The sequence below is a fragment of the Temnothorax nylanderi genome, unplaced genomic scaffold, assembly GCF_030848795.1.
Source record: "Temnothorax nylanderi isolate EJ_2023f unplaced genomic scaffold, tnyl_v1.0 TNYL_tig0014_pilon, whole genome shotgun sequence".
NCBI lineage: Eukaryota > Metazoa > Arthropoda > Insecta > Hymenoptera > Formicidae > Temnothorax > Temnothorax nylanderi.
Window position 1 is genome coordinate 453,016 of NW_027249076.1, and position 243,793 is coordinate 696,808.

The window sequence follows — 243,793 nt, forward strand, 5'->3', positions numbered from 1 at the left end:
ATGTAAAACGGAAATATTTATAGATTTTCAGTAGATTATCCCGCACAGAGAGTAAATCACATTAATGATTTAGCTTCGTGTTATTGCGTCGACAGTAAAAAAAAATACGCCACGAGGTATCGCGATACAGTATACAGGTGCACTGCCGCGAATACACACGTAAAGCCGCAAGTCACGCGCAAATGAAACTCATGCCATGCGTCGAAACGGAGATTCATCACCGACGGATTGAAACCGATAGGATTTCCGACGAGAGTCCAAGTTTCGATATTGAGGATTATTTCACGCCAATTGCCGCGTAATAATCCCTGTATCGTAAATAAATAAACATTTAGCGTGCGAAAGAGAATATCTGCGTTAAATTACGAGGTTCTAGGATTTCCCAAGGTATACCGTTCGTTTTATTCCACTTCTGATAAAGCCGTCCTATTCGCGTGTCGAGTTCCGCCCTCGCGTTCATTATTCGCCCAACAATTATCAAATCACACGTCAAATCTCTCGCGGGGGCGCGCTTCGCGTCTGCGATCGTTTTACTTTTGCGGGGCCGCCTCGCGGCCGCGGGAACGGCGCCGTTTCGCCGCTCTCCGTCGGGGGAATTACGTCGTTGGGAAGTGAAATGAACCGAGCACGAGATGCCCGCGAGGGGTTCTCCGGCTTGATTCCCCGCTACGTCGCATCGCCACCATCGTCTTTCAATTCCGTTACCCACCGACAGGCAGGAAACATTTTTATTCCGGCGTACTACGGCCTGCGCTCTGCGCTTCTGCCTCCGCGGTCACCGTCGTACCTCCGGGCGAAGGCGCGAAGGAAAACTGCAGCAGGCTGCTCGTGAACCTCGCTACACCACGCGCGTAATTGCGTTGCACCCGTCGCGGTTGAGCCGCGTTTAAAAGCCCGCCCGTCCGGCTTAATCGCGTGGCGAACTCGCCTCCGCTTTGCCGAACAGTTTCGTTTACTCTGGACTCTTACCTTGAAATCCAGTAAACTGCGTAGCTAAAGTTTGCATGTTTTGAAGGGGATACATTTTTTGAACACTAAAATTGAAAACTTATAGCGTGAAGATTTTTTTACATATTATATAAATTTTCAAGCGCTAACGGGAAAGGAAAAATTAATTGATGATGTTAGCCTTGTCAGCCTGATGTTAGCTTAATTAAAGTAAGATAGCCCTGTACAGTTCTGTTCGTAACGCGTTTTGTCATTCAAAACAAAAAGTTTGAATGTTAACCCAGAGTAAAGAAAAGTTTCATAATCATCCCCAACGTCTGAAAAAAATCAATTACTTGGTTACTCGTGTTGCGTGAAACTGGAACTCGTGGTTTACTTTCTCAAGCACTAAACGGTCTTAAAATCTTTTTGCGGAATGTAAAATTATTCTCCGCTGGTGCAATCTTATCCCATCTTACGGTACTTATCCGTCAGCAGTCGGGAAGGGTGGCGCACTATGGAAAATCGTTCGCGTCATCATGCACGTATAGGTACGATGGTACGATCTTCACGAGGTGTTTGGTCGTCCTAGCTTGTTAGTCGCCTGCGCGCACGCATGTACGCACGAGTTTTAGCGCCGTTTCTTGAAAGCGGTCATTAAGCGACGGTTAAGAAGATCGCTCGGCCGGTCTATGAGAATCCGGGCTGCGAGAATCGAAAGTCAGTCGACCGAAACTCGAATTTTCCTTCGGCGGCTTGCACAGAGCGACAGAGAAGAATCGCGAGATACGAACGTGCAGCAACCCTCGAGAGTAACCTCTCAGCGGTTAACCCTTTAAAACTGGAGCACTTCGCTCACCGCGGCTTAACTGCACAATCTTTCGAACGAGCCAGCCGTGTCGAAATAATCTTCACGACGACATACATCACGACGTAAATGCGCGTGCCTGCCCGATGCTTTAACACTCTTTGTTTCTAAAAGGAAGCGATTTTTTGTTTTACTGCAATGTACAACTCGTGTAATAAATCAAAATTTTCGCTTTACAATTCTGTAATTTACGTTGTTAAATATTAAAGGATGAAACTTAAACCAATACCTTGAATTAAATAATATTTTGTTATTTTTAACTACCATATGTGTCAAAATTTATTATTTTAACACAAAATAGTATTATTCACTCCACTGGTTTAGCTAACATTGTTTTAGTTAATCTAACAAAATTATTAACGACATATTGAGTAGAAACAGTGGTGATCTATAGAAATGGTTAAAAATGACTCAAATTGAGTATAATTTGACACTACTTAAATTTAACAGTGTAAAACATGATATATACTATGTCATAACAGCGATATATATGTATACATAGGTATATTATCCAAACAAGTGAATAAAGAAAAACGTAAAACATCTTAATGAATAGTTACATTTAATTAATTTCGGCATTTATACCAGTACAACTCTTTACGCTCTGGTAAGCGATAATTAATTGACGGATGACTGCGCTCCGGCTTATGCAGCCGTTGAACTCTATCGATGCTGTGAGAATCGCAGCTAGAGCAGACATTGTTAGAATGACGCACAAATTTCATGCCGCTGGGCGGGAATAAGAAGCGCGGCACGTTTTGCCCGAGTTTTAATCGACGTAAGCTCAGCGTCCGGGAAAGGACGGCGGAAAAACGGTCTCGCCGAGCGCCCAGCCGTATCTGAATGTTCTTCTTCGGTATCGTATATCATCGATCGCGCGCTCGCCTTTATGAGCAATCCGCCGCAAACGCAAGAACATCGTGTTTACGCTGCTGTCATCGACCGCGAAGCGGTCCAATCGTTCACGGAAGTAGATATATTCGCGTATGAAGCACATTTAATTGCGGGCCCGACAACGCAAATCAATGTCATTCGTTTGCGAAACATTATTATGGACTATGGTGAAAAGAAAAGTCATTACAGAACCATTGAGAAGACGTTTATATAAATCTTTGCTCTTACGAACAGCCGGAGGCAATCGATCCGCTCCCTCGCGTGTTTAGGTTTGTTCGCCGCTTGACATCCTAATCATCGCGTATGCAAACGTGCCTGTCCGTATGCAAATCATCGAACAGAGAGAAACGTCGTATTTACTTTAGTCTTGTGTAAGCCGGAGCGCCGACTCATTCGATTAGTTGTACTACGCGCTGTCATGTTACGTAGAGCAAGATACACGGGGGGGACTGATGCTCTACTTACCGCTGATATAAGAGTACCGATAAATATTTCCAAGTAGTCATTCGGAAAAAGTGGTCGTCTTCTTTAGTATCCCGTGATCGATTCGAAAGGTAAACATTTGTTGCGGTTTATGTTTAGAAATAAAGCAGCGCTCCATTTAACATATAACACAAATTCCTGCAGTATTCTTATTGTACATTGTACGTTTTAGTTCTTTTAGTGGTAAGATCGCGTACATATATCAAGATGTCGAATCGTATAATACATACGGATAATAGCAACGTGCGTATCAAAATACGGAAGTATACGCTCGCGAATAAATACATATCATGAGTATCATATGTATCACAACAGATTCAAGTATTTAAAAATACATACAAATTACTGCTAAAAAGTTATCAGCTGGATAGCGACGAACAAGCTTCTAACTGTAAGTGATAATGCTCTGTTGTACGCAACGTGGAAATTAATCCGGGAGACTTAAACCGATGAGAGATAATGAAAGTCTTAAACTGATGAGTCAGATAATTAATGAGGCTCGTTGTAACACTCGATGAACTTCTCTCCCGATAACTTCCGGTCATTCACATTCTCTTTACTGATATTTCCCACGGGCACAGGAGAGCAGGCGGGTATAATAAAAGGACCATCGCGCGCTAATTATCTTCTACACTCTGGCGAACATTACCGGGATTTCTTCCGCGGATCGCGAGCGCGGATCTGATTTCCCGGGAACGGGACGGATCTCATTTGCGCTGCCCCCATCGAGGTGAAATGTTTATTCGCTCGCTGGCTCGGTTACGCACGGCATAAAGCCGAGCGCATCGTCGACAATTAGCGGCTGCTCGCTCAGCCGGTGCAGCCAGTGAACCCGAAGCTGTGTGAGAACCCCGCCGGGGAAGCCAGCCAAGCCGACCTAGACTCAAATTTCCCGGTCGTCGCGGTCAGACGATGCAGATACCGCGGACGGTTCGGGCTGACGACATTACGATCGGCGAGGTTGCGGTTAACCCCTTCTGAAACTCGCGCGCGCTGTTAACTATCCGCTCGCCTACTAGCCAGAAAAACATCTTCCCGATCTAACGGTCCGTGCGATATTTAACTTAAAGTTATGAAACGTAAACGGTCGCGCATCACGCGCCGGATAGCTTCCGATCCTCCCAGCCGCGTCCAAGTCCAACTTCTAATCTAACGCGCGTTCCCAGGTGCCCGGGAGATGGTGCACGCGCGATTAAACTAGTGGGACAGTGACTTATCGCGAATATAGCGGTTGCTAATTACATTTGACGTAAATTGCATGGTTTATATGTATTTTCAATCTTACAAGTACGACGTTGTTACTGGATACCTCTTGCCCAGGGTATCGCTATCTTACGACTTACGATGAGAAAGAGGGCATCCTATAGCATTATAACGTATATTCCTCCTCAGATTGTCATGTTACAGGATGCGCACTTTTACATCTAGGACTAGGAAGATAGCCGCGAGAGCTTTGTGTTCTCGTGTTCTTGCTCGAAGAATCGCGGTTTTGACTATCGCGGCATCGAAAGACAGCGTGTTTCCTATTTTATTTGCGAGAGATCTAGGATAGTATAGTGCAAGAGGTAAAATATATACGCAATAATAAATTTTCTACTTCTTTCTCCCTATATAGGAAGGAGAAAATAGACGGTTCGGTTAGACTCCAGTAGTGATATATACGATCGCGAAAAATGCAAAATGAGAAGATGAAATTGAATCGCGGCGCGCTGATGAAGCATGCAATCCCGCTGCACTCGCGCGCGTTTTAATTACATACCGGAGTATGATAAACTGCGCGAAGGGTGGTCGCGATTAAGGTCATCCTTGGGATACGTAACGGGGCGTATTTGGAAACGACGGCATTTTTAAACCTGCCATGTAATACGTATGTAATCGTAATACGCGGCAGCGGCATGCCCGGATATCGCGTGCGTTGAGCGTGCATGTTATGATGTAAGCGTCAACGTACACAAAGCCTAGAAGCCGATTTAAAGTAGCGGCATTACCTGTTTGACCAGATCGCGGAGAAGACACCTATAGCTCGCGTAAGTGTTTTTAGTTCGCGGTTTCTCGGCGGAAGACCCTGGACGATCGTATAATTAGATGAATCCTCGAAGCGCCCCAGTGACGTTAACCTGTCATTAACTTATCAGTCGCCGTATTATTTATTGGGCCAGTTTGTCCATCGAGTCAAAACTCGTCGCGATAATCGTTTATCACGAGAGGACGTAACCGTAGCGGTTTCCAGACGAGGCGTAGACGTACTTTATTGGCATTCACAGCATCTTTCTAACGAGATTTAACGGAACACCGGATTATTTGACGTTTTCCGAAAGAGGGCGATAAAAATTAACGGTAGAGTCGATTTGGAAATGCACATTATTCTAATGCGTTTTATCTAACATCACCGTTGGTTGTCGCCGGTATTTTTAAACAGTAAAATTTTACCTTTGCCATTTTTCAGCATCGACTATTGCAACGCCGATGAAAAAGTAATAACGATAATGCATAGGTATTGATAACAGTATTAACGGAAATATTCAATAAATTTATTTTATTTTATGACTATCTTTTAATATCATATTCACTTCTTCATCTGCATCACTTCGCGTATAAGTTTTACTTTCGTAACGTTACTCACGAAAGTTACGACGTTTGATAACCCCCACATCTGGTAGCGTAATTGGCAGTATAGTATAATGTGTGATGTATATTTTTATCACTCGTTATTGAAATCTCAAAATCTCGGGTACTTGCAACTCGTCGCGTCGCGTAAAAGAGTCACGGTGCGGTCTCGCTTCGCGTGCACTTGGCGCGAGACATTACCGTGTCTCTTGATATTTTTGTTCTTATATTATTTTTAAAATCATTTTATTTTATAAATCTACCTTTTTATACTGCCTTACGAAAAGTTTCCATATACGATCTTCTACCTTTCCCTCTTACGCTTTATTTCCTCATAACGACGCAATTACGCATGCGACACTCTTCTTTGACCAGTATCCCTTTCCGTCCCTTTACTCATCGCGGTCCAATCGTCCTCGTGCTCATTAAGCAGTTTCTTGCACCCATGAATCGCGATGGCCGTGTATACACACCGGTACCCCCGCGCACGTGCGCGCGCACCCACCTCACGTTCACGCATACGCACGCACGTTGGATCATTCGCCTCGCAATTGTACAACGAATTTGCATCTAACTGCAATTAAGAACCGTCTCAGAACGCAGGCAAGGAAACGGCGAGGCGAGAGGAGCCGTCCGGAGAAATGAGGAACGGCGAAAGAAGCGGCCGCGAGAAAGAACGCTATATTCGGTACCTACGCATGAAGCAATCCCATTTCTCGTTTTATGGTTTTACACAGCGACGTTGTACTGCGACGAGCGCGAGACATACGGATGATGGTAAATCTGTTTAATCGCTGGTTGCGCTGGAATAATGTGCTCATGGTATTCATGAGTTATTCGTTTCGAAAGAGCAGCCGAATATAAATTCTAAAGATGTTATCACATGCATGCACACATACACACAAAATGAGAGTGTCGTACGAATTTTTTAGCGCTGTGTGTCTTGCTTAAATATATTAAATTATTGAAATCTCATGCGTAATGTATTACGCACAAAAGAAAGAGTCACGAAGAGAGTGAGAGAAATATTTTATCGATAACTGACGCGATAAATAAAATTCTCTCGTACAAGTAGCTGCATATCATTACGAGCTAAAATCGTCAATTTTCATTTAAATTATAGTTATCTGTACTGATTAAATGATTAATCACTATGGGCACTACTTATAAATAGCTTGACTTATAGGCACCGCGCACCGTGTAGTTAGAATATTTAAATCACAGCTGATAAATATACATCGCGCATAATTTATTATTTATAGTCTCACAGGCGCGCATAATTTCCGCGCACGTTCTATGAACGGAAGTCTCGTGTACCTGAGATTTTTTCCGTCTTAGCGCGGCGAGATGTCGCGTCCGCGGCATCTTACGTAAATGAACATGATCGTTCAATGAACGGCGCGGCCGTGAGACAGAGAGTAGCAAAGGAGATAAAAGAGGAGGAGGCAACGAGAGATCGAAGGGACGAGGGAAGGGATCCACGAGCCGAATTACCGTTGCACCTAAGTGAAGCCAATACGAGAGTCTGCAATGCTGCGTTCGCAATAACAATCGTTATTCTTCTCGCTAGAAGTTATCCTCGGAAATCTCAGAAGAAGGAAACGGAATACAAGTCGCGACTAGATGTTCGGGTCCAGTAAACTCGGGCATAATCGTCCTGTCAGCGTAAATTTAACCTCCACTCGTAAATAACGCGAAAATAACGCGAACGGAGAATGACGAAATAAGAGAGAAAGAAGGCATGCGAATGGATCCCGCGCGGTCAATTAAAACGCATAGTTGGGACGGCCGATGACGGTGCGAGAAAATAAAGTTGTACTCTACGCTTAAAAAGACCAATTAGAATGACATCTGCATTAAAAATAACAATAAATTAAACGCGTCTATTTATATTAGTAACACAGCATCACTTTTTTAAGTGCTAATTCATTCCCGATCGAGAAGAAAAATCTCACTTTTGATTATCTTTAGCAATAACGGAAGAAGTCCTCCGCGTTCGAGGTTTGCGTCGATTGCGAATTTCTCAGATCTGCCGTGCCGTTCGCGACAAAGCCGCATGAATTCAGCGTAACGATGTCCACGTTAACGCGCTGAAGCGTTCGTTAGAGCGCGAGAAATGCCTTTGCATATACGGGGGCTGACTTTTCGCTGCATCCTCGCGTCGCGCCGGTTATTGACTTCATCGTTTAACAGTATTCGCTCTTATCCGCGAAATCTGCGGGCCGCGCGCGAACGGTGACGAACGGCGGCGTCACGGAGGACGTATCGCAGCCGGAAGTCATCGCGGACGTAACTGAAGTTTTATCGGCCGTTTCTTCCAAGGACGATAAAGGCGCAAGAAATATATCGACGGCAAAGTTGGCATTCCCCGTACCGTTGTCGATAGCCGGCGCATACGAGCGTCCGTCGTATTTTCAACGCACCGAACGTTGGTCCGTTTGTGCCGCGTCATTTTATTTCCCCGCTGTTTTGTAACGCCGCTTTTGTACGAGGCGAACGCTTCTCTCGCGGACTTTCCTTGCGGCAAGCTTTTGTGCAAGTGTAAACATGCTTTTGTGCGCTTGTCTCTCGCATTTAGACGCCAAAAAGTAACGCTATATTATTTATTCCTCTTATTTATTAAGAATACATGTACCGATATCTCTCGACTGAGCTCTCGGAGCTCGGAGCATCGTCGCGAATCGTTTCACATCGCCGTGCCTCTTCGCTCTTCCAGAGTCCCGCGAGAGAGAGACTATTCGCGTTTTTTTTTTGCCGTCCGTTGTTTATCGGGAATGTTCACGGGTTCCACGAACGGAATTAGACCGACGACGTATACCGCAAAGTCTCGCCGCGATCGATCGCCCGCACGTTAAATCTGGCCTGGATACCCCACGAAGAATTCGCCGCTAATGACGATACCGGCCGTGGAATTCCGGGGCCGGGAATCGTACTATAAATCGGCCGATCCCTGACTTTCGAAGACGAGCGCGGAAGGGAATGTTTGGTCACGCGTGGTTGCGGGCGGCTGAAACGGTAGCAGTTGGGAATAAACGATCCTCCTTCTGTCCCCCCCCCCCCCCCGCCTATCGAATCGTCGATTTGCATATTCGAATCCGTTAACTCTTTCGATTTTAGTCGCTTCTTTTTTCGCTTCGTCTATTCGTTCCTCAGCTTCGTTACGCGACAAATAGCTCTGATTACCGTATCGAGAGGATGACTTGAGGAGGATGAGGGGGGAGGGGAGAGGACGGCAGTGGACGATCCGCTAACGCAAACGCATGTACAAATCCGATAACGACCGTCGCAATGTCATTATCCGCGGTTACCACGCGGTCGTATCGTAATAACTGCTGGTAGTAAAAGCTAAACGCAACGATCCGCATCAATTACCGCAGCAAGAAGGTGTTAATGCCGAGATGAAGAGAAACATTTATACTATCGCGGTGCTGTTAAATCTTGCTGAAAAAAATCCCCGTCTAAAGCCGCTATGCGCAATCGATTTTCTTGCGGTTTTTATTATATTCTCTTCATAAGCACATTGTTTCATAATTACGTTATTTAAGACATTGTAATTCTCTCTTTCTCTTTTTCTATCTATCTATATTTATCTACCTTTCTCTGCCATTATTAAGAAGAGAGGAAAATTTGTGTGTATTTCATGTCAAAAATGATGAATTGTATAATAATAATTATCGTGCTATCTTTATGATATATATATCGCCGGTAAATTCGAGCTGATTTATATTCTCTTTATATTTGCATCGCTTATTTTGCGATTTAGGAACAATGCGGAGGACTCGACGGGAGATAAACGTCGAACGCGAACCGAGGACGTGAACCTAGCAAAGCATGAATACAATTGATTCGTTAAGCATGATCGGGCTTATCCGTTATCCCGTAAAAATATCGCAGCGTGCGCGCGCGCTCGTGGAGATGCAATAGTACTGTTTGCGTTTAAAGAAATGAGAGCGTTTGCGTTAGAACAGTGTAGCGCCATTACGCAGCGCAGCGAAGCATGCGTCTTCGATGGTTTCCGAGAAATACGCTTTGATAGATCGTCTCTTTGGGAACTGAGTCGTGTTCGACTCAGGAAGCAATAGATCGCTCATATGACTCGTACGGCGATTATTGCGTCATTATAGATGATTTGCTTTCGCCAGCGACGTTATTAGGTGCCGGTCGGGGAGGAGCGTAAAACTTTTCTTGCGCGCGCGGAATCAAGCACGGATTGCTCGATTGCTCGATTGCCGAAGATCGTTCGGTTGCCGAGCAAAAATCGCGATCACGGCTTTCAAGGGCGCCGACGATCCTGGGAATCGGAATACTTCTCGTCTCGCTGTGGGAAGCTTGGCTGTAAAACCAATTTTATTTTACACAAAAATGTTTGGAAAAGACGAAGAGATAGAGCGAATCTTCTGCGTGTAATTGGAAGGAAGTATAAGCGGTTTCGCAAGACACTTAATTTAATAAACGTTGTAATTAATGAATTAATTCGCGATAGATGCGCAAGTAAGTTCATTGGCTTTCCTGGTACGGAAACAAAGATAACGTAACTGTTGATGAAAAAACTATAAAGTTAACTTGAAACGTTAATTATGCAGGATATGCAGCTGCCCTGGCTTCCATTGTTTTCGATGACACGAAGATTTAGGGTTTGCAAACCTCATTATCATAGTGTTACGATCCACTTCCCACAATTGCGGCTGTGTTTACCGTAATGTTAGGGTAATAACATTATATAGTTACTGCAGAGTTACGTTGTTTAACAAGAGTAACACGCTACCGCGGCGCACACACGTGTCCGCGTCTTCGTTATCTTGAGCAGTCGTAATTATTATAATACTCTGCGAAACGATCCGCGATCAGATCGAAAGAAAGAGTGGAAGCAAAAGTGATATGAGAATTAGTATTATGTACGTAGAATGGAGCGAATCGCCGCTAATGGATTAGATTGCCAAACGAGATAACGCTTTAATTCGACGTAAAACAAGTCTGCTCCCTCGACGTCAAAGGAGCCCCGACGACCGCGACGGTAAAAGCGGCGATTTATAATAGCTCGATGAAGCGGTAACAGTTGTTGAATGGCCTGCATTAAGATCGGCCGCATCCTCTCTTCTGCGCTCGGGAACCTCACTCGCGCCCGTGCGGGAGCGTTACCTCACGCGCGAGCGGAACCGTATTTATATTTTACGCCGCCTCTTACGAATTTGCAGATAATGGAGCGTTTCGCGGTTCGCTAATCCCGGAAAATGGGTCGCGCCGCACCGCGAAGGGGTTATCACTCCCCGCACGCGCGGATATTCTCCCCCGGCAACGGGGCTGCGCGCGAATGCCATAACTGTTTATTCTAATCTACATCATCGGCATCTACGCGCCGATAAATCGCGACGGTAGACGCCCACTTCGCGCTTCCTCTCTTGCACGCTCTTGCGTGCAATTTTCGCCCTCCCCCCTTCCGCCACCCCTCGGCCGCCGTATATGTGCCTCGTTACGCGCGCGGCCGATCCCGCCCGAACAATAGCCGCCGCCGTCTCTCCCTATATAATCAACAAATCGCGAAAAGAATCGCGGCCGAGATAAGCGTTAATAGCGTACTTTACGGTACGGTCTCACTCCGTCGACGATTAACGCGTTTCGCGCGCGATCATTGAGCATGCTCGATGAGCGCCATCGGATACCGTTGCTCGCCCTCCGCAACTCTTTATTCAACTTGTCGTTGATATTTATCGAATTTATCTATCTTAACCTTCAGCTTATACAAAATCGTGGGCTAGTTCCGCCGGCCGAGGATCGTATCACGCGCTAACACCGAGCGCGTTCATCATCGCGATAACGTCGCTGAAAATTGGCTATTACGGTGGAATTCTTCAGATCTTACTGGGAATATATGCGACGTATTTATACACGCCAAGAATCTACTCCGCGTACATAACATCTCAAGTATATGTAGAGAATTTTACAAATTAGAATGTAGCTAGCATTCTGAAGAAATAATTCGATAACGCCCCATTCGACTCTATCTTAATATTTTCCTTCCCCAAAAGAGTATGCATGGTCGTTTAATGATCAAACGAATGTCATTATCCACACTCTTTCACGCTCGGCACAACTGTCACATTGGAATTACCTATCTTAATGCTCCCTTTGTGTACGCAGAACGACGGTGCACATCCAAGTCGGCACTATCGCGATCGCGTTTGGCTGCGTTTAACCCGCCTCGATGATCGGCGCAACCGCAACGTCGGGGGATCGAGCGCGACGCGAGGAGAAGGCGCTCCTTGTGGCAGACGCGTCCTCGTCACGGTCGAGGTGGCACGCGCGCGGATGAAGAGGACGAGGAAGAAGCGAAAAGCAAAAAGGGATCCTCCGATCCCCCCCCCCCCCGATCCGGATGGGAGGTAGAGGAGAGCGGAGGTTACAGAGCGCGCTCGCTCCTCGCTCGCTCGCTCGGGCCTGGCCCCCATATCGACCCCCCAAGCGCGCCGCGGCGATACGGCAAAGCGATGGAACCGTAGGATCTCTCTTGCCTGTGCAAACCGATGAGGCGTCGCCTTACCGTTAGGAGCGCATATTCGCTCGCTCGCGCACCTGCGCGCCCGCCGAGATCGTTAAGCGCAAAATCGCACCCGTAACGCTCTCGAATCCCCGGCGATCGCCGTAGATCGCGCCGGCTATTCGTCCAGAGGCGCGCCGAGGAAATGCCGCGGGCCCGTCCCTGGCCCCTGGTCTCTGAAGCGTTTATTTACGTTGCTCGATCATGACGGGAAGACAAGTGGAGTGACGTGATACGCCTCGGAGCCGAGCGTAAATTCCACGGCTGTGTGCGTGTGCGCCCGGCGATTTAAATAAAATATATTTCTGTACGCAGATAGATATATAGGCTAGCATAGCTAATGTGATAAAGCGGAAGACGCGCGTCTCTCGACTTAAATCCACGGAGTAAATTAGAGCTCCTAAAACAAAAATGCAATAAAAATTGCGGCTCCAGAATAAGTTGCAACCATTTCTATAGGTGCGCTGTGCCTGCCTAAGCAACATTTACCGCAATGCGCGCTATATAAACTAATGAGCTACTCGACGCCGCTGCATAAAGATTGAGAAATACATGTAAATGTGCGGGGGAAAGGTTCAACATGAATTTATGACGGTAACGGAGGAAGCCAGCTGCCATCGGACTCCTGATAAGCGTATGAGAAGCGTATCTGAAACAGCTCCAATATTTCCTGATTTATCGCGCGGATATAAATCGCGCGCGTGGCACGTGCCTCGAAAGACGGTCCTTACGATGGCTCGTTATGGTTTCAGCGGCGTCTCGGTATGGCTCGCATCAGCCGCGAAAGAAGCTTTTTGCGCTTAGCGATCGGCCTCTTATGATAACGCATGGGTGTCCTTTGTACAATGTTCACCATGACCGAATACGGCGCGCAAGCGTTACCGGATATGGTTTCGGTGGGCGTAACCGGAAGACAGCGGGAGAAATGATACATTGCAAGCCGACTTATGCGAACAATCCGTTATGGAGGACGAGTTCATAACGAGTCACTCCTAGCCTTATACTTTCCCCATTTGCGGGCTTAACGAGACTTCGTTAAGGCAATTTAAAAGGAGAGCGCAAACGTAGATGTCGGTGCTTAATTAATAAATGTCTATATTGCTAATTACATGCTATTACGCGAGAAAAAACTTTCTGTTTTAAAGAATTGCTTAAGAATTCGTAAATTGAATAACCATCAGGAGGATGCACACAATCTCCTCACACAATCTCCTCAAAAATATAAGAAAGTTACATGCCGAAAGACATCACGGAAAATACAAAAATAAAATGTGTCTCACAGTCAATGTTTTAATATACTCTTGATTATTATTTGCAAAATTGAAGTTACTTTCAATCTATTCGCGAGATCGCGTGTCAATCTCGATGAGCTTACCGACCGCGAATCTCTTTCGCTGTCATCTGGGAACTGCTTCCACTGGACAACTACGAGAAATTGCAGCGTGGGAAGAGGAAAAACGAAACGCACGGAAGAAAGCGATATTCGAGAGAAAAAAGAAGAGACGGAGAATGGAGGTAGCGTGGGAGATGCAGTTAATCAATTGGCGAATTATTGTCCGTTACTGACCTTATCCAATCATTCCTTTCTCTCTGTCCCTCTTTCTTTCTCTCTTTCTCTCTCGGAAGTGTGCATGCGCTGCCAGGCTATCTTACGTTCGTCGGACATCTCATACCCCTCGAGCGAAAGCCGTCGAGCCGCACGATTAATCGAATCTAACCGTCCCACAACGACATCGGGTTCCCTCGCGCTCCCAGCTATGTCGCTCTCGAGTCCGACGCGCTCTCAATCGAAGAGATGGTTAGCCATTCGGATCGTGAAGGTGCAATTATGGGATTCCCATGAATCGAGGCGAGGCGTCGAGTACCGATATCGGGAAACTGGACGATTCCCCTGAGCCGTAAGAAGCTTCAAGGCCAATGCGATCCTCGAGCATCGGGTAATCTGTTACATTTCACGGACGATCGTTAGAGAGAGAGTCGAATAATTAGACTATCACTGCATGGTTGGTAATTTTTTTAGTTCTATGCTTTTAAGTTAAACTAAGTAATCCTCGATAATGTCATAAATAAGAGTCGCCTCGTAAAATAAGGTCACGTTTTTGTGACAAGTGCCAGATTAATTCTTGGTAGCACCGGTAATATTCCGGATTATACCCGCTCTTCGCGGGATGAAGTAATAACGTGACGTGTATAGGCATCCTCCCCAAAGGATTACTCGCCGTCGTGAAGCTTTCTAGTTAACATGACGAATCCTGGCACGTTAATACCGCGTTTCACATTCCGATAATTTCTTTAACGGCGCATTAAGCGCACGCGAAGCGAGCACCGCAGGAGTTACGCCGATCCTGCTGAGCCTCGATTACGACAGGATACGCGAGAGTTCCAGTAGATCGATCATGGGGAATTCTCAGAGGTGTCGTGTGGGTTCAAGGCCAGGTCCGGATCGGCTGCCAGCATGAAACCCCATTTGACTCTTGTTGCAATTAGTTACCGGCCGCTCCTGAAGCCACGAGGCTGATGATCGCGACGTATATCTCTTAATCATTGTCCGTCATTAATGAATCGTCCCCGACTGTGTTAACGTCACGGGCGATTGGGATTGTCGGCGATTTCAGCGTGGAATAGGATATTACGATTGATAACTCTGTATAAGACGCTAATGAGCACTTTTGCACGTTTGTTTCTGACATATTGCCTATTTTACTCGCGTGAACTTTTATACTTTCGAAAATTTCTAATTATATAAGATTTTATAAAGTAAAATTTGATAGGATGTATATATATGTATATATATTTCTTCTCCCTTTTTGTGTAGAATATCGCGCAATATAAGATTAAAAATAAAAGTATACAGCTGTATAGAATCTAAATTTATCGAATATCGCATTTTTATAAACATATTAATTCAATATTTAAAAAAATTAATATTTAAATACAATTACAAGTTTGATCGTTGATACTTCTTTTGGTAATTTGTATTTTGCTTCTATTAAGACAACATAAGCGAGCAGGTGTAAACGCAAATAATGAAGTGCGTGATGCATTTTTAACAGACCATCTGCAGCGAGTTATTTTATTATACCGGTCAGCTTCGAGAGCAACAGGATGTCTGGTGATACGTGAACTGGTCGTAATACGATCCTCGTAACCGCGGGCTAGGATAACTAGGTAACGGGTAGCAAGCACTAAACGCAACTGTCCTATACACCGCACGGAATCTTCACCGGGTATTCAGGATGTTCACGTACTCTCGCGATACGTTCAGGATGCACGAATGTATCATCAGGACAGAGAGCGTTATAGCGGGATATCGTTAAATAAAGAAAATTCTATAATCAATTTCATACGTCTTCTTCGGCTCGCTTGTTTAGATTATCTCTCACGTGTATACAATCGTGTATTTCGCTTTAACGTAATAATCACTTATTTATTCTAATTTATTTTCATTTATTTAAACCTGTACTTTTGTTACTCTTGTATACAAAAATTATTTGCCAAGACTTTATCCGACGTGAAAAAATGCGTGAACTTGATTTAAAAAAAAGGAAGATTCTCGTTTCTTCTTTTTTCAAACTAAGAAATTCTATTGCAATAAGTAGTCCATTTCGCTTCGCTTGTTTTGCATCCAAATCCTTGTTTTATTATATCTTAATGCATGGCTTGGTGCAAGTACATATAACGAGCTATGACGAATGACATCGATGAAGCCGAGACGGCTCCTTCGAATAATACGCGTGAAGTAGATTTTCCCAACCGCTTGATCGAATAAAAAGTCGAGAATCACCTCGCCGCTCTTCAATTACCCCACCCCATATAGAAGAGACTCGCGCAATTTTTCACCCATTACACACGCAATCCTCTCCTTGCTCGTTACTCGAAACGAGTTCGCCTCTGTCTTCGCCACGATTACTATCCCTCGTAAATATGTAGTAGCGCATTTTTATAGGTGATACAGAGAGTACTCTGCAGCCTTGCAGGTGGTCCGCGTGATTCGTCCGAGTTTATTGTGCATGTCGCGTGCATAAATGGATCCGTGAGGAAGAAAGGGAGAGGCTTAACACGGCGGAAGTGGAAAAGAAATAGCAATCGCGTTAAGAACGCGTAGGAAGAGAGAGAGAGAGAGAGAGAGAGAGAGAGAGAGAGAGAGGAGAGAGAGAGAGAGAGAGAGAGAGAGAGAGAGAGAGAGAGAGAGAGAGAGAGAGAGAGAATCGCGCGATCGCACGGAGAATCCTGCCATGGGATTCTCGCAGGCCCTCGGCGGGTATCCCGAGCCTTACGAGGATATATCGACGAGACGACAGAAATCACGCCGTGTTAACATGCTCCTACCTAAACCGTTATCGCGGCCGGACGCATCTGCTCGCGGCTACGTTAGGTGCATCTGCATGCTCACTCGGTGTATCTACGCGGCAAATTGTCGACGCACGTAAATTGCCGCCTCGAATAATCGCGAGGGTGCGCCGAATGACTAGTCGAGGCGTCGTAGGATATGCGCTCGTACTTACATTAAGTACATTAATTTAAGACGCGCGCCTCGGGCGTGACAAGTGTGGTGAAGTCGTACCCAGCGTTTTATTTCCATTCTACTTTTCTCCGAGGCAGAAAAGTATCAGGATAATTCTAAGGAAAACGCAGGAGCGGTACGTTTCAGAATAATCCGGCTACCTTTTGAACATAGGTTTCAAATTGTGTGTACTTAATGCTACTGTACCAATTTTAATAATTTTTTTTCTTTTTTTAAATAAGAGCAATTTAAAAAATTCCGCCAAAAGTATTAAGATTCAGAAAATTTAAGAAGCTTATTTTTATTTATAAGTAAAGATATTCCTGATTAAACGCAAAGATTTTTTTGTTTATCGTAATATTATCTTAATGCGCACGGAATTTAGTGTACATACATTTATCTGTTTGATTATCTTGAGATTTGCAGATTCAATTCAATATACACTTAACTAATCACGCATACTATTCAGGGGCGCCTTTCAATACAAAAGTCATAGGATTGATTCTATCCTAATTCATATCCCTGTACATTGATCGTTTTAACAAATGTTGAAACTAAGATAATCATTACGATAGGATGACTGTCAGATCTGGAGTAAATCTCTTATCTCATTGATATATGTGGAGCATATGAAAGCATTACGCGAGAGCCAGTGGTAACATTTTGCTCCTACAACGCTATAAACTCAGAGATAAGATAACTTCATCTATCCGAGCTTGATGTAATACCCGATGTAGTTGCTCGTATTACTCATATTGGTACATACTTCGCACCTTGAATTCTCAGCAGGACACAGGCATCGCGTGTACATAACGTAATTATCCAAATGTTATCGGATTGACGAGCACGCAACATTTTCATAAGGATATAATTACAATGGGTGCATACATAATCTAAAATTACATCGAAAGGTGGATGCGTGCGCGATAACCAATAGTTCGATCTGTATATTGCTATTAACTATATCCGCATTAAGTTTTTTGTCGGCAGAGCCTGCAGATATAATTATATAGACGCTTTGTAAAATCTGCTCCCGGCACAAATTTCATCTGATTAGATCTACATAAAAGGATGTAGACACAACGTTCCGTTTCGTTCGTGCGAGCGCATTTATATTCATCGAGTATCTGGACCATTCAAAGTTGAAACAAAGTTATCTTCCGTCAGGATAATCAGGCGGCATAGCGTAGCGCGACACAGTCGCTCCTTACTTCTTATTAAGATACGAGGCAATGAAAGAGAGGCAGGGGAAATGATCTGTCGGGAAGTAAAGCAACGCAAGCGAATCGCAGAAGAAGAAGAAGAGAAGCGTAACGGGCAGAGCAGAATTGCATTCAGCGAAGCAAAAAAAGGTCCTCAGGTTTCAATATTTGCGTGACGGCACACAACGCACCTGTCAGCGGTTCGCGCTACAATCATCATCGCTACACTGTCAAGTGGCTGCCGCCTAAAGTTCTCGACAGGACTTTGCGCAATCTAATTTCTTTCTGCGGTTTCCACCAGGTTCATGGAACTTCCGCCTTAAAATATGACAAAAGGCCATAGCGGTAGTCGCAATGTGATGGAGTATTATTGTTATCCGATAATTACGTTGATCAATATTTCGTCTAAGCTGAAAGTCTGTCTTGGCAGACCGATCGTTAACACTTAGTCAAGTGTGGATATAATTAAGAAACTGAAATTTATGCAAGCTGTAATGTCTCATTCATTATGCGGCACGCGCTCAAGCAAAACGGAATTTTATCTGGAGTCACCGTTCGGTGACCATATCGGCGGCGATCGGCGATACTAATAATTAAAAATAAAGCAGCACGAGACAGGCCGGCGCGGCGTGGCGCGTGTTCCATTAACATTCCGCATTAACATGAAAGTGTTAAGTGTCACGGCAGAGCGCGCGTACGATATCTAAACTCGAATTACCGCCTCGTACGCGTTTCATTCTATCGCGCGCGTACGCAGCGAGGCGAAAAGAATCCGCAACACGGAAGGCACGTATGACAGATATTCGTACGACATGTGAAAATTATCGGGCGTAAATCTCCCCGCTGAAATCCGCGTCGGGTTCTCCTATCAGAGCGGTAAACAAAAAGGCGAAGCGAGGAGCAGGAAATCGCGCGAGGTGAAACAATTTAGCCGCGATGCGGAGAGGAGGAGAGTTAGTTAGCGAGTGTATTGCGCCGCGTAACGAAATTGATTTCTCCGTTCTCTTGCATAATTGGCTCCCATCGATAAAGCCGATGCAAGAAGACGAAACGAGAGTACCACGAAGAACGACATGAGGAAGTGCATACATTTACTTTCAAAAGGAAAACACGTTATCGATGCCACGCATTTGGATTAATCTCCGTCTCCATCTCTTGGTGTCGCGCTTTAGAAAAACAAATGGCAAGGATATCGTTTTACAAATCTGCGCTTATAACGTTCTATGAATATTATTAGCGTTGTTAATACATCTCTCCGTTTTTCTGCATTTAAACGAAATCAAGTTTTGACGTGATAATAAAACCTTGACCTACCGTTTTTGTATTAAGAAGTAATTTTGAAAATCAATGAAAAATTATCATTATTTCGATATTGAATCGAAAATTTGACTCTGTGCTACAATTGCCGTTCTAATTGTTAAATGCATTTCTATAGCGTCTTTTGTTCTCTCGTTCATACAACGTGGATTGATGTTCTTAATGATGGGCAAGTGATAGGTACAAGGCAGAGAAGAAGAGGAATGCGTATCAGTCGATTCGAGAGCATGCCGAGAAATGCAATCTATCGACCGTAGCAAGGAAGCGAGGCGACGCGGAAAAACAATACTCACTGCTGTCGACCAAGCTGCTATATAGCTATGTCGTTACGTACACAAAACTGCCGAGATTTTATCGTGTGGAAATAAAGGAAAAACGGTAAATTTAAGGAGCGGGGTGAAGAAGTGTGAAGAGCGAATAAGCGAAAAACATACCGAACCCTGCATGTTTTTAATACGACACACCATATACATACACTCCGTAAAATCATCGCGATCCCCGATTGCGAATCTCTTATTTGCAATGCGTAATATGAACGGGCATCCCCCGTGAAGCAAACCTGTCGGCATCCGCCGTCGTGGCACAATCTTATTAATTATTTTTACTTCCTTTCTTATTGATCGATGCCTTACCTTGCGGTTTACTCTAAAAAGTCAACGTACGCGCGATATCCGCCGCTTGTTCTTATTTGTTCGATATAATAGTCACGATAGCGTTATGGGAATGGCAGACGATAAATTTTCTCGGCTGTACGTGACGCCCGTCGTAATAGGTTTTCCCGCGGATTTCCGCGATAGCGAGACGATAATTAACGCCGCGTCAAGGAAGAGACGGCTGGAACGAGTGGCGTTCATCGATACGTTTAATTGACGGAATCGAAAAATATGGATCTCTCTAGCGTTTCGCTTGACGAAAATTTTGCGCGCGCGGTAAGAAGAGCCATGTGCGAACCCTTCGTGGCTTCCAACCGGTCTGTTTTCTTTACGCTATTGTATTTTTCTACAACTGTCCTCCGACTGCTTTCTAACCGCGGGTGTAATACACTTGGCGAACGGAGAAGGAGGGAACATAACCGGGACTTTGATCGTAAGCCCGCGCTCCCTCACGCACACCCGTTATTTATTACACACGTTCGTTATTATTATTTATATGTATTTGCTTCTTTGACCCCGGGTAATGGTGCGTAATGACGATAGCGTCGACGAGCGTTCTTTCATCGAGGGCTGCAACGCCGACCGATCGCCTCGTTGCACGATTCGCGTTATATATATACCCGGTGTCCGTATAAATCAGCTCCCGCCCGTGTCAGCAGCAACGGGTGGCCATTACCCAGCAGATCTCAAAGCGGGTGACTTGGATAGCTCGTTAATTCACCGCGGCCCTTACGTCGCGCGGAAAAAGATTCCGCGAAGGGTGAACGGCGGTGCAAAGCTCGAGCAAATTTATGCCTGATGATCTCGATGCGAAGCGCTGCGAGAGAGATGCATAAAACGAACGAATGGCGACAAGTTGAAAAAAGCGAAGCCATGAAACGAAATTACTTGTCGGCAGACTCTCCGCGCAAAGCTATTCGCAATGCAAATCTTTGTTTCTACCGGTCTGCTTTTGTCGGTTTCGTCTGTTTTCGCTTACTGTTAAATTCGTAGTGTCAAATTATACTCAATTTGAGTCATTTTTAACGATTCCCATAGATCGCCACTACTCCTACACAAAATGTCGTTAATTTAACTAAACCAATGAAGTTAAATTAATACTGTTTTGTGTTAAAATAATAATTTTGACGTGCATGGTAGTTAAAAATAATGAAATATTATTTAACTCGGGGTATATATTGGTTGTTTAAATTTTATTCTTTAATATTTAACAGTGTGTAATTGTAGATTTTCCTGTAAAACAAAGTGGCTGAATTTCGTATTAATTGGTCTCGCGTATACAGCTTTTAAGATTCTAAATTTCTAAGATTCTACAAGTGCCGACACGAGACGAAAGCGTGACTTGTACTCATTTCCATCCGACGACGTGCGAACGTCTATTCTAACGTGCAACGGTGATCCCGGTATACGCGAAAGCTCTCTGACGTGAAAGATTGACGTTGGTCAGGGCGACGCGATTTCCTGTTTACGGGTGATCCTCGACGGACGCCAAGTCAGTGTGAATTGATGTAGCATACAGTCGTTCGGTAGAACGAGAGGGGAATGCCGAGGACATTTACTCGGGGCGCCACATGGAACGGACCGTTACCTCGGTTTCGTAGCGCACCAAGAGAGTCCTCGCCATCTCGTCTCACGGTCTTCCTCGGGACAAGAGCGAAGTCGAATTTTCCAGCCGTTTCGTGTCGCGCGACGGTGTAATTATCGTCGGCAAACAACGACGGATCCAATAGCTCATGGCAGAAACCTCTCGACTCATGCCGGTGCCGGTACTCGCGCTGACGCTGCCGCGGCATGGCAGCCAGAAATATACCTACCTAGGTCTACCTACCTGCTCGCCGCGATTATTTCGGTGCGTTCGTTGCGGGCGAGACGTAATAATGGTACGCACAATTATTTACAGTTAGCAACCGCGGCAGCCTCATGCGCGAAGTATCGAACGGCCACGGTTCTAAAATATCGTACTTAACGTCCACCTAACAGTACGATCGACTTAAATACGTAATTACGAGCGACTTGTTACGGCGGTTAAAGCAACTGTTTCGAGTTATCCGAGTCACGATGAAGTTATTTAGGAGGCATATATTTATGAAGCTGCAATTTCAAAAGTAGCAATCAAAAGGAACGCACGGACTGCGAGCTGCGCACCTTGTGTCCTGCCATCACAGTTTCATTTTACAGCCTTTCGAATTCTATTATTATTATTATTATTATTATTATATTCTTTCTTCACTTTATCGTTTTATTCTTTAAGTTTAAATTGAAACGTAAGAGAAACGTTAAAGGAACATGTATTTTCTCGAACGAGGTGAGAATTTACTCGGGCTCTTTTAATATAAACTTTTGATTTTACTTCAACTATCGTCAGCGTCGTGAGACGCTGTCTCGACGACTGTTTCGCTACAGGGAACACGTATTCTTGAGATTCACGTAGGGAACCACTGGCTTTTCCTGGTCGTCCTGTACCGTGCTCATGCCTGTTTCGTGTTGCCGGATACTCGGTCGGGTACTCAAAGTCGTCTAATTGTCGGTGACCGTTATGGACTCACTATCGGTGAATATACCAGCTGTTAGGCGCGACTTGCGTCTCTTTTTACTCTATTTATCGCGACCGTCAGGAAAAAAAGGCAGACATGATCGCGTAATACGAAGCGGCGTAATCTCTGTGGGATGTAATGATAAGCGCGTTATCATTTAAATCTTGCATTACAGCTCTTCTAAGAGGATAATGACATGGCGATTCTGCTAATATGGGCGATTAAATGCATATAACCGAGGCCTTTACCTGACAATTAGTGTCGCGCGGATTGGCGCCTTCCCGATTTTTATGACATTTACTTTCGTGTTGGGTGACATACATATGTACGCAAAAGCGGCAGAGAAATACCGTAGCTCCGTTTATAGTTAACGATGCAAGACACGGTACCTGTTCCCTACGTATAATTATGGATATAGATAATTAATAATTATTTATAATCGTATAATTAAAACCGTTAATATTAGACGTATCTATATATATGTATATATATATATGTGTGTGTATATATAAATATATTTGATATATATCTCCACATTGCGCAATCTATAAAATCAATTTATTCTATTATAAAGCTACTGCCGATATTGCCTATCAAACAGTATCTTAGAAATAAATTCTTCGGTAAATTAAAAAAACATTTTTTTAACACGTCTGCGTAAATTTCTCAAGACAATTCAAGCACACAGTTCGCAATCGCGAAACTTCGAATCAGTCGAAAGAGCGCGGCGGCTCCTTCTAACAACTCCGACTACTTCTTGCTCGCTATCTACGAATCGTTTCTTGGAATGATACGAAGCGCGTTTTACCATCCCGAGAAGAGGACGGTGCACTTCCTTGATCGTAGTGATTCTTTGAAAGAGTGCTTCGTCCTCGCGGGTCCGTCTACGGCAATATAGGATAATCTTGAAATCATTGAATCGCATAAGATTCGTATTTTGCGGGTCGGCCATTCCGTAAACCTAATCAATCATGCTTTATGCATCACTTAATTTCATGGTGTTATCGTCGCCAGTGCGGAAAATTATTTCCGCGCCCATGGGCGTTACTGCACGTTCCCCTTCCTCTCTCAAATAATCATAGGTCAGAGAAGAGAAGCGTGAGCATTACGATGCCTAGCTTTGTCTAGAGAAGGCGATTTGTTGCAACGTATTAAGAGCCTACGGAAAAGAAATAAAAAAAACAAATTTTTTATTATATAAATTGAAGTTTTATAACGTCACGATTTCTTTTATCTCTAAACATCTGTCGCAACAAAGATTATTTATTATAGTAAAATATTTTTTACTATATTTTAGCTTTAATATTAGCCCTTTGAACGACGTATTTCTTATTTCGACGTTTCTTGCTCTAATTTTTCATTATGCCGTACAAGACTGGAAGTCCCTTTCAGCGCACAAATAGCCACTCTTCTTCCTAGGTAAAATCTGGCGGTCGTATTTCGTTTTTATTGTCTCTTCTGTTGTAGTTTATTCTTAATACCTCGCGAATAGTTGTTAGCCGTATCGGCGGCCGATACTTAAGCCTAATTACGAAATACATCCGAGATCGTTATTCGTAAGAGACGGCCGTTCCTCGGCGCAAGGGGGTAACTAAAGCAGGGCGCACCGCAGCATCTCTCCTATTTCCTGTCATCGGCGCTCGGACATTAACATTCCGGCATCCCATGACGTTACGCTCCGGCGCGCCGCGTCAAATAATGATTTACGCTTTTATTACCGGCCAGCGCTACTGTTCTTACATACGATCATTACCGTCGGGAATCTCTTTCTTGCGGAATCGCCCCGGCACAAACGGCAGTATATCGACCAATAGCGCGCGGTAATTGGCCGCGCGCATATCAGACCTAGATATCCGGCTCTGAAATAGTTTTCTATATATCATGCAGCATTAATTTTTTTTTACATTAACAATCGAAAACTATTTTGCTAAATTTTAGAGAGATAACAATATTCTATATAATTATCATAAATTTTTTCTTATTCTAAGAAAAGGCCTTTAATCATCTTCTTTCCATAATACTTTTCTCTTAGAAGACAATTAAGTCTCGGTCAAAGAGATTGCAGTCACGAAAATTGCAGGTTGCAGCCGCAACGAATGACGGAAGAAGTAGAAAAGGAAGGATCTTAGTAGGTCTCTACATTGTGTGATGTTTTAAAAATTGAGGACATAGAGAAGAAGAAAGAAATAGGAATACAGCGAGTTGTATAAGGAAGCCAGCGAGAAGGAAGATTAATGTGAATATAATGGCATTCGCGTAGTCAAAAGAGCATGATTAATTGAAATCCCAACGGAAGATACCTAAGGGCACATATTTTACGCTATTTATAATGCACACATACATTTCAGTTTCTCCTTGTTACTTTTAATTTAGCTACTGAGTGAAAAAGATACGATAATTGATAAGGAGAAATCACGCTTGCAGCAAAGTTTATAGCATTTCGCATCTCATAGAAAGTTGCAACCAAATTTCTCTTGATACAAAAATGGTCATGTTATTTTTTTTTAATAATTAGATCGAGCTAATTATCAGTGCGATATCAATCTAGATTGCCATCCGATACCTAAAAAAATTGTATACCCGCGAACCTGATACGCGGTTCTAGCCACTCGTCAAAAAGATTCGCTGCATCATCGAGAAAGAGAGGATCTCATTAATACGAGACGTATCATTAATCATAGCTAACAACGGCGTGCCCCGATCGTAACTTTGACACCCAGTCGCCGACATTGTTCGAGTCGTGAGCATTAATAAGTAACGATTAATGCTTTCCGGGTATGCTCCATTTGAAGAACATCAAATGCAAACCCGGAAGTATACGTGCGCGCGTAAGCCTGGATAGTACGATTGTGGATGCGTTTTGCACCTTGCAGTATTAATTTCTTGATCAAATAAATCCTTGGATTAATTAATTTGTAAATACCGCGTTAGCGACGTTAAACAAGAGATACCTCTGCCACTCCGCGACAATGGGGTTGAAGCAAATCGTTATTCTGTTTTTCACCTCACGTCCCGCTTGCCCCCGCGAGCAGTTTATTTTACAATTTACATAAGACGTGTATAATTTTCGTAATTAGCTTCCGGCCTCTGCATGAACAAATGTGTGATACAAAGATAAGTAATCTGTCTCTTCCTCTCCGCGCTTCTCGGCGCGCGGGTCACAGGAATGTTTATCCAGGACAAATCGGCGCGCTGTTTCCCGGACGCTTAACATGGCGAAATAGCGAAAATGTCGGTTGCCGACCGTTCGCGAGAGAGCGAGAGGGGCGGCAGGAGAGCGAAGTAAAAGGAGGAGAAAGAGGAGGTGGCGGAGGAGGAGATAGGAAAAGAAGCAGAGGAAGACCCGTTAGAACGACTGACACGTTGTTACCGTGGCGTCTGCCGCAACGTGCTCTGTTATTGGTTCGTAAAACGATCTAATGAATGCATCGCCCACGGCCCAGCTCCGTGCCATGTAAAACAATTTCAAAGTACGCCTCGCGATTTATGTATTATTTATCGCGGAGTAGGTCGGCCATGCCCGCCTCGGGACTACCGAGAGAACCCCCGGTTTGCCTGGATCTCTCCCCTTCCTCCCCTCGTCGCTACCGCGCTCGCGAAATTAACCGTCTCCATGTGAAAACGGTCGGATGATGCGTTATGATGACCATAAGGGAAGACTATACCGCGGGATTAACGGCTACTTTACCGCGCGGCGATTGCGCCGTCATCACCCTCGATTTCTTCCCCGTGTGGACTGACCTTGGCGACTGGTGGTAACGGAATGGCCTTGCCGCGGCTGTCGCCGCCACTTGGCGAACACGGAGAATGTCTTCGGGGGTATACTAACGGACGCGCGATGTGAATATTTCGTTCACGCCGCGACGGGGTCGTGAGCGCCCCGAGAGAGAAAACGCTTAAGATTCACCGACGGATATGAGATAACGCAAACCAATGGTTGAACATGATTGAATCATCTCCACCCTTGCAGCTATTTTCAAAGAATGTTACAATCGTTTGGCATTGTAATATGGAATCACAATAGCGGCGTATGACCAGCGCGTCAGCGTGCGAGCTTATTCGGAAACGAAAAATATATGAGATTCGAACCATTATCTTAATGGCAACACGTTGGTTTCAATCCCTTTGAAAGATAATGTTCAACGCGGTAACGACACTGAGAACTTTGAAGACAACGATGACATCCTCGTGATCCAACTGTAAAACATGACCGCAATAAACGAACGTTATTTTCCCGGAATAATGAACGCCGCAATCTTAGCAATCTTCCGCGAGTGGCGATGCTATAAGTGTGCATTCTTGGGTTGTCGAAGAGATAAGAAAAACGGGCGCTTAATGCCTTCCTCGTCAAACCGCCAAACGTCTTCAAAGTGGGGAAGAGATTCTAATCTCGAAAATGTGGCGGCGTCAATCGAAGTTCGCTCGCAGCTAGTGCAGATTGAAGTCAACTGTCTCGCGCGAGTTCTCCCGCACGTCTCAACTAGACAACTCCCACGTACCTTATTGCGGTCTCCTCCGCGAAATTAACCGCGTGGCTATCAATCACTCGAATCCAGCGAGAGGGTCGCGGAGTGGCAACAACGTTTCGCGGGCTACACGTCGCAATGTTAATTCCATTTACCCAGATACGAAGATTACGGAGGATCATCATTTGCGTCTTGGCAAAGTTTCTGTTCGGGACTGCAGGAATGTGCACTCCTTGCGCTGCACATCCCGCAGAGGAGTTAAAGTAGGTCTTACTTCATCCGGCTGACTAACTGCTTCGTCTCGAGCTACCGCTCGAGCACCGAGCGCTGCACGGTGATTCGCGAAATTAACCGCGGCGATAGATGCTACGCGAATATACTGTTACGACGCGATGGAAGGCCCATTCTGTCCGGAGATGAACGGCGAGCGCGAATCTCTCCTCACATCCCTCTCCCTCATTTTCCGGCACGAAGAGACGCGCGGTCGACCTCGAAATCTCGAGGTAACGGAGCGACCTTGCGCGTCATCAGCCGGCTAACAGCTGTTCCTCCTCGCCTGTTGGCCGATAGGCAGGATCGGAGTGTACGGTCGCTGTCTTCCACACCGATGTTGACGAGCGTTTACGAACGTCGCCGCTAGTAACCTTGACACTGCAATGATTATAGCACCGCCGGATGCGACGTTGCCACGGCGGCCGCAAAATTTCTCAATGCCCGCGTCTTTTACGGCGCGGTATTAATTAGCCCGTCGACATTGTGGCGGAGTACTACACGAGTATCAATTGACATCAACTGAATGTATAATTCGTAAATACAGCTGGAGGATTTGTTGCAAATGGACTCACAATACTGTCATCCGTTACGTGTATTCATTGTCGAGGTCATTGTCGTTATTTGTATAGCGTCGTGATTAGAACATTATGCAGATATCGATAGCCTGCAGTTTTTACTGTTATTACTGAAACTCTTCGGTATTATTATAATCTCGCACAGACTTGATTCTCTTCTCACGGTTTTAACATTCCTTCCTACCGCGATCCGTAGGGCCGTAGGGCCGATTAGTTCCGCGACGGATCCTGATATTCGGATAATGTACGCCGCGAAATTACACCTTGTCGGGCTGCAAGAGCATTAACTCGCGCACGAAACATCATAATAGAGAGATCACCTACACGGCGCATTGGCGTGCGTGGCGGCAAAAAAATTTGTTCGGCATGCAAATACGAAAGTGAGAGGGGTTCGGCCTGCATAAAACGAGTCGGCGAGAGTGTTTCTTCGTATGCGCTTCGCCGAGAGAAACGGTGGGTGGCGAGGCCTGTCCTGCACCGTTAAGGTCAACGTACAAACACAACGACGACCTATGCTGAAGAGGGGAAACTTCTCACTACGGCACTTCCCGATCTTCGAGCGGGATCCTCAATGATAAACCCCGTATTTCATTTGCTTACTCTTTGTACCTCTTCTATTAATATATGCAGTAATTAATTGTAATTAATTGAAATTATTACTTCACACGCATCGCGCACTTGTAACACTTATTGCAACATGATGAAATTGGCGAAAGGATGATCATCCAAGTATTTTACCTATACTTTTGTAAAGCAAGTAGTATTTTACAATACATTTTGCAACTCGTATGATTAACACATGCTTTATATAACCCATAACTACTATTTATTTCATTTTAATTGATTTCGAGCTTATTACCGGCTCTTTTCCCTTTTCTTATATTCCAATAAGATAGTATACCGTATTGCGTATTTCACTTTTAATCGAGAAGGCCGACATAATTGCGGGAATATAAATAGCTTCTACTTTTTTTCCAACAATAACACCAGCAATAATTCACGTAATAATAATCATGAGAGTCGCTCGTGCCTAAACTTTCGACTTGCGCGAATTATGTAAGTCGTGCGCGAGGCATAGCGATCAATTCGCCGGCTCGGAGTCTATGGTTAAGCCAAGCTGTACCGCTTCGGAGGAAGATTGAAGTGTCCTGGGGCGAGCGATACACGGAATTATCCACGAATGAAGATGCAACGGCCGAACAACGGCTGGTACCCCAGTAATCGTTCCCAGCTGTCTGCCGTGATTAGCGCTAAAAACCTCGCGCTGATCGACATTAAGGCACGAGACGAATCTCCCCAAAAGAGGGGAAAAAAGCAAAACGTGGGACGTATGTTTCTGTTAATGCATTTTGTCCGTGCTCCTTTACGAGGAAGAGAGATTTGATGCTCCGTTGCGTCGGCCGCGAGGCGATTCGCGTGTTCACGCGCTTCCGTACCGGCACAAATGCATCGGTGCATAGTGGCGTACAATATAATAATGTTGCGTAATATGTTGAAGTCATTGCCGGACATGTATTCGCGGGCTTTTCCTGCTGATACATACTGTATCTGAGTTTATAGTATTCGCTTCTCGCGCGAATACCGCAGACCGTTGGAATATTTAGATAGCTTCTTACATATCAATGAAGTCTCGTATTTAATTGCTCGTTACAAATATCTCGTTTTTTTTATTACGATTTAGAGAGTAGCGATAAAACAATTCGCTGATATTGCCCACTTTTTTATTCATTCTGCCAATAAGGAGCGACTTGTTCCGATACTTATCTTACATTCTCAATGTATTATTCAAGTCCATACATGTATACTAGTTCGAACTTACCCCTAAAAAGGACCTTCGCGGATCAGCGGTAATTGTGAAGATGGATAAAGCGATTTATTCGCGGGTCCGCTGGCGCAACGGGCGGCGTAAAATTACTCGGTGGAAAATATAATAGCAGGAACGATCATCGATCGTTTGTACCTTTAACGATCCCGGCTTTCCATCGGTCCGCGCGGAACATCCAAGCGATGCAGTTAAGAGAGACGTAGAAGACGAAGAAGAAGAAGAAGAAGAAGAAGAGAAGGCGCCTGCCACGATGGAAGCTGCGAGAGTCGGCCTCGTAAAAGGGAACACATCGGACGGCCTCGGTCGTAGTGAGCACGATGCAGATGCACGAAGGGATAAAGTAAGAGAACCGCGCGAGAAAAGGGATTTGCGCGAAGAGAGAAAAGAGAGTCTTCCGGTATCGAAGAAACTGCCGCCATCATAAAAGTCAGCTTCGTCGATTTAACGACCGTTTGCGCCCCTCGCGAGGCCAGGCCTATGGCCTATAAGGGCCGCGGAGGAAAGGGTCGAAAGGCAGCAACCCGCGCACCCTGGATCAAACGATATTTTATCGTTCGCCGACGAGGGAGAGAAGACTATATCGCGAAGTGGTGAAACGCCGCAGGATCGCGGGGAGATACGATCTTAATTAGAATCATTTAAGCGTGGCTGTAAATCATGTTTGACGGACGATGAGAGTTATTTATCGCCGCTCGCGATACCTCTGTTATAACCATTTATATTTGTATGCTAAACTAAACCACTCGATTTTATGCACATTTTCCATGCACTTATTACACTCGAATAATTAACAAATTCGTCTGTCACAGAGATGTAATCAATCTATGTTGATAAAGCCGTCAATAAATGGTAACTTCAAATATAATGAATAATATTACAGATGCTCGTTTTCGGTTATCCTTCATTGTTTTACAAGTTTAAGGTCAAATAAGTATATTAATTTTCAACGTAAACCTTTACTTCGAAAAAACTTTATATATAAAGATAAAATTAGAAAATATACATATATATATATGTCGAAGTCGGTCCGATTAACAGAAAATTCAGATCATAAAGCTATCAATCGTCACGAATGAAATCAATGTCTGATCTAGCTATCTCAAGCTTATCTTATTTCTTGTCTCTCTTTATAACGTTATTAATATTAATTAGCTACTAAAAAAAATTTTAATTTGTCACGGATGCTCTTGTCAAGGTTGCTCTTGAATGATGTAGGTAAATCTGTCACAGATATGTAATCAATCTTTGTTGATCTAGCAAAGCAATACTATCTAGCAATAAATCATCAGTACACACTTTCATATCTTTATTTTAGAACCGGTTTCAATCTAATTGTAAAACTATCTTTAATCGCATAAAATACATCGAATCTATATCTCGTATTACATAATATTACATATGATATAATTATGCAAATTGTAACTGTTGTACCGATTATAAATATAATGTGTTATATAGGTAATGTGTAAATAGTATCCAAACATTAACATTTTTTGGCAAAATGCATATTTTCGGTAATGCACATTTCATGTTTAGCTTTAAAGAAGGCATAAACTCGAAGTAGAATGCTAACATTTTATGATTACAGTGTACCGCAGTTAAAGAGTTAATACCGAAACGGTACCAGAGTAATTGCAGCGATAATCGCGACACTGGTTCACAGAGGATGACACAGAGGAGTGTCATCGTCGCTTGTGTTCTCGTGTTAAAGTGTCACCACCAGTTATTGCCGCGGCATAGTGCTCTGTAATACAACTTGCACAAACCCTCTAACTTTGGTGCCGCCTGTGCAACCGATTGTTTTTTTTTACGAGTTCGTGCCCGCGTTTCGAGATGTCAGTCATCCGCGAAAGAATACTCATAAAGTTAATCGTCTCCTGGGAGGTCGGTGCTCTACCGTTCCAGATCGTGCTAAGCGGAATCTGCGCATTCAATTACACGCTCCACGATTTCACATTGATGCGAAAATCGACTTTTTCCCGAATTGGGAATTTTTTCTTTCCTTATTTGCGCGTTGGTGCCCTGTTTAGTTTGAAGATTCCTTTTTATTTCGTACACTATCAGCTTTTTGTTAACTTTCAGACCATAATTAATACTTTTTTAAAAGTCATGTACTTTTTTATACACGTACAGTACATCTGATATAAATGATTATGATTATAAATTATTTTAATTACACAGGATTTTTTATTCAAGGAAGAATAAATTCTCTTTTCATCGATCTTCTTTTATTCCTTTTTCTATTAACTTCTCATATGTCATATCAAACATTTATTCATGGAAGTTTGCTGTTGCTTAGGATTTCATGAAATATGAATAAAGTTGAATTTCAGGAAACGTTCAATCTATATGTTAATCGTGTTCTATGACACGAATTTTCCGATGTTCCGGAAACCTCGTTGCAATTACTCGTCTACATCACTCATCCACCGGAGATGCGGTCTTATGAAAATCAGAATAGCTACTTGCAATCGCTCTACGTGCAGCAACAGCAACAAAACAGCAACAGCAGTTGGCGGAAGCGGAAGCCGACGCGGAGTCTTCGCCGACAGGACCGCTCAGGATCTCGTAAGAGGTTTACGCGCGGAATTTTATGTGTGTCGGCGGTGCACCTCGCGCGCTCCGCCGGATATACATACTTCTATGCGCACGAGCGGAGGGAAGTTGTAAGAGGAAGAAACTGTTTCCCTATTACCACCGACCACCGCCGATTTCCAGGTATGCCTTCGCCATAGCGAAGTCCAGGAAGCAGCCCTCAGAGCGATTTTGTTGCCCTCTTTGCGCGCGCCCGCGCCTACATATCGCTACTGCTCTCCCGTCCTTCTGCTATACTTTTCCCTCTAATCTTCCTCCTCTTTTCTCCGTTTCTCTTTCTGAACTATTTCGAAATTATGACGCTAGTGGATACTCCTGATTACAGGCGCGGAATCCGTCCGCGGAATGACTCGACTTCTTCGCCGTATAGAGAATAAACTCGAAGGGCCGATCGTTCATCAGATATTACCTATTGCGAGAAACCGCGAAGGCGAAAGCGAAGATCGTAGCGATACGCCGGGGTCACCGGCCGTGTCGCTGGCGATTGCTGTTTCCGGCTACAGCGGATTTTTGAGCGGCGAAAATTACTGACGCGATAGACACGTGATTCAAAAATTTTTTAACTCTCTCCTTGCAAAGTTATTGTAAAACTTTCTATGATCTTCATAAAAAATAATTGCAATTTTTTTTTAATTTAATAAACAAACCGTTTTATTTATATAATTTTATGTATATCTTAATTTGTTATTTTATTTGTACTTATTTACTTCATAATGATTAAAAGCTCGCTCTCTTGCGCAATTACGATTACCTCTGGTCATAGCAGTAAAAATTGGCTACCTTAAGAAGAGCATAGATAAGGTAATATTAAGTGAAGATATCGTTTCGAATTGAAAGGTAAAAGGTTACTTTAAAGTAGCTTTACGGATCAGTTCTTAAATCAATAATATTTAAATATAATGTATCAAACACTGTGCTTTATATGCCAAATTTATAAGATTTTCGCAATCAGATTACCACTGTTGCATAATATGACTAATGAAATATTCTCTCACTGTGAACTGCCGTAAGATAGAGATCTGCCATAAATCGTCGAGAGGAAAAAATACACTTAACCGTTATGATCGTTCGCGAATATCATCTCGATACATACTGACATTTCATGTTCCCGATTGACTCGCCTGATACCATCACTGCTGAAGGTCAGTCCCACCACGAAGGTCAATCTCGCCCGCCCTCTCTGTCCGTCCCGCCCGTCATCTTCGTGCTCTTCATCGTCATATCTTCGTGCTCTTCGTGGTCACGCCGCGCGATCATTCGTCGTTCGCCGCGCCGAAGTGTATACAACGGATAAAAAAAAAGGAGAGGGAAAAGGGAGAAAACGGAGATGGAAAGAGGGATTGGGTGACTGGCCGGCTGACTGAAGACTCGATCGTAATTGCAACGGCGTCGAGTCATGGTCACGACGACAGTCAATGTCGTTGTCCTCTTCCTCGGCCGCGCCGCTCCCTCATTCCGCACGGAAATCCTTGCCCCGTCACGAAAGCGAAGAAAGTCGGGATTTATACGTGCGCAATCTCGGCCCGGAGAAAGGTCGTGACGTAAATCACCTCCTCGGGTTACATACATCTCGTTCGCTTTCGTCACCGATCGATCACGCGGAACTCGTGGGATTATCTCTTTGCGATTATCGGCGCGATCTCACGAACCAATAGCTTCGCAGTGATTTAGAACAAAATAAAAGCAATAATTTACAGAACAGTAAGTAAATTGGCTTATATTTAGATTAAATATTAGATATTTCTGAGGAGCATTAATTAAAGTTTGTATAATATTTCAGAAAGTATATAAATTTTATATAATTGTCTGAGAGATGTTATAATAAATTCTAAAAAATACTTTGAAGAAACGACGTGTTAGTGGAACATAATCTTGTATGTAAGGCAAACTATCGCATGACACACTCGGCGATATATGGATTAAATCCAGCACCTGTTGCACAGGTAATAACTCTACTCCGTTCGCGTGACAAGATGCAAAAACTAGATCTCTACATAGAAGTGAGCGGAACCCGGTCATCAAATTATCCCGACGCAATTACGAGATTATTCGTGCGCGATTCGCTTACGCGGCGAGTTGAATAGCATCCTTAGTTAGCCTTTAAATCGCTCCGCTGACGTTCGCGAGTCATTGATCGTTTATACACGTGACAACAAAGAAAACAAGTTCGCGAGGAACGGACGGATTCCTCTGACGCGACGCTCCATCAAAGACAGACTGCCGCGCGGAAAGCAATTATAAACGTTTATCAGATTACGGAAAAACGTCGAAATTACCACCGTTTACGGAATACACACGTAGACCTCGTCGGAAGCGGTAACGCGGTTAATTATGAAGCCTCGTCCGCGTTTACAGCGGATTCGCCTGTTACATTAGCGTGACATAATCGAGCACGTTTTGTGGCAACCGGTCGCGAGCTCGTCTGTATGACGCGTCCTCGCGAGAACGGATCCTTATTACCGCAAATCTCATTTCGCGAAGAGGAGAAAAAAGGCGCGCTCGTTGCCGGTGTGCACGGAGATAAGGATAATTTAATTAAAGTAGACGTTTTTTATTTGTTTTGACAAAGACGCATTAATGGAACACCGTTATTCCTTCTTTTTGTTAAAAGGATGATGATGATAATGTGCTCACATACATCTTGATTAATTCAGCTTGATCAGACGCAAAACGTCAAGGCGCGACGTGTCGTAAATCCAAGGAAGTGCATCCCAAATTCACAACACGTGCATAGTCCTCGACATTTTATCCCATTACGTACTCATGTCGCCGCTTATAAACATACCCATATCTCTTGCGCGATAAAAATTAAAGGTCAAGAATCTCTCCACATTCTCATACATATTGTAAATTCGCTTTAACTGCTACCACGGGCTTATCTCGTTAATTCTCTTGTGCATAGTTTATAGTTTGTTCAGCTTCCACAAGTTCACGGTCAAATGTAAGACGAATACACGAAAAATGGCGTATTCTTGGAAAATTCGGTAGCCTACAGAGACATGTAAATTTACATTTAGTGTAAAGGTGTAAAGGTAACTGAACTTTTAACAAGGAGTTACGCATTCTCATCATCATGAGCCATACTGTTTCGAAAAAGAAACGAGGTATTCTGCCGAATCCGTGTTTCTCTTTATCTAATCGCCATCGTGAATTTTGTCACTTGCTCACGATTTAACGGAACACCCGGTACCTCGGCTAGTTGAACACCGTAATTGACTTTGCATGGAAGTTCGTGACTTCGAGTCGAAACTCGGTGATTGCCGGGAAACCTGTGAAACTTGCGGTACTATTGCGAATAAAATTCAGACGTATTCCTCGCTATGAGCGATCATGTAATAGCGGCATATAATTATTATGAGTCGCCATTTGCAGCAGGATATCCCCCGCCATTTAAAGCGAGATATCTCCGTAGGCGATTACTGTTCACCCCATCTTTTTTACTACGCTCAGAGTGGCACAATTACAAATCTACATTAATAAAGATTATTAATGAATAATAATCTTATCGAGAAATATTGCAATGTCATATCGTTGACTTTACATACAATCCATCGATCGATGTGATCGTTGATGCACTCGATGATGATCGATGCAAATCAGATAAACCCGTTATATGACGATTCGAAATCGGAGTCATTGTCTGATATCGAAAACATCATCACAGCCCATTATCACACTTTCTAAAAATAACAGAACTTATTCCACAGATTTGCGAATTATTGCGAGAAGCTCTTAAAACTGCTAAATATACTGTGCATATGTATATTTTAAAATAAACATTAACATTTAGATCATTAAAACGCTATATATCTTAAAAATTAAGGCTATTTTTATTGATTGATAAAAATAAATATTCGTAGTTGATGAACAGTAGTTTAAAAATAAGTAACTAAATGGATGCTTAAACGAGGCTTTAAATGGCCAATAAATTTATCTTAGATCATACACACACGCGTACATGCGCGCCTACACATAATGGTCAGTCAGAAATCGCGTTACGCGATCAGTTTTCTGGACCGCCTGCCTCGGTCGCGGTCATAAGAGCGCGCAATATGCCGTCGACCGGTCACGATCGGTAATCGCTTCTGCGTCAGTTATGAATATCAATTTACGTCCACCTGACTACTCAAGATTCATTACATCCAATTCACTATATTCGCGCTTGCTGCGCTCAGCTTTACGCGATGTACGAGCGGCCTATCTTAACTATGAGCTGATAAGCAGCTTGGAATGTGAAAGCACCGCACTTTTATAATAATTGATTTAAAAAATATTCCGTATTATTATACAAATAATAATAATTGATGAAAATCATCGAAGTATTACAATTAATTAAATCTTCCGCTTTTATTTAAAACATGAATAATTCAGATAAATGCTTGATCGTTTGATCGTTGAGAACATAGCTAGTTGAATATTAGATTTGAGAATAAAATTGCATTTTATTATGGAATTATAGCTAAGATTATAGGTGGAAGTGAGGAAATCTATATTACATGTAGATAGGTTGTATTACATATCTCGTAATGGATAGGCAATATTAGAGTGCGTGATGGAAACAGCTGACCTGACCTACCAAGATTTGCGTACTTCACTGATAGAATTGCGAGGCAAAACCGACTATAAACGTTTCAACAGCCACTTAAAATTCCACTTGCTGTTCTCTTCCTCTCACCTTTGATACGACGAATCAAGAGAGAGGAACAGGAAGAGAGAGAGCGAGGAAATTGTTCTTTAGGAACAATGGGAAACGCAGAAATAGCGCGAACGAATATTGGTCCCGAATGGAAGAAGTAAAATAAAGTTACAAAAAGGTGTGAGACACAAGACAAAAGAAATAACAGTAAGAGGAATTTGAGATTATGTAATTACTTGCACTGACTGTTTATACATACCTATATCATACACAAGACAAAATAACTAAACTATTTTTTCGGAGAATTTTAGCAGTTATCTTCGCATTAAATGTCTATTAGGGATTAAACAAGTTAGCAAAGTTTTGAATAATAAATACAGACAAATAGCAGAACAGAATGAATAGAACAAACGATATCTAAAATGAATAAGCGAATGTGTACGAGCTATCTGATACGATTGGTTACGCAATGTGAGTCTCTTCGGAAAGGAAAACCGTTGGAGTATTTCTGCGGTGAAGACCGATCGAGCGAGTAACTGGTAACTCACAATATAGTTTTTCATCTAAGCAGCCCGGCGAGGAACGATTGCCCGTGCCCTTGATGGGCCACAGTCTAATCGCCTGGAACGCGAGAATCAGACCGCAACCGAAGAAGTCAAGGGAAAGGCAGAAAAAGACGACGGACGAAAGCAGTGTCACGGAAGATCGAGGATTTTTCTCTGAATTTTACGCATCACGAAGCAGCACTGCACTGCAGCGGTGCACCGCGTGGTTTGCAATGAATAAAAGATACAAATGTTATACACCGTAACCGGACGTGGAATGTGTATCGATATACATACATATATATAGTTTTTATATTGTTTTCTATAATATCATTAATATCGGTCAATCTTTTGACAATATCTCTTTTTACCCCAATGAATTATTACCTGTAATCTCATTTTTGTGGGCATTATTATGTCACAATTGTATGAGGAATAATTCAATACATTCACTTCGATTTGAATATGAATTTGCGATCGTAATATAATATTTATTTCTAAACGCAATGGTAAACAAATTTGTAGTTTTCAGAATGGAGTACCGATACGAATGTTATTGCTAAATATTGTTCCTATGGTTATAATTTCTCTAACAATGATAACAATACAGTCTTCTTTGTATGCGGTACAAATCGATGTACGAACGGAAACAGATAAATTGTTCACATGCGCGTGATTACGATTTCTCTCGTCTATATGTTGATAAGATCGCACACGGAATCCATTAACCCGCAGTTAAGACCTACAATGATACGTTAACCCGTGGTTAGTATTTGAGTTACCGTTCATTACGCCCCGGATGGATAATGAGGCAGGCGTGGCAGCGGCGAGAAAAGTCACGTTAATTCGGTGTTTTCAGCCGTAGCCTGGCTATCGGCCGGTTACGCGAGCTTTTCTTACGGCTACACGGCGACGTCGCTCGTAAAATTCGGATCGCCGGGAAAATCCCGGTCATCCTCTTCCGCGATCGCTTCATTAGGATTAAGATCGGCGCGAACGGATCTGTGGGCGTCGGTTACCGCTGCATGAAATTGGAGCTCGCGCAAACAGAACTTGAATATGCGCCACGACATTTATTGTGATGTAAGATCGTAAAGCGCGAGGACGACATTCCTGTCGAGTCACCCGTGAAAAAGCTTCCGCGTTGGGCGCTTCTATCATCCCCGCCGGCGGACGGAGTCGAAAAATCGGCGTCTATCGCGCACGGACGCTCGTAAAAGCGAGATTAAGATATATCAACGGGATTTAATCGTTCAATTAAATGAGATGATCCATGCATGCGCTTCTCGATACGACAACACCAGTGACGACGGAAGACCACGCGACGCGTAACAAATTATTTTTTTTCACCTTTCTGCATTTTGTAAATTACGGTAATCGACATATAAATATATTTTTGTATTTCTAACTTTGATAATAATGGTGTTTTTAAATAATTATTTTAAGTTTTATATAAATAAGAAGTAAAATTGCTCTTTTTGATTGATTCTTCCGGTATAATGTTTATTAATAGATTCCTTTGTGTTGTTCTTTAAAATTAATAAGATACTGACTGTCGTCGAGTGCACTTACGGAAGACTCAAACAAAGCTGATCACAATGAAGATTGCATTGATCTCAGTTCGTGATCAAAGAAACTGGAGCATTTCCGCGATTACAATCCACGATGTATTGACAACAACGTTATAGAGATAAGACCAGGAGGATACAAGCTCTATAGAAGTAGCTGTAAATTAACCACACACTATACGATCTGGTATTCCCTCGTGTATATTTTTGCTTGTATATATATGTCACGTTATATGCATACATAACTCATGTATCGTGATGTATAGTTAGCATATCGCTGACACGATCTCGCGCACATATATCGGGAGCTCTGATATTATATCTTATTCCGTATGCGACTTTTCTTTCGGCGATCTATGAGTACTGGAATTACGTGTAATGGCACACGCAATAAGTATCATCGAATCTTACAGTCACCACAGTGTGATACTGAATGATACGTAACTTTGCATGGTATTTACGCTTGCTGTCATTAATTTGCTGCTATTAATGTGTTTCGTTGCTCGAATTAAATAGTCCAAAGAAGTTTAGCAAAGTCAAAAGCAAGAAGCGCATAAGCGGTATCGGGATAAATGGATTGTCTGTACCGTAAGAACTCGAAAGCAAAATTCCGGTAAAACGGAGAGCCCTCCGGTATATCTCCAGTTAATTGAAGGCACTACGGTTCTAAATGCAATTCCGTTGCATTCAGGCATTGTACGGCACGCGTGTGCATGAGCAAACGCACGCACATCAGCAACTGTCGGAGTAGCTAGATCGCTCGTGATCGCTTCCTTTCTCGGTGCATGCAAACCAGTGCACGATCCTCCCGAGCACTGTGGTTAATGTCCCGTTTGATTGGTCGGCGCTCCGATGGTACGCGGTGAACGATCCACCGGCGACGATCGATCGCGAGATCGAGAGCAACCTCTCGTCTTCGAAACCCTATCATCCTTTTTCACTATTCCCGAACGGTGAACGTTTAGCGTCAGATCCTCGATACTTCAGAAGGAATAACGCGATAGATTATTCGTCCTGGTTAAGTTAAAAATTTTAAGTACGTATTTCATACACTTTGCAAGATTTTGTATAATATTCTAGATATTTTGCTCTCTTTCTCCAATTATTATTTTTAAATATATTTGATACACTAAACACGCACTTTGTATAAAATTATATATGAAAAAAATTGCGTGTTATATTCTAAAGATTACAATTTAAATCACGCAAAAATTTCATTATTTGATTTTTATCCCATCTCCCCCCCAATTCTTTCATAATAATCTATCGTTTAAAAAAGAATCAAAAATGTGGAAATTTAAAATGCGAATAAATCATTAAATTTTATTAGATATTGACGTAAAAGATATCGATATCATTACTTGCTGATATCAATAAAGAGAACCGTAGCAAAGATGCACAAGAACTTAGAAGAAACTGGGACAAAATGACGGGTGAGGCAAGATAACCAATAATTAATAACTCTCGAGATTGCCGACATAAGCGATAATCCATAGCGAACAGTAATTATGAAATAAGCTACTGTGGAATATATAGCAATAAGTAATGCTGTTTTGAAACAGGTCCCGCATTAAAGATGTTATATTCTCGATAGCTATACTATTATTTTATACGTGTACAAGATCCTAATATGATCAAGTACATTAAGTTAAAGAAACGTATATTATATTTTCTCAGCATTATTATTGTAATTTATTTAAATGCATAGTACATTATATTAAATTCTATGCTATATATGTTAATAAGATTAATTTTTATAGTTTATTTGATAATTAAAAATATATTGAAAAATATATTTTCCTGTCATACCATATTTCTCTACATTCAAATTATTCAATTCTTTTCTGTAACATTTCTATTCTGTATTCATTTCTGCATACATTCTACAAAAGGAATGTACGTCTTGTACAAAAGATCGGGTACAAAAAAGACAGATTATGCGCGTCAGGATGATAGCAATTTCTACTATTTGCGACGTGGCAAAAATGCAGCAGTAACACTGATTTAGGTTTGTAACGGGAGAGGATGGTATCTGTGCCACGTTCCCTCCGAAAGAAAATGGTATAATGGAGTAATTATTATTTAGGCCGATGTGTACAAGAGACGGTGTATATATAACTTCTCGGAAGATCGGACGCCAAGTAGCTGGATAATAGATTAACCAGATACATGTTGCCGTTCCGCTTTGAACTAATCGATTAGGCATTTTTGAGGGAGCTTCTCTTGCGCACACGAGATACGCTTTTTCGTATCAGCGTAGCAAATCGCGACCGAGCCCGTGAAAAACGCGCGCGGTGGGTAATATTTCTGATCTTCACGTAAATTAGTCGGTAATCAGTACTTGATACGATAGCGGAAAATAATCTACCTTGGGGATCAACCCACGATTTGGTATCGAGGTAAAATTACATGGATTCATAAACGCATTATTTTAATTTACCGGCCCGGAGGTATAATTAATGACAGGCTGCGACGACTGTAATTACGTTAAGTATTTTCCGTAAAAAATCTTGCAGGCTGGATTATTATAATATCAGGCCGGTGTTGAATGTTGCGAGAAGAGAGAATACAATGGAAAGGAATTCGTCGTGAAATTCGTGTGGTAAATTGTTCGTAATAATTTACATCACGATAGAGAAACATGAAGATTATAACAAACAATTTATGTGAGCTAAATGCTTTTAGCAATTTTGCAAAATATAACTTTTTGTTAATACATTCTCGATGCGTTGTACCGCGATATTTAAACTGTAATATTCAAATTACCTATAATTCGTGCGAAATAAATCAACATCGTCACTTACATAGTGATCTTCCGATCCATCCTCGCGCCAGCCATTCTAGCCCGATAATCTTCTTCAACCCCTCGCTAACGTCCGGTTGGGAGCAGCTTCCGTGAGGATCACCCGAGGTCTCTATCACGAATCACAGAATCACTCGTAGAAAGCGAAAGGATGCGCGCAGAACGTATATACACGGATATATACGGCCGCGGTTTCCGTTCACCACTCGTACGCAAGACAGGTCCTCCTCCGCTTGCGCGCGTCCGACGCGCGATATCCGTTTCCACTGCGGAAGTCAATCGGACATCCCGCGCGCGACGACTCCCCGAGGGCGACGCGGACGACAGTGGAGAACAGTGTGGCGACCGCGCACAGATAAGTCTCCACCGAGTTCTCTCTTTCTCTTTTCTCCTCTCTCTCTCTCTCTCTCTCTCTCTCTCTCTCTCTCTCTCTCTCTCTCTCTCTCTCTCTCTCTCTCTCTCTCTCTCTCTTTTCTCTCCGCCAGTAGATCGAACGAACGGTCGCGGAGATTCGCGCGAGTGTACCTCACGGCGGTGCCGGCTGCGAGAGTGCGCCTAGAGCCGAAATAGAGCAACGTCTGCGCACTGTTCGCTCCGGCCGTAACACTCCGCTGAGATAACCGCCGCGCCGGTGGGCCGCAGTGCGCTCTTCTTCCACGGTCGCGGAAGGTGGGAAGATCAGGAGGAGAAGGACGTGGAGCGCGTAGAGACGTAGAGTAGAAGGTGACCGCGGTGACGGTGATGACTATACGGTGGAGGTGGCGGTGATGTACTCGTGGTAGTGGAGAGGTAAGCGACGGTGGTGATGGTGATATGGTGGTGGTGGCGGCGGCGGCGGCGGCGGCGGTGGCGGCCGCGGTGGCGGTGGTGGTAGGTGGTGATGGGTATAGCTTCGTGAGAGGATGCTCGCTGTATGGAGCACTGCACCGTAATGACATGGTCTAGGAGATGCCAGTCAGTTTTGTAATGACGACGGTAAAAAGTGAATTTCCACCAAGGTGGGGAAACGCGCCTAGGGCCAATCCGAGGGCATGCTGCCCACCACCGATGACCAATCGGAGCGCGACATTCCAGAATGTCGACTATTCTTCTTCTTCTTCTTCTTCTTCTTCTTCATCTTCATCTCCTTCGTCTTTGTCTTCTTCGTCTTCTCCGTGTTCTTCTTCTAATACTCTCCTACGGCATGACATCCGCCCCTTGTTCCTCCCCTGTTGCAACCAAGTATGGCTCAGAGGTATACGGCTTTGGGGCGAAAGTCTTTGTGATGCTTCACGGTAGTTGTGGAAATTGAATAATCTGCAGCCATTATGTCATTACGTTCCATAAGTGTGCATTAAAGGGAAGTTGTTGATGGCAAGTGTAGTATAGGTAGTACAATATAATATAAGAGCACAGGCCCCGCATTGCGTGCACTTCGAAACTGCTGCTTAAGTTTGGATGAGATACGCGAATGCGTTATAATTTCCCCTGGATTATATTAATTAAGATAAAGCGATGTTTACTATTTTAATTAGTAGAGTAATTAGGTTTCGCGACCTCCATACGCACTCTAATTAGTTCTAATGATCTCTGTATCAAGCGGAGGCGCACAATGAATTAATTTGTACTTGTTAGTTTTGTCACTTTGCGATGATAGATATTCCAATGATATTGTCGGCAATCTTACGGTTTCCGTGACACTTTAATTGAACGGCGCAGTCCGCTCGTATTTCAGCAAAACTTACCAACTTACTAACGCCGCGCAATAATCTTTTCGATTAATATATTCAAATACTTGGCGTATCTCCGGTTCTGTTATCGCTCGATCGCACGCGTGCCCGTAATGGAGTATTTTGATTCTGAAAACTGTTTCTTCTTTTTTCTCAATAAACGATTTACAACGCGGATACTCGGAAAACGTGGAAAAAGAAAATCGCAGAGTTAACACTGACCCAGAATTTGCGGTAATTGGCCGGCTGCGGTGCTCGCTATCGAATCATCGCTTTGTGAAATTAATGCACGAGCACAGATAATCACTTTCTCCGCGAAGCGTACGGGAAGCTAAGCGGCAACACGTGTCGGAGGGAACGTTATGAAAATCGAACGATACATCGCGCCGAACAATAACCGCGCGTCCCGGTATTCAATTCCGTAGCGAAACGCTACATTACGGTCTAGTATTATTTCATCCGTCCCACCGATGGTTTAAATTTAATCGTAATGGGCGGTACAGTTAAGGAGGTAGCTGTATCATCGGCAATATCCCGATAATGTATGCGCCGACGTTTCACTCTGGTATGATAATTGTCGGGGAGACGCGGGCGCTCGATATTGATATGAAAATGCCGCGATTCACGGCGCCGCAACATATGTTGCACGCATCAATACGCAGAACGATAAGTCGTTCTTTATTGCATAACAGTAACGTATTTCTTAAAACCCGGCAAGCGCCGCTCGGCGCGCATTCTCTCCTTAGATATTCTTATTGCTTTCGTATATCGGGTAGGTATGTTCAGGTAGGATACGTTTTACAGCTGTCGATGAAACTGCGAATCGACAAACTTTACCGTACGCTTCCAACGTTTCTGTCGCACCTGCCAATTGATTGACAATTAAACGCCCGAGATAATTCAATTGTTGCTGAAACTTTATCATGGACGTACGAGAAAATACGCGAACGATTACCAAGAAATTTTTCACAATTATAAAAAGAATTTGATATAAACTAAACTGACATACTTTTTGTTGTTATACGAACTACCTTCTTTCTCTCTTCTCTCTTGCGTTGATTATCAAGATTATAACTCCTTAGCCATTCCCCCTTCTTCCACATTTATCGTAAACGGTTTCATCTCATTTTACTTACTTTGCTTAATCAGCGCAAATTAGCCGAGTAATCAAGACTCGAATTGCTCGGTTGCGATTGTAATTGTCCCTTTCCCATCGGAAGAGCAGCACCGTAAGAAAACTCGGCGTCATTCATCGGCGGCCTTTTCCTGCCAATTACAGTTACAAGCGTCGTTAATTTATTACGGACGATAAACGCGGACACGTAGCGCGAAGTTCCTCGCGAAAGTCGCGCGAAGAAGTTTATCATTCTTTCGCTACGTTTCAGCCGGTTCGTATCAGTGGATAATAAAGTGGAAACTTAAGAGAGAACGAGGAATATAAAAGAATGAGAGAGAGAGGGGGGGGGAAGAAAGGAAGAAAGAAACGAGCGGGATGACGGGAGAAAGGGGAAAAGCGGGAAAAAGAAGGAGATGGAAGCAGAATAGGAATTCACGAGCGCCTTCTTTCCAGCCGCAGTAAAAAGGGCTATTGTTCAGCAGGAACTACTGTCGCTTCGCGAAGCGTTTCCGCGAAGATTCCGCTTCGCACTCGGCTAACGGCATCCCGCGCACCGTCCGCAGGGAAATTGCCAAAGTGGCAGTACCGCCAGGCATTCCGCAATAGGTCGTTTCCGCGGCCACAGCGTGCAAGAAAGGATGCTTTCCCGAGGCGGATCCTGTCTTGCCGCTTGAACATTCGAATTGAACCTTAATGATAAACAGACTCATAAATTCGACGTCCTTATCCACACTTTTTTTTACCATTATAAAAATATTAAAAATGTACCTTGATTATTATTTCATTGGAATTTAAACTTGACTGGAGTTTTTAGAAAAATCTAAGAACAATGTATTGTTAAATAGGTTAAACAGATATCAATTCTAGAAGACTAACAATGTAAAAAGTGTACATAAATTTTTTCCGAGGTGAAATCGCTGAGCAATGCAATCGCTAGTTTTCATGCGGGAATTTTGTACGATCTCTGTGCTTCTGTCTGTGTAGCGCTAGAAACAAATGTTCAGTGCTCGCATAACGGGAAATTTACCCAGCGAAATTTGCGAGATTGACGGCAGTGCACACTGCACGGTGACGAGCTTCTTGCACGGGGTAGTTTCGCCGAAGCGAGGAGGAAGCCACCTCGTTGACTGTACAAACGAAGAAAGTCATTACGACGTGATGAATGATTCCGATTGTCTTGTAATTTCGATTTTCCGCTGCGAGGCAGAGTACAGTAACGAAATTTATTTATCGAAACCCAGAAGTCGAAACCCCACAAAGAACTTTGACCTTATATTATTACTCTCTACCAACGCGCACGAACCCATCATATATTTTCTCCTATATGCAAAGTTATATGATGTGCTATTCGCAAAATGGCGTTTACGAAGGTACACATTACACGAAGCGATGATGAGTAGTCGAAAAACAATAAGACCGTGCAACGTAGACGCGCAAGGAATATTGAATATTGCGGAGGCGCCCGCCGTTTCGAGTGAGGCTCCCGCGTGTTTGCGCGTTCGCATAACGGGAAACGATATCCAGCGATATTGACGAAATTGACGGCAGGGAGAAACTTGCGTGGCGGTGTTTTGCGCGATCCGAGGAAGATGCTGCGCGGCAAGTACGAAAGGAGAAGAAGAAGCCGTCAAGGTTCCGGGTTCGATTCCCAGGGCTGCCACGGAGAAACGGCGCTTCACTCCCTCGCCCGCGTGCGATCTAGATCGAGGGACTTGAAGTACCTACCGAAGTATACCAGAGAACACGAACTGGTAGCGAGATAAATTATTGCAGTACGGATGATTTCGCTAGGGCAGGGGTCGAAGCCGGCCGAATATGAAGGCAGCGCGAGGAAAGAAGAAGACGTAAGCGCTTGTGTTACCTCTCTGACTAAAACTGTATTAACCGGCATGCGATCGAGATCGCGTTTTGAGTCTAGCATAATAAGAGAGAGAGAGAGAGAGAGAGAGAGAGAGAGAGAGAGACGCACTACAATGGAAGATAATTAAAAGATAACGAACTGAAAGAACACAGCTCGGTGCGTTCACGCAGAATTGCATGCCGGAAAATGCGTTAATCAAAGATAAAGCCCAACTACATCCCAATACATGTGCGATCCATCTAATAAACATTTTAATATTTCCTTTTAACATATAATATGTATTTCTGTAAATTAAAAGCTATATATATTACGGAAAATTTATGATTTGGCATTATCTGAGATCTTATTCTCTAACATAAATGTACGATAAATTTTTGTTACGGATTTTCCTTTATGTTCAATTGTATAACGCACTTGAATCCTGTTCGCGGAACAATTTTTAAAACCGTTATTCCCAGGTATACGCAGATTTTCAGATATTCCTCCAATCAAACGTTCAAAGGGTCGTAACAAACCGAAGAACGGTAAATGCAGCTATATAAAAAGAAATTATCCGTGAGAACTTCTAAAGAGATGCGCGATTGTGGTATCCCGTCGAATGCTCTGACGTAATCCGTAATCGCTGATAAAGAGATCGCTGTTCTCATATACTGTTATCATTATGCGCGATATTAGGATGATTTAACATAATTAGGCTTAACATACGTGTATTAGCAATATCAATATTATCTCATAATAATCGGTAAACATCTGGGTCGCGAGCTAACTTCTTTTCTATCATCGGTAAACTAATTGCGATTCAACGCTCGTTAACATTCCATTCCGAAAGTCACTAACAGCTTTGGGAAACATCCTGAATGCGTGCAGAAGTTAAGCGATGCGTCGCGGATGTGCGCACTCTCGAAACTCACCGCGTTCCAGAAAATTGCAATCTTGAATCTTCTTTCCACGATTGCGCATTCTTATTCTTGACGATCTGTCTACGGTGCAGAACTCGCGTATCCGCGACTTCCTTGTGAGGCTGGAAACTAATTCGCAGAACGCTAATTCGTTGCGTGAAATGAATCGGATAACACGCGTGCACCGCCGTAAATCAAAGAGAAGATAATAAACGCTAAGGATAGATAATAAATGCATTGTTCCGTAATTACGAGACTTTTCGGGCACGACTGGAAGTTGAACTTAGATCCTAGAACGTTGCTTTCGGTCTGTAAACGAGAAATTATCAAGACACATATCTGAACGTGCATGATAAATCATACGTGCGATATTATTGTGCAGCGAGTACCGAATAGCCGAGGTAGACTATGTATACCTGTCGACGCTCGACCGTAGCGACTCGAGCGATTTTATGAAGATGCCCACGATTTTCCGGATCGCTCAGCTGCAAGAATTTACGTTAAACCGAGTAAACACTCTGTATATATAATGACAATGGAATACAGCTAGTCCTGAGAAGCGGACAAACCGATCCATGTCCGTTACATCTGCCGTTAGTGATTTACAGGCAATTCCGTTTTCTATTATCCTTTAATCTAGGTCTTTAGTGACAGATACTAAGCGCGACAAATGTACATTACTAAAAGGATATTACCGTGCGAAACATCGAAAAAGTACGCCGGTTAAACGGTGCCTCGCGCTCCAATGTCGGCGATAATCAAAGCAGTCACATCGCGCGCGAACACGCAGACACCTCTCCGTTTTTCTTTCTTTTCTTTCCTTTCTTTTATTTCCACGGCCATGTTTACGCGTGGCGGAAGATAACATCGTGTCGCGACATTCTCCACCTCGTGAAGTGAGATCCGACCGACTGCTCGAGTTTCTCTCGATAATCTCGGAGCGGACCCGGTTCACGCCCATGCGCGCCTCAATTTCTCATTATTTTCTGTCGAATGAGGGTTAAACGGGACAGCAGCCTTGTGACGGCGATTATGCTCCGTAATACGCATGGGGGTCGATCGAAACCCACGATAGCTGCCCGGTGACGCTGCAGTTTGGCAAAGCGCACCTGCGGAACACCGCGGCGTGCATCGCCGGCTTCTTACGGCCCATTGTTCGGGTTTGTGTGAACTTTCGGAACAGCTGAGTACAGAGCGCACAACTGAGGAACACCCACACACGTACGTAGATGTGCGTATCGGATTCTCTGCACAGTTATGGCTGCGGCATCTTGGAACCTTGAAGAGTACCACGGCCTAGGTCGGTGCATTAACGTCCGACATGACACGCGATCTGATTTTAGACGGATTTAGACTTGCATCTTACTCTTAGGTCCCATATTAGCGAGCGAATTCAATTGCAAAAATATTTCCTCAGCGGCTAATCTCAATCGATGCTCCACTTGAGATCTTAATTAATTAATTGCATCATTTATGAAATCCTCGAGTGTGTACGCGCATGCAGCGAACGGAGAGCATTCTATTCATTAGAGCGATGTGATTTAGATGCCATCAAATTGTTTTAAAAATCATTATTACAGATATTAAACTTCAGAAGTCAGTTTTTTAAAAGCAGGTTTGAACATCTGTTGAAGAACGATATTTTCTATGGCGTTAAAATATTTGATCAAATGTAGAGAAGTAAAAGAAGAAGAAATACTAGTTCGATAAATATGATGCATAACTTCACATATTAAATCAGTATTTCTTTACTTTTATTTTATATACACGAATTTATATTTAAATATAAAAAATAACAGAGCTTATCATATACAATAATAAACGGAATTAGCAAAATTATACTTAATAAATTTCACGATGGGTGATAATTCAAATTTACATCGCTCGCTTTTCTTCGGCATATCGAGTGATTTAAAATACACCTCAATTTCCGGAATCCACTTAAATTTTAATAACACCCTGGTCTGTTCATAATGCATGAGGAATGGATTCTCTCGGAATAATCCGTGAGAAAGAATGGCGTTTTTCTTCATACCACATTGTTTCCTCGTAAAAGTCAATCTCGCCGTACAAAGTAGAGCGAGATTTTCCTCTTGGGCAACTTCGACGAGCTCCACTCGGAAGCTCGGAGTGGATCCTTAAGGGTTAGACGACCGCTCGTATATATATATCGACCAGTAAGCTTAAAATCTTTGAAAGAATCCCTCAAGATCAAATATATGCGCTCCCCGAACACTTTGTGCCGTTGGCGAAATTTTTCGTTTTATTTTTATGAACGCCACGCAAAAATTAATATTATTCAAGAAAGTAGAATAATCTTTGAAAAAACTCTTTTTTGCATTACGCCAAATAATTATTGATTAAAATTAATTAGAAAAAATTTTTGGTTACAATTTTTAACAAATCAACTAGTCTTTTATCTTAATTGCTGATAATTCTTATCTTCCTGTATGATCTTATAAAATCTAACAGAATGTATATCTTCAGTTCTTTTTTTCTTAATTTATTGTATGTATACTTAAAGTACTACACCGAATAAAAAAATAAATAAATTATAACGTAAGTAAAATTTAATTTTGTTGTATTTAAATTTTTGTTTTTTTTTCTCTGATGATTCATATTTAACTTTCATATGTATATAAACAGGTATCAAGATACTAGTTGTTATTTAATTTCTATTTTATTATTACGGCATCATGCAATGATGCCGTAGGCGCGCGCGATATTAAACCTAATTTTCCAGTTGACTTGCAATTCACTATTTAAAAATCCAAGCTGGGAGATAAGGCTTGTCTAATTAGTTCGACCAGACATTTGATTTACAATTAAATATTCACAATTGTTTATCGTTTTACCTCGAATCTTCTCTCACGGGAATTAGTCGGGCATATCAGTTCTCATTAACATGAAGCAGGCATCGCTACACAATATCCCGGATACGGAGCGGATTCATCTGGCATCTGGGTGTTGCGCAATTCGCGGCTCACCCGGCTCGTTTCCACGTAACATCGCCGGGTGGAAAAATGCGCCGAGCCTTAGCGAAATCGAACGAAACCTTTCTCGCAAGGGCAATTCCGAGATGCACGACTCAGGGAGCCGCGCGGCGAGGATCTTTAACGCGCGGTTAGAAGAACGTACATACCTCGCAGGCGAGGATAATCGATGGGAGCACCTGGGAGATTACGTTCGGAAATCCACGGGAACGTGGTGGATCGCGGCGTCGTTGCTTCCGTTGCGGTTGTTGTTGCAACTTGGTCCATCCGACTGTGGGATGGTGGATCGACTCGGTCGGCGCGGGCAGCCTCTCTTTAAAAGTCCTGATCCACTTGCGGCGGAGAGTGCCTGCCCTTGCTCTTCTCCTGTCTCTTAACAGCTCATTAACTACGTTCAGGCCTCAACCTCTCTATGCATATAAACTGTACTTACCCTCGAGACACGCAAAGTCCTCGAGCTCCGTGAATTCCTCGGGTAAGCGGCATTGGAAGACGCTTCGTTACTCTTTGGGAAGCAGCGACGGAAGTCTCGCGAAAGTATAATTATTAAAACATCGGATTTACTTCCCGAATGGGCACGCTACGCCCCATGCCTCGGGAATGACTACGAAATGATCGTATTGAGCTAAATTGGAATACTGGGAAATATACCATGCGTGCACGTAACAGCTCTACCTTTTTTTTCTAACCATTGCTTTACGCTGCGTTAACTAATGCCGCTGATTACAGGATAATCTGCCTCTTTTTTGTTTTGTTTCCCATGTGACCGCGAAAACTCACAACCATTTATGACACATACAATACTATATTAAGGAAAATATCACAGATCTGAAAAATAGAAAAAAAATTTACTGAGCACTCTTCTGTCTTCACATGAATTCAACGCCGTTACGTTGTTGAAATAATTTCATTCATAATGCGTGAGCAAGAAGAACAATGTAGAGTCTCTTCGATTCATGAAGTCGATAGCGAAATAAGAACCAAATTGTATGCGCGGAAGGTTTGTTAAAGTCATTAGATTGCTCAATTAAAGTCCGCTTAATTGTCTTGTCATACTCGAGAGATGCGCCGTTACGCAATAACGAATGGAATGTACGATGACGAATGGAATTAAAGATTGAATGATAAAATAAATTGAAAGTAAAAGCATTATGGCCTAGAGAGAAAGTCCAATAATTAATAGATACAGGAATAATTCTTCTTTTTACCAAAAGAGAGAAAGAGAGACAAACAGATCATTTAAAATAAGACAGAAAATTGAAGACAAATAAAACTGAATTATTAAAAATTTATTTTAAAACTAATCTAATTTGTAATTTTAATAAAAAAGAAGGGAAATTATCGTCCTTATATACATTTAGCTACCTTATCAGACGTACAAAATGCGGAACAGAAGAACGATGCAAGAGCATGTCGCTGAATAAAGAACTGATGTAATGGGTGAGGAAGTGTATAGTCACGCGATCTTCGGTCGCATCAGAAAGCATCTTCCGTAGAGATCACAGGGTATTTGTGCTTTCCCATTGGATACCCCTTTTACGGAACTATAAATTACATTTTCAAGCATCCACCTCTCCATCGATATATCCAATTTATCGTTAAGTATCAATCCATGCATGCCATTTCGTTTACACTTTAAAGATCAACTGTTATTACTATATATATAAGTTTAATTTCTAATATGGAAAGAAAGCTCGTTTATCAATATATTCTTTGTATCATTGTAATAAAAAAGTATTCGTAATTATAAATTAAATATAACTTCTTATAAAATTGAGTAAGAATAGCAATGCGAAAGTAAAGCTTATGATTTGCACGCCTACAAATGGAATATTTCATTACCGTACTGTAATTAAAAATAAATTTTGACGGCAATCGACAATTAATTGCATCAATAACACCGAGTATCGATCCTCTGAATCCGCCGGATGCCTGTCAGATGTTATCTTACAATGAAATTAATTTAATAATTATCCGCCCCAGCATCTCTCTCTTTCTCTCTCTTTCTGTACAATTTACTTTTTAACGAATTGCATTCGCGCCGGATAAAACTAAAGGCGACCGTGACTTGCTGATAAGTAACTTATAATTAAATCACGAGATACGCCCACCGCACCGCCTCATCTTCCTTCATTATTTCTGCACACGTCAATACCCGGCATTCACCGGATGCGCTTCCGAAGAAGTTTTCGTCCGCAACGATTGGAGGGAATGCTCGAAACAATTTATTACTATTTTATAGTACTTCTATAGTATAGCGGTGTCCATGGCGCGTTCTAATTAGCCAATCATTTATTCTGTAGATAGAAACGTCTAATAACGTTTGATTATGTCTTCTCCCATCATCCTTATCAGAATTGACAGAATTACATTGTTGTTAAAGCTCTGTTATGTTTAGTGTAACATTAATAATAAATTTTAACAAATTAAATTTAAATTTTACAATTTTTTTAAATGTAATTTTAACGCGTGCCGATCTTTTTTATGATATTGATGGAAAACAAAGAATTACAAAATTACCGATATTGCTTCTCTACGATTCGTGGGAGTATCTGGACGTTTTCATGGTCATTTGCTGCCACGGTTCGGTGAACTTACATCTCTCGTCCTCTTTGTTATTTTCCACAAGCGACTAATTTCATTACTGACACGAAAGACCAACAGACGTTCGTCCCAAATGACGATGTTGTCAAAAGTTTTAAAATACGAAAGTTTCGAATAAAAAAAAAATTTTTCTAAAGACATATAGAATATAGAGCAATGAAGAAAGCTTACGGTATATACATGTGTAGGGATATCATTATTCTATCGCGGGAGAATTTATCTGTCAACGGATAATGCACTAGATAGATAGATGAGCAGATAATTAGATAAGATTGATGAGCGGATCGCGCGGAGCCGATAAATAAATCGCTAATACTCGCATGCGCGCGCGCATAATACGCACTGGATAATACACGCAGATAGAGAGAAACACAGATAATATAGATCAATACCGTTTGAGCAATTAAACTCGCCGGCGCAAAAAATGTATATATCCCATATACATGTGTAACACAGTCGTAAACATCTCGCGGGTGCGTGACGTTCTCTCTCTTTCTCTCTCTTTCTCTCTCGTTAGAAGAAAGAAGAAGACGGTCGTGTCTTCCGGTGTCTTATCAGAACACCCCCGCACGATGCGCATAATGACGCGTTTTCTCGTAGATCGCCAATCGCGTCGATGGATGTAGATTAGAATTATGCGCGAAATCGCCCATTTGCTTCCGGATTCGATAGATAAAGACGTATTGCGGATGTAATTCTATCTTACCGATAATGATCCGAGGGGTGTGGTCCAGCAACTGACAAAGGGCAATTATATTCATATATGAATGTAATTGAACAATTGTACGCGGCAGAACTGGCAATTTGTATTAAGATTGTAGTCTTCTACCTCTTTCCTCTCGCCGCAAGAATTACTTTTCCTTTCTTCACGTGTAACGTCTAATAGATGTTAAAATGATAAAATAATTAAATGCAATGTTAGCAATTATTTTACAAGATACAGAAACCCGAATTCAGTATCGCACAAATGTGATTACGAAGTGCATGTTGACGTAGAAAATTCTAATAAATGTTGGAACATTGTTACTTTCGACGCGCTTTGCAATAATTGATGATTGAAGACAAGTAAGAGAGGATCAAGTTGCGGCTATACGTATAGAAAGTATGTACATTATCGACAACGGCCGATCTTTGCATGGAATTATTCGTGTATCGGTTGCGAATGTATCGCATGCATTGACAAATAGTTTCAAATCGTAGTCGTTCTTTCCCAGAGATCCGATCTAAGCCACAGATAATTGCGGCTTATTCAAAGCGATCGGCTGTGCCCTGATGGTTACCAGAGCATCCGTATATGCAGACTTCGGAAGTCAGTAGCTACTAGAGAACTCGTGAATGATGCAAGAGTCGTGTTACGTTCAACCTATTGTGAATACAAAGTATCAGGCTATCAATTAACAGATTAGAGATCGGCGGAATTTAGAATTTTAGAAGATAATAAGTCTGCTAATAATTTTTATGCATAGTACAACTTAAAACTGCTATTGAATTGTCTGTATGTGTCGCATCTTACGGTAATATAATTAAAATTGAGACACCGTTATGCAACGGTGAATTTTAATCAGAAGAAGATCAATAAGAATCGACAGATGGGGAACGTATTAAAATTATCGTTGCACTAATCTTTGCACTCAAAAGTTGGCAGACGCCTATCAAGACGAGCGCGCTCGTAGATCGATAACTCGTCTCTCTATAGCAATCTGCGATAAATCGCTAATTACGCGATCTAATGATCTAATCCGTTCAATTCTAGGCGACGTACGCATATGAACACCGAATAAAACATACGGAAAATATTCTGCCTGATGCGACCAGAAATTAATTAACGAAGACACGGGAAAAATATTTCTTCAAAACACATCTGGAGTCTTTGAGATCCATCTGCCTTCCCCGAATAATTAATCTCTCGAAGTAATGTAGAAATCTGAAAGAGATTGTGCAATAATAGAAATATTATATAACGATATGTATAAATACAATATTTTCTATTTTCTAATATTAATAACGTATATTAATAAAATAATTAAAATTAATCATTTTAAATGAAATGTAAGAAGAAAACTCTTTAATCCCCACACAATACTGTAAAGTCTCATTGCACACAATGATAAGAATTGTCAAATATATTCTTTTGTTCTAGCTCTATAATATTATTTTATTTATAGGTCATCAAAGATTGCACGCGCGCGCGCGTTCGATTCCACTTGGGGTTCGTTGATCCAAGAAGGGTGACCCTGACGATCAGGGTCGTCGCGGTGTAACAATAAGTTTGAAATCCCATTGAGCACAGGTCACCCGATCGCGTCGATGTACCTTTGTTCCTGCTCGTTTTCTTCGCCGACCCACCGATGTCATCTCACGCTCCGACACTCTGCGGTCAGTCAGTCGTCACGATCTGCGGAAAGTCTTTACACTGGCAGAGATTGATTCTCGGCGACCAATAGAATGCTTCTGCTTAATAAGCCGCATTCTATTTTTTTGCGTTTACGTCGAATAGTCGCAAAAGTTGCCTCGCGTCGCCAATGTTCGCCTTTGTTAATTGTGAGAAACGCACTGGCGTATTCCCGGTAAAGAGAAGAGTCTCTGCCTGAGCGCTCAATTTACGCAAAAGTAAGTAATTATCCAGGCAAGTCGCGCTTCAGCGTCGCGCTTCAGTGTCAATCTTCTGCATCCGCTCGAGCGAAAAATTACGAGCAAACAATTGCGCAAGATTATATTGATTAGCGTAATATGATTTTCTAAGAGTATACAAAGATACAACACAATTCATTAATCGTCATGACCAACTCTCTAATAAGAATGCTCAGTCTATTATATATGTCTATGGTCATGACACTTATGACCGTCATTTGAATTTAGAGACGCTTCTTAGGCTGCGTTTCGATATTCATTGCCAGTATTGAAAATCCTATAGTTTACAACACGTATACTATAGATTTTTAGTACTGGCAAAATGATATAATTTTATAATCATTATAGATATGTTATATTATGTCCAATACATTTTGTAGCCGCTAATAAAAAATTTGTATTATATTGTATTTAATATATTGATTGAGCTCGAATAAAAATTCAAACAATTTAAAGATTTAACGTCATTATTCTATTGTACTTGTATATTTAAAGAAATGCCAAGAAACTTTATATTTACACCTTATAATACGACAAATTACATGTAAAGATATTTTTTCACATTGGATGTGATTACTACTGATTTTGTGGCAAAATAGATAATATCAACGCTTTTATAATTATTCGAATATAATTACTGTTCCACCGATGTTTAATAGTTCTAACAATTAGTTCTGTTTTTATCATAGAAATTAATAAATCAATAATTTTTCTTAAGTGAAATTTGAAGAAAATTGTGTGTGGAAGCTTATTTTTTTTATCACATAATGTCTAGATGCCATCATCGCACAGAAACATTTACTCGAACTTTCGCTTTTATCCGTACCCCACTTATTTCTACAGGAATTGTGGTGTCACGAAGACGGGTTATCGGGTCGAAGGTGTGCAACTTGCGTACTCTTCAATTAACCCTTCGCCGTATCGATAGTTCCGATCGGATCCGCGCGAACAATCGCGACCGTATTTTCGCCGCGCTGCCAACGTAGCATGATTCGATGCTTCACAACGATTCTGTATGATCCGGCGCACCGACACCGGCAATGGGAATTCTTTTATGAATGTAACGCGAACGCACACACACGAACGCAAGCGCATCAAGTTTCTTCGCGATGACAACATCCCGCCGGTTGTACTATACAGTTGTCTCATCACGTTGTAGAATATAATAACCGCGCTATTATAGTCTGCAACGTTATAAGAAGGAGATTAAGGATGAGGGACAGTTTACTATTAATATTACCTGAAGCCTAACGAGGCCTCAATACGAGAGCAAATAGAATGGAAGTAACTTCTCTCGTGTACTTGTTGGTTTATCATTTTCTGGTGATAGTGAATGAGGGAGATAATGTCATCAGACGATTGTATTAGATGATAAATGTCTTTCTTACGTGAGAAAGCATTGATTATACATATATGTATAATATGTATATGAATATAAGCGCGTATGTAATATGCTGAACGATAGTTAATTGTATGCCGTGTTGTCAAGATAAAATTAGAAAGATATTTTTTTTTAATTAAAAGTTGTTAACAGGATTTTATGCACAGCGTTACTCTAAGCGATAGTGTGCCGTTAAGCTAACAAATCCCTCTCATTACGGGGTACGTAAACTGTTTTAACGGGATTACATGAATCATTGATTTTAATCTGTGACACTCTGTTTGTTCCCATTTTTCGGCCGTTTCGCGGTAATTTTTGTCATTTTGACGACGTCGTTTATCTATCCTGTGCCCATAAATCGCGTTCCTCTCGACCAGATCCCTCAAACAGATGGATGCTGTCATCTCGAGTCTTGTTAATTACACCGAAGCATTTTTTCTAATTAAAATTGTTCTAAGTACTCATTTATATGCATACGCGAAAAAATATATATAAATGTTACGCGATGTAAACGTACGCGGGGCCTCATTATGTCTATGACTGGAAGCAACGGTGCTTGGTAACCTTGATCCAATTACGTACACCAATTATTTCGCAAACCGGCCGTTTTGTATTTCGGTGAGGTCACCGGCTGAAGTTTTACACGTTTACGTACGATGCCTCGTAAATAATGGTGTAGCAAGGAATGCGATTAGGCCGATTAGATAATGTATACTGTAGATACACGGGCGGATCGCTGCGCGATGAATTAACTGCGATAGCAGGCCCTAGCCGTTTTTCCTTATTACGTAAAATGACAGGTTGCTTCACACATGGTATCTAAAGGCTTACGAAATATCAATCTACATAAATTTAATGCTTTTACTATAAAAAATAAATAAATAAATTGCACGAAATGAATTTTTGATTTCCTTACTACTAGAATAAGAATTTGGTTATCTAAATTTTATCATAAAGTAATAATATATAAGCGTGCACCCGTACGTCCGCGTGCAACCATCTGCGAGCTAACCATCGTCACGAGAGCATGGCATCCAGGAATTTTATCGGGTTTATATCGCTATTTACATTCTCCTGAATCTCTAAACGCCGGCTTGATCTACGCGCCCGTTAGCTTCTCCAACAAAAGGACGTCTCTCAAGGAGTTCCGCATATCCGGACATGGCAGATGCAATTCTCGCACGATCCACGTCGGATAAAAATCAACCGTATCCGCCGCGGATTCGTCACGACGTCGAGCGACGCGACGCGACGCGACGCACGGAAGCGCTCACCACACGTGTCTCGCGTAAAACGCCATAAATTCTCGCGCGACTCAACCGCGTGTCCCCCGGGAGAATCGGGCCGATTAGTCGACATTGAAAGTTGCCGAGCGGTACCCTAACGTTAACGGTGTCTCGGGCAATTAAGTCTGCCGCGCGCCTCCGGGTTGCCGTGCCCTTCACTATGCCAGGCGTGCGTAAACACGCGTGCACGTATACGCGTGTGAGCGCACGGCTTAGCTCATAGCACGACAATTACCCTTTAAATTGCCGATGATCTTGCGGGGAAGAAAGTTCAGGGTGACGTACTCTTCTTTTTCCTTATAGTCTCTCTCTCTCTCTCTCTCTCTCTCTCTCTCTCTCTCTCTCTCTCTCTCTCTCTCTCTCTCTCTCTCTCTCTCTCTCTCTCTCTCTCTCTCTCTCTCTCTCTCTCTCTCTCTCTCTCTCTCTCTCTCTCTCTCTCTCTCTCTTCTTTCTCTTTCTCCGCTTCTCTCGCTCTCGAGGATTCAACCCCACTCGATCTATCTCTGTTACCGTCGTGGCCGGTCGACTGTACGGAATAGGCGTGAGAAGAAATGCCTCACTCTCTCAGTGGGGTACCCCAATATAGCGGAATAAGATTTAGATATCGCGGTTGAACGGATTAATTATCGGCGAGCTTGCCGAACGCTTTTTTCCCGCGTCGAGGACTTCCTCAATTCTCCGAGTGTATTAGCGAATTCGTAACGCACGGATATCGAGATGAGGACGTCTCTAATTAAGTGATTATAATTGGAAATTGATCAATCTTGATGAAGAATCTATCTACGTAAGCGCAATATACGTAGGTACAGTTAGGATGCTCCAACTTATTAATGGAGTTATTAATAGGCCATAAACGCGCATGTTTATATCATCGTAACAATAACTAATAAAAAATAATTAGTATTAATATTAATAGCTAATGTATGTGGAAATATAATGTGGAAATATGTATAATATGTATACTAATCATTTATTTCCCTGTGGCAAGTAACTTTTTAAATAAAGTAGCAAACGTGTGAATAAAATTATTCCGAATATTCTCTAACTTTTACGGAAATCACGTTTGTTAATATATTTGCTTTGTGTGGTCGTATCGACCTAATTAAATGACACAGTTTATCTGTGTCGTGCGTGCGTGTCAAAGATATTCGCTCCTGACAACAAGATGTTAACATTTTAAAGGTCTGATTTTCGCATAGATAATCGAGATGCCTCGCATAATCACTTCAATTTCTCAGCTAATCCCGCAATATATTGATGTAGTGTGTCGTAATAAAATCACGTGATTGCAAAGCTAATTACACGAATGAATTCCCATGTAACACGCAATGTTTAATAAGTTTATGCGTAAAGCATTAGAGACTATATGCGTATATTTATATTATCCCATTTTAGAATTTGATTTTAAAGCTGCTAATACTTTCATTTTATTTGCTTCAAATACTGTGGAATATGTCAACGTCTGATAACATCTAATGTATAATAGATATATGCACAATTATTCGATAATATTATCTATATAACTGTAGCTTCTTTTGATTTTAAGAAAATAAGATTTGTTTAACTTTCAAGAATAACAGTTGATCGAGAGAGTTCAGAAGACATAAAATTACGGAATTTTAAAAATTCTCGTTGCACTATGTTATTTGCTTACGTCAATTACGTTACGTAATAACTCACGTTCTTTCGAATCCCGCATGCAAATACATCGCTGGCGTAAGCTGCGATTGGCGGAAGCCGCGTGCGTCACGGCGAAATCGCTTAGGCTTCCAGAGGACGCGGATCTACGATCCGGAAAACGAAAAACGAGGCGAGGCTTCCTACATGCTCGCCCGAGGAAAGGGGAGCGTTGAACCGCGGAACGTCGACCTATACCGCTCGAGAAGAGATATATATGCAGATGGCCGATAATTAGCCCTGAATCCGTCCGCGGTGATATGGATTTGTCGACGGAGGCGGCGGATTCCTCCGCGTGGCATTGTGCCACCGGTATTATAGGCGACCGTCAGGCTCTTCCCACGAAGAATCCGATCGGACACGCTTGCCCCGCCGGAGGCCCCGGTTGTAAATCGCGATACACAGGCAGCACGACGACATCTCGTCCATCGTTGACCTACCTATAAGCGGTAATATCCCCGAAGAGGGCCGGTTCATGAAAGTGATTATGTAAAGCAGCATCTCTGAATCGCAGATTCGAATTACCCCGTGCCAGCGCCGTGTACCGTAGGTCACGCTCGCGGCCACGCATTATATGGGCATAAGGTCCCGTCGCCCTCCCGTCGCGCCCCTCTCCGCGCCATGACGATAAAGATCGAGAGTACATGTTTCCGTAATACGTGCTCCTCGGGGATGCACGTACGAAAGAAGCGGGGATTATTGCGATATTACACGATCTATGACTGTTGAGAGAATATAATGGCTGATAATACAGCCCGGCATTGTACGCGTAAACGTAAAGAAGGATGTCGCACAGTCGCACAGATGTATCTAAACACCGTGATCTAGAACGGTGAGGTAACGAGGTGAACTATTTTCAAGAAAGTTGGAGACCTTATCTTCCGTCATTAACCTTTAGAAGACCGGAAGACGTTACAATGATATCTCAGCAAACCCCAAGCAACATGTAACTTACATTTCACTTATAATTTCCTACTCAACAATGTAAATGCAATATAACACATTGTTCAGTAGGAAATTGTAATGTAACTAATTTGGCGTTTGCTGGGATCCTTTTCTAATTTTGTCGGGTTATACCGCAACAGGCTGTTACATTTCTTTATACTAAAATATAATATGCTGCATATGCAATAAATTGTCGTGTAATTTTTATCAAATCTAAATGTATATTCCTTATGAAAGAAGTGAATTTCTTCATGCAAACGTATCAAATATAATGCGACTTAAAAGTTATTTCAAAAAATGCAGAAAATTGTTATAATAAAATAAATAACTGTTCTTATACACGCACGTAACTCGTGCAATACAGTTTTCGGAACGTAATTCGTAAGATGTATGCTTCAACTTCACATTGTACATCTCTCTTCGAAATCTGTATTTGAATATGATCTCGCAGTTTCTTGACAAGTAGAATCGCACAAGCCTTCCGTTGTATTCGATTCCGTTTCATCGGTATTCACTTCAATATAATTATGTTGACGATAATCGCGATCTAGATGGAAATTGTGCTTGAAATTTTCAAAAGCTGACCACAACTCTGCAATCTTCTGGTCTATTCGCCTTATTAAATTATCACGATGCTGCTGGACTTCGACTTTAACAATATGCTCTATCCTACGCAGAAACTTAGCGTCGTTCTCGTATGACGCTGTCATTTCGGAATTAGTTGATTTGTGAGATTCATCTTGATTTTTTATAATTGTTTCGTCGCATTCGTACGCTTCGCACTTCTCTTTTCGAACATCCGACGTATTGATTACGTTTTGCATTTCAGACCTGCAATCATCGTATTTAGATTTGTAAAGCAAATCGCACAGGTCGTATCCCACGTATGAATAATATTAGGCCTGTTCGTTTTTGCTGCACTTCTGAACTAGTGCAATAAGTTAGAATGAAACAAATATATTTTCTTTTATTCTAACTTATTGCACTAGTTCAGAGAAGTGCAGCAAAAACGAACAGGCTTATTATCATCATAGAAAAGTGACAACTAAATGAGCCTGTCAGAAACCAAACTGATCAACTTTATAAGAAATAAATGAAATTGTAATAAGAAAAACTCTATTTTATAATCGACAACGGTTGGCTATCATTGTCGTGACAATTCGACCATTGGTTTTGGTCGGATTAATTGTCAAGACGTTTCGGCCATGGGTTTTGGTCATTATAAATTGATGTAATTTGAAGCTTACATATAAGCATCGTAATTTAAATAATTAAATTTATTGCGAAAAATATTACCTCAGCCAGGGTTCGAACCTGGAACCTCCCTCACTCCGTGTAGGGCGTCGTACCAATTCGACACTGAGGCAGACATTGCATGTAATATACTCTAATTAATAACTAAAAGTAAGGAATCTACATGAAGTTTTGATCAGTTTGGTTTCTGAGAGACCGAAAAGCTCAATCACCATGCTCTAAACTGCTCCCGTAGCTCGATCAAATTGCTTTCGTGTAAACTAATAACATCCTCTTTAAGTCGCTTCTCCCACACATCGATCTGCCTTTGAAAGTCAAAGTAAGATTTCGCGCTTCGCCTCTCCAAGGTTTCCAGATGTCGTTCGATATTATCGTATACTTTCCTCATGTTCCCCATCTCGTCGTATATCCTCCTGCTCGCCGCCAATTGCCATCTGACTATTTGAGAGGAGATTCTCTTTTCGTGGTCATCCCGCCAAGTCAGCAGATCTCTCTGAAGAATTTTGCATCTCTCGTAACTCTGGTATTTCTGCGGATTCTGGTACCTCTTCAGGGCGACGATCTCCCTCTCGGCCCGGGACAATCTACACTTAAGCTGTTCTACGATGGTCTTCAAGGACTTGTCACGGAGACCGATTTCTGCCTCGTCATTGTCGCCGGAAGCTTCCGCCTCTGGAACACGCATTCTTGTGTGACATAACAGGTACACATATTCCGTTTTACTTTATGCAATGATAACGCGGAATGTTAATAATGCAATAGAAAAACTGAGAAGTCTCTCGCACGTTTTATGACACTTTAAATTATTTTGCTTGTATTTTCAACTCTCTTTATGCTTTCAACTTTAAATTATATTTTACGCGCTGCTTATCTTTATTAATTTTTCTGTAGGATTTTAAGAACGCAAAGAAACCTTTAAAAGCTGGCTCGAAACAGCAATAGCTGCCGGCAACTCTTCTAAGCTGATAATAATCTTGCTCCATTCGTCCGTCATCGGAACTGCTATCCCCTGCCGAATCACTCTTCTTGTACTTTAAAGTCATACATCGGATTGTCATCGAATCTTATTCTCAATTTACAATGCACGTTTCTATTACCTTCCGATTTTCTCAATATCCTTTGGTAATCTTTATAGGGAGATGTAATCCGATAGCCACTTTCTTCCGGTTCGCTACAATTGGTAGATGCTTCCTTGAAGCATAGCGTGGATTCAGATTCTTCTTCAATGGGCGACAAACTACGAACTTCTTCGAAATTCTCCTCGCTTTTTCGCATATTTCCGATACTGTTCCTGACACATTCGACCGCCTCTAAATTTTACATACATCTTACATAAACATTAATATATTGATTTAAAAAAACATTTACATACATTACTTTTTTTAAAAATGTAAATTAGAAAAATTCAGAAATTTAACGTTACAGGAAAAAAATACTTTAGTAATTATTTATACATATTTTTTACGTAAGAGCTGATGGAAAATCCGATTGTCTTATCATGACGTTTTTTTAAAGTTCTATAAAAAAATTAAATATTACACTGAAATACCAACGCATTAGTAACGAAAATCGGTATGCTAAAATCCTATTTTTATGGTCTTAAAATTCACTGAAAGTAACATAATAACTCAAAGCAACTAAGCCAACCCATAGCTGTCACGCTCTTGATTTACAAAGGATTGTCCCCTCGTAAATCCGACAGGTAAGTCTCTCTTCCAGTGACCTTCGTCATGCGCGATACACGAGGAGCATAGAAGAAATCCGCGTCCACGTTCTTTGGCTGTTCAATTGCGGTAAAAAGAAACGGGGATGGGGAGGTTCTGCGACGTAGAGCGACAAGACGAACGGCAAGAACGAGCTTAATGGTGCTGTAACTCCGGCAGCGGGCAATTTTCAATTTCGCTGACTCGCGCGGAAGTGGCTTTCCCACCTCCGTGGCGGAATTGAGACGCTAGAAGTCACGGGGCACTTGGCACTTGGCACCACCGGATTTGACATGGACAGCTGGTCGCATTGGACGCGTTAAGGAACACCGTAAGGACAAGGAGCGGGTTTCCCCCGAATAGTTGCACGATATTAATCCTTTCTCTGCTTTGACATTCGTCTTTCTATCGAAATGAATTTGAAATTATAATCTCGTCTCGTTAAATTATATGTGGGCGCGCGCTTGATTGGATACCAGTATCTCTCTCTCGCGAATGACGTTGACGTTATGAAAAAGAAGTTTCTATAGAATTAACTGTTCTTAGTGTAGGCGTAAACATGATTCTAACACTTAATAAAATGCAATAAAATATTTATCTTTATCCTGGCATATATAATTTACTTCATAATTATAGATTTGATTTGTAATACACGCTGTCCGTCACGGGAGTCTTACTTTTATTCCGTATACGCTCGATAACGATCTTAACGTTGCATCTCGAAGATCTTCAAGATCTGATCATTTGAAATAAATAATAAAGTATCTATAAAAAGGCATGTGCAGTTTGCAATAATTATCGAAGATGCTTATCCGTTTACGTCAAACAGTTAAGGTTATTCGACTGCCGGTTCTCGCGATGTTCGCTCCACACACGCGGAAATGGAGAAGAGACGGCCGTTCGCTCGCTCGCTCGCAGTGAATGCGGATCGTTGCATGAAATTAAAATGGGGAGCCGTGAGTCGCATTACGGATCCGAGATAATCGGGTGCCGAAGCTCGCGCGCGAGCCCTTCCGCCCGATGTATCCCCAGTTTCGCGCGAGGATCAGCCGACCTCGTGTGAGAGAACCACCTGCGGCGAACAAGCGCGGCGAGGAGGAAGGAAGCGTAACGAAGGCGCCTGCATACGGGGAGGGCGAAAGAATGGACGGCAAGGAACGGTAAGGAGCAAGGAGTCGCACGGTGTGTGTTATGGGCATAGCGGTCCTAGCGGTCCTAGCGGATACCCACAGATAACGCGCTCATTTGCATAGGCAGGCGCATAAGTGCAAAGCAACGTGACGTTAATGAATTGCGTGCGTAACGCATGTAATCCGCGCGAGGGTATGTAGGTGAAGAAACGTACGCGAGCTCTTCTCGTGGCGGATTGATCCTCTTTCTGGGGGCTAAGAATTGGGGACCGAGATGTGTGTTGCGATCTAACATTGGAAATCCATTTATGCGCATAACTGAGGACTAAAAACTAACAAGTAAAATGTAGCTTTTAATTCAATAACTCTATATTATATATGTAATATATAATAAAAAAAGAAATATTGTTATTTTTTAATATTATATTATTATTATATTATATTATATTATAAATATTAATGTTATAAAAAAAATGTAAGAAATATTTTTGACAGAAGCTTCAGAAAGACTCCATCACTCTATACTTATTATTTTTACATCATTACATGCACATATCTCCTAGTACATTATATATAGTTTTTTTAAAATATAATTTATTTAATAATTATTTTTTATTATAATTACTACAGTTTTATATGCGCATTAGCGTATTTGATAGAGCGGATTAAAAAATCGTTTCTTTTTTTTAGGCGGGGACAATTATCGGAAACTGTTTGAACGTACGTCAATTCATCCGATACGCCTGGTTAAGCACTCAACACTATCGCGGTCGAAGTTCCATGCAAATGGAAGAAATGGAAGCGACTTCGCTATTGTTTTATCAGCTCGGTGGAATGCCGATAACGGGGATCGTGGGACTGCTTGTTAGCAATCGCGAGAAAATCCGTGGAAGAAGAGGAGAATTAACGAGCGTCACGCTATAGGCGATTGTTGCCGTTATCCGGTTGTATAACGATGCGATCGAAATAATATCGGGTTAAATGATCTACAAACAAACGCGTACTATATTCGCGATTGAGTTCAATTCGAAGCGTTAAATTTGAATTCGATTTATTACTTCTTTACTTCCAGTTTAGAAAATAAAAGCCATTTATATTGAAGTACCCAGCTAGTGGCACATTATCATATTAATCTGCTGTGTTAATTGACTTATCCTATCCTTTCCAAAACTGAAAGTAATATTTGACCGTGGAGTTACATCGTGTAATTAAAATTTGACTCGTTCGTAACGAGGACGCCAATACCAAAGTCGATAAGATCTCTTTGGCGTGTAATAAACTCGCAATCGAGCGTCCTTATACCGAAATCGTACGCTTCCAAGTTCACCTGCCAACGGAACGGACATCGGTGTATCCGGTTATTGCGCCGCACAGGCGCACAATGGAGGAAACCCACGATGAACCACGCCGAAAGTGACTCATCTATTCCGCTCCGAGCGGCCACCCTGGAGCCGATTGGCTTTGACGGCAGCCGGGGCCGCCTCCGAGCCACTCGTCTAGCTTGTCACCGACCTCGGGCAGCATGTCATTATAGAAAAACGCGATGTCTGTGCGACTAAAAGAAAGAGAGGGGTAGACGAAGAAGAAGAAACGTCTACAATTAGAACGAACGCTCGCCGTGACTCTTATCGCTACGCTGCGTCGATAGCTGTTGTTAATTAATTTTGCCGATTGTCCCGTCCCCCCCCCACGCGAAAGAAATAACCGCAGACGGCGAACTTGCCGCAAGGTTGACGTCTACTCTTCAACCTTTGTCGGTCTATTCTTTCAATAGCCTTCGACACGTCCAGCCTCCTCGTCCTCCTTCTCCCCTTTCTCACTCTCGGTTTTCGTGGCCGGTTCAATTAAACCTTCCCGCAACGGAAACCGCCGCAAATGTTGGATACCTTGTAATTTCGCCGTCATTCTACGATCGTGCGTACTTAACACAGATCGTTACTACTTTCTTAATATTTGATTGATCGATCGAAGCGAGTGTCGATCTTTCTTGTATTACACGTAGGATAACTACGTGAAACGCTATAAAATAATAATAAATAACGATGAAAACTTGAGTGCACATTCGACAGATACAAATATCCGTTGTGCTTTCTTTACTCCCGCCGCGTAAGACCAATGGCCGGGAAATATAACGGTGACAAGAACGCCGACGTCGACGACAGACCTCGAGAACTTCATCTCCATGCGGACCGCGTCGAATGGAGATAAATAATAATGATAAACGATCAACGTGCGGCTTTCTCGCTGACTCGCCAGGAACGTCGCGGACGAGAGGCAACGGAAGCCGCGTGGATATCCCCCTCGAGAGAGAGGTATTCACGGGAAGAGTTAACAGTATCATACCGATACGATACCGATGCGACTATCTTACCGTGGCGGTACCCACGGCGCGGCCGGCGCGGAGGAACGATCGAGCGAGTAGCGGCCGTGAAATCGCGATACGACGATACTTCGTGTCCGTACAGAATGATTAGAGAACGAAAAGAAGTGATTCTCACAAGACTCGCTTCATCAACGGCTCTGTTCTTACCAGCTTTCTTTCTTCGGTCCCATTCGGAGCTGTGGACATGTCCGGAGCAATTCAATTTTCATTTTAGCCATCAATCCTGGCAATTAAATTTGGTACAATGTCGGTGAACTTTCTTATCAAAAGCTTGATTTGATGTTAAGAACGGAGGCGGTCTGCCGAAGGATGTCAACATTATTTAATAAGTTGATTGCGACTATTAAAATGTACTTTGAAGCCAATTTGCGCATTGAGACTTCTAAGTACTTCACTTATTGTTATAGTCTCATTGTTAAACGGAATGGATCATTGGCGAAGATAATTAATTTATAAAAACAGTATTTATATATCATATAGAAAATATTCGCACACAAATTCTGTTAATGTTAATAGAGTGCGTTGTATTTCAATATATCGTTGAAAATATCGCTATGTCAAGAAAATATTTCCGAAGAGACCCTTATAACACCTTCGATCACGCAAATAGGATGCGGTCAGGAAGGTGTTAAATGAGGTTGTTGATGAAGTTGTCGGAGGCGCAGATCGTTGTTGGGATACAACGCATGCTTATAAGACTTTGCAGGTACGTGCCGCCTTTTAATGCAGACATTGAGTTGCGCGGATAGAAGAAATGCAGACGCGTTTTTCCACTGACGGGTACACGTGTGTGCAATGCATAGTTCTCTTCCGCAATTTATGCGGAATGCAGTCTCAGGCGCCACGGAGCACGGAGCCCTTATTACAATGAGAAACGCCGAAGAAACCGCGAGACCCTACGTGGTTTCATTAACAGCTAAATGAGCGTGCGATTTGATTGTATAATAGGCATTTAACCGTCTAATCTTTTAACTGTCTAATTGTTGCGCGAACGCAATGTGGTAAACAGGATTCTTCATGCTGTTTGGCTATTGCGCTAACTCCAAATGAAGAATATTATCAAGAAGAGAATAATTACATATTTCTTGTTATGTATGTATACATACGTGTACACTTATATAATATAATAGTTATGTATTCGTAATATAAATATTAATTATATTATACTTGCATAAACTACAACTGTGTGTTTGTGATCAATCATTTTCTGAAGTAACTAAATTACTATTGTAACCATTGTACGTAAAATATACACATATCAAGTATATTGCCATTAGTATATTTGTCTGAAAATAATAGTTTTTATAAATTGTATCACAGTTTTTCGCCATACAAATAAAGAACGTGAGCAATTTACAAATCCTAAACCAATTTGCAAATACAATAAAAAATGTAAGCAATTTACAAATCCTATAATCGCTAACTATGTGATAATTCTCGAGAATCATCCATTTTATTATCAAAGAAAAGTTTACACATTATGTTTATATAAATTAAATATCATGAAGCAGTTATATAAACGCGCGATACGCTTTATAGTTTTTCTCCTAATTCACATATGTTTAAAAGCATTTAAATCATTTCTGAGTTAGTCGTCAACATTCGGAGGCAAAACATGATAACAATACATTTAATTATTACAGTCATAAACATTCACGCTATATTCGCATGTTTTCCTCTGATTTTTTTTCGAGGTGAAGATTTACGGGCGTGCAAGTTTACTTACGTCGGTACATATTATTGCACCGATCGACGGAGGTGGCGAGGTCCTGAGATCTGCGATAAAGCTGCGTCCACACGAGGAGAAGCGCGGGATAGAGGGGGATGAGCATGTGGGTGAAGGCTGGAGGGCTCTCCAGGATGTGTCGAAAGTGAAACTCAAGGTCTCATGCAGTCTTTCGTTGTGTGGTGCATGTATATGCATGGCCATTGTCCGCCCTCGTATGGGCTCGATCATAGCTCGCGATAAGCTTCGATTCAGGCCTTTGGAGCCTCCGGTTCGGCTCTGCTAAGCGATCGTGAATCCTCAAAGATGGAGACGTTATTACAGAGATGATCGTAAGAAATGAAACTTGTCTTGTGCTTATATCCCTCTTCGGTCTTCCAGCGTAACTTACACCACATGCTTGCGCGTATTTGGTAGGAAACACGTAAGAAGCATGCATACTAAAAAATTAAATTGGTAGGAGATAATAAAATAAAATATGTAAAATAAATAGAAAGCTATAAGTCAATGTAGTATTGAATATAGGTAAGTAAAACATATCTTCAATCTTTCAAAATAGATTGACGCTATCATCCTACTATGAAATTATTTGCCATCACGATTTTTCAATGTTACATTAATAACATGTTTATAAGATTTTATTCTGGAATAAAACAGCATACTTACGCGAAGTGAAGCATGCCAGACTAATTATCGGCATTGTACAGCCATACTCAAGTAAAACGGGGAATATGAGATTACCGGACATGGCTCCCATTCTTCCTATTATCAATTCCATGCTTACTGCCATGGCTCTGACAAATGAAAAGTAAAACGTGCATGTATTGATTATCTTTCGTTGCAAGTTGCTAGTAATCGCGCGTTTTGTAAGTTTAAGTAACAAACCTCAAAGACGTGGGAAAAAGCAAAACAGTTGCACCAACCACAACGTTGAAACTCGTACTCAATAATCCAATGTATAAACACGTGAGTACAAGGGTGGTTAACGTACTTGTAGACCAGATTAGAGCGATCAGACATAAAAGCGAGCATCCATAACTGATAACTATATCCGAAAGAGATAGAAAGATATAAAGTATATTAGTACTTTCTACTTTTTTCTTCAGCAAAACACTTTCAGTTTAAGAAACAAGAAAACGCTAACAGAAACTTACGTAATAGATATCTGTGTTTCAGAAAGTTAACAAAGATGCTGGCAGATAATATACAAATACTAGCACTGGCCGATACAATAATAGTGTCGATGTACATTGAATCGGATACAACAATCTGAAAAAAATTAACTTATTTAAAAAATGTAAGAAAATAATAAAAAGAGTTATCATGTAGCAAAATATTAATAGCAGCTAAATGCATAACATTAATTATTATTATACATAACATTAATTAATTTATATTTTAAAATTATTATTTTATCTTACATTTTCACAACTTGATGTTCCTTCCAATGCAGTTTTATTTGCATTAATAGACGTCGAAAAGTCCAATATTTCGCAAAAAGTAGGATTAGTTATATTCGTATTAAGACTATAAAAATGGTTGATTGTCGCAAAAAGTTGTGGCTGCCAGAGGCGAAAAGTATTTACGCTGTAAAAAAAAATAAATTAATACAAACACATATATCAATATATAATTGTCACAGCAAAGTCTGGTAAACCATTTAATATATATTAAATAAACCGTTTAAATAGACTGTGAATAAATTAAAATACGCGCAGCATATAATTCTGAAACTCTTTTAAATAATTTATTAACGGCATCTCTTCTTTTATCATTTTTTTAATCCAATTGCGTTAACTGTAGTTAACTTGCGTTAACTGTAGTTGCGTTAATATAATTTAGCTTTGTATTTTATTTAAATGGAAAGATAAAACGTTTCCATATATATGCCTTTCGTTCGCACAGACATAAAATGAGCTCTTCACAATATATGCTACAAAAAATTGATTGTTTAATCTGGAAATCGTCTCGCTTATTTTGGTCGTTATCAATGCAACGATCTACATCAATGGAAAATTTTCACTGAGTTCGATAATGCCTCTGAGTATAAAGAGAGGATGCAATTTAATCGCAAACTGCACAATTAAACCGATAAACAACGTATTTTTATTTTTGCTACTGCTGTTGGCTTGACGTCCCTTAATTTAGTAGAAGATCTTGCTTGAAGATTTAGTAGAAGATTTAGTAGAAGATTCAGCAGAAGATTTTAGACTTCTGAACCGAAGACGATGTGTATTCAAGTTTTATGTTTGTCTCCTCGGCTGACATCCTTCAATTTAGTAGAAGAATTTAGTAGAACACGTGATATGCAAGTACACAGTATCCCAGGGCGATATGTATCCACAGATAATGGGATATATCTCAGCTAACAGCGAAACATGAAGATACAGATGTGTGTGATATCTTCCGCGCTGATAAGGTTGTAAATTCTCTGTCATTCAATCATCAACGCGGCATTTATATGACTAACCGAGATCCTGCGTTTTTACGAGTCATCTACCTTATTGTATCTTGTAAAAAAGCATGATTCTACGGGAGCGTTATACGGATATTCGCATGAACATTATCGCTATTACCGTGTTACTCGCCATTCTGATAACTCCGAGATTTACAACCACGACAATTACAAACCTCACTGTTATTCGCGGCGAATTACTATGCAACTAATAATAAGGAAAATTAATCGTTTCTATAAGGCTATCCATACTAGAAGGCTTTTCATAGTCTATTTAATAGGCGAATACATTTTTTCATACTCTTTTATATTAAATTTTAACCAAAAGTTTCAGAGTAATTAAATGCACGAGAATAATATTACGTTCTATTTAAAAACAATTACATGTAGTTTGTATATAAATAATAAAATGCTTACCTTAACATTCCACAAAATTGTATAGTAACAAATAATAAAACACGCGACACATATGGAGTTAAGAAAATAGGCTTCATCTGTTGTATTCCGCTCTTTAAGCTTGCTTTCACACCGTTTTGACATTTTGATTGCTCTGCAGTTGTACTGTTCAAATTCACATCGCCCAAGGCGCGTATCTAACAATGAAAAAATGTATAGAAATACTTGCAGGCATTTTTGTTTATAAACCACCTAAGTAATTTTATATAACATGATTCTTATTGATAATAATATAATATAATATAATATAATCGTAATCGTAATACTTACAGGATAATTATCCTTCGGCAAACCAGTGTTCATACTGTAGATTCTCTTAAAAACTTCAAGGGCATCTTCATTACGATTTTGCGTCATCAAAAATTTAGGACTCTCTGGGAAGAAAGAGAGGCCAATGACGCCTATCAATGTCGGTACTCCACAGAGGGACAGATAGAGCCTCCATGAATTATAGACAAAGGCACCATCCCAAAGGGTAATTGACCACGATTGAGGAACCACTAGCCAAGCCAATCCTAACAACAATTGTATGCATTAAATATTATTTTTATGCAAAATTAAATTTATGTTAAGACTGTCGTTGATAATTGTTTATATAATTTATTTTTTATGATGAATAAAAATATTCTACCTGCATTCACTATACATCCGAAAGAAACTGAGAAGCCAACGAGAATTGGTATCTTTGTTCTACCGTTGGCACCATAAAATTCCGAGCAGTATGCCATAAGAGAGGCATATGGGCCGCTCACGCTATCGTGATTAAAGTTTAATCAATTGTTGACTTCTTTTGAGTGATAAATATACAATAAATATATAAAAATTTGGAATTATATTTTTAAGATTAAAATAGACTAGTTCTTTGTTTCCTTTCAAATAGTTTTGTGTGTGTGTGTGTGTGTGTGTGTGTGTGTGTGTGTGTGTGTGTATGTATTATCGAATTTAATAATTAATGTGATATTTTTCTCACATAAGGCCACTAAGTAATTTGAAGAATAAAAGCGTCCCAAAGTTCTGCGAAAATCCTAATAATATATTGCAAATACCATCGGCCATGTAGCCGTATAATATAATCTTCTTTCTTCCGCTAACGTCAGCGAGGAATCCCCATATAAAACCACTGGTCACCATACCTAGTACGAGTTTTAATACAGATAAATTTTTTATATTGTTTATATTACTTTAGTATTCTTTTAGCGTAGCCTGAAATAGCTTTAGCGTTGCCTGAAATAATCTGAATGTATTAAAAATAATTTCGCGAATACCGTATTATGCACACTCACCTACGTAGGTAATAGCATTCAAGAGCCCTTTGTCAACCAGTGACAATCTTAAATCGCATTCCGCCGATGCGAGTATCATTGACATATTAGCCGTATCTATACTTGATGCCCAGGAGGCCGGGATAATCGCAAGAATGAGGAGATATTGAAATTTCCCGGTCCCGGCGACGTTGATCGCCGTTTCGAAATCCGCAATTTTCGCATTTGGCACATCTTCGATTATAACTAGAAGTATCATATAATTTAGAAAATTATTACATGTACGTACACGTTGTATAGGACAAGGAGAGGCTGTGCTTGAGTTAGTTAAAGAAAAAAATCGGCTAAAAAATTTTCAAGAGAAACAGCTATTCAATTTTCAGGGTAAGGAGGGCCTTTTTGTCTTGAAAAATTTTTTTCCTTTAACTGACTCAAATAGACCATCCTTATCTTATGTATATACGATACACACTTGTACCAAATATATAAGTAATTAATAAAAGCTAAATAATTATTATTAACAATAGATACTATCATGCCTGAAATATCCGAATTATTTCTCGTAGCTTTAGTAAGAGTATTTCAAAAATTTTCACACAAAAAATATTACTCTTCAGCAAAATCTCTTTTAGTTCATAAATATCGTGTATGTACTTACTTGAATCTCGCTGTTCAATTTGTTTCTTCTCAGGTACGTCAATCACGTTAGGTTTGTTAGACATCACGGAGTATAATATTTATTTTACGAAAAATATCAAACGGTGATTACACAACACATAATCCACGAGCTGACCGATCGATGCGATTTTTCTAATTTTGGTTACGCGCGCGTCGAAACGGAATCGCGTTCAAGCGGCTTCTGTGGAGTAAATGAAGTTTCGATAACAATGTTTATACGGCATATATGCGGTATACGCATAGATTCTGCAGGGTAATCTTTCACGCGCAAGCTGATGAAATCACTCCGCTTTCGAAGACATTTCCTCTCCCTGTCACCTTTTCAAGCTCATCGCCTAATATCACTTAAACAACTTTATCACTTGAGTAAACTCTACGGTTGATTTATTATGCGCAGCATCACGATGACGTACGATTCTGATTTTTGTCGACGGGAATCGACACAACTTAACTATATATAAGATGTCCATGTGTCTGATGATCTACATTTTATATAAGAATTACATAATTCTTATTTACATAATTCATCTAAAGAAAAATATTCTTTTGCTTCTCCCAGAATGTATATGAACGCGATATTGGCAAACTGAATCATTCCAAAAGACATTCCATTTTATTCTACCAAGAACCAGCGTCAAAGGAACCATAACGTAATAGCTCCGTTTAATACTCCGTATTTTCACGTAAGTTGTAATATTCTAAGAAAAGAGGAGATTTCTTTTCCTATTGTTCTCTGCGGCAAATAATGCACGAGATATAGATCCTTCTGAGTTTACGACTACGATGATTCTATCGGCTATAAAATTGATAAAATTAATCTAAAGTATATTATATGTATATAGTTTGTATAAAATTCCATCTTAAAGTTTCTCGAAGCTCTGCCGAAAATGTTTCGAGACAGAGATCTACTATCTTTGTTTACTTTGTAAATCAGACTTTTCATAATGTTCAGAAAAACAACAACAGGGATATCTTATGGGAATTGTTTTTACGTTTTGTGACCCATACTCATAAATTATTTTACCAAATATTAGTCTTGTATAAATAATATACATATCTTAACAAAGTATATTTCCCGAATGAATTATAACTGGCGCTCTGTAAATTCATAATTCATTTGATAAGAAATTGTAAAGGAGACTAAGGCCGGTATTTATAGTCGGATCTTATTTTAAGATCGTCTTAAGTAATGTTTTAAGATGTTAATACGGTCATTTTATTGATTGGATGGAGTCTTAAGACTGCCTTTAATTAGACTTAAGACGATCTTAAATGTAGATTAAAGATCTGACTATGAATATACCGACCTAAATTTTACTGAAAATTTTATTAATCCTTAATCAAGCATTGTTACTTACCACTTATAATCTTTACATACTCTCAATTTTCTTTTCCATTTTTTCTGTTTACAATACTCATAAATTTACTAATAATTAGTCTATAAGTATTATTGTAAAAATCTTTTAATCTCGCATTACTAAAATGTATCGACAAACATTTTTAATAATAATTTATTATAACAAACATTTAAACTATTATTCAACGTTAATATATTTCTTCTTTATCGCTTTCGATTTTACAAAAAACTTAAAATTGCAAATAAAATTATCCATGAAATATTATATTAGATAACTCATAGATAACCAAAAATTTTTAGGATAATCTCAACGGTTATGTTTTGCGGTGGTCTAAACTGTGGTATAGTCTTACAAATACGATGGAAATTTAAGTTTCTTTAAATTTTTGACAATGATATTTCTGTGTGATTTCGCTTATCAAAAACTTATCAAAATGTCTTATTGTGAGACAAACCGATAACTACAATACAGTTTGCTTTATCTGACGACGATGACGTATCTTAATAAAAATTTACTCACTTCGGACTTTACATCACAAAATCTCTGCTCATAGGGCACGTAAGGGAAAAATAAAAATACTTTTATTTATAAATCGACCCCAAGCTATCGATCAAGCCTACTTAGAACTTGATCCGTTCACTCGTTATTGATATCTCAAAATCTCGAGTACTCGCAACTCGTCGCGTCGCGTAAAAGAGTCACGGTGCGTCTCGCTTCGCGCGTACTTGGCGCGAGACACTACCGTGTCTCTTGATTCACTCGCGACGTAATGAAACACATGTGTATGACGTATCAGACTAGATAAATGCACTAATAATACATAGACCAGACATTAAAGACAGAAATACATTGCAGTACAATAGTACATGATGTGTTTTGCTGATTGTGAGATATTCGTGAAGATTCAGAAAATTTTCGATTGTTATATCAAGAGCACATCAATTATTATTCTAAATATTTAATAATTTAACAATAATTCAACATTCTAAATATCTAATAATTTAACAATAATTCAACATTCTTAATATCTAATAATAATTCTAAAATCGTTTTTCCTTCAGTTTATATACTAATCAAAATGAGCCATTGTTTGCCTAAAAATTCCTTCTCGCGTAATAAGTTCGACATATTTGGGCAAAAGATTGATCTCACAATTGTTTTCTCGAGATTATATCATTTTGTATGTAAGCCTTAAATTATACCGCTCATCGGTGTATCTTTGTTTCTTTGTTGCGTCTTATGCAAGAAATACTATATACTTTCTGACTTTACGCTCGCGATATCTATTTAAATGCTTGGAGGATTGCGAGAAGGCTGTACTGGACGACCTCTGAGCACATATTAACCACGTGCCCAATGACTATATGCATGTACGATTGACACTACGATACACACAGATAGCACCGGAAAATTATTGCAACAGTAGTAATTTTCCGAACACTCTAAATCTAAATAAACATTCCTGAAAATTTTATTAAAAATCGTGAATACAATTTTGTCTTGAGACATTTAAAAAATACATAAGATATTTAAAATATAAGATACTTTCGCATACATCAAAAACCATAAATGAAAAAGTACACCAATATTAATTTAAGAAATAAGCTTACAGTCGACTTATATTGATGTTCGATTTAATTTAAGCGCGTTTCATTACAGAGTCGCAGAGAACTACTCGTTCTCTGCGTTAGTTACGCATTGATCCTTCGCGGATGATTTGGCACCATCCAAAGGAAAGAGTCCTCGACTACTTTTCATCCTGCTAGAATCCCGGGCTTGTCGGTACGACATCGACTCCATATACTCAACCACCTTCGGAGAAAAAGAGAAAGAGAAAAGGTATACGCAAGGTCAGCGTATCGCAAGAGAGCGAAGTTCGTTTCACCGGAGTAATTAAAGTTTCCTGCATTTGAGCCGCGGAATCGACGTTGCGTGGCAAGTGGCCTGCTTTTCGACTGACGGTACTTTTGTCGAACAAGGAGAAATAAAAAATCCGGCGTCCTTTTACTAAATGAATTAGGGTCAGCGCCGAACAGATAGTACGGAGCGTATGATCTAACGTTTGTTATGCCGAAGGTCAACGCTAAGGATGCTTGGAGCTGATAAAAATCGTTAACAATGGATGTATCGGCTAAATAAATGATTAATTAAATCAGATAGCTGACCCGAGTACGGAATGGTTTCCAACAGGAAGTTGGAAATATTTCCAGCAGCGAGCTACGTACGTTCCGCTCGACTTTATAATGTTAAATGTGTTCTGTTATTTGATTATATGTTGTGATTAAACGGAGCAGACATTTATGTCTTCGGCTAAAAATGCCATGCGAAATAAATAACAATTTAGTAAAGCTAATTTTAATAATTTCAAGCGAGAGATTGAGTCTATAAATTAGCAAATTTTATAAAACCGTGAGAGGAGTGAATTTATATGTGGTTGTGATTTGTGACGACATTATCGCCATTAATAGGCGAAACAAGATCAACATGAGAAATTTTATTGAATGTATTATAATTAATGTGTTGCACGCGGAAGTATCCGAACAGGAGACGGACAACCCCATGATAGAATTACGGAGCAGTTTGATAATTAATAATATGTTCCACCGTATAAATCTCGTCTGTCTAGTGCACATTAAGCGAAACGTTTTATATGGACTGTCTTGCGCGATCAGTGTGTTCCATAATGAATGCAGTCGACATAATTAATTAATGATACATGATATACGACGTTCGTGACTAATCATTGAGCATATATGCTTCGTTTTCTGGCAAGCAAAACAGATATCTATTCAGAATGATAAATATAATCATTGAAACGTGAACAATTTAATAAAAGAAACCTTTTACCTTATTTTTAGAGGCAAATATAATAATATTTTGTAAACATTTATATTAAAAGAAAATTTATATAAGGGTTAAAAAATGTTAATTTGGTTGTAGAAAAATTTAAAGCAACCTGATTTCTAACTCATTTATTCATTATTACTATTAAAATTGATTATTATTATTTTTTTAAATTGTGCGCGCACATATTAATTATATATCGAAAGATGTTTAAATGATAACCTGATTATTGTAATCGAGGTAGCCCATTAATATTTCACGTGCAATTATGCCGTTAACGCTTAGAAGGAATATTCTTTGCAGTAATGTCTTGTTCAGAAGCCACTGAAACTTAACCATGACGTAGCTGAAATGTATAAACGCATAATTACATGTGAAACTGTACTTATTATGTCAATCAATTTAGATCTTTTACTTACAATTAATGCACCGGACGTTTCGTACATTACGTTGAAACATTATTTGTTAAACAAATATATCCTACATGTTATAGTACTAAATATTTTTATTTCCTAGCGAGGATGAACACAAAAATTTATCGAAATTGTAGCAGATCTTGCCATAAAATTTGATTAGCGACGAACTTCATATTCAATAAGATTTATTTGATATGCAAGTGAATAATAAGAATAAAATGAATAATATTTGAAAAATATTGGAAGTACTAATTTTTATTTAGTTGTTTGTGAAATAAAAGATTTATCGCATTATATTAAATAAGTGGAAATAAAAAGGCTACATTTCGTGGCCCCTTTTGCTTTTTAATTTTTATTATTTGCAAAAAAGTTACAAACGTACGTGGACATTGATAAATGCAATTTTTATTTAAGATAAAATGTAGAAATAAGCTCTACCTTCATTTTTTTAACGCATATTATTTATTATACGTAGATGCAGTCATTTAGACATACAGAATACAAAGTACATTTCGGATCGTATTTATTTCGAAACACGCATCGCGTATTGAAAAAGCCTATTCATAATCTTTTTAATTATTATATAATTATTTACAGAGAAGTTACAAAGAGAATGTTTGTAAGCATATTACACACGAGATATATTGATACATTAGCATTGCATTATGAAGTATAATAAATCATTTTTCTCTTTCTTTAATTAATTACCAAGTTTAAATATTTAATGTAACCTCGAGAAAGTTAATCCAATCCAAAGTTTCGGTATCGATATTTATATTAATTAGCGCCAAACGGAGAAACGTTCTCGCAACCGGAAGCGATCATCGAGTCATATTCAAGACTCATCAAGCATTACCGTGTATACGTTCTCAATCGATAATCCCCTCTAAAAAAAAGATTCTCAAATTCTCCCCGTACAACTCTCAATTTAATTTCCCCGATCATTCCGGAACGTCGGCTCTCTTGCTCGTTCCGCAATCGCGCCTTCCGCTCCCACAATCACGTCTTCCGGTCAGTAGTCAGTACGCGTGCTGGAGCGCGCGAAACCGCGCGGCGAATTCAAACGCGACTGCCGCGTCGGGATTCGCCGCGCGGCCGCCCGGCGGCGCCACTGTCGCGAAGAATCGCGGCGAGCGACGTTCGGTCGATAAACGGCGGGACGGAAGGGCTCTCCGGAGGTCCGGAGGCGCTCTCTCGAGTCTCGAGTGTCTCGACAGCTCTCGTGAGACGTGAGTGCCGTCTGCCGTCAGTGCCGTCCTGTCGGGAGCAGTCGGGAGTGTCAGGTCGAGGCCGGAGAGATTCGATTCGCGACGATAGCGACGCGTGGCTGACGTGAGTTCTCTTTCTCCGCGCGGCGATTCGAGGAAACCGTCGGTGGGTATATCTCAGTATATCTGTCGCGCGGACGACGGATATGTCGCGCGGGACGGCGCTACTCCGACGACGACGACGACGACGGGTCGCGTAATCAATCGCGATCGGTCTCGCGCGCGTAGCGTAGCGTCGCCGCGAACGTTACGGGTGGACCGTCGCCCGCGGTCCGCGGCACACGGCGCACCGCCGCCCGTCCCCGCGCGACACAGCGGCGAGCGTCGAACGACATGCGTCGGTTGCGGGGCGACGGGGACCGAGCGACAACCGAGGAGGCTCCTTCGAGGAACTGTCAGGATTGTCAGGGGGACCGTCATCGCCACCACCATCGCCGCCGACGCCGCCACCACCACCACCACCGCCGTTACGCGTGAGTCAGTGCGGGATCGGACGGAGGCGACGCACGCAAAATGGCTTCGGGCGACAATGTGGACGTGATCGAGGTGGTCGAGACGACGAGCTTCCCCGTGCCGGCGCAGCCCGCGGTGGATCACCTCAGGCCGGAGCAATCCACCGTCGAGGAGGACTGTGAGTGCGAAACCTGTGACACCCGTGCTCCGTTTCTGCCTCTCTCTCTCTCTCTCTCTCTTTCTCTCCCCCCCCCTCTTGCCGCCCCCCTGCCGCGTGCCCGGACTCACCGTTGTGACCTAACCTATACCGGGAGCCCGGACGCCGCGTCGGACGTCGTTTCCTCGCTCGACGACGATCTTCTCGGCGTTCGCGAGGCGCAAATCGTCGACGCTCGATCAGCTCGATGCCCGTCGATCGCTCGTACGATCGATCCTCGGGTCTTCGCGTCCCGCGCGCGGCCCTACGGCCTACGGCTCGTCGCGGTCGATCGACTTAGTCGCTCAATGTTAGAGTTAGTCGACCGTTTGACAGCTAATGGGTGTCACCCGACCTACAAAGCGCGAACGTGAGACCTCGTATTGTCGTCCGAGTTCCGAGGGACGTTCGTTCGAAATGCGCTCCGCGTGCCGACGACGTGGCTCGTGGCTCCTCCTGCGATCGATCGATGGATAAATTTGACGGTCCGAGCCGTCGCCGCCGTCGGCCGTCGGCCCTCGGCCCTCGGCCCTCCTGTCGTCGCGATGTAAATTGTAAAATCTCCCGACGGGATATCACTTCGCTCGTCTCACGAGACAGCAGAGATATGTGCGACCGCGATTAGTAAAAGCTGCGTGTCGCGATTTCTCTTACGTTTGATCGCTCGCGGTTGGACAGCTGATAGCTGTCGATGTCGAGTGACAGGGAACGTCTAAGTCCCGGTCTACAATAGGTGTTTTAAGGTCTAAGCCCTAAGAAATTGACCAATCACAGTCAATTATTCTCCTCAAATTCAACTGTGATTGAACAATTTCTTAAGGCTTAGGGCTTAAAACACCTATTGTAGACCGGGACTGATGGAAATTTTCAGCTCTGCTAAAATGACGATATACAACGAGCGACACAGCCGAGAAACTCGTTCCATCGCGACAATCTGCCGTTGTGGAGGTGATTGGTGCGCACACGCATTTAACAAAATGCGGAGTATTAAGGAGTGGAACGTCTTCGGTCACTCCCGAAGGCTCGTGCGTCCTCGTTGAAAACACCACGCGTTCCACGCATGACACACTTTCCTTCCGCGCGACTCCGCGTTACGTAATTACGGAGATATCTAGCATTGAAAACTGAAAGAGCGAAGCTCGGACTCGTAGACTAAACACCCGACGAGTCCCTTACTTCTCGGATTCATTCGATTCTATTCTATTGGGATTTCGGGAAGCTGGATGCCATGCCCTCGTTCGAACGGATGGGTCCCGTTGAGATCTTTCCCCGATGAGCCGGGGGATCGTCTCTCGGTTCGTCATAGAAGACGGTTGAAGTGTTCTCGCTAATTAAAGTTTTACACAGGCTCTTGCGGAATCCCCAGGCGGGCCGTGCGTTCGTGCAATTTTAATACGAAGAGAGTCCGGAAGAGAAAATTCGGGACACGTTCGAGTATCGGAGTCATCGACCGGAACGCTGTTTAGCGAGTTTCGTCCTCGCCGTCGCCGACCCCGAACAACCTGTAACGATAAACAAATGTTCGATTTTTGAAAAAAAAAAGGAGTGTCAGCTAAAAAAAGATTTTTTTTTGTTTAATTAATGAACCGTTTGAATTAATAAACCGTAAAATAATATTGATTTGGAACAATGTGGTACAACAAAGTTGGAACAACCCGGTGCAATTTTCAAAAAGATAATTTTCACAAAAAGGAGGCTAAACTTCACCCATTACGACTCCGATCGAGTTCGCGAATTGATTTTCACTGCGTGTCGCGATCCGCGCGAGAAGCGACCGGGAAGAATCGTCGTCGTGCGACGCGATCGCTGGACGTGCCGCGATTCGTTCGCCGCGACCGCCAAGGTGACAACTCGCGGCGTTTGACAGCTGATAGGGCATCGGGCCAGCCGCGGCACGTGGAAACCTTGTGCTCCCGGGATTCGCGCGAACTCCGCCGCGCGATCGCGATAACACCGCCGTTATCGGATCCGCGCCATCCGAGAAATGGATTTTTCCCCCGTCGCCCGGGAAAACAGCGTCGGAGAAAAGTGGAACGCGCGCGCGTAATATTGCTTCTCGCCCGAACTGTTCCTCTTTTTCGAAAGATAGCAGCTTCCCTCTTATCTTTCCGCCTAGAAAAATCTTCCCGCGCTATATCGGTTTATTCGCACGAGTCGTATTTTTGTATGAATAGATATGGGAATTTTGTTGAACACTTCATGGACTATCTTTTTTTTCTCCATTCTTATCCATAGAGAATGGAGAAAGTTATATTTTGTCATCCCGTTTTATCCTTTGTAAAGTTTTTAATGTAAAATGTCATTATATATTCAGTGACTTTAATCCCCTCTTCCTTCCGTCCAGACATTTCAGCTGAGATTTCTTTGTTCGTCACATATTCTCTCGAGAGAGAAAGAGCTCTATATACACGCGACATAATACTCGAAACGTATCATTTTCTGAGTTTTCGATAGAAACTTTAGGATTACCTTTTCACCTCATCTTTTAGAAAGATGAAGAAAATTGTATACTCTTGTTATATTTTATTCCTACAAGTTTAAAGTTTGCGACATAAAATGTTATGTTACATACTATTCAGTGACTTCCTTCAGTGAATTCCTTCTCGTTTCTGCCTGACATTTCAACTGTTGTGAGATTTCTTTGTTCATGTTTTCTCTCTCGAGCATTACACGACGCATGATAATCGGAACGTACTACGTTCTGAGTTTTCGATTGTGCCGAGCAAGAAAGAACAAGTGAACATTATCTCCCTGAAGAATGTCTTTATTATCTCAAGGATGAGAGCCTGAGCCTTTAAGCATTTACATAACGCAATTCATTCTGCTTCGAATGGAAATAGTTTCACACGTTTTTTCGCAATGCGCGAGAAACGTCACCAGTTCACGTCGTGAACTCTTCTGTGCAAACATCGCTTATCGCGCCTAGCTTTCAGAAATTCATTGACGACGTTTCGGCGACGGTGCTTTTTCCTGGCGCTGCTTTTTCGTTGTTTTCATTGTTGGAGGAAAAAAAAAATATGACGAACAAAGACCACCGCGCGCGCTTGAGTCACGAGCTCGCAACGGAAGAACGAGGGGTTAAAAATAGAAGGCTAAGTAAGGACATCTTGACTCGTTGTACCCTTATTCTACTGTCATCCCAGGGGCCTTTTTTACTCGATATCGCAAATCGCTATTTCCCGGCACGTTACACGTGCCGCTTTTTCTACAATATCAAACTCGATATTGCTCGCAGTAATTTGCTAATCTGAGATTCTCTCTCTTTCTCGAGATAATAAACGATTTGTCATTCGTTATCGATAAATCTATCGTAACTCACAGATTTCTCTGGACTTGTGTTTAGCATTAAAAGCGATTTTCTAATTTCGATTTTTATTTTAAAAAATTATTTTAAAAAAATATGAGAATTATTAACACGTTCTCTCACACACATACATATTTTGTTTATTTCGCATTTATTTGCGAATAGTATATAAATACGAAAATATATAATGTAGATAATGTATAATTACGTAATTCATACAGATAATGTTGCTATCTTCAGTGTAAATCTATAGAAAAGCAGGATTGCAGTAAATTCGAACTTAATTGCGTTCAATAGTAAGTGTGCACTAGAAATATGGACTATGAAATGTTAATAAGCAATTAATATTTTTCGAAAGTCTATTGTCTATTCGTTATTGAAGCACACACGTGTTTGCATTATAAAAGAAGCAATCTCGCTTCGGTGAATTGATCGCGCAAAAATGCCGTTGAGTCTACACTATTTCTTATACCTAATGTTAATTTTTTTTTAAGCATATTTTAAAAATTGCTGACTTCATAGACATGGACTTTCAAATTTGTTTTACATGTATTATTACTGCATGTATTCATATATACATTTCTATTAACAGATCATATTATAAATAAAACATTATTTTCAAAACAAAAAGAAATGATGGATTTCTTAATTGATTACACCAGGATGTTAATATGAAATAGCACATAGTTCTTACTTAATTATTTGATAAAATTTATGTAAAATTTTAGTACTAAATATAATTATTATCAAAATATCAATTTTACGTAATTTTCGAAATTATGGTTTGATGGCTTTTACGTTTTTATGCAGATCGTGTGATATACATATATGGCTATTAGGTATATGACCCCCTTAATGGATTTAATTATTTTTCATAATTTTATAAGGATTATAATACTAAATTATTCTACAAACAATTTCACATATTGCTTATTTTTACGAAACCATATCACGTTATCTAACTCGCGCGTTATTTGTTATCAAAATACATACATTACACCATGCGACGTAATTAAAATGTCTCTTTTCGTCTCTTTTGCAGATAAATCGACCGGAGAGAAAATAACAGCATTTGACGTAAGTATCGATCTTTCTTTAAATATTACTCTTAAAATATACGGGAAAAAACGCGTGTGTCCCATTTTGTCAAACGGCAAAATTGATTTTATTTGAATATTTTATAAGCACTCCAATGACCCGTTTAAATAATTATTAGCAATTAATGCAATCACATATAAATGGAGACATATCTTCGATATGTGCGCGCGTGTTAGAAGCCAACTTATAAATAATAATTTTATTGTTGGTATTAACAATTCAAATGAAAACGACTATGTTCGTTCACTTTGAGTCTCAGAGAGAATTCTTTTATACTTGTTATGCCTTTCTTAACCTTGTACCAAGCATTGCATATCTCCCTTGGTTTTTGAGTAAATAGTTCGTAATGTTTACAGACTCGCCTAGTTTTTACTTCTTAAATAATTTTAAAAAGAAAGCATCGATGAAAAAGTCGTTCCGATTCGTAATGTGCTGATTTAATCATCTTTTAATTCTTCTCCATTAACGCTTGCTCCACTTTTGCGCGGATCCACGTTCATATTGTACTTATTAGCTAATCGCTTATATGCTTTCCATTTGATTTTTATTCTATAGAAATATATTTAATCCGAATGTGTGCATTATTACATTCCAAATAGAATTTTACACCAAGCGCGTAAGATAAGATAGGAATGCAGATAATAATCTGGAACAAACAAATTGTTCTACCTTTTGAATTAATTCGAAATAGATTAACACCGATCATAACATGTTTCTTTAATCTTCTATTTACAGCCAGTCGCGCCAGATATATCCTACGTTTACTCGCGAAATCATTTCTATTTTTGTACGACGTACAAATCTTCCCGTCATCGGTAATTTACGCTCGAGCGTCCAGGATCGATTCTTGCACGCTTGCGAAGTTCGCGAGGAGTTCAAATTGCGCACGAAACAGGTTCTCGAATTTGCGACTTGCTCTTGTTATTACGGCTCGGGAAACGCGCGCAGAAACACAGAGAAGAGAAGTACATTATAAATCACTGTTGCACGTGAAAGATTATCGCGGATATCATGCTTCGATAATCATATATTTTTGCGAAATGTACGAGACCGAGCTCGGCAATATCAGTCAGAACAAAACAGCGTCTATGAACCCCTTTTTCTTCCTTGTTAATATATAATTATTCATCCGAATAACGCGTAGCCAGGGACACCTTCGGTATTTTCTCTATATAGCGCTAAATGCCACAGAAGATGTTTTTGTAGTATGTATCGTGAGGCATTGCGTAATGCGAGTTAGTTGGAACATATAACTATAGTTAAATCCTCTCTGCGCGCGCATTTCAGATTGCATTAAATAATTATTCACAGCACAAGTGTGAAACCATTTTCCTTAAGTATATGTTCGGTGTTAACAAAAATGTTTTATGTACTATCAATTATCTTTGCAGAACTCAATAGTACAACATGGTACGACAGGTGGCAAGGCCCCCGCGGGGGTATCGAGAAACAAATCGGAACGAGAGAGAAAGATTGGGCATCGAAGAGTTGGAGTGGGAGGTGAAATCACATATAAGAAGGTATGGGAAGAATGCCAGTGTAGCACTTCTAATAGATAGTTTGTTCAGATCAGATTTTGTGCTTTGTAATCAAAGTTAAAGGGTATTATTAAATGAAAGGGAAAGACTCAATAAGCTTATACGATATCATGTTGAACAGTATGAGTGGTAAGGTCTTATGATGTTAAAGAGATAAGCTACTTTTCTTATTCAGCTATCAATGAGAGTGATGATTAGCTACACATGTTGTATTTGCTGATTCGATCACCTCGTGCAAGCTTATTGCAAGGAGAGATTAGACTTTCTCCATTTAATAGCTTGAAACATTAGTGTCTTTTCCTTATTAATATTATAGGCATGATCACTTTATAGTATTAAGATTAATAATACCTGTAATTATATCTTTATGATTAATTATATATTTTTTATTTATTTTATACAGATCCAAACGACACAAATTATGGGATCTATTCAATTGGGTATACAGCATGCTGTTGGTGGTCTTGCGAGTAAACCGGAACGCGATTTATTAATGCAAGACTTTATGACGGTGGAGACAACGAACTTTCCCCATGAAGGATCAAATCATACTCCGGCCCATCATTTCTCGGAGTTTAAATTTAAAAACTATGCACCCATTGCATTTCGTTACTTTAGAGATCTCTTTGGCATTCAACCAGATGATTTTTTGGTGAGATAAATCTCTGTTTCTTTCTCTCTCTTAGAATTTTTTCCCTAAATTATAATGTTAGTCTTGTACTAATAATAAAATACATATATGCATTTAGATGTCAATGTGTAGTGCACCACTGCGCGAGTTATCAAATCCTGGCGCTAGTGGGAGTATCTTTTATCTAACGGATGATGATGAATTTATCATAAAGACTGTACAACATAAAGAAGGAGAGTTTTTGCAAACTCTACTTCCAGGATATTATATGGTATGTTCTAGAAATAGACTTAATTAAAATTATTATTTTACAAAACATACAAAAAACTTCTTTTTGGTAACAACAATGTTATTTTTTGCAGAATCTAAATCAGAATCCAAGAACGTTATTGCCAAAGTTTTTTGGATTGTATTGCTATCGGTGTAATAGTAAAAATGTTAGATTAATTGCTATGAATAATCTTTTACCTTCATCTGTAAAATTACATCAAAAATATGATTTGAAAGGGTCTACATACAAGAGAAAGGTTTGTAATATTTTGTGAATATTCATAAGTATTGTATTAATATACATATAATTTTTTTTATTACATTATATATTAAAAATTCTAGGCATCAAAAGGAGAACGTTCGAAGTCTTCACCAACGTATAAAGACCTAGATTTTATAGAGCATCATCCAGAGGGTATCTTTTTAGAAGCCGATACATATGGTGCATTAGTAAAAACTATTCAACGGGATTGTCGTGTATTAGAAAGTTTCAAAATTATGGATTATTCTTTACTTGTTGGAATCCATAATCTTGACCAGGCTGCAAAAGAAAAAGCTGTAAATATCATGTGACATTTTTCATATCACGTAAATGTCAATATATATTCGTTTTTGCATACATTACATACTATACATATATATAATATATTACAGCAAGAACAAAGATTATCGGCAAGTGCCGATGAAGAAGTTGATGAAACGGGTGGCGAAAGTGATGGATTCATTCAATCTGAGAGAGAAAAACAGAGAGAGGATAGAATAGGCGCTGCCGCTTTAAATCGATCACGCAGTATAAATCGTCAACGGTTGGTTGCTCATAGTACAGCGATGGAGAGTATTCAGGCTGAGAGCGAACCAATAGATGAAGAGGATGACGTACCGTAAGCATAATATATATCAAATCCTTTAAATGAATGTACTAATATTTTATTTAATTATAATTAATTCTATTTTATGTTTTTAACAGTTCAGGTGGCATTCCTGCCAGAAACGCGCGTGGTGAACGTCTTTTATTGTTCCTTGGCGTTATCGACATTTTGCAAAGCTACAGGTTAAAAAAGAAACTGGAACATACGTGGAAATCAATGATACATGACGGGGTAAGTGACATATACATAATGCACATGCGTGTGCGCGAATTTATAGATTTTCTTTATAATCTAATTTTTATACTAGTCTTTAACTTTTTTTTGGTCTCAACGTCCTATTGTTAATATAGAAGAAATGTTTCTTATTTTCTAAGGACACTGTATCAGTACATCGGCCAGGATTTTATGCGCAACGCTTTCAGGATTTCATGGCCAAGACAGTATTTAAGAAAATACCATCACGTAAGTACCATCCGAATCAACCTGTCCTAACAAGTTTGACTACAAGATTACACTCAGCAAAACTCGCTAATTTATGAGTAATTTCACGCTTACTTATCTACCGGTAGCGCCATTGTTTTCTGGTTGATCACATTAATCCAGTGCATTTTACAAGAGATAATTGACTTCTTACAAAGGCAAAAATAAATATTAGTTTTAACTAGGGGAACTAGTCAATGCAAGATGTTTAAATTACAAAAATTAAAACCTCGGTTTATAATAATATCAGTATTGTGATTCAGCCATATACAATGCTATCGAATAGTACCTTTTATTGACGCTTTTGAGATATATTTTAAACACTTAACGCGAAACGAAAAACGAGAGTAGAACGAAAGTTATAAATAAAGCTCAAAACTGGTACTTACAATATATATATATAGTATTACGATGATATAATTAGTAAGGGTACTTATAATGTTACTTAAAAAGCATATACCAATTCTCATAGACAGCAGTAAGCCGTAAGCTAGAAACATATATTTTTCTTCCTGTTACATTTTGCTACGAAACTCGTTCACTTAGGCTGCGTTTCGATATTCACTGCCAGTACTGAAAATCTATAGTTTACGTCACTTATACTATAGATTTTCAGTACTGGCAGTGAATATCGAAACGCAGCCTCAATTTACTTGTTTGGCGTGTAACAAACTCGTCACAACGAGTTGGAATATTTAGGAAAGCCAACAAAATACTAGCTTCCATAAATATTTTACTCGTAATTATTATCAGGATTAACACAAGCGATGCCAGTTTTAATAGACTCTTTATCTAGATTTATATTTTTAAGAGTGTTGAAAGCGCAGGTCAGCGACTCAATTTTGTCTTAACAGATTTTATCACAGATTTAGCCGTCCAGAGAAATGTTCTAACGATTATAATAGCATTATAAGATATTTGAGTGACTGCAGAGAATGCGACAAATATACTGTGCGGATATCCGAAAATTATAGACGCGATGCTTACATCAATATCATGGTTATATTCGAATTTTATTGATCTATCAGTGCCTTGCGTAAGTTAATGAAATATCATGCATAAATTAAGAATTGTTTGTTGTAAAATAAGAATAACGCGCTTTCTTATCTTAACGAATGCAATATTTATAATTTAATCCGATCCAAAATAGAACTTTTCGGATACCTGCATTCGTTTCGAATCAATGCTGTGAATAAGATATATTTTGGGTTTATGAGTGTCAATTGATCATTTTTGGGTTTTGTTTTGGTGTAACTAATTGCTAACACAATACACTTATTTATATTTGACTATATATATAATTTTCCTATTTTTTTATAACTTTATTTTGCAAATTCAACTTTATTGTGCATTGCATATTTTCTTTCCTTTACATATTTTTGATACACAATTTTGTTTCGATATATTTATTAAAGAAAGAAATAGCGAATTACCAATCACTGGTGTCCACAGGTATAGCTGAGTATTTTTTATATATCGATATTGTTAATCTTGACTTCCATTAGCATTTTTACTTATATATTGAACTTTATTTAGAGCCATGTTTGAGAAAAACGATCGTCTTTACAACAAGATTTCTATAAAATAATACTAAAGTAAAAGGAATTAAATATTCTTTGCTTGTTAATAATTTTTTCTTGATAGTCTATAATATAGTTGAGGATATATGTGCACTTGTTAGTGTGTACACAGATTGTCACAATCAAAACGATTTCTATCATTTAGATTTTTTTATCAATATAATATCATGTGCCAAAGTTCTATGAAAATTCCCTTAATATCGATGATGAATACATTTGGATGGCAAAAGTTTCTATCTTATCGATGCGCCAAAGCAATCATTGATATTTTCGTCCATCAGAGCATATTAGTAAAAAAAGATGTAGTAGAACGCACGAAATACATCCGAGCATTCAAGTAGCTTGTTTAACATGACTGCTTCAAAGAGAAAAAAGTATGCATGCCATGCATAATTCTCTCGGCAAAGGCTCTTTATAGAGATGCTAATTAATTTTGTGCGATCTATATATCTGTAGAAGAATCTCTGCGATATAAATAATGTTGAACGTATATATTTTTGGCAATAGTAGCAAATGTAGGACCGCGTGAGTGTACGAGATTAATTCGAGAAAGAGTGCGAGAGAGAGTGTGAGAGCGAGAATAATCGGTAGAAGTAGAATTTTTTTTATTGTGAAAATATTCAGCTATCGACTGAACGTGGGCACCATTGTACATATTTATATATTTTACAATAAACATTTTCGCTGTTTACAACTTCATTTCATTTATGAGCCCACCCGTACACTTATAACTTACCGTTACTGTACTATATTACTACTACTACTACTACTTTTATACTGCTACTATTACTACTGTTACTACTACTGTTACTATTACTACTACTAAAGCTGTTACTGTTACTATCATTACTTTGCTATACTAGCATTCTACTACTGTTACTACCGTCATGTATACTATCATCATTATTGACATTGCTCCACTTATGTGACTAACATCCCCTCGTAGTCGTTATTCATATTAAGTTTCTTGCACCATCAGCGCGTTACACTTTGTATATTGTCTTCATATTGTATCGTGTACAATGTGTTTGTTGTGTTACGTACGTTTGCGTTTCGTTGATCACCTATCAGTTATACTTTTCATATGAATAAACAGATTACAATTGACAGCTCAAACACTTTAGGAAAAGTCGTATAATTAATGTAATATTTTTTAAAAAATTATTATACGTGAAAGCGTCGTTGAAGCAGCAGTAGCTTGGGTCGCATAAATCTTCGAATGCAACAAGGCTTAATTGATCTGCTCGGATAATAATTTGCAACAGTATCCACGATATCAATTTTCCCTATTCGACTACAGAAAGGAAATACAAGCCTAAACTCGCTTTGTGTTTCAACTTTCAATACGTTTGGAAGTTTGACGTACCCTGGCTTTTCTTTAATGTTTCTATCTATTCTCGGCAGTCCCTATATATGATTTTGTCGTTCGTTCGATAATCCGGTATACATAATCATATTATAAGCGAAATTAGCTAAATATTGATGTTTCTGTGTCCCGTGCACTTCTTTTCGTGTCGACCCCCAATGACCTCGTCTGACCTGCTACCGATCGAAACTCGAAAATTGAATACCAAAAGTGGACCTGCCTGAGATTAAGGGGAATCACCGCAAATTCCGTAACCTCGTCACCAGCTATATAGGTAACTCTGTCTATGTGTGCGTCCATCTGTCCATTTTTGTACGAATGTATGTAACGTTTGTTTTCACATAATTCTCTGCCTGTATATGTATTTTTATGAATAATCTGTTTTTCATGCTCTGTTCTTTGATTTTACAGTGTGAATTTATCTCACCTCTTATTTCCACTCAATTTTGCATTAAGCAATTTGCATAAAACGTCTTTTACGATTTTTTGGAAGAATCTGAATGATAATATTAATGAGATTTTAAAATAATTATTGCAAAAATAAATTTCGAAATTAATATTAGATTTTTCTGCATGTGATACTCAAAGATATGATATTCAATGTATTGGAATGTCACATGTTTATTTTTATATCTTTGTTTTTTTATTTGCTGAATTTGAACTGAAAAAGATACAGTAGATTAATCTACTTAGAAAAATGAATTATACGCACATAAAGCTTGTTTTACATTTCACAATATAAATATATTTTTTACACAATAAAACTTTAAGCACAATTTTTTTATGTCTTTACTAACACATACGATTCTTTCAAACTTGATGTTCCTACTAAAAAGATCTTTTTAAGCAAATTTTTAAAGCGAATTTAAACAGCGGAATTATACGAGTGAATTTTTCGGACATCTTTGTGAGTGTGCTTTTTGTTTCTATTTCCATTGCTCCTGCAACCATTGCCTGTGAAAATTGTACGTGTGATACGTGTACTCTTTTTTATCACTCTTCACATACTCTTCACATATTTCCGTTCACTGTTTTTCTGACACACATTTTGCAACACACAGCCTAAGAATTTTTTTTTATAAATCTAGGTCATTCGTCTTTCAATATATCCAAGAATAACAACCGCGATACTAGTTATAGATACTTTCCCTACATTATATTTTTCCACAGCATCTCGCAAAAAGATTAACTAAGAAGATTTCGATAATTGTATTTTACTCAACGTGCTTCCACTCAATTTCTTTCTCTACAAACTCTACAATCCTGAAATTTCCTTGTCACATTCGGTATCGTGCAGCAATTAGTTTAGCCTAGACATACCCTATAATCACAGCACGGACCGATAGATTAATGGACGTCTGCGCAATTTACAATGAGATCTAGTTGTTACGTATGCATAAAATGTATTTCTGCAAACTCCAGCACAGTTCTCTCATGTACGTACATATTTTTTTCTGTGTGATTAACTACGTAGGCATGGATTAAAACGTAGTACGTATACAAGTGACAATTGCTAATCACAAAGAAAAGCTTAAAAGCAAGTTTATTCACAATATATGTTAGATATTCTATGCCTGCAATTAGTATAATTAAAATATAAATATTTTAATTATACTAATTTTACACAATAAGTACGTATAGCATAGTTTAGAGTTTGTTAACAGACAGTAGAATAGTATAATCATAGACTGAGAAAAGAACTATATTTATATACATGGCCATGGCAAGCATAGTGCTATAGTGAGATTTGTCATTCAAGCAGAAAATTTAAATATCAAAAATTAAAATTATGAATGAAACAAATTATCGCGATGTATAAAAATTTATCTATTACTTTATTAGATTAATAAACGTAACCGCATTTATTTAAGATTAAGATAAATTACGTATTAAGATAGATTACAATTTTAGTTTTATAGAGCTAAGAAAATTTTCATATCTTTTCATAATCGTCTTTAAAACTTGCCGTAATTATATCGCGATGCAGCAAAGCAGAAAGTATTTTACATGCATAATTTTGTTAAAAATTAAACAACTCAATTTACGATATTTTACTAACAATTAGATAATAATTTCCATGATAATTTCTGCAAACTAAAACAGTATTAACGAGAAGAAGCCAATAATATGCCCTTCGACCCTTGCCACGGTACTAATGGCTGTTGTAGCGTTTTGAGCCCTTTTGATAGGCGTACTTAACACGCGTAATTTTGACAGCGGTTTTTAAAAATAACTTGATGGTTAAGTTCGCACAGCTCGCGCAAGAAATTATGGCATCAGTGGTTTTATGTTGCAGCCTTGAAACATTCCCCGTCGAAGAGGAAAAGTATAAGCAGACCACTGAGGCCGTTGGAGGGTGACTTCGATTCAACCGGTGAGTCAAATGCATTTCTTTCAAACTCAAACGATTTTTTTTCCAACTTTCTGTCATTTAAAAGTTCTTTACGCTTGTTCACGCGAGAAATTGATCGGTTTTCGGAACGTCATCAGTAACCAACTGTAAAATAGTTATTTTCACGTTTTTAATGTTTATCTTCAGCGCGTCTAAGATAATAAATCGTGCCGAAAGAATTGATTAAAATAACGTCCGATTCCAAGCGCACCGCGATTTGGCGCGGCCTGGACGTTAGAAACGTGAATTCCGAAAATCGTGCCGATGATTTCGATAAAATCGTTTCTTTCACGGTTCTATCATTGGCTTTGCGCTGGATTTCACCGTAGCCAGGCACAGCGATCAATGCAATAAACTTAGTTGCGGCATTCCCACGTTACCCGCTTCTAAAGCATTCACGACAATACCGATATGCGAAGACGTGGAGAGTTCTAGGTGAAGTTCCGTCCGATCCTATCCGATCTCCCAGTCCCTTGTTCCACGTTGGCTCCCTGTGGATACTCCTCTACACATATGAGAAGCGTATGTACATCTATTATAATCTCTAATTGTTTAGTAGATCTTAATCCGCACCGTAAAGGCGCACGTTGTAAAGAAAAACGATATTCAATCTCACATTTCTTTCTTACTGGTGAACCGAAAGTTTAGAGAATTTTAATCATCAGAAATGTAAGTCTGTACATCTCCCACGGACTCGAGTCACAAGTCAGTGACGAACGAAATGGTAAAATCGTTGTAAATATTAAATGCAAAATTGTATATTGTATATAACAGAGAGAAAGCGGGAAATTGCTGTGATTTATATTATGTTAAAGTTTTTATTATATTTTACCTGGCAAAAAGTGATTCCATTGATAAACACTTCTGCATCTCAGTCCTTTTTCAAGACTTCATTTGTCCTTGTATTTCCGTTCACCGTCCTATGTGTACAGCTTTACTTTACATCGTGAATGTTCGTCAATCGTTCTGTTGTCCTGTCACACGAACGTTCCTTACTCGAATCCTCGGGTTTTATTTCGGGACTCTTTCGGCCGACGAGATACGACAGAGAAACTGATACCAGGCGATTTCGGCGGGGTTCGCTTTTTTTTATCGTGCTTCGCTGCGAATGAACTGCTTGAAGGAACGTAGCATATTTGACGATGAAGCAGGGTTTGAATGATAATCGCAGACGAGTCGTTTGATCCCGCGAGAATGACTCCTGCAATTTTATTTGGCGGGAATCATATGCGGGATCGGAAAGAACAAAGAGCATATTCTTGCGTAGCATATCTGCGTAGCATCGATAATTCTGTCATTGCTGTCACAAATCGGTTTCAAACCCTACGACAAAGAGATTTCGTGATGCCGAATACGAGATCGTCTTGTGCTTGTAACGCGCTTTCGGCACTGAATGGCTTTCGCGTTTTCGGACATCCTCGAAATCCGTGGTGAGTTTCTCTGTCCGATTAAGAGCTAGACACGTACCGCAGTACGGTAATTGGTACATGGTGTTATATGGTGGTTTAGCGGTGGCGGCGACTGGAGGTTCGGCAATGCATGCTACGTCACCTACGAAGGCCGGTGAGTCTCATACGATCACTTACTCTCGTAACGTACAATTATTCATTGCCATGAAACTATTCTCAAAATTGCATCGTGATATCGCGAAAATATACCGTTATCTTTCGAAATAGTGTTACACTCAGAAAACCTGACGTACTTTCCTCATTCAAGAAGTAAAAGCAATGGCTGTGAGAAAAATTTTTGGGAGCCGTGTATAAATTGTTTTCTGTAACATATTGAGTCTATCTAAAATTAAAGATGAAAGTTATTAAGTTGAAAATAATTTAATCCGTGTTACTCCGACTCCGTCTTACGACAATATTTATTATAAATTATCAATCATGTATCATTTATCGCTTTAATTAGAATTTTTAAAACGGACTGTGCAACGTAAATTCTACTTTTCGTGACTCAAGAATGTTGTGCAAGGGGTTTGGTGTTACATCGTTATGTAATAGTTATAGCGAAATGATCTTTACGTATCGCACTGGTCACGAACCTACCTTTGATTACAAATACAAATGTATATATGTATTATAATAAATTATGGGATTTAAAAAATTTTTGTGGTTGCACTCGCGCAAACCACTTTTGTAAAGTGAACCAACCAGAGAAGAATCAACGTTGCACGGTTCTCCGATCATTCGACTTCTCTCTCTCATCCGGCTTCTCTGTTTCTCTCTTTTCGCCTGTCTCTCTCTCTCTCTCTCTCTCTCTCTCTCTCTGTCTTCCCATCCCGCGCCGCTGCACCCGCGACTTCCCCCGTTGAACCCCTGGATGGCCTCGAACGATCTCGAATGACTACGCAGCAGTTAGCCCGCCCGATCCTGCGATCAGCGCGGCGAACGCGGCGGCTTCGGTGCCGATCGCCACCTCCACCCCGGTTAACCTTGCTGCCGGTCCGCTGAGCCCGCCCCCGTTGACCTTAGCCGCCGGTCAAGGTCCGCATCATGAGCATCCGCCCGGGACCGCTCCAACGGTCAAGGTCACAAGCTATCCGGCCGTGCTGAAGGGTAGAAGCGCGGCCAGTCCGCCGAACCCGAACCTGGTACCGTCCGGCAAGGTCCCACCGCCGGTGCCGCCGCGGGGCACGGGCGCCCCGAGAACCGGCAGATCCTCCGAGGATCACCGGGCGGCCGGCACCGCCGCCTCGACGACGTCGTCGGTGACTTCCAGCCGAGGTGATGAAGCAGCCATAATCACGAGATACCGCTTGCATGACAGTTCGTGCGACCTGCACCACTCGCTCCTACCTGACCATTCCTCCATCTCTACTTCTATCACCACCGCTAAAACTGTGGCCTCTACTATCACTGCTGCTACTTCTACTAAAGCTACCTCCGCGACCTCGAATGCGTTGCATGCCCGTACATCGACATCCGACACTTATCGCGTCACGCATCGCGGCCGTTTTGACCGAGAAGCCGAGCGGGTTCGGCCGATGGGCTCGATTCAGCATTGGCGTACCCAGGAACTCGACGAGGACGAGGAAGAGTTTGTCAGCGTGGAGAAGGTTGAGGACGCTTACTTTATTAAGACTAGTTTGCACCCCCTCAGACCAGATAGAGGAATTCGCCGATCCGATCGCTCGGAAAATTCCAATCGAATTACCGAAACTGATAATGGTAAAGTTCCGAAGAGAGATAAAGAGAGGAGAAATGACACCAAGATGGATCATCTGGCGAAGTTTACATACTTTTTGAACCCAGGCTCTCGAGCTGATCTGATGAATTACAAAATGTCGAGAAAGGACAAGAAACACTCTGAGACGTATTATGAGATGGTAAAGAGGAAACAAAAGAACCTTGAAACGTCTATTTTAACGATCACAACAATGTCGAACCGTTGTAAGCTAATGGAAGATGCGAGACCGTATCATACAGACACATCTCGTGCGGAGGATAAACCTGCTGAAGAATGGGCTAGGCAAAAAATCTTAAAATTTACATCGATCAAAAAAGACAGCATTTTGCTGCAGAAGATTCGAGAAAAATCTAGGAGAAAGAAGCGACTTGCGCCGAAACCGTCGAAGAAACGAACATCTGTCGAGGGAACTTTTAATGGAAATGTATTCGAAAATGAGAAAACTAATACGAAGAGAGAAGGTGAAAAATTGTCTTTGAAAATGAATTCTCTAGGAAATAAGAATGGTAATTATCAGATTCAGGAGAAAAGTAATAAGAATGACACAGATTTTACAAGCGGAAAGAAGCAATCAGCAATCAGATATGATGAAATGAAACAGAATTGTTCTTCTGGCAGAGATAATAGCTGTCTTTATAAAGAGAAGAAAATCTCTAAGAATATAGATGATGAAGGAAATAATAGAGGCGGATTCAAAGGAATCTTTCCAAACAGTTACGGTGCTGAAGATGAATACACGGAAGATAAGATAGTCCGCAAAAGAATGAGTAAATTTGATCGACATACTAATGAGAGATTGAACAGATATAAGTCTTCGAAACCTGACTTTAAGAGCTGCGATGGAAGTTCTACTTTTCATGAAGAAGAATCTTTATTCGACGATATTAGGAAGAATGATCTGAAAGATGCGAATCGAGATAAATTGCTGAGCATAACCAAGAGAGAAGAATGTATACCTTCTAGTTTTGACGACATTCGAAATAGGAACAGCGATGTTATAAAATCTTCCGTTTCCAAAAAAGTGAAGACCTTCGAGAAGATTAAGACGGGTGGGAGAGACGAAACGAAGAATCCTCGACGAGAAGATACACATTTGGATAATTTGAATTACGGAAAGGAAATTAGCGCCGTTAAACAACCGTTTACATTGTCGGTCAATGAAATTCGATTAAATCGGGAGAAGAAGGAAGTTGTGTTGAAAGCGGGATTATTAAATATCGGTGCTGAATACGAGAGGCAAAAATTTAAATCGCTTTCGAGCGGCCACTGCGATGATTTATCGTTTAATCGAGAATTTAGAATGCTGAAGCCGAATGTTTCTTTCTTACATACTTATCGAAAGACGCGATCGTTTACATAAAGTTATTTCTTTTCTTGGTTAAATTTAGATTATAACGAAACTTAGTCATCAATATATATATAAACAAGAAAGAGAAGGCGATCTAAAAAGATATTTATAACGATGAGAGTCTTGATATCATCGAGTTGATACGATTTTCAATTGCGTAAACGATAGTATATCAGATCTTTTTCCAATCTCTTAAATGCAATCTTGCAATCTTATAAAAATGAATCGCAGCTTCCAGCCTTTTAAGGAAGAAGTGAAGAACTACAGCTTTCATGTTTCTCGGCTGAATGCTTATCACATAAAATGTTTTTTGACCTCTTTCTATTATTGCTGCATGACAAGCACGCGTTTTTATAATTATTATTTTCTGCGCATCATCACCCGATCTCATATCACAGATCGTGATAACAGTATTTTCGGTAATCACTAAAATTATCGTAAAATGATATGTTTACTGTTAAATGTGCGATTGTCATTATTAATAGACCGGAGAGAATAATCTGTGTTGAACTAATATCTTCCTGATGATCTTTCCCACATCTGCGACGTTTCAATGTCAGTCGATTTAAGACATCGACGAGGTATCGTTTATGTATAGCAAAAATCGTTCTCGAGTTTTCCCTGCTTATTGTGTAAAGTTATCGATCGTTACGTTGTGTAATTGATGTCCCTATTAGCTTAAGTACCGTTCGAGTCTTATTATAGCAACTGCATGCATAGAATTTCATTGCCATCAGCGAGTGAATAAACGCAACGTGTTTCACGTGAAATGAAATTTTGCTTGTATCGTGTTATTATTTTCCGAACAATCTCTCTTTTGTTACTAATTTACTTTGTGTAATCCAATATCCGTCTACTTAATCAATTGCGTTTATTTATCTCCTAGTCGCGTACTGTGCTACATTAATCGTATATCGAGTCAATCTGAAGCTTTGTTAATGAATTAGTAGTAATTTATCTCGCAACACAAGAGGATATTCACATATGAATACGTTAATGGCATAGCGATCGTATCGTATATAAAACTGAACCTATCGTACATATTTTAACTAAATAATTTATTTGCTGTTGCACTTACGTAGACATATATTAGTGAATAATATAATACTCGTTCAAAGTTGCTTCTATCAATTTTGAATATAGATGCTTTATTGACATTTCCAGCATTTTTAAAAATGCAATAATAATCTTAGTAAATAATAAAATATCATCGCGGCATAAAATTTGGTTTGCCAAATTATCGCTAGCTTGCCTTCTTAAAAATGTTGGAAATGTAATTTTGCTCTGCGTAGTTTTCTCGCTGCGTACACAATCGCGCTTGGAAACTTCACATAATTATCTTCCTTCTTATAAATATCAATAATTGTTTATTCTAAGCTTCATTAACCATGTATGTACATATAGACGGACAGAAAAATTGATTTTTTACAGAATTAGAAGAGATATATATCATTATTGTAATAATATAAATTATTTTAATATAATTAAAATATATTTTAAATGTACACGTTAAAAATTCCGTGTGCAGTACAATTAGATTCACATATAAAATAGTTTAGAGCTTTTGTCGATTTAATTTTTGAATCTGCGTAAATATATAAAATCAACAAGTGATAGATATTAACTTTAAATCATCTTGTATCGATAAAATCGCAATTTTTTTACAATGATAATCAAGCTATCAATAAATTAACGTATGCAACTTGATACAGTGGTAAATACCGTCTTATAAGAAACGTTTCCAAATCTTTTAACTGTATATCAGAGTTTCGAGAAGTCTTTGATAAAAACTATATTTATTCTAGAATTCTATACTGTCACTATTTGAGTAAATCGTAATTTTCTGTAAACACATGTGTCGTCTTCGTAACATCATATATGAGTGTGATTATTAGTGCAAACGAATCTCTCTCATCCATCCTCTGCCTACTATTTACCCCTAGCCTTCGATGCCCGTGGTATTAATTAGGGCTAATTGTAGCGCGCTTTTTGTAGGTGGCACCCTTCCTTCCACCTGCTCCACCCCGCCCCCGCCCTTTGACGATGCAGTCCGCTCGAACGACCAAACCCTGGCTTCCGGTGGTCACCTTCAGCAAGGCGGCGCGACCACCATCCTCGCGAGCAGTCTCTCCTCTGCTCATTCCAAACAAAATAAGGTTGTTCATCACGTTACCCTCACCAAGACGTATCACGACTCTGTAAGGTGAGTACATTCTTTTGCTAATCGCTAATCATTGATAATTTTAAAGTAACTCAATCCTCAACCAGTAACAAAATCAACAGAAGAATATTTATCATTATTTTGTATATTCACATTGATACAAGAAAATTCGCCAACAAAAATGTAGAATAATAATTGCGAAATTTTTAGTAAAGCATACAGCTTTTAGAAATAGATGTTACTGTTTGACCAGATATGCAATTGATAAGACACGTACACAGAGAGATACGTCCTTACACCGCTTGAACATTTTTTTCGATGTTACATATATTTAGCTTGAGATATATTTTACGCTTGTCTTCGCACTTCGCACGCATCTAAACGAAAACATTCTTTTCTTTGCTTTATCACGGCAACCTCAGGAAAAGGAGAATGTTAGTATTTGATTTTAATTTAATCACACATGATTACTCGATACCCTCAGTTTGTCGGCGTTAAACGTCATTCGAACGAATTTATCCTCAGCATATCGGACGTGCATTTGGAGAGTAGCGGTAGCGGCAGCGGCAGCGGCGGCAGGGAAACCAGGTCGTCGCTGAGCGTCGAGAGCGGCGGCAGCAGCAGCCGAGGTGGCGGCGGTCTCACGTGGACCCCACCGGCCGAGGGCTCGACGCCCACGTGGACCGAGGGCACGCCGTCCTTCACCGAGAGCTCCAGCAGCGGCGACATAGGTAAGTTGCTCTACGCGCTCAACATCTACTATGGCTCCTGAAGGATACTGCCACGAGGACTTCTCGGCTTCTCCTGCTGATACCTCCCCCTCTCTTCTATCTCCTCTGAACGCTCCAACGAGGAGACGCTCGTGCGAAAACAAACGTAGACGTCCATAGACCGTGATTCTCGCCGTTCGTTGTTTAATTGCCGAGTAACATAGATCTTCTAGATTTTTTTAATTATTTTCTAGATTGTTACCTTCTTACGAGGAGAATATATATTAGAAAGTCGACTTATACTTTTCCAGAACTATACCAGGCTGATTCTATAAATTCCAAGCTTTTTTATGAGTATTTTTTATTTTGGTTCGATATAAATTGAATGATGTAACAGAGTTAGTCATATCGACAATCGAGTTAATAATATCGACAATCATGTTGGCGATAGGTTTTTGTATCTCGTTAATTGTTAACATCGTAGAACTGTTGAACCTTGAATAGTTTGTATATTGAATATTCAGTTTATAAAAAACTTTAATCTTTCTAACATTGAACATTAATCTTCAAATATATTGTGTACATGTACATTTTTTCATCAATTTTCAAACTATATATCACATGCAATTATTAGATTATTATATTCTAAAAAATGTCAATTCGGCAAAAAATTTTTTAATGTAAAAAGAATTTTATCTTTGTTGATTTTTTATTATGATCTTTATTTATTGTTATAACCTTTTTTGAGAGCAAAGAAGATTTTTTTGAAATTAAAAATTTATGATTTAATTGTCTTGAAATATTACGCATACAAAATGTATGAATGTGACAATTAAAAGGGAAACGTGTATAACTTTAATGTTATTATAACTAATGTTATTGCTGTGTGTATAGTCGATTGTGCTTCAGGATTATTAATCAAATGACATGTGACAAAACTGTTTTCACTCGATTTTGATTCTAAGCAGAAACCGTTTTAGATATTATTTAGATATCGTTTACGGCAATTGCTGTGAAAACGACCACATCTACAATTCGATGCATTTTGCGCGAAATTGTAATTCTCCGGTAGTCGCTTTGCATATCCTATTTCGTGCACTAGTTATGACAGAATTAATTATATCGAAGCGCGGAGTCGAATAGAACAGCTATAATCAATCAACATTGTTCTGTCTAGCCCTGTCTAGCTAATTTAAATGAAGCTTTGTTAAAATGCCTGACAATTATGAAAGGGACAATAAAGGAAAACGCGAAACTTCACTCTTTGATTATTCTTCATCGAATCCTGTCTATATGTTGATTTTATTTTTCTATTTTCATCTGTATACGTTTTCTGAGCTTCAAGAATTGTTTAAGACCGCTGGCAGATGAGTTTCGACCTTTGTCTATATTTTTTTATATTTCTCTACTGTTGGCTCATGCAAGCAACTAAATTACACGCTTCTTCTCATGCGTAAACAACACAATTTCTCGAATGCACAACGTTTCATGTTTCGCTCAAAGATTGGAAAAACCTCGAGAAAGAGGCACAGACTTGAATCACTTTCCATTTAAAATCATTTATACAAAACATTTATACAGATGCTACGCATATGCTGTCGTGTAACATTTTGCACTGCATATAAATATATATCTGAAGATTTCTTAATCTTTCACAATTGCGACCGCTTTTTTCTGAATATAGAGCTAATTTGGAGATCACACTATCGCTCGGGAATACCTCTTACCTTCCGTTAATGGTAATCTGCGAGGACCAACGATTTATTTTTTGCACGATGACGATTAACGATAATTTTAGGTTGCCCGACGACGCCAATCAAGGGTAATCAACGTCAGGATGACGGTGGAAGGATCGCGGCCACTGTGGAGGAGGCCCTAGCGAGTCTCACGACTGAGATGGTAAGTCTCAATTCATTTCATTGACCGATCGGACACAAGAAATTACAGCTGAAGCAATGGAGAATCATGCTGACATCATATAAAATTATATATGCATCCTTTTACATTTAAATATACATTCATAAAACCAACAACGCGGATTACGAAATTGAGTCTTTGAATAAAAATATTCATTTTGAAAGAATATCCCTTTTTAAATTTTTACTTACAAGGCAATTTTATTTAATTTATAATTTTATTACCAGTGATAGTACATGTGTCTTTTATTTCGCTGTTATAATAATAATAATATCATGATTGTCCATTGCCGCCGTTGTATATTTCCATGAACAGACGATTTATACGAGATGGTAAGTTTGTTATCGTCAGTGGTCGATTGATCGAATTATTTAAACGTGTCCCCCCCCCCGAGTGACCCGAGGATTACTGTAACTATTAAATATAGACGGTGACGTGTCACATAAAAGCCTATCGAACGGTAATTACGTCGTCTTCAAGCCTCCTTTAACGGTCCCTCAAGTATCGCAGGATTTTCCAGGATGAATCGATTAATCACGATCCGCATGGAGCGTCCTAAGCCGCGAATTTCACTTCTAAAAATGAGAATAGAAACACGCGTTCGAAAACGACTGTCGATATTATCCAAGATGTTTCACGCGGAGATTGCTCGCGTGACAAACGCGTCGACGATGCGTATTCTCTCTTACGCCGTGCCACGCGTTTTTATTGAAAAGTAAACAAACGCTTTATCAGGACTGACGAAACGCAAAAATATGCGCGTGAAGCGTACACGTCAGCATGATTTACGTTGCGCGACACGCGTTTTCGCTTCCCGAAGAATCACGTCGAATATATTGGTTTAAATGTTAAATACAATTCTGACGTAACTATTTTGAATAACAGGAGAATATTGTAGATTCGCTTGGAGATCGCGAAGGAAGCGAAGTATCTCGCATAATCGTCTAGCTTCGTCGGTAGCCAGAATAGTTCAAAAGTATTCATCAATTCTGAGAGAAAGAGAGAAAGAGAGGAAAGACGGCCACGAGCTGCTCTCCTTTACTTTTGAGAACACAGATCTGTCTCAGCTCTCATTAAATTCATTCACTGACAGAAACGAACGGCCGCTTTGGAACGCTCCATGCGAGAGAGTCAGACTGTCTGAACGCTTTGTCTATTTTCCTGAATCAGGAGATACTGCAGCGCGAGTGAATGCACGACTCTCGTCCTTCTCCAATAATCTCCGTCACCTCGTGCGCAACGTGCTCTGTGGGTGATCTGCACCGCCGTAGCGACAAATCTTCGAGAAAATGAGAGAGAGAGAGAGAGAGAGAGAGAATGAGAGAATGAGCGTGTGAATGCGGGTAGCGAAGTACGATTTAACCCTTGATTGGTCGCGTTGGAGTAGGTTGCTTACTAAGCCCGGTGTAATTCAGGCTTTTAATCGCGTTTAATTTTCGCTACTGCTGGTATCGGTGTTGGTATTTGAATTTTTTCTCGCCGGACATGTAGCACCTTATTCGTTAGAAATCTGATCTTTCATTCTCCTCGCGTTCCACCCTCTTCTATCATCGCTGTCTCTATTGGATTTTTCTACTCCTCTTAATTCTCCTCGTTTTAACTTCCCGCTTGTTAGTTATTCATACTTGCACTCTCTACTTTAAATCATTCTTTACCTTGAGCAAAGAGTGGCTCGTAAAACAATTTGCAAATTAGAATTTATGTAAGAATACTCACCTTTTTTTATTTTAATCTTAAAAGCCACTTGATCGCAAGACTACTTAAGGGTTAAAAATGGAAGATGATACGAATAGCTTCATCGAGGATCGAGGCGAATATATGTATAATCTGTTTTTGGATCGAGATTGCAAGGACCATTCCATTTTGATGGCGCGTTCATGTTTCATTCACTCTATGAAACGTTTCGTCACGAAACGTCTGTACTTAACGCGATTTTCATTAAACGTGCGTTCGGTAGAGACATTCGTCTCGATCCGCGACTTCTAGCATTAATTTATCGACATGTATATCTGTATACATAAACATGTGGGCGATTATCTCGAGTGTGCTTCCCGCGCTATGATAAGGGAGCACTTTCGATATCCTTATATGGGCATCCTCAAATCTTCCTGGGTATAGGAGAGTCAATATCATTATGGTTACGTATTTAACAAGAACGTGATACTCGTCGGCCTACAGTACTCGATAAAGCTTTTGACATTGTTCCAAATCAATTTAAGAAGTGAACGAAATGCCATTTTTCCAATGCGAAAATTTTCACAGAGAGATGTCATTTTCTTATTTTCAAAAAGGACTGAAAATGGCGTTTTCAATTCTTTTGACGTTGTATCGACCTATTTAAATTCTTCATATATGTCTATTTTATTCTGTTCCTTTATTCATCAACAAAATTTCAAAAATTGGCCTAATGAGACACAGCGGGCAATACATGTCTTCAAAGACATTTCATGTAGATTTAAAATATAAATAAATATAATTCTAATTTTCTCTCGTATATTTTTTTATCCCTTTTTTTTATTTTTACAAAAATCAACGTCAGAAAGATGAAATATTTTTATAATCTTTCAAAGCTGAAAGCTTATTTTGAAACATAGGAAAATGAGAAGGCAATAGAACACATAAATACGTCGAAAAAGAATTTTAGAGATAATCACGAGAATTGTGTCAAGGATTGTGTAGCGAGTAGAGAGTTGGCGACATCCCTTCTTAAGGGATGAGGCGCTGTCAAAATGGCATTTCGTCTACTTCCGGACGTTTTCACGCGTTCCCACTGTCCACACATAATTCTTTTTCCTAATCGAGTCGTCGCCGTCGATGCACTAATACCGTTAGGTTCCACTAACACGCCGAGGGGCCGTGCGAACACGGGACAGGTGTCGTCGACATGTAATTGACGCACGGCGAACGGGGGAGCTTTGTAAATAAAGTGTGCTTGCGCATAGTTCGGCTAGCAGAAGGCCCGCGCGATTTTTCGTTTTATTGCGAGGTATATAGTTAGTGTTATGTATCTATATGTGTCTCACGTTCTGTCTGTCTCTGTATGTACCTAATACATACATATACGCGCGCTCAATAAACCGTGTGCGTGTACCGTGTATACATATTATAAATACAACGTGCTTGTGTATACTCGCAAAGGTAACACGTATCGAGTTGTTCCCTCCTGAATTCTGATGAGCCTCGGATCGTGCTAAAACAGCCTGAGAAAACAAGAGACACATATTTTTTATATGTCAAATCTTTGCCGCGGGTATGATGTTATACCCTTGTAATATACTCGGCGTATTTCAACGGTCGTAGCGACCGCAACATATCAGAGGATGATTCAAACGAAAGAATATTTAATATTTTGCAAAACATCATCCCTTCTCTGTTTTCTCTTTCTCAAAAGCGCCTAACGTCAAATTTATTCCCACGTAACAGTTTTTTAAATTTTTCATAGCACGATAATGTTCCCGAAACTTTTTTTTCGACGCATAGATAAAATTATACATATGTTTATCTGATAAACATCAAAGTTGTGGATAGAAATTAACAAAATGTGTACATTTCGAAATTAAAAAAAATGTAAAAGTACATTACAGACGATAATAAACGATATCTTCTGATAAGGGAGAGAAGGATCGAGAGAAAGATACATATTCTATTTAACAGAAGTGTCGAATACTGTAGAGACATAGCGAATTCGCAGTAGAAGATAGATTAAATCTGCAATAAAGATAGGCTTGAAAATTTTCCGCAACGTATCCGACGTTCATCAGAATCGGAATATACGAAAAAAAAAAAATGTTGCCTCTTGCCGGTGCTGTATAATATAAAATAATATGACGCAATGCGATTTTGGCGAGGAAAAAAAGAAGGACTTATAGTGCCGTGTACGTACAATACCCCGTAGTAGCAGAGCATTCAGATATGTAATCGCGTTGCTATAATAGTACGTGAGATTTATCGCGAACGTTTTGAAGACGCCAGAATGTTGTTCAATTATACGTATTATCATTATAAAACGCTTCTGAACATGTCGGTGTAACACATTTATGATTGGCGGTAAAATCTCACCGCATCTCGGTAACGGATCTTTAAAAGTATCATCTCGAGACATCGTTTTATTAACGTATATACCTTTTATTTTGTACATCGGCACATTCCGTCACGTGTTTCCACGATGTATTATCCAATTGAAGAAGCATTCAACCGGATTTTTGCCGAGGGACCTCGAGACGCATTCCGCAATGCGAGAGAAATTTTCATTTGTGTCTTTTAGCAGAACGCGTACAACGATCGACGAATGAGAGTATTAGTGTTGCAGATATTTTTATGGTCTAGCTCGACTGCACCTTACCGAGCGAAGTCGAGAATCGACGAGAATCCACGAGAGTTATTAAAGTTTTACCGTGGATGCAGATTTTACTGCCGAGATAGCTTCATGACACACAGGTAGCTTTGTTAAATCAATACCCCTTCGCCGGGTATTGCTAATAAATAATTGTTAGGATCCCGATCCCCGCGCGAACGTACCACTAACAGCGTTAGCAATTTCGAAAGTGTGTGATATTTTTTTAACATATCCTCGGGAATTTAAATATTGGAATCCGGATTGACGTTGGCGCAAAGTATAATTCTTATTAAATCGCGCGGAAAATTCAGGGAGGATGAGAATCATCGTAAGAGTATGCAATGCGTGCGCGAAAAAGGTTGCTGTGTTGCTTATGAAACTGAGATATTGTCCTAACATAATGTATGTCCATATTTTCTCTCTTTTGTAAAAAAAAATTGATAGAGGAAATTGTTTTCCGCTTTAAAGTTTTTCATTTTAATGTGATTTTCAGCGATTGCTCAAGTATATCGTGTGTGTGCACGTTCCTTCTCGATTAATATAAAAATCTTTCCCGCTTTCAAAGCGCCCTGTGTTGGACGCAGATGTTTCTCTGTGTGTTTCGTGTGTGCTTACACAAAACTGACATTGATGCCGCTCGTGAAATAACATCTGTAACTTTTCAACCATTATTCAAAACAGATCAATGTGCTTTGTCAAGTTACAGGTTTAGCAGTCTCTTTGTTATTATTATCCGTAATTGTCCAAGACTACCAATTGTGCCCAGTTAACATGCCATATATGCATGATATGGCGTTACATTCCCTTTACCTTCCGATTCGGTCTTCTGTTACATTCGTACATTATGGGCCGTTCCTCATAATTTACGACAATAATAAAAGTGTTTGAGAGTTTATACCCACTTAATTTTTATTTCCATAGCAAGATTATGATGTATCAATATTTTTGCCGTTATTGGCGACTTATGGTTATGGCTCGTCTCCTAATTGACCCAATGCACACTTACACAATTACTACTTTTTGCGATTTTACGTGCTTTATATATCAAGCAGATACAATCACAAAAGTAGTAATGTGTGTATCTCAAACTGTAAAATTTCTACATGTAAATCTTAGTTTTTTTTTAAATGATTCCAACAGAAATCACTCCTAATAATGATCGAAGATATTATCCCTACATGTTATTTTTAATACGATTTAATTGCATTTTATTGCATAAAGTTTTTGAAAACTTATTTGAGAACTCGAGAACTGTTATACATGTGGGCAGACGATAGTGATACAGCTGTATCTTTCTCGAATCATTCAGAGACGAACCAGCCAAGGCGGGCAGCATCAATTGGAGCAAAGCACAACCTTTTCGTTATATCGTCATATCAGAACGAGCTTGAAGCGCGGTAGCGTGAACCACGTCGCGATCATGAGGAACATGCAAAGGGCATTAAACATTCGTCGGGCACCATGACGCACGCAGAGTCCATCAGAATAAATTTAAATTATTTCTTTGCAACCGTCCGAAATTTTGCGAAACTGATGACGCTACAGCATATAAAATGCACATAATCGAGCAAGTCTTTTTAAAACTTTGGATCTGAAATACGGTCGGATTATGCCAAATCACATGACGTTGAAAAACGAATTATTGATGATAATCTTATCATAAAGCTGATTAGGTGAAAACAATTCTAAATGCAAAACGCAATATCGATTGATAAGAACATTAATTGAATATTTCAATAATGTCTTTAATAATATGATATAAAGATGAAATATTTTGAACAATTATGTACGAGGAATTTACAATTATGTTTGTTTTAATTGCTCTTTTATAAATAAGGAAACAAATTAAAGATCGATATATTTAAGATGTTTGTATATTCTGTGGTTGGTGATTTAATATTAACATACTTTGTAAATTTAGTAACAATAATAATGTAAAATTAATGAACGAAATACTCAGCTTAAAAAAAAAAGTTATGGCTAACATTGCACGCATGTATAATTCGCATAATCCTGTGCAATACGTAATAATGCGCGCTGTATTTATATGTATTTTATCGGTGAAGGAACGATAATCTCGCTGAGAATCAAAATCAAATAGAAATTTATGTTGCAGACATGCATGATGTTTTTAACTGTGCAAATGTGCCAAGAATTTGACAAAAGGCAAACGATTCGATGTAGACGCGTGTCTGTTTATGATCTATTAATCCACGCGTTCTCTTCCATTTCTGCATTTGTTCGTTATGTTGTATCGTTTCAGTAAGATACTTTTTAGTATTATCTGAATTTTGTCACAAAACAGTAATACATTTAATTAACTTATTAACATATTAATGAAATTTAATCAAGCATTAAGTACTACCACTTTCCTCAATCACTTTCCTATAATAAAACTCTATAGATATGCTTGAATTTAATTCGTGGTAGTATTTAATGATTATTGATGAGATTTCTTTTTATAATTTAATTTAATTTAATTCTATGTTTCTACATACAATTGGTTAATATTACTCTTTCCGACTACGTTACTTACAAAAAGTAGCCAATTGGTTTTCATCATGAAACTCACGAAACTCTTGTTGTCGAACGAAAATAATGTATTATTCTGTAGTATAATAATTTATTATGTCTGTGGGTTTCTAATGTCTACATAATGTCGTAGGAACTGTAGTTCCTTGTAGTTTCTTGTATTTTCTACTATTTTTTTATTATTTACCCCGGGATACCAGTTCGCATTGCGAACTAAAATGATTCGTTAGATATCCAGATAAAGTTATGTACACAGCATGTATTATACTTGGAGAATTTGAGATGAAAGGTTGGGTTGAGAAACGTGCGTACGGCAATCGATAGCGATGGACTAGCTGTACAGACTTTAAAGCTTGACACCTCATGCATTAGATTTAAACGAGATATTCGATGCTTTTCCCTCTTAATTGTTAAATAATCTTCGACGTCAATGTTGTTAGAAGGAGTATATTGTCGACCGAATTCATGACGCCTAGTCCATTTCTATCTCTGTGCCCGGAATTACTACTTAATGAATTGTCACTTGATCAAGATGTTCGGCAATATATAAATATACGTATATTATTACTGATATTATTTAAATAAAGTAATTATTATTATTCTTATGATTACTACTGTTATCGTCGTCGAATAATTTACAATATTGGCCCTTCGCACATCGTTATATTCATTACCGATGTTCTTTCTTTACTAAGAAATCGCATGTTTTTCGACATTAAATCATTGCAAAAACATTGCATTATCAACAAAAATAACTCTCTCTGCTAGATACGCAGAAGCCTAAACTGTTGAAACATTTTATCGTTATGAAATATTAAATCGATCGTCTTAAAAGAATTACTATCTGTAGTATTTTTATGATCCTCCCTCGGCCCACGCTTTATTTTTGTTTTATTTTATCGAGAGTTTCTTATCCTGGTTTCTTTATTTGCTCCCTTTCAGACTCACCTGTAGACAAGCGAACACGGGGATAATTGTTAAAAAAGCGAAAAAAGAGCGAGACAGAAATGATTACGGAACATGACTGGCCTGACGGGCAGTTGGTGCATTTAGAAATCTCTGGAATTAGTGTGAAAAAGGCATTAGGATTATTAATGTAAGTCCAAATATATAGTAATAAGCAAGTGTACTCGGAACTGTATGGGATGTCGCCCGATGTATCCCTTTATACCGAGAGAAAAATTAGTGCAATTAGTTTCCATTTAGAATTTTTACAAGACAATTAGAAGGTACAAAATTAAAATGAAAAACAAATCATATTTTTTAAACTTGAGTAATGATGATGAATCATTGTAGATTATTTGCTCGAGAAGAAATATTTTCCTCTCGGTGTCTTCTGTTATATTTGTTGTACGTGAAAACCCCGAGAAGACCTTCATTTATTCGAAATTGTCGATTTTTATATTAATCGTTTAGTGGAATTATATCATAGATTATGAATGAATGAACATAGTAGAAATCTTAGATTTTTCAAAAATGGTCCAGAAGATGTTTCTGGAAATATATCACACATAATTTCATAATAATGCATAAAAATTAAGGCAATTTTACATTTGTTCATAATAATTCTCTGGATTTTTCTGAGAACCGGTCGACTGGAAAAAATCGTAAACACGTTTTTCGAGTCGATCGCCTCGGTCTGCTTTCGGCAACGAGTACGCTACTTTTAAGTTATTTATTATTTTTTTGCTACCGTGCGCTGCCTTACATATCTATTTAAGGAATTCTTATGTGGCTAAGTCGAGTACACGCAACGAGCATCACTTCCGGAAGTCTATTCATGAAGACTGCTTTCACATTTTTATTCATCCTTAGAGAGTAGATCCTCTAACGATCCTTCCACTCAAAAATCTCTCTTTTAGATCTTTTACACTTTTCGAGTACAATTGTGTGCATAAACTGTCGAGATCAGCGGTGTTTTACTTACGTAGATCGATTTTATCAGGGCGCGGATCTTATGATTGCTGAAGATAGTCGTGTCATTCGATAGCGTGCGCGTTTAGATACATTTAGACGTGATTAACACGTCTGGTGTATAGATGCGCGTTTTCCGGAAGCTATATATCCGCGAAACGTGGACGAACCGAGATCGTGAGTGCCGAGATATAAATTGCACTGAAAGATATTAGCGGTAACCAGCAATTACCTCAATAGATCCTGGCATAGATATTCTAATGCAAAACTTGCCTCAATTGCCCACGAGTTAATTGTCATAACAGGCACAAGTTTCCGTTGCGTTTATCTGCCAATGAAACTAACGAATTCGCCGCGATAATCGCGTTATCATTCCATATGTGTAAATATGCTTTCTCGGAAGACACATTCTCGCATAAATCTGAGCAGCTTCGACCTTACCTAAATCATTTGCAATTTAGCGAAGTGTCGTATACGCTAATCTGGTATTAATAACAACATTCTCGAAAGAGATCAATTTGGAAAACATTCCTTTTTCGCACTTACGATCTCGCAAGTTCCGATGTTCCAATTCGGGTTTTCGCTCTTTGCATCGTCGGAACCGAATACGGTTCTTTCGTGTTTCTTGTACACGCAGTATTAAAAATAGATGTTTTTTTTTTCGAGGAACAAGAAGCGACCGTGCGAATGTAATGTAATTCAGGACAGCGGCAGCAATAAATCTCCAAAAATAATTTGGAGATAGTTTGAACAAATAGATTTGAATTATAGGAAAAAGAGATGAACTCTCTTAAGGCATAAGCATAATGCAATAATCGAGGGAAATAAACGGAGAACGGTTATTGACTTCTTAATAGCGTCATGCTGATCTTTCTATGATTTTCCTTCGCCTCTGATTTACTGTTAATTATATTTGAAATACTCTAATATAATGAGTTAAAGATTAGGAAGACAATCATGAAATCGCAAACAAGTAAACTAATTCGACATATGACAAAGAATATACTATTGTACATTATATTAATATTAATATTAAATATCTATATATATTTATTAAAATAATACATAAATTGTAAATTATATCGTGAAGCCATCTTCACAAATCGAATAAAAATTAGAAAGTTATTTCAAGAATTCAATGCTGATGCCTTAATTGTTCAATTAGCATGACAGGCGAGTGTAAAATATGTAGAAGTCAATAATTGTACGCATTATATATAGCGAATTTAATAGTAATAAATAATAGTAAAATATTAATAAAAAATTAGATAATAGGGGATATCAAAGAATCTCGTTACGATTTCACATATCGCCCCAACGTGCGGTTTAATAACGGTTAAAATGTAATCTCTGCGATATGGGTGATATTATATTGTAAGGACTCGGCACGCTTGAAGTCGCGTTCAAGTGTCGCGTTCGACGTTCGTTCTGTACATATTCACAGAAAGATATTATTTGGAGATATGAAAAGTATGTATTTATATATGTACATGTATACATATAAATGGCGCACTTTACTCAGACGTAGATATATCAGGCAGGATATTCGGCGACACAAGCGTACTTTGTGAACAAAACAATATTCCTCATCGAAAAATGGAATGATCTTTCTTGACGAAAGCGTCGATATGTCAATCCTTTTAGTCGTAAGCGAGTTAAGAAAACGAAAGGTCTGCGGCGATTTTGATTTCCGATAAAGTATCATTCGATTCATCACAGACATGCTTATTACCGAACACTCTTTACACGCCACGCAATCGCGCGCGGTGTCTTGCATTTTATTTCTTTTTTTTTTCTTTTGGGACATCATCGCGATGTCTCGATACCTCATTAGGCGGATACGTTAGTCCAGCCTGTATTGATGTACGATAATAAAGAATAAATTATTGTTGCGTCCTATTTATTTATAACGAAATTGATTTCACATGTTCTCCGTTCGATCACCAAAAGAATCCCGAATCTGTCCAGTCACAAAATGCTGTTATATTATAAATTTATATAGCGTTATTTATTAACATTTCGAATCCTACGCTATTTATTTGTATCTACCGATGGATATCCTCAGCCGCAGATTACTCTCGAAAGATTGTAACGTGAAAATGTCACTATCCGGAAAAGAAGGTGAGTATGTGAAGTGACACGTGAAAACGAAACGCATGAACACAAAAATTTATGTCATGCAACTCACGTTTTAACGCACCGGCACAACTTGCTTCTTAAAATCTGTGTCTATTCTCAAAAAGATAATAGTGCAATTAATAATCTACGTCATTAAATATTCCGTGTAAAGCCGACAAATTTCAATTTTCATCGCGGGTCATTATTGCTATTATCTCAATTAGAATAATCCTATGTAACAACGTCGAAGAAGAAGCTGTCGGCGAAATTGACAAAGCACGACGAAGCAGGGGCTAACGAGACGGTGACTCAACTTATACCCTATAAAGACTTCGCGTCGATGAGGTCGAATTAGGCCTCTATCTTGCTGGCTGGCTGCAACATATTCTGCATACGGTAAGTGTTATTTTGCAATATACGTACGCTAATCCATAAACAAATCTCGATGAGGCTGTTGATTTGCAAGAGGTCAATCACGCTCGAGGTATTTAAAACATTTGTACCGCGAGTGGCTTACCTTCGCTCGAGATATTTCAGATAACTGCTTATGTTATTTATGCAGCGCTCAGTCAAACGTATCTTCGGAAATTCTGAAAGACCCACTTCTCGAGTTTCACACGTGGATATTAAGCGATGCATCTCGGAAGAGGATAATTAGTTTTGTCCAGGAATAATTCTCCCATTAGAATCAGTAATTATCAGAATTGTAACAGGTAAGCGGTTTTTTCTGTGCCAAGCGAGACGACGATCGCGTTTTCCTAATTTGTAACGGACCGTAATCGCGTACTTTCTCAAACTGCTCGCGCTAGTTTCGCCTTGTAATCTAGCGATACACAGTGGCTCCAAAACGACAAGCTCCAAAAACCTTTTAAAACTCGAGGAATTATGTAAGAAGATATAAATAGATTGATTCTTTGACAAGGAAGCAATAAATTCGGCGTAACAAATTTGTGACCAACGGTTTGGGACGCTTTTCCGTACATCGTATTTATTTTAGGATAAAGAATTTACGAAGCTATATACGATCGCTTAAATAGATAGCAAAAACGAGAAAAGAGATATCGCTTGGTGCTACCTACCTACTTTTAAGTGAAAGACGCCTATAGCTGTGAAAGTTTAAATATAGTTTATATATTAAAATAATGTGTCGAGAGATGCACCGCGTTTAGGTCGCCTCGACGAGCGCGACAGGCGGACGCCTGCACGCGTCGTATTTATCGACCACCTCGGACGAGATCGGTGTTTAAAAAGCGTATATACTCGGGCGAGCATACTCGAGCAAGTGCTCGGAGAGACCCGGCCGTATATAAGTCAAGGCTGCCGAGGGACCCTTACCTACTTCTTCCTTATATGGTACTGAAACGGACCGATGACTGTAACTGATGAGATATAACGGCCGATCTCTTACGCAAAGCGCGCGTAACGATTTTTCCACAGAAATTCGTCCAAATTTCACGTGGACATTTGATTTATTGACGCGCGACCTCCGTTACGCAATTCCGTCGATTATATCGAGAAAAAATTATCCCGATAAGGCGACGTCTTGACGTTTAACAACGCTTGATTTCGAGAGGAATCAAACTGACGATTGGCCCTAGGTAGGTCGAATTATCGTTACTTATGGGTTTATTTCGAGCTGAGAGGAAAAACTGAGAGCGCCATCCGAGTCATAACGGACCGACCGTGACACGAGTTGATCTCAAGGAGATCGGGTGAGGTGGCTATACGTTGACCCCAATGCCAAAATTATCAGCGCGGTTGATTCCTAGCGCTTTCTTATTGAAAACGGAGATGTGTTTTTCGACGATCCCACGTCAACCTTCTCTCTCGCTATTGTACTCTCACTCCGTTTATAGACAAATCCCGGAACGATCGTTTCAAATGTCACTCTCATGGCCGCTACAATCTTCCTCAAATGAGTGACTCACGAGATAATCGATCGCGCTTGACAATTGAAACCAGCAAATCAAGATAATAATAATAGTGATGCGTTAACAAAGATATGTTAAAGTGTATTAATAAAAAAGTGGAAAAGTCTATTCATTTATTATCTCATGTTTGTCCTGTTACTTTTTTGCCAGATGAAAAATCAAATCCCGTGCGAGGCGAATATAAATTTTTCAATTAGATTTATCCGGACTTTGTCTCGGTAAAAACTCACGATATGTGATAACGTTCTATAAATCTCTTATTTAAAGATTGATTCCAAAGTTGTCACAGAATATACAGCAGCAAGTCTTGGTGCACTGTTAAATTCGTAGCGTCAAGTCAAACTCATGTTGAGTCATACTTAACCATTTTTATAGGTCACCACGACTCCTACTCAAAATGTCGTTAATTTAACTAAACCAATGGAGTTAAAATATTAATTTCGACATACACATGGTAATTAAAAGTAACAAAATGTTATTCAACTCAAGGTATTGATTTAAATTTCATCCTTTAATATTTAACAGGGTACCATTAAAAAAATACGGTACTTTTTTGTACGATTCGCTGAAAGAGATACGCGTTTCTTACGCTGGTCTATTTTTCAGCGGATCTGTCGGAATCGTCGAAGAACGGTTTCTTCGCAGGCGCACAGGCATCACTTTGGAGATCGCGATGTGACTTTGACTTTGCCCAAGTTTCGAACCGCGCGACGCCCAGAGCTTCGAGCCTTCTTTTTCTCTCGCCCCGTGCCGTTTTCCGCGACGGCACGAGGTCCTCCCCCGTCGTCAGCCGTCGTCGAAATAGAGCGTTCAGCACGCACGTAGGTACACGTCCGTCGTTCGCGTGTCCGCGATCTAAAGATAATCCGCGGGCGGCGGCCGGTGTACGTTTTCACAGATCCGTACGTAGAAGATCCGGACGGGGAGTAAGGCGCCGCGCCGGTGGCACACACGCGTGGTAGGGGTCGCAGGCGGCCTACGTCGTCCTCGACAATCTCGAGGAGCATCGCGAGAAGGTGGGAGCCACGGCGAAGCGAGCCCCTGAGCGCCTCTCCGTCGCCCAGTCGTGACTTAGCCCGCAGGTCGGACGCATCCCGGACAGACGGATACGAACGTGAGTACTTTGCGCGCGAGCACCATGTGGTACCCTGTGCGTATACGGAGGCCAAGGGAAAGCCTCCGAGGGGAGGCCGTCCTCCGAAGCGCGGCACCGCGCGACGTCGCCGACGAGGATCCGCGAGGACATCCGCGATCGCGCGTCCTGCACTCTATAGAAAGGAAAGAAGTTATCTCCTAGATGGAAAAAAAAGAAGTGTGGTGTCTGCGTGTAAATAGTGGCGAGTGACACTTTCGCAAGGACCCGCGCGGTTTGTTTGCCGCGACAAATAGCCCGGTCCTTATGTAAATGTCATTTACTTGTCATTTACCCACATACACGCATTCTCGCACATCCTCGTTTCAGCGAATTCCGACAAACTTGAGTAAATACGCTCGTCAAGGACGAGAGTCGCGAGGGCCCTCGCGATTCCGCGATATGAGGAGACATAGCTCTCGACTTTGTATGTACGGGGAGATTACTGTTCTCCGCGAAAAGAATTCCACGTACGACGAGATTGGTCGCCGAGAGATTGATGAAAAACGGACGTGAATCTTCAACTTGACCGGGTTCGATTTCAGTGCACATAGGAAGAAACGTTTTGATTCGATGTGGAATGTGCGACTGTTGTTTATTTTTAAGGATTGTTACCTTTAGGAATCTATTCCGGTTTATTTTACGACGAAAAGGAGTCGTCTTATAATTGTCGTTTCGATAACTATTTGATATACGTCAATAAATCATATTATTTAACGTTAAATTGATAATATTTTGTACAGATTGAGCTTAAACGATCTATCGAGCGAGTAAGTTTCCAAAATTATTCAAAACGGGAATAGAGTACTGTGTGCTAGGCGAATCTATAAAGCAATAACGTCTGAAATATTTTAAGCTGAGAATATAATCTTAAACTAAAAATTATGAAATATAAATTCTAAGACAGATGTAAAATATAAAAAAAGAAATGAGATTCTCGCGTCAAAATCGCGTTGATTGCAAATCTGATTTTCTTTACAAAGATAACTGATAAGACGATTTAGGAGCCGCACCTTTTAGCAAGGACATTTGGAACATTGAAGGCTTGCAACGTTTTACGATGTCGTTCGAAGAACTGATATCGTCCAGTTTTATGATGCTTTTATGTCGTATGGATATCGTATAGATATAACGTAAACGATTATGTCCAGGAAGATGATTTAATCGGCATTGAACAATGAGTGACGTGTGTCTATGGCAAAAAGTGAAGTAACTCAATTGTTACGTCGACGTCGATTAGGATTACGTAGTTCTCATCTTGGAGGAGCCTATTAAAGCTATATAAAATAAAAATTACAAGAATTTTGGGGAAATTCTTAGGAAATAAACTGTCTCGCAATTTTATCTTCTATTTTATTGAGCTAAATTATTTAAATATCGAAAGTAAAAAGATTTACTATAAAAAGAATGATTATATTAAATCTCCAAAGAGTGCTCCAATTTATTATAATTTATATTATATTTATTAAAGTGATATTTAATACATAATCCAACAGCTTCGGTAATCGACGAAAATGAAAGAATTTCACAGAAGTGCATCACGATAACGGGTTGTCACAAATAGTGTTCGCTACCTTCCGGAGTGCAATGACTCACATAGATTTTTTTTGCGTTCGCGCGTAACCACTGTGACAAAAAAACATCGCACGGACTTCCGATCTTTTCGTAGTACGGGGACAAATTTCTTTCACGCGTTCCATCAAGTCGTTGAGTTAAGCACGCTTCGCTCGGAAAATAAGCTAACGTTACCGACGATTTATGATGCGTGCTAACGTGCAGAAAAGAAACAGCGTTATGCCACTTTAAAATTACATATATATAGAATTATGTTGTAGTATTCAGTAACTATATATCGAGTGACTCGAAAAATGCTTAAGATCTTTAAACGTAGGAATATAAAAAATAATTTCCGTGTTATATGTGATCTAATGAAGAATTATCCAAAGCATTTAAGAGTCGAAGTAAAATTTCAGAAAATACCTCTTTTCGATCTCTTAAGAAGTATACAACGAACTTTGATGGAAAGAGAAATAAAGCAGTCTTTTTATTTTTCCCGTAAAAAGATTATTTACGCGCGTGCTAATACGTATTTAATGACACGGAATTTTTATTTTCTCCCTGTTTCGCGTTTTTCAATCGCAGTAGTGAGCGTACTCGATCTCGTGGTGTGAGAAACGATAGCCGACGACGGTTCTCTCGCAATTGGTTTTCCTCCCGTGCGCGTAACAGGACACCGCTGAGTTAAGTCACTCGGTCGGTGGCGTTTGGGAGTCAGCGCGATGTTCGCTATGCGTAACCCGAAATGGCTCGGCCAGGCGGCAACCATTCTCGCCGCCCTCTCTCCCCCCTTAACGCGTAAAAATAACCCGTCCATCGCGATACGCGCGTTTTTGGATCCGAGAAACGCGCGCGCGCCCCGACGAAATTGAATTTCGTGCGATAGCCCCCCACCCCCTCGCGAGATTCCATTTCATTAAAGCAGCTATAATTTTTGTCGTCGCACCCTCCGCGATCTTTGGAGTCTTTGCGCCTGGAATATTCCACTCGACACGAAGAAACCGATTCCGTTTCGCCGGGATTATGCAGAAATGTTTATGAGACCGACGCGACGGCCCCACACACGCCGCGCATTATGCCGCGTCTAACACTTCGCAGAATCTTTCGGCTAATGTTTTTACTTCTACGAACATCGCGCAAACCCCATTTCCCTTTCGTTCTCCGCTAGTCTGCTTACCAGGCATCTCTGATTACCGGCGAGCTTGGAATCCGCGCGTATTCGCTCGGTGGAAGCTGGCAGAAACGCGGTTCCACCACCGTGCAATTGCAGTGGCGCGGGCATAAGATTCTTCAGGGCCTTTAAACAGGATGTTCAATAACGCAACGTGGCGAATTTCAGATTTACACCCTAGCAGATCGTATGTTTTTCTTGGCGAAGAATGTATAGAACTTACCAACTCGCGAAAAATATACTTGGCGCGCGAGACGCTGTCGTGTCTCTGATGAACGAAAGAAAAGAGCGAGGAAAAAACAAATTAGAAGTCGAATACATTTGTATATAAAATATATAACGATATAGGACCAATAATAACAATTTCTGCAAGGAAAAGTTAGATAAAATCAAATTATTGCAGCGTGTTTCTGCGGTGATTAGCGTCATCAGCCAGCTCTTCACGTAATAAAGCGGATGGTTTAGTCTTCAGCTTATATCGCGATATCGATAAAGCCAAGTCATTTATTGTCCTTATACGCGAGAGAGACGCGTCGCGATGTCAAGTCGAGTCTCGTCATTGAATTTCAAAACACGTCGCGCGATAACCGTCTGGAAACGGAGTCGCTTTAAAGTCATTCGCTGCACATAAGATGATTTCGACGAGGGAGGTGACCCCCCGCGCGCGTCCCTGGGACGTTTTCGTCCCCTCGATCGCGCCGTAGAAATGTCCGGTCGATTCAGGAACGATTCGCACAAACGACCGCGGATGCAGCCGCGACGGATTTTTGTCTCCCCATCCCCCCCTCCCCTGCATGCACGGGAATCGCATACCTGAGCGGCATGACGTCACGAGACGAAAAGAGGCAGCGAAGCGCGAACGTTTGATATCGCGCGCCTGCCTCCGCGGCCCGGGCCCTCTCCTCAGCGGAGGAGCCGGCTCTATAAATAGGAATATCCGGTCGCTCGCTAATTATACACCTATGCACGCCCGTTCGCCGAATGGCTAATCCGCGCAAAAGCAGCCTGGAATTTTCTCGCTTTCGAGAGCGCCGCGGGAGAATCTCATTTCCGCGCCGCGACGGGTTTCTTCCTTTCCTCCTCCCTCTTATCCTTGAAACGTCGTCGTAAGTTGCCGCGGAAGGATAACGGACCGATCGTGTGGTACACGCTATTTCCACCCTATATTGTTGCGAGGAGGCTGTAGAGGCCCGCGCATTCCTTCTCGAACAAAGAAAATTGCTGCGCGCGAGGAGAAAAAAAACGGGGCATAATTAATTGCTCAACGGAGCGGTTTAGGATTCGGTTAGCGAAAGCGTAAAAAAAAAGCGGGGAAAGCAAAGAGCCTCGACGCTAATTGAACGGCTTTGTGCCACGGTAAATTAACTGACGAGAATTTTTCGCTGACAATCGCTGTCGGGTAAAAATTAGTATATTATTATTTGTATCATTAGTTTTTGTGATCGCCCGCATAATTGTGATAATTCTCAACAACGCGTTTTTCGAGTCGGTATATCGCAATTGTAACAATACTTTAGTTTTTTTTTTACAATTTTTATATACACAGATCATCGTTTAATTAGTTATGATCGGACAAGGAAATGTACAATCGAAATATACTAAATATTTTTATTTAGACCTGCATAAACACGCGAATGATATATTATTTCATCTCATTTCGTTATGAAAGGGGAGATTAAAACAAAACGTTTCCCTAATCAACGTCTGCGAATTTTTTATGTCAGAGTCTCTAATCGCATTCCTGTTCGATGTCGCAGGTTTTCTTCTATTGGACGAGTGAGGAGATAAAAACACCACCATGGACGCGATCAAGAAGAAGATGCAGGGAATGAAGCTGGAGAAGGACAACGCGATGGACCGCGCGTTGCTCTGCGAACAGCAAGCTCGTGACGCGAATGCGCGAGCTGAAAAGGTATAAAAATTATTCGCCATGGCAATTTCTGACATCGATCATAATTGTTTTACGCAAAAATATGTACGTCAGAATTTTATAATCGCGACGAACTTAAAAATGATTGAACTCATATGACAATTTATTTATCTTTCGAAATAGCGTTAAAAGTATTAAGTTAAATTATATGATAATGCATTTCTAAATAGTTTTTTAAGAAGAACTAATGAGACGTTTCGATCTAAATAGGCTGAGGAAGAAGCTCGCGCTCTCCAAAAGAAGATCCAGACCATCGAGAACGAGCTTGACCAAACTCAGGAAGCTCTTATGCAGGTCAACGCAAAATTGGAGGAGAAAGACAAGGCTCTGCAAAACGTAAGTCAAGCGAATATTTTTTATTATTCGACGAACCAAGTATTCAGCATTATTGCCCGATCAAGCGAGAAATGAACTTTATTTAGTAATTATATTGACTTATTGTTTGATCAAGATCAAATATTTGTGTATTTTGTGGACACTGGTCCGCCTATCCCCTTATTTTCTGCAGCATTCAAAAGCTTTCCATACCTATACAGAATTTCGATTGCCTCCAACGAACTGCTTACTCAGCGAAATACGAAATTCGAAAATGAAAAGTATTCAAAGGGTTCCAAATCCTCGAAATTGCGGAAAGAAATATTTTGATTTTCGTGTTTCTCATTTATTCGCGCAATAGAAACAATGATGCAATTTTTATATATTGATATAGACAAGAAGAAAAGAAGATCCTGAAGTTTTTCATCTCAAGATCATTTAAATTTTATTCGTATCAAATAATCCAATATTATTATCAGATAAATTTGTAAATTTGATTTTTATAAATCGAATGCCAAACAAAATTTTGACATAACCGAGGACCTCTTGACTCGATTAGATTCGCAAAGAAATGCGGCGGTGCGAGTTACCGACAACGCGCGACGTGAGCGCGCGCCGATTGATGGCGCCACTCGCTCGCGCAGGCGCAATCCGTACCGCCAAACGGCGCGTCCGTTCGTTCGCCGTTCACCGCGAACTCGCAAAGTCGCAAACAGCGCGTCCGCGACACGCGTATCTTCGGGTATCTTCGGCTCTGCCCCCACTCGCGCGTCGCACGACCGCGTGGTGGGTGGTGGGGATGTCGCTCTCGCTCGCCGTATGCGCGAGCGAGACAGACGCAGCGTGCCCAGCGCACGGCGCAGAACGGCGGCGGTTTTGTTCTTTGTGTACGCGCGCCACCGTATCGCGTCGCGTATATAGGCGGGCTGCGGCGTGTGTGTGACGGTGCAACACAGCCGGTGGACAGTACGACGTTGGCGCGGGGGAGAAAACGTGCGTCGCGCGATCAGTGACAGACAAGATGGCGGAGTGCCTGGTGCAGTGGTAGTAGAGCGCGGGTGCATATCGCACGGGTCGCCGCGTCAACGCGCGCGTTCGCCAACGCAGGGGGGGGGAGGTGTTACGGTCGCTGGCGAGAGAGAGCCCTGGAGCCTGGACAACACGACAACAGCTGGACGCGACATGGAGCGGACGTTCTCCGCGGCGGCGACGAGACGCCGCGGTCACCAGCACCATCCGCGGCATACCACGCGACGACGTCTCGACGCCTCCAGCAGAGGACCCGCGCAGTGTGGCCCTGCTGACACCGTCAGGAACAACACCACGTTCACCGGCGACGAGACGTCATTGCCCGCCAGCGTGGCCGTCGACGACCGACTTGACGCGACGGAGCCGCGTCCGTCCGTGCCGCAGGTGACACTCGGCGCGAGATGGCCAACGAGGATCAGCCAGATGATCGAGACGAAGGCCTCGAGGACCCAGGTCCTCGAGGAGAAGAAAGAGCTGGTGGAGGCGGAGGGGGACCATACGGACGACGACGTCCGACAAAGGCTCGCGCAGTGTAGCCCGGACGTTCCCGCGCTCGGCGATAGTAAGGACATCGCCGCCGAGCGCGGCGGGACGCAGGATCGGGCGGGCAGGAAGAGGAGATCCCCCCGATCCAGTCCACGTGGGAAGAGCACCCCCGCGGATCGCGACGAGAGCGATCCGCGGAGCGGGGGCAACTCGCCCGAGCCCGAGCACGCGGTCGCGAGGGCCCGCGGCGACGGCAACTCCGACGACGAGTCCGCCAACGTCGAGGAGGACCCGGAGCTGGCGGAGCTCGCCAAGCTACGTTGCCCAAGCGAGCGCACGGAGGTCCAGGCCGAGCGGGAGGCCCGCAGACGGAAGAGATGCGCCGACTATCCCGGTCTCGCCTTCGGCTGCTCCATATTCTCCAGCGACACGATGATGAAGTTCAGTCTGATAAAGAACGAACTCCAGAATATCATGGGCAATCAGCTGAAGCGGGTCAGTATCGCGCGCGCCGCCGAAATAGCGGCCGCGATAAGTAAAACGCGCGACGGGTCTCTGTCCAGTCTCAAGGTCGTCGAGACCTTGATAACGCCGCCGGCGCCGCGCCGGTCAAGAGGTCCTCGGGGTCGTCTGCTATTTCGTCGGGCTCGCGACGAAATTATTAAACTCACAACTCTTTGAATACTTGCGTTTTCTTCCCTTGATGATACTTTTGGTATTGAGAAAAACGATCCTTGAGTATTTGATAAAATTGCATTACGCATGAACGAGTCAAAGAACCGACGTTAATGAAGCGTGAATGAATGCGGTATACAGGGTGTACCAGAAAGATGGATATCCCGAATTAACTTTAACGGATGACGTTTTGGTCATCCTTCTCTCCTAGGTCCTGAATCTAGGTCAAGTTCATGTTTACCACCAGATGCCCATTTCCAAACCCTAAAACTTTTGTATTTAACATTTTTTTCAAAAATGTCATCCGTTCAAGTTAATTCGGGGTACTCATCTTTCTGGTACACTTTGTATAATACTCGGTAATATTTTAAGATTATTGCCTTCAAAGTGAAATCGATAATCGATGTAATATATGTTGAATGTTATCAGGCTATCCATTTCTAGCGATAACATCTCGAAACATTACTAGCGCATTACGTTGCTGCAAAATTAATGACTCGCATGATATAGGAAGAAATAATTATTATCTGATTCCAATAACTCGAATATCGCAAGAATGTAATATGAATTTGTTATCCAAAATTATTTCACGCTTGGTTCTAAAATTGATCGGTTGACTTGAAAAGTAATAAAAACTAATAAAACTCTATTGACTTTAGAGTTCATTCTTTCTTATCTATGACGTGTACGTACACACTTCTAGTTGCAATAACAAAAATTGCACGTAGCACGAATTACGTAAGCGGCATTACCAAGATCGCCATGTGACTCCGAAAATTCGCGGGAGATACGTACGATTGGATGATACCTCGAATTTCGTATTATCAGAAAATAGCTTTTAATGACAATCGATACCACTTGGTGTAACGCACGTTTTTCAGACGATTAATCGATATCATGATCGTTAAATGAAGCAAAAAAGACGGACGGACTTCATGCTCGTTGCGTTATTGAGTGCAATAGGCGTTTATTTGCAATTAAAATCACGCGAGAATCGTCGCGGTCATTTTCACTCGCGAAGGATATGAACTCGAGTCGGCTTTTGATATTACTACCGAGCAAAGATTTATATAAATGCGCGATCTTACTGAATTGTTTGACATATGTAGATTTTCAAGAATACATCACGTAAAACTGATAGTTATCTTTACGTGTGTCTAATAACATCCGTTATTATTTTCACGTAACATAACTGTTTTCTTTCACGGTTCTAACAACCAGAACTGATTACCAACTTGCGCAGGTTTGTATAAAAAAATTAAAAAGTTTTAAACACTTCTGCTGAGCATTAATTATCGCTATCAACGGTCTGAAATCATCAAATTGGCATTTTATCTGCATCAATCGCGACAACGATCGAATAACGATCAAAGAGTCAGATGACAAAATTATGTAAGTTAATTTTTATAACAAACTGAATTAAATATCTTATTATATAATATAATATAATAAGCTAAATTTGTCCAAAAGCAATTCAAGTCACTATATTTTCTTGATACGCGATCGTTTCGATATTTAACGTTTCTCAATACTTTCAAATATCTGTCGAAATTTATCAAGAAATTCCAATCCTCCGTTATAAATTACAGTGATTTATTGCATCGAGTATTTATTATCTCGGGTAAACGAGATAAACCGAACAATATATAAGTTTTCGGATATTGGCAGCGCTATAAAAAGAACCCGTTGCAAACAGGCCGTCCCTGGAACGACAGCCGAGAAAGTGCTAACGACGAGTTAGCGCGAGATCCTCTTGGCGACAAATGGCATTTATTATTAGGGTTACTGAACGAGGACAATAGGTTACGCGCACACGATTCTCTTGCCTAATACACTGATAGAAAGCCGTTACCCACTAGATAGAATGTATCGCATAGTTATCTACTCCAATTCGAAAACATCAAATCGTTCGTATTCCAATATTTTTCTGAATTTCTTTTCGAAATCAATATTTATATTTAATAATATCTAATAATATTTATTAATATCTATATTTTATCAATAATTACATTGTCCATTCGAGTTTAATTTGCCATTTACCAAATAATGCGTCATATATTGTATATTTCGGTTCACGAATATCAGCCCGCTTTTTCCGGATTACTCTTTGGAGCAAAAACTAGAACATTATGTCGCATTGAGCTCTGTACTATGTTTGTCATTCGATTTTAAATGCTTTATTTAATTCCTCTAGCATTATTAATTTTAATTTGAAAAAGGCGTCAATCCGTTCAATGCAGTTTTTTAGTAGTTTTGTTTTTAAAGTCAAAACTGATATCGTTCTATGACCCATACTTTATCAATCGCTGTCTGCGAGAATTTACGATTAAATAATATATTGCGCGGATAAATAATAATTAATAGCGAGAGCACATTGTATCTTTTTTTGAAAACGCGTTTTCCAAATCGTATTTTGTGCCAAAATCTGTCAGGCTTTATTAATCATTATCTAATTATAGAAGTTTTAAAAGTGGATAAATCATCTATCTTTGATGTAGAAAAATGACGTGTCTAAAAATAATTTTATTAATTTAATAATAACTAACATCGAAAATAAACCGGAGCAAAAAAAACGTATCTTTGTCGCTTGCGTCAACCTCCGCGTTACATCGAAGCATGCCAACCGCGTATAATGGAATATACTGCATTACGGTACATCGAATCATTAAGTATTGCAGTATACCTATTTTATGATGCATGCCTCGATGACATCCGGGATCGAGACACTTTACTCGCTTGTAATGCAGGAAAACCAGTTTCAAGAATAAGATAATCGTAATAAAGGCAAGATAAAATACCTTCTTTATTTACGTTACACCATATGACACTTACGTAATTTTTTATTCGGATTCAGCCTTTGGATTTAAAAATCTCGTTACAGCGTTCGTTAACGCTCGAGTTTCATCGGCGAACTTTTTTCTTCATCGCGAGAATTGAATTTATCTCTGTCGTCAACTGTCTTTATTCTCGCCGGTAACAGCCAATTGAATCTCTCTTTCGACGACGATCGACGCTGCTCGCTCGTTGTCGTTATCGTCATCGGACAATGGAAAACCCCCTGATCTCCGGGATGTTCCTCTCGACGATACTTCCGTCATTCCTTTTTCGGGGGGCCCCACCCTTTTGCATATGCGTCTGGTTTGCATGCGAGTCTGCTCAAGCTTACACCCCACGATCCGACTCGTCAACATTCTAAAAATACGTGACGGCCGTGATCCAGCGAGACTTTTATTCGGGAGTGCGGGACCAGATTGCGTAAGCTCCCCGGCTCCCGGAGCCTCTTCACGAATAAATCCGGGGCGTGTATATGCGTATCTAATAGGAATCGCACCTTGAGATGTGCAAAACACCTACGCCACCTCATTGATTTGGAACACATAATTCCGAAAATTTTCTTTAAAAATGTTCCTTATCTATTAATACATTTAGCCCCCTTTTCCTTCCTGGTTTCTCTTTGTTTATATTAATCAAAATTAGAGACCGCCAGACTGCCTAGACTTGTATATAAGATTATACATTATTGGGTCGAACTAAAACGACTTTTGATTATACATTATTAGACGCGGCTCGCGGCTTATAGTTCGAGAAACGGTGTTTTAAAAATAATTTAAAGACTCGGCTTAAACGACAAGAAAGCATCGGCGATCAAAGCTGCATCAATATAAATTGAAAACCCATTTGTGTCGTTAGTCGTTATCTCCGTTGCGAAGTATCGTTGCAAAACGCCCACGCATGACGCGGGGATTTGGAACGCTCGCTAATTTCGTTCGTCTTCGACTCTTTGTCGCGCGACGACCTTTGGAAGCTCCTTCTCATGGCTGCCCTCCTTCTCTTATCGGCCGATGCGCGATGTTTGCACGCCACATTCCGCGATTTCTCGCTATTCCGACACGCTACGATCATCCGCGATCAATGTTCGCGGACTGTGCGATTCGCGACACGAATAAACGTTCCTTCTTCGCTAGGTGAAAGCCGAAATGACGTTCGCGGTCATCGAATGTTTTACGAGAGTATTTTAGCCTATTCTATCTAGCTGCGTATATACCGTATACCTTTTACTTTGCGAGATCAAGGAAGGAAGAAGTCGCGCGAGAGAAAGAGAACAGATCATGCGATGATTTCTCAACAAGATTGAAACAATGCCAAGTCGAGTATCTGGGAAACAGATGCTTCTTATCGGAATTTGGAACCGACGAGCTATTAAAAAGATCAAATCGAGGCCAGTAAGAGCCTGAAAACGCGGACGTTCGTGCGATAACACAATTACTTTCTTTATGCACTTTTAATGATTTTTAATTGATTTTCTTTATTTAGACTGAGTTAACGAAATTTGTAGCCGATATTGGCATGCGTCGCGTGGAACATTTGACTATATCGATTATACTTTTTATACTGCAAAATAAAAAGAGCAGAAAATCTGTTGGGAAAATGCAGCTGGAGCAGCTTTCTCAACAGAATTGGAACAATGCCAAGTTGAATGCCATTTGGGGAACAGGTGTAAACATCTCTCTTGTTGGAATTTTGGGTTAACGAAATTTGTAATCGGAATCAGTACACCGGAATTAGCGCGCATCAAAAGAAACATTCTATTTTCTAAAGTTAAATTAGAACCAACTGGATTCATTCGGCTTCACGGACATGTATTTCGATTTCGCAAAGCGCCAAGACCTGTCACGCAAATCTATTAATTAATTATGCGAAGCGTTATGAAATCAACACCGCGATAACGTTCGGAATTATTCAGCGTGAAATTAATTATTACTAATTATGATTACAAGCTATAATCAATTAGAATGAAAATCTTTTAATCAGAATAACTTTTTTAATAATAATTACATAAAATTCAAATCGGGATTGATTCGAATTACGTGGAATATAAGCGAGAATTATTTTATCAAAATATATAAATCGCGATATAAGGGAGATTAATTGCGAACGCGCGTTTAATTAAATTACCGTTGGTATTTACCAACGGTACTTTGTGAGTTGGGCAGAAATAGAACGGTACAATAAAGTTTCAACACACGATGATGTGCCGCGGAAATATGCGATTGTAACAAATGCAATGGGAAAAGTTATTACGATTGGCATTCGAGCTTATTAACGTGTTCAACCTTCTGCATTTCGCTTCAATGTGCTATACATATGGAACCAGCAATGCTTATCGCGCGTTTAGCATGTTTCTGCAATGACGAAAGATTTGCGTCATAGTCAGTCTAACCGAAACGTGAGGCACATCATAACTGTCCTGTGGTGCCGAGTGCATTCGTATTAATTAGAATCGATTTACACATCGAGCGGATATGTTTTTAGCCGGTAGACTTTGATATTCAAAGTGAATTTTTGCAACATGCTTCGGAATTTATTTCTAGATAATTACGAATTTAATTTTACTGTTTATATTTTTATCATCTTCGGAAATCAACGCGCAACGACGAAATTATTTTATCTTTTTTAATATTAATAAGAAATATTAATAATTGTTAATTGAACTTTTATTCCAATTGCTTCGGCGATAGCAATGCCGATTCAAATATATTCCTTGATAAAAATTTAAACAGATTTCAATTATCGAAAAAGCAATCGTGAGTTTTCCTTCTTTTTGAGTAACTGAACAGCTCAATGCACGCATTATCATCCACTTATATTTCGTTTGGCATACGCAAGTGACACGCGATTCCAGCATACGAAACCTTGGAAATTATCTGGCTGCAATTGTTACGCGACATTCCTTCCGACTATCATTTCCGTTTTCGTTATCTCGTTTGAAGTACTTATGACAAAAAAAATGCGCTCGTTATCGTTGAAGCATGACAAAAGATGCGTGCGTTATAATTGAAGTATGACAAAAAAAATGCACGCATGCTGCGTGAGAGATTCGATATACGAATAAGTATATTAGATTGTATCTATAATGCCGCGTAATAAGCAACGTGTGTTGGTATTGCTCTCGAGCGGGGGGTACACATATAATTTAAACGTCATCACCCGAGCTGCCACGTGCTGAATATATCAAACGCATCTGCCGCGAGGTCACACCGCGTAACCTATAAACCAGAATTGCGTTACTGAGGGACGGCTTTATCGCGTTATAATTTTCTAAAGGCCCGCGAACAGTTCCGCGGGAGAGTGCCATTTCATAAAAGGCATTCAGCGCAGGATGCTGCACGTGTCAGTATGCGACGTGGCATATTGGATCACACGGTCTCGTTAGATTGCGCCTTTACAGCCGCGACGAACGGACGTTTGAAATTGCCGCTTCAAGGACGGAGCGATCCAAGAGCTTCGATTCTGCTTCTCGGACTGACCAGAAGAGGCACTGAGATCGTACCTCCGAGCGAATTGAGCGCGAATTGAAACCCGTTCGTAGTAAATTGCGCTTAAATTATTTCAAGTTTGAGAAAAACTACCGATATGTTTATTTTTTCATAAATTTCCGAAGCTCTTTTCTCGTCACGTAAAACTTTATCACAAAGTAATAATAAGTATGAATAAATAAAGCGAGTAATATACAGATACGAGATATTATTAAAAACATAACGGGACAAAGCGATAAAAATAATGGAACTTATTTTGAATAAAAAGAAGTATTTTTTACAGTTCGTAACTTTGGTGGAAGTATTAAATCGTGAATTAATAAAAAAAAATTTCAAATTAATATTAATCACATGGTTGCATAAAACATTTATAGCTAAATCAGATGTCTCTAATATCTCATACCGCAATTTTATAGAAACGGGAACCGGGAACTACATCCACATAGATATAATTATATAAATCTACATTAATAATATACTTCACTTCAATGTTACAAGATAACATTCCAGTGGTCGAAGACAATTGACATTTCATTCAGAAAATCGGTTACTTTCCACAATAATTGATCCACGTCACGGTAGCTCGTCTCGATCGCATAAACATAAAAGAAATTGCCGTCATTAATCGAAATAAGCGGAAAATAAACGAAAGAGGGGCGATAGCAAGGGGGATCGAAACAACGCATGAATTGTCAGGTCCGGCGATTCGAACGGTTGGGCGCGCTGGCGACGGGCGCGGTATTTCCGGGGCTCTGCGCTTTGCGCGCGGAGCCAGCGACCAGCGACGGCGACACGTCGATCGGCGTAGCGATACTCGGGCGCGCGTACACGCGCGCGCCTCGCGATTTGTGTGCCGCGCGGTCGAGAGAGCGGCGAGAGCGCAGCGCGAGGGCCGAGGGGTACGCTCCGGTACGTACACCGGCGCGTCGCCAGGCGTGGTCCCTGCGGCGCTGACGCTCGCCGACGGCCGACGCCGCGCCGGGCCGCCTTCCGGCCGGCGTCCGCGGGATCGTCGAAAGAAAGAATTCGACCGGCACGGCACGCGGCGGCCCTTCGGCGCGGGGGCGCGGGGGCGCGGGGCGCAGGGCGCAGGGCCGCGCGCCGCGCCGGTGGGACTACTTGACGCGCGGAAGGACGCGGCGCGCACGCGCGCCACGACCGGTCGCGGCCATCTTGCGCTCCAGTCAACGGCGGCGGCCGCCAGCAGCAACAGCAGCCAGTGGTCGTCAGTGCACGACAGCTCCGGGTGCCCCTCAACGAATACCCGCTCTTTCTCTCCGTTTCTCCCGCACCCGCGCGCGCGCGCACACACAGGCACACATACACACAAGACCGGTCGTTCTTAGCGCACAGTCACACGATCGCATCCTCGCGTCGCCGCGCCGTGCTTCGCTCTTCCGTCGGTCGAATCCGCGTGGGAACCCGACCGGACCGGCTCGCGTCGTCGTCACCGTCGCCGTCGTCCGAGCGTTCCGAGCGCGTTCCTTTTCTCTCGCGCCCGCTCTCGCAGTGCCCTTCCGATTCCGCGGCGTTTTAACGTGACATATATATATATATATATACACACACACACGTCCGGGGGTCTTTCACTGGCCAGCAATGTCGGCGCAAGTGCAGGGCACGCTTCTCGACGTGCTCAAGAAGAAGATGCGGCAGACAAAGGAGGAGATGGAGAAGTACAAGGACGAGTGCGAGGAGTACCAGAGGCGGCTGCAGGTGGAAGTGATGCGCCGCGAGGAAGTGAGTGGAAAAAACGAGAGCCATCGAGAGTCATGCTCCTTTCCTGCGTCCTCTTCCTGCCTGCCGCGAGGCACCGACCCTCGGAAACTTTCCGAGCGCTCCCCTCGTCCGCGATCATCTCTCTCTCTTTCTCTCTCTTGTTCTCTTTCGTTCTCTCCCTCTTCCTTTCTCCCCGTCGCGAAGCCCCGCGATAATATCGTGACTTTGCGAGATATCAATTTCGGCAATAATCGACACGGGGCCGGCGATACACGAGAGAGCCACCATTGGCCTCGCACCGATCGGCCGCCGACGATAACCGGAGAGAGAGAGAGAGAGAGAGAGAGAGAGAGAGGGAGAGAGAGAAACCGGAGAGATAACTCTCGGCGCAAAATTCCTCGCGAACAGGTTTCCAGGCGGAACGTTTCATTGATCCGAACACGGACGGCGCGATTCGATTCAGCGAGGAAATCGGAGAATTTCTTTACGATGCTGCCGACGATCCCGATTCTCTTTAGGTTCTCCCGTTCGTTCCGATCGCGGCGAGGAACGCGCGAGCGTAGCGCGAAACGCCGGAGCCGGCGTCCGCGGCGGTAGTAGGATCGATCGTGAGTGTCAGACACGTCGTCGTCGTCGGGCTGGGTCGGGCGGGTGCGGGCGTGCGAGGGGGGAAAGGAGGGTCGAGAGTCGCACGTCGACTCTCGAGGACATTCCTGGTACCTACACCGGTGGCGAGGACCGGCTCGTCGAGAGTCGCCGCCGCCGCCGCCGCCGCCGCCGCCGGCTTGTCCCTCCCGACAGTCCCGACGGAATTCTACGTGCGCGAGTCAAAATATTTAACGTAACGCGGAGCCCGACCGCGCGGCGTGACCGACCGAATCGATCACCGTCGCTCTCCGTCGCTTGCCGTCACAGTCGACCTGACTGTCGAGTGAACCGGATATCCGTGCGAAGGATCTTTCGCCCGAAAGCGCGTGGGACACCGAGTCGCAATTCTCCCGCACCGAGATCGCCAATTGAGTGCGAATAAAATTTAAAAATCGATGTAGTCAGGTTTTCATAGAAGGCATTCCCACGGCCGAAACGGAGCGATTTCGTCGTTAACCGAATATGAATGAAATTTGAGTTGAAATGAACTTTCGATCCCATAAGTACTTTCTAATCTGTTAGTAGCCGAAGGTATATCGTCAAAGATTTATTCCGATAAAAATTGTATTCTTTACAAACGAACTTTCGTCACGACCTTTTCACTCGAGAAAGTTTTAGAAATGCCATACGTGTCAAATTTGATTGATTGTACTTGGACTGATTAATGATTCAGTTCTGTGCTGTTAATATTTGGTAACTGAGGATCCGCGTCAAAATGCGTTATGATAAATGATAACGCGAATTGATATTATGTCTATTAAAATTCTGTGGATAACTAATATTATATGTATGGATATATAACTAGTTATCTATAATTTATAAAGTCATTAATAATTATTATATATAAAGTTATATAATGTTATAGTCATCAGTTATCTATACATATATCTAAGTGTATTATTAGTTATCTGGTATCTATATATATATCTCATATTAATAATAAATATATTTATATACAATATTAATTGTCTTAATATATGAATCTTTCAAAATTATTTGTCTTAATATATATCTTTCAAAAGTTTTTACTTTCATATGCAACGTTACTGTATGAATTGATGGAAAATAACGTGACAACAAATAAGCACGCTCCGTAAACAAAATGGTGAGATACACCCAAAGAAACTATGATCCCCTTCAGTGAATTCTATTTGCGCTATTATAATACTAATTGATACCGGGGCTAAGCCGACACTATTTTTTCAAAGGCAATTTTTAATATTTAATTAAAATTTTTAGGCAAATTCAATGGTACATATTTAAAGAGTGTTTCTTCAGGTACAAAATTGATTCAGGAAGTTTTGCTGTACGTCGCTTTGTTTTGCCGCCAGGAAAGGAAAAGTGACGCGAAGACTAATTTTCGAATTGAAAAATGCCGGGGCAAACTCGACACCCCGCCGGGGCAAACTTAACACTTTGTCACCCCTATCAAGTTAGCCCCCCCACCATCGCAAAAAAAATCCGGACCTATTAAAAAATTTAGTGCTAATTATGTGCTAATTTGTTGCTCTAGTCCGGATTTTGTTGCTCAAACCGTTTAGCAGGAAATCGCGATCGAAATGGGTGGGGCCAGCTTGTCGTCAAGCTAGCCCCCCCCATAATAAAAAACCTATATAGAGTGCTCAAATCCAAAAAACTAATACACCAGAATTTGTTGCTTTTTTGTTGCTCCAAGATAGCGTGAAAACATTTTTGAAATATAACGTTTTTTTAGAAAATACGTATATCTGAATACTTAACAGACATCACCATATTGACTACATCTTAAACAACGTTATATTTCCAAAATGTTTTCACGCTATCTTAAAGCAACAAAATAGCAACAAATTCTGGTATAAACGTTTTTTCGATTTGAGAGCACTCTATATATTTTTTTTCGCTTGGGGGGGGGCCAGCTTGACACAAGTTCTAGCCCCACCACATACTAAAAAACACATATAGAGTGCTCAAATCCAAAAAACTAATACACCAGAATTTGTTGCTTTTTTGTTGCTTTAAGATAGCGTAAACAAATTTTCGAAATATAAGGTTCTGTAAACAATGCCATTAATAAATACTGCATCTTCGACCGTTATCTACGACTTGGATGGCTAAAAACTAAGTAAAAGAATTTGTTACTCGGGTCTTTTTGTTATTTAAATATTCTGTGGACCGTGCCCTACCAGAATATGCAACGTATGATTTTGTTGCTCGCCCCTAACTGCAATAAACAAATTATTTATCTCCGCGTCGACCGTTATCTACGACTTCCGTGGCTAAAAATTAAGTAAAAGAATTTGTTGCTCGGGATTTTTTGTTATTTAAATATTCTGTGGACCGTGCCCTACCAGAATATGCAATATACGATTTTGTTGCTCGCCCCTAACTGCAATAAACAAATTATTTATCTCCGCGTCGACCGTTATCTACGACTTCCGTGGCTAAAAATTAAGTAAAAGAATTTGTTGCTCGGGTCTTTTTGTTATTTAAATATTCTATGGACCGTGCCCTACCAGAATATGCAACGTATGATTTTGTTGCTCGCCCCTAACTGCACATAAACAAATTATTTATCTCCGCGTCGACCGTTATCTACGACTTCCGTGGCTAAAAATTAAGTAAAAGAATTTGTTGCTCGGGTCTTTTTGTTATTTAAATATTCTATGGACCGTGCCCTACCAGAATATGCAACGTATGATTTTGTTGCTCGCCCCTAACTGCACATAAACAAATTATTTATCTCCGCGTCGACCGTTATCTACGACTTCCGTGGCTAAAAATTAAGTAAAAGAATTTGTTGCTCGGCTCTTTTTGTTATTTAAATATTCTGTGGACCGTGCCCTGTCAGAATATGCAACTTGCGATTTTGTTGCTCGCCCCTAACTGCACATAAACAAATTATTTATCTCCGCGTCGACCGTTATCTACGACTTCCGTGGCTAAAAATTAAGTAAAAGAATTTGTTGCTCGGGTCTTTTTGTTATTTAAATATTCTATGGACCGTGCCCTACCAGAATATGCAACGTATGATTTTGTTGCTCGCCCCTAACTGCACATAAACAAATTATTTATCTCCGCGTCGACCGTTATCTACGACTTCCGTGGCTAAAAATTAAGTAAAAGAATTTGTTGCTCGGGTCTTTTTGTTATTTAAATATTCTATGGACCGTGCCCTACCAGAATATGCAACGTATGATTTTGTTGCTCGCCCCTAACTGCACATAAACAAATTTTTTATCTCCGCGTCGACCGTTATCTACGACTTCCGTGGCTAAAAATTAAGTAAAAGAATTTGTTGCTCGGGTCTTTTTGTTATTTAAATATTCTATGGACCGTGCCCTACCAGAATATGCAACGTATGATTTTGTTGCTCGCCCCTAACTGCACATAAACAAATTATTTATCTCCGCGTCGACCGTTACCTACGACTTCGATGGCTAAAAATTAAGTAAAAGAATTTGTTGCTCGGGTTTTTTTGTTATTTAAATATTCTGTGGACCGTGCCCTACCAGAATATGCAATATATGATTTTGTTGCTCGCCCCTAACTGCAATAAACAAATTATTTATCTCCGCGTCGACCGTTATCTACGACTTCCGTGGCTAAAAATTAAGTAAAAGAATTTGTTGCTCGGGTCTTTTTGTTATTTAAATATTCTATGGACCGTGCCCTACCAGAATATGCAACGTATGATTTTGTTGCTCGCCCCTAACTGCACATAAACAAATTATTTATCTCCGCGTCGACCGTTATCTACGACTTCCGTGGCTAAAAATTAAGTAAAAGAATTTGTTGCTCGGGTCTTTTTGTTATTTAAATATTCTATGGACCGTGCCCTACCAGAATATGCAACGTATGATTTTGTTGCTCGCCCCTAACTGCACATAAACAAATTTTTTATCTCCGCGTCGACCGTTATCTACGACTTCCGTGGCTAAAAATTAAGTAAAAGAATTTGTTGCTCGGGTCTTTTTGTTATTTAAATATTCTATGGACCGTGCCCTACCAGAATATGCAACGTATGATTTTGTTGCTCGCCCCTAACTGCACATAAACAAATTATTTATCTCCGCGTCGACCGTTACCTACGACTTCGATGGCTAAAAATTAAGTAAAAGAATTTGTTGCTCGGGTTTTTTTGTTATTTAAATATTCTGTGTACCGTGCCCTACCAGAATATGCAATATATGATTTTGTTGCTCGCCCCTAACTGCAATAAACAAATTATTTATCTCCGCGTCGACCGTTATCTACGACTTCCGTGGCTAAAAATTAAGTAAAAGAATTTGTTGCTCGGGTCTTTTTGTTATTTAAATATTCTATGGACCGTGCCCTACCAGAATATGCAACGTATGATTTTGTTGCTCGCCCCTAACTGCACATAAACAAATTATTTATCTCCGCGTCGACCGTTATCTACGACTTCCGTGGCTAAAAATTAAGTAAAAGAATTTGTTGCTCGGCTCTTTTTGTTATTTAAATATTCTGTGGACCGTGCCCTGTCAGAATATGCAACTTGCGATTTTGTTGCTCGCCCCTAACTGCACATAAACAAATTATTTATCTCCGCGTCGACCGTTATCTACGACTTCCGTGGCTAAAAATTAAGTAAAAGAATTTGTTGCTCGGGTCTTTTTGTTATTTAAATATTCTATGGACCGTGCCCTACCAGAATATGCAACGTATGATTTTGTTGCTCGCCCCTAACTGCACATAAACAAATTTTTTATCTCCCCGTCGACCGTTATCTACGACTTCCGTGGCTAAAAATTAAGTAAAAGAATTTGTTGCTCGGCTCTTTTTGTTATTTAAATATTCTGTGGACCGTGCCCTACCAGAATATGCAACATATGATTTTGTTGCTCGCCCCTAACTGCACATAAACAAATTATTTATCTCCGCGTCGACCGTTATCTACGACTTCCGTGGCTAAAAATTAAGTAAAAGAATTTGTTGCTCGGCTCTTTTTGTTATTTAAATATTCTGTGGACCGTGCCCTGTCAGAATATGCAACTTGCGATTTTGTTGCTCGCCCCTAACTGCACATAAACAAATTATTTATCTCCGCGTCGACCGTTATCTACGACTTCCGTGGCTAAAAATTAAGTAAAAGAATTTGTTGCTCGGGTCTTTTTGTTATTTAAATATTCTATGGACCGTGCCCTACCAGAATATGCAACGTATGATTTTGTTGCTCGCCCCTAACTGCACATAAACAAATTATTTATCTCCGCGTCGACCGTTATCTACGACTTCCGTGGCTAAAAATTAAGTAAAAGAATTTGTTGCTCGGGTCTTTTTGTTATTTAAATATTCTATGGACCGTGCCCTACCAGAATATGCAACGTATGATTTTGTTGCTCGCCCCTAACTGCACATAAACAAATTATTTATCTCCGCGTCGACCGTTATCTACGACTTCTGTGGCTAAAAATTAAGTAAAAGAATTTGTTGCTCGGGTCTTTTTGTTATTTAAATATTCTATGGACCGTGCCCTACCAGAATATGCAACGTATGATTTTGTTGCTCGCCCCTAACTGCACATAAACAAATTATTTATCTCCGCGTCGACCGTTATCTACGACTTCCGTGGCTAAAAATTAAGTAAAAGAATTTGTTGCTCGGGTTTTTTTGTTATTTAAATATTCTGTGGACCGTGCCCTACCAGAATATGCAATATATGATGATTTTGTTGCTCGCCCCTAACTGCAATAAACAAATTATTTATCTCCGCGTCGACCGTTATCTGCGACTTCCGTGGCTAAAAATTAAGTAAAAGAATTTGTTGCTCGGGTCTTTTTGTTATTTAAATATTCTATGGACCGTGCCCTACCAGAATATGCAACGTATGATTTTGTTGCTCGCCCCTAACTGCACATAAACAAATTATTTATCTCCGCGTCGACCGTTATCTACGACTTCCGTGGCTAAAAATTAAGTAAAAGAATTTGTTGCTCGGCTCTTTTTGTTATTTAAATATTCTGTGGACCGTGCCCTGTCAGAATATGCAACTTGCGATTTTGTTGCTCGCCCCTAACTGCACATAAACAAATTATTTATCTCCGCGTCGACCGTTATCTACGACTTCCGTGGCTAAAAATTAAGTAAAAGAATTTGTTGCTCGGGTCTTTTTGTTATTTAAATATTCTATGGACCGTGCCCTACCAGAATATGCAACGTATGATTTTGTTGCTCGCCCCTAACTGCACATAAACAAATTTTTTATCTCCGCGTCGACCGTTATCTACGACTTCCGTGGCTAAAAATTAAGTAAAAGAATTTGTTGCTCGGCTCTTTTTGTTATTTAAATATTCTGTGGACCGTGCCCTACCAGAATATGCAACATATGATTTTGTTGCTCGCCCCTAACTGCACATAAACAAATTATTTATCTCCGCGTCGACCGTTATCTACGACTTCCGTGGCTAAAAATTAAGTAAAAGAATTTGTTGCTCGGCTCTTTTTGTTATTTAAATATTCTGTGGACCGTGCCCTGTCAGAATATGCAACTTGCGATTTTGTTGCTCGCCCCTAACTGCACATAAACAAATTATTTATCTCCGCGTCGACCGTTATCTACGACTTCCGTGGCTAAAAATTAAGTAAAAGAATTTGTTGCTCGGGTCTTTTTGTTATTTAAATATTCTATGGACCGTGCCCTACCAGAATATGCAACGTATGATTTTGTTGCTCGCCCCTAACTGCACATAAACAAATTATTTATCTCCGCGTCGACCGTTATCTACGACTTCCGTGGCTAAAAATTAAGTAAAAGAATTTGTTGCTCGGGTCTTTTTGTTATTTAAATATTCTGTGGACCGTGCCTTACCAGAATATGCAACATATGATTTTGTTGCTCGCCCCTAACTGGTCAACGCGGTCGACGCGGACTAACGGTCGACGCGGAGATAAATAATTTGTTTATGTGCAGTTAGGGGCGAGCAACAAAATCATACGTTGCATATTCTGGTAGGGCACGGTCCATAGAATATTTAAATAACAAAAGACCCGAGCAACAAATTCTTTTACTTAATTTTTAGCCACGGAAGTCGTAGATAACGGTCGACGCGGAGATAAATAATTTGTTTATTGCAGTTAGGGGCGAGCAACAAAATCATATATTGCATATTCTGGTAGGGCACGGTCCACAGAATATTTAAATAACAAAAAAACCCGAGCAACAAATTCTTTTACTTAATTTTTAGCCATCGAAGTCGTAGGTAACGGTCGACGCGGAGATAAATAATTTGTTTATGTGCAGTTAGGGGCGAGCAACAAAATCATATGTTGCATATTCTAGTAGGGCACGGTCCACAGAATATTTAAATAACAAAAAAACCCGAGCAACAAATTCTTTTACTTAATTTTTAGCCACGGAAGTCGTAGATAACGGTCGACGCGGAGATAAATAATTTGTTTATTGCAGTTAGGGGCGAGCAACAAATCATATATTGCATATTCTGGTAGGGCACGGTCCACAGAATATTTAAATAACAAAAAGACCCGAGCAACAAATTCTTTTACTTAATTTTTAGCCACGGAAGTCGTAGATAACGGTCGACGCGGAGATAAATAATTTGTTTATTGCAGTTAGGGGCGAGCAACAAAATCATACGTTGCATATTCTGGTAGGGCACGGTCCACAGAATATTTAAATAACAAAAAGACCCGAGTAACAAATTCTTTTACTTAGTTTTTAGCCATCCAAGTCGTAGATAACGGTCGAAGATGCAGTATTTATTAATGGCATTGTTTACAGAACCTTATATTTCGAAAATTTGTTTACGCTATCTTAAAGCAACAAAAAGCAACAAATTCTGGTGTATTAGTTTTTTGGATTTGAGCACTCTATATGTGTTTTTTAGTATGTGGTGGGGCTAGAACTTGTGTCAAGCTGACCCCCCCCAAGCGAAAAAAAAATATATAGAGTGCTCTCAAATCGAAAAAACGTTTTATACCAGAATTTGTTGCTATTTTGTTGCTTTAAGATAGCGTGAAAACATTTTGGAAATATAACGTTGTTTAAGATGTAGTCAATATGGTGATGTCTGTTAAGTATTCAGATATACGTATTTTCTAAAAAAACGTTATATTTCAAAAATGTTTTCACGCTATCTTGGAGCAACAAAAAAGCAACAAATTCTGGTGTATTAGTTTTTTGGATTTGAGCACTCTATATAGGTTTTTATTATGGGGGGGCTAGCTTGACGACAAGCTGGCCCCACCCATTTCGATCGCGATTTCTGCTAAACGGTTTGAGCAACAAAATCCGGACTAGAGCAACAAATTAGCACATAATTAGCACTAAATTTTTTAATAGTTCCGGATTTTTTTTGCGATGGTGGGGGGGCTAACTTGATAGGGGTCACTTTGTCTGATCGACACAATTTGATCTGGAACTTATTTTTTACTGTCTGAAAATGAAAATACATTGTTTTATTGTGTATTTAAAAAGTACAAAAATTCGGATATAAGTAGCTAGAACAATCATTTGAAATAATGAGAACAAAAATTGTTGAACTTTCAATTATCTTCATCTAAACTTATGTCTGAAAAACAATTAATGCAAGTAAACTCGCGATCGGACGTGAGCATACATTTGTCATGCGCCATACGGCTGCATGACAAGCATCGTTTGTTACTGGGAGCCGAACGAAACGGCGTGGTGTTGACTTTGCCCCCGGACGTCGTTTTTCACTTTTGTCACTTCAAAAACATGAACATTTTGAAATATGCAAAAACGATTATCGGATTCATATAGAGCATCAAATTTCCATCAAAATCACTTACCGGTAGATTCGCAAGAGTAAAGTCTCGAATGAAAGAGTAGACATTTTCGAGAGATCAGAAAAATTACTTTTCACTATCAAAAAACGCTTATGTCGCGTTAAAAATTACACATAACTCAGAATGTTACCAAATTCCGTTGATAATACTGGCACATAAAGACGATTTACAGTAGGAAAGGCAAGTTTCTACGATAGATTTAAATTGGCAAAAAGCCTAGTGTCAAGTTTGCCCCGTTGTCGGCTTAGCCCCGGTCTCCCCTACTAATTGATACTGTTTTGTTCTTTAGACTTGAGATTCTATTCAACTCGTGAAACGCTCAGTACTTTGAACAAACAAAACCGAATGCATGCGATTCGTAGAAACTTTATTAGTAAGAAACCGTGAGAAAAGATATATTCTTTTTTTCTGTAAAATTGTTTCCAAAACTGTCATTAATTTGCAGCTTGCGATCCAGTCATTGCAATTGGCATAAAAAACTTTGTTAAGTGTGTACGTTGTTTATCTCTGTCATAAAACAAGCTATATACAGTACAAAAGTGCATGAAATCTTGGGTGTAAGATTGCTAGGCAACAGCTTCCGTTACGCCTTAATCCGTTAGACTTTTCTTACCTCGAGACTACCATATTCGGACAATTACCAGTCTATATTCGTTCCGAGAGACTTCTTATACATATTTTTCATTGGCATCCTTTTACACGAATCTAAAAGTTCAATTCGTATAAGCTATCTTTTCATTGATGCTCTTTCATATTTCACAGAAATCTCCTATAGTTTATTATAATTTAATATTATTGGAGAATCCATTTCTATATATTACCAAAAAGTGCTTTACTGCTTCATGATTATTTAAAAATAGATAAGAACTGTTGCTTTTAAAAATTCTTGACAATGAGACGTACACTAATCTGAGCTCCATATACATAATTTTTTGACTGAAATTTAAACCACATAACGTTTTGCAATGTGCAGTTACGTCACGGATATGATCGTTCTCAACACGTCACGAATTTTTCGCGACGAGGCGATGAGATCATTACTGGAAGGGCTTGGAAGTTATAGCATATTAAGTCACTTTGACTATTTACGGCCACGCCAGCACGCGTAAAGCACACAGCTACGCCGCGAAGTGTGCACAAGTGAAGCGAGCCGGAGTCTCCCGGTGAGCCTCGTTCATCAGCCTCGATTTAACGGATTTATACTACAATCTTAGCCGTTTCTCGCTCCTTTTCGCTCACAAACTGCGATGTAACGCGGCGTGCCTTGTCGACATGCACGAACACCGGTCGTCGGGTGTCACGATCGGTTGATTCGCAAAATAGCTCTTAACAAGTGCGACCTGTCGAGGCAACTGCGAGATACTAGTACACGTGTGATCAAAGTGATTAATCGTCAGGGAAGCGTACGGAAACATTTTTCGGCCACTCATATTGGGATTTTTGTCAATTGAAGAAAATATAGACAAAGAACATTTTCAAATCGTAGCTTTTTAATTAGTCTAATTTAAGAAACTGATATTTTATAATTAGAAACATGAAAAAATCCTACGTTAAATATTTTATTCGAATATTATTAGCACACGGAGACCTTTTGATTGTGGCTTTCTGAAATTACAACGGGCTGAAAGATCGAAAGCCGAAAGTTGTGCAATTGTAAGTTCGGGTATAATGACACACAGTTATATTGTAAATTCAGCGCTTTAGCATATGAAATGCAAGCGAGTCGTGAAAATATAAGGTGATCCGTATTGCTGAAATCGACGTATTGCTCTTTTGCTTTAGTTAGATCAATATATAATTTACTTGAGACAATTTTTTAAATTCCTTAAATTAATTTGGGGAAAATAATGATATCTTTTTTTGCGAACCGCTTTAATGAACATTTTATGCTTCTATAATCATATTTATCGATAGCTTCTGTACATTCTGCTTGAGCAAACATTATTTGTCAAGAAATATCAATAAAATATTTTGCGGACGTTTGCGTAATACCAGTTTAGAATAGAGATATTGAATATCTCTCAGTTACGTCCTTTTTCCATTACACCATTACTATTTCATATTTATTTTAGGTCGAAGTATTGATCGTATAGCGCTGAAAGCAATTTTTGCAAATATTTGCATGGAATGCCGGATATATCGCTTCTATCGCGCGTAGAACGTAGATTTGTTTTGCCATCAGGCCGTATCGAAGAGGTCTGTCAACCGTTTCAATGTCCTGTCGTATAAAATAGCAGGCGTCAGTATCGTAATTGAAAACACATACCAAACTCAAGTACGTGATTATTCATTACGGATAATCATTAATCGCGTAAGATTATAAATCTTTATTATATCATTTTGTTATGTCGCGTGCGCCGACCAACAACCAGTTAACGATTTCGTCTTTCGGTACATTCTTATAGTCTTCTTAGTCAGGCGTCATTTTTTTATTTTACCTCCGTATCAAATACGAAAATCTAGTTACGTTTGCAGGATAAATAAATCCATAGAAATTTTGTATATGTTGAAATGATAGATATGTGACACGACAAACTAAACAATAATTCGCAATCAAATGTCTGGCCTGCAAGACTGCATTTCCGCGTCGGATGTATAACAGCGCAACGCCGCGCCGCATTTTCCGGCGCAGTGGCGAAATCCATCGCTAGATTCCAATGCGCACTCGCGATAGAATGCGCCCGATAGTTGCGCTAAATACGTTTTAAAGGCCAACGGCGACGGACTCGGTCAGGCTGCACTAATACGCTTTTGTCACGGAGCAACGAAGTGCATTGCTGCGCGACACCGCGATTTTTCTGGTTTTTCCTCTTCTCCCTCCTTCCTCTTCGATTCCGACGCGATGATAATGAGCGATCTGCCGTTTCGCAAGTTGATTCAATTATACGCGGCTTATCGTCGCTCAGACGGGAGGATGCGAGGGCGCGATAAGGCGAGTCTTATTGATTTGCTCGCGCATCGACGGGTCGATCAGGCGCGAAAGCGATCTCGAGGATTCGGAGTGACCGCGGTGTCTTTATTGCCGAGAAGTTTACATAACAGAATCCCGACGTCTCTCCCTCTCGACGTTCCTCACGACGCCTTGAATTTATTTACAAACGAATGCCGGTCGCGCACTTCGCGGATATCACACGGAGCGATGCAAAATAATATCGTATACGCTGTGATTCTTTCCGCCTCATACCTTGATTACACGTGCACAGCAGAAAGACAAATAGTGGAATAATCCTCAATGAAGTTTTCATGTTAAGAATCTTATCTGCAAAGATAAAACTCCGATAAAACTCATAAATGCAAAAAGAGCAATTTTAGACGATAAAATTATTCCTTGGAAAATTAATAGAAGGCTTTTTTCACATCTACAACTTGCGAATGTATAATCTATACATTCCAATAAAGTTATCACAAAGGCAAATATGGAATATATTATTTTTGAGAAAATGATGGAATTGCTTTGAAGAATAGGAGAATCTATGCATTCCAATAAAGTTGTCACAAAGGCAACATATTTCATATGTGTCTTTGTGAGCTATGAAATATGTTGCCTTTGTGACGACTTTATTGAAATGTATATTCTCCTATTCTTCAAAGCAATTCCGTCATTTTTATTCAAAATAAAACTGCAATTTTAATTCCTTCAAGATCCCACATGAGTATTGATCAAATATCAACGCCTATAAGCTCCAATATTGAAAATATATTTGCTTTACTAAATTATCACCGATCCCTATAATCGCGGTCGACGTCGATCGGACTTGATCGGACTGCAGGACGAGTTAAATAGATCGTGGTCGGAAAGCTACGAGAAAGGGTCGGACGAAGCGGAAGTTTGGCACACTTACCAACACTTGCCGCGGACATCGTCCATGTGACACGACCTGTCCGCTCGACACAAGTGCGCGAGTGGGCGTGGTGCCGATTTCCTCCGAATACAAAGTTCGCGTCGTCTCGCACCGGTAAGGTAACACCGAAAGCGTGCGTAGCGTTGCGTGCACGCACTATCGAGTGTAGAACAGCGTGGCAACGCGAACCACGCCGGCCAGGTTTCACAATCATTGAACTCGCATTACTTGGTTGCGGAAGTTCGACGGTAGCAAGCGAAAAAAAAGTCTCACAGAAATTGTGGGATAAATATAAATGTTTTGTATACAGACACACGGTGTGTTTTACGCGACAATTATTCCAAAATATCAAGCAGTTTCATAAATAAGAGGACAATTTTGTATATCTATTTGGATTTTATTTTGTATAAACCACGTGCATTATGACAAAACCCAGATACCCTCACCATCTATTGTTTTAACAGAAACACAGTCAACAGAAAAATGAGTAATTATGATAGTTAGCAATTACTAGCGATGTGGTAGCACGGTTTGTGATATCATGATTACGTTTAAGTGATTATGCAATCGTTGTTGTCAGTCCGCTGACATCACTCCCATAAAACCGATATAGGTGCGCCGAAATCCATGAATACCAAGTTCACGCACCGTTAATAAAGTAACGTTGTTAAACGACACGTTTCCTGCATACGGGATGAATTAGGGCCTTTTTACTAGGCGCACAATCGTAGGCAGGTGCAGCTAACGAGGACAAGGGCCTCAAATTGTGTATACGCGGATACACGTGTAATCGACCGTTAAGTAATTTACATCCGTGAAAATCGCACGCTTCGTTTAGCTTTATACAATTCCGCTAATAAAGTTACAAATTATTATTTTCAAAAATAATTGCGATTAAAATTAGTCCCTCGTCTATCATCTAATCTCTCTAATCTAAAATTAATTAACTTGTACTAATATGGAGGCTTCAATAATTGAAGAGATATCGTCACATTGATAATAAATACAATTGTTTTTCTCTTTATAAGGATAATGTGCGATGATAAAATCCATTTATATTAAAATTAGCATTTAACTATCCTGATGATAAAATTTGTTCAGTATTTGTTAATTACGTTCTCGTAAACATTCTGTAAAAATTCGTAATTGATTTACTTATTGCCTGAAATATTTCCACAATGCTTTACGAACGTTATCGATTATATTGAAAGCCAATCCATGCTACTCGTATCGCTAATCTGAAATTTAGAAGTGTTTATCGTGGACGATATCCCGACATAGCACTCGCTGAACGATGAAGCAACGTGTATTTACGCGTCAAAAGTTTGGTCGAAATCGATGACGGTGATGATCCGTTCGGTCCAACTCTTAATGCAACATGCGAGACCGCCTCGGGGTCATTGGTATGCACGCAGAGACCCTTACGATCTCCAGCCGAGTGTTTTGTTGTGACAAGCTCTGATCACGTTATGGCATTAGATTGGATTTAGATCGTCCCTAATCCAGTATCGATATGCGCCTGATTACAATATCGTGCCGATAGGCTTTAGACTTTAGACAGTAACAGTCGATCAGCTATTTGATCTTACTATTACTTCGCATAATTTCGTTAAACCGTCTCATTGTCTTAGCAAGCTACTATTTTTTTACACATATAATAAAAGATTATATTATTTATTTAATAATTCAGGGGTGACTAAATTATATAAATAACAGCGTTTAGTATATTGTTGAATTATTGACTATTATAGTGCGTGTTTTTTCAAGCTTTTTAATTCTAATTTAATTAAGTTTTTTAAATATATGTACATTTAGATCTCGATTTTTTCTTTTTTTAAATTTAATTATCTGCTTCTACTCTTATTTGACTATTCTCTACGCAATGTGTATCTTGCGGTAATTTCTTCACTCTCTCACGTTATTTATTACCAATATGGTTTTACTAAGAGACCATGTAAGATTAAAAATTGCCGATTTTTCAGTTTTTATTTTATTTGGAATGGATTTTTTTTGTGTTACAGGCTGAGTCCGAAGTCGCCGCCTTGAATCGTCGTATTCAACTCCTGGAGGAGGACCTCGAGAGATCCGAGGAGCGCCTTGCCACTGCCACTGCCAAATTGGCGGAGGCATCGCAAGCTGCCGATGAGAGCGAACGGTAAGTGTCCATTACTATGTCCGCAACAGAATTATTGCAAAATTTTTTATTTATGATCGTCTTGTATATTATTTGCAACGAGCAGTTATCAAAATAAAAATACGAAAGATATATATATATTTTTTTTTTTATTTTATATTTACTAGAGATATTAATACATAAATATATTTCTATTTTATAATTGACAATTTTTATGGTAATGAGAATACATAAGTGTTTTATATTAATGAAAAATAACTGCTCATTGTTACATAATTTCTTTTTTATCTTTATGAGAATGATTAAGAGTAGGTAATTGATATGTATTATATAGTCAGATATTAAACATTAATAGGATTTCCTAACATGCTTGTTGCCAAGCCGCTAGTAAGGATCGATGTTAGTATTTAATGTAGATAATCGTTAACTATCATTAACTATATTTATGGAAGAGACAAGATTTATAATATTTTACTCTTGATCATTTTTATATCTATTATACATGAATAATTTTAAATTATCGGGAATTAAGTATAAGTGAAATGCAAAAGTGGTATAAATCAATATCTTTTATTGTATACATTTTATCTTGTTATTTTATAAAATCAAAATTAGTTCAATCCTTCTCCTTATTAGGTAATATTCTTTCAGTTATATCTCATAAAACATGAAAATTTTTTATAGCCAGATATTTTTTGATACTATAAATATAAAAAAATTAAACGTCTGAATGTATAACAGATATTTCAAAAATTATTTTGCATAACTTATGCCACTTCTGCTATAAATCCATCATGTGTATAAATTTACCTGCACATGTATGGTATAACGTAGTAAATAATATTAATAAAATATCTATAAATTATTTTATTCTGAACAGTTTTAATATTTTTTATTTAAAACAAAAATTATTTTTTTTATAATTCCGTATCGACCTTGTATCGCCTTACATTGAAAGAATTAATCTGAGAAAGAGACTGAATATCTTTTGAATCCTTTTTCCGCAACTTAATTATAGAACGCGGTTCGATGCATTGTAATTTTGTATGACTAATATCGTACCAAATATAGACCCGAGCGCAGTAGCTCTTTAATATTCCAGTTACACATATGAAATTAATAGTAGATAAGTGAACAAATTCGCGTAATTATATTAAATTCGTTTTCTATTATAGATATATATATATATATATATGCACAAGGTGCCTAATTATTGCAAAATAAAGATATCGTAAACAATTCTAGTCAACTACTACATAATTTAAAAAATATATAAACAAAGAAATCATTCGCAATATTTCTTCTTTTTTGTACTCGGAGATATCTTTCAAATAGAATCGAAATGAGATCTTGCGGATCTTTGAACACCACATCCTGACCTACTTTTTTTGGCTGCATGTCGCGTCCGCCGCGACGACTTATTTTTTAGTACACAAACGCTTTCTGATTCTTTACAATTGAAAATAGTTTTCTGAATATCCATTCTCTTTTGCTGATTACGTATTATTTGAAAGATAACAAATTTATGACAAATTTACGAATGTTGAAAGAATGTGAAACGCCATATTTTTCTTGGTCTGATCTATCTGATTTTTATAATATATAAATATATAATAGCGTAATATAAAGTATTGAATATAAAGGACGGTCATTAAGTGCATCTGTAATTTTCAAAGTCTAATTGCCGATTATGATTTCTTTACGGCGATACGTAAATGCTTAAAATAACGTTGGGCTTGCTTATCGTCGTTGATAACGAATGACGTGTACAAGCTTCGCACGTCTTACTTTACTACGATGTATTTCTCGTGTACGAGAGAAAAATTGTCAAATACATACTTCTCTAGTTTCTTGATTTTTCACGCGGCAAAATATCATAATTATGTCGCAAGGAAGAAATTAAAAGACATTATCTCTATATAAACAGAAAAAAATTAATTGATATACAAACCTGATAAAATAAATTCGCATTGGAAAAAATTAAAAATTGGATTTTATCGCTTTTATAATATCTACATTGTATTTTTCATTATACTTAAAAAAAAAAAAAAAAAAAAAAAAAGTTTAAATCGATTGTCGAGAAATTAGTCATTTCGTACGCAACGATGATCATTCTTTCAACGACGATTAACTCGTTTCTAAAAATCGACGAACGATCGATCGTTAGGATACGCAAGACCCTCGAAAACCGCACTAACATGGAGGACGACCGAGTAGCCTTGTTGGAGCAGCAGCTAGCACAGGCTAAACTGATCGCAGAAGAGGCGGATAAAAAATACGAGGAGGTGGGTCATCAGCGAACAAAGAGCGAAGAAATAAGGGCTGAAAGGACCCTCTATTTCTCTTGGTTGGAGACGAACTACCAGCCGTCTTTTAGGACGTTTGTATTCATAAATGCAAAAATATTTATCCGTTGGAACATTTGCACGGAAGAAATAGCGAATTAGCTTGAGACGAAATGTCACTTTCGGTACATTAATAATCCTGTATAAAAGTATTGTAGAAAAGATCGTCCAGGTCGGTCGGTAGTTCTCCTCCGGGATTATCTCCCCAGATAAATTTTACAGGTAGACACATCATTGTGAGCTGAGCTGAGCAGAGGCGTTCCTCGACGATCATCCGAAACCTATTTCTTAACTTAATCCGTTTGTCTAATCGACTATTTTAACCGTAAACTCTTTCGTTCGACATGTGTCCACCTTAAAGCGCCCGCAAGATTCTCGAGAACCGCAGCTTGGCGGACGAAGAGCGCATGGACGCCCTCGAGAATCAGCTGAAGGAGGCCAGGTTCCTCGCCGAAGAAGCCGACAAGAAATACGATGAGGTTCGCGCGCCCGCGACTACCACTGTCAAGCGTGTTGGATGCAGTGACGATGATAATCATGACGTTGATGGTTCCTAGTCGATAGTCAAAATAGTGCCTAACCCCGTAACTCTCTGTCTTCTCTTTGTGTGCTCGAAAACACCGTGGTTCGATATACGTATACGCGTCTCCGTTGCGAGTAAAGATACGTGTCTCGCACGAGGCACATCCCGTTCGTCAAAATCGCGTTGGTTGGCTCGCCGAGGTTTCGACCGCGTTAGAAGAACGAGGCGATCTTTCCGCGTTGTCCGCGTCGTGAAGCAAAAGTTTCCGATCCGTAAGAAAGTCGAGAGAGCGAGGATCTCTCGCGCAGTGAAATCTTAGCAAGGGTAAATCGTGAATGTCGAATCTGTGATCGCGATCTGGGCTGCGAATGAAAGTGAAAAAGTTTTCTTCCTTTTAGAAAAGTTTTGCGTGTTTGCGACAAGTGCAGTGTTTCAAAGATCGTTGTTTTTCATCTTGCTGTTAGAATAGAGAAAATTTTAAAAAGCAATAGAAGTCACGCGGGAAGAAACGAAGGAAGAGAGAGAGAGAGAGAGAGAGTGGTGATACATACGTACGAGAGTGTTCATTCACGTGTTTCACGAGCGCGACTCAAATCGGGTATCTGTGATTTCCAAGTGTTTTTCATTTCGGTTACGACAAAAGCTACAACAAAAATGTCTCAAGTGCCAGTTTCGTAACTAGAGTTTAATCTTGTTATTGCTACATATATATTCCTGTTATTAGATACTTGTAGATTAGAGATCGGCCGCGCGCGACCAAGTTCGCAGAAGTTTTATACGCGCGCGCGTTTATTTACGATAATTCGATCTCTTCAGGGTACCGTGGTGGTTTGGGCCCGCGTGCTCGGTCTGTCGCTCGTTACTCGCGAGACCGGCCTCGTTAAATTTAACAAGAGTCCTCAATTGTGTTGTGATAACGCCGCGTGAGGCCGCCGTGCAACTTTATCGCGGCTCTCCGCGCGTCAACGACATGGTGCTGCTTTTATTTATCGAGCTTGTCTCTTCGCTAAGACGAGCACGTTTTCGCTTTGCTGGAATTCGGAATGTGATGCAGCAGAATAACGAGAGTTGCAATGGTAGGTGTTGGCCGCGATAATGTTGAAATTACGGTGATACACACTTTGCTATTTGTCCACTCGGAGATTACAGTTTTTATCATTTCGCCGGGATAAGATATCGTTCGAAATCTTTTTAATCGATATAAATATCTAATCTCTCTGTGACAGAATGCGTCACGTTTCTCTGTATGTTTTGCAATATTAATTATTTTTAATTAATTTTGGAAAAATGAAAATTTTTTGTTTATCTTCAATAACACTTTATCATTTTTTAATTACGAAAAATTCTTGCAAATTTATGATTATCATCGGAGAATTCATAACTTTTTTATTGAAACTTCTGAGCTCACCGTAACTTCAATCAATTAATGTTTTCCACCCGATGACGTTCCATGCGATCTGTTAAATCGTCGTTAATTAACAGTATACGCAAAAATTAATCGCGGTGTGCGAGAGTTGATTTTAATCAAATCGTCCAATTTATTTCAGTAGATAGTTGCTTCCACGCAGTCGTCTGTTTTGACCTCCTAATTAACGATCTAACTGCCTAACCGTTACAGAAACCTACAGAGGTGACGACAAGTTCTAACAGCAACTGAGTGTGCCGATGTCTCCGTTAAACTTTTTTTTGCATATACATATGACGACTTACAATTTACAATCTGTCGTTTATTCGCAAAATCGTGTCGCAACTGCATCGTAAAATGGTCGGGTCGTCACGAAATTGATTAAGTCTACTGGCATAAATTATGCGTCATATTTTCCTTATACCATATCGAACGCATTATGATTATAAAATCGACGCGATCATCGCTGATTTGCATTTTCTCAACGAGCTGAATAAAATCTTTGTTTTTATCGCCTCGGAATCACGGGTGTCAGTTTTCATCGAGTATTACGTGAGTTGCTCGCGGAATTATGCTGACTGTGTGAGGTCAAATTGATACGAATCTCAAGTATAGATACATCGAACGATTCTGCGTCTCGTGCGTAAAGATCATTCGTGCTAACTGTAATAGAAAATTTCCGAAGTCAAGAGATATGAGCGAAGTGAAGAGAACGCGGAAACTAGTAATCGGACCCGCACGAATCGCGAATCTCTCAATTAAACTTCTATGGAAAAGCCATTTTACGATCGATCGCGCCACGATTGTGCGAAAGTTGTGCTGCATGAGTGAAAGATCGTCGTAGGACAGAGTTACAGACACATCTAGTCACGGCTAATGCACGCATCCAAATGAAAAAAAGGTGTTAAAGGTGTTTTAACTCTACGACGATCTTTTTCCCTGACGTGACCATACATTGCTGTCTTACATGCGCTTACGAGTCCATCAGGACTCGTCCGTCAGGATTGAGCTGCAATTTGCGTGACGCGACTTGCGTGCTGTATCTCTGATCTGTTTGTTTTTTCGACGGCGCGGCCGATTGGAAGAAGCTACCCATTTGCGAAGCGTTCAGGCAGATTGCTCGGAGAAAATTGGCGTTAACGCAACAGTTTAGCCTGTCGTTAACGACATGTTTTTAATTTGAACGCGAATTCGGAGATACGTACACGGAGAGAATTTTCTCTTAAAATTTACCCTGAAATCATGGTAGTTGTGGGACAACATGTACCACCAAGAATTTTATGTGAACTATTCTGATTAATATCCACCATAATAAGAAATATTAATATCTATTTCATTAAAATATAAAATATATTTGATTAATTTTACTAAAATATATCTAGGAAATTTCAATAATTTTTCAATATTTACCAATCTGCATGGTAATTTTTATCACGTTGTTTGTAAAATGTCTTTTGTATATTTTAAAAATTCCTTGGTTGCCAAGTTGTCCCAAGTTTGTAGTGAATTTAAGGGTAAAATATAACAAAAAATTCTCTCCGTGTATAAACATGAAAAATGAGCGTACATGAATTCTGTGAGAACCATTAATACAAAAAATTATCTCGCTCTATATTAAAGATCACGTTTGTCGCCAAAAATGCGTAGCTCCCTTTTTTTCTCGCGAGAGGCATAACTTTGCATATGTGTGGGTTAAACGCAAAGGCCACCGCACGAGCTCGTCAGCAGGCTTTGAGCGTAAGGAGAGAAAATCTCCCTAAGACCGTAACTCTTCCAATCACGGCTACGACGGCGATGACGACGACGAGACGCCGGTGTCTCGCCATCCCGCCGCCTCCGGAGTTTTCAGAGGCGGTGTGGTCGCCGAGGAGAAAGAGGAGGAGGAGGAGGAGGTGGTAGAAAGCAACACATGTTAGAAACCGTACGTGTGTGTCGTTTATACAGGTTGCCCGTAAATTGGCCATGGTTGAGGCCGATCTAGAACGCGCCGAGGAGCGTGCCGAGGCTGGAGAGTCGTAAGCATCATTTTTATATAGGCATCTTTGGTCCGGCACCTTTTGCCCGAAGTGCGAACGATCCCGTGGTATTTCTCCCCTCTCGTCTCACCCAGCCGCCCCCCCCTTTCTTTCCATCTCATGCATCGTCGTGCCGCGCTTCGGCTCGCTGCCGTAACTTTTGACAGCACCGTTAGCTCGTAACACGTTCGTCGACGACGACGAAGAAGGCGAAGATACCCCTTAACCACACCCGTGCCCATTTTGCACGATAACGATACTTTTCGTGCTCGCATTTTACCATTAAAAGCTGTTGTTAAGTGTATCAGTTGTAAGACCTTTTCTGTCGTGGAGAGCCAGAATTACGAAACGTCAATCTAATCGTTAAGTAGTATTGTCTCATAGAAGTCTACTGAATAATACCTCAATAGTAATAATGGCTTTTTCACGACACCATCTACGTCTACATAAGCAAAAATTATGTTGAATCATATCAAACTGCAGTTGAGCTTATTAATTTTTTCAAATACATCCGAAATTATTTATCTAATTTTATTTAATTGATTGATCTACAAAACATTCGCATTAAATAGCTACCTATAGACGTAGATGCGATCCCATGCGTAATTTTAATTAACGTTGTGGCACAGTGCACTCGCACTAATCTTGTAGCAGGCGGATGGAGCCCTAGAAGCCAGGAAACATCGGATTTTTATGCGTCTCTGCATGCCAACACCTAATATATTTTTTTATTTTTTTATATTACTATTTCATGACCACTTCCATTACCTTTGCTTTTGCGCATGACACGTGTGGCTGTTGATCACAGGTCGCCAGGAAACTAGTCATGATGGAGCAGGATCTCGAGCGTGCCGAAGAGAAGGCCGAGCTTTCCGAATCGTAAGTGCAATCACACGCATGTGTTCGCCATGTCCCTTTTCCTTCATGTGCAGCACTATGCAACTCCTTTGTCGTTCGCTCGTTATATCGTTCAGAAGTTTAAATTACTGACAAACGGTGCAATAAATTAAAATGTATAGGCAGAACAATTTTTATATACTGTACATTAAAAAATGTCTTATTGGTACAAAGACTCAATATTACGATAAAAATATAATGTTTTTTATACTAAGATAAATTTTTTTCTTTATGAACTTCACCTCATACATCATTCTCAAATAACTTCTAGTATTACTTAATTACATTCCTAAAAAATATAAAATGTTGTATACAAAAATATTGAAAACGTTTGTCTGCAATTTTTAATATTTTTCCCTTTACAATTCATAAACTTCAATATTAAATGGCTAATTAATTTTACAGCAAGATTGTCGAGCTTGAAGAAGAATTGCGTGTCGTCGGCAATAACTTGAAGTCCCTCGAGGTCTCCGAGGAAAAGGTAAATGATTTATTTTACGCCCCATGTACAGCGCAATCAGAACGAAACATGATTCCGTGGATTATATCGCCTCCCCAATTCTCATTTTATATTATAAAGATTTTCTTAATCACCAATTAACTCGTGTCTAAAATGCCGGAAAATATTATGAATAGAAAGTGCATTATACCGTTTTTTCTATAATACCCAATTTAATTGTAAATCATAAATTATGTCGATGAAAGTATATGCTAATAATTGGATCGAGCATTAATTTTGAAACGAGTACCTTCTCTTAAACGTTCTAAGGTATTTTATAGCCGGTATGTTTCGGAGAAAATTATTATCGTTAAATCATCGTATAAGAAATAATATTTACGTAATTGTACGTAGGCCAACCAGCGCGAGGAGGAATACAAGAACCAAATTAAGACCCTTACTACCCGTCTAAAGGAGGTACACATCCTTTGGGAGTGTCTTGCTTTGCATTTTCTAACGTGTGATCCATCCTCGCGTCGTAGGTCTTGCCACTAAAATATTAACTCGCGTGCCCCTGTCGTTTTGCATCTGACCCTATTATTTTAGAAGTAACTAAACAGTGTTTTCTGCGTTGCGGTGAACTAACGAAAGCTCGTTTTGTCTTTTTGTTGTGCTTGATTAAACACAGGCGACGCAACGAGAGGAGACGTTCGAGGGCCAGGTGAAGATTCTCGATAGTCAATTAAAAGAGGTAAGTAAAAGCGGAGGATTAAAATTACCACGGATTAAGACACTTTGAAATATGTATCAGAAATTTCCACTTTTATTTCGATTATATTATTATCTATATTATTATCTATACTATTAAAATGTAGAAAAATATAAAATTAATGTTTCGAATAATGTTCGAAAATAAAACGATACTTAAATATGATAAATAATTACAAAAGAAATTAATTTAATTTTTGTATTTGTACGTGAGGTATAAAACTATTTTACAAAAAGAACGCCTATTTTACAAAAGAAATTTTCGAGGCCTGTGTATAAATACCTAGAAATATAAAGTTTCATAGATCGCATCACGAGGTACAACAAATGCAAATGTGTCAAAGTACTTATCGTAAGTTTCTCTTTTTCATTGAGCGTGTTGTCCGAAAAAGAGAGAGTGAAGCATTGTTCTCGATAAAAGCATATTAATCGTGCAATATAGTGTTGCAACTAAACCTTTCAAGGCCTACATTCAGATACATAGCGTAGTTGCAGTCATGTGTGACGTGGAAATTGTTTTACTTGCATGGCGTGAAGCATTGATAGTTATAATTAATTATCTCAACGATTTCAAAAAAAAGCAGAACGACCATAATCTTGCTGATTATATCTCTGTTTCATGCGATTATTAAAACGATCCCATGAGATAAGATAATTAAAACGGACAACTTCTTGCTGTTTTTCTTTTTTTTTTTTGAAATCGATAGATAATTTCACTTAAAGTATAATTTTCTGACTGACAAAGTATTGCGTTTGCGCAGGCTGAAGCACGCGCCGAGTTCGCGGAGAGATCCGTGCAGAAACTCCAGAAGGAAGTTGACAGGCTCGAAGGTGCGTATACGGCAAAAATAGAATACGTACACGTTGATATATTATTATCATTCTTTTCAATAACACGATTTATCTGAATTCAACTAAATTTTTTAAATAAATGCGTCGACATGTGTTAGTATAGATATTTTATCTCAGATAAACAATTATTTTACAATATAAATTGAATTTCTTATCAAGCGGAAAGAGAGAAAGAATTCAAGGAAAAGTTTCTGTAGAGATATTGAGAACGATTAGAAATCATTTCTACTTAAGCACCTAGGTTCCTATAAAGAATCGACGCCGTGCATACTTTAAACGGTTTGAACTCCTGATACCAGATGTTATAAATAAAGCAATACCGAAGAAAGTAATTATTACGATAATCACTGCTTATAAATTTAATCTTTTTTGAGAGATTAGAGAAATTACTAAGAATGTTTCTAACCAGAAAGCTTAAGTTGAAGTGGTTAAATCAAATTTTGAATTTATTCTAGTCAATTTTCCTAATTATAATATATAGGAACATTCCTAATTATTATACAATATATAGGAACATAATGATTCGACAATCGTAAAGCAAACCCCATTTTTTCACCCTGTGTGGATATATATATATATGTGTGTGTGTGCGCCGTATTTTATTTGCGCATTTACCCATCTAACCGCCGAAACGCAGTGTGTTACGCGTGTGGCTTGCCGTGTGTTACTTCCCTTTAACCAGTGATCTTTGCAGACGACCTCGCGGCCGAGAGAGAGAAAAACAAATTGCTACAGGAGGAGATGGAGGCCACCCTGCATGACATCCAGAACATGTAAATCGTGTTTTTCGCGGTGGAACGGAAACGCATAAACGCGAGGACGTTTGTAGAGAGCGAGAGAACATCCGAAAGGGAGATAGATATAGGGGAAAAAAGAACAAAAGAAAAACAAACGCAAGCAAATAGCAGAACGGCGGCAACGAGAAGTGAATGAGAGAAACAAATACGCCGTTACGGTGCGAGCGCTTCGTGGTGCACACCTTACATTAACGAATAAAAATGCAGTCTTTAGGCTAGCCTTATACCCTCCATTACGTCCATCCGCGTGTACGTGTTATGCGTGTTTGTATGTGCTCAAGCTTGTGTATGTGTGTGTGTATACGTGTGTCGTGCGTATCGCGTGTCTATTTGTATGCACGTGACGCAAGACAGAGACTGATGTAAGATGAGAGGAAGTGTAGAAAATGTGTATGTATGCGTGCGAGGAAGAGTAAGGAAGATACAGAACGAAAGGATCGGTACGACAGAGAGAGCGAGAGAGAGAGCGAGAGAGAGAGAGAGAGAGAGAGAGAGAGAAAGAGAGGAAGAGAGGAAGGATGTAAAAGATAGAAAAAGGAGGAAGAATAAGTAATACGCGACAAGGACAGACGGCAGAATAGTTCCGTACATAATATGAAGTTACTTGTAATCGAAATCTGATTTTTTTAGCTTTAGATTTTAGCTTAGTCTGCCTTTAAATTTTAATTTGAGAAAAATTGAGGCATGGTTGCGACGGGTTTGAGGCGTCTTCGAGCTCGCTGCGATTTAAATTCGTTATACAAAAACAATTACTGGCCGTGGGAGGAATACGTGAGTAGGGATTAGAGACAAAAATAAATGAAAGAAACGGAGACGAGACGGATCGGATTGTTTGTACCGAGAGAAGAAGTTCGATGGGAAATTTGAAACCAATTTTCTCGAGCGTATCAATTTTATGCGCCAAAGACGTTCAAATATGATCTATTATATAATTATAATATTGTATTTAATATATAATTATATAGTAAACTACGCTCGACTCGTCTGATACCTGAAGTCAGGTTCCTTCTCCCCATTAAAGATAAACGATTATTGAGTAATCTTTTAGAAGTGACTTATGAAAATTTTTTTATCCTTTAATTGATTCGCTCAGTCGAGCATTTCATCGAATTTGCGCGTGCTTCTCTCGGTACAATACGCGTAGCAGGACTGTATATAATGGAGGGACACAGAGTGTTCATTTACTTTTCGCATCATTTTACATTCCGCATTCCACGCGGCTCAGCTCGCGCGAGAAGAGATTCGTCAGTTTCTTTCGTCTGTCAGCGAGACTATTGCGTCGCGTTATCTTCTCATTGCCGCCGATGAAAGCAAAGACGATAATGATGCAATAATCGTGCATTTAAGAGGATTCCACTGCCAAGCCCTCCCAGCAATTTTTCTAAAAATTATATATTTTCGTAGTACGTCTTTGTCTTCGTTGTGCAATATTCAATCAAACAATTACGATTATATCACCAACGTAGTATTGCCAGAATTCAAAGCCCTTTTTTTTCCTCGTAGTACGAAATAATCGAGAATTATCTGGCCTATGCAAGACATATGCGTGTATCACGTTTACAGAGTGGTTTAACTTCGAGCCTACGAAAAATTGATCATAATACTTAAGATGCAAACAGGGAAGCAACTGGCTAATTTGTCCATGCCGCAACACAGCTTCCCGTGCTAGCTGAGTCATTCTGATATTTTTTACCGATCGTGCCTGTATATATTTACAATATAAATACTAACCACGGCCAACGTCAAACCTCGATGCAGGGAACGTGCTTCGTGTTTCGAAACGTAACAGCGAATGAGAGATCCGGAAATATAATGATCGATCGTCGAAATAACGCATATCCGATATTCCACTTCGCGGCGCATAGTTCGCCACGAATTATTATTACTATTACTATTAATTGATACAGTTGTCGTTAATGTTACTGCTATTTCACGCTCGTCATCGAGCATCGGCTAATTCCGTGGAGAAATTTTCTCTTCCAATCTTTTTTTCTTTCTATTGAAAAAAAAAAAGCGTAATTTATGTCGCGTGTACTGCCCCGACCTCGATGTCGTAATCCGTCACGGTTATTCTTGTAGCACTTTTCCTGCAACATATTCTTGGATGGCCTTTTGATGTAGGAATGTGCATCGTCCTCTTCCCGTTCCGATATATAAATGCATGTATATTATCATCGCTCTCATGATCATTTGAGCAATCATAAAGCTAACGATGAACCTAATAAAATAGATCGAATATATTTCAGGGTTGACGACTCCTGACGACGAAAAAATATAAACGTTTTGCCTTTCATATAAAGGCTTTAATTTTAATAATTAGCTTTTTATAGTTTGTCAACGTCGCGTTGATTTGTATTGTACAAATCGATATTTGGTTGATACAATTGTAGTGTCAACATAGTAAGCGTATTAATTATTACGTGACTTTTAAATATGATCACGTATGATATCAATATCCACGTTGTTGGTCAAATAGTGTCGGAAATTCGGACTATTTTGAATTGTGTATCTCATAAACGTTATATCTTTATGCATGCGAAGATGACGATGAACCGATTCAAAATGCAGTAGCACATACGTTATCGAAAGGCCACCCGGAAATATCGCGACCGTTTGTTCTCTAATTTAACGCCGCCACGAGCAAGCGTTATTTAAAAATCAGGAAAGTAATCGCGAAAAGCACAACCACGAGACTTACCTACATGTCCTATCGTTGATTTTTGTTAGCTACAATTCTTTTCTTTCTGAATAATACTAAAAATTACGGAAAACGCAGATACTTGAGTTTAAGAGAGAGTTTTAGTTTATTAATTTACTTAATATTAATAAAATGAATGGAACGATAATAACACTAATATCATTGTAATAATAATTGATTATTATATATTGCTATTATTATAAAACTGTTTATAATATATATTTTAATTTTGAAAAAAGAGTGTGTTTGTTTTCGTTTGTGTCGTTATTCTTTTCTTTTTTTTTTTTACCTGCGCTAACATTAATCCTTCACCGTTAACATAACGACGTTTAACTACTGTTCAACGCGATAACACTGTGATCGCCTTGTTGTTAGACAGTATCATAACAAAATGCATGATGAAGGAAGAAAGTGTGGTACGTATACCTTATATTTACGGTGAGTAAATCTGCTTAATCCGATTTTGCTATTTAATGCATGACAAATCTCCCCATTTACAATATCGAAACTTCACGATTGTCTCTTATTTATCATGAAATAATTATTTTATAGATATAAAGATTTTTCAATTTGATTTATTTGCGCAATCATACTGATACAAAATTATATTAATGATATTTCATCATAAAAAAGAATTATTTTCATGAGTAACATGTCTAATTGTCAAAACACACTTAGACGAATACATGAAAAAAGTTATTACCGTAAAGTTAAAAATAGCATAGATATAAATTATTACCATAATAATATAATTATTAATATAGAGTTAAGAGAATAGATATAAGGTACAAATTATATCTAACAAAAGGAATTTAGCGAACATGGCGATAATAGGAATAATCGAAGAATCATCTTTAGCCGCACGGGTTAAAATTCGTGTTACTTATCTAAACGTATTGAGCATTTAATTTAAATTCAATTATTTTCACCGCTATCCTGCTTGGCCGATCCACAATACCTGCCTAGCGCGGTATTAACAATATTAAACACTTTTCATCTCTTCGACACTTCTTTTCCCGAGCATCTTACACGCCACGCAGTAGACGAAGTCTCTCTAACTAATTAACGGCTATCTATATAACGTTGCGAATGCTTGCAGATGAGATGGTGACCGAAAAGGAGAAATTCAAGGAGGTCGGGGACGGCCTGGATAATGCGTTCTTCGAGCTCTATGGCGTGTAACGCGGCTACTAACCATTCTCCTAACGCTTCGACACAAAAAAAAAATACCGAAAGCCTTTCTTACAAATCTAGCTTGCGCTTAACACATCTTCCGTAAGTTACCCGCCTACGCTTTTTTAACCCGCTCGTTGCTGAAACCACAGCTTCCCGACCGCGAGCGCCTTCCAAAAGAATCCTTTCCAAACGGTCGTGCAAAAATATTTCTATACACCTTCTTTTCACACCGCTTAAAATGAAACATTCCATGTACGCGATAATTAACGAAGGATCGAAGTTCATGATATCTTTCAATTTTATCTTATCTCAAAGTTCACGCAAATTATCAATGCACCTAATTCATATCAAACGTATCAAAGTACAACCGACGAGGATACGGTAGCCGAATGCGTTCTAACGACGCTACGTTTTCTTGCAGACGAGCTCGTCCACGAAAAGGAGAAGTACAAATACATCTGCGACGACCTGGACCTCACCTTCACCGAATTGGTTGGTTAAATCGGCTGTCCGAATATCCGCGTCCGCTGTCGAATTATTGGGCCGTTAATCGAATTATCGACATCGTGCAATTCGATCGCGGTCGAGTCACGGCCGTCCGACGTGCGGTATTGCTTTCGTCATCGTAACTAAAATCAATGTACTATAAATACGTTCCGCGTTCAATATACTCCACTTTTTTCTATTTATCAACGACTCCACTACCGGAGATCTTTCGCGCATAGAGCAGCCACTGAGCCGCGATTATTTAATTATTTATTTCGAAAACGCCGCTTAGATCGAAATTACAATTGCAATCAAAAAACGATTTCTAGCGCAGTTCTAATTGCATTACGCTGCTTCGGTAATTGAACGTGCGGTAAGTAGAGCAAAAAGAAAAGTACAGTACACATCCGACTTTCTGTACGTGTCACTAATAAAATGTTATTGAATTCTAAAAGTATATCTTGATAATCTTTCCGTCAATAAGTAGCTCTCGCGATTTAAAATTGTCGAAAAGCTGTACAAGACCACTTTTGTTTCTAATACTTCAGAAAATAGGATAAATAAAATACCTATATAGAATCTGATGTGCTGTTTTGCTTTCTTTCATACCTGAAACACCCTGTTCCTTAACAAGGTAAAATGGACTGCGAGACATTTATTTCTGAAAATATTTTTCTAAATATGTATATGTGTATATATATTGGCTTCAATCTTATATTTTATTTTCCGAATCGAAAAGCCAATGGTATTTCTCAGGTTTTAGGTAACAGGACCTATCCAGCTAAGCATAAATTTTCCTTCATCCTACTCTTTAAATCGCCTAACGGACGTAATGATCGTCCAATCTCAAAACGTCAACCACGAAGATTGTGTGCTCTTTGCGTTCTTTCTTTCTCTTTCCAATTAAAAAAAATATTAAAATGTACACCCGATTAACCATCGTACCGTCCACTAATACCACGTTTTCCCTCCCTTCTCGTTGCAGACGTGCTGGTAAACGAGCGCTGTAAATACAAAGCGATCGCCGATGAGATGGATCAGACGTTCGCCGACCTCGCCGGATATTAGCAGGCAGGCTAAAATGCGTATGACTGGGGGTGTTGCGGGGGAAAGAAAAAAAACGAGAGAAAGAAAGAAAGAAACGGTTCGTTCACGCTATGACAAAACGACACTGCCAGCACGCGGACTCTTCGCCACACGTCGTCTCGTCCGAGCATTACATTAGCATTCTACACAGTATTCGCTGGAGGAAAGTCGAGGACGAGGAGGATGAGATTGCTGACATTTAGCGTTAACCGCGCGTGGCTTAACCGTTAAGCCGAGAGAGTTTTTCGCTGAAGGCACCGTCATGCGTTCTACATTCCTTCGGCTCGATCGAAATCTACGTTTGAGCAGGCTCGTCCAGCGTCTTTTGTAAAGTTTTACATAGAAATTGCCTCGGGAACGAAACCTTTTTCGAACGGCGGTAAGATCGTATAAAGAAAAATTGCGAGTCCGAAAAACACTCTTTCGGAAGCAAAAATATATACGTACTCTTCCAATACCTGGCACGAATTTCCCATTCAATGACGGCGATTTATTGCAGCATCGGTTCTGTTACCTGCGCCTGGTATCCCTGCACACCAAGGTGTCTTATCTTATCCCTCACGTCCAATAAATTGCATTATTTCCGTCGAGATCTGTACGCGCAGTATTAGCCCCTAAATTCGCGTAGCTTCTTATATCTGTAACGGCATTAGTTGTTAAGGAACTCGTTGCGAGATACATTATTTTCATCTTGCTCAACCGCACAATTTACGCTGGATATTACCAAAAGTCGCGCTGTTTCATTAACAAAAGTACGGGCCGAAAAAACGTTTGCTCGAAAGTTAGATTTTGCCCACGCTCATTTTAAGTCCATATGGCCTTGAATATAGCATCCTATACAACATTCATTGCGACAAGTGTGTTAAGGGCACACTTATATAAGCAGGAAATTAAAAAATAAACTGTACAAATCTCTTTCGACGTAATTACAGCAATTTGCATCTGTCGTAAAAACACAAGTCTAAAAATATAGGTAATAAATAACACCGATACAATTAACATCTATAATACGAATAAATGACAAACATTTCCTGCTTATAACATTTCCATCTTGTTCAAGAAGCAGCGCTAACATTCATCATTAACCATGAATCTTCTTTATATTTGCACATTCCACCGTACGATTAGACAGTGCGGTCTAATTAGTCAGGCTAACGCTTAAGTTTCTTTCCATTACATATTAAGGAGTACCCATGTATCATCCATATTTTCAAGCCACGCTTCTATGTTGTATCGTGCAGTATTGTGTCAAAAATATTGATGAATTACCGATTGACTTGCTGAAATATCTCGTTTTAACGGAACGAGATATAGTGTTCATTATAGCATACAATACAAAGTTGCTTCTATGATGTATTAGAAAGGTTTGCAAAGCAATCTGGGTTGGATTATGACATATGACAGAAATGAAATCTAATAAAGATAGACCGATATTACAAAATGTGACAAATGTACGCTTGAAATGATCGAATTGCGAGGTCGAGCAAGTTCGATACATCCACGGCTCTCTCGGCAACATACCTTAATGCTGAAAAATGGTATATCTTAGTCTTTAATCTTTTCCAATGTTAATTCAGCGGTTTCACGCATGATCACGCAATCACGCAAGTTACCGGGATTGACGATAAATCTTGTGATGGACCAAGCTCAGAGACTTTCAAACATGCACTTGATGCAGCGAATCTTGACCATCTTATGTGATAATTATCATTTTATTGTATTTATATTACTTTCAATAAATATGCATATTTTATATCTCTGCATACTAAAATGTTTTTACTCGATTTTGCAATCTCGTCACGTTAAGAATTGTTTGGCTATAACGTTGTTTCACAGTTAATTCAATTCGCGATCATCTGTTACATGGCTGAGTATTGATTGCTTTGCGATAACGCTGAATGCCAACGGCATCAGTGGAATTTGCAATGTCTCTTCAAATAGTATTAAATACTCTACCATCGTCGTGATATTAAAACTTAGCGCGTGGTCATGTCAAGATAGATGCTCTTTTAATATCCAAAGAAAAATATAAACATAGTATATTAGAAAAATAAATATAAGAACAGTCATTCGTTAAACTCTGTGAAGAAACAATAATGTTTATCTCTCTTAACATAATGTTTATCTTAATGAAACAACACATTTATATATAAACGAAAGGATCCTTCTTTGCGAATATCAAGTTTATGACTAAATAGGTATGTGCGAATGAAAATAAATTATATATATACTGTGATAAAAAACGATGTACATGCATCTTTGCGACTTGTTTTTTCAGAAGACTAGGAATTTTCATAATGAAGAAAGGAATTTCATCGATAAAAGAAGATAGAAAAGGGATGCAGTATTGAGCGTGCAATTACTAAAAAAAAAAAAAAATGAACCATAGATTTACATAACATACATATTCATTATTTATGATTTGCTATGATAATATAATATTTGTCTAAACACAACGCTAACATATATTTCTGTACCTTGCAGTTAAAATATGAAATCCTCTTATCAGCGAGCTAATAATTACAAGAGTGCTGAGTAACATTTTTCCAAAAATATCATTCTCTTCGTTTATAAATGAAGTCGAACGACATCACGTGTGACTCGCAGATAACGAATTACTTATAACTTTTACATGGTTCGTTAATCTGTACAGTTCCATCGGACATCGTTCTACAATATAATCTGCCTATTCAGGTAAATGGGATGTAGATACATTTCTGAGGAACCAGTTTGATATTAATTTAAACACGCAATAACAAGGCACTAAGAAACACCCAGTGGCGGTAAACACGACATTTTATCAAGGATCAATTTATAGGCATGATTATCGCCAAAGTAGAAAAATCTTAGAAAATTAGTTGTCATGTTAGCCAATACGGTTAATATTGCGCTTTTAAAATTACATAAAAAGTGCTCGACATTAAGATAAACTAAATATCAATTGATTTTCAATAAAATCTCATGTTCGGTAACCCCTCAGAATCGTCAACCAAATAATATAATTACGTCAACAATGTAAATGGAATTTTGGAGAGAAATGCGAAGCATATATGTGGACCATACGAAATAAAACTTAAGAACTATATAATAAAATATGGGTTAATTAATTTATATTTAGATCGTTAATTAATTGAAAATCAGTAACGGTACCTAACAATAATTTTCATATTTTATCAAAAAGGAAGGCAAGTGTCAGCATCTTTTGCGTCAATAATATTATGTTTCTCATTATTTCAATCTGTTTTATCTTTAGGGGAAGAAGTAGAGAGTAGAGGATTATTTGTATCAATTATTTTTTTTTACATCAAATTAAACTACATTAATGCGGCAAGTAAAAATTTGTTGATATTTCTTTGAATATCCTATTCCGATACACTTTCGTATAATTTACATTATGATAAAAAATCCATACCGCTACTAATTAGCAGTCTATACGTATAAGGCACATTGCATTATTTCTTTTCGAATATAAGGGAAGATTTTGTCCTACGTTTCGTTAGGAAAAAAGTTTGGATATTATAACTAAAATATTATTTTGTGAAAAGTATTTCCGAAAAAGTAAAAGAAAAGAAGATATAATATATTATTATAAAAAACAAGAATATAGTACTACTTATAAATGCAAAATGGTCGGAAATATAAAAATCTATCTAATTGATGTGTTAGTCAGAGTTTATATCGAATAACAAGTAACATAAAATTCTCGTCAATAAAAATAATGATTAACAAAAAAAGGTCCGTAAAGTCAACTGTCAATTGAACCAAATTAATGTTCTTTCTTGATATTTATATTTTAATCGTATAATTTAAATTCTAAATAAAATATCGAAACGGAGGAATGATATAACTGTGGCTAAGAGTAAAAAAATAAAAGTGACGCTTTAAAACTGCATTGCAAAATATATATCTTATACTTAATTCTTCTTAATTGTTGGTCAAGGCTTGTGTCGCTTCACAGTTGTTTAGAATTTTAATTGCAATCGGCATAATTTATTGCAGTTATGTAAAGTTTGGTCCCATCATGGAATTCTAATATACGAAACTTTGTCATCTAGTAGTCAAGTTATACTCAACTTGTGGATACTCAAGAAGTACGTCTTCGGACATTTATAAAACTGATTTTGGTATTTATTCTCACAAATCTGTTTCTTTTATCAATAATATAGCAAAATATTATTGAATATTGAAATACTCAACTTTATCCAAACAGACATCATGGACAAGTTGATATCAAGATAGAAAAGTAATCAAATTTATATCAAGATTTTTCGTGAAACACTTTAATAGTTGAGATATCTGATTATCTGATTTTCTAAGATGACAGTTTGCCGTTTCGATCAAACATATTATCTCGGGTAACAAGAGCCGAGTAGAAGCGTTATCTCGAGTATTGTATCACGTAAATTTTTTTAACATTATCTCTCCCTTCGGGGGGCTTCCCAAAGCGCCCTAATTAAGCACTCTAATCGAAGTGGCGGCCAACAGTTAGCGAATGGAAGCTCGACCTGAAAAATATTTAAATCTGCGCCGGTTCGACATAATTAGCGGGTAGCATGCCGTGTCGTCCCGTACGCTGCACCAGTCCAGTCATCCAACCCTCGTCTACGGCTGTGCAATTGACGATCAAATCACCGTCGCAGAAGCTCACCTCGTCGAGATCTTGCGCCTCGTAGTCATACATCGCTCTGTACACTCTCTGCGGAAAAAAAAACATCGTTATAGAAAACAGAGATACGTAAAACTGCATATTCATTTCGCATTTTATACATTTAAAAACCTACTTTCTGCTAATATTTTATACTATTTTAGTCCCAATTGTTTAAAAAGCTTATTTAAAAGTTTATTTTGTAACAGTCTACATTCTTTCCATGAAATGTATTCCTTTCATGTGTCAGTAGACAAGTTTTATATCACGTAACAAATAAGTTACAAAAGACAACACAATGCGACAATAGGCAATAAAAAAGATATTTACTCCAACGTTGGAGGGCGGTGGCGGTGATTGATGTTGATGCTGAGGTTGATGTTGATTATTGTTTATCGTTGTGGCCGGCGTTAACGATCCGTAATATTCGTTCACTGGGTCGATGTCAGCAACCGAGCCGATTTTTCGTGTCGGTGGATTCGTCACTGCAAACGCGTCGTATTTTTAATATTTTATGTGCGACGTATAACACAAATAATTTTCTACATTTGTATACGCTACGGTAAAAATGCTTAATTCGTTCCGTAGCCATCCTCTTGTCCTCCAGTTAGTAACAATTGTTATTTGACGCGATCCTGCGATCTACCACATGAATAATTCCGTGGGTTTGAGCGAGGAGGGAACACGGAACCGCAGAATGAGGAACATTAAACAAAGGCGCGATTACACTTTCTATTTTCCCAACAAGGTGCACGCGGCAATGTCGCAACGATTAATTCCAGTGCAAATTGCTTCGACGATTTGTCTTTGTGATGAATCGCGCGTGACAACGATAAAGGCGTAATGATGCAAGTATACGAGCGTTTAAGTCTGAGGAGACAATAAAAGCTTTGGGCGACATCACGATCGTAATATATATAAGTCTGGCGTTATACAATAGGAATAGCTAAGCGTTTGTCTTCCGTAAAAGAATAATCCGATTAAAAAGCACGATCTATTAAAACCAATTACGCGTGGACGCGGGTTCCGTCCCACACGATCGTAAAATAGTCGCAGAACGCGATCTCGCGGTAAAAAATATATCATTAAAATTCTTCCTTCGTTGATCTTTCGCGAATCTTAATTATTGGGACACAGCCGTGAATACATAATTCCGGTACAGCTACGAATGTATAATCGTCCGTGGACATAAATAACACAAATCCCAAGTATCGATCGTAACATTAATCGCATTAGAATTCAAAAGTAATAATGTAATCAAAAGTAACAATGTTACATATTAAATATGCAAATCGCATTCGTTTGTTATCTCAAGCCAAGACTTTTGTTATCTCATTACTTCGTTCTGCATACGTTACGTTATATAATTCACGAAATAATAATATTAATATTATAGAATATTAATTATAGAAATTAATATTATATTATAGAATGTTATTGATTTCTTACTACGAATCACATTAAAATTAACGCAATTATTCTCTGCTATAACTCTGTCATGCAACTTCTTTACACAGCGAAAGATTGCTGCAGCGATTGCAGCCGCGAAGGCGAAGATAAACGCACCTGGTCCCTTGTCGCTCGTATAAATGACAGTGGTGGCAGCTTGCCTTGCGGAATAGGGGCTCGGCCTCGCTTCGCTAAGGGGATCGTAATCGGCGATCCTACCTGGTGTCCTCTGTACCGGCGAATTCGCCGTCCTTGCAGGCGGCGGATTGGCGTTTATGCTCGACGCAGGTGCAATCGTACCGTCTGTGTACTCTACGTACTCTATATCAACAATGCACGAAAGAAAGGCTAGCGATACGTTCAACAAGAAGCGATCTGCGATCTGCCCACCACGAACGGTATGGCGAGTGACGTGATGACTAATGAATCATGAAAGATGGAAACAAAAATGATAAGGGTCCGTCTGAATTTTGTCCGATTTTCACGCCGTTTTGGTGGATGGATTGCAGCAATACGTATGTATTATACTTAATGTATAAACAACTTTAAACGAAATGCAAACCATATATTAGTACATAACGAATCCACAGATATTGATGCGTACATATAATGTATAATCTGCAATTTAATGATTACATAGATACCATTACGTAAATCTTCGTTAATCAACAGTTGAGATGTTAAAAGTTAAACATGTGATTATATATGATTAAAATCGTTGGTATTATATGTATGATTACTTATAGAGAATGATCTAAGACGAAAAGTTACATAACTTATTTAAAAAATTGTATAAGTTGTAAAATACACCGATATATATATAAATAAAAAGAAGGTATTCCCAACCGTTTAATCAAATTACAGATTACGTTTTAATCAATGACATTTTCCCAAAGCTAATTCAAAAATCACGCGACAAACTTTGCCATAGCAAGCTTATGATCTTTTTAAGCTTGTGACAGTAAGTTTTTTACACGCTTATTTGTTACAGTCTAAAACGATACAATAAAATATCCGAAACAAAAACGTATGGTTATATTTCCCATTATTTAATTACATCTTTTTAAACTAAAAAAAAACACGATATAGTAGTAATAGAAAGAAAACATTTATAATATACACGCAAACGCACCGTTGAAAAGTTCTTACCTATTTGCTCGCCATTTTCTCCGGTCATTGTCCTCTTTTGCTCCATGATCGCCTTCTTCTCAAGTTCGCCGTGATAAGCGACATTCGAGATAATCTTACTGTTCTGCTTGATTCTGAGAGTCTCCGGATCGTCCGCCACTTGCGTAAACTTCCCCTTCGCCTTCTCGAACTCGGCGTGATACTTGACGTTACTCTGTATCTTCGTGTTCTCCGCGATACGCTTCAGCTCCGGTGTCTCCGCCATCGTGGTGGCTTTGGCCTTTGGTATGTGTCTACCGAGAAAGATAAGAACTTTGTCACTGACAAGGAACGACGTTTCTGCGAGAAATTATCTGACCAACGTTAAAGAGCGCGGGGATATACATTATTTGCGGTACATTTAAACCTGCCGGACAAGAGCTGCAAGTCACTTTGAGTTTAAAGCACCGTTTCGGTACACCCGGTATGTCGTATTTCACATGAGTTTCAGTTTCGCGTTTATTTTTCTCTCTCTCTCTCTCTCTCTCTCTCTCTCTCTCTCTCTCTCTCTCTCTCTCTCTCTCTCTCTCTCTCTCTCTCTCTCTCTCTCTCTCTCTCTCTCTCTCTCTCTCTCTCTCTTTAGCGAGAATACCTCACATATACGAGCTTCTCGCATTATTTTACATGGATTCCCCCGGGGCGACCTCCTACACAAAGGAAACGTGGAAGTGCGCTGACTAATGCAAGTTACAAGTGAACGACAAGCGGTCAACGACGTCAGTCTTATCGTGAGCATCCTTCGTGCAGCACGTCGATTATGATAGCTAATTATAGGCGCGAGGAAGAAAATAGCATAAAGCGGATTTATATGTTCGTCGACGTCACGGTTACGCGATTGAGTTCGAAAAATTCGTATTTCCTACATCACGTAACGCGTACAACACGCTTAACGTGTGCCTTGCACACGTGATAACGTGATACTTGAATTCTTTGCTATCATCGCTACTCTACGAAACAGTATTATCTGCACCTGCATAAAAATTTACGGAAATTAAACGCATGAAATTTATATAACTGATATATATATGTGGCCTTTTTTTGCTAGAAAGTTTTAAACTAGTTAATCTCTTTTTTAGGGAGGATAAATTTTGGTTTTAAAAACTTTAATCTATTATCCGTACAAGTGAAATAGTTTTTCATTTGATATCGTTTAGTATTTTAACATTAATTAAAATAGTAACACGTATCTATACATTAAAATAAAATATTGTAGAAATGATAAGAAATATCTAATTGTGACAACAATTTTAAATTATTGCCCGACAAGTAATTATTATTTAGACGATTTGATATTCTGGACAAACAATTCGTATCCGAACACGTTGTAATTATAAGAACTTATTAATTAGGCAGGCAAGAGGTACGATATATTCTGAAACCGCCGCGCGATTAACATATCCTGGCGAATTGAGCGTGCATAAACGAGCTATTTTAAGCGGATAATTCGCCTCGCATGCGTAAAACGCTTTTTGTCGTACACGACGCGTGTTAACGTAGAATAAAGATAATTATTAATTGACCAGCAACCGGGTGAGCCGAGTGAAATTCGATAGAAACCTTTCTAACCGGGTACTCGACTGCTTTAATCGCGGCACAGGTAACTGTCCGGTACTTACTTAACGAGATAGAAATCGGCGCGTGAACGCATAACGATATACTTACGTGCAATAAATGACACGCGTGAGAATGCAATTTCAGTAACACGCGTGAACGTATCAACAGTATCGTATTGCGATCCGCATTAAAAATGCCGGTGCTGGCGCAATTAAGGAAACGCTTTGCATTGTGTTGATAAATTGAAATGTTCGGTACGTTAACCCGTTACCTGTTATAACTTTCTATCACGTTTCATGTGCTAAACTCATTTGTTTGGGTAAACGTAAAACTTTTAATTTTTAATTAATTATTTATATATAAGAATACTATATTTTTTGTTATAAATTAAATGAAACTGCGAGACTGCTCTTTCTTCTTAAATAAATATATTTTTAATAACTGCATCTTTCGCGGTGCTAATCAATCGTGTTCTTGGATCGTGCGTGTAAAACAATTGTCGAAAGTAATTTGTATAAATCGCACGTAATAACGTACGAGTATTAACTGTCTTTGTGTCTGGCGTATACGCGCGAGGCGCAATCGAGATTTGTGTCACGACTTCGTTTCCCATATACGGCGCGTTGTCTGACCCGGTAATTGTGCCACGCCATTACGTAATACTCCGGCGCACCGTGCACGAATAATAAGGCATGCACTCTGACTCTCTTTGTTCGGAGAAGACGAGGGATAGTTCATTGTTACGTGCTCGGCGAGCAAGAATTATCCTGTCGACCGATGCGCATCCGAGTTCCTCGAATTTAGCGTGGAAAAAAGAGGTCCGCTAAAACTAACGTTGAGAACGACCGTGGACGAAGGAAAATTGGAAAACAATATACGCCCCGCGTCTTCTCGTACGACTTCTGTTGCACGTTTCCAATTATTATACGGCAGATACAGGTAATAACATAATAAGTAGATATGATAAGAGATAACAATAATACGCAACTCGGAATTTTTCAGATAATCTAACCGAGATAAAGATATGATAGAATTATAATAAAAGATTTATAAAGATTGGCTAACACAGGATAAAACGGCGTGAGCCTCTAAATGTCAAATATCTCTATATTACATTTAATAAAGAACAAGATTTTTGCAAGAATTATTTATTCATGAAATATTAAAAATAAAAATTAACTAACTTAATTTACGCGTCTAAATAATCCTAAAAATAGAACACATTTTTTTTCAAGGCTTTTAACAAATCCACAAATATACGTGCAATGTACACAATCAATTTTTTTTTCTCAGAGATCCACGGACTATCACATTGTTCACGATTAATACGCAACGAAGTGATTCATCGAATCATTTAACCACATATATATGTATGCGCGATGACTAATCTCTTAACAAACGCTTGTCTACGTACTATGATATACGTCCGTAATATATTTATCGAATTTTTCTGACGCACTCAGGGTGTATCTTAAGCGGAAAATGTGGGAGTTTTAATGCCAATATAACATATGGCGCGAGTAAAATAACGCGAAGCATTTCATCCGAGTGTAGATGATTAAATCACTCGTAGAGTCATGACGCATCTGATACGCAATACACCGAGTATTCATTTAAGAAAAGATCCGTAATCTTATTTGAATACGTAGTCGTGGAATTTAATACATTAATATCCATTTCTACCAATGTAAATTAACTTTAATCTCGGTTTAATTTACTTTGATCTTCTTCTAGTTCTAAGGCCCAGTTTCACAAGTGTCGGTTAACTTTTAATCTTAGATTAACTCCTTTTCATCTCCTTCTAATGTCCCCCTTAGAAAGAGATAAAGAGTGAGTTGATCTAAGATTCAAAGTTAACCGACACTTGTGAAACTGAGCCTAAGAATTAGAAAGAAATAAAAAGTAAGTTAAACCGAGATTAAAATTAATCTACATTGGTAGAAATGGACACAAATGTGGTATAAGAATTCAAATATTTCTTTTATGAATATGATATAGACAAAATTGCATTTAAATTGTTTGTCGATGACATTATAAATACCGACCAAATGACAGGCTGATAGAAATTTTCGTAGATATCTTTCAGATTTTATTGTTCAGCGAACCTTCTCCGGATTACTTGTCTACATCACGCGACACTGCATGCTTGATTTATCGAATACTACGTACATAAGTACCACCAATGTACTGGAGAGGATAACATCTGTTGCACCTGGTTATCACACCGGTCGAATAGCAGCAGTGAGACGGTATCGATAAATTACGGCCAAGAATCATAATATCGTTTGCTAAACGAATAATTGACCAATGACCATACATATTATTATACACATTAAATACTTTAGTTGTATTGGCAATAAGTTTAAAGGTTGTCCGATTTGTTAACATAAACGACAAATTTAAACAGCAAATATATTCTATGTTCTATGACTTACGAAGCTCTTTGTTTATAGTCGTCTCTTTTCTTGAAAAATTTCGAGTCATCTTTTTTATTGAATCAATACAGAATTCCAGAATTATTATATCAATTTATTATAAAAAATTCATAATAAATTTAACTTTCTCTTATTTCCTTTTGATGTCTACTACATTATTAACGTATGCCGTGAATAAATCTGCAAGAATTGAAATTTAAATGCCAATTGATTTATTAAATATGTTAAAACTAAAAAAAAATATTTTATTTTTATATTTCAATCTTTTTTATCCTGATTTGATTAAAAACCAAGGATTTCAACATCTAAATTATACGCTATCAAACTTTATAAAGTTTCATAAGGTGTTTTCCTCTTATTATTGGTAGGTACGAACAGAGAAGTAACATAAATAGCAGCAAATGCAAGACTCAAAACCGCATTTCTCGTAAGAGTGATTACGTACGATATTACATCGATGCGAACACAGTTTGTAAAGTCTCGCGCAATGTTTCTTGCCGCGGGAGAAATTTCTCAGGGCGGGTCTATTGGGTTCCGTTACTGTGGTTAAGTCTCGGATGGCTTCGGAACTTGCTGCACGTCAATCGTGACGACAAAGCGAAGCCGTACCTGTGTCCGCATTCTAGAAATTCTCACGAAGGCCGAGACAAAAGAGCATAAAAACGCCCGAGAAAGATAGACATTGCATGAATTGTAGCCTTGGAAAGTCTTGTAAAAGTACTACAAAATTTGTCCTTTTCTCATCTAATTATTATATTTGAGACGGTAGATATATTTTTAAAATGTAAAAATATTAAAGGACGTTTATAACTTTTTTTAAATACGGTACAAGATTTCTTTAGATAATTTCAATGTATGTAGTAAAATGCCTCACATAATTATTTATATTATATTTAATATAAATAATTATATTATTTATATTATATAATTATAATTTATGTAATCAAAATACAAAAAAAGAAATAAAAAGTACATTAAGCTAAATTTAGCCGACGTTAGCGAAACTAGGCGCCTGTTTATGGTCTATAATTTGTGCGATTAAGAAATATCACTCCTATCGTAATCGGCAATTACTTTGTGATTTAATTAACTGTAGAAAATTGTACGGTGTATAAACAGGCGTAATTCTCTGCGTTGAGTTGGCGTTGAGTCTTACTTGCAAATGTTAACCTTTCAGAAGAGATATTATTTCCTCAACAGAAAATTGCCTTACGAAAGTTCAATGTACTTTCCTCATTCTCAACGTAAAACAATGAAACTATTTAGAAATTTTTTACCTGATAATATAGACCTATAAGGATACGTATACTGAAGATCATAGACGTAAGTTTGTCACGAATCTTGACTTTCAAGACTACTTCGCTTCTCAAAGTAACACGATGCTCGGCGTTTTGCATCTCCCAATTCAGTAAAAAAAAAAAGGAAAGGTACACGCGTTTAAAAGAATCTAGCGACTCTCCCTTTCCGACGTAATAACGCAAATCTCATGTAAGTAATTTGTGAAAAGAGCTTTACGCACTCGCTTTCGAAATCGTACTGGAAACTCACATGCCACTCGCTCATTCCGATTCGCTTTGCGCGATTCGCGTAAATCGCGCGTCCTGTGTTACGCAAAAGAGATAAATACCGGATGTGAACGCGCGTTCATAGTGATTTACTTTTAATCGCGGATTTTCAACGCGAGTGATCTTGGTGCGTACGGTGCGTACGTTGCCCCCCCCCCCCCGTGCACGGACTTCGTATAATGCGCTGCGAAAATTTCATACGCCCGCAGCGACGGCGGGGTCCAGAGGTGGATGCATTGTGGGACAAGGTCGGTTCACCGTAGACATGCAGACAGGCCACGCTAGGCTGGGCACCCCTTTACGACTAGCTGTGTTAAATTGTTCCAAGCTAAAAGTGCGACGTGACAGTCGGCGGCATTTCCTGTTCCATCTGCTCGCCGTCGAGGCGAACGACTGCCAAATACGATTCGACATGGGCACGTTTATGCATTGCATTATACTTTGTTAAAAGCAGTCGCCGCATTTTTCCAAATATATTCAGGTATAGCGTTGTAACCAGAGCGTAAAGATATGAATAAGATATGTTAAAAAAAAATATATTTTTAAATATTTTTAAAGTCTATAATAACATAAGAGAATATAGAAATAAAATATAAAAAATATGTATGTACATGTAAAAGGATAATCACGTCGCTGTAAAAAAATAGTAGATTAAAAATAAATGATAACAGTTAAAGCCAAACTAAATATTTTCGTAAAAATATAAACATTTTTAACGAAATGCTAAACTGTATTGTGATTAAACAAGAATTTGTCCAACCTCACGTTATATTACGATAACATTATGATTACTTGATGTAGGATTGTTCAAGAAAAATTTCACGATTGTAAAAAATTGACGCGACTGTGTACAAAAAACCCAGTTGCTCTTTCTGCAAAATTAACACACGACCCAGATCCCAGATCATCGAGAGATGAGCGTATATTTTCTGTTCACACCAATAAACTCGAAGCAACCTCTCTCCTTTTATGTATGAATGTAAGAAAATGTGACCAATCTGTGGTTAAATACCACATGCGGGATTATCGTGAGACGCAAACGAGTAACATCCTCTACATAGAAACGATCGTCGTCGAAGGAAATGAGTCATTCGCGGTGACCCAACGACAGTCGCAGATGATTCGTACGATTTTATTGAAATTTAGGAGGAAGGCATGACTACCTACATATAAAAATAGCATATGACTCGAGAAACATAAGAAAATCATAAAGCGGAGAAGGAAATACAATGCAACGGAGTGTCTAAAAAAGCTTTTTCTCTCAAATATAAATTTTAAGCAAATTTGGAGCCAATGTCTAATAAAAAATTAATTAAATGCAATTTTCCTGCATAAATATTTATGCAAGAATGGATTAATTTAACACATCTTGAAAAAATAAGCTTTTAATATAAAAATTCTACTTTAAGAAAGTACATTCTGATATTCGCGCCTGCAATATAGCAAGACAAAAGTCTAAAGTACGAAGAGGAAACACAAATGTGGAGTAAGGAAAGGCAAGACGGAAAAAAGATGCGCAAGCGGATCTCACACGTGTTCTCTTCTGCTATCCGGTAGAGCGCTTAATTCGACGTATATGTATAGCGTGTCGGCGAAGCGTGTATGTAAAAGAGCCCAGAACACGTGTTTATTTAATCGTAACGTTATATCCGTGAAGAGACCACTTTACTTAATTCGCAATACTCCTCTTTGAAAATCTCAAATAGACGAACGATGTCCAGAAACAAAATTTCGAAATTAATCCCAAATCACGGCTGCACTAGTAACGAGTCGCTTTAAATAAATGTAAGAATTAAGGGGACATGATAAAAATGCTTACAATTATCATTTAATGCTCAACAATATCATTAAATTGCATTACCGCAATGATTACAGTTGTTAAACTAATTATTTCCACTAGTTGCATTAAACAAGTGTTCAGTTCATAAAATTTTGTAAATGTGCAAAGATATTTTTAATTTTATAATGTATTTTATTAAAATGGCAAATCTGTTTGAAATGACGCAAGACGTAATTGGGATGGGAGTTCATTTTATCAAGCGACGTACTCACTCGCTATTATATTCAAATGTTTGAACTACTGCAAAGAAATTAAGTAACTATACAACTGCATAAAATGTGGGAGCGAAAAATAAATTGAGAATGAATTGAGGTTGGTTCGCATAGGGGCAAGATAATGAGCGAGAGAGATAAAGTTATGGCGTAAGGGAGAGATAAAGGGGGTAGGCAACCAGACGTATGAATGAACCACACGTGTTAGGCTTTACTTATTCAGTGCATCGTCTGATTCGACACGCATCGCTGACACATACTGCTGCTCGATGTACGTAGAATACGAAATTCTCTCGATGAAACATCATCCGCAGAGTCGTTGACTTTGTGCCCATTTCCTTTAATCAATCTCAAAAAAGGCACAAATGCCTCGAGCAAATAATAAATGCGGCTTTACGTCAAGTAAGCAACTTTCTAAGCAATAACATGCAACGACCGTCTATGCGAGATGCTTAAAATGACACATAATAGCCTCAAGTAAATTATCGAAAAGTCGTATCTTTTTAATCGGATGATAGCTCGTAGCTTGAAATTTAATGGTTTACAACGTAACTTAACCAATTTATGTGATAAATCACGTGTGCGTATTTTAAGACTCTAAATTTATTTCATAAATGTTTAGAGCGTGGCTAATGTAAAGCGCGCGCGAGCCAGGAATGTTTGAATATCAACAAAAATAAGCTGCAGAAACTGCTTCGAAATTCCTAAATAAGACTTTTGCAATTACTTATCAAATTAATTTCAAATTGTAAGTAGCAGTGTCCTATTTGGTGGTCTTTTAATATTTACGACAACTTTATAATCGATCAAAAACTTTTTCTCCATTTGTGGACCGCGCATTCGCGTTCCCCTTTTGAGTGTATCGGATGACGCTTTCTCGCCGAGAAAAGGATTGAAGCATCTCGAGCGAATTACTTGTCATTACGCAGCATATTATATGCCATATAAGCGCCGAAGAGAGGGGCCGTACGTAAGAAGAGAGAAATGCAGATTCGAATCGCGACTCGGAGATTTCGTCATCGCGATGCACAACCGGAATACTGTACGAGTCACGGACGTACATATCTCTCGGTGTAACGTGGCATACCGATACGAGGAGACGAAAGACGCGCAGCGAGAAACCGCAGCGCGTCCGATTGTCGTCAACAGCAAGTCAAATCACAAAGATTAAAACACAGGAAATTATATATGAGTGATCCATTAGCGCGTCATCGAGATAATTTAATCTCTATCACGATCAAGGAAAGACTTTAAGTGTCTAAAAAATAATATCACAATCCTTATTTAGTCAATTTGGTTCGTTACTTTTGTCTTAAAATTGGCAAATATACTGTAATGCAAAAATAATGTATAAACATCTTTAATAAATAAATAATTCTGTCTATAAAATGTAAGAACCTGAATTTGAATTATAAAAATTTTTTATTTCTAATCGACAGATAAGTATAATAAGAAAGTTATTCCGTTAACGAATGAACGATGCCGAAAAAGTTGATAAAAAGATGTCAGGAGGTTATCGCAAGAAAACGTTAGAAGATTCTACACGCTTCCTCTCGGGACCTCCCATTGCACAAAAAAGTACAATTAATATCCGTCGGGGCCACGAAATTAACCGCAACGTCAAGTTAATCTCATTGTGTCGCCCGACGATTCTAATTACTTTCAAATCGTGTCGAATGTCTCACGTTTAACAAGACACTTGAAATCCTAATTAAGATAAACATTATCGTTACAGTTTTTGTTTACACGGTTTTTCTTCGTCTTATCTCATACAATTTTCATATACGTTCAAACCGTGACTTTTCTTACTTTATTTAAAACAGTACTATAAAGATTGCGACAGGAAAGTTAATTTATAATTATTACCAGTTTTATTGGAATAATAAGTAAACGGCTGTCACAAGACGAAATCTCTTAGTCACTCCCAATGATTAACTCGATACTTCGTCGTATTCCTCGAAATAAGCAGCGACTTATTTTTCTCATTACGAAGCAAAATAACCACGAGGAATATTGATCCGTCGGTAGTATTAATTAAAAGCTAAATTATAATCTTTCCGGGTTGTATATGTACATGTGTACACATGTATATGTATGTTTATATAAAATCAAGTAGAACAGGAATAGCCGCGACAAAACTGGTTTTCGTCGATCAGTTATTACGTTGCTTTGATCGAGCATGATCTCTCAATTAACTCATTATATTCAAATTTAAATGCATATCCTTCCTGCTCAAGAGTGCGTTCGAACTTATTTCTAATGTAGAAAGATACACGTTATAAGACATCACCTACAATTTTTCTGTTTAATATTACTTTGATAGACGCCGCTGACAGCAGAACGAAGAAAATGTGATGCATTCAAACGTAGACAGTGACATGCCGTCGCTTTCCAGTTTAATTCTTCATTTGGATGAAAGCGCGTTTAATTTGCGAGACGAGCAGACACGCGAAACGTCACTGCGGAACGGACTCGTGACTCTAGGCGTAGAAAATGATATTTATTCTGCGGAGTTCTCTCGTATGAGCAGGACACGCGAGGCGGAGCTTGCTTATGCAAAGCGTTACGCTACCGGCGACGTGTGAAAGGACACGCGCGCGCGTTTAAAAGTCCTCGCCGCGTCCGAAAGGAGGATCCACGCCGGAGGAGGCACGACACAGCCGTGCATTCAGCATTATCCCGCGACCGCACGAGCGCGCGCTCTTTCGCTGCGTCGACACGCCTGGTATGCGTTTAACCATCGGAGATTCGCAATCGCGCGAACCGAGCGCGAGCGAGCAGCTATTTTCCTCTCGTATGCTCTTCTCGCGGGGCGAGAGTCCTCTCAGCCCGTTTGTTCGCCGGATATTAAACGTCGCGTTATTGCTACGCGTGCATCAAGGAGCCTGCGAGGCGCGTGCGTGTGCCATTAGCATCGCTAATACCGATGTTGCATTTCCTTTCCCATGAGTGCCGAGCGTATTCGCAGCGAAATCAAATTGCGCGTTTAAAGATCTTGAATAAACATTTAGCGCGTTCGGATCCTACTCGGTGCTGCACGAGGATGACGTTTATGGCACTTAAATGCGCGAACGGTATGTTTCTTCTCAAGTAGTCAGTAATTACGGAGATAATTCGCGAATTCTTAGATTAAATGAACAAGGATGGAGGTATATGATATGTTGAATTGGAGAAATTAAATTCATATTAAAATATTATGACAATAGTCATAAAAAATACATAAAACTCATAGCCACTCTCCGTTACAATATAAAGTGCAAGAAATTAAACGCAAAAAATGAACTCGTTCACGCATTTTGCGCTTCATTATAATTTTTTTCCAGACAATAGCTCTCGCCAATAAGTGTTGAATTACCGCGATTAACTTGGTTGCGTAAAGCAGTTCGGTATACGACAGAAAAAAAAAGAGAACGCGACAAACAATTCGGCTCGCCGAACAGCCGTTTTCATGGGTCGACTTTCTGCAATAAAGTGGAACGCGGATTTCGTCAGAGACACGAGAGGTACACACAATCACGTAGACGAGAAGTCAAGTACGAAGACATATAACGTTTATACTTACGCCTCGCAATATGGCTGTTTGTTGAAACCCTTGTACGTCCGCATATTCAGGGTCATACTGCAGCCCTGACACTTGAAACACTGCTTGTGCCATATCTGGAACAAGGAAATGTTGTTATTGACATTACACGTCGGTTTGTCAGGTTCACGCAATTGCGTAACACACGCAGCGCGGAGAAAATTGGAAAAAAAAATAAATAAAATGCTTGATATAACGCTCGAATTTTCGAATTTCAATTGGCATAAAACCTGATCCGATTCACAATCTGATATAATGTTATGTGCAGCGTATTTCGTCATCAACCGCTTTCGGCGGTTACATCAACAAGTATTACAAAAGTGCTTCTATAAATATTAAAAGGGTCTGTTTTCTACGAATCTTATTGAGACCGAGGTGTATCCTACTTAATTTTTCTACGCATTCTTTAGAGCTTATATGCTTATAAATTATTTACTTTCACCAAAATAATTTCATCACATAAAGTTTTATTGCACTGCACTTGTGGGAAATGAACGTCAGCGATAAGTAACGATTGGTATTATTAGCGGTGATAACATTACGGCACGACAATGATATCTTGCGTCCTTATTCGCAATGTTATGGACTGTCAATATTTCATAATAATATGATATCGATATGAAAGCAATCTAATTTCTTATACAGATAATCGTGTGACATTAATGAGGCGCAATTATCACGATTTTTCGCAGTAATCTTTCTCTCTTAATGAGATATTCTTCGATGTTTAACCGCCGAAATTAATTACAACTTTCGTGTGGAAGCGTACTTTTCTCTAAGTAAAAGAAGAAAACATAATATTAGGCTAGAAATTTAGCTATCATAGAAAGAAGTTTCAAGTCTGTTGAAAGTTTTCGCCTATTATTAAATGGCGCATATAGCAGACCGAGAGAAACGTTTAGCCAAATTATTCGTGAATTTTCAAACCATTATTAACCCTTCAGCAATAAGGCTTTTAAGACCCAAGCGAAATTTTTTTCTTGAATTTTTTCGCACAGAAGGAGGCGGTGATTGGTACCTTCCCCCCCCTAAAAAAAAGTTTATGGTAGAAAAGTTTCGCTGCCGCGGTGACGCCGGTTCCTGTCAATGCGTGTTCGAACAACGACCCCGAACGACAAATTAGTAAAAACATGATTGCTGACGAAGGGTTAATAACTGCATACAGTAATACAAAATCGTTTCAACCAAAATAAAATAAATTAAATTGTATATTAATAAACAAACAAAAATGAGTTATCCTATTCTGAACAAGACCAGCGACAACATTTTCGAATATTCCGTCCTACACATATAGAGAAGATAATTATTTCATTAGCTATGACCAATGACCTCGCAAGTCACTATTAACGACTTCGCTGTTTTGTTCCGAGAGAATCATGGGTAAATAACATAACAATGTATTTCGACCTAATTCGCGGAGTTATATACGAGCTGATAAAAGTAAGAAATACAATCGTTTAATACCCGAGATAAAATTCTCCGGACTGCTTAACGGTATTAAAAGTGCATCTATTATAACCCTTTCATCTCGAAAAGACTAAACTACATTTAGTTAGATTCTTGAAATGGCAACTCAACCTTGTCACGTTATACCCGATATGCCATTGATAAATAAGATACATGGCTTTCACGACGTGGTACAGTGCAACGGGCATTAACCAAATACGTTTGCTGCAATCTAGCAGCTGTGCGTATCATCATCCTCCCATAATCTCTCTCGCAAACATTACGAGACACGTTAAGATTCTTCAAACCGGCATGATGATGTGCGAAACGTTATTACGAAGCTTACGGTAAGATTAATACGAGTTCTCTTGATGAGTTTGCAATTTAATCCTAGATTTGGTAATATACTTCACGATAATCCCTCCAAGAAGTTGAATATCATATATTGAACGGCAAGTACGGCGCTTATATTTTATTTAGTAATTGATATTAAATTGATTAAATATATTCTACAGTATACATCTCTGTTTTTCGTTACACGAACTTACAAATTCATATATAATATATAATTCTAATTTTTTAAAATGTTTGGTTATTATATTGTAACATATTTCCTAATTTACAATATTATAGGAATTGGTTCTTTTGAGCAATATATATCGAAAAAATTATATTAATTTTAAAAATGTTGTGACTTCTTATACTTCGTCGATATTTTTTTTACATTATCATCTCAAACTTATATCCTTAGTCATGCTGAATTTAGATTCAAGTCGACTGTGTTATAAAAAAGCTGTGTTATAAAAAAATAAAATTAAGGCGATTGCTTTTTTTATGAAAACATGAATTTAATTCTCCAGAGTGTAAGAAGCTTTGTTGCAGCTGGACGAAGCACACGTACGGCTTTATTCATCGCGTAAAGCCATATATTAAACTAATCTAGACAATCGAAGGTCATCGTAGTCGTATCGAGGCAATCGGCAAGGCCGTTCTCAGGAATCGACAAAGGTTATAGATCGCGAGAGAACGCAGTCCCCGACAACTCGATCTTGATAGTCTCGAAACACGAGATGATTCATTACTATGAAATGAGTCTACTGTGCAACTTCCTTGTTGGAGGATGGAAAATTAGTAGCTTTTATAAATTATTAAATATCCTTTGGCGTAAAAAGCAAAAAATAGTTTAGTGTTGAATTGGAACGAAAACATATACATTTCAAGGATTTCAAGGAGTCACTTGAAGAAATATGCTCATTAGCTATTCTCTTATACGTTTTACAATCGTTAGTAGCACACGATTTTCTCATAAGACTTCCTTCGTTGCAAAATCGCATCGCGAGCAGGAAGCTGAAGGCACACCGCAATGTGTTTTAATGATCCTTTCGAAAGCCGCATACGTTAGAAAATAGTTGCGAGGACAAAAGGTAGCGGATACATAAAACAATTTTGCGAGCCTTTAAACTAGTCTTCATATACAGTAAACTATAACCTATAATCTATAACTATTCAGTAGACTAAACGTCCAGCTGTAACCAAGCTTCTCTATAGTTATAAATAACTGCTTAAAAAAGTTGTTAGAAAACTGTTAGAAAAGTTGTTGTTACAATTAGAAAAGAGAAAATCATATTCCTTTTTAACAAATATCAACATAGATGTAATTATTTTCATTTAAAAAAAAGTCAATAATTACGCGTCAATAACATCAGCATTTATTTTAACTGGAATGAAAGGTTAAATCGAGTAGGCGGCAAGCAAAAGCACGATTTCAATCGTGCATTGCAGGATCGAAGCATCACGAAGAAGAGTTTTATCGAACACTTTCGCTCTTAATTCCGTAAAGGGCCAGCAAACATAGCAGTGTTAAATAAAACATTGTCGGCGCGGAATTTCTTTTTTTTTCGAAGCGCGGCACGTTTCGATTTCTAGACGACGAGGTCACCGGTGTCAATTCACGAGACAATGTCGGAATGCGACTGGTAATGAATGCAACCGGTACCTTATTTGTATCGCGCGATCGGCAAGATACATGTTATGCTTGTAACAAACACGACTGTATTGTTGGACACACAGGTATGCCTGTGGTTAAAAATTGATCTCATATTTTAACGTTCATATTTGATACATATCTTGCAATAAAGCTTCACAGCTTAGAAAAGATTGCAGTATGCGCTGAAATTAATCGTACAAAAAGAGTAAGTAGACACGAAGATGAATCAGATATCCAAAAATTTACAGAAACACATTTCAAATTGCGCCTACAAGATAATTCTATTTTCCATCGTGCCAAAAATGAAATTTTACGAATAAAGAACAATTAAATTATTTTGTACACTATTATATTGCGTGCAAACGTGGTTATGCATAGGCTTGCTTGTTTGCAAGATTATAATGTAATACAGAGTTGTTCGACCGCACCAGTCCTGATAAGAAATCTGCATAGGGAGAATAACGCTGTACTTGGCTTTCTTGACCGAGCACTTTCATCCGATTTCGGAATGTTTTTCGCCTGTGCAAGGCTCTTGTTTCGCAAGAGGTATTTTATTTATAGTTGCTGTGTATACGGTGTCCTGGATTAAGAAGAGAGCGGTCAGCGCGCGCGGCAAAACCGCTCACATCTCTTGAATACGCTCGGCGTTAAATGCGCGACGGCGCTATGGGATATGACCTTAATTATGCGCTTAGGTGAAAAGCGATTTAATGCCCCGATACGCATAAAAAACTCAAGAATCCGATAATGGTCGCACTCGAGTGCTCTATAACATTATTCTTATCGTCGATGACTTGCGATAAGATAAAACTTCGTGATTTGTTTGCCGCCAAACAGCATCCGGTGCTCATTACATTATGGACTAGATATAATTACGTAAACAATTTATTTCTAAAAGATATCTATTACTTTTTATATTAAATACCGTATTTATAGTAATTATTATGAAAGTAAAAAGCCAAACCATGCTGTACGAAATTCCTTGTAATGATTGAGTTGCTCGTTAAAAAGAAGGGATTACATCAACCGCGCGGAAGTATATTTTCGTCGAAAAGCCAAGGAAGAATGGCGCTTAAATCGATATTATCGCCGAAAGTGAAAGTTCGGCTACGTAGTGAATTGTCGAGTAGGGGGGTAATCGGTGGAACAATGACAACCGATCTCGCGTACCTTTCTAACGAGCTGGATATTGAACGTTACGTGACAAACGTAATGCAAATTACTTGATTGAATATTTACATCGATTACAATCATGGAATTAAACCCAATAAAAATATTTTAAATATTCAATCGGTAGAATAGAAAATTGATAAAAAAATCCACTGTTCAGTAGATCCATCTAAATTAGTATCTATATATAGCTTTACAGAAAAATACTAAATTATTATTTAAAAATAAAATATCGAGATATTATTTGTTATTTCGTGTAATTCCTGGTACAAAATTATCAAGCAGATTATCAAGCCATTAGATGTGACCTCGTAGTAGGTCTATGTCTTATCTGTTTGACTAGAAATTATGTTACTACGAAGTTACCACCAGCGGAATACCATTGCTAAATTGTCTCATGTTCTTCGCTTGTTAGTGTGATTCCTGACAAATTGTCTATCGTGATGGTAATATAGATTAGAATTGATTTATCTATGGGTAGGCCGCAAAGAGAAAGAACTATTAAACGAACTAGTAACGTTAAAAATAGCTCCATTTTTTTTCCCGCGTGTTTAAAGAATCGCATGCCATGTGTATTTCCTATGTAATCGCTATTCATGCCTTCGTAATAGACGGTGGGAACAACCGGATGCCGCACCGCATCGTTGGCATAGCAGGAATACCTAATGACTGAAAAGCAACGGGTCCAGAAAAGTGAGAAGTCGTTTAGTCGCATTGCGGTCAATTAAACGCTATATGACTAAATTGAGTATCCAAAGTTTGCGCAGCCATAACGAATTTGTAAATTGTCACGCAATTTTGATAAAAATAATAATAATGAGTAAAAATTAATAATCCGATGATTTCGTTCGCGCGTAAAGAATGCGAAAACGCGTGACAATTTCAATTTATGTCGACGTAAACATGTAATATTTCGGTTGCGTAAAGCTACGTTTTATCAATACGGTATGGTATTCTGTCGCGAATTCTTCGAATCGGTGAATTTCTCGAGAAAAGCATAACAGAGAAGCAACAGGTTTAGATCGACTCCCACCTGTTGCGAAGCCCACGCAACGGGTAGCCTCAGCTCGTAATTCGTTGCAGTTTTGCTGCAGGTTGAACGCTGCATATTCATATCGCAAATGATATTACCGTCCTCATTCGCGAATAAAAAAGTTATTTTCAGAGGTTTATTAAAAATAAGCGAACAAATCAATTTGTTTATAGGAATTATACAGATATTAACATACATATCTTACGTATAATGCTGCACAGTATATACGTTATTAACTTCTAATTATATAGATAATTAAGATCTCTAGGAAATAATTAATATTTCTAGGTTTTCTTAATTTTTGAACATATGATTATAGTATAGTAATACCGTAATGAGAAAATCTTGGTTTATAATAAATACGAGAAAGAGAAATTAGAATAGAATTTTTGAGTTCCTCTTTCCATTTTTTTCTTAACATATTTGAGAAAGAAAGTAATAATGAAAGAACATCAAAGCATTAAGCGAGATACTCGCGAGACTACGGTCAAAATAATAATAGCTATATTTACGATTAAAAGACGTGTACCTATTAGGCACGAGAGATAAGAGGGGAGATTGGGAAACGGCAAGTAGCTGCTCTTCACTAATAGAACGTAAATTAATCGCTCCTGGTCGACATAACTTAGACCGCGCGTGCCGTATTGAATGCGGGTTGCACAACGAAAAATAAAAAAAAACAAATAAAAGTCATATGAAAAGCATATAATAAATTTAAATATATTCTTAAGTATATCTCCTTTAATATCTCTCTATTCTTTCATTATCATTCTTACTTTTTAAAGTAAGACGATAAGTATCTTGCAATACCACTGAATAATGCAATAATTAAGAAAACCCGTGAGATATACTAATAAAAACAATGTATATAATAACTGTCTATTGTAAAAATATCAAGAGACACGGTAGTGTCTCGCGCCAAGTACACGCGGAGCGAGACCGACCGTGACTCTTTTATATGGAATACGCAAAATTTGTTGCATCCATACGATGAAAGAAATAAAATGCGTCTTAAATAAGTATCTATCTGTTTAAAAAGCGGAATATTAAAATTACGGATTTCTCGTCTAATTGCCAGAATAAAAAGAAGTCGATTAGATTAGATTTGATTGATTGGATTACATTGGATTTGATTAGACCACTAGAAAGTAACTCAAAGAGAGAGAAATAATTCAGAAGGCACAGTTTGCAAGTTTTCACAGAAGAATTCATCGTTTAACGCGAAGAAGAAGTTGATTAGCTACGAACATTTTCCTTCGTTAGACCCTTCCCCTTAATTTTCCCTCGTGTACTTTAATCCGTCTTCGGTCTGTTGACCGCGTAACGTAATGCGTCTCGTCTCAATTCCTTCTCGTATCGCGCCGCTCTTCCATTTCTTTCGTTTCTCTTTCCTCCTCTGTTCCTCGAGTTCCTTCGAGGAGACGGGAAAGAGACGCAGTTGCAACTTACAACCGCGCAATTTCATGAAACATCGCGAACGTGTGATGGAAACAGGCGTAAACTCGAGCGTAAACAACGATCTACAATTCTACATGTAAAAGTGCATAATCATGCAAAGTAATTTACAAGTAGTCCAAGTGAACAAAAAAGATATCTACTAACTACTTTTGACAATATATATGCTATTTTAAATAATACATAAAATAGTTTATATGTATAAGCATTAATTGCTAAATTGGAAGGCTCTCGCAAAGTATTTTTTAAGATTTTTTAAGATTTTAAGATTTAAGATTAAGATTTTAAGATTTTAAGATTAAGATAAGACAAGATTAAAAAATAAAAATAAAAAAACATTTAAATAATTTTTTTCAGACCCTAAAAAATTTTACGATATAATTTCTGGTAAGTTTAATTAAAGGAATAGATCGATTGAAATGGATTAGTTATTTATCAGAATATTCTTTTTTTACTTTGCCTTTGTAAACCTCACGCTGTGACGAAATGTCTCCTAATTCTCTTTGCGGGAGACACCAAAAATGGATGGAGCATGCGATAGACGCATGCAACGACGCGCGAGAGGATTTAGAAAACCAACGTAGCGATCGTGCGGCATGATACACATCCAAATTTAGGATCCTGACTTCCTCTATCTCCTCTCGAACGCCCGAAGTTCGTTTTTCGGGCGCTGAATGCCGCCCACGCGATTAAAAAAACCCCGTTAACTCGCCTAACGAGTTTTTTTCTATCAGCCCTTTAGTACCGAACTGTACAAATAAGATACTTTTCAAACACGTACAGCATATGTGCATATATATATATACATACTATAATAAATATCATATTATGTAGCCAAAGTAATCATATGAAAAATAATAAAAATAAAATTGTAGTTCCTCATTGATTAGAGAAACTGAAATTTTAGTGGAAGCTTGTGAGCTTCTCATTTAGGGATTAAATAAATAGTAAGTATTCGTGTAATCGCGAACATCCGGACGAGATACGTAAGAATAGATAAGAAAGTTAGATAAGAAACACCTAACAAAGTTAATTACTATTCAAATCCCTTCTCAGAGTGAAGGAATCTGAATTCTTTTTATTCGTGGTAAATAAACATATAAAGATTAACGATTATTATTACCATAAAGCGACAGCGAACGGATTATTCTAAATAAAGATGCACTGACGTAAGAGATTCCAAAGTTCGTGCACTTCACTCCAAAGTTCATTTCTAACGCAGGAAAAAAGATAAATCTTTGGTGGAGAGCTATCGTCTGCGCTTATGGAAGAAAGATTCGGCGTAAAACTGACTGAAGAGAAGAGTCTCTTCCCGTCTCTCTTTCTGTATGCAGAGACCGCGCTCAGTATCGGTCATTCAACGTAAGGATAAACGAGACGAGAAATATCGCGGCGAATGGAACTGAGGACGGCTCGACGAGCGGAACTAAACGAGAACGGTACATCCTGTAATCTATCTCAAAAAAAGTTTCGGTCCGCTATAATGTGTCAATCTTCCCGACAACGGCCGCGAGAAAAGAAATCAGATACCAAGGACGTATTAATTGTAGATAAAATAACAATTCTTTTCCGTCGTAAAATAAATTCTTTACACACGACATCCTTTCTAAATAATGTTTCGTCGTATTTAAGATAAAAACATGCTAATTCAACGTATGCAACGGACTTGGGCTCGTACAATAGCACTATATTGGTTAATCCTTTAATTCTACAGAGTTAAATTGTTAATAATACAATTTCGCTTGTATAAATCCTGTCGTATAATAGTAAATAATTGAAAATAAGAGACTGTTAAAATTGTAGTTAATTTGCGAGAGTATATCTCCCTGCATTTCCGTGGCTAAATATACGAACCTATATTTATGAAGCTGTTTTGGAATAAAGCAAATTATCGAAATAGCGCAAAACTAAGCTAAAATTTTTTTAATTGGCTGACTAATTCCAGACTCTGGTCTCTCGCGCGAATAAAGTCGGATAAATTAGCACAGCGAATGGAAGTAAATGGGAATTGCACGTCACGGTCTTTCGCGATAAAAACACACTTCCCGCACAAAACTCGCTCACGGTTTCACAGTTTTGAGCAAAACGCGAGTCGTAAATAAGACATTTCAAGGTCTTATCCTCGACGGAAGCGGAAGTTGGTACATACAGTGAATGAAGCAAGAGATTATTTGCTACATTCCGCTTGAATGACGGATAGAGCGAAATAAATTTCAACGATATTTATTTTTAATGGCGGCAAAAAAGAATTCGTAGAAACGAGGGAAGCTAAACGAGAACGAGTATCATCTTGGTGCCTAAAAATTGCCCGAAGAATAGTCGACATACTTTACAAGTACATATGTACTTGTTTAAGTAGATATATAATAGAATACCGTTACATGATTATGCAATACAAAGTATGTAGATAATTAGCATACGTAGATAACACGTAAGCAACGTGATATTCTCACAAAATGTGTCGGTGCTGTACATCTCGTGACTGCTTTTAAAAAATGCTTGGAAATTATTTAATCGTAAATACAAAATACATAAATAAAATAAAATAAAAGATATATATAACTAGAACAAACGCACGGATACGCCCTTTTAATTTTACAGGTACTCTCTCGTATATCCCTTCTCGTTGTTATTTCCTCCTATAATTTGTAATTTACTTTTTCATGCGTGGAATACACTAAAGAGTAAAGCTATGCAACTATGTTAGGCCTTCCGCAATCTACATTTATAGATACCAGTTATAACGTTCAGTTGAACCATTGCAATCGGTTCGCGAACGGTACATCCTGCCATGTACTCCCACTCCGTTTCTGCGTGTATCTCGAAAAAAATGCCGCGTACCCGTTCTATGCCATGCCATGAGCGAGACTACACATTCTACATTCTACAACGATCGGAAAATAAAATCCCAGACAATAACGTTGCTACGTTAATGCGCGCTAAAAAAAGAACGTTTAACGTGGATGCAATTTAGCGCTTATTTATCCAGTTCCATATAGACTTCGTTCTTTATGTAAACGTTATTGAAGCTTAGGCGAGCTTGAAGAAATTTAAAAGCGAGTGCCAAACTCTATCGAATAATTCTATCATTATTGTATTCATCTGGAACGTTCCATGGGCCAAATCAAGCCGGGTAAACATTACGAAGACAGAATCATCGAGGCTGAGACTTGTGTTCTTCAAGACAATAAACGTGAATGTAACCAAAAAAGAAAGAGATAAGACGTTTTGCTTTATCTTCTCGCCTGTATCTCTTTATTTATCGCGCTTAAAAATCACTCGAAATATGGCTCTCTGATATCCATATTTGGCATACCAAATTTGTCCCACGCTCTCGTCACCATTTGAAGTACCGTACTTAGATTTTATTCAAATATATCATTATTTTAGATTTTATTTATTCGAGATTCGAACTGAAAACAAACACGAATTTATATCCTCGTAACGGTCTAACAGCTTTTAACGGGTGTTAATACAGTTAATCGAGATCACTGCAACGTACAACATCCAGAATGTCCTCGCATCCTTTTGACACGCTGAACGCGGGGAGCTATATATCTCGCAGCCTTTTATGCGCCAAGCGTACTTTTGTTCTCGCGTCGCGAGAACGGCGCGGCGCGCAACAAGTGGATTTCTCGGCTTCACTTTCCAGGTTTTGTCCAATTTTTCTGTAAACTTACATACATATGTATACATATTCATTCATTCGATTTTTAATCAGAACTGAATAAAACTGAACGAAACTTTCCGTCCGCCGCGCCGCGTCGTATCGAGACGCAACAAGTAGACGGCTCCCATCGGCGAGCGCGCGGAGCGTTCCACGACGTTAAACACGCGTGCATCACGCACGACGACGACGACGACGACGACGACGGACGACGACGAGGAGGAAGGCCGTCGACCGGCGTGGCGCGAAGGCCGCCACTGGGCCGAGCCCTACTCAATGGGGCCGAACGGGAACGGTACATCTCTCCCGCTCCTTCCCGGGGAGAGAGCGGCACTCCTTTCTCGGGAGATCAGAACTCGAGAGGGATGCGCTTCCCCCCGGACTCTCGGGAACTCGCTGCTGATCTCTCCCTATCGAGCGAGCCGCTCTTTACGTACCTTATCGAGGCACTTGAGCTCCTCGATCGGGTAGACCGTCTTCTCGCAGCGGGCGCACGTCTTGCTCATCTTTAATCTCCTCTTCCTTCTCGGCTAACGCGTCGTCCTCTCCGCCGCGGTTCACCGCCGCTCACCGCGCACTCGGGATGCTGATCCGCGCGGGTACGCGCACGCGGTCTCTCGCCGAATATATTTCCTTTTCCTCCGTTCCTCGATCCACGAGAGAGGTTCCTCGAGACACCGACTCAACCGACTGCGAGCGGTGTACGCACGCACGCACGCACGACGCACGACGCACGACGCACGACACAGGACAGGACGAGGACGCACGCACGGACACACGCTCGTATATGTATACACACAACAAGAGAGCCGACTCAGCCGACGGATCTCGGTACTCGGTATTGCACGTGCGTGACGTATTATACACACTGGCGACACGTCCGACCGACCGCCGCCGTTCCTGGACGACTGCCTCGGACTCGGACGGCTGCTGCTGGCGCCAGATCGCGAAAATCCGGCGGGAAAAACTAGTCACCGACGACTCGACCGTATTATCTTTCCGCGACTGGACGGCGACTCGACGGCGTCGGACGTCGGACTTTGTAAACGCGCTCTCGTGTCCCGTTCTACGTCCCCACTTTTCTCTCTCTCTCTCTCTATCCTTTCTTGACTCGCGCGAGACCCACGGAAACGACAGCGGGGAAACCCTCGAACTCGCACCGCACGGCCGCACCACTCGCACCGAACCGCACTGCCCTCTCGTCCTCGCCTAATCACAAAAAAGAGCCGTCAAACGACAGCGATGGTGGGACGCGCACTGCGCACTACGCTAGTCAACGACTCAACGGCAACGGTCAACGGTGCACGGTGCACGGTCACGGTGCACTCTGCGAGCGAACGCTTGCGTCACGTGGGGCAATTCGGACGCGCGCGATTGGCTGAGCGCGTGCGCGGCTCAGGGTCGGCTAAATCGCCATCGACACCTTCGTAACTTTGACTGGGTTTCTAAATTCATTGCCAGCGCTGAAAATCTATAGTATACGTTACGTGCACTATAGACTTCCAGCGCTGGAAATCTATAGTATGTACACGTATGTAACGTATACTATAGATTTTCAGCAATGAATTTAGAAATTCAGCCTTTGTTCGACAAATGCGCGGAAAACAGAATTTTGTATTCGTCAAAAAACTTCTATTTTTACATGTAACATTGATTCTATTCGGAGTACAAAAAGAAACTGAACTGTGTCAACTTTCGCGACATTTGCGCCAAAAATGTTATCCCGAAGAGACGCACTGAAGCAACGTATGTATGCACCAAGAAATTTTCAGAAAATATTTAGAAAATATTTACAGGATGTATTAGAATTTTCTTTTCTCAATTGAATCACACAAATGGAATAAAACGTTGGTTTACGCGCTCTTGTGTAAGGTAATGTTTAAAAAAATAGTTAATACTAATTATTATTAATAACGTATCAGTCTTATTAGATTCGATAATTGCGAATCTAACTTTTGACAGATTTTATTTTAATTACACTACTCCTTAGAAACATTTTGCCGTGTAAAAGAAATAACTATGATAAATGTAATAAAGTTGAGCAGATTGAGAGTACTACGTTAGTCAACGCTAAATTATCTGGTATTTTATGAATTTGTTTACTTTCGCTGTAATCAGTAACGGAAGCAATGCGATGAAATTTCATATATGACACAATTGTTTAGCAAGATCATTATTGCTATTTATAACGTTTTATTTACAACAGTAAACTTAGAATTGAACTGTAAGATAGGAGAGCGTTGATAATACAGCGTACTAATATACCAGCTTGTACTATAAACGAAAAATGATTTTAAAAAATATATAAAAATTTATTTTGGTACAGAAACTTTTCTATCAATGAGAAAATAATTTTATAATATATTTTTAAATACCATTCTATCAAAGCTAATCGTACAAAATTAACAATTCGCAGAAATTATTTATCTTTGTAAAAAATATAAATAGAAAAATGAGGTTTAGCTCTTCTGCTCTATTTATATCAAATAGGTATTTATGGGTTTTTGTTTTTATTATTCTAATTTCTATTATTCTTCTCAGATTAGACTATCTTGTTTTTTTTTCAAATGTTTATAAAACTTTCATTCAGAAAAATGTATGTATGGATGCATGCGTGTATAAATATATGTAAGTGCCTACAGTGTATTGAACTCAGATTTATGGGTTTGTTAAGCCTAAATAACGGATCATTCCCACAGGACAGAAATCATTAATTTTTTTTTATTAGAAAAATATTAAGTACAGCCAGTAGGAGCAAGCCTATTTGGCACAGTAATACATAGTTTCATTTTTTATATTACACCTACATACAGTCTTATAACCTCAATAAAATTTTACCCGTTATTAAAGCCAATAGTGACTTTGCCGCTAACAGGAATCATTTAGCTTAGCCCCTGCCTATCAACTGGTGCCCTCTGCAGGTTTTAGAACACGCATGAGTAATGCAGATTATAATCGTTCGATGTTAAGGTGTTGGATAGAAAATACAAAAAAACACATCAGCTTTTGGAACAGTAGGTACACTCCCCTAAGAAGTTGGTAAATGAATATGGCGATTCGCGCAATCAATAACATGGCGGCTGTCATCTGACAGTTCATTTGGTCAGATACATCGGCGCGTCAGTTGTATTGTATTTGTATTTATTTAAAAAAATTTTTTAAAATAAAATCATAATGAGTAATAAAAGTGGTTATTGATGTGTATTTAAAGATTGTGGGATCAAAGGAAAGTTTATTCCGATTTCCAAAAGATTCAGAAAGGTACGTATTCATTATGACAAATACACGAATACATAAATACGTTAAATACACATAAATACATAAATACATTAACACTAATACATAAATAAATATGCTATTTGTATATTATGTAATAAGATACATAATAAATAAATAAATTTAAAAAATTAATACATAAATATATTAACACATTAATATATATATTAAGACATGAATGCATATTAAATATATTAATGTATTAATATATTTATGTATTAATTTTTTCAAATGTATTTATTTATTATGTATCTTATTACATAATATACGAATAGCATATTTATTTATGTATTAATGTGTTAATGTATTTATGTATTTATGTGTATTTAACGTATTTATGTATTCATGTATTTGTTATAATGAATACGTATAACCTTTCTGAATCTTTCGGAAATCAGAATAAAGTTTCCTTTGATCCCACAATCTTTAAATACATATCGATAACCACTTTTATTACTCATTATGATTTTATTTTAAAAAAATTTTTAAATAAATACAAATACAATACAACTGATGCGCCGATAAATAAATAAATACAGTAATAAAAAAATGCTATTTGAATATTATGTAATAAGATAATAAATAAATAAATACATAAAAAAATTAATAGGGGAGACCGGGGCTATCTGTCTACGGGGGCTATACTGCTATCTCAAGTTTTAAGAGACAGATGTCTCTACCATTATAACAAGTAGTTGAAAAATGTCCTACGTAAGATATTTAAATGTTGTTTGTTTTCTTGCGATGCCTCTCGCAGACGCTATATACGTTAAAAGAAAAGCGAAAACAATTATTCACATTTTTCGACGGTCGAAAAATTTGCTGTGCGACAGTAGTTTAATTCAAATTAAAGTAAGCAATTCATAATATTATTAATTAATATATAGTTATCAGGTGTGAGAAGCGTCAAATCTTAATTTCGGATAATCTAAAATTGGCAACATGTTAAAGACTGAAAAACATGGTCGGGGCTATCTGTCCTATTTTTGATGGGCCAATGTGTCCACACTTCACACTTCAATGACGGATTGTTCTTTTATTAATAGATAATGCTGCGTAACTACAAAAGAAATACTTTCCTTAAGACGGACAAGGTAGACATATCCAATAAAATTATACTTAGAGCGATTAAAAGAATAAAAATCGAGCGAGAATCTTTTCGTAAAAACAGCGTTAGACTTTGGAATAAATGTTCGGGCTCTTACTCGCTACTGTAAAAAAGTGACCTACGAGCAGTTACTTGATCCTGCGATTCAAGAATCGTCACTAAATTTTTATTTTAAAAATACACGTCAAGTTAAATAAATGAGTTTGTCTTAAATTATTGAGTATTTTCTATTTCAAACGTTGCCGAGGATAAAGTAAAGGCCCCACCTACAAAAAAAAGATTAAAGAATTGAGGGGACAAAAGAAACTCATCACATTGCAACGAACTCAAAATCAGTTTGATGCCACCGTATATAAAGAAAAGTCAGCTCTACGCAGGAATCCTGTTAAAAAATCTACACAGAGTGCCTACTACTGCTCTGACTCCAACGACTAGGCAGTTTTTTCAATATTATATATTAATAATAAATAATATTATAAATAAGTATAAAAATTAATATAAATAATGTGTTTTTTATTATGTGGACAGATAGCCCCGCATATGGGGCTATCTGTCTACGCTTGACTTGTCCATTTAAAAAATTCGCCTCTTTAAAATGTTAAAAGATCAACGATTCTAATTATGTTTTTTTTATAGCAAGTTTGAAAGGTTATACCATTAAAATTTTAGCCAAATCATTAGTTTTTTAGTAAACTCGAAAAAAGCATAAAGTGTGGACACATAGCCCCGGGGTCTCCCCTACATTAATACATAAATAAAATGAATAAAATATACATGAATAAAATGTGTCGTGACATTTTTGCTTTGAATATTTAATTAATATGTATAATATATTTCTTATATTTTTTTCATTTCTTATATAATTATCACAGGCGGTTTCTATTATTCAAATAAAATGCGCATGTATTTTTTACTTATATGCATGTGTCATGACATTTATGCTTCGAATATTTAATTAATATCAGATTAATATATATTTCTTATATTTTTTTTCACTTATACAATTATCAAGCGGTTTCTAGTAAGCGGTTGAAATAAAACACGCTTGCGCAATCAACATCATGGCGGACGTTTGCCACGAAGAACAAAGGCTCCGACACGGAGTGAACCTACTCGACCTACTGTTCTTACTTATACTGCGACAAAACCAAGTACAAAATTCGTTTACTTCATTCGAGACAATGTACATACATTATTTTAACAAATCTTATAATATAAATTTCCAGGTCTTTTCAATTTTTACCTTTAAGGAACTGATAGACCACGCTGAAATCCTTGTCCGAGAATCCTTGAGCAATGATCGCTCTATAAATTTGATGCGCCAGAGAACCGAGGGGAATCGGAGTTTGCGTTCTGGTCGCGGCGGATTGCGCCAATCCCAGGTCTTTGGCCATCAACGTTGTCCCGAAACCGCCCTACACGTGTGAACTTGTTATTAGCTTCATAATCATCACAGCTCCCATTAGACGTGCGCATAAAATCAATTACGAATGATGATATTCGAGTAAATTCGATGAAACGACTACGTTTTGCTTATCCGGTCTTGAATAAATTGTAAGAGTTCTCTAAATAAATTACGCGAGCTACATCAATTTTGTAACCGAAAATGTTGGAATTTTACGACGTTTATCTTCCCTAATTATCTCAATTTCTCCGATTGGAATTCTGCTTCTGCGAATCAGCGCGGCATAAAAAGAAAATCGGGTCACGCAGAAGCCTTTCACATTCAATTACCTCATAGTTCTTCGAGCTGGGAACATTGGGCAAAATTCCTGGAACTGGATTGTAAAGATCGGAAGACCAGCATCTGCCTGTGCTGGAATTCACGATATCCGCAAATATTTTGGCGTCCAAGCCTAACCTAAAATATATAACGCATTCTATAAAACTACCGACTGCGTTGAAGACCACAATCACGAGCGCATGCACACCGCTGGTGCACTCACTTTTGCCCAAGGTTGAATGCCTCCGCAGTGCCAATCATACTAATGGCTAATAACATATTATTACAGAGCTTAGCGGCCTGTCCCATGCCTACGTCTCCGCAGTGCACTATTCTAGATCCCAGAGCTTCGAGAATAGATTTCGCATCGTTAAAGTCTGTCTCCGAGCCGCCCACCATGAATGTTAATGTGCCATCCTTAGCTGCGTTTACACCTGCGACATCGACACGATTTAACATATGCAGTCATTTCTTATTTTAACAATGAGGAAAGGTCATGAGCGATGTAATAAACCAATAAATCAGTAAAACAATAAAAACAATGAGGATGTTGTAGTAAGAAATAAGAATTATTATCTTCTGATAAAAAATTTACTGGAACGTTTCAAACAGCACAGAGTTTTTATTAGCCATAAAATAAATTCAATTAATTAATAAAGATAGAGGAAAAGTTAGTTAAAAACTACTAGTATAATAAATAAAAAGAATAAATACAAAGATAAATTAATATATTATAACTAAATAAAAAAATAAAAAGCGAACTACATAAATTATAACAAGTCTACAAAGGGCCACATTAAAGTTGAAAGCATTATACAATAAATTAATTTAATTTAAAAACTAGTCAACAAATAAAATTATTAAAACATCTATGTGAGGTCAAAAACGTAAAAAGAAAGAGAAAATAAACAATATACATATGTAGTTCTTTGTTCTGAAGAGAGGACAAGTCAAGTTTAATGTGATAAAAAATAGGATGAGGTTGTCAAAGGTGTGTTTTATTAATAATATAAGTGAGTCAATAATGTAAAGTCCGTTCTTTAGAAAGAGATGATTCTACGATTATTAATTTGATACGTAATAATCTTTAAAAGATGCTATCATAAGAAAGTAGACTAAAAAATAAAACTTACAGAAACATGATAAAAACGAGAAACAGAGAGTAAGGTTACTTACTTTGTCACTATTACTTTAGTCAACAATTCGTGCATACTTAATTCGTTTCTACATGGTAAATTCATATTTTTCGTTTCTTTATATATGCTACCTACGTATCTAAATGCGAATAAAATACATACCTCCTGAAACGGGACTGTCGATAAATCTCAAATTCCGTTCTCGAGCCTGCGATGCGACCAGCTGAGACACGGATGGGTCTACGGTACTGCTGTCGATCAGTAGAACATTGTTTTTCGCTGTACTAAAACCAAAATCAATGATAAATGAAGTAATCGCAAATTGCAGTTTATACATTTAATTAACAGTGGGGTTTAAAAAATGCTGGACTTCAAAATTGATTTTTACCTAAACACGCCGTTTTTGCCAGTGTATACATCAAGAACATGTTCATTCGAAGGTAACATCGAGATGACGACTTCAACTTCTTTTGACATTTCAGCCGCATCTGACGCACAACTTGCACCCGTTTCCACTAAATTCGTCACCGCGGATTTGTTCACGTCATATACAGTGAGCTCATATCCCTGTCAATGCAAGAATGAATTATTAATGAAAATCGTTTAATTGAAAAAGAATAATTCATCAAATGTTACTTCCAATTACCTTCTTCAGCAGGTTTCTCGCCATATGACCGCCCATGTTGCCCAGTCCAACGAATCCTATTTTTGAATAACATCTTGCTCCTAAATTGATATCGTAAAACATGTTAAAAAGCATGTGTATCTATTTCGCAAGAAGTAAGAAATTTATGTGTTAAAAAATATACCTATATAAACTAATTGTAAGCCTCCGCTATCTAGTAATTTAAGTCGATTAGTTAAGGATGTTTACCGGTTAATCGATTTTCTATGCTTGAACTTTGGACCGTAGTTCGTAACAGTGTTATCTATACACCTCCTCAATTGTAAGAACCGTGCCGGTACCAAAGTCGAGATATTCAATGTCAAAGTTATGAATTTTAACACGTAACCCAGGTAGCACGGAAACTCAGCTGGTATCTATTGCCTGTGTCACTCTTTATTCTACATTTATACATGATTTCTGATTTCTATTCCCTGTTCCTATTGCCTGTTGCCTGGCATTGTGCAAGGGGCTTTATAACCGGAGTGAGAGTCAATATTTATTAGCCTCTATATAGTCTATAATCTATATCATGCGGTTAAAGCACACTGACGTCTATTTGAATCTCAATTTGGCACGCGGGTATTTTATGTTTAGCATTTTAGAATCTTCCTGTTTTCAAGAAATTCATTATACCCCTAAAGAAATGTCTTTAAAACAAGAGACAAGGTCACGCAGCTCTGTCTGGCGTTGATTGCCGGAACATTCAAGTTGATTGACAGAGAACATGAAATATTCATGAATTGTTTGACAAAATTTTAAACACTCTAAAAATAAACAAAAATGAAAATCGGTCAAATACCAAACATGCACTCACATTCAAGATCAAGGTAACGAAAGAAGCGTAAATTTAAGGATTGAAAAAGTATCTTGGAATATTTCATGTTATGTATGTATGCATGCAAGATCACAACAATTTGTAATGATCAGCTCAATTCTTTTTATTAACGATCTAAAAGTTTTCTCCCGTAATCTTAAATTTATATAAGTCAAGATTTAAAAGAAAATTTAACAGTCAGATTAAATAATTTTGGAGTCAAATACATATATTATTAAGACTCTCATTTATTATGCATGGCAATAGTCTTATTAAGATAATTTTAATTTAGAGTATTCAAAGAATTAACACTAGAACAACCAACCCTGTTAAAATGACGGATTTCAGATTTATTGTATAACATTACAGAAATTATTAAAGTACTTTCATTGGAATTTATTTTGACTTTTGTCAAGATAAAAAAATTATTTATATATGAATTTATTTTTTATTAAGGAGGTTCGCCTACTATTCTGAAGTAAAAAATGCGATTGAATAATAATGTTATTACAGCGATCCCGAATTATATGCAATATTAAATATTAGTATAATGAATTGTGGATGCTACTTCGTAAATTGTTAGTGTATAGAATATTAACAAATATATTCCGAAGTATGAGAGCGTCAACGACTCGGGAATCGTTGTCAAATACTTATTATCCAACATTATAAAAGTAAAAGAAAAATCACAAATAATTTATAAAAACCTATATGAACAATTGTCAGATAATACTAAAGACTTAAAATGATTAATTAATTAATATATTGATGATTGCGTGTCGTGGATTCATGATTAGTAGTTAAACACTGTTTGTGTCGAGGTTGGGTTCGCATCAGCTGTTGCGTTGCCAATGGCAACGTCTGTCATTACTAATTCGATCCACGAGGTAAAAGTAAACTTTGTGACACTAAAGCTTTAAATCTACACGGTAAAATTCTATTTTTTAAAATTAACAAGAAAAAAACCAATGATCGAGCATTAATAGATGTTAAACCATATAATTAATTAACATATATACAAAGAACGGAACGTTTCGACTTCACCGAGTCTTCTTCAGCCGTAGTATAAAATATCATAGGTTAACATAAATTGTGTATAGGTATTCGTAATTACAAAAATATAAAATTCTTAAACCTATAGAGCCACATCACCGTTCGAGAGCCTGACGAATACATACTGAGTTTTTGTCATTGCATCTACGAAGTCAAAACCGGAGATAAAATGTAGTCAGCGAAGTTACATAATTAATTCCTCGTTCGGAGGCGAGAATAAATCGGGTCCAGTCCATAAGAATTGTTGTTTTTATCAGGTTGTATGGTCAAGTCAGGTGGTATGGTTGTATGTGCAATAATAATTTTTAAAGTTTTTATGCAATCCTTCATGTTTCATCTGTCAAATGCTATAGTTTTTCAAAGTCCTAAGTTGGATAGGTGTGTTACTAAATCAGTGATCATTTACGTCAGAGCGACCGTTTCTCATGAAGCGATAGGCTCAAAGTGCATGGTCAACTTCTGAATAATATTACAAAAAAAAACCTATACGGTCAATATTGCTCAACTTTTGGGATTATTTGTGTAAAGTGTTTATGTAAATCATATAAAAAAATCAAGACTCTAAGTTGACTTTCGACTAATAGGCGAACCTTCTTAAGCACTCTAATTTCGAAGTTCTGTACATAGAATACATCAAAATCCGTCAAAATAACGAGTTTAATAATTTTATAGTTCATCATAATTCAATTACAAAAAATATACAACAATAAAACATTCTCTTATATCAGAATTTTCGGTAAGTATTTCTTTGAAGAACTTCCTTTCTGTGTTCTACGCAAGAATAATTTTTGTCTTATTTACACTTTTTAATATTCACGCTTTGTCTTATTCATACTAATAACTGCATACTATCAGTTTTCCAAGTAAACTAAATGATATAGTATAGTGTGGTACGGTACGTCGATAACAATTGATGAGAAAAACAATTGAATGAGAAAAATGGCATTTTCATTATCCACTATCTAAAATTTATGTCAAGCGCCTGTTGTGTTAGTAAAAAGGTTAATTTCTTCTTTAGTGCAAAATAATTTTGTAGATTTAACGTCTAATTAAATTCTTATTTTGAAACATGGCTAACAGTTTATAAAATATAATACTAATTTGAAAATATTGTTATTGCAAAATATATTTATATGTTTCTTTTTTATATGATAGAATTGAATAACTATGAAAAGAGTTCTTATTAAAATATTAAATATCTTTCATCGTAAATAAATGTATAAAAATCTTTGTAACTAAAAGCTATGTTTGTTAATTAATTATTTAAATATTAAAGAAATTGAAAATAATAACAAATAAAGCCCGTTTTCAAATTGACGAATGTGGTAAAATTAGGTATACATCCGACGCTGGTTATTCTAGTTTTAAATAAACGAAAATATTACCTGCTGCTGTGCTAGCAAACAAGTTCGTAAGCGTTAAAACACTCATTCCTAGTACTTGTGAAAGTGATGAGTCATAAGTATCGGCAAATAATTCACTTTGTGACCAACGGAAATAATGCTGATTCTTGTGTTAATCAAGTTAAATATATCGCGCCAATAATAACTCGTTTCGACGAGACACGTGTACGTAATCAGCTGCTCGTTATTATACGTCTGAGTGTTAATTAGCGAAAGAAGTATGAAGAAAATAAATCTTTGGCGAGAGAAAAGAGAAACTTATGTTAGGTTGTAGAAGAACACTGTCGATGGCATAGAAAACGCGACAGCAGCGACGTCTCATTTATGATTAAGCATGAAAACACATTACGTAACTTAATAAGAATTGATAATGAACGTTGCTTCGATGGCGGGTGATTCGAATGGACTTCGCAGTTTGTTCATCATTATATAATAATTCTTTTGACGTAGAACTACGTATTTGTCGACAGTAAGGGGAGGGGGGGTAAATCCAGGCACAGATGTAACGAAAACATGTAGTCACACTTTGAACGTTTATATCTTCGAAACTAATAATCGTAGAGTAATAAATAAGGTGTCATTCGATAGCTTATAGAGTCCCATTTTTTCTCTAAAGTCTCTAAAGTCTCCAAAAGGGGTTACCGATTTCTATCTTAACAAATCTTCACGATTGCTCTAATTTCCGTAAATTTTTGTTAAGAAGATGAATTGCTCCATTTCCTGTCCTCAAAAGAAATTAATAATCACAATATATTTTTTGCATCGATTACTTTAAAATAAGAATTATAATTATAGAAATCATATTTAAAGAATCTATTTTTTACATCTATTAGTACGAACTGGTAATTATTTGAAGCTCGTAAAATTTCCTGCTAACCCTAACACCCTCGTGTTTTTTTTTGCAAATCGTTAGGTCACGGCCACCAGTCGGTAGAGACCATTTGATCGTAAAACGATTAGGGACACACGCGATAACGAGTTATTAATATTCCTGCCAGTATGTCATTGTTATTTATGTTGATGAGCATAGACATGTCAAGATATGTAATAATCGTTATTATTGTCACGTCATTTCTATTGAGCCGCTTTTCTCTTTAGAAATATCTGTTAAATATAAATGTAATCTTGCGTGTTTTATCTTTTATTGTTATAAACGGCTGTTCTACGACAAACTGGGGAATTGCAATGTTAACATTGTTTTATAGTCCCCTTCTTTTTACTACCTATAAAAATAAGACGACATCAAACGCATTCCTTTTTAATAGAGCACTATGAGAATAAAAACGTGTTGATCTTAAAAAATTCTGATATTATATGCAAATTGCAGCATTTAATAATAACTGAATGCAAATCTTTTTCATTAAATGCAGATATTCATTATCTGCACCGTTTATATAAGATTCTTATATAAACGGTAGTATCGGTAGTACCAAGGACACTTCGCGACAGCTTGTTAGACAACTTCTAACTTGTCGAGATAACAATAACGAATGCCACACCACGTGTTTAGTTTCATTATTGCTGTCACGAAGTATGCTATGGTTCAATTTTTTATGAATTACCAATTAAGCAACGTACGTGGGAGATAATTGCGTGTACGTCATTTTTTATTCGCCGAGTAATTACACATATGTCAACCATGTTGGTCGTAGCTGTTTATTCAGGGTACGCTATCGAAGTAGTTATCTGCTGTCAAATTGCACCTCGAGTGCCTCACTGTACACGAAGGGCTACTGTGCTGCACATATGAGCGTGCTCGTACAGACACGTTTACACCGTTCTTATGTGCAACTCCATTTGGATAACTCATCAAGTCGACTCTCATTCCCATGTTAAACATACTCGTGTGTTGCGTACTAATTGCTAAGTGTAATAATCTAAGAAAAAACGAATTTCCGATAAATTTGCTGTGGCAGATAACGATAATCGAGTAAGTCGACTTGCTTTGACAGATAATATTAATTAATTTAATTATAATTAAGTATGTTTAAATCAATATTAGATTAGTGTTAAATCGTTAATAACACTACTCGACATTCCAGCATGCCAGAACAATAATTCTTATATAAGCCTCATTTAAATAGGCTCTTATAAATCAAATTGCGTGATAAGTCTAAGTACACAATTCAGAGAAATATTAAATATGCAATGCGAGAACAGATAATAATTGAAATTTAAAATTACATATGCACGCATACATACAATAATCATAAACTTACAAGATAGTTATTATTAATTCCTGAACACGCGTGTAGCTTTTCGACTTATATAACTCTTAGGAATAAAAGTTACCTGCATAAAGATTACATTATTAAATTATAACAATTGATAATGGTTCATCATGAAAGTGAGTTCAATGTTCGGTGTTTTATCACTCATCGTTATTCCGGTGTTAACTGACAAAAGAAATATTATGAAGAATTCCAAAGCGGAATCCTGGATCTCAACGGAAAATTTTACGACAATGGTCAAGAAATCGTTTCTTTACTCTAAATGTTGTAATGTTTTTTTAAGTGGTTCGTATGCACGCATCTACTTTATTTCGAAGTAACAATGCGCTGCCTATAAAGTAAAGTAACTTTTCTTTTAGAATCAATCTACGATGTGGAAGTATTATTTAATCAATTTATCAATGTTTATCCACATGAATATCTTCTACATAGAATAATCTATGATTGTCAAGGATACTTTTTGCTGGGACCGACGGATAAGGAAATTGAAAAAGCTATGCGAGTGTAAACCAAAACAAAAATATTTAAATTTTTTAATAATAATAATACTAGAGAATAATACTATTAAATTAATAATATATAAAATATAAAATATAGAATGTGAATAAAAGATAAATATAAAATGTAACAGACAATTTTATTTAATTAAAACCATATTATTCTAAAATTAATGCAAGTATATATATTTCTTTCGGCAGAGTACCTTCTTCCATCTCAACGACAGAAATTCTTGTTATCATCAATGGCGAATTGAAAAATACTTCGAAACTTTTTAATGTATCTTTATATGGAAATTCCAATGCAAATATTGTATCGAGATCTGGAATTTGGACCTTATCAGAAAACTATTTGTCTCCCAGATTTTTTCTAAAAGTAAATAGGTATGCAATTTTTGTAACTTATTTTCACATATTTACATTCCTCGTAATAAATTATACATATAAACATCAACTTAAAATATTCTGCATTTTTTATATCGATGAAATGTTATGTAAGCAAAGATATATATTATATTATATGTATATGTTGAATGGCGTAAATTATAGTTACGAGGATCTGATGTCTGAATTCAACACGGTTAATATGAGAGGTAGAGAACTGCGAGTATGTACTTTTTATCAGCCACCCTTTTCCTATCTCAAGAAAACAACCAAGAAAATAATTAACGGCGTCGAAGAAGAGGTTTTTCTAGCAGATAATGGTGAATAAAATTATTTAAACTTATAATTAATTTCACCTTTGTTAATTAATGCTACAATCTCTGAGATATCAATTAATTGCCAGTTAATTTGGCAAAAAGTAAAGCAATAACGTGTTTATATATCTTCCAGATAAAGAAAAGGATGGAATAGAAGTGAAATTGTTTCTGGTCATAGCGGAGAAATTGAATTTTACTTGGACAATACAAAAGCTAGATGGAAATTACCGGTAACTCTGAGTATTCCAGTTTTTTCATTATGTTAATGCATGTCAAATATTAATTTTATAAATAAGCTAATTTTTAGATACGGTCGACGCAATGGTACAGAATGGAGTGGTGGTGTTATCCAACTTATACGAGAGAAAAGGGTATAATTATACTTAAATTAAAGTAATCTAAATTCTAATAAACTAATAATTTATTTTTATGGCGTAATTAATAACAAATTTGCAGTAACATTATCGAGTTATCTCGAACTTATAAGAGCTATAACAATATCTTATTCAAGTCTATAATTATGCTACTTGAAATTTGCTTCTAATATATTCTAAATATTTTTCATGTTTTAAATATAGAAGAGAATGTATTCCAAGTATCAAGATTTCTCTGTCGAAAAATACTTAAATATTGGATTCTTTTAAATTCAATTAAAATGTAACAAAACAATTTAAAATAATTTTTGATCTCATACGAAGATTGATCTAGCATTCGGAAGTATCTGGTTAACGCAGAGTCACAACGAGTTCGTGAATATGACCACACCATGGATTCAGATGTTTATACATTTTTTGGTACCGCGACCACAACCGATCACCAATTTCTGGGCGCTCACGAGACCTTTCTCGGTGAATTGTTGGATACTTGTGATAATCATGTTGTTTGTTGAGAGCATATATATGTATACACGTGCTAGGATCGATCCGAAATTTCCAAAACGTAAGTTAAAAATGTAGGGCACGTGGAGGACAAATAAGAAAACACTTTTCTTATATAAATCTTATATTAACTTTTCTTATATAAATTGAACCCAAGCTATCGATTGAACCTACTTGATCCGTTCAATTCAATTGTTATTGAGATTTCAAAATCTCAGGTAAAAATCTCGCAACTCTCGTACTCTTGCGTAAAGATACACACACGGAAAAAGGTATTCACCGTATGAGATCATGCAAGGCAGACCATGAAACGCGCTGCGCCCTGCCACTACGCTGGGCCGTGTCCCCCACTCTCTTCCTTCCGTCGTGCGCACATGTCAAAACACGCTGCCGCGTATCTTCGTGCTACGTTCGCAACGCGAAAGCCGGTGCGATGCACGGAAAAATACCGTGCTTAGTACGAGGAAAGACGTTGCTGCGCGGCAGCGTGTTTTGACATGGGGGACACGGCCCAGCGTAGTGGCAGGGCGCAGCGCGTTTCATGGTCCGCCTTGCATGATCTCATACAATGAATACCTTTTTCCGTGCAGGGCGGTCCCGCGCTGCGCGTGTACTTGGCACTACCGTGTCTCTATTGATACATCGCATGTACTAATATGTAATTGGATCTTTTTCTTTTTTATAAATGCATTCTACTTTCTAAATGTGTGCTATTTTAACAAACAATCAGAATTGCTATTTTTCAACTGCTTCGTGCATAGATTTAAGATAAAAAGTAATATGGCTCTTATCATATGCTTGTATGTTAATGATATAAAAAATTATGTACTTTACTCAAACAGTTTTTTCCTAGCTTTGTTTTCTATCTCTTCTTTATCTTATAAAAGCAATAATAAAACAATAATAAACTTCCAACTTTAGTTGTACACTGTGATATAATAATATCATAGAAAATATATGATATGTGAAAGACCAAAAATGTTAGATATAATACATTCTTTTAGGTTTTCGAAGCATTTTCTACACGATTACGGAACTGATCGGTCGTTTAGTGGGCACATGGGTGCCCCAAAATACCGCTAATGCTAGATTCGAGTTGCATTTATGGCAAACTACAGGATTCCTGCTGATAACCGCCTACTGCAGCAGTCTTGCAGCAAGACTCACGAGTTCAGAATATGAGGACAGGTAACGATAATATGCGTGTTATCCTTAAATTCAATTATTTCTAATTTAATTAATTTAAGTAAAAAATCATTTGTCACTAACTTAACTTTTTCTTTGTTATAGTTTGCGTTTTTTTTAACCCTTCGTGGTCATTAGGGATCAGCATGACCCCATAAATTTTTCAAAGCAGAATTACACTAACGATATTACACTTACTTTGCGATTTTTTTTCAATGTGTTAATATTTAATAATTAACAAAATTAATATTGCGGCAGGTTTTACAACATTTCAAGAAGGTTCAGTAATTTTTTTAAATCGAAATAATGAAAACTGTAAGTACGGCAGCTGATTAAAGTCGCTGGGGTCGTTTTGACGGTGTGGACCATTATGAAACTGTAGATAAGTGTGACCACGAAGGGTTAAACTGTGGAATTATTATTAAGGGGAATGCTCTTTTTTATTTATATAAAATTAAATATTTAAATTTATGTACAAAAATTTCTATAAAATCGTATATTATTATTCACCTATTTGTATCTATTTAAAATATAAAGATATTGATCGCGCATTTTTTATAGGATCGATACGGTACGTCAATTTCTCGAGGCTAACTTATCGTGGGGTCATATAGGACCAGTTCCATTTTGGCCCGAGTATTTTGATATGGAAGTACGTAAAATTTATGCTTATGCAACGGGCATTTTTTCTACTATGATTTTTCTGATACGATAAACATATGTACCTTCAGGATCCTTACACGAGCCAATTGCCTACAAAATATATCGCCGTGTATGGTCAAGAGGCATACGCACATACATTAATCAAAAAGGGTAAATTCGCAGTTTTTGGGAAAGTCATAGACTCGATATTTTTTCCTGAGGATGAAATCTTCAATGAGGATATTAAAGTAAGATGCAAGAATGCGCCTATTAAAAATATTGAAAATAGCTAAAATGAACTATAAACTGTGTTTGTAAGGACTACAGACTCATGAGAGAACAAGTGGGCAATTATTATTCATCCTTTGCGGTTCAATCGTGGCTGTTGCGACCTGTTGACACGGTAATGCGACAATTGCGCAGTCAGACCTTCTCAGTCGTAAAGTATCATAAAGATATATAATGCTTAGAGCTAAATTCGCAATTTTTTGTCTATAAGAACTCTCAAGATATTACTTGGTTCAAGATTTGTTGGTAACAGAAATAAATGTTTAATTAATTAGATAAACTGTCACATTAAAAGCTTGTAAAACATATGTTATTTTAGATTAATTTTCTTCAGATAAGTAGACTCGCATTTTTTGAGTAATTTAGAAGTTACAAACAATTAAACATACAAAAAGGCAATATATTGATCGTTATAAGGCTAATATATTGATCGCTGTACAAAGTTATGACTGAATTTGAGCTCTCTTTAGTAATAAATAAATTATATACATATCTTTGACATAGCAAACATTGATTAAATGAACAGTGATAGCTATAGAATGTAAATTTAAACGGACAAGTCCAAGAGGACTCGAATTGAGCTGAAATGTTTAATCATACATTAATTAATAACTTTGTCTGCATATTGTGATCTATATACATTTCTTATTCTTTTTATACATTTAATTGAGTTCATAAAAATGTATGTGATTAATGTTAACAATTAGACAATAATTAATCTAATTACTGTAAATATTACTGTAAAGCTATATGCGAATGGTAATGGTAAAAGTTATCCAAAGTACAAAGATTGTTATTTATTTTATCTCAATAAATTTATAAAAAAAAACTGACTGTATTGACGTGATATTGGCGACAAAAATCCTGTCTGTACCCTAAAATTTTCTTTATTCTTTAGATGACGCTATGGTTGAAGGAATCAGGCATCGCTCACTTTCATCTCAACGATGTTATTCATCGAAGAGCCAGTTTTAATCTTCGGGAAGTCGTCGAGGAGTACGATGGTCTTAATGGAAACTTTATAGCCCTTGGCTTGACACCGTTAGGCGCCGGATTTACAACGCTCGTCGTTGGCCTTCTAGCGTCTACAATGGTATTTGTGTATGAGTTGAAACGAGCCGCTGATTCGCGACCGATTCGCGAGGTGTTTCGAGATATTCAAAAGAAACGAGAAGTATACAAGTCGTCGGCTTATAAAAAAAGATATTGCAACGTAGCTGAATTAATGAATCACACACATACACACAATTCAAATGATGATTCACTTGTAATTAAGTCTGTTAGTCATACAACAAGTACTGAATTTGCGCGAAAATAATGACAAGATTTCTCATAATAATTTACATAATAAGTAGATACATGTAAAATATTATTTATTTTTTTATTTCGTAGGGTATTGAATTAGCACTAAATATATATATGCGATGTTTATGAAAAAAAGAATTTTTTCAGAATTTTTTAAGCACATTAACATTATTTAATAAGGCACACGAGGGACCCATAAATTCAGTTTATATTGACGGAAAGCAACACTTCGTTTTGAGGGTTAAATCTGAATAAAGTGCTAAATAAAATTTATAATAACGCAACAAACTTTACGTTGAAATTTAACCCCGATAACCAAGCGTGCTAGCACGACAGCGTACGCTGTGCTCAGCAAAATGTCATGCAAAAACTATGCTGTCTCTGTGTCACTTTTATATCGATAAGCAGACAGTGCTAGCACGGTGCTATCACGATAAGTATTGTTTGTTATCTTATGCACGATGCCGAAAATTTTGACCTGCAAAATGCTAGCATGCTACCTGCATTGCCCGTTAAGCGCAATGTGCCGTCACTGTGCTCGTCAGGTGCGGCAGTATTTGAACATCACATGACAGCATGCCATTGCACGCGTGCGTGCATTATGCGGCCATCGTGCCAATATTTGGTTATCTGGGAAGATACTAATGACTCAAGAGATAAAAGTATTTCGTCTGTACAATGTGTTTACGCAATTGTGTTTTTTAATTTATTGAGAGATAAAGTAACCGAACATATTCGACCTTAAACATTTTATAATACACGTTCAACAATGTTATTACATTATGCTGTGAATAAAAAGAAATTATTTTTATTACTCTTGTTAACATTTGCTAGCAATTTTATTAAACTACTTTTTTAATTTTATTAACTTTATTTGCTCCGTGATGTAAATGGAAACAAAATCTCTCAATTTGAGTATTAAGAATAAAAAATTAATTCAATATTTTATAAAATAAATAAATTATATATATACATATGTATATCTGTTTTATTTTATAAGATAAAATTAATTTAATTAACAATTCGTTTTAGCCCCTGTCTCCCCTACATGTGTGTAGTAGAAGCCATTACTTTTTAGATTTAAAATCATAAATCATAACATTTTTAGATCCGCTTAATTTGTTCTCACTCACAATTATCAACGTAAAAAAAACTCTACAATATAATCTCTTTCCGAGAAAGATGCGTGATATCTTTTAGAAATACACTGACGCAAAATGTTATCGATATGTACATGATAATTATACACGCAATTATATTCTAGAATTTATGATTATTTATTTCAACAATTTATCTAACAATAAGATTAATATAAAAATACCTTTTATGTTCCCTTAATAGAGAGCATGTAACTTGTGCATTAATCTATAAAGTTTTTTTCTATTGCGTCTGAAAAGGCGTTTTAAGATTTGCCGCTTACAATTTTCAATTAATTTTATTTACGGCTAATTTTCATTAGGCTCCTGTAGAGGCTAATAAGAAAAATTTATTTTTTACAAAACTGTATGCATATGTAATTTTTTATTCGAGCAATCAATTAGTTTTTGCATGCACTACGCGACTATTTGACATTGCGTGTAATTACGTAAAGGTCTAAAGGTTGAACTCATTACTGTGCCAAAGCACTACAGTGCTTCTTTCAATCATTCATCTTTTGAAGAGATAGATTTCTCTCGTACTTAGTGTTCTGATATACTATTATAGAATCGACGAAAAATAAAGATTCAACGCTATTCATACTATCGCTATCGATAGTATAGTCGAATAATTATGTACATAACATGGCAATTTTTTATATAAACTTTGTAAAAAAACTATTTTTTTTATTGACTGTTGATTTATTATTGGATAGATTTATTTTTATGTTTTGTTTCTTTTTCTTTTTTTTTCCCAGAATACGTACACAGAACATACTAGTTTTTTTCTACATTTATGATGTTAACTTGCTCAATGTAGAATGTGAGTGAGGTGTTTCAGAGATGTTTCAGAGATATACTTGAAAAATGTGACCAGGACACGTAACCAAAGTAGTTTTGTGACTCATTTTAGTGACGTTTACGTTCTTTCTTAAACAAAACGGGGAAAACCGTTCTGCGATAATCACTCATAAGACAAAACGTTTTGATGATAGGCTCAACAATATTTCTAGAATTGACGTTCGAGCCTGTTATCAATATTTACCCAGTAACGGTAAAAATCGTCTTTCTCATCTTTACGTCACAAAAATGTACTGACTTGTGAACTCAATAAATCTCGTATCATGGAGAGTAACTTGCAATATTGTTGCTGAGCTCGCGGATGGAACTACATGTGCAGCAGTATCAGTCTTATCTTTATTAATAGCAATAAGTTGCCTTTTCACAGTATTGCATTATCGTGCACACTTATTCCGTTTTGCACTTTAAAAGAAAAAATTCTTTTATATCTATTGCAACGACAGTAGAAATAATATTATTGTTGTGATTAGTGTTTCTTACTTAAACAGACGAAGCGAGATGGAGAGAAGACATATCGACGATAGTAAGTATCTACTAAAATATTAAAAAAAATTGCCATATTATAATCGTTATTAATTGTCGTTAATATTAAAAATGTAGATTTAAATTACAAGGTAAATTTTAAAGGGATGTAAAGAACATAATGGAAAATTATGTAACTTCAACTAAATTGTATCGAGTTTAGTATATCGGAGTATTATATATATTTTTGTAATTACGAATACCTATACACATTTTATGTTAACCTATGATATTTTATACTACGGCTGAAGAAGACTCGGTGAAGTCGAAACGTTCCGTTCTTTGTATATATGTTAATTAATTATATGGTTTAACATCTATTAATGCTCGATCATTGGCCTTTTTCTTTTTAATTTTTATATTCATACGAGCGTAGTTATTTACTTTTATTTTTAATTAAACAAAATATATTATTGAACAACATAAATTATAAAATTACATTAGCAAATTATTTAAAGTTGAACATTTGCACATCAACATATTACAGTTCAAACGCCAACAGTAGATAAACATTTTGAACTACTGTTAGAGGATGATAGTATAATCGAACCAAAATTCACCAATACAACGCCTGACGATCTTCCAAATTGGTATGATGAAGAATTATTCAAAGAGTAAGTATTCATGTGATGTGTGATATAATCATGATATATCATGTGATGTGTGATTGAAACTGTAAAGTATAATCATTAATACTGTAATATTAACAATGTAATTCACGATATAAATTAAAAATTCTTTGCACTAAACGTGTAAGAGAAAAAATAATTAACTGGTGATAATAAATATATGAAACTATTACATTATTCAATCTTACTGTTACATTATACCTAATACATTATAATGTACATTCAATCTTACAATTAATGTTACATTTTTGTGACATTAGAACTGTGAACATTATAATAATATCTAAATAATATCGATTTTTGGAAAATTTTAATATATTCTACAAATTATATACAAATTTCTATAAACTGTTTTTTAGCAATAATTGCATTAACAATACATTACAGGCAGTAATGTTTTAGTAACATTTATGTTAGATTTGCAAGAACTAAATATTTTCATTTCAGAGCTCAAAACTATTATAAACGAAATATGATGTCAATGGTACTAGCTAGCTTTGCCGGACTTCTTGCGATAATAGCAGTCCCGGAAACATTAAGGGTAATAAAATTCTCTATTTTTTATAATTAAATCGTTTTTACAAACACGAGACACTGTACATGTGTATACAGTGTACATACATATATAAATTTGTTGAAATAGTTGTAAATAATTTTTCTCGTATAATATAAAAGATCTTTTACACTTTCATGCTTTTCAATCATATTATAATAATTCTAAAATTATGATGGGGTATTATACCATGGAATATCTTGATCATTTTTTATCAGAAAATAAAATTTATTGTTTTGAAAAAATTAATAAGTTATTGTTTATCGAATAAACAATTAAAAATGTTTTATGTAATTTCTTAATAGGTGCTCATATACACTAATAAAAGCAGTATACCTTGCGTGACTTTTAGTAGGTATACCCAAACTCTATTACACATATACAAGCTATATACAAGTGATCCAAACGACCCGGACTCCGAGTAAGTTTTATCAAAGTGCAATCTTTTATATATATTTCAGTTTTTACTAGATCTTATTATTCAAGATATTTATTATTATTTTTAATTATCATTATAATCATTGGCTATAGCACTTAAGTAATAACAAAAATATAAAGTTACAGTGACAAAAAATGTTGCGATTTTACAATATACTTACTTACTTTTGAAAAAATCTACTACTATTGGGTTACTATATTGGGTCTGTGAGATAGTGTTTTGATGTTTCTCACAACCACGATCGCGAGTTCGAGAGGAGATAAAGTTTTAATTTTCCTGAAGTGGTATGTGCGATAGTAGTTAACTAACTACTATCGCACATAGATAGCCACTTCAGGAAAGTTGAAACTTTATCCCCTCTTCATATAGGAAAAAAGGAACTTGCTATTGTCTGAATGCTGAAATCTGAAAGTTTTTATCTCGGGTCTCCTGAACCCATTAGTAACCTAAGTAACCTAAGATTAAAGTTCCGATCTTGCTGTTTCTTGAAACTAAATTCTTCAGAGAGAGCTCGAATATTTTTTACTTTTTATCAATTTACATCTGTAATGTTTACAAGAAGCTCTTCTCCCGCCATTTTTCTATATCTAGCCTTCTGTAATCATATAATTATCGAAATATATTCTATTCCTTATTTTTATCTCTATATCCAATTATGGAATATTAAAATTCCTATTGTAAGAAAATATTTATTTACAATAATTCTTGAATTTTTATATTCTGCTAGCATGTACAAGACAATAAATGTAATTCACCGAAAACACAAGATGAGTAGTAAAAGATCAGAGAAAGCTGGTGTTGGAGGGATTTATCAACGAGATATGGCAATCACACAGTTTGCTTTCATAGGATATGTATTAATCGCTCCAAAATCTATCGGCTTGTGCAATAAGCCGCAAGAAGAAGAAGCACTTAATCATTTCTGGCGTGTAATAGGTCACATGTTACAAATTCCCGATCGGTAATGTATACAACAATATCAAAAAAGTATATTTTATTGACAATAATCAGAGCGTCCATAAATATAATCTTTTATTATATTATTATATAGTTTCTAGTATAATTAATAAAATTAGTGGATATATATTATTCTATAACTTTTCACTGGTTTTATTAAGTATTTGTCATTATTTACAGACTAAATCTGTGCCGTAAAACCGCAGCAGAAACTCGCGAATTGTGTCAAAAAGTATCTCATATTTTGACAGAATATTTGTATAATGCTCCATCCGAATTTTATCACTTAGCATTAGCCATATTAGATGGATTATGGTACATGGATATAACTTTAGACAAACATGCTTTTCTAAAATTTACCTATCAGCTGCATGGTATAGAATGTGAGTATTCAACTGTAATGTTTATTTTAATTATTTACATAAATTTATTATATATATGTTAAACGCATATAAACTAACACATGTGTTACATGCTCTAAATCTAAACTAATACGCGACGAGCATCGCATGTGTGTTTGTGTCGATTGTAGCAAAGTTTCAGAATAACATCATTTTAAAAGTATAAAAATATATATTTGTATGTTAAAATGTCTCTTTCATCTTTAGTGCACTTTGTTATTTTTACCTCCTTTTTTTCAACTGCTTAAATAAGTCTATTTTTTAGAAGATACGAAAAAGTCATAACTATCTTTACAATATCTGCTTCAATTTTCCAGAAAATATAAACGTTTTTTTTTTAATGCAAAAAAGAAACAAAAAGTTATATTTACGAAAGTAGATTTTTCTGATTTTCACAAAATCTTTCTTTATATTTTATTATCCTTTTAAAATCCTAATGACAATCTTCCTATTTTACACATATTCAGCTTTTTATTAAGGTAAATGTACCAATAAATAAAAAATCATTGCTTTATGAGAAATTATAGTGAATTTGAGAAGATTGAAGTTTTTTTCTTAATCAATTGCAACTGTATAAAATGATCGATTATATAGAATTGAGCGTAGAATAAAGATAAATTCCAAAAGGTATATTTGTCTCTGTATATAACCAATGAAAAATGACTGTCTTAGCGTCCGAATTTAAATATATCCTAGTACTTGGCTAATACTTGGAAATAGCTTTTTCTAACCCAAAAAAAAATTTTTTTTTAAATAATAATGGTTCAACTAAAAATGTTGAACTTTTGCATCATATTTGTGATATACGGTCCCATTGACCTTAATTGCTTATTTATTGGTATATTTATCTTACTTACAATTTTGCATTGAAAAAACTCACAGAAATAGAAACTTCGATTGTGGTTATCTACTCGAACGAACGAGCAAGCACGTGTGCCCGATAATTGGTCGGTTAGTTATTTATTGGTCGAGCGAGTTTTTCATGTACCGATATGTAGCCAAGCAAATTCTTGTTCAAAAATACATTTGAATTAATTATATTATAATTTTACATTGTTCTAAATGTTCTTAAAATTCTAGAAATGCTTCATACACTTAGGGAAAACAAATATTAATCTCACAAATCTCAGCCCATCCCTGACGGAGAGAATTCAAACAATATTTTGAATAGCTTAAACTAAATAATCTATTGACATAATTTAAAATATTACAAAGCTAAATAACTACATAAAATAAAAAATTCGAAATTCTGTTCGTACTTGACATACAAAACTTATTAAAAATTCATATTTGCATTAATAGTTAGATACTGGGACATGGTTACTCATTGGTACATTTACCTTACTTTTTGAATTTTGTTTCTAAATTAGAAACTACTCAAAGTTACATAAGATATGATATACAGTGTACCATTTATGTTTCAATTTAAAAGTGTATCGTTCTAGAATTTAATTATGCAAATAGCTAAATAACAATATAAAAAGTACGTTATTCAACTTATGAGAATACTATTTTATTTAATCATATTATTCATAATATTTTATCATTTAATGCCTATAAGGATAATAAAAGTTCTACTGTAAAAGGAGGGTCCACATTATCGAGCAGAACCGCGAGCCGAACTTCGCCGCGAACCGATCATGCGTCCACATTATCGAGCCAAACTTTGTCGGCTCGATAATGTCGGTTCGTGGCGAAGTTCGGCTCGCGGTTCTGCTCGATAATGTGGACCCTCCTTAACGCACATGATAAGACATATAAAACTTACTGGATAGGTCACGTGTAGTATTAAGTAATTATTCGTTTACAATGTTCACTATATATACTCTACTCAATGTTTACTTTACTCTAAAATTTAATTTTTAAATCACAACAGAAAAAAAGCGTTAAATTATTGCAATATTTATTTAAAAATGTGCGTTTTTAATTTAAATTACTAATAGATATTACTAATAGATAATTTTGCTTTATGAATAATCATTGCTTGAAAAGTATTAGGTACTTCACAGGAAAAATATTCAAAATATATTCAATAAAGAAATCATTTATATATTTCAGATAATAAGCCAATTGGATGGTACAGTTGGTTAAATGCAAAATACCGTGATTTGATACTTCAACTTTGCCGTAAGTATTACACAGATTTGTGCCGTATTTTATAATATTATTTGCTATAATATTAATGCTAATTTTCTCTCCTTTTTGTTTCAGTTGTACCCTATGTCGGAGCAGTAGTAAAAATTTATTATAAATATGTACTTCTGTTGACATTGTGGCTTGTAAAGAAATGGCCTGTATTAGCATGGTTGTCACTCGGAAAACAAAATTCTCACATCATATTATATTAAAAATACGTGTATAATCAAATCTCTCTCTCTTACTTTCTCTTTTTATATAAGTATAGTACTTTATATACTTTATACAACGATTGGGGAAAGCCAGAAGTAATATATAAAGAGAGACAGATTAGAAAGAGGGAATTAGCGGAGATGTTTTTTATTAAAAAATTTGATGACACCATTAACTTACAAAAAGACACGAAGAATCTTAACGCTCTCTACGAACATATTATAAAAGAAACATAATTTCCTCTTCTTCTTCTCTGTTTCCCTCTCTACGCCCTAGCTTTTATTATTGACGACATTGGTTTGTTTTTATTGCTCTCTCCTCTCTCTCTCTCTCCTCTCTCTCTTGTCCGATTTGTCATTTTACCACCGCACGGCTCTCTGACATGTCCTTCGACATAAACGACTAACGAAAATGCCGTTTAACATATATTTTACCTCTGTGATTTTAACGCACAAATATGTAAGCTTCTGATTTATATAATTATTTATGGATTTATACTTATTGTTGCGTGCTTCAATTTTTGATGTTTAGTTTTTAGATTCGGCGTCGTTTGGGCATTATGTCTGACTGATTAATATTTGTGAGTTGTTATACGCTTGAAAAGGACCGAAATCTGCGGTTGAAACGTAGCGTTTTGTGATCAATAAGATTTGCCAGTTGGGTCGATCATAATCCTTTTTTAGCTAATTGTTAATTATTCACTGGCGATTCAAGTTCTCTGTTTTCGTTTATATAACTATATTATCTAATTAACGCGACTCACACTGATGATTAATTGACAATGGAGCGGCTGCATGTGACCCAAATTCTTCGTTCGAAAAATGTTACATCTAATTACGATGGAACTTTCTACATTTATACATACGTATATTATTGGACTCTTGTATTTTTAGATATTTTAAAAAAAGTCTTTTATCATCTAAATTTACTTTAAAGGAAGGTTGGTATTTAATTGGGCAAAGATCGGTGAAAGGGTTTATCTTTTTAAAAAATTTTGAATTTTTTGAGAAATGTCTGTGGTGGCTTTAACTTTCGCAAATTTTTAGATATCGGGCTATTTCTAATTCTGTTATATTCTTTAGTCTTTTCTGTCCCTATTTCATATATAATTCTTTGAGATTTGGTTGATTAAACCAAGTTTTATACGCGATCAAAAGTTCATATGGGGGAAGTCCATATATGGACCATATAGCCTGAACTCTCAAAGTTAACATCGACTTGATTTACGTCGATTGTAAAACCCCATTTGTGCTACTAAACTGACTCTCTATCAATTCATAAAAAGGTTAAATTTAAAATTTAAAGAAGTGTGCAAATTAAAAGGAATAGAGTATTTTTAAAATAAATAGGAGGAGATGAGAGTTGTTGAAGGTTGTCAAGCTAGCAACCACTGGCATTAAATTTATTTTGTCGATGTTAAACTTCATATATATGATAGTTTGTACTTTGAGACACACTCTTTTGAGACAACGTAACATTATTTGGATAAAAATATATTAAAAAGCGATACCCTAATCTGAGCCAAAATAATGTAATATTTGACTCAGAAGAGGATAGAGCCCGTATGTAAAATTTGTGTAAAAATTACATAAAAATAAAAAAGTGTGCAAATTAGGAATTTACACATTGCTTCCTCACTATTTTTATATGTGCTAATTAGGAATTTGCACATTACTTCATTAACACTTTATTGCACTCATAAAGCTTCCTCTGTGAATAAAAAGAGAAAGTAATGTGCAAACCTCATAAGTTTCTTTGTAAGAGGACCTTTGTGAGCGTAATAAAATGTTGAAGCAATGTGCAAATTTGTAATTTGCACACTTAAAAATAGTGAGGAAGCAATGTGCAAATTCATAATTTGTGTATTATCAGAAAGAGCAATAGACTTATCAAATAGATTTTCACTGTATATATGTTTAAAAATGTATCTCAATCAGCTTTTCTAAAATCTAATTTTTGAGTGTTATTTTTTAAAATTCAATTCTGTGTAATAAATTATTAATAAAAAATTAAATGCACAACAGTGCATTATAATTATTTTATCGAGAATTAGTTTTGAATTTATTTGTTTTTGTACTTTGACATAATTTAGTATGCGAACAATAATAATTTATAACAATGCTTTTGCAATTTAATAACTATGCTAACACTAAATTAATAAATAATTCTTTTCTCTGTTTCTATTTAGAAGAAAATAAACCTTCAGTAAAGTGTAATCGTATTTTGGAATTTTGTTATGTTGCTTAATTTTTGATAAGATAATATTTATCCAATTTTTATCCAATAATAACCACTTTATGTATACGTGTGATTAAAATTATCTGCTTAATCTGTGTAAAAACGTGAGATTGTTCATAGTCATTCTGAAATCGAAGAAGCAGTAATTCCACGATAATTTTGAACCAATTGTGAATGTTACAAAATATTAATTACATTTCTAATTTTATTGTATTAAAAACTGTACTTTCCGTTAAAATACAGTACAGAAATGATTTGGAATATAGGAAATGCAAAATAGAAAGTGAAAATATTACGACATATGGATAATATCAAAACAAAAATACAAAAATAGATTTGCCGAAGGTTATTTAAATTTCCTATAATTCTGAATATTCCTTTAATTCAGAATAAACTTAAAATTGTGACTCATAACACTCTATCGCATTAAGAAGATTAGAATGATATTTATTAACGATTAAGATAAAACGTAATTTTCGTTGTAAATGTTCACTTTAGGGGAAATTGTTGAATTATAACAAAAGTTTAATGACACACAAATAATGCATATAAAATGTAATTAAATAAATGTGGCATTTATTCATATTATTGTAAAAGACACGTCGCTAAATTCTTGTTTAAATATTACTATCCACATATAGAAAAAATAGCACCAAAAATTTTTCTCTATATATTTTCTCTATTTTAGCGAATATGCGAATATGGTAGCTAATTATTACTTTATCTTATCTGAATACATCTTAACTTACTTAGATATATTTTATCTTATCTGAAATTAACATCTTAACGCTAGCTTCCCACACTTTCAAATTTTTACGGGTTTCCCACTGGGATACAGGCTACCTCACGTCGAATATTTAGTTAAAAATATATGAAAAAAATCAACTGATTGTAAGTCGTTTTTTTCCATCGATACGCCAGACATCAAGGAATACGCCTATGAATAAGAAAATATGAAAAAGACAGTAGTTTGTAAAATATTCGCTTGTAAAAAAAAAGTTAAATTTGAAAATCGTGAATTTTGCACTCATTTGAAAAAAAATCGTCACTTTTTTTCTAACATAGATAAGTCAAATTTTCTTGTGGATTCTGAAAGAGCAGACTTGAAATGACAAGGAAAAAATTTGCAAATTACAAATTCTAATTTTAAGGGAAAAACTGCAAGGGGTCAATATTGCTAATTTTGCACTTCTTACTTTTCGCACACTATGCAAATTGCCGTATAAAATTTTTGTTATAATTTATTTTCTTTGGACGAACACTATAGTTATTAAAAAAAGAGACATAAAGCAGTAAATTTAAGCATTTCACATGTTAATAAAATATTAATATTGCAAATTTAACATAAATAATGAAAAAATTATCAAGAAACATAAACACGGTGCTTATGGCAAAAAAGAAATTCGTGAACACGTTTTATCTATTGTACTAATGTTTTATTATTATGAACACATTTCGAACGATAATTAATATTTATTTTGCAACACACGCTGTGCATAATAGAGAGCGATGGAGGTTACATCGTGGAATGCGTCAAATCGTCGTCAAATGAAGTTCTTATTTCAAGCTCTGCATTCTCTTCTGACTCATTAGCAGAAACAGTTTCTTCGAATTTTTGTTCGGAATCGCTAGAGTCATCAATTAATTTCGATTCGTCTTTTTGTGTTGATCGTAGCAGTTGCTGAATTTTAGTCGCGCTACGCGTCTTGCTTCTCGTTTGGATCATTTTTTTGACAAAATTCGTTAATATTAATATATTTATATGTTTATATATTATTTTCTATGCATACACTCTTTAATATAAATCTAAAAAAAAGTAAAACAAAAATGTTTAGAAAAATTACGGGACGTGGTTCCCACAATCGGTTTGTGAACGACTGAACCGGATCAGTAGCGCTATACCTTCACGATGTTCTAAACTTGTAATGCGCACAGTTGTCAACCTCTCAATCGAAAATTCTCGAAATAGCAACCTAAAGAATTTTATCTGAGGTTACAGGTACCCCAGTGTAGGAAGCTAGGGGTTAAGTAACAACATTTCTAATTAACATAACTAAAATGTAATAGTATAAATTATTCTATAATTATATTATTATATTATTATATTATTATATTATTAAACGTAAATAAATAACAGTAAAAATAACATAAATTTGAGCAATATACATATATCAAATTCATAGTGAATCTCCAAAATATAATAATATAATATAATAATAAATTAGTATAGGTTCTCCTGAATAAATCAAATAAGGAATAGTGAGAGAGACAATCGCGCGGTACGCGCGGTAATTATTGCGCAATCAAAATATAGTCAATAAGATAAAATATATTAGTCAATACATATTCAGACGTTTCGACACTTTCCAAAATATAAATATCTACTTTTGCAAAATTAATGCAGCGAGAAGAGGAAAGATATATAATATTTTAAAAAAATTAACTTACACCACTATGGGTTTTACCCCGCAATATGTATATCAGGGCTGCGTTCGAAAACTTTACTCGGGTGCACATCACGTCGTTCTATCTTTGTTATTTACTAAAAGTTGAACAAGGACAGAACGACGCTGGTGCACCCGAGTGCAGTTTTCGAACGCAGCCGAAAAAGTCTCGTTTCAGCTACACTTCTTGCACGGTTCATCTTTCCTCTTTTTCTTTTCGTTGGAGAAAAAGAGAAAGAATGAACTGTGCGAGACGTTCACATGACGCTGGTGTGCAGTGCGCACCCGCAATCCACCTGCAGGGGAAATGAATGCTGGTGAAGGAGACTGACCGTTGAGTCTCACTTTTACCGCAGTATCAAGCTGGAACGCTCGGCGACAACACGCGCGCGCTTTTATTACTGCGAAATCTTTCGTTGTTTGTGAACTTTAATAGAAATATACAACAGTGAAACAGTAAAAATGACGAAGAAACATATTAACGATGGTAAGACAAGATTTTGAACATAGGTTAAGGATGTATGGGTGACATCTCAAAGCATTACCAAAAATCTAAAAATTTCATAGATTGTTCTATTATTACGTCTAAGTATCTGTGTAAAATTTCAACACAATTCTCTTACTGGTTTAAAAGTTATTGTAATTAAGGATGTATTGGAGGTATTTCAAATATATTCAGAAAGTGCTGTAAATTGTTTCTAAATTAAATTTAAAATACTCTGTAAAAGTTTGAAGTTATTTAAGAGTTATTTAAGTTTAAAGTTGATAAAATTAACATTATCCCTTATAGAGAATCGACATTTTTGCTGTGTAAATATAAATAAAATATAAATAAACCATTAAGATATTTCTTAAACTTTTTTTATATGTAAAACATATATCATTGATATTGTATTTAAAGTTTCAAAATTTTTTGCAACAAAACAATTTTTTTAATTGTTTAAACAATACTAATTATTTAAATAACAAAAATTCATACTCAAACTGTTAACGGTAATCCCTTCTAACATATAAAAAATTTTGAGTTGTTTGACATACATGCAAAGTCTTCTTTTATTGAAAGTTTAACTTTTAGCAAGGACTGTACGACCTATACATCCTTAAACACACGTGGAGGAGGAATAGTTTTTAATCAAAGTAATGGATTTTCTAAGGAGTAAATCTTATTGTTAGATGAGAAAAGTGATCTTCAGGAAGTTTCGATTAAATTTAATAATATAATTTCAATTGAGTGATCGAAGTGTCATGCGTTATACAAATAAGTGCAATAGTGTCTGAGTTTATATTCAAGATATATTTCGCGTCATCGATCTTTATTTATTTCCATTGCGAGCAAAAAGTGTATTATATATAAACCGACAGATAAATATTTATTGATTCTTGCCTCGTGGCTTTAAGACGGACTGGTGCAATACAGTGTTATCGCGGGAAAAATCTAACCTGGCGACAAGTCTGTTTACTGAAACACATTCTCGAAATTTCTACTGTAGGGATATATAAAGGCAAGATATGAAGCAACACAAAAGTACCTAACCTTTTCTTTCCCAGCAACTCAATACATTACTCACCTTTGCATATCTACTTTACATTATTTATATACTATTATTTACATGATTACTTACACATTAATTATATAAAGGCTGTGTTTCAAAAATTCACTGTCAGTGCTGAAAATCTATAGTGCACATATGCTATAAATTTTGGAACACAGTTGTAAATAAAATAAGCTTCTTAGATATTGTCGGGATTTTTTATGTATGTTGCGCTCCTGACCTACGCTATAGACCATCGTCGCCAGATGGTAGCGGCCCGGGAACAGCGGTTGTCTTTTGTCTCGTCGCTCGTCGCGAGTCGCGCCAGTTCCGTGAAGTTGGCACCCGACTTTAACAAAATGAATTTTTAAAAAAAGGAAATTGTAGCATTTTCTTTGTAGTTGTTTGTAGTAACAATAATTTCGTTTGTAGTTTTATCGATTTTGCAAAAACAAAGATTTTTTAAAATCACTTTTACCCAAAATTTAGATATTCGAAATTCGCTCGCGCCATGTGTTTTAGAATCGTTTGTAGTTGTTTGTAGTAACAATAATTTCGTTTATAGTGGAATAATTTAAAAGTTGCAATGTATTTGTAATAAACAAATTACGTATCTTTGTCAATTTTAAAGATATCTCGAATCCGCTTGCGCCATGTTTTTAGAATCGTTTGTAGTTGTCTGACAAGTTTGTAGTTGTTTAACAACTACAAACGATTGTAAAACACATGGCGCGAACAAATTTCAAATATCTAAATTTTGGGGAAGAGTGATTTTTAAAAATTTTTGTTTTTGCAAAATGGATAAAACTACAAACGAAATTATTGTTACTACAAAAAATACAAACGATTCTAAAACACATGGCGCAAGCGGATTCGAGATATGTTTAAAATTGAAAGATATTTTTGTTTATTACAAATTATAACTTTTAAATTATTCCACTAAAACGAAATTGTTGTTACTACAAACAACTACAAACGTCTAAAACACATGGCGCAAGCGGATTCGAGATATCTTTAAAATTAACAAGAAATATTTAAAACAACACATTCAGACTACGAAATTATTTTATTACAAACGAACAACGAAATCTCATTTTTCGAAAAACGTTTTTATACGCGAAATATTTTTAGCTCGCTGGAAATATTTAATCTAATATTATCCGTTTAATAAACGTTTAAACGAAACGTTTTTTTTACATTTTTTCTGAAAACGTTTCTTGATAAACGTTTAAACGTTTAAACGTTTAAAACGTTTATAAACTTTAATTTACTAAACGGTTAAACGTTAGACGTTTAAACGTAAACGTTTTTCGAAGAAACGAATTTAAAAATGGATGGAAAAACGTTTCGCGTTTAAACGTTTTTAAAAACGTTTAAACGGAATAAAGATCAGAGCCCTAGATTCTGAGTTCTAAAATAATTCTCGTATATTTCTGAATTGAATAATCCGAACAAACGTTTTTCGAAGAACAAATGAGACGCTGGCCGATTTCTGAAATTCTGGGTGTTCTAGAATATTTCTAGTGTTTGTTAAATAACGTTTTCCAAATAGTTTTAAATTATTTAATACAAATAACGATTTGATTTAAACACATCTAGCCGCTTGCCGATTTTTTGAAAAATAGACAAATGTTTATGAACAGAACTCTTCGGAAAACGTTCGGATACATTAAGAAGTACACGAAAAAAATTTTGATTTAGATATCTCAATTTAGGGTTTTTAAGAGTATTTTTTTAAAATATTTGTTTTTTTATGGATAAAACTACAAACAATATACAAACAACTACTAAAGGATTCTAAAACACATAGCGCAAGCGGAATCGAGTATTTTTGCAAATACGTTGTTTGTATATTAAATACGTTGTAACTACAACTACAAACGAAATTATTGTTACTACAAACAACTACAAACGATTCTAAAACACATGGCGCGAACGAATTTCAAATATCTCAATTTTGAGTAAGAGTGATTTTTTTTTTCGTTATTTCCAAATGGATAAAACTACAAACGAAATTATTGTTACTACAAACAACTACAAACGATTCTAAAACACATGGCGCGAGCGAATTTCAAATATCTCAATTTTGAGTAAGAGTGATTTTTTAAATTTTTTGTTATTTCCAAATGGATAAATCTACAAACGATATTATTGTTACTACAAACAACTACAAACGATTCTAAAACACATGGCGCGAGCGAATTTCAAATATCTCAATTTTAGGCAAGAGTGATTTTTAAAAATCTTTGTTTTTGCAAAATCGATAAAACTACAAACGAAATTATTGTTACTACAAACAACTACAAAGAAAATGCTACAATTTCCTTTTTTTAAAAATTTATTTTGTTAAAGTCGGGTGCCAACTTCACGGAACTAGTCGCGCCTCGCCTACCGTTGTTTAGTTTACGTTCGGCTTCGCATGCGTGCAAGCACGAGTCATTTTTGCTAGATTCAATTAACCACGAATTTCACTTGCGTTACGAATTCTGCCACAGATATAGCGAAAAAATTTGCACGAAATGCATTTGCAGCATTTTTTGGAATAACGGACAAATCAAATTAGAGAGTTGTATTATAGATATTAGACAATTTTGTCACGTGTGAGAACGTAATTCCAGTTTTATGTCTGTTTACTAATGTTATTCTTCGCGAGTATCTCTCTCGTGAGGCTATCGTGTTTCTTTACATCCGAAAGATGGTACCCGACGCTGTATTTGACCACAAAACTTTTCTGCCTGAATGAAAACTCTAGTAGAAAGAATGCGTCCCTGCTAAAGATTCAAACTAGCGTTACGATGTTTTTACGTTCGAACGAAAGGTCGAAATCACTCGCGGCGTCGTTCTCGACCACGACATCGCCATCACTATCGGCAATACCCGGATTCTCATCCGCTCGTGACGTCACTTGGCGCGTGGCCAAATCGCGACGCTCAATGAAACGTTCGGGGTAGCCGAGTCGCCCAGCGGGCGTCTGTGGTCGACGTGGGTTTACGACGACTCTGAGCTGCGTGCACACACATGCAAGTGGGATTTATAGGAAAGGCAACGACCTTGACGAAATATTCAGCTGATTCTCGCGCATTTTCTTCGCTTGGAAGAAGCCTGACACGACGGCATTTACCGGACGGCCTTCGAGAAGAGAGTCTCCTCGCGCTAACGATCTCCCATTCATACCTCACGAAATACAGTATTTTGCGCGACATTTTTATATTCTTTATACCCGTATCCATTATGTTTTCGCCTTCCCATGAAAAGCTACGTTGCTCTTCGATACACGAGCAGAAGTTGATGACCGTGTGATCTATGATCCGCGTAAATAATATAGAAAGAGTTAAGAAAATTATTAAATAAATATATGTCACAAAATCGTTTATTTAAAACACGAATGAAGAAGAACAGCAACGCGCGATGCTTCATTCTGTTCGTATTGACAACGAGTAACATTAAATCGAATGAAAGCACTTGCAGAGCCAGTGCTGAAAATATCCCACCATTTCACAATCATTTTGCTCGTCTTTCTCTTTCAGAGTTCAGTGACGCTCAACATAAAATCATTGCCGTGTTACTGCGTGACGCTCAACATAAATCGTTGCTGTGTTCTGTTTATCAAGTTATTAAGATAAATTTTAGTTATTAAGATCAAATTATCTAAAGTAACAAAAACTTGAATAACTAAAATCATACGTTGGTTTGTGCAAAAGTTGATGCACGAGAAAATTCTGCAGTATCTTAAATTAATTCGACACATTATTTTGCAGTTAAAAATATTCAAATGTAGTCATCAAAAAGTATTAACTTAGGGGAGACCGGGGCGGAGAGTCGTCACTACAATTATCTCGAAATCTGTATGTTGTCTGAACTCGCCGTTAATATTGTAAACGCTACTTATCATGAGTTTCTAATATATTTCATGAGCGATTAAACTTAAAATCTGTGTCCGGGGCGAAGTCGTCACCAAGCCACCGGGACGAACTCGTCACTGTGACGACTTTATCCCGGTGGTTTCACTCTGGTTTTCGTTGCAAATGTGAGCCATTGTATTTACGCAAAACGACTCCCGTCGATAAGAAGCAACTCAGGAAGGCAGTTCTTACGGTGAAAAAAAAAGATAAAATTAAGACAAAAGTAGCCGCAAAACAATTTGGAGTCCCGAGAACTACGTTGAACGACTGACCGAAGAAGAATAATGATGAAATAGCACGCTTGGATGACGTGGCCATACGATATCATGGAGGCTTCGGGCGAAAATCAAAGGCAAGGAAGCAACAGTGGCCGGATTCCGACCAGGACGGATAAGATTAGGGACGATAATGAGGACGAGATTGGATAATATGTGGCTGCATGTGCTCAGAGATGATAGAGAACAGAGCATTTCGTGCGAGCGTAGGGCACATAAGTGCGCTTTTCTTGTAATTATTTTCCGCCATCGTGTTTTTAATTAATGTTTCCATTTTTCTATTAAAAAATAATTAATAAAATGTATCCTATCATTTTTCATGATCAGAATTATGAATTTTTATTTAAAATCCAGCCCGAGAATGGAGTGACGACTCCGCCCCGGCAATTTTGACATTTCAATTTTTGCATCTTTGTCGTTTTTACTCTATACCGGTTGAACAAAGCAACGTAGACCAAAAATGCCCGTATAAATTTTGTAGCCAAGGGTTCACTCTTTACAACGGTATACCACTTTTTACTAAAATTATTTGTTTTGTTGTTAAAAATCGGCATCGAAAAAATAGTGACGACTTCGCCCCGGTCTCCCCTATATTAATGTAAACACGATTTACATACCTGTGCAATTAGAAAAAAATTGACCGTACCGAGTTGAGATAATTGAAATCAAAGTTAATACTTTTTACACGTATCACAGGTACAAAAACGGCTTCCGATATTATGTTTCTAATTGTAGCGATCAAACTACTCTTGCGACTTTTATGAAAAACAAGAAGACGATAGAAGAGACTTGTAAAAATATACTTACAAACATACAAGCTCTTTGACCGTCTAGTTTCGAAGTAATTGATACTTAAAGTACACAATTCCTGATACTAGCAGTGGACGCATATGACAACTAACCTTTGAAGTTAGCTTTGAAGTGAACCTAATCTAATAGCACACATTAGTATCTATATACATGTACATATGAGATTCTTACACACACATGCATAACGCGGACAATCCCAGCCAAATACTATATGTCATTTATCTATCATTAACTTTTTGACAGTATTGTCACGGACTAACTACCTTAAAAATTATAAACCATTATTTTGTAAAAAGTACAAATATTGATGCATCCATGTAAAAAGATAGAATTGTAAATTATATGATTTTTCGAATTATCTGATTATTTCCATTATTCCGTGTATAAATATGTTAACGTATTGCAGTTCAAACGCAGTCCGTAGAAGAACATTATAAATTAATCCTGGAAGACAACAGTGTGATCGATCCAGATCCACCCGAAGTAACATCCAATGATCTCCCAGAGTGGTACGAAGAAAATATATATAAAGAGTAAGTATCTACGTTGGTTTAAGATGTTAAAATTTCAACATATCGGTAATAATAATTATTGCAATGATTCATGAAGTAAGCAAGAAACATGTTTTTTTTTATTAAATATAAAGAAAAACACCAAACATGGAAAAGATGAATAATATTGTATATTTACAAAAATATGATTATAGAGCTAATAAACATTTTCAATCTTACAATTAGTGTTACGTTCAAAATATTTATATTCTTGGATATTTAGTGCTATGTTTTTGTATAAACATTAATGATTTAAAACTTGAGAAAATTTTAGAATGTTCTGGTGTATAAAATAATGTGTATATTAAATATAATGTGCATGCACACACACACACACACACACACACACACACACACACACACACACACACACACACACACACACACACACACACATATATACATATACACACACACACACACACACACTACATGTATGCCTGGAGACAGTTTCCTGGACTTTTTCTATTTTCTAGATGTACAGTCCTAGAAGCTGTCCTCACATTCGTGTGTGTGGCAGGTTCCAAAACTGTCCTGGAAACTGTCATACGACTTAAATTTTTTCTAGGACAGTCCTAGAAAATGCCAAATGTCCTGGAATCTGCCGATACAAAACAGAAAAGTCCAGAAAATTGTCTCTAGACGTATATATACTTATATATGCATTATATATGCATTATATATACATACATTATATATACATATATATACATATACATATAAATACATATACATATATATGAATATATAGGGGTTATATATATATATATATATATATATATATATATATATATATATATATACGTTTATTGACTCCCCTCAGAGTTGCAAGGCGTTTTGAAGGGACGTTCCCAACCCACATATACATATATATATACATAACATATATATATATCTACTGGGTGTACCGTAAGACCGGACTCAACTTTTAAGGGTAGATTCCTGAGATCGTTTGGAGACAAAAATCCTAATGCCATAATGTCGAGGCTGCCAAATGTCATCCCGATATTCGTCGGTCTTGCGAACAGTTGTACAAAGAAATAAAAAATAATAATAATTTTAAATATTTCTTTGAGTTGAGTAAAGTGTGCAAGAGCTGTTTTGACATGCAACGTCCGTGAGTGCGCAAAATTTCGACAAGCACACTAGTGAACTTTAAACCTTTTCCGTTTAAACACTTCATGTAGCAGCCTCGACATTTTGGCATTAGGATTTTTGTCTCCAAACGATCTCAGGAAGACTACCCTTAAGAGTTGATCGGTCTTTACGGTACACCCAGTATATATATACATACAGGATATCCGGTAATTTTGACAATGTCGAAGTATGAAGATAGGTTGGCTTAAACTGAAAAGAAAAGTCATGTACCATTTTGCAAAAAATCGCAATAGTTATTGCGTTATTAACTGAAACATCTGAGACGAATATGAGAGCATTGAGATCCATATGCCTCAGTAGCATGTAGGATAGTTACATCTTTTAGCAATGGTGTCGTATGTCACGCGTCGCTCATCGCGTTATTTATATATATATATATATATATATATATATATATATATATATATATATATATATAATTTATAGTTTATAGCGATATCATATGTCGCTCGCTGCTCGCTGCGTGATTCTCGCTATCAGATGATGCTCACCACCCTTCGGCTACCGCTTTTCACGCGCACATTGGTTCAGACGGTGTTTAATTAATTACGCACATAACTATTGCGCAAAATGGTACATGACATTTCTTTTCGGTTTTAAGGGGTTATATACAGTTAGGAGGCCGAAAAAAAGCAATTTTTAAGAATTTATCCTGGAAAGGCATTTAATTTAAAAACACAAAATTTTACACACTTATGTAGTCACTTTTAAGTATAATCTCAAATTTTGTGTTTAAAAATAATGATTTTTAAGGCCGCTATAGCCGACGTTCGGAGCATCTCTAAAAAAAGGTGTCTTGCGGTGACCACTCTATCTCTGGACTGAATCATCTGAAATCAAAAAACCAAAACAGATTTCGTTTATATAATATATTATCTAGTATTTAATCGAAGGAATAAGCAAAATATTAATTTTAACAAAAATGACGGCTTCTTAACAAAAAATTTCGATTTTTGCTATAAATTTTGGCCTTAAATTGTTTATAAATGGAAAATATTTATCGACCGAGTAAAATCCTTCGATCAATTACTAAAAATATATTTATAAAGCTTGTGTAAAAATTTGAGCCCGATCGGTTCAGCCGTTTCCGAGAAATCTTTGGTCACCGACTTTGAAAACACAGTTTTGAGATAAACGCGTTTAAAAGTTTCAAGAGCACTTTATACGTAGTAAAAAATTTTTTTTCAACTTACATCGAGTCGTCTATTTCAGGCCCATACAGTAAGCCCTCTGATCCTTCGGCAGCTTCTAAAAGTTCTATTTGATGCTGTCTGCGGACCATTCTTCCCTCGGGTCTCTGCTACCTGCTTTTAAACGGTCTGAGGCGTCTTTACAAATGTGCGTGTAACTTCGAGAATATTTGTCGGATCGACTGAAATTTTCAGAGTATATACTTGAATACATGTACATTACGAAAATGCAATAAACCAAAATTCAAATTTTTGAAAATTCTAACTGTATATAACCCCTTAAGCCAATCTATATTCATACTTCGGCATTGTCAAAAATTATTGGACCCTGTATAAACCAGACATTTGTTTCCAATAGTACAATAATCTTTTTAAAATAGGCATTGCCTATTTTATATTCATAATATCTTAAAATATAACATTTATTTTTAGAGCTCAAAATTATTATAAGCGAAACATGTTATCAATAGTAGCGGCAGCCACAGTAGGACTTATTTTAGTATTTGCAGTGGAGACAATACTAAAGGTATTAAAATTTTATATATTTTACAATATATATATTTGTTAAAATAACCATGAATAATTTAGTTTTTGTATACTAATCTAGATTCTTTATTTTTTCATATTTCGATGTAATCGTAATCTCAGCATAAAAAAAATTTGTTGCAAGAAGTAAAAATATTTATCGAGAGATTTTTTGTTCCCTTAACAGGTGCTCTTGTGCACAAAACGAAGTAGTTCGACTTGTTCGGCTTTTAAGAGATATGCAGAAACTGTACTGCATCTACACAACATAGCTACGTGCGATCCATCTAATACCAATTCCAAGTAAGTTTCTTCAAATCATATAATTATTACTCGTATTTCCCAGGTCTTCATTATTCACGATACAAACAAAAAACAATAAGTGATTTATTCTTGAAACGCAATCGCATCTCTATTAATATGTAAATTATGTATATGCAAAGAACGTTTAAGATTTATACACAAAGAAGAATACAGAAACTACATCACATAATGATTTTACTTGATCTCTTTGATCTCGTGATCGTAATAGATATTGCATAACATATAAGTATCATCATGATATTGCGTAGTAACCAAAGATGTGCATTATTTGAAATAGATTTGAAATAAAAATACAAAATAAAATGCTGATTTTGTATTTTGCATTTAAGATACATTTTTTCAAAAACTATTTTAAATTTCTATTTAAATGGTTTTCATTGCCCATTTTTTATTTCATATGCATTTTTCTTCCAAATTAAACATTAATCGCGATATCAGTAACACTGTTTAACAAAAAAAGTGCACAAGAACAAGAATTAAGTTAAGTTTGAATAACATAATTAAAAAATATTTCAGATACTTAATAGCTATGTAAGACGCAACTTGTTCTTCTGAAAGAGTAACATACTAATCCATAAAAATATTTCCAAGCATATAAAGAGTATAGAATATTATTTTTTCTTTGTAAAATTCTTTGCAATATTTGTTTGTAATATTTGAATGTTTGATATTTCAAAAATACTGAATAAATTCCGTTCAAATAAAGGCTCGCGGCCTGTTTGCACTTTTTGGCCGATTTTGCTTACTGTCATCCTTACTCCACTCGGTATTCTAGATATCTACTCTAGCATCTAGGTAGAGTCCCTCTAATCAGAGTCTGGTCAACTTGCAATTCTGGCAAAATTCTGCGAGAGAGAAGGATATAAGAGAGAAAGAGATAGCGATATACAAACGATATACATTCATATCGCTTGACTCTCTTATATCTCTATCTCTTTCTGTTTCTCTTGCTTTTGCCAAGAAATAGCGAACCAATCAAAAGTTGCTGCTGTACAGCTAGACTCTGATTAGAGGGACTCTACTGCTCGCGGAGACGAAAGACTCGAGCTCACACAGTAAAAAATAAAATGTTAATTGTAACATTTTTCAAATGTCCCAGAAAGTCCACTCTAAATTTTATGTTAAAATAACTCATTCATCGTGTGTTACTTGTTGACAAATTAGAAATGTTAATTTATTGACACTATATTTTACATTTATATGTGTTCTTTTAACTTTAAGTATAATGTAAAAATAACTTGTACAAAATGTCGATATAACATTTTGCTCCGTCTGATTTAATGTAACTCTTACGAAATGTATATTATACATTTTATTTTGAGTTATATTAACACATATTTTAGTAAATTTGATTATTTTATATGTCAAAGTTTACGATTATTTGAAGATTTACTTTAACTTTTGTTTATGTTAAAATAACTTTAAGACGTGTTGATTTTTTGAAATAATTATGTTAAAAGAACTCAAAATAATATTCAATTTCTAAATGACATACATAAAGTGTTAGTTATCACGTTGACATAAATACAACACATGAAAATGTTACGAAAATAATAACATAGCTGTTGTATGTTAATTTTACATTGAAATAATAGTCAAATCTTGGTAACACAAGAAAATTTTAACATTTGGACGCACGATTTTTTACTGTGCAAGGATGGTATTAGCTGTAAATCATATGAGGCTTCGGTGCGTGTTGCCCTGTGCGCTGTTTTTTAATAGAATTATTAATATTAATATCATTATGTTATAGAGTTAAGAGTAACAGTAAAATAAAAATGTATGTTAATTGTGTGTGTACACATATATTAATAATTCTATTAAAAAAACAAGACGCACTAGAGAATAGGAACTCTAACACGCACCAAAGCCCCATGATTTACAGCTAATATCATCCCTAAGCCTGGGCTTGAGCGTCTTTCGTCTCCGTGAGCAGCCTAGGGCCTAGATGCTACGAACCGAGAGAAGTGAGGATGGCAATAAGCAAAACCGGCCGAAATATGCAAACCGGTCGTCAACCTGAATTTATTAATAATAAATTAACATATTTTTTACAGGTCATACAACACTCTAAAATGCTTTAGCCATTCTGAATGTTTATTCTTTATGTTATGCTTCTATTTATAGCACCTCAAAACAGATGTATGTTCAAAATAGATGACTTTAGGATATTCTGGAGCACCGTCCTAACCAAAAGTATGCAGGAAATATTAAAAACACCGATATATTATTCTCCAGGGAACCAAAGAAAAAAAAATGTATACCTATAAATAGTCACGGCAAATCTAATAGAATGTAAAAGACATAGATGTAGTAACTGTAAATAACTCTTACCACTATTCTTTTTTTCAATAAAAAAATCGCGAAAAAAAATTTTTGTATATAACTTATTTCAAATTTTGTTGCTATATTTTTATTTGTTAATGATCTATTTGTGTGTAAAATATCATTATATTGGTAGCATTTTTTACCCAAGTAACACATTGCGGTCAAAATGACATTATTTTGACGTCATATTGATCCTATTGATCCAATATTACGTCATTTTTTGGTCAATATGATGTTACTTGGATAATGTTTTTGGTTTTGGGTACATTTTAATTCTCTGTGACGCCATAAGATTACGTGTTAAAACTTGAGTATTCAAAAATAGAAAACTTTTTATCTAAATTATAAATCAATCTGAAATTTGGCCCCGAACTTTGAAAGAGAATACGGAATATGATATTAAATTTTCATCAACTTCGTAGCATTTTGACGAGCTCTCCAGATTCTCCAGAACATCCTTAAAGATCTATAGTTAGATTTTTCATAATTTGTATAAAGCTACAAACAAGATTGTCACAATAAAAAATTCTTTAAAATTTTTAAATACAATTCTACATCTAGATTTTTGTAATCTTTGAGATTAAAATATAAATAATTCAATATACTTTTTATTGCTTAAATAAAATACTATAAACAGATGAAGAAATAATATCACATTCAAATAATTAATAATATTATATTTATATGTTCAATTATTTGTATTTTAAACTCTTTTCTGAGTGTAATTTCCGCAAATATATTTCCTATGTGTATAATTGTTGCTGTTTTTGCTGTTCTAAATAAGAATAGAAAGAATTCTCTAAGGAATTTTCTATAGTCTTCGTAAGAGCATACAAGAGCGTTATCATGAAAACTTCGCAAAAATCACAAAAATTCAAATGTAGAATTGTATTTAGAAATTTAGAACCGCGCATTATAAAAATATTCTCTGAATTAAGTTAAAGTTTTATCTGAGCATGCAAATTCTTCATGTGAGAAGATATATATTTGCACAAATTCTTGAACTCCTAAAATCTGTTAGATGGTACAAATCGATGAACGCAATCCGCTGGCACCATAAAATAGGCACCATGAAATCAAAGAATGCTGGTCATGGAGAAATTACTCAAAGAGATATGGTACTTACTCAATACGGTTTCGTGGGATTCATATACAATGCGCCTAAGAATTTTGGATTGTCCAATACACTGGAAGAAGATGAAGCATTTAATCATTTCTGGCGTGTAAATGCCTACATGTTAGGAATCTCTGATAGGTAATGTATATGATAATGTTGAAAACTGTGTGTGTGTGTGTGTGTGTGTGTGTGTGTGTGTGTGTGTGTGATTTTTACTAAACAGGTTTAGTAAAAATCACTTTTATTCATTAACATCTCTGAATATAATATATTCTATTATATGTATGTATAATCTCTAATACTTTATAAATTTAGACAGAGATATACATCAATTTTAGAATTCTATATATATATATATATATATATATGTATTAACAAGTGACAAGCAAAAAAGCTTTGAGAGTCCAACGCGGTTGACGGTGCGTAAATTGACGTTATAACAATCTTTAATTACTAATAATAAGATACATAATCATAAATCGATCGTTTCGGCTCCGCTTTGAGCCATCTTCAGCGATGCGGTGACAATTAAATCAAAACGATCTCATGTTCTCCGGCGAGAAATAAATGAGTAACTTCAAATTTGGTGGTCTAAAAATAGCGCGAGGAAATTTTCTATAAGAAAATCTAAGTAAAGCTTGGCTAATGATAATAGTTTATTATTTATATGATCGAAATTAAAATGAGTTATAACTTGAGCAAAAAGAGAAGTAATGTCACTTAATCACCAGCTTAGAGAACGCGAGAATAAGCATTAAAAGTGGTAAAAAAAAACATCGAGAAGCAATACGATTTGTAAGTAGAGAACGCTGTTACAATTGAAATAATGATGCACTTAAAATAAGACATCCCTGCACTCAGAAAAAAGTGTAGCATCAGATAGTACAATTGTGAAGATCTCTTCTACAAATAATAGTACAAATAGGGATAGGGATAAATTGTAGTAAATGTGTCTAAAAAATTGTTCTAAAAAATTATTCTCAGATTGTCTGAAATCAATTGACAAACTGCTTAAGACTGTAAAATATTACAATATTAATTCGCGCGTTTGTTTCACAGAATCACAGTTTTTGTGTTTGCATGTGACAAAATAAATTTGCTACAAAATTGTAGTTAATCGGTGTATTTCATATTTTCTATTACATTACAATTTAAAGTTAGTTATCTGACAAAATAAGGTCTACCTACAATATTGTGTTAACTTTTTCCGAGATATTTTTCTCAGTGTGATTTCAAATAACAACCGTCTCATCCGGCTGTCAAACAGTGACTAAGTAAAGTCAGGAAGCAACAAACAACCAATTCACTGTATAATATTTAAACGGTATTGTAGGTAAAGGGTTAAGAGTAGGAGAAATTTAAAATTGATAACAAAGGGAATACTAAAACCAAATTGAACGAAAATTTTGAGGTCACGGATAAATAAATAAATAAATAATTAAAAATAATGACTGGTGTGAAATTAAAAAATAACAGTCTAAAAATTAACGGTAGAGCAGGTTATAGAGCTAACTTTATTAGTTGTTCTTTTTTATCTACAGATTTAACCTATGTCGAAAAAACGCAAAGGAGACTACTGAATTATGTCAGAAGCTTAAAAAACTCTACGGAACTTATTTAAGTAAAGTTTCATCTGAATTTGATGAAATAACAACATACGCATTAGATGCCTTTTGGTACATAGATATCACGGCGGATAAAGAGTCTTTTCTGTCATTGACTTATAAATTACATGATCTCCCATGTAAGTATTCAATTTTTGTTTTAATTACAAATATATTTATATTTCGATAATTTTGAATTGTTCTTTTATTGATATCTTTTTATTGTTTTTGAATATTTAATTCTAATTAATATATTGTCGATAAAAATTAGCACTGTTACTTTTATTAAGCCAGAAATTGTTAAAGATATAAAATAAGGATATGTATTTTTTGTAAGAAAAATATAACTTCTATTTAGTTTTATAATGCTTGCTATAATGACAGTTATCTACAGTGAAATTAGATGTCTTTTATTTAGTCCTTTTCATCAGCATTGATAATATATTTAAAAAATTTTTTGTATTAATTGAAAAATTAAAATTTTTATCGAAGATAATTAATGTTTCAGATAAAAAGCTTGGATGGTATAGTTGGTTAGTTACGAAATATCGTGAGACGCTGTTTTATTTGTGTCGTAAGTACTGTACAGATTTGTGCGGCATTTTATTATTGTAATCAATATGGTCCGCTAATTTATTCTCTACCTTTTTCAGTTGTACCTTATATTGGAGCAGTAATAAAAATATACAATTACTGCTTGGTCACATTCATAATTTGGAGTATGCAAAACTTTCCTATACTTGCGTGGATGAAATTCGGGATAAATAATGTCCGGATTAACCTATACCCTAAACGCTAATCCCATACAGCATGAAATATTCCATGAATGTTCTATAAATATTCTTTAGAATATTCATGAACTTTCTATGAATGATCTATAAATGTGCAAAGAACGTGTAATGTCCCGCTTTGAATGTCCTTAGAAATTTCTGTAAATATTCTCGAATAATCTACAAATGTTTTATAAATATTTCCGCATAATCCATAATTTTTTTACATATGCAAAATATATTTATAGAACATTTATAGATTATTTTAGGAACATTAAAAATGGGGTATCGCATATTCTGTATACATTTATAAAACAATTATAGGATATTTGTGAATATTTGTAAAACAATCTTGGAATATAGACATTTTTCTTAATATATTTGGGAATATTCACAAACATTTGTAGATTATTCGAGAATATTTATAGAACATTTAAAGCGGAATCGTTTACATTCAAATGTTCTATACACATTTTTAGAACAATTACAGATTATTCACAAATATTTAAAAAAATATTTATAGGATATTCTATACTATATTTGTAAATATATTATTAAAGCACTAAAAAAGAACGTGAAATTTAATAACAAAAGTTGTAAGACTATATATTAAATTTATTTGGAGCTATAATTCTCTTATATTATTTTTTTAAATAAAACTTACATATTTTTTTAAATACAAAATACATCAAATCGTATTTATTTTGATAAATGTTGAGATCTTCGATAAGTATATAAGTAAAACGAGATAATATTGATATGCAGGATACACGCATTTTAAAATTTTCCTCTGCAAAAATATTTTTTTCAAACATGTCAGAATTAATTTTATACGTGGAAAACGTTTTTAATTCTTTTATTATAAATAAAGATTATCATTATTATGGAAAACGTGAATTATCGTCTTCTTCTAGGATTAGAAAAAAAATAAAATTATTAAGAAAAAAATATAGATATGTATCCACGATTCCCGCATGTCAGTGTTACTCGTTGTCAGTTTCACCATAAGTATAACATTTTAAATAAAACTTAAAATTGTATTATTTTTAACGCAAAATAAAATTAATCTAGTAATATTAAAAAAGTAATAATTAAAAGTAATATAAGTAATATAAAAAAAATAATAATTGTTAATCAAATCTTATCAAAGTACATTATATTTAAAAACGTAAAATAAAATTAATTATATTTGCTTTGATTTTGCATTTTTGATATTTTTTAAATTTAGTACTTATAGTAACTATCACAAATCCAGTATATTATTCAGTTCCAGGCCTTTACAATCTTCTTCTTCTTCTTTAATTATTGGCCTGCGAGCAATACTGCTCTTAAGATAGCCAGGACGAACCACTCGTCGCGAATAGCCGTAATCGGGGTGTCTTAAAAGCCCTAGTCGTAAATAGCCAATCGGCTTGTCTTTTACATAGATTACAATTTACGATTAAAATAGGAGGTGAAAAGCTAGATTTCTTGGATGTAACCATCATCAATAACAATAACGTCTTAGAATTTGACTGGTTTCACAAACCTACCTTCTCAGGCTGGTATCTCAATTTTATGTCGCAACACCCTATTTCCTAAAATAAACCTTCACCGAGTAATGATAACGAAGAACATCGTATCTGGTTCACTATTCCTTGCGTTTCAAACATTGCGGAGAAATTTAAAAGCGTCACTAAAGATCTAAATGTTAATTTTTCGTTTTTCAGCCTAAATAAAATGCGAAATTTTATTAGAGTAGGGGAGACCGGGGCTAAAAGGTCAACGGGGTTGAAGCGTCAAATCAAATATCTCGGAACCTGTATATTGTGTGAACTCGCTATTAACATTGTAAACGCTGCTTATATGGTACCCATGTGACCAACGGAGTTTCGGCAGGTTACCTGCCGTATTATGATTTTTACGAGGGCAAACGTGTTTTCGGAAAGTGAAAGTTACATTTTCTGCGCGTGGAAATTTTGTAATATCTGCAATAATATTTGCTCTCCAAATCTCGAGGTACGTGATTATAAAGAGTAATGCATGCTGAACACGAATCCAGTGTAGTTTTTTCATTATCGTTGATGTCTAATATTTCGTGGGCGATCAAACCTGAAACTTGTGTTTGGGGCTAATCGGTCAGTAAGCAGTCCAGATGCATTTCCAAGGCATTTCCGGGCATTTCCAGGCTCATTGCATATGGAATATGGATGAGACGGGAATTACAACCGTTCAGACACCGAATAGAGTCATCGGACGTCGAGGAGTGAAACAAGTCGGGCGAGTGACTTCTGCGGAAAGAGGAACCCTCGTAACTATTTTTTAATAATGTTTCGCATAAAAATTTTAAATAAATTTTTATATTTTTCTCTTAAAAAACAATTATTAAAATGTATTCTATCATTTTTCAGGATTAGATGTACGTATATGTATTGAAAATGCAGTGTGACGTTTAAACCCCGGCATTTTTGAGATTTCAATTTTTCCACCGTTGTCGTTTTTGCTCTATACCGGTTAAACAAAGCGACGTAGACAAAAATTTCCTATATAAATTTTGTAGCTAAAGGTTCACTCTTTACAGTGGTATACCACGTTTAACTAAAATTATTTATTTTGTTGTTAAAAATCGGCACCGAAAAAAAACTGACCTTTTAGCCCCGGTCTCCCCTACAGAAAGACACTCTCCCAATCCAATCCAACAAGAACGTAGTTTATCAAGAAGCATCACAATTTTTGCAAGATCTCATGCAAAAATTGTGATGCTTCTTACGTCGGGCAAAGGATGAGACAATTAAAAACCAGAATTTCCGAACATCGAAATCACATCCATAGAAATACTACAACTCAAAATCTGTTATTACGGAACATAGAATTAATTTCGACCATGAATTTGATTGGGAGAATGTCGAAATACTAGACAGAGAAAAATTTTTATCCAAACGATTAATTTCGGAAATGGCGCATATCAAGTTACAAAAGAATAACCTCAAGTCTCAAACGGATACAGAATTCCTTCACCATGCCTATGTATCCATGAGAGATATGGTGATCGAATAAAAAAACCGACGATTTTTGGTCGAATTTGAAATCGGATCTTCGGTTTCTTAGAGCAGCGCTGCACATCTCTCTGTGCCATGATTGTCATGATTTACTTGCGCTTTCTATATTTTTGGAGGTGATCCAATACGTTTTATCGATACTGTATTTATAAAGATTAAACAAATGTTATTCTTAGAAAATTAAAAAAAAATAATTTATTGTATATTGTAATCCATTCGCAATTAAACTAGGGCATATTGTAATATAGAGATAGACGACGCTACACGCTCAGCAGCGACCGACGCTATATAGTGACGGCCACACTTCTCGCCAGCACATATTCTTTATAGAATGTATTAAAATTCTCTTGAAATTGCTGAATTGTTACACAATAAAGAAAACATTTTTATCGATTTTTATTTTTTATTGAATTTTTCAGTGTAAACATTAAACATTAAACATGAAGTAAAAACAATATAATTGCTAAGCAGTCGTTGATAAAATATAATAACTACCGATCACTTATAATAGTCTATTTATAATAAGCGACGTTAGTTCAACGCATATACCTAGGTGCTAATAGCAATAAAAAAGTTAATATATATCTATTGGGAATTAAAGATAATAAATCTTTAATTTTGTAGAATTGTTTTATATTACG

The 243,793-nt window shown here is 37.9% G+C and overlaps 8 protein-coding genes and 3 long non-coding RNA genes across 45 annotated transcripts; 6 read left to right on the forward strand and 5 right to left on the reverse strand.

Annotated features, from left to right (window-relative positions):
* Positions 1-62,162: 62,162 nt before the first annotated feature.
* LOC139768106 (uncharacterized) lies at positions 62,163-66,101 on the forward strand. The gene is made up of 4 exons (XR_011717278.1): positions 62,163-64,201; positions 64,700-65,030; positions 65,124-65,339; positions 65,691-66,101. It is a non-coding gene; the product is annotated as an uncharacterized lncRNA (long non-coding RNA).
* A 2,545-nt stretch (positions 66,102-68,646) lies between these two features.
* LOC139768105 (synaptic vesicle glycoprotein 2B) lies at positions 68,647-74,265 on the reverse strand. Its single transcript, XM_071697950.1, has 11 exons — positions 73,941-74,265; positions 73,304-73,528; positions 72,991-73,153; positions 72,652-72,773; positions 72,291-72,535; positions 71,982-72,157; positions 70,531-70,696; positions 70,264-70,378; positions 69,995-70,154; positions 69,776-69,903; positions 68,647-69,549 (listed from the first exon to the last, which is right to left on the reverse strand). Exons 1-11 carry the CDS (start codon positions 74,002-74,004, stop codon positions 69,497-69,499), a joined length of 1,617 nt encoding a protein of 538 aa, XP_071554051.1. The 5' UTR covers positions 74,005-74,265; the 3' UTR covers positions 68,647-69,496.
* Positions 74,266-79,134: 4,869 nt separating this feature from the next.
* On the reverse strand, positions 79,135-82,440 carry LOC139768109 (uncharacterized). The gene is made up of 2 exons (XR_011717279.1): positions 82,203-82,440; positions 79,135-81,997 (listed from the first exon to the last, which is right to left on the reverse strand). It is a non-coding gene; the product is annotated as an uncharacterized lncRNA (long non-coding RNA).
* Positions 79,673-114,029, forward strand: Pip5k59b (Phosphatidylinositol 4-phosphate 5-kinase 59B). Of its 10 annotated transcripts, none has more exons than XM_071697951.1 (18): positions 79,673-80,477; positions 84,842-84,876; positions 86,289-86,417; positions 86,839-87,087; positions 87,185-87,337; positions 87,429-87,593; positions 87,679-87,894; positions 87,991-88,217; positions 88,304-88,436; positions 88,580-88,667; positions 91,843-91,905; positions 93,928-94,005; positions 95,533-95,586; positions 96,378-96,749; positions 100,556-100,763; positions 101,247-101,452; positions 103,230-103,330; positions 108,994-114,029. In XM_071697951.1, exons 1-18 carry the CDS (start codon positions 80,360-80,362, stop codon positions 109,147-109,149), a joined length of 2,751 nt encoding a protein of 916 aa, XP_071554052.1. In that variant the 5' UTR covers positions 79,673-80,359; the 3' UTR covers positions 109,150-114,029. The 10 variants fall into 10 exon arrangements, with proteins under 10 accessions (XP_071554052.1, XP_071554058.1, XP_071554053.1 ...); XM_071697957.1 differs by having other exon boundaries at positions 111,159-114,029; XM_071697952.1 differs by having other exon boundaries at positions 96,381-96,749.
* Positions 114,030-117,137: 3,108 nt separating this feature from the next.
* Tm1 (tropomyosin 1) lies at positions 117,138-165,142 on the forward strand. 22 transcript variants are annotated; one of them, XM_071697974.1, is made up of 10 exons: positions 117,138-117,293; positions 121,797-121,951; positions 122,180-122,305; positions 147,788-147,921; positions 150,607-150,724; positions 154,118-154,188; positions 155,491-155,566; positions 155,939-156,001; positions 157,054-157,123; positions 163,287-165,142. In XM_071697974.1, the coding sequence occupies exons 2-10, from the start codon at positions 121,838-121,840 to the stop codon at positions 163,367-163,369; spliced, it is 855 nt and encodes a 284-aa protein (XP_071554075.1). In that variant the 5' UTR covers positions 117,138-117,293; positions 121,797-121,837; the 3' UTR covers positions 163,370-165,142. The 22 variants fall into 22 exon arrangements, with proteins under 22 accessions (XP_071554075.1, XP_071554080.1, XP_071554081.1 ...); XM_071697979.1 differs by lacking the exons at positions 150,607-150,724; positions 163,287-165,142 and adding exons at positions 150,068-150,185; positions 162,237-162,885; XM_071697980.1 differs by lacking the exons at positions 150,607-150,724; positions 154,118-154,188; positions 163,287-165,142 and adding exons at positions 150,068-150,185; positions 154,997-155,067; positions 162,237-162,885.
* A 635-nt stretch (positions 165,143-165,777) lies between these two features.
* On the reverse strand, positions 165,778-193,859 carry LOC139768114 (LIM and SH3 domain protein F42H10.3-like). Its single transcript, XM_071697987.1, has 6 exons — positions 193,030-193,859; positions 181,817-181,911; positions 170,631-170,902; positions 169,599-169,802; positions 168,363-168,517; positions 165,778-168,083 (listed from the first exon to the last, which is right to left on the reverse strand). Exons 1-6 carry the CDS (start codon positions 193,096-193,098, stop codon positions 167,904-167,906), a joined length of 975 nt encoding a protein of 324 aa, XP_071554088.1. The 5' UTR covers positions 193,099-193,859; the 3' UTR covers positions 165,778-167,903.
* Positions 193,860-195,295: 1,436 nt separating this feature from the next.
* LOC139768115 (3-hydroxyisobutyrate dehydrogenase, mitochondrial-like) lies at positions 195,296-208,355 on the reverse strand. Of its 4 annotated transcripts, XM_071697989.1 has the most exons (8): positions 203,755-204,149; positions 200,482-200,561; positions 200,224-200,402; positions 199,998-200,119; positions 198,923-199,133; positions 198,711-198,837; positions 198,220-198,391; positions 195,296-198,112 (listed from the first exon to the last, which is right to left on the reverse strand). In XM_071697989.1, exons 1-8 carry the CDS (start codon positions 203,798-203,800, stop codon positions 198,108-198,110), a joined length of 942 nt encoding a protein of 313 aa, XP_071554090.1. In that variant the 5' UTR covers positions 203,801-204,149; the 3' UTR covers positions 195,296-198,107. The 4 variants fall into 4 exon arrangements, with proteins under 4 accessions (XP_071554090.1, XP_071554091.1, XP_071554089.1 ...); XM_071697990.1 differs by lacking the exon at positions 203,755-204,149 and adding an exon at positions 208,254-208,355 and having other exon boundaries at positions 195,296-198,391; XM_071697988.1 differs by having other exon boundaries at positions 195,296-198,391; positions 203,755-204,148.
* LOC139768110 (probable glutamate receptor) lies at positions 204,861-212,310 on the forward strand. Of its 2 annotated transcripts, none has more exons than XM_071697962.1 (12): positions 204,861-206,288; positions 206,363-206,507; positions 206,702-206,884; positions 207,050-207,204; positions 207,335-207,431; positions 207,509-207,572; positions 207,900-208,140; positions 209,084-209,267; positions 209,826-209,916; positions 209,996-210,154; positions 210,226-210,309; positions 211,093-212,310. In XM_071697962.1, exons 1-12 carry the CDS (start codon positions 206,114-206,116, stop codon positions 211,510-211,512), a joined length of 1,998 nt encoding a protein of 665 aa, XP_071554063.1. In that variant the 5' UTR covers positions 204,861-206,113; the 3' UTR covers positions 211,513-212,310. The 2 variants fall into 2 exon arrangements, with proteins under 2 accessions (XP_071554063.1, XP_071554064.1); XM_071697963.1 differs by having other exon boundaries at positions 210,234-210,309; positions 211,093-211,233.
* Positions 212,311-213,771: 1,461 nt separating this feature from the next.
* On the forward strand, positions 213,772-219,640 carry LOC139768113 (uncharacterized). The gene is made up of 8 exons (XM_071697986.1): positions 213,772-214,019; positions 214,506-214,632; positions 215,095-215,188; positions 215,506-215,621; positions 216,367-216,600; positions 216,777-216,979; positions 219,056-219,124; positions 219,209-219,640. The coding sequence occupies exons 1-8, from the start codon at positions 213,995-213,997 to the stop codon at positions 219,343-219,345; spliced, it is 1,005 nt and encodes a 334-aa protein (XP_071554087.1). The 5' UTR covers positions 213,772-213,994; the 3' UTR covers positions 219,346-219,640.
* Positions 219,641-224,217: 4,577 nt separating this feature from the next.
* On the forward strand, positions 224,218-243,545 carry LOC139768116 (uncharacterized). Its single transcript, XM_071697992.1, has 8 exons — positions 224,218-224,515; positions 230,954-231,080; positions 233,879-233,972; positions 234,159-234,274; positions 237,645-237,878; positions 239,282-239,484; positions 239,853-239,918; positions 239,998-243,545. Exons 1-8 carry the CDS (start codon positions 224,491-224,493, stop codon positions 240,141-240,143), a joined length of 1,011 nt encoding a protein of 336 aa, XP_071554093.1. The 5' UTR covers positions 224,218-224,490; the 3' UTR covers positions 240,144-243,545.
* Positions 233,029-237,816, reverse strand: LOC139768118 (uncharacterized). Its single transcript, XR_011717280.1, has 3 exons — positions 237,750-237,816; positions 233,450-233,563; positions 233,029-233,086 (listed from the first exon to the last, which is right to left on the reverse strand). It is a non-coding gene; the product is annotated as an uncharacterized lncRNA (long non-coding RNA).
* Positions 243,546-243,793: the final 248 nt, after the last annotated feature.

Bases quoted from the DNA above. Each gene is read 5' to 3' on its own strand.
- LOC139768113 (XM_071697986.1), top strand. From the start codon at position 213,995: ATGGAGAGAAGACATATCGACGATA. The intron at 214,633-215,094 runs GTAAGTATTCAT...TTTTCATTTCAG, and splicing joins GATGAAGAATTATTCAAAGA to AGCTCAAAACTATTATAAAC. The intron at 216,601-216,776 runs GTAATGTATACA...CATTATTTACAG, and splicing joins ATGTTACAAATTCCCGATCG to ACTAAATCTGTGCCGTAAAA.
- LOC139768105 (XM_071697950.1), bottom strand. From the start codon at position 74,004: ATGTCTAACAAACCTAACGTGATTGACGTACCTGAGAAGAAACAAATT. The intron at 72,158-72,290 runs GTAAGTATTACG...TTTCATTGTTAG, and splicing joins TGCCGAAGGATAATTATCCT to ATACGCGCCTTGGGCGATGT. The intron at 70,155-70,263 runs GTAAGTTTCTGT...TTTCGGATATAG, and splicing joins GAAACACAGATATCTATTAC to TTATCAGTTATGGATGCTCG.
- LOC139768114 (XM_071697987.1), bottom strand. From the start codon at position 193,098: ATGAGCAAGACGTGCGCCCGCTGCGAGAAGACGGTCTACCCGATCGAG. The intron at 168,518-169,598 runs GTGCGTTTATCT...ACGCGTTTGCAG, and splicing joins TACGAGCGACAAGGGACCAG to TGACGAATCCACCGACACGA. The intron at 168,084-168,362 runs GTAAATATCTTT...TTTTTTCCGCAG, and splicing joins CACCGCCCTCCAACGTTGGA to AGAGTGTACAGAGCGATGTA.
- Tm1 (XM_071697970.1), top strand. From the start codon at position 123,467: ATGGAGCGGACGTTCTCCGCGGCGGCGACGAGACGCCGCGGTCACCAG. The intron at 156,276-157,053 runs GTAAGTAAAAGC...GCGTTTGCGCAG, and splicing joins TCGATAGTCAATTAAAAGAG to GCTGAAGCACGCGCCGAGTT. The intron at 157,124-157,838 runs GTGCGTATACGG...TGATCTTTGCAG, and splicing joins GGAAGTTGACAGGCTCGAAG to ACGACCTCGCGGCCGAGAGA.
- Pip5k59b (XM_071697951.1), top strand. From the start codon at position 80,360: ATGGCTTCGGGCGACAATGTGGACGTGATCGAGGTGGTCGAGACGACG. The intron at 84,877-86,288 runs GTAAGTATCGAT...TTATCTTTGCAG, and splicing joins AGAAAATAACAGCATTTGAC to AACTCAATAGTACAACATGG. The intron at 87,088-87,184 runs GTGAGATAAATC...ATATGCATTTAG, and splicing joins TTCAACCAGATGATTTTTTG to ATGTCAATGTGTAGTGCACC.
- LOC139768115 (XM_071697988.1), bottom strand. From the start codon at position 203,800: ATGAGTGTTTTAACGCTTACGAACTTGTTTGCTAGCACAGCAGCAG. The intron at 200,562-203,754 runs GTAATATTTTCG...ATATCAATTTAG, and splicing joins GTTTGCTAGCACAGCAGCAG to GAGCAAGATGTTATTCAAAA. The intron at 200,120-200,223 runs GTAAAAATCAAT...TTTTGGTTTTAG, and splicing joins GGCAAAAACGGCGTGTTTAG to TACAGCGAAAAACAATGTTC.
- LOC139768116 (XM_071697992.1), top strand. From the start codon at position 224,491: ATGACGAAGAAACATATTAACGATG. The intron at 231,081-233,878 runs GTAAGTATCTAC...ATTTATTTTTAG, and splicing joins GAAGAAAATATATATAAAGA to AGCTCAAAATTATTATAAGC. The intron at 239,485-239,852 runs GTAAGTATTCAA...TTAATGTTTCAG, and splicing joins TAAATTACATGATCTCCCAT to ATAAAAAGCTTGGATGGTAT.
- LOC139768110 (XM_071697962.1), top strand. From the start codon at position 206,114: ATGAAAGTGAGTTCAATGTTCGGTGTTTTATCACTCATCGTTATTCCG. The intron at 209,917-209,995 runs GTACGTAAAATT...ATGTACCTTCAG, and splicing joins CCGAGTATTTTGATATGGAA to GATCCTTACACGAGCCAATT. The intron at 210,310-211,092 runs GTAATGCGACAA...TTTATTCTTTAG, and splicing joins TGTTGCGACCTGTTGACACG to ATGACGCTATGGTTGAAGGA.